This window comes from Schistocerca nitens, chromosome 2 (genome assembly GCF_023898315.1).
Source record: "Schistocerca nitens isolate TAMUIC-IGC-003100 chromosome 2, iqSchNite1.1, whole genome shotgun sequence".
Taxonomy (NCBI): Eukaryota; Metazoa; Arthropoda; class Insecta; order Orthoptera; family Acrididae; genus Schistocerca; species Schistocerca nitens.
Genome location: NC_064615.1, coordinates 344,651,092 through 344,882,756, shown reverse-complemented (window position 1 = coordinate 344,882,756; position 231,665 = coordinate 344,651,092). Strand labels below are relative to the sequence as shown.

The following is a 231,665-nucleotide window of genomic DNA, read 5'->3' as shown; positions in this document are numbered from 1 at the left end:
TCTTGGCATAATATTCGTATCAAAACTAGCTTTTACAGCTCATAGTACCCTAATATTTTACATGTGGTGACTTTAAGATAGATTTTTTTAATTCGTTCTCTGCAATACTGTTACGTAGCACCTCTAGCCAGGATTACATAACACAGCATGGGTGACTGGGTGACTGGAATTCGATAGTAGGAAAAGGAAGAGAAGGAGACATAGTAGGTGAATACGGAATGGGGGTAAGGAATGAAAGAGGAAGCCTCCTGGTAGAATTTTGCACAGAGCATAACTTAATCATAGCTAACACTTGGTTCAAGAATCATAAAAGGAGGTTGTATACATGGAAGAGGCCTGGAGATACTGACAGATTTCAGATAGCTTATATAATGGTAAGACAGAGATTTAGGAACCAGGTTTTAAATTGTAAGACATTTCCAGGGGCAGATGTGGACTCTGACCACAATCTATTGGTTATGGCCTATAGATTAAAAGTGAAGAAACTGCAAAAAGCTGGGAATTTAAGGAGATGGGACCTGGATAAACTGACTAAACCAGAGGTTGTACAGAGTTTCAGGGAGAGCATAAGGGAACAATTGACAGGAATGGGGGAACGAAATACAGTAGAAAAAGAATGGGTAGCTTTGAGGGATGAAGTAGTGAAGGCAGCAGAGGATCAAGTAGGTAAAAAGACAAGGGATAGAAGAAACCCTTGGGTAACAGAAGAGATACTGAATTTAATTGATGAAAGGAGAAAATACAGATATGCAGTAAACGAAGCAGGCAAAAAGGAATACAAATGTCTCAAAAATGAGATCGACAGGAAGTGCAAAATGGCTAAGCAGGGATGGCTAGAGGACAAATGTCTGGATGTAGAGGCGTATATCACTAGGGGTTAGATAGATACTGCCTACAGGAAAATTAAAGAGACCTTTGGAGAAAACAGAACCACTTGCATCAATATCAAGAGCTCAGATGGAAACCCAGTTCTAAGCAAAGAAGGGAAAGCAGAAAGGTGGAAGGATTGTATAATGGATCTATACAAGGGCGATGTTCTTGAGGACAATATTATGGAAATGGAAGAGGATGTAGATGAAGATGAAATGGGAGATATGATCTGCATGAAGAGTTTGGCAGAGCACTGAAAGACCTAAGTCGAAACAAGACCCCGGGAGTAGACAACATTCCATTAGAACTACTGATAGCCTTGGGACAGCCAGCCCTGAAAAAAATTTACCATCTGGTGAGCAAGATGTATGAAACAGGCGAAATACCCTCAGACTTCAAGAAGAATATAATAATTCCAATACCAGAGAAAGCAGGTGTTGACAGATGTGAAAATTACCGAACTATCTGTTTAATAAGTCACAGCTGCAAAATACTAACACGAATTCTTTACAGACAAATGGAAAAACTGGTAGAAACTGACCTCAGGGAAGATCAGTTTGGATTCTGTAGAAATGTTGGAACACGTGAGGCAATACTGACCCTACGACTTATCTTAGAAAATAGATTAAGGAAAGGCAAACCTACGTTTCTAGCATTTGTAGACTTAGAGAAAGCTTTTGACAATGTTAACTGGAATACTATCTTTCAAATTCTTAAGGTTGCAGGGACAAAAAGGCAGTTATGAGTCCAGGGGTACGAAAGGGAAGCAGTAGTTGAGAAGGGAGTGAGACACAGTTGTATCCTATCCCCGATGTTATTCACTGTGTATATTGAGCAAGCAATAAAGGAAACAAAAGAAAAATTCGGAGTAGGAATTAAAAACCATGGAGAAGAAATAAAAACTTTGTGGTTCACCGATGACATTGTAATTCTGTCAGAGACAGCAAAGGACCTGTAAGACCAGCCGAACGGAATGGACAGTGTCTTGAAAGGAGGATATAAGATGAACATCAATAAAAGCAAAACGAGGATAATGGAATTTAGTCGAATTAAGTCGGGTGATGCTGCGGGAATTAGATTCGGAAATGAGACGCTTAAAGCAGTAAAGGAATTTTGCTATTTGGGGAGCAAAATAACTGATGATGGTCGAAGTAGAGAGGATATAAAATGCAGACTGGCAATGGCAAGGAAAGCGTTTCTGAAGAAGAGAAATTTGTTAACATTGAGTATAGATTTAAGTGTCAGGAAGTCTTTTGTGAAAGTATTTGTATGGAGTGTAGCCATGTATGGAAGTGAACGGGAACATGTTATGCAGATCTTGGTGTCACTTGCGTCCATCTAGAAAAGTTTTTACTGAGTTTAACGAAGGCGATGTTGGCCTGATATATTCGACGATGCTCTTTGGCTACACTGACTAAAGGATTCTTTTAAGATATACCAAATTGAGATAACCTGAAGATGCCTAAAAAAAGGCGAAATGAGTAGTTAAAAAATAAAAAATAAAATTGCAACCAAGACTGTTTTTAACCAATACTGTTAAGCACTGGTTTGCCGTATGCCACATATGGATTGGAAGAATTTCTTTAGATGTTCAGTACAACTATGCCATGAGAGAAAGATTGATGAGAGAGTGCGTGATATTACAATGGCGTTTCTTAGTGGTATTTCTCAGCAGCATTTCAATGACAAAGAAGAATGTTTTACCAGTTTCAAATTCTATGTTCTGTATGTATCTGTGGAATCCATTATTATGTATTAAGTCATATCTTTCCCGCCCACCCCACTGTCTGCTAGTGTGAATATGTGATTTATCTGTAGCTGGAATTTTGGGTTTTCTTAGTTGCCAGGAGGTTTCCTAGAATGTTAAGGGCACTTTAGCCAATCTTTTTGTAGAGCTTCAAATACAGCTACGTTGGGTCAGAGAGGTGTTAGTGGCCACTGGCCAACATCCATTGTGAGGTTAGTACAGATAGAAGCCACTTACACTCTCTGAGCCTTTTCGGGTTTCTGTGGGGACCCTTGTGATGGTGCAGGCTAGCATTGCTCTTCCTCAGGATGCCAGTGAGTAAGGATGCTCTGAGTAATAACTCTAACTCCTAAGTTGAAATGTACACTCCTGGAAATTGAAATAAGAACACCGTGAATTCATTGTCCCAGGAAGGGGAAACTTTATTGACACATTCCTGGGGTCAGATACATCACATGATCACACTGACAGAACCACAGGCACATAGACACAGACAACAGAGCATGCACAACGTCGGCACTAGTACAGTGTATATCCACCTTTCGCAGCAATGCAGGCTGCTATTCTCCCATGGAGACGATCGTAGAGATGCTGGATGTAGTCCTGTGGAACGGCTTGCCATGCCATTTCCACCTGGCGCCTCAGTTGGACCAGCGTTCGTGCTGGACGTGCAGACCGCGTGAGACGACGCTTCATCCAGTCCCAAACATGCTCAATGGGGGACAGATCCGGAGATCTTGCTGGCCAGGGTAGTTGACTTACACCTTCTAGAGCACGTTGGGTGGCACGGGATACATGCGGACGTGCATTGTCCTGTTGGAACAGCAAGTTCCCTTGCCGGTCTAGGAATGGTAGAACGATGGGTTCGATGACGGTTTGGATGTACCGTGCACTATTCAGTGTCCCCTCGACGATCACCAGTGGTGTACGGCCAGTGTAGGAGATCGCTCCCCACACCATGATGCCGGGTGTTGGCCCTGTGTGCCTCGGTCGTATGCAGTCCTGATTGTGGCGCTCACCTGCACGGCGCCAAACACGCATACGACCATCATTGGCACCAAGGCAGAAGCGACTCTCATCGCTGAAGACGACACGTCTCCATTCGTCCCTCCATTCACGCCTGTCGCGAAACCACTGGAGGCGGGCTGCATGATGTTGGGACGTGAGCGGAAGACGGCCTGACGGTGTGCGGGACCGTAGCCCAGCTTCATGGAGACGGTTGCGAATGGTCCTCGCCGATACCCCAGGAGCAACAGTGTCCCTAATTTGCTGGGAAGTGGCGGTGCGGTCCCCTACGGCACTGCGTAGGATCCTACGGTCTTGGCGTGCATCCATGCGTCGCTGCGGTCCGGTCCCAGGTCGACGGGCACGTGCACCTTCCGCCGACCACTGGCGACAACATCGATGTACTGTGGAGACCTCACGCCCCACGTGTTGAGCAATTCGGCGGTACGTCCACCCGGCCTCCCGCATGCCCACTATACGCCCTCGCTCAAAGTCCGTCAACTGCACATACAGTTCACGTCCACGCTGTCGCGGCATGCTACCAGTGTTAAAGACTGCGATGGAGCTCCGTATGCCACGGCAAACTGGCTGACACTGACGGCGGCAGTGCACAAATGCTGCGCAGCTAGCGCCATTCGACGGCCAACACCGCGGTTCCTGGTGTGTCCGCTGTGCCGTGCGTGTGATCATTGCTTGTACAGCCCTCTCGCAGTGTCCGGAGCAAGTATGGTGGGTCTGACACACCGGTGTCAATGTGTTCTTTTTTCCATTTCCAGGAGTGTATAATAGTTAGCTTTGTTTGAGATTTCGGTAGTCACTCTGGTGTGTGACATTAATAATCAAGCCACTTAACTGTTTCAATTGAGGAACAGTGTTAATTTCATTAATATTCAGTTTACTCAGTGAGATACTTCGAGCAATTGAAACTTGGTGTGTACGAGCAGTCCCACTACATGATGTACTTTTGTGTATCATGTATGAATATGTTGTGTGCTTTGTGGAATGTTTGTATTAAATTTTATTTAATTTACCATCCAATTTGTGTGTCATTCCCATGGACTTAGAAGCATGTACTCGACTGCATCATGTGCATTTCTTTGTAAACCATGAGGCTCCAGTTCTATGTAAACACTTCTCGTGGTCAAATTGAATCCGCAGTTTCATCACGGAGTAGACGTGCTCATGTTTGGTAAAATCATTTACAAAATTACTTAACTGTATTGAATTTTGGAAGTGGGCTTTGTTCTCTGAAACTGACCATTAAAGCCAGTTGTGCTCTGATCCAGTGAGATTACATGTGGGGTGGGGAAGCTTTTTGCTAATCCTGTCTTTGTTTGTGAGTGATCAGTGTGAATGTGAAACATGTGGTCATGATAAACTGTAACCAGTAATTTAGCAGTCATGCCCCCACATGTGTCAGTTCACCTTTTGTATTGCATAACGTACCATGTGTCGAGATTCATGCACCAGCATTCCAAGTAACTGTATTTTAACTTAACATCTGCATGTGTGTGTGTGTGTGTGTGTGTGTGTGTGTATGTGTGTGTATGTGTGTGTGTGTGTTACTTTTGATGAGGAAATAATTGTTAATTATTGCTAAATTCGTTGCTATTACACATCACAGGGCCATTCCACTTTCCAGTCAGATTCTTGAAATCGTCCCCTTAATAATGTTTCAATGAAATTTATTATGATTATTGTGTATCCAACATATGGATTGGTATTTTGTTAAATCATCAAATGCTCTGTGAGGTGATGAATTTTATCAGTTTAATTAATTAATATTTAAATAAATTTCGTCCATTAATTAGAAATTTTGCATTTGGTACTTGTTCAAGGCAAGCGAACGTAGGCCCCACTTACAGTAATTCATGAGATTTAGGGAATCAAAAAAGAGATATTTCCCTAAGCTGATCCTACCAGTACCTTACAGCACGAAACGACGACAGGTGTCATTCATAATGGCGGCGCGATTCGTTTCCTTGTGTTAGGTTGTGTGTGCTGAATACCTTAGTTTAACCGGTGTAACAAATTTAGCTAAATTTTAGCATGTATATTGCTGAAGCTACTTCAAATAAGGGAGTTTTCCAGTATCAGCTCTCATTCATTTGTTTCCAAGATAGATACGCCCGGCCGCTCTCAGAGCAGTATAAGAAAAAATAAATTAGATGCTGAGAAATTAGGAGCCGGCCGGAGTGGCCGAGCAGTTCTAGGCGCTACAATCTGGAACTGCGCGACCGCTACGGTCGCGGGTTCGAATCCTGCCTCGGGCATAGATGTGTGTGATGTCCTTAGGTTAGTTAGGTTTAAGTAGTTCTAAGTTCTAGGGGATTGATGACCTCAGCAGTTAAGTCCCATAGTGCTCAGAGCCATTTGAACCATTTTTTTCAGAAATTAGGTAATATGCCCGGAGAATGGGCTTGTAGGGAGAGGCAAGTGGAGGGTGTAGGAATCTCGTCACGTTTAGCCAGGAGAGTAGGGAGATTGAAAGAATAGATCATTTCGAGGCAAGTAATCCGATTGAGCCGGATTTTAGTGGTTCTGCAGCGACTTTTAATTTAGAGAGCGCACAGTCTGTTCCACCCACAGTTAATAATGTTTCAAACCAAAAGTACAATATCAGAAGTGCGCGTGTGTACGAAGGTGAAACTGCAATTGGTGAACAGAGTACACCTGTGAGTGTAGCTCTGAGCAATACGTGGCTGGCCGAGTTGGCTGAAATGCTAGGGAGGAAAATGAAAGCAAAATTTGAGGCAGCAGAGGAAAGGTCACGAGAAAGAAACAAAGATTTAACTATCGAAATTAAAAATGGGGTCGCGACGGAAATTAACGCGAAATTTGAAGAGGTAGGGAACCGATTTAGTGCGATCGAAACGAAACAGCAGGGCTTGAGCGACGAAGTCAGAGTCCAAGTTGAAGGACTAGAAAATAAATTCCAGGAACTAGGTCAAAGATGTGAGCGTGATCGTCAAAAATTCGTCAAGCGCCTAGAAGGTAGGAAGGAAGTAGAAGGGTACAGCTCCGCGATTCGTGAACTAGGAAATAAATCTGAGGCATTGAAGCTACAGGGTAATGAGGAAAATGAAAAAATCTGGAGAGGCTTACGGAGCAAGTGGTGGTTTTGACGGTGTCTGAGAGTGGTGATAGGACTGCACCTGTAAATGTTGCGGAAAGTGAAGAGGTCAAGTCCCTCCTGAAGTTTCAGCTAGGGCACTACGGGGTTAATAAGAGGCAACGAGGTGCCACGATTGAATTGTACGAACGCATGTCTCACATGGAGAAACTTCTCGGGCACGATGTAGAGCACGGAGTACACGTGCAGAAGAACGTGAGTGAAAATAATGACGATAAAGATTCGGGTCATGAAGATGACAATGACGTTAAGTACAAATTTAGCCATGTCGAAGATAGTCGGTAGATAGGCACAGTTTCGATTATAAATATTTCCTTTCAGTCAGAAAGTTTGAAGTATTTCGGAACTCGTCAGAAGAGATACGCCCTCGTGCTTGGTTTGAACAGTATCAGCATTGCCCTCCCCCTAATTACCCGAATGAGTATAAAACTGAGTTCATGTGTGGACATCTCGTGGGGACCAAGCCTGAAGTCGATAGCTCTCACATGCATGCATGATTTCCACCTTACATTTCTATTGGCATATTGGTCCGAGGCCACTCAAGATCCACTGATGCACAGAATAATGATGCTGCCGAATTTAAATGTCAGGATTTGAGAGTCCAGTACTGCTCCTTGAGCATACGCTTCAAAGAAAATAGTTTTTGTACAATCCCTACAGCCCAGATGAGTTGATAGGATTTGTGTAATGAAGCTACCAACAAACCTTCGTCATATTGTTTTAGCGTGGCGGTGCAAAGATGACAGAAGCGTTCAAGTTATTATTACAGGAACTAGATAGAATATGACTCGCAGAATAATGCGGAGGCCGTGCTAGTTCATTACCTGTCGTGACCGCGAGTAGTAGTCATGGCCGGATTATGACTCGGCGGCGCAAACAGACACGTGAAGGGAAGCGCAACGATAACCATCACCAGCCATATCGCAATCCGTGGCGAAACGGTGATCGAATTGATAGAAGCGATAGGTGAAATAATGGGAATAGGCAAAATTAGCAAAGGGAAATAATCGTGACGAACAGAACAACGCCACGCGGGATTAGCCGAGCGGTCCGAGGCGCTGCAGTCATAGACTGTGCCGCTGGTCCCGGCGGAAGTTCGAGTCCTCCCTCGGGCATGGGTGTGTGTGTTTGTCCTTAGGATAATCTACATTAAGTAGTGTGTAAGCTTAGGGACTGATGACCTTAGTAGTTAAGTCCCATAAGATTTCACACACATTTTTTTTGAACAGAACAACGAAAATGGCAGGGTAGTTGTTCCAGGATACGTGGGAATTAGATCAGCCGATCCTCGAAATAATCCACCAAAGAATAGTGGAGAACGTTAGTTATGACTGGTGTCTGACAAGGAACATGTTGTTACAAGGTCCACAATAACAGAAAAATATAGTGTGCGCTACAGGAATATATAAGAGAAACATTGCTGCAGGAACAGACTACTAATAAAATTTCAGCGGTTAGCCCTATTATTATGATCTCCACTCTGGAGTTATCTCTGCCCTGTGTTGTCGACAATAAGCGAGGCTGCATTTTGGAAATGCGAAGAGGCAGGGACTTGGCCAACTTTGTCGTTGCGGGGACGAAGGTGAAGGGGGCAGTTTTGAGGAAGAGTGTAGAGGTCAAATGGCAGACTTGGTTTTTTTAAGTGTCAGACTAAGGAATTCAAAAAATGTTCAAATGTGTGTGAATTCCTAAGGGACCAAACTGCTGAGGTCGTTGGTCCCTAGACTTACACACTACTTAATTTAACTTAAGCTAACTTATGCTAAGAACAACACACACACCCTTGCCCGAGGGAGGTCTCGAACCTCCAGCTAGAGGGCAAAGGAATTTGAAGTTAATTTATTAATTGTGCCCCTAATGAATGTGGAAGTGATTCTGGTGGCTGACTTCATGAATGTCCTTCGTGCTATTTTGGATTTCGGTGGAGATATCATGACGCTCAGTATCGAGGGAAGCCACATTGAGTTGGTTTTTAGTGATTTGATTCTGAGGGACGAATCGGAAGTGAGCTGCCTGCGAATTCTCGTTTTTCCATAGTTGCAACTGGAACCGGAAATCCTTATCAATTACAAGGGTGGTGTAAGTTCTTCGTTTTCCGAGTGTGAAATAAGTGAAGCTTTCGCGAAAACTGTAGAAAAGAGCATGCCTAGTATGGGGAACGTATCAAAAGCCAACTGAATGAAGTTGTGTGAGGTTTGAAGATCGATGAGCAAATATTTTACGATACACCTGGTGTGACTAAAGGGTTTGTTCATAAGTTCCAAGTACGGTAACATCAAAAGTTCTTTTGTCATCCCATACCAGATACGTTAGTCCACAAGGAGAACTTAAAGACTGAAACTGCTAAGATGCTGGAATAGGGTGTGACTGGGCAGGCCGTGAGGTCATATAATTCTCTCCTCATGGTCGTTCCGAAACGAGATGAATCTATACGCTTCTACAGAGATAAATACAGTTATTAAGCGAGAAACAGATAGGCCTGAGAGCCTGGATGAGTTGTTCCAACGCTTCCACAGAGCGAAACTTTTTTCCTCGATCAACTTGAGGACCAGTTATTGGCGGATTGTGTTCCACCCATCATGTAGGCAGTACACCGCATTTCTGTGCTGTGAGGACTGCTATAAATTTAAAAAGCCTCCATTTGGGCTAATTGTGTCATCGAGGCTTAAATAGCATCCTTCCCGAGAACTTCAGGAGCGGAAGACACTTTACATCAATGACTTTTGATCACAGAAAAATCTCGGGAGGAACACAATAATGTGCTGAACCGTTTATTGGATGCAGTGAATGAGCAAGTATGACTGTAAACCTGGAAAAATCCCAGTTTGGTAAAAGGAAAATAAAGTTCTTGGGGCATATTATTTCAGCAGTCAGAATGCAGCCCCACCCTGACAAGGTTAAAGTGACTGCCGGATTTCCTACGCCGACGACGAAAAGACAGCTTAAGGGGTTTTTAGGCGTCACCAATACCGATAAAATTTTTTTGAATCAAGTGTGTTATCCATCCCACGTCTGTGTGCTCTCGTAGGGAAGAATACGGCTTGAAATTGGGATCAGCGAGAAAGAGATGAATTTATAAATCTCAATAATTGGTTAGTAAACGCACCCATTCTGGCATACACTGATTTAAGTCAGTTTTTTTTTTTTTTTTTTTTTTTTTTTTTTTTTTTTTTTTTTTACGGACTGCTTGCTGAATGGGGTTGCAGCGGTTTTGTTCCTTATGGGGAAGGAAGTGATCCGTTCATTGGAGAACTATAACATTTGCAAGTCGTCTTCTTCCTCGTTCTGAGAAAAACTATTCTGTAGCGGAACCCGAATGTCTCATGATAGTCTGGACATTTACCAAATTCAGCTACTTCCTGCATGGCCGGAATACTAAGGTCTTCAAGGATCACCGTGCTCTGCAGTTTTTTTTTTTTTTATGTCGGCGAAGCTGAGTCATGGGAGATTGGCTTGCTGGGCTCTATACCTCCAAGGATATCAGTTCATGATCGAGTATATACCGGGAGAAAAGAATACAATTGTGGATGCACTCTCACAGGCATCTATAGGACTGGTGGATGGGGGAGATGGTGATCTTAAGACCGTGGCGTTCCCGAATTTGTTACCACGTCCTTGCAAAATGTCGGTCGCGAGAATGACAAAGACCCGATACTGAGAGAGGCGAAAAAAGGCTGAGAAATAGGAACCAAGCTGTTATTTGATAATATTATTCGGTGAAATGCAATATTCTTTTCAGAAGACGGTGTCTAGAGTACTCGAGGTAGGTTGCTGGCGATACAGAACGGACTGGCGAATAATTTAGTTTGGTGTATTCGTTTAAGTTACAGTCGTCTTGGAGCGAGAAAGCGCTTCCAAAAACTACGCCAGACAAGCTCTTTCAATAATATGTTGAAGAGGATAAAGCGTATTATTAGAGTGCGCCAACCTTGTTAAAAGGCCAAACCACTCACGTGTCATTTTCTGCGCCTGTCTATTTAATCATTCCGAGTAAATTGTGAGACCTCGCTGCAGCTGACCTATTCAGCGCCAATAACGTGTACCAAGTCAGGTTACTCATGTATTTTTGTGTCAGTGGAACTGACATTAAAGTTTGTATGTCTCACTCCACTGTGGAGGGAAACAGGGAAAACTATTTCTGAGGCATTTGCCAATAACTTCTTGCGTGAGGTCTGGCCGACGAAGTGTGTTATCTCCGATAATGGGCCGCCATTCCGGTCACAATATTGGTTGAGGATGCTTAGAAGGAGAAGGATAAAACCGACCTTCATCTCATTGTTCCATCCATCCTCAGATCCATTATAACGCCTAATAAGACAACTGGGTAATTTGTGTAGCTTGTACTGCCATCGAAAACACAACACATGGGATGTGCATCTCGAGAGTTTCCAAGAAGTCCTAAATGAACTACCACGTGCGTCTATGTTGTTACCTCCTGCCTTGATGTTGAAAAATAAGGAGTCACCCATTACGATAAAAGACGCTGTGCCCTGGCTGTCACAAGGCTATCATTAAAGTGGCATTGAATAATATTAAACGTGAAGACGAATTGAGGCAGAATACATATCAAAAGAGAGTAAGGAAGGCTGAGTTTCATATCGGTGAAAAGGTCCATGTTTACTCTCATAAACTGTCAAACAAGCGAAAAGGACTACGTAAGGAGTTCTTTAATGTTTTCAGTGGTCCATACCGAGTATGTCTCATTCTGCACACAAACGCGGTGGAGGTGCAGAGTCTCTGATCGCGCACATCACGAGGATTACATCATATCTCCAATGTCTAGCCGCTCGTCGAGTGACTGAGACAATGACATTAAGTGATAATCAATATGTGGACAAGGTAGTATATATGTTTCGTTTCATTCTCTCATCTTCTATTAGTGATAAGTAGTAAACAATCCGTGCCTTTTGTGAAAAGGAATTACTCTTTAGATAAAATCAAGTTAAAGTGTCAAAATAAAATAAAAAAAATTGATGATTTCTGAGAATATTTTCTCATTTGGTTGACGTGTGTATTCTCTGGTGACATATGCGAGACCACAAGAAGGTGCTGTATCAGGTGTGAGAAGATGTAGAGTGACGTGCAGCACATAATTAGCCACAGAGGCGTAAGAAAAAAAAAATATGTTTTTGTCGTAACTAGATCTTTTTGTGCTCTACCTTAAGTTTGTGGTAACAGATCTGTTTTCTGTAACGGTATAACTAGTAATCTGTGTTTATCTGAGTAGTGGGCCTAGTAGTGGGACAGCTTGAATTGTTGCCAAACTTATCCAAGTTGGCGCTGTAGATGTGGCACCATTGCACTGACATCAAGAGGGAAAATTCAAATTTTGGCAGGAAATAGAGGAATTGGGATACCACCTCTAACCCAACTCCCACCATCCTTTGCCACACTCCTATGATATCACCCACACCCATCACCACTCCACCCCATAGATCTGGTTGGAAACAGTCTCTGCCCACCTGCCAGAGAGGAAGGTTAGGTTAATGTGCTTTATTTATTTTGGCGGGAAACGTGTTTTTGATGGTGTTATCCTGCTGGTGCATTGTCCGTCACACTGCACCAAACCCCACCCCTACTTTCTGCCATCCCCTGCCCCCACTTTTTCCAACCATATGCGTGTATGTTTGCCTCAACATTTGAGGATGGACTGCCCTAGACCACAATACTTCCACCAGCGGGTGCTCGAAACTAACCCACAGCCACCTACCACTTTCCACCCCCACCCCCTACACCCATTTTTGGCATTTCAGCTGATTGCTTGGAGGCACTGTCAGAGAGAAAAAAATTTCGGAGTCTTCCAGATACTGCGATGTTCACCACTTTTCTGAAATGCTGAGTGGAATTAGTTAATTTTCTCTGCTGGAGTCAGCATTATTAAGGCACTTATTGTTTTTATTTTCCTCACTTTTCAAAGCACAGTTCTACAATGAGAAACTCACGCTGGTGCCTAAGCACAAACTGGAAAATCAGAACAATTACATATCTAAAAGTACATTTCGAAACCCACAACAGCACATGAAAAAAACACAGACACACAGCAGATCAAATGTCTAAAAGATCTTCCTAGAATTCGAAGAACTGTTCTACGGACGAGAAAAATGGCTGAATTTTCGATGTCCTAGAACTGCTGGTCTGGAGATGCACTAAAGCAACAATGGCAGGTGCAGGACAGCATCTGACCTGTCTGAGGAATCTGATTTGCCTGGGCTTGTCTCTGAACTTTCGAACAAAGAAGACATCGCGTGAATCTTTCACGTCACAAAACACTCGGTAGAATCCTTCTGCCCTTGTCTTGTTCGGACTCCTGTACCCCCCCCCCCCCCCTCCCCAACACATAGGATGCCTTTTGAATCTGACGCTATGAAACTTCCTGTGAATGGAGTATTCTGATTGATTTTTACTGAATTTACCAACCAAAATGCTGCTGCTTGTGTTGGAGCTCTGTCTGCCACATTCTGCAGATGGACAAATTACGAGAATTTCAGCGGGAAACTGTTTTTCTACAGATCGAAGAAACAACGTACAGCAGTCATACTGCACTAATAGTTACATCCCTGGAATAGTGGGCTGCAGATCATGAAATACGGAAGCTATTGCGAAAGACACTTAGTCAGTTTTACTGCCCTGCTACTGTCGAAGGCCTCAGTGCCAAAGTTCTCAGTGCTATATCCTCGAAGTCCTCCATAAATAAACCGGCGACTATGGCTTTGCAAAAAACTTGCTTCTGGAGATATGTGGACGACATCTTTTTCATCTGACCACATGGACGTGATGCTCTTAATAAATTTTTGACTACTTCAACTGTCTTCATCCGTGCATTAAATTTACCATGGAGGTTGAAAATGATGGGATGCTTCCATTCTAGAACATCATGGTTTACAAAAACCAGATGGTAGTTTGGGATATAGTAATCACTGAAAGCCGATGCACACAGATCGGTATGTGCATTCTAAGAGTTGTCATTCACCATACTAACGCAGTGGGGTCCTTAGGACGTTGGTACGCAGAGCATATGCCATTACCGACGCGAACAGTTTAACCCAAAAACTCGCGCATTTGATGGCTATTTTTAAGGAAAATGGATACTGTGAGAAGCAGATTTGTTGGGCTACGGAGTGTGGACCATCATCCGAAGTGCATGAAGAGGAGCATAGATCGGTTGCCTTTATTCCTTACGCTGGGGGCATATCGTTTAAGATTGGTAGAATTTTAAGGAATTTTAACATTGTGAGTGTGTTCCGTCGACCTTCCAAGATTAGGGCACTACTCGGCTCTGTGAAAGATGATTTAGGGATTAGGAAGCCTGATGTATACAAAATTCCGTGTCAGTGTGGGGAGGCTTAAACCGGCTTTTCAATTCGCATAGTTCATGACAGGTATGTGGGGCTACAACAGCCAGAACAATCGACGGTAGCAGAACTTTGCTTAAAGGAGGGAAACGGTATGAAATTTGACGAAACTGTCATACTCGCTAACACTTACGGTTTTTGGACCTGTGTCTATAAAGAGGCAATTGCACTTAGGTTGGCGGATAACTTTATTAATAGAGACAAAGGGTTTCGTCTTAGCAGGACGTGGAATCCTGTACTATCCCGCATCAAAACAGAACGTTCTTCGGTGCGGCCAGTCTGAGTATTCGAAAATCGTCTTTGAGTGCAATGTATCGTTGCCACCGGTGTTCTACGAGGGGCGGCGCCACCTGCCCAGTCTTGGAGGGCAGCAACCGTTACGGACGGCGCATGCGCCGTGTACGGTACAGAGACCTATATAGGACGTCGATTTGCATCCTGACATCCATCTAGAGGGTTGGATCCCCTCCTTCGAAAGCGTCAGATTGCAAAGCCTGGGCTACTCTCAGGGTGGAATCTCCGTCTTCGAAGATTGTGTGTGTTTGTCTGTGTGCCCGCCGCTTGTTGCTGTCGCTGTTCGTTCGTTCGTCCGTCCGCCTGCCTGCCTGCTCGCTGTCCATCGCCGTCGTCGTAACCGCTGCTGCCGCCGCCGCCGCCGCCGCCGCCGCCGCCGCCGCCTGCTGTTCGCCGCCGACCATCGCCGACGCCGACGCTGACGCCGCCGCTGCCTGCTGCACGTCCGTCTGTCCGTCGCCGTTCGTCTGCAATGAGTACTCCCACCTCCACCGTCATCTACACCTCCCCCTCCCCTTCTCCCACAGTCACTTCCTGGAGTGCCGCCCCTGGCCTCCCTCCTACCGCCTCCCCTTCCCTTCCCCCGCTCACACATCCCCCTATCTCCTCCCCTGATGTATACCCACACCTCTACACCCTTCCTCCAGCTTCCACACCCTCAACAGCTCCCACTGCTACCCCCGCCCTCACGTACGCCTCTGTTGCCGCCTCTGCTGCCGCCCCTCAGGTCGTTGGCTTCCCCTCTCTCACCGACCCCGTCGCTTCGTCTTCTGCATCTCCCGCACGCATCACGTCGCGCCGAGCCACCATCGCCACCACTGAACCAGCTGCTTCTCCCGGTGCCTCCGCTACGCCACAGGGATCTGCCACCCGCCACCTCCCTCTCCTCCCCGTCCCTCTCCCCTCCTCCCAGCCTCCAGTCTCCAAAAAACCCCAAAAGCGCGTCCTTACCGACTCTGCTCCCGAGACTTCCCACAAAAAATCAACACCACCTCCCCCTCCCCCTCCCCCTGCCGTCACCATGGACCACCCCTCCTCCTGCCACCCATACCTTGGCCCCCACCCTCCACACCTTCGTCCTGTCAACTCCCGATCCTAAGTTCCTCGACGCTCGTACCCTCACCAAGGAAATACGAAAGTACTTACCTGGTGCTCCCATTTCCCAACTCATTCCCCACAGGGACTCAGTCCTTATCAAGTCCCCGTCCCCATCCTTTCACACAGACCTCCTGCGAAAACTCCCACGAGTTATGTTTGGCCCCCACGCCTCTCTGACACCCTTCCTTTCCGCTTCCACTCCTCGTCAGCCCCAGCCTCCCCGACGCCCCCCCACCTACACCGCTGTGATCACCAAGCTCAGCCCGGTGATCACAGAGGATGAAGTGTTGGTAGAACTGAACTCCCACCCGGACTTGGAAATCCGCTCTGCCCGCCGTATCCACAATGCCTCTGGTCCCACCTACCTCATGTGGGTATTCTCTGAATCTGCCCCATCCATAGACCATCTCCTCACCCAGGGTGCCCTGATATACCACCGTCGCCACCCTGTTGAATCCTCCAAATCCCCTCCCCAATCCTACCGTTGCCAGCGGTGCCTGATGTACAATGACCACCTGACTCCCAACTGCAAAAACCCCCCACCTGTCCCCATTGCAAGGCCTCCCACTTTCTTAAAAACTGCCCCAACCTCGCTGCTCCTCCTTCCTGTAATACCTGCAATGGCCCCCATCCCACATACTCCCACAAATGTAAAGCTAAACCCCCTCCAGCCACCCCTGAACTTACGGTCCCAGTTCGTCCCGTCGATCCCCCTGTCCATCCCAACAATTCCCTCTGTCCACCCCCCACGGCCGAGGACATCATCCGGTTCATTACCGTTGTCCTCCAAAACATTCACCCTTTTCAGCGCCCCCACACCTTCCAACAAATATCCCTTGCTGCTCGCTCTGTTTTCCACCTGAATGCCTTCGCCACTTACTCCCACAACCAAGCCCACTTCACCTTCACCCGCCTCGACACCCTAGTTTAAGTCTCTTCCCTTCCCTCTCTTCCCCCCCTCCTTCCCGTCATGGCGCGGCACGAGTCTCGCATCCTCTTCCAGAACATTCACTCCTTCCGCTCCAACAAATACCTCCTCATGCACACCCTCTCCCACCACCAGGTCGATACCTTCCTCTTGAACGAAACCTTTCTCCAGCCCCACCATTCTATCCGCACCTCCCCCTATATCCTCCACCGCACTGACGCTCCTGGTCCTCGTGCGCAGGGTGGAGTCGCGATTGGCCACCTTAAGCATATCCCTGTCCGGCCACAACCTCTCCTCAATGACCCCACTGAACACCTTATCCTTAGCGTCTTCTTCCCCTCCCTCACCATTACCTGTGCCACCATCTATGTCCGCCCCACTGCTCCTCTTCCTTATGACTTCTTCTCACACATTGACCACACCTTCTCCACCTATGTGATTGCCGCCGACCTCAACATCCATAGCCGCACTCCTGCTGCCCTTCGGCGGTGGCATCAGTTCCTCTCCACACTTCAAGGTGACCTTGTTCCTCTTCCCCAGCACACCCGACCTGAAAGTAACACCACCCCCGATGTTGTCATTGCCTCCGCCAACCTCCTTGGGCGTATCACTGTCGCCGTCCTTGACCCCACAGGTAGCGATCACCTCCCTGTCCTTCTCACCATCACATCTGCAAACCGCCCCCCTCCGGCTCCGCGCCCTGCACCCCCTCCCAAGGTCGTCCATGACTATCGCCGTGCCAACTGGGATGCCTACCGGGACTCCATCTCCGCCCAGGTCGAAAGCCACCCTCTTACCTATCACCATCCTGACGACATCAACCACGCCTCGTCCTTCCTTCAGCAGGTAATTACTGACGCCGTGGAGGCCCATGTTCCTACTAAAACCATCCACCCACACCGTCCCACTCTCCCTCCGCGGGCTGTCCTCCTCCTCCGTGAATCCCGCCGCCTATATCGCTCCTTCCTGCGCACTTGTGACAGGGATACACTCCAACGCCACCGGCAAATACAGCGCCACGTACGGAACCTTATTACAGCAACGAAACGCCGAGACTGGCGCCAGTCCTGCACACGACTCAACGCCACCCTCCCTATCAACTCCTCCAAGTACTGGTCCGCCTTCCATTGTCTTACTGGTTCCCTTTCCGCTCCCCACTACCCCCTTCTCCATAACGATCGCCCCCTTCCTGACAACCTCAGTAAGGCCAACCACTTCGCTTCCCACCTTTCCGAGGTCTTCTCCATCCCCGATGATCCCCACTTTGATTATTCTCTTTTCCCCACGGTCATGGAACGTGCCGATACCTCGGTCGCTCCTCTTGCTCCTAGTCTCCAGTACTTGGGGCAGTTGCCCCCCTCCGACATAAACACTCCCATCACAGCACAAGACATTAAACTTATCCTCCGGTCCAAACGCAACACCGCCCCTGGTCACGACTGTGTCACCTACCGTCACCTTCGCGAAAGCCCCTATTCCTTCCTGACTGTCCTCACCCATCTCTATAATGTCGTCCCCTCTACTGGCTTCTACCCTGACCTGTGGAAGACCCACGTCCTCTTATTCCTCAAACCCAACACACCCCCTTCTGCCGCCTCTTCCTATCGTCCCATCTGCCTCACCTCCGTCTTCAGTAAGGTCTTTGAATCCATCCTCTCCCGCCGTATCCATCAGCACCTTGCTCAACACCACCTCCTCCCCCTTACCCAGTGTGGCTTCCGACCCTCCTTCTCTGCTGACGACCAACTCCTCAACCTTGTTCACCTTCTGTCCCTCCAGCTCAACTCCCGTCGCTCCGCCATTTTTGTTTCCCTTGACCTCCAAAATGCCTATGACCGTGTATGGCATCCCGATCTCCTCTTTAAACTCCAAACCTACGCCCTGCCTATCAATTTTGTCTGTCTGGTCGCTTCCTTCCTCTCGCACCGTCCTTCCTAAGTCACCCTCCACAACACCAACTCCCGTATCTTTTATCCCACGGCTGGCGTCCCCCAGGGTTCTGTCCTCTCCCCTCTCCTTTATCTCTTGTATACAGCTGATATGCCCAAGCCACCCCCACCAGTCCACCTTCTCCAGTACGCTGATGACACCGCCTTCCTGGCTCTCTATCCTACCCTTCAACGGTCTCAACGTACCCTCCAAACCCACCTTAACCAGTTCACCACTTGGTGTAACCAGTGGTTCCTCTGTCTCAACCCCTCCAAAACCCAGGCAATCATCATAGGCCGCACCACTCGCTCCTTCCGCCTCCATGATTTCTACCTCACCCTTTATGGTCGTCCTATCCAACTCACCCCCACCCTGAAATACCTTGGCCTCACCCTTGACCGCCACCTCACCTGGACCCCTCATCTCCTGACCATCCAACAGAAAGCCCATTCCCGCCTCCGCCTTCTGAAACTCCTGTCTGGCCGGACATGGGGCTTGCATCCTTCTACCATCCTCCACACCTACAAATCCCTCATCCGTCCTATCCTCTGTTATGCCGGCGTTGCCTGGATTTCTGCCCCCACCCGCTTTTACAAGGCCCTCCAAATCCTTGAACGCCATGCGCTCCGCCTTGCCTTCCGTATCCGCCTTCCTTCCCCCACACGGCTCCTGTATGAACTGATCCCCTTCCCCCACCTCCTCCTGTTCCTCCAACATCTCCGCATCCTTTACATTGTTCGCAGGCTTGATCCCCCCCACCCTCTGGTTTCCTCCTTCCTCTCCACCCCCCGCCCGTTGCCGCGCCTCTATCGCTGTATCCCTCCCTCTCTCCACCTCCACACCCTCCATCTCCTTCATCAGGGCAATTTCCAACGCCTCCCCCTCCCGGATGACGAACTTCGCCGTGACATCTGCCCTTCCTTCCAACTATAACCTGGCCTTGTTCCCCCCCCCCCTCCCCAGGGCCCCTTTCCCTCTTTCCTCCTTCGCCCAGAGCGGATTTTCCTCTGTCCCCCCCCCTCCCCTGGGACCCTGCATCTCATACTTGCCTCTCTCCTTCCCACATCCCTCCCTCCCTGGCCCTCTTCCACGCGCCCCCCGGTCACCTCCCCCATCTCTTCCCCTCCCTCCCTTCTTCAGGTCTCCCTCATCTCCTAGCGCCTGGCAGATCCTCTGTGTTGCTCTTCATCAGTGTGCCACATCAGTGTTGTTTAGTGCTGTTTCTCGTGTGCGTCAAGAGGTGCGATTTTAATTGTGTCCTGCCTTGAGGTTCGCCGTCAGTGTTACGTTATGTGCTATGCCATACGTCGCTACCTTTATGCTCCAGTCATACTGTGCCTCGTGTTCTTTTAACCGTCGCAGTGTGTGGCTTTTTGTGTGTGCTACTTTTAAACAGTTTTTTATCTCCATTTTAGTCACCCCGTTTTTTTGTCTATTGCCTTCCATGATGTTCCCCTTTTTTTTATATCTATGTTCACCTTATTCTCTCCTTTGCTGTTTTTAACTGTCTTCTATTGTTTTGTTCTATGTCTTTCGGCTGAAGAGCAGCGCCTATGCTGCTGCCAGCCCGCCCCGATGGGGAATTGAAATACAATAAAGGAAAAAAAAAAATCCTGGCATCAGTTCCCAGCAGGACTTACCAGCAGAAGCAGCGTTCTCCTTAAGAAGGCGAACTGTTGGATAGCCGAATTATTGAATGGAGTTGATTTTAGCATCCGGCAGTAGACCCAAATAGACTTTCAAGACTTAATACGCCGGAAAAGCCTACTAAGTCACCTTCATACCTATACCTGCTAGAAACGTGTAACACTGTAGTATGGTCTCCTGTGTGTATTAACATTTGTCATATTTAGCATTGTACGTTGCACGAATGTTATTCTGTGTTAAAGTTTTTCCAGAAAAATGTCTCTGAACTGTGACATCTCTTCACCTAGTGGGTTGGACTGGTCAAAGCTGCTCTTTGACGCTTCTCACTACTGATACATTCATACCTATAGTCACTGGATTTAGTATCATGTGAAAGATGTCAATTATACTGCGTTCAAAAAAATTGACACTAACGCTGCATTGCTTTGCAACGTTGTCTGCATGTATCTGACGATGGAGTCACTCAAAGTCTTCGTAAACGTAATTACAGATCGCGTGCAAATATTGTACAATGAAGGCGTGCGGATCGGTCCGAGACCACGGCAGGGACCGGCTGCGAGATCTCAGCTGCCGGATGAGACGGCATGAGAAGCCTTGTTATGATTTCACAAGTGTGACGTAGTCCATTCTGCAGGGTCCATGCACAAATATGTACTCAGCCTCAGGTGAATAGTTGGACGAGAGGAAATTGTAGCTGCCGCCAGTCTAGAAAAGTCCTTTCTGAGATACAGCCCTCTAACCTACCCATTATCAAAAATTTCAGAAGCAGCCTCCAATAATATGGCTACTTCCACAGCATTCAGCAGTTAATGCTAAAAGCCTTCTTAGCATGTGCAGCAGTGAGAGAAAGGTAATACTTGTTGAAACCAAACAGTTCTTTGTAAACAAAATGCCTGTCTAGAATATCTGATGAACCATGAAGCGTTCTGGCTTCAAAGACGTTCTTGAGTGCTGAAAGGAAATGCTTTCTGCAAGCCCAAACATACCTACTTTGTGAACAATAGCAGAATACCTTTCTGCTCACTACCCCTTCCCAAATGTATATCCTTGCCTCATATCCGTAGCGTGAAAATCATGAACAACAGTATATCATAGACTACACTCTATTTCTATGATTACTAAGTTACAAATATGAGTGTGTAATGGGGTCAGAGTCTTCGTTGACACCATAATGTTTTGGGACAAATAAATCACCTTTTTTACAAATGGAGAATACCTCCTTAATACGAATCTAACAGTATACAGGGTTTCCAATACTCTATCCATTGAATCATTTACATTGGTGCAACAACCTCATATCTCCACGTATAATTCGGAGCTACTGCAAGAGTAGGGGGAGATTCAGAACTTAATCACAGCATTGCTCATTTTTTACCCCCACACACTGTTCAATAGTACACTGATCGTGATACTGTATTCCATCTAGAGCAGAGTATATCCACATGGTTAGTACACATATGTGTAGTGGTAATTATTTATTTAGAAGCAAACCCAGTACTTACAAGCTTATCCCAGTATCGTTCATGGCAAGCCAATTAACAAGCATCTACCAACCAGAACAAATCAACGTCAATGTTTCCTCCAGCGACAGCTGTCATCTTACTACCTCTTACATTTCTATCTGATTTGTTACGCCACAGTCTCTAGGTGACATATCAATAGGCTTTGCGGTCACTCACCTCCTAGACACTCACTTCTTAGTGGATGGATCAAACCCCTCTTAAACATCAGTGCAAATGAATTAGAGCCTAACACATTCTTCTGCTTTAGGTCACCGACTTGACAGTTCCTAGTGCTTGGGTTACGTTCCTTAAGCTTCCAGCAAATGACACAGAACCCGATATATGCATTCTACTTCATCTCGCTCCAGGTGCTTACTACTAGCCATGTATGGCAGTTTGTAACGCCAGAAATGCATAGCCTTCTATTTCCATCTATTGTACTATAAATATGTTTCCTTATTTTGTTCCCTGAAGGTATGACATTTCTGTGTCTTTATATATTGTTATTGTTTTACTATCGGTATATATATATATATATATATATATATATATATATATATATATATATATATTTCATGCATTTATGTCGATGTATAATTGGTTTGTATTGTAAATATTATTTGTATTTTTATGCTGGGTCTGGCCTAGGGAAAACTATGCTATCGAAAGATTACATCGATAGGTCGTGTGGAGAACCAAAGTGTTTAGGATCTTTGGTAGTGTTAACTCTGCCGCATGGAGCGCGGGCAGAGGGAGTCTGGCTGGAGTAGAGGGTGGAGCAGGTATGTTGTGTGACGCTCCCGCGAGTTGCCGCGCTTTCGGGGTTTGGCAGCATGTAACTGCGCTCGACTTGCTATGATACTCGTAGTTTCTGACACGGTGTCGCGGACGGGAAGCATTAGCTGGTGCACATCAAGAGCCCGTTTCGCCTGGTGACCATGTCGAGAAGAATGCGTGCCAACATCCAGCTTCTGCAACAGTGACGGCCGACAATGAGTGACTGTCGCCACCTCCCCTATCGGCGACTGCAAACCTTCAATCAACCAACAAGGAAGACTAAAAGCACGTAAAGTTTTAGAACTGTATGGCAGACCTCAGCTTTTCAAACTGTTGCATCACAAAAATACAGCAACTTAGCATGAGCCTTTGTTGCTCATTGTCCCAATTGCATTACCAAGCAGGGTCCCTTCCTTTTCTGGAATGAACCCGAGTGTCATTGAAATTCATACACCAGCATTAAAGTAATATCATTCCATTTCACTGCTTTAATTTCGAAGTTCAGTTAAAGTATTCATAGCTGGCTACAATATTTAGATTACACAAGCACAAATTAAGAGTGTGAGTTTTGTTACCATATTTTAGCTTACCTGTGACTGCAGCTCAGCTTGGTACGAACTAAATTTTACTATTGTTAATTGTTCAGAATCATTTAATTCAAGTTCAAAGTTAAATCTCTTATTTCTAAATTGTGTAGATTCAAATAGCTTTTGAAATGATTGTTGAGGTGGCCCAAGACTAACCTTATTTTATTGAATTTCGTAGTGCTTCAGAAACAAAGTTCACTATTAATTTCAGTCACTAAATTAACTTTCAATTTTCCGGTTTTATTAATTCTTTTGCTAAATTAAGTCAGAGTGTAGCGAAATTTATTACTTCTGACAAACATTCATTTTTCACACAACATGTGTCAGCCTTCAGTTGCCACGCTTTTAGTGCTAATTATATGTGCATTAATCTTTCATTTTCATTTATTATAGTAATTGTCCATAGGACTGGCGACCGTAATTTTCCCCAAATCTCAAATATCTAATTAACGCCAATTAATTTTTAATGTAACGACCACACATTTACTTTCTTTATTAATTTTATCCTTTTCTCAAAATTAATTTTCACCAATTTCATTTGCATTTTTCCTTTCATTTAGATGTAACCCTTTCCTCCCTCTTTACCGACAAATTAACTACGGTGACGATTGCTTTTCCCAAATATCCAATAGGTGCACGTGGTTTAATTTTTCACTGTCATTAAGGTCGATAAGCGAGGGGGAGGTTACAAGTTAACGCTTGCAAAGACAGAGCACGGGATCCTAATCCAATTGATGTGCAATTGCTTTAGATACGTTTAGGTCAACAGCGAAATCCACCAGAAGTCTTCTCACCTACTTGCAGACAACAAAAGCACATCTCAAACAAATACACCACAAGCAGCTGTACAGTGCATTGTGGAGGGTGTATCACACCAATATTATTGTTTACTCTTCTATCTCAATCCCACACGCTGATCGATTAAAAAAATGTCTATATACATCCATACATACACTGATCCATCCCTATATCACCAAGAGAAATACTTCGTTCTTCCCAAAGATTTCCTTTCATCACATGTTTGAATGGAGTATGCCCACCTGTGTGATCTTAGCAGCATCCCTATGGTGGTTTTACTTCACAGATCAGTCACATAAAACGAACAGGTGCAAACTGATGTATATGTGATGGGGCACTTGGGTAAGTAGGACACATTCTGTCTATGCATTCCTAGTCTTCGACAGCAGCAGTGTTAGTGCAGTAATTACTCACTGTGCTTGGTGTTGCTACATTAAAATTAATAGCTCGAGAGCCATCTAAGGCAAGAAAGTGCTGTGAAAACACGTAAGGTCCGGGGGAAGTGGTATATGCTGCATTGGAGCTGGAGTTGATCTCTGATACTGTTTTGCTTAAAGCAGTCTGAGACTTAAGACTGAGATGTGCTGTTCGTTATCTCGGTCATTCAATCATTTTAAGGTGAACGACAGTTGATTCCAAGATAGTGTACCTACACCAACAGGTGATGCATCCAATAAATCTGGAATTTAAAGCACACACAAAAGTTATTACCGAAATACTATCAGATAGTTTACAAATGTTAGTCAGTGCTATTTAAGTACTTTGATGCTATGTGTGGTACTCTCTCTCACCATTAACAAATTTTCCATTAAAATGGAGTCTTCCCTGTCATATACATACATATAGATTCCATTCTAATTTCGAAATGTAATTTGTTTACCAAGAAAAAGAGATCTCGTAATCCTATGGTGCACTGGAATCAGTTGCATGTAACATAGGTCCCAAACAAATGTGGGGCTATTTGAGTACAGTGACGCTGTGTAAGGTACTCCCTTCCACAATTAATAAATGTTCCATTAAGACTACAATCTTCCACACCATATACACCCCATACTGATTTTTGAAATGTAATTTTGTATTGCTAGTGTTTAGACACTATCAGACTCGAACAGCCCATTTCCATAGTTTTAAATCAGAGCTTTAAAAAATAGATTCTTTTTAATGGAGGGTTCTCCCTATCACATTCCTACAGAAGAGGGAAGAGTCTGCAACACAATCACTGCCAGGAAGGTAGATTTTCTATGAGGTAGTGACTAGAGGTCTGAAATTCTAGGAATACAGTGATAAGCTATAGGAAAAAGAATTGTGTGAACTGTCAGCTACTGTGATATTGCAGACAGCTGCTCCATCTGAAGAGCAATTGTTAATTTCAGGCACTTCCAGCTTAGCTTTAGATGCTTTCTTGCTGTTGTTACCTATTTTTTCTACTGCTATCACATTGTCATCCACATGTAGGTTTCTCAGTTCTGACACATACGAACTTGAGAAATTTACCATGTAGACAGCTGTTAAAGTCTTCAGACACATTTGAAAGTGTTCATGAGTTGGACTCTTCCTTCAATCAAGAAGTTGATGGCTGCTTGACATTTTAGAACTGAACAAGCGGACATGACAAATCACAGACATGTATATACACCAAACAGGTGGAAAACACGACACACACACACACACACACACACACACACACACACACACACACACACACACACACACCATCACACATGGTGTCTGGGTACAGCACTAAACCGTTCCGTCTGAGTAAGGCTCTATACCACCCTGGCCGGACGGAGTGGCCGAGCGGTTCTAGGCGCTACAGTCTGGAACCACGCGACCGCTATGGTCGCAGGTTCGAATCCTGCCTCCAGCGTGGATGTGTGTGATGTCCTTAATTTAGTTAGGTTTAAGTAGTTCTAAGTTCTAGGGGACTGATAACCACAGCAGTTTAAGTCACATAGTGCTCAGAGCCATTTTAACCATTTACACCACCCTGCTCGAAACAGCGTCCAGGTACAGTGCTCTAGTCTACTGGCAGGGTTGTGCGCAGTACCAGACTTTGCAAAACCGTGTTCAACACAGAGCTGTAGTCTATTTCCGGCTAGTGCATTGTATCAATCCGTCCGAAAAGGGGTTTGGGTACAACGCTATTCTCTATCATCCACATAATGCACAGTACTACACAAACGTAAGGGTAAGGCTCACGAGGCACAGTCCCTTCCCTCCCTGTGATAGACACCATGTGAGTGTGATGAATCTATCTCCTGGCAGTGACTGTGTCGCAGACTCTTCCCACACCTGTAGGAATGTGATAGGAACAACCTTTCGTTAAAAAGAATCTGTTTTTAAGCTCTGATTTGAAACTATAAAAATGAACTGTTCAAGTTAGAGCCCGTCTAAATGCCAGTGACATGGAAGTACATTTCAAAAATCAGTATGAGGTATTTATGGTGTGGAAGACTGTAGATTTAATGGAACATTTATTAATTGTAGAATGGAGTATCTTACACAGCTTCACTGTATATAAATAACCCTACAGTTGTTTGGGAGTTACATAACATTCACCATAGGATTACTAGACCTCTTTTTCTTGGTAGACACATTACATTTTGAAATTATAATTGAATCTGTTTGCATGTATATGACATGGAGGACTCTATTTTTAATGGAACATTTGTTAATGATGGGAGGAAATGCCACACATGGCATCAATGTACTTAAATAGCACTGACTAACGTTTGTAAACTATCCAACACTATTTTGCAAATACCTTTTTTGTGTGCTTCAAAGTCCACATTTATTGGAGTAAGTACACCACCTTGCAATTACCTTTTGTTGATCTTAGAGTGACTGAGTACCACAGATATACTCTCGCTCCACTGCACCACATAAGCTGTTAATTTTAATGTAGCAACACCAGTCACAGTGAGTAATTGCTGCACTAACACTGCTACTGTCGGACACAAGAATGCCGAGGCAGAATGAGTCGTATTTAGCTATTAACTGCCCCTTGATATATATATATATATATATATATATATATATATATATATATATATATATATATATATATATATATATATAATCAGTTTGCAACATAGCTTCCCCCACTCTATTTGAACGAGCTCCAGCTTAGTACTCCACCAGATATAGACTGGCACGGGTGGTAGGGACAGAGCATCAAGGGACATTATACTGAGTGCAGAATCCGAAAATTACCTCGAGCAATTAAACAGAGAAGCGATTCGTGGAGATAACATCTTGGACCTACTGATAACAAACAGACCCAAACTTTCGACTCTGTAAGCGCAGAACAGAGAATCAGGCCATTGTAGCATCCCTGAATATGGAAGTACATAGGAATATAAAAAAAAGGGAGGAAGGTTTATCTGTTAGCAAGAGTAATAGAAGGCTGATTTCAGACTACCTAACAGATCAAAACGAAAATTTCTGTTCCGACACTGACAATGTTGAGTGTTTATGGAAAAAGTTCAAGGCAATCGTAAAATGCATTTTAGACAGGTACGTGCCGATTAAAACTGTGATGGACGGAAAAAGCCCACCGTGGTTCAACAACAAAGTTAGGAAACTACTGCGAAAGCAGAGAGAGCTTCACTGCAAGTTTAAACGCAGCCAAAACCTCTCAGACAAACAGAAGCAAAACGATGTCAAAGTTAGCGTAAGGAGGGCTATGCGTGAAGCTGTCACTGAATTCGAAAGTAAAATTCTATGTACCGACTTGACAGAAAATCCTAGGAAGTTCTGGTCTTACGTTAAATCAGTAAGTGGCTTGAAACAGCATATCCAGACACTCCGAGATGATGATGGCTTTGAAACAGAGGATGACACGCATAAAGCTGAAATACTAAACTCCTTTTTCCAAAGCTGTTTCACAGAGGAAGACAGCACTGCAGGTCCTTCTCTAAATCCTCGCACAAACGAAAAATGGCTGACATCGAAATAAGTGTCCAAGGAATAGAAAAGCAACTGAAATCACTCAACAGAGGAAAGTCCACTGGACCTGACGGGATACCAGTTCGATTCTACACAGAGTACGCGAAAGAACTTGTCCCCCTTCTAACAGCCGTGTACCGCAAGTCTCTAGAGAAACGGAAATTTCCAAATGATTGGAAAAGAGCACAGGTAGTCCCAGTCTTCAAGAAGGGCCGTCGAGCAGATGCGCAAAACTATAGACCCATATCTCTGACGTCGATCTGTTGTAGAATTTTAGTACATGTTTTTTGCTCACGTATCATGTCGTTTCTGGAAACCCAGAATCTACTCTGTAGGAATCAACATGGATTCCGGAAACAGCGATCGTGTGAGACCCAACTCGCTTTATTTGTTCATGAGACCCAGAAAATATTAGATACAGGTTCCCAGGTAGATGCCATTGTCCTTGACTTCCAGAAGGCGTTCGATACAGTTCCTCACTGTCGTCTGATAATCAAAGTAAGGGCCTACGGAATATCAGACCAGCTGTGTGGCTGGATTGAAGAGTTTTTAGCAAACAGAACACAGCATGTTGTTCTCAATGGAGAGACGTCTACAGACGTTAAAGTAACCTCTGGCGTGCCACAGGGGGGTGCTGTGGGACCATTGCTTTTCACAATATATATAAATGACCTAGTAGATAGTGTCGGAAGTTCCATGCGGCTTTTCGCGGATGATGCTGTAGTGTACAGAGAAGTTGCAGCATTAGAAAATTGCAGCGAAATGCAGGAAGATCTGCAGCGGATAGGCACTTGGTGCAGGGAGTGGCAACTGACCCTTAACATAGACAAATGTAATGTATTGCGAATACATAGAAAGAAGGATCCTTTATTGTATATTGTTTATTGATAGCGGAACAAACACTGGTAGCAGTTACTCCTGTAAAATATCTGGGAGTATGCGTGCGGAACGATTTGAAGTGGAATGATCATATAAAATTAATTGTTGGTAAGGCGGGCACCAGGTTGAGATTCATTGGGTGAGTCCTTAGAAAATGTAGTCCATCAACAAAGGAGGAGGCTTACAAACCACTTGTTCGACCTATACTTGAGTATTGCTCATCAGTGTGGGATCCGTACCAGGTTGGGTTGACGGAGGAGATAGAGAAGATCCATAAAGGTGCGGCGCGTTTCGTCGCAGGGTTATTTGGTAAGCGTGATAGCGTTACGGAGATGTGTAACAAACTCAAGTGGCAGACTCTGCAAAAGAGGCGCTCTGCATCGCGGTGTAGCTTGCTGTCCAGGTTTCGAGAGGTTGCGTTTCTGGATGAAGTATCGAATATATTGCTTCCCCCTACTTATACCTCCCGAGGAGATCACGAATGTAAATTAAGAGAGATTCGAGCGAGCACGGAGGCTTTCCGGCAGTCGTTCTTCCCGCGAACCATTCGCGACTGGAACAGGAAAGGGAGGTAATGACAGCGGCACGTAAAGTGCCCTCCGTCACACACCGTTGGGTGGCTTGCGGAGTATAAATGTAGATGTAGATAAATTCTCAATTTGCACTATAGCTTTGATGTCATTGTCAACTACTATTCCGACATTAACACGCAAAGACACGTTTGAGGTTAAATGGTACATACTGATAACATCGATTGACAGCCCGACACTGCATGGTCATTGTCTACGAATCTTGTGAGCCCACATCTGTTCGTGTTAGGTGACTGATCTGGAAAGAAAAAGCATCATACGGGTGCTGCTAGGATTGCATAGGTTGGCATACTTCATTCGAACATACGAAGGAAAAAAAAAATTCTGGGGAGGACGAAGTACCGGGTGATCAAAAAGTCTGCATCAATTTGAAAACTTAATAAACCATGGAATAATGTAGATAGAGAGGTAAAAATTGATACACATGCTTGGAATGACATGGGGTTTTATTAGAACAAACAAAAAAAAAGTTCACAAAATGTCCGACAGATGGCGCTGGACAGCAAAACGTCAGTGACTGCGCATGACAATCGTGTATAAGAGGAGCTATAATGAGGGAGAGAACATCTAGAGGGTTGGATCCCCTCCTTCAAAAGCGTCAGATTGCAAAGCTTGGGCTACCCTCAGGGTGGAATCTCCGTCTTCGAAGATTGTGTTTGTCTGTCTGTGTGCCCGCCGCTTGCTGCTGTCGCTGTTCGTTCGTTCGTCCGTCCGTCTGCCTGCCTGCTCGCTGTCCATCGCTGTCGTCGTAACCGCTGCCGCCGCCGCCGCCACCTGCTGTTCATCCGTCTGTTCGCCGCCGACCATCGCCGACGCCGACGCCGACGCCGCCGCTGCCGCTGCCTGCTGCACGTCCGTCTGTCCGTCGCCGTTCGTCTGCAATGAGTACTCCCACCTCCACCGTCATCTACACCTCCCCCTCCCCCTCTCCCACAGTCACTTCCTGGAGTGCCGCTCCCGGCCTCCCTCCTAACACCTCCCCTTCGCTTCCCCCACTTAACCATCCCCCTATCACCTCCCCTGCTGTATACCCACACCTCTACACCCTTCCTTCAGCCTCCACACCCTCAACAGCTCCCACGTACGCCTCTGTTGCCGCCTCTGCTGCCTCCCCTCAGGTCGTTGGCTTCCCCTCTCTCACCGACCCCGTCGCTTCATCTTCTGCACCTCCCAGCCGCATCACGTCGCGCTGAGCCACCATCGCCACCATCGCCACCACTGAACCAGCTGCTTCTCCCGGTGCCTCCACTACGCCACAGGGATCTGCCTCCCGCCACCTCCCTCTCCTCCCCATCCCTCTCCCCTCCTCACAGCCTCCAGTCTCCAAAAAACTTCAAAAGCGCGTCCTTACCGACTCTGCCCCGCCACTTCCCACGAAAAATCAACACCACCTCCCCCTCCCCCTGCCGTCACCATGGACACCACCCCTCCTCCTGCCACCCATACCTTGGCCCCCACCCTCCACACCTTCGTCCTGTCAACTCCCGATCCTAAGTTCCTCGACGCTCGTACCCTCACCAAGGAAATACGAAAGTACTTACCTGGTGCTCCCATTTCCCAACTCATTCCCCGCAGGGACTCAGTCCTTATCAAGTCCCCGTCCCCATCCTTTCACACAGACCTCCTGCGAAAACTCCCACGAGTTATGTTTGGCCCCCACGCCTCTCTGACACACTTCCTTTCCGCTTCCACTCCTCGTCAGCCCCAGCCTCCCCGACGCCCCCCCACCTACACCGCTGTGATCACCAAGCTCAGCCCGGTGATCACAGAGGATGAAGTGTTGGTAGAACTGAACTCCCACCCGGACTTGGAAATCCGCTCTGCCCGCCGTATCCACAATGCCTCTGGTCCCACCTACCTCATGCGGGTATTCTCTGAATCCGCCCCATCCATAGACCATCTCCTCACCCAGGGTGCCCTGATATACCACCGTCGCCACCCTGTTGAATCCTCCAAATCCCCTCCCCAATCCTACCGTTGCCAGCGGTGCCTGATGTACAATGACCACCTGACTCCCAACTGCAAAAACCCCCCCACCTGTCCCTATTGCAAGGCCTCCCACTTTCTTAAAAACTGCCCTAACCTCGCTGCTCCTCCTTCCTGTAATACCTGCAATGGCCCCCATCCCACATACTCCCACAAGTGTAAAGCTAAACCCCCTCCAGCCACCCCTGAACTTACAGTCCCAGTTCGTCCCGTCGATCCCCCTGTCTACCCCAACAATTCCCTCCGTCCACCCCCCCCACGGCCGAGGACATCATCCGGTTCATTACCGTTGTACTCCAAAACATTCACCCTTTTCAGCGCCCCCACACCTTCCAACAAATATCCCTTGCTGCTCGCTCTGTTTTCCACCTGAATGCCTTCGCCACTTACTCCCACAACCAAGCCCACTTAACCTTCACCCGCCTCGACACCCTAGTTTAAGTCTCTTCCCTTCCCTCTCTTCCCCCCCTCCTTCCCGTCATGGCGCGGCACGAGTCTCGCATCCTCTTCCAGAACATTCGCTCCTTCCGCTCCAACAAATATCTCCTCCCGCACACCCTCTCCCACCACCAGGTCGACACCTTCCTCTTGAACGAAACCTTTCTCCAGCCCCACCATTCTATCCGCACCTCCCCCTATATCCTCCACTGCACTGACGCTCCTGGTCCTCGTGCGCAGGGTGGAGTCGCGATTGGCCACCTTAATACCTCCTCCTGTCCCGCCACAACCTCTCCTCAATGACCCCACTGAACACCTTATCCTTAGCGTCTTCTTCCCCTCCCTCACCATTACCTGTGCCACCATCTATGTCCGCTCCACTGCTCCTCTTCCTTATGACTTCATCTCACACTTTGACCACACCTTCTCCACCTATGTGATTGCCGCCGACCTCAACATCCATAGCCGCACTCCTGCTGCCCTTCGGCGGTGGCATCAGTTCCTCTCCACACTCCAAGGTGACCTTGTTCCTCTTCCCCAGCACACCCGACCTGAAAGTAACACCACCCCCGATGTTGTCATTGCCTCCGCCAACCTCCTTGGGCGTATCACTGTCGCCATCCTTGACCCCACAGGTAGCGATCACCTCCCTGTCCTTCTCACCATAACGTCTGCAAAACGCCCCCCTCCGGCTCTGCACCCTGCACCCCCTCCCAAGGTCGTCCACGACTATCGCCGTGCCAACTGGGATGCCTACCGGGACTCCATCTCCACCCAGGTCGAAGGCCACCCTCTTACCTATCGCCATCCTGACGACATCAACCACGCCTTGTCCTTCCTTCAGCAGGTAATTACTGACGCCGTGGAGGCCCATGTTCCTACTAAAACCATCCACCCACACCGTCCAACTCTCCCTCTGCGGGCTGTCCTCCTCCTCCGTGAATCCCGCCGCCTATATCGCTCCTTCCTGCGCACTCGTGACAGGGATACACTCCAACGCCACCGGCAAATACAGCGACACATACGGAACCTTATTACAGCAACGAAACGCCGAGACTGGCGCCAGACCTGCACACGACTCAACGCCACCCTCCCTATCAACTCCTCCAAGTACTGGTCCGCCTTCCATCGTCTTACTGGTTCCCTTTCTGCTCCCCACTACCCCCTTCTCCATAACGATCGCCCCCTTCCTGACAACCTCAGTAAGGCCAACCACTTCGCTTCCCACCTTTCCGAGGTCTTCTCCATCCCCGATGATCCCCACTTTGATTATTCTCTTTTCCCCACGGTCATGGAACATGCCGATACAGCGGTCGCTCCACTTGCTCCTAGTCTCCAGTACTTGGGGCAGTTGCCCCCCTCCGACATAAACACTCCCATCACAGCACAAGACATTAAACTTATCCTCCGGTCCAAACGCAACACCGCCCCTGGTCACGACTGTGTCACCTACCGTCACCTTCGCGAAAGCCCCTATTCCTTCCTGACTGTCCTCACCCATCTCTATAATGTCGTCCTCTCTACTGGCTTCTACCCTGACCTGTGGAAGACCTCCCGCGTCCTCTTATTCCTCAAACCCAACACACCCCCTTCTGCCGCCTCTTCCTATCGTCCCATCTGCCTCACCTCCGTCTTCAGTAAGGTCTTTGAATCCATCCTCTCCCGCCGTATCCATCAGCACCTTGCTCAACACCACCTCCTCCCCCTTACCCAGTGTGGCTTCCGACCCTCCTTCTCTGCTGACGACCAACTCCTCAACCTTGTTCACCTTCTGTCCCTCCAGCTCAACTCCCGTCGCTCCGCCATTTTTGTTTCCCTTGACCTCCAAAAGGCCTATGACCGTGTATGGCATCCCGGTCTCCTCTTTAAACTCCAAACCTACGCCCTGCCTATCAATTTTGTCTGTCTGGTCGCTTCCTTCCTCTCGCACCGTCCTTCCTATGTCACCCTCCACAACACCAACTCCCGTATGTTTTATCCCACGGCTGGCGTCCCCCAAGGTTCTGTCCTCTCCCCTCTCCTTTATCTCTTGTATACAGCTGATATGCCCAAGCCACCCCCACCAGTCCACCTTCTCCAGTATGCTGATGACACTGCCTTCCTGGCTCTCTATCCTACCCTTCAACGGTCTCAACGTACCCTCCAAACCCACCTTAACCAGTTCACCACTTGGTGTAACCAGTGGTTCCTCTGTCTCAACCCCTCCAAAACCCAGGCAATCATCATAGGCCGCACCACTCGCTCCTTTCGCCTCCATAATTTCTACCTCACCCTTTATGGTCGTCCTATCCAACTCAACCCCACCCTGAAATACCTTGGCCTCACCCTTGACCGCCACCTCACCTGGACCCCTCATCTCCTGACCATCCAGCAGAAAGCCCATTCCCGCCTCCTGTCTGGCCGGACATGGGGCTTGCATCCTTCCACCATCCTTCACACCTACAAATCCCTCATCCCTCCTATCCTCTGTTATGCCAGCGTTGCCTGGATCTCCGTCCCCACCCGCTTTTACAAGGCCCTCCTGTATGAACTGATCCCCTTCCCCCACCTCCTCCTGTTCCTCCAACATCTCCGCATCCTTTACATTGTTCGCAGGCTTGATCCCCCCACCCTCTTGTTTCCTCCTTCCTCTCCACCCCCCACCCGTTGCCGCGCCTCTATCGCTGTATCCCTCCCTCTCTCCACCTCCACACCCTCCATCTCCTTCATCAGGGCAATTTCCATCGCCTCCCCCTCCCCGATGACGAACTTCGCCGTGACATCTACCCTTCCTTCCACCTATAACCTGGCCTTGTTCCCCCCCCCCCTCTCCCCAGGGCCCCCTTTTCCTCTTTCCTCCTTCTCCCAGAGCGGATTTTCCTCCGTCCCCCCCTCCCCTGAGACCCTTTACCCCATACTTGCCTCTCTCCTTCCCACATCCCTCCCTACCTGGCCCTCTTCCGCGCGTCCCCCACTCACCTCCCCCATCTCTTCCCCTCCCTCCCTTCTTCAGGTCTCCCTCATCTCCTAGCGCCTGGCAGATCCTCTGTATTGCTCTTCCTCAGTGTGCCACATCAGTGTTGTTTAGTGCTGTTTCTCGTTTGCGTCAAGAGGTGTGCTTTTAATTGTGTCCTGCCTTGAGGTTCGCCGTCAGTGTTACGTTATGTGCTATGCCATCCGTCGCTACCTTTATGCTCCAGTCATACTGTGCCTTGTGTTCTTTTAACCGTCGCTGTGTGTGGCTTTTTGTGTGTGCTACTTTTAAACAGTTTTTTATCTCCATTTTACAGTCACCCCGTTTTTTGTCTATTGCCTTCCATGATGTTCCCCCTTTTTTATATCTATGTTCACCTTATTCTCTCCTTTGCTGTTTTTAAATGTCTTCTATTGTTTTGTTCTATGTCTTTCGGCTGAAGAGCAGCGCCTATGCTGCTGCCAGCCCGCCCCGATGGGGAATTGAAATACAATAAAGGAAAAAAAAACAAAAAAACAGAGGGAGAGAATCAGATGCGCCAGCAGTCGCAGCATGTTGACGTTACCTGAAAAGGCGCTTTTAGTGAAGCTGTATTATCATAATGGGGAATGTGCTAGTTCAGCGTTACGATCCTATCGCCATAGGAAGGGGATTCAAATGGGTAAAGGCCCATTGACAAATGCAGCTGTGGCGAGAATGATTTCGAAGCCACGGGTTGTTTGGACGATAGACCCCGTACTGACCGACCGAGCACAAGGCGTAATGCTGCTGAGACAGTTCAGGAAGAAATGGAGACTGTTGCGGGTTCGTCTATGCACGGGGAAGTCAACACTCGTTCAGTCGCACGTCGCACCGGCATTCCATACACTACTGTTTGTTTGGCACTTAGGCGTACCCTCCGATGCTATCCATAAAAAATCCATCGCCATCATGAACTGTTACCTGGCAATTTAGTAAAGCGGAGGGCATTTGCTGCGTGGGCGTTTCAAAAGGTGGCGGAAGATGACGATTGGTTGAGTAACGTGTTGTGAACCGACGAAGCTCATTTCACGCTCCGAGGATCTGTCAACACCCACAAATGCAGAATTTGGGCTACCGAAAATCCTAGAACTGTCGTGGAAACTCCATTGCACGACGAGAAAGTCATGGTATGGGTTGGATTTACCACATCTACCGTTATCGGTCCTTTTTTCTTCGAGGAAACGCGTGGTTCTGGTTTTGTAACTGCTACCGTGAAGGGTGAGAGGCACGCCGACATGTTACAGAATCGCATCATCCCCAGCCTGGCTGATAAACACCTGCTGGAACGTACGATGTTTATGCAGGATGGCGATCTACCCCACATTGCTAGACGCGTGAAAGATCTCTTGCGCGCGTCGTTTGGTGATGATCGGGTGCTCAGCCGCCACTTTCGTCATGCTTGGCCTCCCAGGTCCCCAGACCTCAGTCCATGCGATTATTGGCTTTGGGGTTACCTGAAGTCGCAAGTGATCTCTAGGGATGCTGAAAGACAACATCCGACGCCAATGCCTCACCATAACTGCGGACATGCTTTACAGTGCTGTTCACAACATTATTCCTCGACTACAGCTATTGTTGAGGAATGATGGTGGACATATTGAGCATTTCCTGTAAAGAACATCATCTTTGCTTTGTCTCACTTTGTTATACTAATTATTGCTATTTTGATCAGATGAAGCGCCATCTGTCGGACATTTTTTGAACTTTTGTATTTTTTTGGTTCTAATAAAACCCCATGTCATTCCAAGCATGTGTGTCAATTTGTACCTCTCTATCTACATTATTCCGTGATTTATTCAGTTTTCAAATTTATACTGACTTTTTGATCACCCGATATTTCTCCTGGTAATATAGGGATGGATCAGTATATGCATGGATGTATATAGGCAATTTTTTAATCGATCAGCGTGTGAGATTGGGATAGAAGAGTAAGCAATAATGTGTGATACACCCTCCACAATGCACTGTACAGCCGCTTGTGGTGTATTTGTTTTAGATGTAGTATGTCTGTAGGTGATGGAGTTGTCTGCAAGTGGGTGGGAAGACTTGTGATGGTGTTCGCTGTTAACCTGAACATACCTAAATCTATTGCACATTCATAGGATTAGAATCCCTTAGTAAGTCGTTGCAAGCGTTAACTGCTATAAATGCCTACCAGTAAGCATCTGGAGCGAGCTGAAGTAGAACGCATATGTCAGGTTCGGATTCATTTGCTAGAATGTTATGGAAAAACCCAAGCACTGGGAACTGAAACGTCGGTGAGCTAAAGCAGAAGAATGTGTCAGGCTCTAATTCATTGGCATGGACGTTTAAGGAGGGTGTGATCCACCCACTAAGAAGTGACTGTCTAGTAGGTGAATGACTGCAAATCCCATCATTATGTCACATGGTGACTGTAGCGCAACGATTCGGATAGAACTGAGAGGTAGTAAGATGACAGCTGTCGCTGGAGAAAACATTAATATTGATTTGTTCTGGCTTGTACTCGTTTGTTAATTGGCTAGCCATGAATGATAGTGGGATAAGCATGTTTGTACTGGGTTTGCTTCTAAATAAATAATTACCGCCATGCATATGCATACTATCTACGTGGATATACTTAGCTCTAGATAGAATATAGCATCATGATCAGTTTATTGTCGAACAGTGTGTGGGACTAACAAATGAGCAATACTGTGATTAAGTTCTGAATCTCCCCTTACTCTTGCAGTAGTTCTGAATTATACGTGGAGGTATGAGGCTTTTGCACCAATGTAAATCATTCAACAGATATTGTATTGGAAACTCTGTGATATTGTTAGAGTCTTATTAAATAATCAGGTATTTCTCTATTGTTATAGGTGGGCCATTCTTTCTGAGAAATGCGTTTAATGGCTTGCAAGAAGCATCATATTCTTGAATCTTATGTCCTTCTGTGACTGATTCCTAAAGATCGGAAACAGAAGGCTCTTGTTCGACTGTGAAATAGTGTAATCAGTGACATCACACTTCATTGTCAGGGCTGTAGTGAGACAAGTCGTTACAAGTCTCTTCCTCTTTCTGTATCGTCGGTCAGGCAGGTCCGAAAATTCTAGATGCCTCTTGTTCGACAGTGAGGGATATTGTCATTCTACACAGTTCCCATCTTTATTTCGTTGAGAGAACAGTGGTTGTGATGTGTTTACATCGAAGTGGTGAAACACCGGTGGAAAAGACATTTGCTGGTTTTCTAGACATGAGAAACACATACGATTATGAGTATGAAAACCTTATTTGACTTTGTAAAGTACAACGATGATCTAGAACCTGTTATATGATTGTCATCGGTAAGAGTTAAAAATACTTGTTATCTCTCCTTTCGAGTTTTCTAGTAAAAATCTTTGCAGACGAGATAAGTTGATAGTAACACAATGCTTTGCAGTACATCCAACCTAATGACATAACGATATAATTTCCGATCTTTATCTTTGGAATTATACTCTGCTGGCGATCGGTAGGATACTGCTGTGTGGGTGATATCGGGAACAGTTACGTAAATGGTATGACATTCCGGCAAACCATGTGAAAATACATGAAATTCTGGAAATTATTATGCTACTCGATGATTGCACCGTAAAAGTGTCACAAATATCTTCGTTTCTTAGCGAGTAAAATCAGATATTGTATCTGATATTGATTTCGAGATCAACAAATAAATTTGCGATTGACGAAGTATTTCTCATCGACAGTAAATATTCTTGTAATCTCAGGGGCTGGAGACTGTTGCACATCCATGCCCGAGGCAGGATTAGAACCTGCGACCGTAACAGCAGTGCGGTTCCGGGCTGAAGTGCCTAGTACCGCTCGGCCACAACGGCCGTCTAGGTTAAAGGTATGAGTCAAGCCTGCAATTAAGCTTCCTATGCAAACATCATACCAAAATTTACCCTTGGCGTCGTAAGATCGATCACAAAGTTCATTTGCCTTAAGCGACAAATCAGTTACACTGCAGAAAAATACACTAAGGCTTAATTTATATGATATATTACCACTGGGGGCCAGGAATTTACTCTGGGCGAGCAGGAATACCAGAGATCATAACATGGCGAGAAGAATTCACTCTGTGATAAGAACTGTGGTGGGAGAGATAAGTAAGATTACCTATCTATGCATTGCAATTGGTTGTACCGTATTTGGCTAATGTATGCAGTTAGTTTTAGGGATATCTTTTTCTAGGAAAATGAAAGGAGAGCTTTTGTTGTGGAGACAGAGTCCTAGGAGAGGTATCGAAACAGCAGGGGGGGGGGGACACCAAATAGACAGAAAATAGATGCCGAGCATAAGAGATTAATGGATTCAGGCCATGTACGGCCAAAAATAATTTGTTAAGGATAATTTACTAAGAGTGAAATAGTTTTACAGTGTCTTTTTTTCCTGAGAATAAAAAGTTAAAGATTGTAATTTTGCAGGAACACTAAAGTAAATAATGATAGGAAATATGTTTTCTTGTACTCACGGTGTTTTGCTGGTTGTTTAATTGTACAATACATTGCTGATGTAACCAAGGGCATGGCAACCTTAGGATTTGTTGTGAGATGGCAAACAGTACGTTGAAGAAGTACCAACAATGTTATCAGCGAGTACTGTTGTGTACTTTTATGGGGAGCTTATTAAGCCAGCTTACTGTTAAGTAGCTGTGAACGAGAGTGGGGAATCTGCACTAACAGTGCAGATTTCAGAGATGTTACTAAATACAATTAGATAAAAAGCCAGTGCGTTGTAACCACAGATTAAGCTCACAGCTGATGGACCATGTCATTCAAGCTGATGTAAGGCTGAACTGTGTACATTGTACACTATTGTCCATTTCTGTTGAGTCCTTACAGGTTTATCAAAGACAGGGACCTGGAGATTGGATCTACCAAAGAAGGGAGGTATTGTAGCATTGCTGCTATTTTTGCACTATTGAGTAATGGCAGTACTTTCACAGCTGTCGAAAGCGAGCCACAGACGCCTTGCCATGTGCAGAGCAGACCCACAACATTGCTGCATCTGATGCAGCAATGCTACCAGCCAGTCTCTACATTGTTAACTAGGTACCATCACTCACAGCTCTGCTGACATGGCAGAAAGGCAGGACAACCACAGGAACAGCGGCCTAGTTAGCACATCTGCTGGCCATCATTTTGTTGCATTGTACATGGTTAGATTATCTTACTGTAATGCATATGACAAGCAGTATGGATATTTCATGATAATGAATCTACGTTTTGTAGTAAAGATATTGAGAAAAATGAAAACAATAGACATAGATTTTCATGAGCTTTTTACGCTGGTTTGAATCTTTCAACAAGATAGATGTGAATGCACACGTATGTATCTTGTAATTTATTCCTGGAAAATTATGCTGTTATTGATAATCAGACCACTTATTTCAGTAGCATTAACGTCCCTAATGTAAGAAAAATTAACTGTGCATTTTTCAGAGATTAATAAGGTGTGGTAAGTGTGAGTTGCAATTACCATTGTTGATCGCCATTTGCAAGACGGCAGATTCTTTTTTAAATTACTGCAGCATTATGTAGTGTAAATCCGAAAGGAGATGATTTACAATTAATTTCTTGAATGAACCGATTAAAGTTAAATTAATTTAATTCATGTTGCAAATAATAATATCGATTTCAAAACAGACTCTTGTTGTTGCCACTTCATGGCTATCTTTTGTTCAAGTGAGGAGATTTTTCAAACTTAAGAAAGTCCTCAGCTTCCAATTAATAATAAGTGTACCACACAAAAGCCGTTCATCCACGGGAACCTACGAAAGTATAAATTATTATTCACGATAAAAGACATTCCATTACAACCCTTAGATATTTCTATAAGTAAACGATTACGGTGCTTCACACTGATCAGTTGGCAATTTCATTTACGCCTATACAGGTACTCCAAAGTGATTTATTTATCAAGCACTTGGAAGCCTTAACAATATCAAAGATAAAATTACTTTCCTGTGGAATGACGGTGTACTGAATGTGTTGCATGTAGTCTTTGTTATCTTATGACGTGTTAGTAACAGCACAAGTGTACTCAATATACACGCACATAAAATACACCACACTGTCGCTACAACGAATCTTCACACCCACATACACACAAAACATTACTACACCACCCAACTGCCAGGTACTTGAACAGGCAAAGTGACACTGCATGCCCCATCCCACAGGGACAGACTCAACTGCTGGAGCCTGTCCTCCACAACAATGACAACAGCAGGTTTCTGTGTCTACTCTGTGGTGCTGTAGCGAACTCTGGTGTCTCTGCCATCAACACACATAAGAGGGGGCATAATCACTATGGGTCGATGCTACAAATGTTGTAATGTGAAACTGAATAAAAATGTTGGACTGTTGTGCTATTTGTATATGCTGCCAGTGGCCCTCATCATGACAACGAACTACCACGACAACCCATCCCTGCTGAGGAAATGGTCAACCACTCTGGCCCATTACAGCACTAACAGATCATAATTTATGCTTTATATTGTACAAGGAACAAAAGATGGGAAAATACTGGAAGAATATTGGAATTACGTGAACTAAATTACAAAGCATACCAGTTTTCCAGGCTATGAAAATCTGTAATTAGATATTCTCCATCTGTTATGGATAAAGTTCAGTATGGTTGGGGTTAGTTATATGTTTCTGACAGATAAATACCAATAAAATTCTTGAAATCGTATCTGATTTATTATTAACACAAGACAAGAAGCATAAATCGGTGAACAAATAAGCCACATGAGACTTGTGTGAGCAGTTGCCAGAGAGCATCAGAAAACAGGCACTATTGTGCATGCACAGCTACAATAATGTAGGAAGCCTGTATTTGGTGTTTGCTCTGCTCATACGCTTTTTGTTGCATTTCTGTTTGAAAATTCGTGCATGGTGGGGTACCACATGGCCCTGTGCAGCACTGCAGCATGTTGCTGAGAGGAGACATATGGAGTTATACTTGGAGCAATTGTTTTATCACATAACATCCAGTTAAAGAATAAAAATAAAGAAGCAGTTCTTAGCGTAATATTTATTTGCAAACTAGTCTCTACAGCTCAAAGTACCCTAATGTTTTGCTATATTGTGCTTAAATATACATTACAATACTCTGCAATATTGTCATGAAGTGTTTCGAATCAGGTTCACATCTACACAGCAATACAAAAAGCTAGTAAGAAGGAACACAAATTTCCTTCAAAAATGAAAAAAACGGTCCATTGTACAGCCTATACCAGAACAAAGGACAATAAAATTATTTCATGACTACTTTAAACTGTATAAAACATTAATTAGATTATCTTTGAGGCCAAAAAACTGTACAACTGGTAGGTTGTATTTAACTCTAGAAATAAATATAAAGCCAAGTGGGAAGTTAAAATGATAGAACATGGTGTGCTGCCAGTCTACAATTTACCATAGAATGGCATTCTATAAATTTAAGATGTAAACAACACACATTAAGAAATAGCTTCAAGCCTAGAGGAATTACTAGAAAAGTGTCTTGTGATCGAAAACCAATATATTTCATAGAATGCAAAATTGTAAAATCCCGCTAAAGCTGTCAATATATTTGAAACAAAATATTTAATTTAATACTTCTGATCAAATTTGCCTACTTAGTCAGCTTCAAGTTAATATTTACGTGTGTTTATAGATATATAGCCTTAAGAGATCTTACATTGTTAAAAAAGGAACAGGACGTCAGACACTTCTCCAGCAGAATCAGGATTTCGTAAACCATGTTAAAATGCTTAATTCGGCTTAAAGTGCATATTTGTATGTCCAGATTCACACTGAAGTACCTGATATTAAGCTTTTCATTGCAGTTTCTGTGATGCTAATTTTCTTGGAGTACCAGCACTGTATTATCTCATGTTTGATTCTTTATTATGGTATACTGTCATCGGTGCCAGAAAATGAAAATGTGCTCTTGAAATTGAGTAAACAGTTGAAACTAGCCAATACGGTGGAATGAAACACTTCATTTCAGATAAACTGTCTTCCACGGCGGAAAAGATTAATAGAAGCAAATTTCTGTAGCAAATGGACAAAAATAACTTTATTAATCTGGAAAATGATTAATGGTCGATGCTAATAATGTGGAAATAACATAAAATCAGAAAACTGAAACTACTAAAATATTTTAGTCTTCTGTGATTATGTGAATGTATATTAATTCACTTGAAGGCTGCTGCCCATAGTGATTTGTTTCATTTTCATTTGCTGTGGGAACTGTAAAAGAAGAGAAAGCAGCAATATCATGAAACATTTACAAGGGTCACATGGAGAATGCCCCGCCTCCTTCTGCAACACAGACTGCTCTGCACATGCACGAATGGGCAGCTTGGGCATGCCAGATGAATTTTTCCAGGTAGCATCTGGCTGCTTGCTGCTACTGGAAATACCGCTAACAGTCACACTTCAAGCAGCCAGAAGCAGGAGTAGGATCTGCTCAAATGAACCTATGAGTTCTCAGATGAGTTTATACAGCGACTGGTCGGAAGATCTCTGAAAGGCAGAGAGTACACACTTAACCATGGTCGATGTCCGCCACATGATACTATCTCTCATATACAGTAATATGTCCTCTATAGCAACACCACTGACATCGCAATTATCGCTCTTCTCTTTTTTCTGGATATTTCTTATGATTTGAACGTTTAACTTTGTCTTTGACACTGATTCATTATACCACCCAGAGGAGTTCTGCAAGATTTTCGTGACTTAAAATTTGTAACTTCAAATGTTGGAAATAGCTGAAAAAAATCATGTCGGAATATCTAAGTCAATTGTAGTAGATAATTCTTTTTCCAGTATTTTTTAGAATGGATAGCAGCATATTTTGAGCGTTGTTTCTATTTTTGTAATCACAGTAATTAGTAGACTTCAGAATCTCAAATAATTCAACAACAGGTTAGTGGATAAATAAAACTCCAACTCAAAATTGCTTTCTATATCTACTTAATACTTCTTCTGCTTGGATTTGTTTAGTGACTTATCTACTCATTAAGTTTCATAACTTCACAAAAGCTCGATGAAGACTTAATGATAACTTGTTACAAGCTCATACAGAAGAAGATGGGTCATATTTTATTTGCAAAATTATTTCGTTTCAGTTTAACAATGTGCACTGACATTCTTGACATTGTGATCATGGACATCTCCCAGGCACTGGCCATTGGCTGACTCCTTGTAGTGACCAGCACTGCTGCACACCTCCTCTATAGGTAAACACCAGACCACGTTATCATTAACTCCTGTGCTCGACAGCTGATGAGTATATTGTAAGCCATTTTCACTCACTACAACGAAGGTCTTGTGTATTGCTATTTCACATACTATTTACGTCTTCAAAATGATGCAACATTGTTGCATTGACACTCAGAGAATCTGTGATGTAATTCGTTCATTGCACATTCCAACATCTGTACAGGAATGTTTCTGATTTCCCTCACGAATCTTGCATTTCTGTTCCGCAGTTGTGTGGAGACATCTAGCATGCACCCCGTGTTGCAGGAGCCTGCAGAGGAAGCAATCACAGACAGATAAATTGGGAGGACTGTGAAGCCACAAAAGTCCTCATTCCTTGAAGTGATGTGATTACCAAACATTCTGTGCACTGCTGCCTTGGAAATTTGAGTACAATGAGAACCATCTTGTTGAAATCACTACCCATTTGCAGGAAACTGTTCACGTTCAGGTGTGAGGAATGTATCTACCAATTTGACTGTGGTTGCTCGTCCATGTTCATACTCAAAACAGAAAGAGCCGCCGATTATTATATATTATATTGAAGAGAGAGCACACTACAATGTGACTTTGAGGCTGTGTAACGGATATTGATGCAGCTCGTGACGACTATCCTCGCACTAGTAATGGCAGATTGTTTTTCTTTTTTGATGACACAACCACTGAAATTAAAATGTCTCTCGTTGCTCTTCCACAGAAAATTTAAGAGGCCTTCATTAGTCAGGATTTCAATCGACTGAGTCACTTACTTCTCATAATCACTTTCATTTAACTGTTGCACAACCTTTGTCTTGTACAGTTGGAAATTTAAATCATTCTGTAAAATCCTGTGCACACCATGACTGGACATTCCACTCCTGCTGCAATTTGTCTCACACAATGATTTGGACTGTTGGTTATAGTATTTTGCAGCTCCTCTATTCGTTTCTGTGAGCAATAACTTCTGGGCGTCCTGGCTCTTTCCACTTAAGCGGACTTTCTGCTGCTTTAAAGTTTTTCATCCATAACCTGATTGCATACACTGACGTTACATGATCATTACATCTAAATTTGAAATGATGATGCTATTCCCATGTAGCAGCAGCAACACAGTCACCATTTTTGTAAAAGGCCTTCACAGTCACAACACTTTCAGGCCCACTCCAGCGCCCCATCTTGGCAAATAGTGTACCAACTTGAAATATATCACAAATATTCAGTGTTGTGAATAATGCCATTCCACTAATTAAAACAGTCTGTTTTTCTGTGGCACCCTGTAAATTGATTGGCACTTAAGAATACTAGTTCAGACGACTAATAACTACTTAGCCATTGATGCTCAGGTGGGAAAAAATGGCGGTATTTCAGTTAACGTATTGAAACACTACAGCAAGTATGTCCAAATTCACAGTAGCTGATATTACGTGTTTCAAAGTTGTTTTCAGGACGCCAATTTTGCTGGAATAATCCCTTATGGTTGTTTCTTTATTATGGCATTGTATATGATCTTTTGATGCCTACCTGAATATGAATTTAAGCAAACAGTTAAAACTAAGCAGTTGTTTGGTATAAAACATTTTCCAAGTAAACTGTTATTCTCAATGGGAAAGAATACAAATTGAAATGTTTTGTTCAGGTACGAACATCTCTACCAGTACACGCAATCAGTGTCATCAAAACTTTAAAAAATAGAGGGAAACACACTGTTTAATTAAGCAAATGACAATCACAACATATAGTTAAGTAACAGAACAATTACAAGATAAATGCGCTACATTGGTGTATGGCAAAGATAGAATATAACTAAACAGAGAAATGACAACAAGTGCAATAGGGTCTGTTGTTTGCTTGTAGTTCATTTTCATAAGAAATGTAGGTGATTTCTTAAACACTTAAGGAATTGTTGAGTGGAGTAAAATTCTTCACTTCTCAACAATTATACAATACTAGTTTTAAATTTATTTAATGGCATTGTGTAGGCATTTTAGCACATTAATTTATGCCCTCTCTTTGTGTTATTGTCATGAATACTCTTGCTTACTTCATACTTACTTAGGTTTTCTTTAACAAAGACAAAGCACTTGTAAGTATACAGGCCATATACTGTCATTATAATTTAGATGTTTGAAATACTGTATATATGATGCACTTGTACCAAGACCTGGAATACACCTGATAGCTTTCTTTTGTCATTTAAACTTTACTTTGGAGCTTACACAAGAAAACCATAGTTGTGTTCCATAGATCTGGTTTTAGTGGAAGAATGCAAAATACTCATATGCTAGAAGTTCTTTACTGACACTGCTCCTCAATTACTATTGCACATAGATAACATGTGCTAGTCTGTCACATAATTTCCTTCTGTGGGTGTCCCATCTCAGCTAATTGATCTGTGTAAAATCCTAATAGTTTGATTGTTCCTTTATCATGAGTGACAGCATTCAGACTGAATACAATGTCTTCACTTCTGTTGGCATTTTTCTGCTGTATATTTGCCTCAAACCAAGTAGCACATCTCTCCATACTACAGCTAGGCTGTGTTGCTAGTTTTCAAGGTTGGTATCATGTGTGGTGAGTGTTGTGTCATCTTTGTAGAGCGCAGCTTTACATGACGCAGCTATGAGGAAATAATTTAGATGGGATGTTCAAAACAACTGTACAGTCTTCTTACAGGAAGCAGTATAGGTCAAAACTAGACGAAAATTTCCTATAATTATATGTCTGCAAACCAATATCTGTTGAGATATGGGGCATTTTACTTGTGAAGATTAATAAATAGTATTCAGTGGTTATGCCATCCTACCATTGCAGTTCATTCTGCATATCTGAATGATTTTAATTTGCAGGACACTGCTGGTGTCTATAGGGACAAAAAAAATGGCTCTGAGCACTATGGGACTTAACATCTGTGGTCATCAGTCCCCTAGAACTTAGGACTACTTAAACCTAACTAACTAACCTAAGGACATTCCACACATCTATGCCCGAGGCAGGATTCGAACCTGCGACCGTAGCAGTCGCTCGGTTCCGGACTGATGTTAAAGGCATTGGTGTACACCTAATGCATCAACAATTTGCAGGTATTCCAGGAGTGTGAGACTAATGGATGTAACACAATCTGAATGGAGCCATATGTATTTGAGAGTGTGCAAGATTTATCGTTTATCGCAAACAGGGTTGAAGTTTTTGTTGGGATGGATAGTGACCACACACAGCATTGCCTCAGCATCTAGCTCTACCTAAGTGACAGAGGGGATTAAAAGCACAGATTGGCCCATATCTCAACAGGTACAACTTTCTGGATATATTATTCAAGGAAATATTGTTTTAATTTTGATCAACACTACTTCATTTAGGAATATATATTCTTGAAATATCTTGTACAAATAATGAAAAGAATTTTTCCAAGAACAGATCCCTGAGCTACACCCTTTACAGTGGGAAGTCATTCTAACTTTTGATTGTTTATCGTCACTAATAACATGTAAGTAAAATAAAATGAAGTAGAATTAAAGCAATCACAGGAACATGTCACTTCAGTTTAACATGGACAAAGTGAATGCATTTGAATTTAGTTGGCAACGCCCAACCACAAAAGTTTAGTATGTCTTCATTTGACAGTAGAGCTATCTGTTTGTATAGATTCAGTTTTGCTCATGTGCAGCCTTTGGTATTATGAAATACTGGAAAAATTTCCCTTGTTTGAGCAACAATCAAAGAGCATTCAACAACATTTGCAAACTGTCATTACTGTGCATGAGCAGCCGATGAAGAGCTTCCAACTGCTAGTTATATTTTCACTGCCCGGATGCTTATTGTTTGGTCACCTGTAGGGCTAGTTGTCATTGCAAAACTTCTTTTAACGCCATGTTGTATTCCATCATTCCAAACATGAGAATATGTCATTCTTAGATGCAATGACACTTAAGAGGTCTATCAAACTCATGGCAGTTTTGTTGCAACATGGTGTAGCAAAGGTCAGGAAATCCAATGTAGGTGTATAAATTTGTTACCTTCAATTTTACAGTTCCAAATAAGCTACTTTTAACGTTGTAAGGCACTATCCAATGCTTCCCATATATCACAGTCATAAAATAGTTACAGAAAGCATGTATAACAGGAACACAATTTTAGCAAGTCAGAATAGTATTCAAACATGCATTTTCCCTGTATTATTAGTCCAATTTTGGTTCTTCCAATCAGTTTCCACATCAGGGTCATTATGATGTGACAAGTGTTGTGATACATTACAATGATTTGGTGTGATAAAAATTCATATATACATGAAGCAAACAAGATTTGACATAATTAGGTAAAAGGCAACATTTAGTCATTTAGTTATTGCAGTTTCACATTCCCACCCACTGTCACATGCCCATCCACCCATCCACCCCCCCCCCCCCACACACAGTATCCTTTAAGATTATTGCTAAATAAGAAAAAGACAATGTATTTAAGTTGACAAATTGTAAGTTTGACTTCCTTGTTTCTGTTGTATGAATACTGAGATTAATTTTTATGTTTTTTGTTTTGCCAAGGGCATTCAGTTTATTAACCACTGATGAAAGCACTTGTTTTATATCCAATTTATTGCTGTTACTTCCAACAGATTTAGTCGATCTCAGTATGTAGACATTGTCATAATATGAGTATTGGAAGAGAAACCTTTTACATGTATCTGTTAGCTTTGTAAGGATCATTCCTATCATAGCTCTTCCCCGAATTAGAGCAATGTTAGAGCTAGATACAGCAATAACCAGGATGTGCAATAATGTATTATAACAGATATAAAATCACGTGAACAGTCTCTTAACCGGTGCTGCATTATGCATTAACTTAGCATACTTAGTTTAAATTGCAGTTTTTGATTAATTTATACTCACAACTCTAAAAATCTAGTTTTCAACACTGGATATGTAACAGAAAGATCAGTTTTCACATCACACTCAGTTCCTATTTTTAGATATTAATGTTCAGGGAGGTGGTTCTCCACAGTTTGATGTTGAAAAAAATCTGGTGCCTCATTAAATTATCAACATTCCAACAGGATGTGAGTTAATTTCGTAGAGTTGCAACAGTAGCAAATAACTCTGTTAAAATATGGGATCCAGATTTTTTTTCATTCCATTATTAGTTTTCATAAAACAAATGACTTGAACAAAGGTATATAAAACTGTTTACAAAATATGTCTCGCATATCACACATGGATGGTGATAAAACAGTATGTGCTACCAAACCCTTATTTATCGCACATGATGTACAGTAAATTGAAGAATAAACAACAATTTAAGAAAGAACATGAGGCATAGAGCAGGTAACACACAGATGTTGAAATGTATCTTGAGAGTGAAATGTATTATTCCACACTACTGACGAATTTGATTGCTCACTCACTTTCAAATAAAGAAATACTAATTTTCATACATATGACAGTAGCTGATGATACATTATGCCATACGAGAAACAAAATATGAGAGAAAGCTTCAAGACCATCAGAATTTCATAAACTGGACTAAAAAGCATTCTGGTGGTACAGGTTACAAATTCACAATGAAGTAGGCCCATGTGGTTTTATACATTTTTTGTGAATTTTGGGATGCAAATTTTCCAGGAGCATCATTTGTTATTTATTGTGGCGTTATATATTATCTGTTAATGCCACACATATAAGGAAATGAAAATAAGTAATTGAAATTAAGTTATGAAAGAGAAATACACAAGTCATCTACCTGAGGGCACTGAAATAATTCAGTAGTAACAGCTGAAAATTTGTGCCAGACTGAGACTCAAACATGGATTCCTGGGTTGCCTTAATTGCTTATGCCAACCAAGCATTCTTCCCATCCAACCCAAATTCCAAGTCATTGCACAATTCGTCATAGCACCCCTCTGTCCATTTTCTTCATTGCATGCAGTATCTTGCATGATTCCCACAGCATCTGCCCTGGGGTGCACCACACTAGACATATCATAAAACGCCATCATGGCTTGGATATTAATATTATATGTGTAGTGCTTCTTCTTTCAAACATGCTCTATAGCATGTGACCAAGAGCAGTGCAAGTACATGTAATTCTCTTCAGTATAGGTTATGTGCAAGAAATATTTACTGGAAGAAACCTATACCACGTGCATTTGCCCGTACCATGTGCATTTAGCACATGTAGAACAACAAATGCCTGCGTGAACACTACTCAAAAGTGAATATCACTGAAGATGCCTAATATGAACAGGCGAAATATATCTGGTAGTCAAGAATAAATTTGTTGAAAAAGCTGGAAGTTTTCTTATCTTTATGATAAAACGTTATTAATGTTTTTAACAGACTGAGAATGTGCAGATGGTCGACAAATCCACAGAACCAAACTAATTCGTCTCTGATATCAGCTATACATCTTTCTTATTTCTCAACTTACATTTTTGACAGTTTGTTCTAACATATGTTACTTGTGTGTTTTTGTTTGTATTCCTCCTATCTGCATTAACCAATGTACTAATTATTAATGACTAAATAGTCTGAGAGATTTCTGATGAGTGAAGTTCGTATTCTGTGTAATAATAATATCAAATATTTCATAGGTAGTGTTGAACAACATTATAAGTGTACTGCTATCCTGCAATCTGTCAGTGTAGGAAGGAACTTTCGGTGGCAAGCAACTTCCGCAAATGAATGTTTCAGTTCAGCATGCTAACTCATAATCAGGAAATCCTGCTGTGGTCTATGTTCACACTTAGTCTTGAAAATGCTAACAGAGTGCCAGAGAAAGAAATAACAATCTACTTGTTCAAGACAGCAGGTCCTTACATGAAGTAGGTTTCACTTATTAATGTATTTCGTGAATCACATGCTGGACCTGACGTCTGGCAAAATTATTTGCCAATGCACATGGAGACATATAACCATCTACTGACACTCATACAACACAACAAAACACTTGTATGAGGAGAACAAATTTCGATATTAATATCCAGACAAGCATTGGTCAAAATAATACCTGTTACATGTGAAGCTACAGGGGTTGGACAAAAATATGGAAACATCATAAGAAATGCATAAGAAACACCATAAGTGAAGATGCTAGCCAAACCTGCAGGTTGCACTGTTGTATTTGAGCACATATGGCACCAGTGCAGTGTCCTTAGTGTGTTAGAGGTATCAGCCATGTTCAGAACCATATTCACACAGCATGTTTTGTACTCCATGTAGCGTAATAAGTTATAGGGGTGGCCAATGACATTTCTTTATGTTGCTTCAGAGTATTTGGGAATTTTCAGTTACCCTGCTTACCAGCAACCTTTCATAAATTTGCACCAGAATACAAAATGGAACTCTGGATGTGGGTACATGCTCTGTGTTATATGTTATTCTTTCAGTACTGTGGTAGTGAATTGTGTGGTTTACCTGGATTCACTCTTTTTATGAACCACATTTTCCATTAGGGTTCACACTTAAGTGTAAGAATTCTTATGTCGCAGGAGGCACTGTTGCAAAATGTTCCTTTATCGATCTAACACAATATTCCAGCTCTTCTCATCTGTAGAATACAGCTCAAACCTCCAGCTCCAGCTTCCAGTTTTTGCACATCTATCTGCACTGATGTCATTGCTTGTGGAATAGATTTTTCTTGCAAACTTTATTTATAGCAATAAAATCGTTTTTCAGTTATAATATAAATTTCCTACGAAGCAGTTGGAAGTATTCTGGGACGATTTGATGAAGAGGAATGAGGAGCAAAAGAAATATTCAGAGCCAATTCACACTGACCGTCATGCTATGTAACGTCTCGGCACAATCATGTCTGGGTGTATTCGCACTATCTGTCACGTCATGCAACGTCAATTCGCTTAGCCCAGTATAGAACAGTGTATGTGAGGTTATCAGATACGATCCATGATATAAAATATTTGAGTGTAATATCGGAATTCAGGAACTAACAAAGATAAAATTTATTAATGGCAAAGAAAACTTCATAACGTACATTTTTGACCCGTTTAGTGTGGTAAAATGTTGATAAGTGAAACAATATTTCAAAACATTGGTATTTATTTGCTAATGATATATATAATGAATGTATATATTTATACACAAACGAACACATCAAACAATGTTTATGACAGGATAAACTCTGTTTACCTTATCCTCAGGGAGTCACACCTAGTGATTATGTGGCTGGCAACCACAGGGCCCCAAGCTGACTCTGACATTGCTTCTCCCTACTTATGCCAGGCTCCTCACTTGTACCCTCGGCCAGATCTTATTCTTTTCCGACCCTGACACTATTAGGTTTCAAGGGCTAGGGGTCTTTCATTTTCCAACCTATACTTCTCATGCAGCATCTGACCAAGAGCGGGCGGCTGCAAAAGGCGTCTGTATCTCATGTTGGGGGCGGCCTCCTGAACTGTGGAAGGCAATGGAATACTACCGCAGATTATCTTCCCTGCATAATGCAGTCTCCATTTTATGCACAAAAATGGCTTCCTCTCATGTTAAATCAGTGTTCAGAGGTAAAATAGTCCCCCATTTGGATCTCCGGGGGGGGGGGGGGGGGGGGACAACTTGAAAGGAGCCAAAAAATCAAAACGAGAATTGGTACCTGGAATGTTAGAACTCTGCTACAAGCAGGAAAACTAGAAAACCTTAAAAGAGAGATGGAAAAGAATCATATGGACCTCGTAAGAGTTACTGAGGTAAGATGGAATGGACATGGAGAGTTGCAGTCAGATGAATATGTGTTGTACTACTCAGGAGGAGAAGTAAAAGGAATGAATGGAGTAGGAATGATTATGACAAAGGAACTGGCTAAATGTGTGGAATATGTAGACTATGCAAATGACCGGGTTATTAGTGTAAGGCTGAAAGGAGCACAAAGATATTTACTGATTGTCCAGGTGTATATGCCAGCTTCAGAACATGATGTAGAGGAAACATACAATGTAATAGAGAGAATAATGGACGAAAATAAAAATAGCTGCAAAATAGTTATGGGAGACTGGAACGCCATTGTGGGAAATGGGAAAGAGGGAAACATAGCAGGCTGTCATGGTCTTGGAAAGAGAAATGATAGAGGTTAATGGCAAATTGACTTCTGCAGGGAAATGCAGCTGATAGCAGCAAACTCATTGTTCAAGAACCACAAGAGGAGGCACTACACTTGGAAATCACCATGGGATAGATATATAAACCAAAGCGATTTTATACTGGTAGAAGAAAGATACAGGAATGGAATCAAGAAGATGCACACATTACCAGGTGCAGATATTAATAGTGACCACAACTTACTTATGGCAGAAATAGAAATAAAAACGAAAAAACTGAAGAAGGCGACCATGGTGAAGAAGTGGGATCTAGAGAAGATAAGATCCAACAAAGAACAAATTACAGAAATGCTGTCTCGGGAGTTTCTAAACACATTATGAGACAAAGAACCACCTGATAATGCAAGCGAATACTGGAATATTCTGAAAGAAGGAATCATTAAAGCAGGACAGCAACATATAGGAATGTAAAAGGGAAAAGATCAAAAAAATCACGTGTCACACAAGAAATGATTTCCAACATGGAGGAGAGAAGAAAATTGAAAAACAAGAGCACTGAGGATGCAAGAAAGATATACCGAAGTTTAAATAATGAACTGCAAAGAGAAATAGAGCAGGCTAGGAAAAAATGGCTAAAAGAGGAATGTGATGAAATTGAAGAACTGGACAGGAAGGGAAGATACGACTTACTATACAAGAGAGTGAAGACTATGACATGGGAACAAAACAGAGCAGGAAGTCCTACTAAGGAAATTTTGAGCAAAGACGAAGAGGTAGTGTTCAAAGATCGTGACGATGTCCTCCAGAGATGGGAAGAATATCTAAAAGAGCTATATGACACAAATAGCAAACCAAAAACTCTGGAACTTGAATCACACAACAGTGTAACTGATGATGAGAAAGGACCAACCATAATAATGGAAGAAGTAAAGTCTGCCATAGCTGCAATGAAAAATGGCAACTTGGTAGCTACAGATATGATACCGGGAGAAATATTAAAGTGCTTGAACCAAGATGGAATAAGAGAAATATTGAGATTATGTTATAAAATACACGACAGTGGTGAATGGTCTGAGGACTTTCTGACAACAGTAATGATTCCATTACCGAAAAAACAAGGAGCCAAGAAATGCAGCGAGCACAGGACAATCAGCCTCATTTCACATGCAGCCAAAGTGATGTTGAGAATAATTAATAAAAGACTTGAAAAAGTAATGGAGGAGATTCTTGGCGAGGAGCAGTTTATCTTTAGATGGAATGCGGGCACCAGAGATGCAATAGGGCTCCTGCGAATCTCGGGAGAAAGGTTTATAGAAAAAGTAAGAGACCTGTATATGTGCTTAATCGATCTAGAAAAGGCATTTGACAATGTGGTTTGGGATAAGCTGGTGACTATAATGAGGGAAAAGAGAGTGGACTGGAAAACCAGAAGATGTGTAAACTCATTATATCTTAATCAAAAAGTTTCAATTAAAGCGAAAGGAGAAAGTACAAACTGGATCGGACTAGGAAAAGGAGTAAGACAAGGATGCTGTCTATCACCTACTCTTTTCAACCTCTACTTGGAAAATATGATTGACCAATGCTCATTTGATGACAAAGGCGTAGAAATTGGAGGAAGAAGAGTAGGGTGTTTGAGGTTTACTGATGACTTGGTTCTTCTAGCCATGGGGAAAAAAGAATTGCAGGATTTGGTGGACACCAATGAAACTAACGGAAAAAATATGGAATGAAAATTAACAAAAATGAAACAAAAGTATTGGCACTAGGAGGAAATAAGGAAATTAAAATTATGCTGAATGGAGAAATACTAGAACAGGTGCAAAATCTTAAGTATCTTGGAAGCAGGATAGACCCGACTGGAAGTGCACGACAGAAATTAAAACAAGGATAGCAATGGCAAAAGAGGGGTTTTATAAGAAAAGGAGAATTTTCTGCAGCGGTCTGGACAGAGAACTAAGGAAGAGACTCATAAAATTTCTTGTATGGAGCGTACCTCTATATGGCGCTGAAACATGAACTATGAGGAAGAAAGACAGAGAAAGGCTGGAGGCTTTTGATATCTGGACATGGCAGAGGATGGAAAGAATAAGTAGGATGGACAGAGTAAAAAATGAAGAGGTACTGAGAAGAGTGGGAGAGAAAAGACAGTTACTAGATGTAATAAAGAGAAGAAAAAGAAATTGGATTGGGCATATATTAACAAAAAATGACAGACTGATAAAAACAGTTTTAGAAGGTTATGTAGAAGGGAAAAGGAAGCGAGAAAGGAAGAGATTCCAGATACTGGATGACATGATAGACCGTACAACATACAGCAGCCTTAAGAAGGAAGCAATGGATCCCAGAAAATGGAGAGGCAAAGGACCTGCTAATATAGCAGATAACTGATGATGATGACCTTATCCATAAGTAATATCGTCATAAACAGATTTATTTTGCTCCTTTGTTACAGCTGGCTTTTTCGCTTAAAATGTTATTTAATGAAATGTGTTTAATCAACTTATGTTCTTATTTGTATACATTCTGTGTGTCAGCTCTGTTCTGTTATTGTACAACCTAAATAATTTTTCGTATTCAGATATCTGACCTCGCTTGCGGAAGTACACTCAATGGAAATTCGTCATGGAATATTTTCAATTCGTCATGAAAGCAAAGGAATATTGGTGGTGCTGTCGTCTGCTAACATCTCAAGTTCATATATATAAAGTACAGTATAACTTCTGCACAATTTCAGTGCAGTCATCTGTTCATTGTAAATAAGTGTGTGTGTGTGTGTGTGTGTGTGTGTGTAATCTAACTTCTGCACCATTTCAGTGCAGTAATGTGTTCATATAACACATATTCATACAGTATAACTTCTGCACAATTTCAGTGCAGTAATCTGTTCATTGTAAATAAGTGTGTGTGTGTGTGTGTGTGTAAGTATAATCTAACTTCTGCACCATTTCAGTGCAGTAATGTGTTCATTATATATAAGTATTGTATTAGTTGTATTACACGTTTATTACCGTATATATACATAAAAAACTTTTTTATTTTAAATTCAGTCCATTAGTATTTGTGAAATGATCCTTTCATATAGTGTTCATTAAAAAATGACGATCATTCCACTTGTGATCTGTGGAATTGAAATTATTTGTTTTAGTTGTAAATATGTGTCATTTATTGTTGTTTTTCTGACATGTTTTACATCCTGGAGGAGGTCTTCACTACGGATCAATTGGAATGAAAGCAAATCACATAAAATGAAATCAAAACCTATTTTCACCGCGCTCATTTATGTTATAGTGATAGATTTCGTGCTTTATATATATAGAACTTGAGATGTTAGCAGGCTACAGCACTCTCAAAACGTTTTCCCTGAGAAAGCTTAATTGTGCCATACCGTGGCGTGACGTGCCGTGACGTGATGGCCTATGTGAATGCCGTCATACGAAATGCATTGTAAAGTAGCTTCATGCCTTCACCCTCTTAAGAATGTTTCTGCTCTCGCGCTATACCTATTTAGCTGTAAAACTATCATTATATATTAGTGATGTGCCTTATAGAAACATTTCATTTGGCTCTATAGCTTACTGCAGTATGGGATCGATTGACATTTTTAAAAATCCATCGATATCTTTCCAAGACGGTATTGCGATTATTTTTGTTGTGTTGGCCACCATGTTAAAGTGCATTTTGTTGTACTCTTTGGTTTCCGCTAAGAGCTTTCTTCTTTCATTTGCTGGCGGTGGTGATACATGTTCGTTTGTCGCTGGTGATATCCGTTGAAATCTCCTGGTTTTTCAGAACTACTGGAGAATTAGGTAGTTTATTTCAACAGGAAGCATGAGAGCAAAGGTGAGCTTAAACATTCGTGAGTGTGATTGACGAATAATGATATATTTATGTGAATGTGCGTCACCACGTGATTTTTGGGGAGCCATTAATAATATAGTGTTTTCTCTTAAGGTCTGTAATATTTGCAAAAGAGTGAAGTACCTGATATAAAATGTTGGGTAAATTAAACTACCGGGTTGTTTTCGTAGTAGTAATTGTGTGTAGTGTTCAGTGTTGTTGGATTCGCAGTGATAAGTCTTTCAGCTTTACAAGCAATGTGCTGCGTTACGTCTGTTATAAATATTGGGTAAATTATAAGTTAGAAGCCCTAGTTTTTCGTAGATTGAAGTGTTAGTCACGCTTTGTTGAGATCGGAGTTGGCCTTGTATTGTGAACTCTGAAATGCTTTCCATAGAACTTACGGGTTTCCACTTTTCCTGTTCTTAGAAAAACGGTAAATAAAGGGGTCAACATGTGTTGTTTGCGTTTCTCAATTATGCTGAGAGCTACTTTGTACCTATGTTCAGTTTTGATATGCATAGTAAGTTATGTAAATGCTTTCAGTGGAGGAAGAAGCGTATGCGGAGGCTGAAGCGGAAGAGGAGGAAGATGAGGGCGAGGTCGAAGTAGGTTGCTGGCCCTCACGCTGTAAGTATTGTAATGCTATGTAATAGCTGGTGGAAATACCACACCTTATCTTGTATAGAGTTTGAGGCCATGTTTTTCTTGGCTGATGTCTTTAAAATTTAGTATTTGCATAATCTTTTATAAATGATTTTGGAGGAGTCTGTGCTTGACCACTCTGAGATCCTGCTGAGACTACTGCATAGTAGTGTTCATGGGAAACTGATTGCCCTCAACTCATTTCTTAGTCTCCAGCGTTGTCGTTTGTATACTAGTGTAAATTGATTAAATGTTTCTCTTAAAATTAGTGTGTATTGTAATGCCCATATTCCTTTACTTCTGGTGGTTTAGAAAATTCTTATGTAGTACACTGTTTGGTTAAAAGATCAAAGCTGAGTTTTGAGAACCTGTCATTGTGCCATATTGCAGGCTTATTTCATTCAATGTTGTCATTTAACATTTTGTCTAAAATTTTAGTTAAATTTCAATTACAGAAGTGGCAGCATAGTGTGCTGTAAATAACAAGTGTTGAACACTCGTATTAGGTTCGTTTGAGCAGTTGCCAGTCAGTGCCATACAATAGGCTGTACCCATACTTGTGCAGCTACGATGACGTAGGCAGCTCGTGCTTGGTGTTTGCTCATATGCTTTTTGTCGTTTTTGTGCATGGAATTTCGTGTGGTGGGCATCACGTGACCATGTGGAGCCTGTGGCACGTTGAGAGGACCTAAGTTATCAATTCTGCCCAGATAAGAAATCCAAATAGGAAGCAGTTCTTGGCATATGATTCATTTCAAAACTAGACTCTTCAGCTCAAAGTACCATAACATTTTACTGTGTGGTGACTTTGATTTTTAATTCATACTCTGCAATATTATGTAGCATTTCCAATCAGGTTTACATCTACACAGCTCTGCAAAAAGCTAGTAAGGTGGAAAACAAATTTCTTGCAAAAAATTTGTGTAGCTTACACCAGAATACAGGACAAGAAATTTTAAAATGTGTAAAAAATTTAACAAGTGTGTCTGTGAGGCAAAGAAACTAAAACTCCTAGTTCATATTCTACTCTAGAAATAAATATAAAGCAGTGTGAAGAGTTAAAATTATAAAACACGGTATGCTGCCAGTCTACAATTTAGCATGGAATGGCATTCTATAAATTTAAGATGTAAACACAAACTTAGAAAGAACTTAAGGCCTAGAGGAAGTACTAAATAATTGCCTTGACTGAAACATTCACAGAAGGCAGATTTGTAAAAGTATGCTACAGTTCTCAATATATTTGCAACAAAATATTTAGTTCAAAACTACTGACCAAATTAGCATTAAGAGATCTTACAGGGTCATGAAAGGAATGGGACACCAGACTACTCCAGGAGCATTGGAATTTCATAAACCATACTAAAATGCTTCATTCAACTCTTAATTGCACATTTGGGTCGACAGAAGCGTCCGATCCCACGCGTCGGCTTTGACCCCCGTGACATAAGGGTGTTGTCGTGTGTGACGTCATGACGGTGCGGAGTTTGGTTTGAGTGTGGCTGTCTCCTGTTCTGTTTTATCATATTTTATTTACTTTTCTGATCTGTTCGTTCTATCTCGTGAGATTTTTTTAAATTTAAAAACACTTATTACTTATTTTAATTATGTTTCCTCCAATTCCTGTTTTAGTTTATTATATTTACCTTTCTGATCTGTTCGTTCTATCCCGTGAGATTTTTTTTTAAAAAGACAAAAAACACTAATCAGCTACTGAAGCATCTTTATCTTCTATGGGTTGCAGGGGTTACGACCCCTGGGGAGGTGGGTGGGTATTCATGCATGGCTTTCTTCACTTACACGTTGTAGCTACGCAAGTCGTCTAAATTTGTTTATATTTAGTTTGCCCAACACCCAAAACACCCCATTTCCCGCGCTTGTCCTGTTAGTGTCATTAGGCTTCTTGTGGAAAGTGTGTGTTTGTTTTTGTTTCCGCCATATTTGTGACGTCATGGGTCAAAGCAGACAGGCGGGATCGGACGCTTCTGTATTTCCGCACATTTCTATGTCTGGATGCACTCTAAAGTACCTGATGTTCAGTTTTTGTATGTGGTTTTTGTGATACCAATTATCTTGGAGGTCCAGTACTGTATTCTCATGTTTGGTTCTTTATTATGGTATGTCATTCATCCCAGAAAATGAAAATTTGCACTAGAAATTGAAGAAAGTTGAGAGTAACCAATAGTGTGGAATGAAAAAATTTCAAATAAACTGCATCAGTGGAAAAAATTAACAGAAGCAAATTTGTCTATGAATAGCTTCATTAAGGCATTAATGGTTGATTGCTAATAATGTGAAAGTAATATAGAATCAGGAACTTGAAACTACTTATATTGGTCTTTCATGATTAAGAGAACGTGTATTCACTTGATGGCTTCTGGCCACAGAAAAGTTTTTTTTTCATTTGACATGGGAGCTGTAAACTAAGACAGTACAGCAATATGCCAAAACATATACACGGTTCACATGGAGGACCCCTCACTGTAACTCAGCTTGCTCTGTGCATGTCTGAATCTGGCAACTTGGGTGTACAGGAAATTTTTTCCGGGTAGCATCTGGCTACTTGTTGCTACTGCTCATACAGCAAACAGCTGTGCTTCAAGTAGCCAGAAGTGGGAGAAAGCACTGCTCATACACGAATTCAGCTCTGTGCAAGTTCATGAGCCTGCTGGCAACTGCTCAAATGAACCTATTAATGCAAATGTTTACTTTGGTGTAATTTTATGGTCTGTCATACAGCAGGAACAGCATTGTCATGGTTGTTTCCAACATCGGCATGCTGTGCTGCTGTAACTAAAATTTTACCTAAGGCTACACAGCAAATAAATTACCACTTTCATTGGCAACCTGAAACTTATTAACTTAAATGTTAAGGTAGTGAAAGTTGTTCTGTAGGCTGGAATTTAAAACCAGAGGAAGACTTTCTTACTGGTCTTACATGGGCATGTGGATATTACTTTGTAATACACAGTAACCTATGGTAACAAAGCAGACATGGTTGGAAATAGTTCCTTAATATGTAACTTAACCATTGGACAATGCAAAAATTGATTTGAATGGTCTGAACAGTTGGGGTTACTAAATTTACAAATTTAACTTGCTGACATTTAAATTTCCTCCATTCTGGAATTTAGTTCACATATTCATTCTCCTAGAAAAGTCATTCAGTGTGGAAAAGAAAGCTGCTAGTCATCTGGTTTGGAAATTGCTCCATACTTCAAATGTTAAACAGGTGAGAATTCATGAGTTAGCTTGGGATCCCCTCTACATTTTTGGTGGTAATATACATTACCAGCTTGCATTAAAATGGTCAGATACTTGTACATTGTATAGCTTTCCTGAATTTGTCTTGCAGTTTTTTTTAATGAAGCATTAAATATGGTGTGTATGTAGATACCAAGCTACACAGCAAAACAGTTAAAATCAAATTATCATGTAATCTCACTTTAGGCTGCACTGTAGACGTCAAACTTCAGGGGGTCAGTTATCATTCATTTTCCCTCACCCTTATTATGCACTGCTCTGCAAATGCATCTACTGGTCTGTTCCCTTCTTTGCTTGAGCCAGTCCATGTGAAGTCAGTACACCCAATTTACTTCACTATTTTAGATTTTGATAAAATATAGTACTCATAATTAGATTAGATTTACTTTCATTCCAATTGATCTGTAGAGAGGTCCTCCAGGATGTGGAACATGTCAGAAAAACAATACAGGACAAAGCTAATGTACCATTCCACAGGTCCCAAGTGGAATGATCGTCATTTTTTAATGAACACTGTCATTTTACAAATACTAATGCACTGAATTTAAAATAGTGTTTATTTATAAGGTAATACAACTACTGTAATACTTATTTACAATGAACACATTACTGCACTCAACTGGTGCAGAAGTTAGGTTATACACACACACACACACACACACACACACACACACACACACACACACACACACAAATTTTCAGTGAAAACATTACTGCACTGAAATTGTGCAGAAGTTATGTTGTACTTATATACAAATCAGTTGGTTTTCCTAAGAAATTCATCAATGGAGTAGGAGTTGGTCACCAATAAATCCTTTAGGCTTCTCTTAAACTGAATTTCATTGGTTGTTAAGCTTTTTATGGCTGCTGGCAAGTTATTGAAAATGTGTTCCTGAATAATGCACACCTTTTGGTACTAGACTAAGTGACTTTAAATCCTTGTGAAGATTATTCTTATTCCTAGTATTGATTCCATGAATTGAGTTGTTGGTTTGAAAAAGTGATATATTTTTAATGACAAATTTCATTAAGGAATAAATATATTGGGAAGCAGTAGTTAGTACCCTTAGTTCCCTAAACAGGCTTCTGCAGGATGTTCTTGAGTTCACACCACATATAATTTTTACTGCATGTTTTTGTGCCTGGAAAACTTTAGCTTGGCTTGATGAATTACCCCAAAAAATAATCCCATATGGCATATAATTGGTGCTGAGACTAAAAATTTTTAAATGTTCATGAAACATTGCTGTATAAAATTGTCAAACTGGCCAAGAAAGCATGAACACCTCCTTAAATAGCTGAGCTGCCTTAGTTGACTGAGCTGGGAAAGGTGTCATCTGGCAACATTTTTATGCTCTTTCCTGTATTAAAACTGGTTCTGATTAAGAAATTTTTCAAGGTGTAATCATAATTTTTATTAAAATTTCCATAATTACTTAGTACTTACGTAAATGGCAAAGTATAAACATGGTATGACAGGTTCATTCTTAAACATTTTTCACAAGTAGCCTTGTTTTGACCAAAAATGAATTTAATTAAAATATGCAGAAAGGTAACTAACACATTGAACTATCTTAAAACAAAACCAATCCAGTCTGTAATGAAGGTGATTGCTTGCCTTAGTTTTATACAGTTTAAACTGATGGCCTGTGAAGACAAAACACACATTGAACATGAGACCTGTAACTTTGGTATTTACATGTTGCAAACTGAAATGTTTAGGCAACAATCATAACTGGGCCCAGTTTTCTAAACCTCTCATAATTTTTTACAGTGAAAAATGTAGTTCAACTTTTACACACTTGTCTCAGGATTAGTTTGAATGGCCATAGCCAGATTTGATAATATTTGCTGAAAAGTATGAACTAGCTTATATTTTAAATTTAATTTAAATTATCCCAGCAAAGGCTAGTGAAAGTAATTTTGTTCAGCAGCGTGTTGTACTGTAAAAACATCTTGTTGCCAATATTTTCTGTTTGAGCATAACTATATGTAAGCTATAACTTGTGTACTCTTCATGTTCTGTTTTTAGGAATGTTCTGTAATATTTTTGTTGTACTGCATTGTTAGCATTAACTTATAATGTGATTCATATTCCATGCAGGTGTAAGCAATGTACATTGCATTGTGGCCAGTGGGCAAGGTTATTTTTAATTGTCAGTTGTAAATTTAGTTTCTGATTGTATTATTTACTGTGGAATTCTATTTTTTTCAGCTGCTGGAACTCCATAACATCTGATCCACACTCCTCATTGTGTTGTGTGGCTGCAGCAGAGACTTTTGTATAAATTTGTTGGGACAATAAATGTTTCAACAAAAGCTTTGTTAATTCTGCTCTTTTAACCTGATCCTGTGAAAAGTCTTAAGAACCCTATTAAAACAATGAAAAGTAGCTTCACGTTACAGATAATTCAACTCTTCTCATTTCACATAGAAAGTTGACAAAGGTAATTCAGTATTTAACTCCTACACTGAGATGGTATGAATTTTTACTAAAAAGCTAATTAGATTTTTGCTATTGTAGTCCGTTCTCAACTGAGCTTTTAATGGTAGTATGTTTAATAATTTCAGAATGTTGTAATTGAGCTCCTTCAGAGGAATTTTCACTTTTGCAACAGTAGCCTGCTGTCCAGCTGAGGCAGTTGTAACATACTATGGATAGTGCAGTAATGGAGACTGAAGTGATACCCTAAAAGATAAACACAGGTCACCTAAATCTGAATATTGACTTTGTTTGCAGCAGTGGGATCACTAGTACTGAAGCTGTTAGGAAACAAAATTGGCTTTGTTTTTAGACAACTTTAACTTGGAAGTTACTCTTGCCCCTGAGAAGAGTGCCCCTATAAACCTGCTCAGTTACCAAATTTTTTTATTGACTTTTAAGTTGACAGCAAATCTTCATTGGTTCCATAATTTGGAGATTGCTATTCAGAAATTTGCAAAAAAATTGGTGTTGATGCTCAGTATTCTTCTTAGAAACCTGGAATATGATTTTACAGAGAATGTAAATGAGGTGAAAATTTTAAAATTTACCTATGGTCCATGAGGGGACTTAGATTATGGTGTTATCTGATTTGGTATTATGTATATATTTGAGTGATGCAGCAACATGAGGTTATTTTTGCAATTGGAATAAAATTACTAATTATAAATAAAACAGCTTCTGGCTGCAGGGTGGTTTTGCAACTTCCATAGATGAGTATGGGAATTCTGTTCCTATCATCAAATGCACCTTCAGCACACATCTAATGGATAAATATTTTAGCATTTGCAGCTGGCTATTGGCAAAATGAAGAGTGCCATGTCCAAACCAACACACCATGGGTTGTAGGAATAAAATGGAGAATGTACTTTATAGTTCAGTATTGGAATGTTTTCATATGAATAAAACTAGAGCTTCTCACAAGTGAAGTCACTGTTTTTTGAAGTGGCCTCTGTAGTGTCCTTAGAGCTGAATACTGTTGAAGTGAAGTTTTTGCGAGTTTGTATAAGAAGACTTAGTATGTATACACCAGACAATTGCCACAGACATTTTCAGATGTTCGTAAGTTGGTGGGTCAGAAAAATAACTGGTGTTTTACAAAACCGAGTGATCTGGCTATTGTAATAAACCCCACTTGATGCACAAGTAGACTTGTGGCATATTTAACAAAAATTCTTGTTGGAAAACAGTTGTAGATGAAAATTTCTTGTAATCTTAAGGTTTTGTGTTCATCTAACTGGAATAGCAAGGTTTCTTGCATGTTGAAAACTTGGTAACCTTTTTAGAAAATGTATTTCTGTAAATTGTTCACCATTTTAGTAATTTTTTGCTGTATAAATTAAAATTGAAATTTAGTATTAATCTTCCTGATGCTAGTTCCATATTTATGCACTGAATAGATATCCTGTTTGATTTGAATAAAATGTAGGGTTGAGTGTGTTGTGTACTGGAAGCTGCACACAACTTTTTTAGAATAGGTGAGGTAGTGAGAATGAGCTCCCTTGTCAGAATATGCTGTTAATTTTTTATTCACATGTAGAGAACTTTTGGAATGTAGTTTTATTAATGACCCCATAACAGGGTCTTTCAGCAAGTTCAGTGTGTAGTTTTTGATAAAGGTCAAAACTTTATTTACAATAATAGTTAAGTCTCCAAGTGATGCGTCTTAACAACGTCCTTTACACAAAAAATGTACAGCCTCATTCTTCCTTCCTGTGACCATGAGTATGTATAAACAAAGCTTGGGCAGGAGCTAAATTACTACTACCACCTAAAACTACAGTAATATGAGAAGTGCGATAATAAAGTACATTTCTATTTAGGAAAATTGTAAAGGCCACAATACTCACTTAGGTTAACTGTTTGCTAAATGTGGAGGCTTACGTGAGTACAGTGGCCTTGAGTTTTGCTTGTAGAGATGTAATTTATTGTTGCGCAACTGGAAGTGAATTTAGTCATGGGTCTAGCAATAAAAGGGCCTGAGACAGACCCTGTGTATGTGTCATAACTTGTAGCAGTGAGATTTGTTAATGCAACTGCTTAACCCTTTTGTGCTTTTTACTCATGTTTTAGAATTAAGGTACCTCAGCTGTTAGTCTTACTTGGGTCAGAATTACAAATATGCCTTTCAATAATTTTTAACTTGAATCATTTTCTCAACAACAAAAAAGCGGGATGCATACATCCCACTGATTTCTGGAACCGATTTTCCTCACAATGAAGTTACTACAAATTAGTGTAAAATTTATGAACAAAGCTTACTTGCACCAGTATTTAACATTAATGTATTGGAAATTAAATGTAACTCATTTTTGCCAATATGCAAACATGTGGTATACTTTATTATTTCCAACAAAAAATACATTTTTATACTTAGTGAATATTTCTTACATTGTGTGAAAATTTGGAAAGTAAGGTGAAATACAAAGTGGCACATTACAGGATGAACAAACATATTTTGTTCATTTTTCAGTGTCTTTCGTGCTGCAAAACCAACACCGCCTCCTGGTCTTTTGCTCCTTGGTAATATGAGACCTGGCATTCATAAGCTTTACTTCCTGTGGCACTGCAGTGACACCTCTTTTGCTAGAACAGAAAGCAGGTGATGGGGCCCTTCTTCGTTCTTGATGAAAATCCATTTATCAACTGCCTTGCTAGTCTCATTTGAAATGACAGCTGGTTTGTGTTTACCAGTAGCCTTGACAGTCGAAATAGTACATAAGAGTTCATGATGGCTAAGTCAACAAAAAAGTAGGAGTTGGTGCCACCATTTTACTGATTGCCTGCCACCCATATACCTTTCTCGTAGCTGGTCAAAACGATCTGCTCCACCCAGAATGCTATTATAAACATGTACTACTTCAGGACATGAAATGCTGATTGTGGATCCATCTTTCAATTTTCTTTTGATGAATAAATCCTTAGGATTATGTGCAGTGCAAATGAGATAAACTGCTTTGCTATGTTGCTACTTAACAGCAGCAGCAGCACCAGATTTGACAGCAAATGTAAACATGTGGTATACTTTATTATTGAAATAAAACCTGCATTTGCATCAGCAAGGCACCAGATTTTGTAACCTCTTTTTACAGGTTTCATGGGCATGTACTATTTCAGGCTTGTTCTTCCTTTGAATGCAACCATTGACTCAACTGCATGTGAAGTAGAAGGGTGATATACTTTCAAATAGTTTTTGCTAAGGGATAAGTGGTCTGATTTTGTAGAACTTATCATAACCAGTATTGTTGCTGGCTGAAACAAATTATCATTGCAGTGAAGGTTCTCTTATTTTCTTATAGCAAGCAAGTGTCGTAACATTCAATACTGCATTTACATTTAGGTATGGGTCTGAGCTCCAGTAACTGGCTGCTTCAGGTAATTGATGATTATCCATTACTGTGATCATACCCAGAAAAGCTTTTAGTTCCTGAAATGTGAGTTCCCTCCACTGTGCACTAGTCTTCTGTTTGGCACACAAATTTGTTTGAAAGCAGATCTGTTGCATAATCGAATCGTCAAATAATTTTTCAAAATACACAACTTCATTGTCTGCCAAAGCAAAGTTTACTGTTGGTTTTGGATTGAACACCGAGGGTAAATTTAGTTCAAAGTGAGTTACATCATCCCAGTGAGAATCTGTACATTCGCCAGTTTCATCATCTTGCTCAAAATTCACTCCACTTGGACATCATTCTTGGCAATCTGTTCCATATAATTGTGTGTCCATGTTTCTAATGGTGTGCTTGGAGTAGACAAATCATCACGAGATGAAAAAACCACCTCTAGATCAGCAGCTTCAATGTCCGATTCTCCTGGATTATCTATCTGGCAGTGAAAATAAATCCAGGATCCCGCTGTCTCGCAGCTTCTGCATAAACAAACAATATTTCTTAGTTCTAAACCACTTACTAGCACAAAATGTTCCAGAGAAAAGCTGTTTCTCTGAAATATAAGTCCTAGAACATCCTAACATAAAGGAACTATAGTGTCACACAGTGGTTACTGGGACACACATAACACTAATCGTAACTACACTAAAAATATTTTAGAAGTAAAATATGTTTTAGAAAGTGTAGTTGTCATTTGTAAATATCTAAGAAATTGAAAATAGCAAAAATACTTACTTTGGACATTTTTAGTAGTCAGAATATGCCGAAATGTCTCAAAACACAAGAAATTGAAGTTTTGGTGCCGAAGCTCACGCAACAACACGCTGTAAGTTCCCCCAGAGTTCAGAAGAGCTGCCAACAGATGGCAGGACTGCGCAGAAATATGCAACTTGCTTCCCAGTGTTTTAAGTAAGGCCCAAAATTAGTGGGACATGTGTCCCAGCAACTACGAAGGGTTGAAGTTGCTGTTAAGGAATGGGACTTAGTTTCTGTCGAGGCTGGTCATGACACTGGCTCTAGTATTACTAGGCCTGTGACTGAGAAAAATTCTTTACTAGTTAAATTTGATAAGGCCTGAAGGAGCCACTGGCTCCAAAAGCTTGACAGGAAAGTCTTTCACGTGTGTTCTGCCACCTGTGCATAGACATATAATGCCACATACCTCCACAAATCAACAAACTGTTGGATCCCTGGTAAGCAGAATGGGTGACTTATTTCATTCCAAAGATGGACAAACAAGCTATCCAGCAGTCATGTTTTGGCTCGTCAGTGTATTCAAGAACCTGTCAGCATATTAAATGTTTTGTAACAAGGCGAATAGAGTAACAGTGGATTTTTTGTTGGCTATTTGCTTCTTCAATGGAGAGAGAAACTAAATATTTCTCTGCAGGATCTGTACAATTTGAGTCATGTACTGTGACTGCCAACAAAGATGTGGTGCCACCTACTGTAATCTTTCTGGTAATTCACAGAACGTTATTCTCTGAAACACCCAATACACTGCACCCTACAAACCATCAAATTGTGGGTTATCTGATTTCATCCTATACGCACTGCACTATTTTAACTCAGGCTGTTTAAGAGGGAACTTTTCGTGAGTCCCTGAAACAACTGTTCTCCCCCATATGAGAAATGTGGACATTTCACCCAATATTATAGACAGTATTATCAATATCAAAAACTGACACTAATGACTTAAGTTACATGATCTATCAGTGCAACGTACTTAACCAAATAAAATCGTCACATCCTTTAACTTTTCTTCTTAGTTGGGAGTACATGCATCAGGAAACGAGTCCATTTTCACCTGAATTATCACTACTAAGACAGTCACAAGGTTCAGTTAACCCTAATCACAACCACAAACTACTCTTTACCATGCTGGTAATTTACAAAGATCAGCTACATGAAACACGGCCTGTGCTATATTTTAGAGCTACCTATTAGCTAGAAATTGAACTATAAGCATTAATATAGTGTGCATGCACAAGCTGTACTCTGATTTAAATGGCATAGCAACTATGTGACTATAGCTTAGTTGCTGCAACTGTTAACAAGGAATAATATGGACTCCAAAGAGAGCAAGTAACAATTAAGACAGTTATGTACACTTTAGGAAAACTGCTGGGGCAAAAGCTTTCCCTGGCAAGAAAGCCATTGTGTGCGTTTCTGATTTCGATACCAGTAACTACTTTAGTATTTTGTGCGAGACCTAAGCCCACGCACTCTCAAATACTCATGCATACTATAGCATATATATATATATATATTAGAGGGAAACATTCCACGTAGGAAAAATATATCTAAAAACAAAGATGATGTGACTTACCAAATGAAAGTGCTGGCAGGTCGACAGACACACAAACGAACACAAACATACACACAAAATTCAAGCTTTCGCAACAAACTGTTGCCTCATCAGGAAAGAGGGAAAGACGAAAGGATGTGGGTTTTAAGGGAGAGGGTAAGGAGTCATTCCAATCCTATCCAATTGGAATGACTCCTTACCCTCTCCCTTAAAACCCACATCCTTTTGTCTTTCCCTCTCCGTCCCTCTTTCCTGATGAGGCAACAGTTTGTTGCAAAAGCTTGAATTTTGTGTGTATGTTTGTGTTCGTTTGTGTGTCGACCTGCCAGCACTTTCATTTGGTAAGTCACATCATCTTTATATATATATATATATATATATATATATATATATATATATATATATATAAAGATGACTCACCAAACGAAAGCGCTGGCAGGCCGATACACACTAAATTCAAGCTTTCGCAACCAACGGCCGCCCCGCCGGGAAAGAGGGAAAGACGAAAGGACGTGGGCTTCAAGGGAGAGGGCAAGGAGTCGCCCCAATCCCGGGAGCAGAAAGACCCCACCCTAGAGGGAAAGGATGGACACACACACACGCACGCACACACACACACACACACACACACACACACACACACACACACACACACACACACACGGATGGATGGATGTGTGTGTGCGTGCGTGCGTGCGTGCGTGCGTGCGCGCCCCCTTCCTTCCCCCCCCCCCCCCCAGGGTGGGTCTTTCTGCTCCCGGGATTGGGGTGACTCCTTGCCCTCTCCCTTGAAGCTCACGTCCTTTTGTCTTTCCTGGCGGGGCGGCCGTTGGTTGCGAAAGCTTGAATTTTGTGTGCATGTTTGTGTGTGTATCGGCCTGCCAGCGCTTTCGTTTGGTGAGTCACATCATCTTTGTTTTTGGATATATTTTTCCCGTGTGGAATGTTTCCCTCTATTATATTCATATATATATATTAAATTAGATGTGCACTAATATGTAACCAGAAACAGGAACTAACATTCCTTGGAGTAGGCTAATTCTCTTTCACATCCTCCAGTATTTAAACACTCATTTCACTTTCACTCACTTGCTTCTTTTGTTCCAAAACATAATGGTATCACAGTAAGCTGATTAGAATTTACAAACATTAGACAATTGAAAACTCACATTTTGTACTATTGTTACAAAATTTAACTATGTACGTCTGGGGAATGCTTGATCTGAAGGTAGGTACTCAACTTACCGTCAGACAATGTATGCATGCCAGTAATCAACTATAAGCAACCCCCAATGGCAAGTTCATTCTGTTTTATTAGATTAATAATTTACACATAACCTGATTAAATGCATCTCCATATTCAAATAGTTAAAAATGCAGTGCAAGGATTTCATTCCATCTTTACTATCCATTTTAGTGGATAGTGGGAACACAGCCAAGTGTATTACAAATAAAATAGCATCTGGCTGTAGGATGGTTTTATAACAGTAAAATGATCTGTTTAAGAAATCCCATTCCGATCTTCAGATGCACCTTAAGTACACACTGTTAAACATTTTCCCAAACTTAATATATAACAATTGACAAAAGTAATAAGACAGATAAAAAAAAACTAGTGGAGTTTTTGTTGTACTGATTTATCTAGACGCTCACAACAATAGCAATTCAACACTAGACAGCTTTGCCATGTGAGACTTGTTCACAGGATTTCCCCATTTGCAGCTCATGACTATGCTACGGTGAGATCTGTGCTAGGGTGATCTCATGTCCATATCTGCCCTCCTTACACGCTTTTGTTATTGTCACATGCCTGCAGTGCCACAAGGTGGCAACAACTTTCACTGAGTAGTGGTCATATTGCTTTGGCTGATCAGTGTATGTAGTTATATTGACTCCTTTCTGTACTAAAGTTGACATTGAGGTGTATCTAGCTTTAGTATTATAATCATGCAGTGTACTATTGAGAAAAGGAAAAAAATGGTTACAACAAACGGCAGTGAGTACTTTGAGGTACTTGCCATAAAAAAGGTTGTATCTACAGGATGTTCAAGCAGCACTACCAGATAGTTATACTAGCTGACAATCCTTATCTTTCCCACGTGTTCATCTTGCCCATTTTCTATTAAAACAAAAATTAACTGTTTTTAATGAAATATTGAAAATTTATTTCCATGTATTTGTGGAATCCCTTTGAAATTATGAAATAGTAGTACATGAAAATACGCATAAGTACAGTATCCAAATTAAGAAACAGGTGCCAGACAATCTATGTAAGCTGGGCACAGCTGCTTCGTGTGGCTGCAATGCAATTTTGGCAATGGCTCTTCATAATTCCGTACACAGGTGTTTTCCCCTACACCTGTTTGTGCTCCACAGTTTAAAGCTGTCAAGAGTGCTGCCAGGTCTCGGATTTCCTTAATTTTATTAGACTGCCTTAGTAGTAAAAACTTAGTTGTTATAAGTAGTTGGTAGTTAAAACTAAATGCATGATGTGGCAGTTTCTCATGCATGTCATATGTCTTGATCTGTCATACAATAATTTTGTAGTACATTCAGGGCATATATGGATACTGTCTGCAGTCAGTAGAAAAATAATGTAGAGATTGTGTGCACACTTTCATAATATGTAGGCATAATCCTCCTTGAAAAGGGAAATGGATAGGTTAAAGTTAGATATAGTGGGAATTAGTGAAGTTCGGTGGCAGGAGGAACAAGACTTCTGGTCAGGTGACTACAGGGTTATAAACACAAAGTCAAATAGGGGTAATGCAGGAGTAGGTTTAATAATGAATAGGAAAATAGGAACGCGGGTAAGCTACTACAAACAGCATAGTGAACGCATTATTGTGGCCAAGGTAGATACGAAGCCCACACCTACTACAGTAGTACAAGTTTATATGCCAACCAGCTCTGCAGATGACGAAGAAATTGAAGAAATGTATGATGAAATAAAAGAAATTATTCAGATTGTGAAGGGAGACGAAAATTTAATAGTTATGGGTGACTGGAATTCGAGTGTAGGAAAAGGGAGAGAAGGAAACGTAGTAGGTGAATATGGATTGGGGCTAAGAAATGAAAGAGGAAGCCGCCTGGTAGAATTTTGCACAGAGCACAATTTAATCATAGCTAACACTTGGTTTAAGAATCATGATAGAAGGTTGTATACATGGAAGAACCCTGGAGATACTAAAAGGTATCAGATTGATTATATAATGGTAAGACAGAGATTTAGGAACCAGGTTTTAAATTGTAAGACATTTATTTCCAGGGGCAGATGTGGACTCTGACCACAATCTATTGGTTATGAGCTGTAGATTAAAACTGAAGAAACTGCAAAAAGGTGGGAATTTAAGGAGATGGGACCTGGATAAACTGAAAGAACCAGAGGTTGTACAGAGTTTCAGGGAGAGCATAAGGGAACAATTGACAGGAATGGGGGAAAGAAATACAGTAGAAGAAGAATGGGTAGCTTTGAGGGATGAAGTAGTGAAGGCAGCAGAGGATCAAGTAGGTAAAAAGACGAGGGCTAGTAGAAATCCTTGGGTAACAGACGAAATATTGAATTTAATTGATGAAAGGAGAAAATATAAAAATGTAGTAAATGAAGCAAGCAAAAAGGAATACAAACGTCTCAAAAATGAGATCGACAGGAAGTGCAAAATGGCTAAGCAGGAATGGCTAGAGGACAAATGTAAGGATGTAGAGGCTTATCTTACTAGGGGCAAGATAGATACTGCCTACAGGAAAATTAAAGAGACCTTTGGAGATAAGAGAACCACTTGTATGAACATCAAGAGCTCAGATGGAAACCCAGTTCTAAGCAAAGAAGGGAAAGCAGAAAGGTGGAAGGAGTATATAGAGGGTCTATACAAGGGCGATGTACTTGAGGACAATATTATGGAAATGGAAGAGGATGTAGATGAAGATGAAATGGGAGATAAGATACTGCGTGAAGAGTTTGACAGAGCACTGAAAGACCTGAGTCGAAACAAGGCCCCCGGAGTAGACAACATTCCATTGGAACTACTGACGGCCTTGGGAGAGCCAGTCCTGACAAAACTCTACCATCTGGTGAGCAAGATGTATGAAACAGGCGAAATACCCTCAGACTTCAAGAAGAATATAATAATTCCAATCCCAAAGAAAGCAGGTGTTGACAGATGCGAGAATTACCGAACAATCAGTTTAATAAGCCACAGCTGCAAAATACTAACACGAATTCTTTACAGACGAATGGAAAAACTAGTGGAAGCCGACCTCGGGGAAGATCAGTTTGGATTCCGTAGAAATACTGGGACACGTGAGGCAATACTGACCTTACGACTTATCTTAGAAGAAAGATTAAGGAAAGGCAAACCTACGTTTCTAGCATTTGTAGACTTAGAGAAAGCTTTTGACAATGTTGACTGGAATACTCTCTTTCAAATTCTAAAGGTGGCAGGGGTAAAATACAGGGAGCGAAAGGCTATTTACAATTTGTACGGAATCCAGATGGCAGTTATAAGAGTTGAGGGACAGGAAAGGGAAGCAGTGGTTGGGAAGGGAGTAAGACAGGGTTGTAGCCTCTCCCCGATGTTATTCAATCTGTATATTGAGCAAGCAGTAAAGGAAACAAAAGAAAAATTCGGAGTAGGTATTAAAATCCATGGAGAAGAAATAAAAACTTTGAGGTTCGCTGATGACATTGTAATTCTGTCAGAGACAGCAAAGGACTTGGAAGAGCAGTTGAATGGAATGGATGGTGTCTTGAAGGGAGGATATAAGATGAACATCAACAAAAGCAAAACGAGGATAATGGAATGTAGTCGAATTAAGTCGGGTGATGTTGAGGGTATTAGATTAGGAAATGAGACACTTAAAGTAGTAAAGGAGTTTTGCTATTTGGGGAGCAAAATAACTGATGATGGTCGAAGTAGAGAGGATATAAAATGTAGACTGGCAATGGCAAGGAAAGCGTTTCTGAAGAAGAGAAATTTGTTAACATCGAGTATAGATTTAAGTGTCAGGAAGTCTTTTCTGAAAGTATTTGTATGGAGTGTAGCCATGTATGGAAGTGAAACATGGACGATAAATAGTTTGGACAAGAAGAGAATAGAAGCTTTCGAAATGTGGTGCTACAGAAGAATGCTGAAGATTAGATGGGTAGATCACATAACTAATGAGGAGGTACTGGACAGGATTGGGGAGAAGAGGAGTTTGTGGCACAACGTGACCAGAAGAAGGGATCGGTTGGTAGGACATGTTCTGAGGCATCAAGGGATCACCAATTTAGTATTGGAGGGCAGCGTGGAGGGTAAAAATCGTAGGGGGAGACCAAGAGATGCATACACTAAGCAAATTCAGAAGGATGTAGGTTGCAGTAGGTACTGGGAGATGAAGAAGCTTGCACAGGATAGAGTAGCATGGAGAGCTGCATCAAACCAGTCTCAGGACTGAAGACCACAACAACAACAACAACAATCCTCCTGAATTAGCCTTGAGCCATTTGCTGCCCTTTTAGTAATAGGGCTGTGCTTGGGTCAGAATAACAAAATAATTGAAACAAAAAGGAGTGATTGTTAGTTTGCCTTTACCTGCATGCCTAATATGGCAGCAACAGCTGAACAATTGAGTACTCAATTCCTTTGTACTTTCTGCATTAACATGTGATGCTGAATTCACTTTACAGGATCATATTTTTCTTTTGCTCATGTTAGTTGCAGACATTTTGCATCTTAAAAGCTGGCACAGATCACAAGACAAAAACTAGTAAGTCACTTTGGCAACCATAACTACCCTATGCTCATAATACAGTAATGAAAAGACACAGGACTGGCCCTTGTTCTCCAATCTGGTGCAATGGAAGTTATTCTGTAAACAACTGTCACTCACTTTGTTGTTCTGATCCAAGAATACTAAAATTATTCCCTATTATCTGCAGAAATGACATTTCTGCCTGTTTCAGCACTGCAAGAGGGTAATTTAACATACTGAACATAGTGATGAAGGGCCCAAAGTAGTACCTTTTCTGATAGCTTCAAATTGCCTATTACTACATGAAGGATATGGAATTGATACACACTGTACAGTAGATAATGTGCAGAGGTATTCATAAGTACCTACATTGATTCAGAAGACTGTAAAAAGAACAAAGAACACACGAGTTGATACAGAAGCTCTCAAAAGTTTTAACACACACTACAGGTACTCAGTAGGGCTGTGTTTGTGATGTGGCAGATCAATACATGTGTGGTACCAAGTCTGGAAGTAATTATGTTCTAAAACATATTCACATAGTGTTGCAGACTGTAGCTATACCATGGAGTATATTACAGATCCAAACTGGGAAAGATTCATTAATTGCATTTCTGTACCTCTTCTGAAGCTAGAGGTATTTGTGAGTATCCTTGTAGAAATAAACATACCTAACAGCCGGATGTATTATCCTAGTCAGATGGCTGTACAACATGATGCAGCAGACAAATTAGTGACACTAATAACTGGATCTCGACAATGTGTGTGACAATAGGTTGCAACAAGCTAATTATAATCTTTGTTTCAAAGACGGGTCCTGTCTCTTTGTGGTACACAGCCATGGTCAACAGAGGTGGACATTCAATCAGCAATGTGTGTGCAAGCTGGGCCAGTTATCCTTGGGGTGGCTTTAGGAAAGATCAACAACTAAGCATGCATTTGTGGGGCTGTAAAACATTTGAGCACAGGTTAGAACAATATGTAGTCGATTGATGTTTCCTTAGTTACCTAGAACATTTTGGCTTTTTACACAATTTGCAACTTAATGAACGTGAAACAAATCTTAGTTGGTGTAATGTGAGGAGTAGCTCAGGATTGTTTCGGGCCTCTGTTTTCCCTTGATATATTAGCTGACCAGTATTAGGAGTGAGTGTGCAGTTGGGGTTGATAGTGAATATGCGTGACTGACATTGAAGCATCGACAGTGTGATGTGTTCCTCAGTCACCGCATGTTTTGAAAACAGTAAAATTCAATAAGTGTGGTTTCCCAATAAGCATAAATGATCAAAAATATTTTGTATTTTTGGATGAAATGATTTGGAAGTGAGTCCCAAAATGTGGGAAAAATATTGCTTTTTAACTTAGTGTGCCTCTAAAAGCAATTTTGTTGTGGGTTTTAATATAATTATTGCAAGCAGTCACTTTTATTTACAATACACCACTAGAGTGGGCACCTACTATCTTCAGATGCTGCTTCCTCCCATACTAACCATCCCACTGTTGCTGTTTGGTGCTATTTTGCAGACAGATGGTGGCAAGACATTTAGCACCTTGGATCATGAAACATTTTAGATGATTCACTATAAATACACTGGATTCCTTTCTGTAACAAATATTGGCCAAGCGAGTAGTACTGCACTGAGAGCCAAAGAAACTGGTATATCTGCCTAACATTAAGTAGGACCCCCGTGAGCATGCTGAAGTGGCACAACATGTGGCATAGACTTAACTAATATCTGTAGTAGTGCTGGAGGGAACTGACACCATGAATCCTACAGGGCTGTCCATACATCCATTCACGGTACACTCGCAAAATGGTCGTGGAGGAAAATCCCCCCTTCATCGCTACCTCTGAGATGCTGTGTGCCAACTGTAACGCCACGTTCAAACTCACTTGATAACCTGCTGTTGTAGCAGCAGTAACCAATCTAACAACTGTGTCACACTTGTCTTACATAGACATTGCCTACCACAGCATCGTATTCTGCCTCTTTACATAGCTCTGTATTTGAATATCCATGCCTATACTAGTTTCTTTGACACTTCAGTGTATAAGGCTACCAGTGCAATCTTCTACACAGCAATTACATGTGACAATAGCTTTATTTGCAAGACAACCAAAAAAGTTAATTTGATGGTGAGGGTTAGATGTCTTGGAACTTGTACATTCAATAATACACATAAAATAAGTTCTTCTGTCACTGATTATGTGAATGTTTAAAGAATAGATATTTATATCATGTTGCATGATAACAAGTTTTGCACTCACGAACAGGCCTTTGTGAGGTCTTCAACATACTGGGTGAGGGAGTTATCACTGCATCTGCAAGGCCTTTGCAGACAGGCAATACCCTCCAGACCTAATTCACAAATAAATCTTGTGTGCCATATCCCTACACACACCTGATCCTCACATCCATTCCAAGAACCAACCCCAAAGAACTGCACCCTTGTCAGCCAATACCATCCAAAACTGAACCAAGATGTTCTTCGGTAGGGCTTTATGTATCATCATGCCCCGGGATGAGGGACGTCCTACCCAAGATACTTCCATCCCCTCCCAATGTGCTGTTCAGCTGCCCACTCAATGTCCACAACATCCTAGTTTTTACCTATACCACTCCCACCCCCAATCTCCCAGGGGTCATACCTTTGTCGAAGACTCAGATGCAAGACCTGCCCAATCCTCCACCACCACCACCACCAGTCCTGTTACAGGCTTATGCTATTCCATCAGAGGCCAGGCCACCTCCGAAAGCAGCAATGTTGTATACCAGTTCCTCTTGGCGCAGTCTATGATATCTCATGCCCAACTGTCTGCCACCTGCACCTTCTACCTGCATCCCTAGCTAGCCCACAGATGGATCCCCACTCACCAACTAGACCAGTGGTTCCCAACCTTTCTTAGACCATTACCCCTGAGTGCAATCAGCCATTAGCTAGTAACCCACCCACATTAACACCAACTTAAGCACCTAACTAAACCATAGAATGTAAGACTTTTCTTAGTACTCTTATTTTTCAAATATGAAACATGAATATTCATAAATAACTTCACCACTGCACTCCTTGCTTCTGAACTGGCAGAAATTGGACGACTTTAGGCTGTTAATGCTTTGCATGTAACCACTGTAACAATAATGCACACTCGCCTGTTTCTGCTACAAGCTTGAAAAAGGACTTCATTCCAGAAGCTAGCAAATCTCTGTACCTTTTGTTTGTGTACCTACTGACAATGTAGTGCTTCTGCCTTCTGGTGAGTCATCTCCCTTATTCCTAAATAATTCATGTTCTAAAAATGGTTTTCAAGGACTAATTTAATTATGAAGCATGCTTTCTACAATATCACAGTGTGTGCACTGTATTTATTACAAGTAGATGCTGTGCCTAGATTTCATTGTAAATGTTACTTTGGTGAAATTATTTTGTCACTGAGCATTGTAAGTGTTTATCAAGAGCAGGTTTATTGTGCAAAAACTTTACGAGTACTGTAACAAACTGCGGTATGTACTTTCCCTTACCCGCTTACAAAAGAGAATTGTGAAACCAGAACTGGCCCTTGATCATGAATATGATAAATACAGAAGTAAATGTCATTGATTTCCAACATTAAATACTGTTTGAGCCACATCATTGGGACTATTCTTTTGTCACCCCCACCAGTTTTCAGCTAGCTACCGCTAACAAGAGAAGAAACACCAGCCACCAAGAGCAGCAAAGCAGGTAAAGCGGATTAGCTACAGTCTTCCATCCTTGAGGTCTCAGGTTGCTGTACGCGGATGTGTTGCTGCTTGTCCCTCGTGCCTGTGCATGCTGTCTACCTCTGTTTTGGATATTCTGCCGTTGGGTGCTGCCACTTCTGCGTAGGGCCACTAGCATGATCATGTCGGCCTTGCTGCTGCCCTCAATATGGGCTGCTAAGGGCCTCGAACCAACACGTTTGATGCAGAGTTCCTGTCCTGCACAGTCAGTAGTCAGTGGCCTTGTCGTATCATTGACATCTGTACACGGTGCCTTCCTAGACTGGGTGCACACCGTTTGTATACCATTGTTGCCGGCAGCCCAGAGCAATGATGCAACAGATGTGCTTTGAATAATAAATGTAGGATTTTACAAAGCTGTCACCTCATCAGTTGTCTAACAGGTGCCCGCTTGCCACTCCACTGCAGCCCACACCTTAGGTGGTTGTACATTGACCTTGATCTACCAAGTTCTGCCACCCAGCATCACAGCCGATCACAGTGGTTGTTATAGATGGAACACATACTTGAGCTGCGAAAGAATTCGGTCATGTCCTTGTCAAAATAACCATCCTGGCGTGACTCGTCAGGCTTTCCCACTGGATACGTTCAATATAGAGCCCTTAGGGTCTGTCACCAAACCATTTTCTGTGTATCCCACAATATTTTCTCTTGGGAATTGCTTCGTGTCTTCAGATGGTGGTTGTTTGTTACTGCCAGATAGTGTCCTGATAGACCAGTAATTACAAGAACTGGAGGAGACGTTCAAAAACTTAATGAGTTGTGAAAGAAAACTAATGTTCAAATATTCAGGTAATTACCAGTAAGGTCAATACAATGATACAGTCAATTAAGTTTTGTATGATGAATTGAATGTGACAAACAATTGCACAATAATGTTGATGAAAACATTTAAGCAACCTTTGGAGACTTCCTGTTCCTTGTGGAGAGAGGAGTGTCACTCTGCAACCAGGGGTAGCTGTGTGACACTGCACTGGTTCAAATGCCAAATGTAGTACAATTACAAAGACAGCAAGTAGAAATTTTAGTATCCTTTGTTGCGTACTTGGAGAATGCAATGCCTAAATGACAAAGAGCAGAAGCCTGAGTGAACGAATGTGCTTGCAGAACAGCAAGGAGATGCTGCTGGAAAAGTGTTGGCTGGGTGTTTACCAGATGTCAAAGTGGAACTCGCATGGCCTCATATGATGATGCTGAGGTGCAGCATGGTGTTGGTTGTGTGTTGCTGACAGTATATGGTCCCACATGACCATACATGAGACAGTGCCACTGGGTGCAGCTGGACATGCCAACACAGAATGGGAAATGGGGCTGCCGTGTGGCGTATGTGAGGGCTGTGATGGATTAAACAGAATCTGCTCTGCCTCCGCTGTGCATTTCATTTCATTTCTTAGTCTGTGTTCTCCCTCCATGGGAATTTGCAGATTGTAGTAGTTTACTATTAGTAATCACAATGGTTAGCTAACTGAATTAGCATACTGTCATTCATTGTCCACACTGCTTGCTGGATGTGACACACAAATTTATATATTATGACATCAGATGTGGGATTGGCACAGAGTAGCAATTGTTGTTTGAGTACATAGTAGCCGCACACTAAGGATTGCGAAAGTGGTCTTCCCATCTTTCAAAATACTGAACCTACTCAGTCCAAGATTAAGCAGAAAGATGAGATGGCTTGACTTGAACAATCATGATGCAGGCTATTGGGGGAGCCACAAAAGGCCCCAGCAGATGGAGTGTCTGGAGTACGGCGAGGGGGAGGAGAAGTGGACAAAATGAGCAGTTTCAGATGGATTGCACCTGGCACGAATGCAGTCATCCCTGAGGCAGCCAGTGGCAGTGCGACAGCACAAGTGTGCAGACGACTGTGCAGTGGAAGAGACACATAACCAACAATAGTAGATGGTGACACGAAAACTCAAACACTTCACAGTGGATGCTACAAGCCAGCAACAGTGGCAGCACCATGAATTCACGTGGTGAATGGAACTGCTTAGCAGGCACTTGATGTGAATGAGAGTGCACTGCCATGCGATTGTTGCCCAACAAGCAATTTATTAGTAGCACTCTAATACCACAATCATCTGATGGCACTAAGAATAGACTAAATGATTTTCTCGACAATTACAATATTGTATTTGAGCTAGTAAATTCTGAGCAATGCAACATACTTAAATTTGTAAAAACTAAGGTAGCAGGGTAAGTACATAGCAAATTGTTAGTCAGAGGTTTAAGTTCAACTTGGCAAGATATGCATGCCATCCTAGTAAAATATTCTGACACAAAAAAAACCTAAATTATCATGTTTGCAAGTCGGCAAGAATGTGAAGAAAGCATTGCATAGTGGGGCTCACACGTGGATGTGCTGCAGCACTACCTTAGAGAAGCGATCTGTGGTTCCAAGTTGTCATAACTGGAAGGCAGCCTTGTGCTCATATGGAAGCTAAGCAGGATGATGTTCATCCAAAGGATTTACGCTGATAGGGTAATGACAGTAGCGTGTGCATGGGATGAAAAATTAACATTAGCAGATGCTATAGAGGTCACTTTGACAGAGGTATAGAGGATCAGCAGCACTGCAAAATGAAAGGAGTGTTTAGTATGTGGTAAGCCAAGCCACATGGTGCAAGATTGTTGTGCCAGTAAGAACGGTAGGGCCAGTTGTCACAAAATGGAGGTGAGAATACAGTGCCAGCAAGGCAGCCTACATTGATCTTACAGTGTTCCATAGTAATGGCAGGGAAATGGACATGTTGCAGGCAATAAGATGCTTGCAGTGCCACTTGTCCCTGCACAGTGACCAAAGTACACAGTTGTAGACTGTGACATATTTTAACCCTAGGACTCACTCTGCTAAAATTTCCCTAGTACTCCATCTGGGGTCATACATGACCCCAATCAATATATAATTGACTGTGTGTACTAATCATTCAGAGAACAACGTACTGTCGTTTAATACTGTTTGTTTACATTTTATTTATTATTTAGACACATTTCACAGCTTTTTTAACAGGTATGTACATAGCAGAATTAAATTACATATGGCAGAGTAATTACATATCAGAAGTTACAATATTACTCTAAGTAATAATTTGTTTCACTCATAAATGTTTCACAATGGCTTCAAATTTACAGAAAATGTGATGAACAACTCAACAGGAAACATAATTCTAACGGGAATCCGTACCATAGTCATCTGCACATATTTTGCAAGTAGTAACTATTTCAGAATGTTCCTTGCAAACAAATTTGTTACACTTTTTGCATGTTGAACAGTATTTTGTGTCCTTTGATCGGGGGCAAATGGAGCACCTGCCTCGCTTTCTCTTCTGATTGTCGGGTATTACGTCTGGATGTCCATTGTCTAACAGATCATCAAATCCACACCGTTTGATACTGCTAATAATATACTTGTTCCTTGCTTGTGGTAAACTCAAACGACGTTCCACTTGGGGCTTTGCCATTTCTGTGGCCAACTTCATTAGAAAAAGACGTCTCTGTTTTTTCAACAGTAACACAGAAGAGTCTGTAGGCATTGAGTGCAGCTAGATCGACAAGATCATAAAATACTGCTAATGGCCAACGTTTTGTACCCTTTTTCACTGAATAGTAAGAGCTCATTTGATCTAGCGTATCAACACCTGATTTTGTTGAGTTGTAATACAACACTACTTCTGGTTTTCGTTTCAAGTTGTTTTCTTTGGGCACTTCAACAATGATTGATGTTGTGTTGACAGGAGCAGCACAGCCTTATTTCTTTTTGGAACATACGAAACTAATAGGGTTTTACCACTGTATGCAAATATGGTAGTGCATTCTTCCCTAGTTTTCGAAGGCAAAAACTCTTTTGGGACTTCTTTTCTTGTAGAACGTAGAGTACCTACAAGTGTCAACTTCATTTTCAACAATTCTTGGCCAAGGTCATAGCTCGTGAAAAAAATGTCAGTGGTGATCTTCCTACCACTGCCAGCCAGATGACGCACTAAATCTAAGACCACTCTCTTGCCTTGATTCACTTCTCTCACATCACCACTCCTTCCAGTGTACATTTGAAGATTTGTCAGATAACCATGTTCACAGTCTACTGCGCACCATATCTTGATGCCATACTTTCCTGGCTTTGAAGGAATGTAGACCTTGAAACTGCACCGACCTCTGTATACGCAAAGATGTTCATCAACAGTAATGTTGCTTGAAGGTATAAATGATGTTTGACATAGCACGGCAAACAAATCAAATATTTCCTGTACAGCTTCAGCCTTATTTCCAGTTCTCTCTTTCCTTTCAAGTCTTGTGATGCGGTCGTCAAAACGAAGTGAATGCAGAATGTCCTGATATCGCCTCCTCGACATAGCAGCACGGAATAGAGGAGTGCCATTTTCAGAGCCCCAAAATTCGTCAATAGATTTCCCCCGGCTCTTCTGTACGCCACACAGAATCAGCAAGCCTAAAAATGAAAGAAGCTCGCATCTGTCTGTATCACGCCAGTCAACTAATTTTCCAGACACTTTCAATTCATTTCCTCGTTGATTTGTGAACTGAACTATTATATCCAGCAACTCATTAGTAATAAACTGCCTGAAACAGTCAACAGCTGAGCTAACACTAACTGTACTAGGAATACCTGCTGAAAATCGTTGTATGTTGCGGATTGGAAATCTACGAATTGATGGTTCTTTTGTACTCCATGCAATATCCCGACCCCTGCTTACCAGTACTGCACTTTCATCTTCTCCACTGTCATCATTTTCAGCAAGAATATCATTTTCTTCTAATTCATGTAAACAAATTTCATCACTTTGGTCTACCTGTGTCTCTGTTCCATCATCTTCGGCGTCACTACCTTCTGAATCACTACTGCTACGAAATAAGTCTTCCATAGCTTGTTCTACACTATAGCCAGGAGCAAAACGTATTCCATTCATGCTGAAATTACACTGCAACAGCAAACGTACAAACGAACTTCCAGTTTGAGGTTAGTTCTGAGTAACACCTGAATAACACCTGAATTCAGTGTTACCAACTCAAAATACCTAAGAAAGAGATTGATAGTTGATAATCTATACATTCTATGAATGTTACATATAATCTATCTGGGGTCATAATTGACCCCAACAGTAGTTTTTGTTAATTATTGATTTAAATGTTGCGTCAAGCGCTCTAAAAATTTTTGCGAGAGAACTACAATACTGTGTGGTAAAAGTCATAAAATTCTGGATTTTTACAAGAAATAGAAATATTATTTTATCCATAGTAAAGATGATTGGGGTCACGTATGACCCCAGAGTGAGTCCTAGGGTTAAATGAAAACGAACTGGTCACTATGCAAGAGTGGGTGGTGTGTGCATGGCTGGCAGAGAGGAATAGTAAACGGCAGGGAAATTAAGTAAGGGCGCGAGAAAGCAGTCACCTTATGTATTGCCCAAAAAAATACTAACAGTAGACTGTAGAAAAAGGAATGAATTTGTAGAAATTGATTGCCAGGGATGCACAAAGAATTACATGATATTTCTTGTGGATAGTGGATTGTAAACAAACCAGGTACAAAGAAGTAGCTTAAGAGATGGAGAAGATATAATCCAACTGAAGGTATTAGAATGCAGGGCATTTCCATTTGATGGGCTGGTGGACAGAGGTTTTTTTTTTTTTTTAAAGGAAGATGGCGTTTTAATTAGGCCAGTATTACACTATCATATTTCTTTGTCAGAGTTGATACGTCAAATATTTGTCAAAGAAATTTGATGGTATAATAGGGAACTTTGTCAAATAATTATGATCAAATCTAGGGCTCACCGTAGATTTGATCATAAAAGTAATTCGTCTTCTGTTTACTGCAATGTGAAATGTAACCACTTCAAGTGCTGGCGTTGCTAAAGCTATTTGATGTATCTGTAGTGTGTTTGTAAACATGGCTTCAAAGTTGGTTTGTTCTTTTGACTCTCTCTCTCTCTCTTTCTTTCTAATAAACTTGCTTTGACTAGGGCAGGAGGTGAACAAGGGACACAGTGCATGCTATTAATTGTCTTGATAGGCAGGTGAAATATGATGCAGGCGACTTCATGTTCACAATCACAGCTACAGCCATCCACTTCTGGAAACATCCAGGCAGCTATTCAGGAAGCTGGAATAAGAGGATGTGGACACATTCTAAAATAAGAAATTCTTTCTTACCTTTCCGTCCTGCTTTGTCTATTTTTGAACTCTGGATGCCACAAGTTAAAAAGGGCTTCATCTGTTTTGTACTTTTTATTAATTTTATAGTTGTTGGAACACGAATTCCATTAATTAAATTATTCAAAATAGTTCTTATTGCCCATATAGTGTACTAAACATTTATTTACCTTCACATATTCCTCCTTCAGTGCTTTATAAATCGCTTCACACTTTTTTGGAATTATTTTGGTTAATGTGCAATGTGATATTAGAGTGCCATGCTGTAAACTAGCGTAGCTCTCTCAGGTATCAAGTAATTGCAGTGTCACAGTTTGCCTGTCTTCTGCACATATAGCATTTCTCAAGTAAATATTCTGTTTTGTAATACAATAAGCCACTTTACTGAGCAAATACTGAAATATACTCTCATCCATTCATAAGTAATTTGTATATTAAGGCTTTACTTCCTCCACTTGCAGTTCTCGTAACAAATTTTGCCAAATGCTTTTATTATCTTGGCCTAATACCTAGGGCTTCATCCACGTATGTTTCCTTTTTTTCCGTCGCATTTCTTCTGAATACACACACAATGCAATTGTGGTACTTGCAACTGCACCGCATAACAACAAGTTGTCGTCCGCCATCTTGAAATTTGAGGAAAAATATGACACCTTTTTAGCACCACGTCAAATATCTTTGATGAATATTTGATCATATTTCTTTGTCAAAGAAATATGATAGTGTAATACTGACCTTAATTACACCACGAGCAGTCTGTGGATCTGGGGGGGAAGGCATCAAAATAAAGACAGAGCAAGAGGGCAAGCTCCACACAGTGCATTTACAGAAATAAGAAGGCTCTTTCAGAACAAGGTCAGATGCAAAGGCTGGCAGGGACAGGAGGCGAACTGTTGATCTACAGCAGAAACAGGCAACAGGGAATGCTGAAGAGAAGTTAAAGAGACCTGAGCAAGTCGACAGAAGGCTTGACAGTAGGACCTTGAGAGGAATGGGTGTGCAACATTAAGAACAGAGGCAAACAGAAGGAGAGGGACTCTTTCTGAAATAGATCACCAAAGGTGTGTGTATACCTGAGGCAGTACTGATGCAGGAATTTATTCAGAGTGTAAGAATAGGCCACAACTGAAGACACGAATAATGGTGTTGAAAGGAAGTATCTGTGTTAGTCACTTAAATGCGGAAGACCAGCCATTACAGAACTATGAATGTATGGTGATATTTTTCATTTGTTGGGAGACAAGTAACTTATATATCTAGCATTAGGTGCAAAATCAAACTGCTCCTGAAAGCAGAAGGTAGGGTGATATGTTCACAGTGCTACAGAATACAACAAACACAAAATGAGGTGCAACAGCAGGAGATGAAAAGAAGTCAGAGGATGATATCTTACTGCCTAGGAAAAATGGATGGAACTTTCCATTGATAATGGTTCTGAAAAAGATGGACATTAGTGGAAAGCAAATATGGCTATAGGCAACAGACTGAAATCACCGTAAATTCAATTTATCCGTAGTCAAGGATACTCTACAGTTTATCAAAGGCAAAATACTTTTCGACTCTCACTTCAGAAAACGGCAGGTCTTATCAAACAGGATCGAGAAAATATGGCTTTCAGTACACAAAAATGCACATGTGCTTTAAAACAGCTCAAAGTACATTTCAGAAATTGGTGAACTCTGTTTTACAGGACTACGAGGTTGCAAACTATTCATCTACTCAGATGATGTGGTGATATTTGGGACCTCCTTACAGGGACATAGTATGTGGCTAAAGGAAGTGTTTGAAAGGCTTAGTCTCCACACTCTAAAACTACAGGTTGAAGAATGTGAATCTTTGTGAAAGGAAGTGTGCTATTTTGGTCAGATGAAGGACTGAAGCCAGAAGGTCAAAGTGGTTGGAGTAATGACATTTTAAAACAATGGAGCAATTGAAAGTGTAATTACACTCTGTGGGATATTATAGGTGTTGTGTAACTTCAGCAAAATCACAAAGCTGCTACATGAAATGCTAAAGAAGGAAGCACCAAACACCTGGAGTGTTGAGTGAGGAAACACTTTTCAGCATTTGAAAGAGCGCTGTTACTCACAGAGGTTCAAAAGAATCACACATAACATATAGACTTATATAAATAATTCAGGATATGAAACTTCTATTGCCAGGAGAAGACAAATCAACAATAAACAAAAATATGACAAAACAGCATTTGGAGTATATAAGAATTGATGAAGTTAAAAAAATAAAAAAATGAAAGCAGCCACACAAATACCAAACAAAAATATCAGAGTTAGGTGTTAAGTGTTAGTACTCATGATACATCTAGGATTAACCCTTTCAGACCCGAAATTTTTCTGAGGGAAGAAAAATTTTTCTTTATGTGGTAGTGGTCTTAGGTGATTTTTTAATGATTTTAGGAGCAAGATTTATACAAAAATATGTACCCATTTCCAAAACGTACTTTGTTCACTCGGCTTCACTTTAAGGACTAAAATAACTAATTATGAAATATTCTCTATTGTAATAAACAGTAAAATGATCATTCAATAATTTCCATGTAAAATAACAATAACAATATTCAATTATACACTGGAATATAGCGTACCATGTATTCTGGTGGTCACGAGTTGCTGCGCACTGCTACATTGACTTGCTGATATTTTTATAGTGATGCCCAACGGTTGGCAGCATTTGCGCGCGATTAAAAGGTTGAACATTTACAAGTGTGTAGCTCAGTTTCGCTTAGGGAAGAAATACTTTTGTTGCAGCTAACAGACTGTAAAAGATAATGTACACAATTGTAGCCAGATGGTCCGAAAGGGTTAAACTAGACGATGGCCCTATTGGTAAACCCAGCTCAAACCACGGCGTTTCTTTAAATGAATTCTCATTTCTTCAAATGAATTCTTCATAAATGTAGCAATAGCAAATGATGACGTAGCACAAATGACGACGTAGCAGAGTACCAGAGCACAGTAAATCCTTTCAGACCTTACCAGGAAGCTGTGTAACTGTATAACAGATTTTTTTAAAAAAGTTTTGGTTAAAGATCTGGAAAATATTTTATCACCATTAAAAAAAACTCTGCTGCAGGGGATGGGATACCCACTAAAGTAATTAAAGCAGTACAATGCATATTGTCACTTTCATTAACTATTCTTCGAATCCTATAAAGTGCTTCAGAAAGTAGCTGCAATCCAGATCCAAAATTTTGTTGTAAAAAATGTATTATTTTATCAACCAGTCTGGATTCCCATAAGGAAAAAGCACCCCGGATGCAGTGAACAACTTTATTGAAAACACAAGAAAAGCATTAGATCAGAGGAATAAAGTTGAAGGTATCTTTTGCAAAGTCTCGCTTGTCTACAAATTAGATAAATAGGATTAAGACCAATGCTGGTTTACATCATATCGACCAAACAACACAAAGGGTAACTGTTGACTATTATTCTAAATGGAGTACAGTATCAAAAGGTATACCTCCAGCTTCTATTTTAATGCCAATCCTGTTCCTTTTCTGCGTAAATGGCTTACCTGTGAATACCAATTTCCCTCAAGTTCTGTTTGCAGATGATACTTCTGTTATAATTGAAACTGATAAGGCACAAAAAAATTTAGCTCTATTGAAAAAACAATACCACACTGTAGAAAACTGGTTCCAGTTAAGTGGGTTGGAACTGAACATTGCAGAATGCCATAGGGTGTATTTCAAAACAAAATACGCAAAATATTTGGAGCTTAAAATGCTGCATAACAATCAACGTAGGGAAGAACTTGAGACAGTCAAATTCCGAAGACTGAATGTGGTAAGAACTTAAGGTGGAATACGCATATTGACTTCCCGTCAAGTGAATTAAGTACTTTTGCATTTACAGTACAAAATCAGCAAATGCTACTGACATGAATACATGAAAAATATTAATAGCCATCTTGATTCCGTCATTAGAAGATTCGGTAGCATATTCTCTGTCGTTGAAGCTGCAGAGAAAAATTATCAGAGGGATGTGTACTGCACAGGAAAAACAATCCTGTCATCCTTTATTTCATAAATTGCAAATCATAACTGTTCCCTCCCTACATATATACAAATTATTTGAGTTGAACCACACTTACAACATGGGAAACAGAGAAAATTTTATGATACACATCTACATGACTAATCTGCAATTTACATTTAAGTGCTTGGCAGAGGGTTCATCGAATCACAATCATACTATCTCTCTACCATTCCACTCCCGAACAGCGCATGGGAAAAACGAACACCTAAACCTTTCTGTTCGAGCTCTGATTTCTCTTATTTTATTTTGATGATCATTCCTACCTATGTAGGTTGGGCTCAACAAAATATTTTCGCATTCGGAAGAGAAAGTTGGTGACTGAAATTTCGTAAATAGATCTTGCTGCGACGAAAAACGTCTTTGCTTTAATGACTTCCATCCCAACTCGCGTATCATATCTGCCACCCTCTCTCCCCTATTGCGTGATAATACAAAATGAGCTGCCCTTTTTTGCACCCTTTCTATGTCCTCCGTCAATCCCACCTGGTAAGGATCCCACACCGCACAGCAATACTCTAACAGAGGATGAATGAGTGTAGTGTAAGCTGTCTCTTTAGTGGACTTGTTGCATCTTGTAAGTGTCCTGCCAACGAAACGCAACCTTTGGCTCGCATTCCCCACAATATTATCTATGTGGTCTTTCCAACTGAAGTTGTTTGTAATTTTTACACCCAGGTACTTAGTTGAATTGACAGCCTTGAGAATTGTACTATCTATCGAGTAATCGAATTCCAGCGGATTTCTTTTGGAACTCATGTGGATCACCTCACACTTTTCGTTATTTAGCGTCAACTGCCACCTGCCACACCATATAGCAATCTTTTCTAAATCGCTTTGCAACTGATACTGGTCTTCGGATGACCTTACTAGATGGTAAATTACAGCATCATCTGCGAACAGCCTAAGAGAACTGCTCAGATTGTCACCCATGTCATTTATATAGATCAGGAACAGCAGAGGTCCCAGGATGCTTCCCTGGGGAACACCTGATCTCACTTCAGTTTTACTCGATGATTTGCCATCTATTACTACGAACTGCGACCTTCCTGACAGGAAATCACGAATCCAGTCGCACAACTGAGACAATACCCCATAGGCCCGCAGCTTGATTAGAAGTCGCTTGTGAGGAACGATGTCAAAAGCTTTCCGGAAATCCAGAAATACGGAATCAACCTGAGATCCCCTGTAGATAGCGGCCATTACTTCGTGCGAATAAAGAGCTAGCTGCGTTGCACAAGAACGATACAGCAATTGAAATTCTATTCACAGTATATAGAGCTGAAAATAATATAATAATAGGCAAATGCATACTCAATATGAAACCCGAGCATCTAAAAATATGGCTGTATAAGATTTTGTGGGAGAAAAGCTATTATTGGGTAGAAGAATCCTGGAGGCTAACCTGATAATCTGAGTACATCTACATCTACATCTACATGGATACTCTGCAAATCACATTTAAGCGCCTGGCAGAGGATTCATCGAACCACCTTCACAGTTCTCTATTATTCCAGTCTCAAATAATGTGCAGAAAGAACGGAACACCTACATCTTTCCATACAAGCTCTGATTTCCCTTATTTTATCGTCGTGATCATTTCTCCCTATGTAGGTCGGTGTCAACAAAATATTTTCGCATTCGGAAGAGAAAGTTGCTGATTGGAATTTTGTGAGAAGATTCGGTCGCAATGAAAAATTCCTTTCTTTTAATGATGACCAGCTCAAATACTGTATCATTTCAGGGACACATTCTCCCATATTTTGCGATAATACAAAACATGCTGCCCTTCTTTGAACTTTTTCGAAGTACTCCGTCAGTCCTATCTGGTGAGGATCCCACACCGCGCAGCAGTATTCTAAAATCGGACAGACAAGCGTAGTGTAGGCAGTCTCCTTAGTATATCTGTCACATTTTGTAAGTGTCCTGCCAATAAAACGCAGTCTTTTGTTAGTCTTCCCCACAACATTTTCTATGTGTTCCTTCCAATTTAAGTTGTTCGTAATTGTAATTCCTAGGTATTTAGTTGAATTTCGGGCCTTTATATTTTACTGATTTATCTTGTCACCAAAGTTTAACGGACTCCTTTCAACACTCATATGTACGTCACATTTTTTGCTATTTAAGGTCAACTGCCAATTTTTGCACCACTGAGATATCTTTTCTAAATCATTTTGCAGTTTGTTTTGATCTTCTGATGACTTTATTAGTCGATAAGCAACAGCGTCATCTGCAAACAACCTAAGACGGCTGCTCAGATTGTCTCCCAAATCGTTTATATAGATAAGGAACAACAAAGGGCCTATAACACTACCTTGGGGAACGCCAGAAATCACTTCTGTTTTACTCAACGACTTTCAGTCAATTTCTACGAACTATGACCTCTCTGACAGGATGTCACACATCCAGTCATATAACTGAGATGATATTCCATAAGCACGCAATTTCACTAGAAGCTGCTTGTGTGGTACAGTGTCAAAAGCCTTCTGGAAATCCAGAAATACGGAATCGATCTGAAATCCATTGTTAATAGCACTCAACACTTCATGGAAATAAAGAGCTAACTGTGTTTCACAAGAACAATGTTTTCTAAACCCATGTTGACTGTGTGTCATTAGACAATTTTCTTTGAGGTAATTCATAATGTCCGAACACAAAATATGTTCCAGAATCCTGCTGCATATTGAAGTTAATGATATGGGCCTGTAATTACGTGGATTACTCATACTACCTTTCTTGAATATTGGTGTGACCTTTGCAACTTTCGTCTTTGGGTACAGATCTTTCGTCAAGCGAACGGCTGTATATGATTGTCAAGTATGGAGCTAATGCATCAGCATACTCTGAAAGGAACCTAATTGGTATACTGTCTGGACCAGAAGACTTGCTTTTATTAAGTGATTTAAGTTGCATCACTACTCCGAAGATATTTACTTCTATGTTACTCATGTTGGCAGCTGTGCTCGATTCAAATTCTGGAATATTTACTTTGTCTTCTTTTGTGAAGGCATTTCGGAAGACTGCGTTTAGTAACTCTGCTTTGGCAGCACTGTTTTCGATAGTATCTCCATTGCTATCACACAGAGAAGGCATTGATTGTTTCTTGCTGCTAACATACTTCACATACAACCAGAATCTCTTTGGATTTTCTGCCAGGTTTCGAGGCAAAGTTTTGTTGTGGGAACTGTTATAAGCATCTCGTACTGAAGTCCGTGCTACATTTCAAGCTTCTGTAAAAGATCACCAATCTTGGGAATTTTGCGTCTGTTTAAATCTGGCATGTTTGTTTCGTTGTTTCTGCAACAGTGTTCTGACTGTTTTTGTGTACCGAGGAGGATTAGCTCCATCATTCGTTAAATTATTTGGTATAAATCTCTCAATTGCTGCTGATACTATTTCTCTGAATTCAAGCCACATCTGGTCTACAAATATATCATTAATTTGGAAGGGGTGGAGATTATCTCTCAGGAAGGCTTAACTTTAGTATTAAATAAGTTTGTATTATTATTATGATACTGTTATTAGAATCAGTCCCCTGTTTGTGATGAAGTTTTACTACAAATGCTTCCTCTGTCTCTAACTTATTCAAATTACTGACATTATGTAAGTAATGAGAATAATAAACCACAAATCACAACAATTATTCACTGTCCAATGCCTATGGCTTATGAATATCAGTATGGCATCATTTGCAACACTGTACCCTATTTGCTTATACAAATACAACCCATGTCTGAGTGGAGATACATTCTCTTATAACACTTAAGTGTGAAACAGCTATTTGATGTTTGCATTTCTTCCATTGGTGGCAGGAGGGAGTACCTCAATACGAGGACAACAGCCAAATTTCATAATTTGTTTTCAAAACTACATGTTTTAAGACTACTTTTCCCACTTACATGTTTGTTTTCAGTATTTCGCTTCATAATGCAGACTATCACAGTTGGTACTTGCATCCTGGACAATTGTCTAAGATATGTTTCTGTGCCTTAGACCATGGCTTAATGTCCAAAAATCAAGGGAACTACAACAGTAAGTTCCTAATTCTTGCATTAAGTGTCAATCGTCTTCTAATCTTCAATTCATAACAACTTTCTAATGCAATGACTTCTCCATATACAAACGTTAGAGCTGTTAACAGTAAGAATCCATCAGAATTTCTTAGGATGCAATGGATGCTCCTTCGGTTCGGACAGACCTTATAGGGGAATGCAGAAGTTATCACTGAAATGAAAGTGTCATATGACTTCCCTTAAAATGTAAAAACTTGCAGCAGAAAAGAATGAAGTTGGCAGTCAAATATTTGGACACAAAAAAATAGTTATCTTCATTTAAATGTATAAATTGAAACTCCCAACACAAAATGAAAATTCTAATATCTACACAACCATTGAGTGGTGGTGACAGGCACATAGAACCCCACAAAACAAATAGGGGAACAACTGGCCATAACGACTCTCCTACAGAAATCATTTAGACATCCCTATCAATATTATTAAGGTCAGTTGAGCAGGGCTGTTCTCTTGTAATATGTAGGTTGTTACATGTGAAAGAGAGGAGGTATGAGTATAGTACAATGGAAATATGATGTAATGAAACTGTATAACACATTCAACTGCATACTGCTGTTTAAAAGAGGAGTTTGAACTGCTAGCTGTGCTTGGAAGCTCAAAAAGGCTTTAGTGAAGTTGCAAGGTATTGTATACATATTTGACCCTAATAATATACACAAAATATTCAATCTTCTCCTTTTTTTGTAAAATATTTTAGAAATATAATAAATGCAATCAAACAGAAAGCTGCGAGAAAAGGTTTAAATTAATATAGTTTATCTTTAGTGCAACATGATCTTTGTAAGCCCTCACCATTGCTTATTGTCTTTCCCCTTCTACAGTCTTGAATAGTTTTCTCTATCTTTTTCTTTTATTAGTTAAAAAAATCACAGCTTAGCTCCAAGTTTGTACACACATGTGCTGGAGAGGTGTGTGTGTGTGTGTGTGTGCGTGTCAGAGAGGAGCAGGCAGGGGTATTTATCTATCTGTTGTCTACTTTTTAAATAAAATAACTGTAATTACTGTGTGTTGTGTTGAACAGAAAACAAATTTGATGGAACTACCCAGCAAAGAATTAGAGAAATGAAAAAAGCACATACAGATGAGACTTGTAAATATTCAATACCTTATTTACTGTACCATTCATACATTATAAAATGCATGTCACTTATAATGTGAAGGGGTTAAAGTAAAAATAATTATTAATATAAAGTTAGGATTTGAAAACATTATTAGTTACCCAGTCACCCATTGTTAAAACATACTTTGTTCACAAGGTAGGAAGCACCAAGACTAAAACATTTTTATAAAACAGTGTAAGGAAAGGCAAACAAGTCAAACATTAAAGCTGCAATGATTTATGCAGAGCAATTCAGCAACACTAATAAACTTAAAATATACAAAATGGATAACAAAATTTGACATCTCAGAAAGTAAAAAATGGACGATCACAATGTTACTTCCAACTTCTACATTATGTTTTGTATCTCTTGATCCACTTTTTAAACATACTTTTTGTTTTACTTCTAGCTCCCTTACATTACAAACTTCTTTTCTTGGTTTCTTATGGTTGTTTTGTCCTGGCAAACAAACTGTTATAGAAATGCCACCTTCCAGAGATCTGCTTAGGTTATTAAATTTTATGTGTGTGTCAGCTGCACTACTGTTCTCTTTCAAAAAATAGTATACGTACATTCATGATGGTTACCTCATACTTAACAATGGTTCTCTTTCCAAGGCAACAAAAACAGACACTGACAATGAAAATATGGGCATCTTTATTTTCTCAACTTAAAAGGAGACTCTGCAGAATACTTACAGTATGATATTCACTTAACTATGTTTCTTTCATAAAGTTTTGTGGTGCTAACTGAAAATCATATGATCTAATAGTTTTAAATTATCTCTTGCCTGCAATAATACACACAATTCAGAAAACACTTCACAACATGCTTCTCAAACATTCAGTTAAAAATTAAATAACATATTGCATAAATTTCTGTCAGTCATATGTTTTGTACAGAAATTTGTGTGGTAGTCTGAAGACATACTGAATCTTCAATAATACCTGTTGCAAGAACAAAACCTTTAGATCACAATGTGTACACATCTCTGCATTTTACAATTACTTTTATTACACTCAGCATCTCTGACAAATGAATCATTTCTTAAGATGCTAGACTATCTCATACTTTTCTGTGAAAAACACTGTTTCTGTTGAGAATTTCACTGGTGAGTTATCATCGACCAAGTGGACTTCAGTTATCTGAAAGAGAAACAAGATATTATAAATATGTGAGAACACAACAACATAATACTAAAACTATGACTTATTGGTATTCACAACAGATTGTTGCCACAAGGTATGCATAATAATTACAGAGATAAACATGGCCTTCTCAAAGTATGGAAAAGAAAATTACTAAATGGGAAAAAAAGAATGAATGCAGCCAGCTCACACGAAGTCAACAGGTGATTCAAACATGGGAACAAAATAAAATAAATTTGTGAGAAGTGAATAGTAATTTGCACAGTAGACAGTAGTGTGTATCTTATGAAGCAAGTAAAATTTGAGCAGGCAATAAATCACAAAACTAATACATAAATCATGGGGATTTGCAACATGTATGTGTAATGTGGTCATTATTTTTACACCATTTTATTCCAATCATTGTATTTCATAGAAATGTGAAATACATTCTTAAACTAAAAACTTTTAATAACATATCAAGATTCACAACCAGACAAAACAATCCCAATGTTTAGAGTTTTTTTATTACTGTTTTATAAAGACAACTGCTTATGTTAACTTCCTCTACACTACTGTTTTATGTTTGCTTTCTTCATAGGTCCCCTTTTTGAAAACTTACATTCTGGAAATACATTATACTTTCTACCATATTTTCTCAGCTATTGGAAATGCACTAAAACTGACTTGAAGCAGAATCATTTGCAGTGCCATTTAGGAATTGGATCTGTAAACGTTGTCATTAAAAACAAAAGTTCATGCTAGACAAAAACTGAAACTGCAGTTTAGCCATTTAAAACTCAACTGTCTGTTCACTTCTTCAATTGAGAGTAATACTAATAACAATGATTATAAGAAATAATGTGAAAAAAAAGTTGCACACAATTTTCAAGTATTCTACTATATCAAGTCACAGTGCCACAGGCTAGTACACAGTTCAGACCAAACAGGCGAGGAGTGGTAATGAATGCCTCGAGTGGGCAACACAGTTCAAATAATTGATCTATTTTTATCAAAGACAGTATCCACTTGAATGTGACCAACAATTTATTATGCCCTTATACAGGGTGTCTTTTCTAAGAGTCAAACGCATTTTATCCTATCACCATGTGTTTTGGCAGATATTTGTGATTTATTTTTCGAGATATGTAGTTGGAGTCTGCCCAAACAAACACTGCTCATCAAGTCTTTCATAAAATGCCTCATGCTGACGGAAAGTGTAGGTTTGTGCCCCATTACGAGCAAAATGATTTTTAAAGCGGGGTTTTATGTGCCTATTTGATTGAGTGGTCCCAAAGTCGTCTAGTGCAACATCTGTCAAACCGACACTTCCCATAGGCATGGGATGTAGTATGAAAGACTTGATGTGCAGTATTTGTTTGGGCCAATTCTTGCTACACATCGCAAAAAAGAAATTGCAAATATCTGCTGAAACACCAGAGAAAGTGCACCTGAGAACTCTTAGGAAAGACATTCTGCGTACTACTTCATTAAGTAGCATGGAAAGGCAAGCATGCATATACATGTGGGGGAGAGGCGGCAGGGTGCATATCAGTACTAAGAATGTACAGATACTAACAATTTCATATATTATAAGGTGCAATAGGCAGGTATTTTTTCTCCTTATGCGATTATGAGGCTTCTATGGCATATTTATCTAAAAACAGTATTAAGGCCTCCACAAGTCAAAAGGAAGAATGGCAACACACTTTTACATTTTTGACTTCTCTTTAAAAACCAGTGTGTTATGGTAGCTGCCCGTATGCATTACTGTCCATTGAAACTTACAGCTTTCTTAATGGTTTTTCACTGGGGGGGGGGGGGGGGGTAGAATCATAAAATAAGGGCAGTAGGGGAGGAAGCTCAAAAATTTTCATGTCATCTGCAGCTAAATTGTCAGTACATATTTTATACCACTGACTGTGTGGCATTGACGGCCGAAAGGCTCCATCCGGGGAAGTTCAGCCACTGAGTTACAAGTCTTATTTTATTGCAGGTGACACTATATTGCGCGACTTCTGTGTCAGTGATGATGAAATGATGGTGAGAACAAAACACCACACCCAGTTCACAAGCAGAGAAAATCTCCAACCTCATGGGGAATCGAACCTGGACCCGCTGCGTAGGAGGAAAATGCGTTAGCCACTCAGCTAAGCAGGCAGAGACTGACTCTTGATGAAAGAGTCAAGTTCTCATCTCTGACTTTTATAATTTTTAGTAAGCATTCTAAAACATGTCACTTTTCCTACACTAAAGGCAAGGAAAACAGCCACCTCTCTCTTCTTGATTGACAAGGAGTTTTGTTTGGAGAAGGAAGACTATGGTTTAATGTTCTGTTAAGACCATTAAAGATGGAGCTGAAACGAATCATTCTGGCATTCACATTAAGAGATTTTGGGAAATCATTAAAAGACCTTTATCTGCATGGTTGGACAGGAATGTGAACCCTGCCTCTCTCTAAAGGACGTCCACCTTTGCGCCTTTAGCCATGTACTTTCTGCTTACGGATTGTTGGGACATTTTAGTAATAAAGCCAGGGCTCATTATTTGTAACACTGCTAATTACATAGAAAAATGCAACTTATTCATTCGTTTTGAACACTGCTTTGTGTTATGAGGTTAGACGTACCATCTAATTTTCTTTGTTTTCAAAACAAAGTTTTCAAAACTTTCACAGCTACACCATGTTTTTATTTCATTTAGCTATCTTTCGTTCAGTGTGGCAAGTTATGGGGGCAAAGGACATTTCTAGTGCAATCATCTCTACTGTCAGCATTGTTATCAAGCTGCAATCCAGATCCTCATTTTAGAATAGTGTCAGTTGCTGTTCTGTACACAATGTTAATCAGTATTAAGGGATAAGTCATCTCATTACTTATAACTCTCACTGGAGGCAATCATTATGATCTTCAGCTGAGCCAGTAATATTACTTCTGAATAACAACTGGTGAAATTTTTATTCTGTTGAGTTGATTTGTTCTTCAATTTCTAGGTTTTATAAACCATCACATTTACCCACTGTATGGATGGGTAAACAGTCTTCACGTCATAATCCATCCAATTTCAAAAGTTTTTTATTAAATTTTTTTGTTTCTTCTTCTTCTCATTATTACAAAGTTGCCAACAGTATGACTGTTTAAGTACCCCCCCCCCCCCCCCCCCCCCCCCCCCCACACACACACACACTGCATGCATGCGATAAGATAAAAGAAATTATTTTGATAGTTAAGGGAGATGAAAATTTAATAGTCATAGGGGACTGGAATTTGACAGTAGAGAAGGGAAGGGAAGAAAAAGTAGTAGGTGAATACGGACTGGGAGAAAGGAATGAAGGAGGAAGCCACCAGATTTTGCACAGCGCATAATCATAGCTAATACGTGGTTTAAGGATCATGAAAGAAGGCTGTATATGTGGAAGAGACCTAGACACTGGAACATTTCACATTGATTATACACTCCTGGAAATGGAAAAAAGAACACATTGACACCGGTGTGTCAGACCCACCATACTTGCTCCGGACACTGCGAGAGGGCTGTACAAGCAATGATCACACGCACGGCACAGCGGACACACCAGGAACCGCGGTGTTGGCCGTCGAATGGCGCTAGCTGCGCAGCATTTGTGCACCGTCGCCGTCAGTGTCAGCCAGTTTGCCGTGGCATACGGAGCTCCATCGCAGTCTTTAACACTGGTAGCATGCCGCGACAGCGTGGAGGTGAACCGTATGTGCAGTTGACGGACTTTGAGCGAGGGCGTATAGTGGGCATGCGGGAGGCCGGGTGGACGTACCGCCGAATTGCTCAACACGTGGGGCGTGAGGTCGCCACAGTACATTGATGTTGTCGCCAGTGGTCGGCGGAAGGTGCACGTGCCCGTCGACCTGGGACCGAACCGCAGCAACGCACGGATGCACGCCAAGACCGTAGGATCCTACGCAGTGCCGTAGGGGACCGCACCGCCACTTCCCAGCAAATTAGGGACACTGTTGCTCCTGGGATATCGGCGAGGACCATTCGCAACCGTCTCCATGAAGCTGGGCTACGGTCCCGCACACCGTTAGGCCGTCTTCCGCTCACGCCCCAACATCGTGCAGCCCGCCTCCAGTGGTGTCGCGACAGGCGTGAATGGAGGGACGAATGGAGACGTGTCGTCTTCAGCAATGAAAGTTGCTTCTGCCTTGGTGCCAATGATGGTCGTATGCGTGTTTGGCGCCGTGCAGGTGAGCGCCACAATCAGGACTGCATACGACCGAGGCACACAGGGCCAACACCCGGCATCATGGTGTGGGGAGCGATCTCCTACACTGGCCGTACACCACTGGTGATCGTCGAGGGGACACTGAATAGTGCACGGTACATCCAAACCGTCATCGAACCCATCGTTCTACCATTCCTAGACCGGCAAGGGAACTTGCTGTTCCAACAGGACAATGCACGTCCGCATGTATCCCGTGCCACCCAACGTGCTCTAGAAGGTGTAAGTCAACTACCCTGGCCAGCAAGATCTCCGGATCTGTCCCCCATTGAGCATGTTTGGGACTGGATGAAGCGTCGTCTCACGCGGTCTGCACGGCCAGCACGAACGCTGGTCCAACTGAGGCGCCAGGTGGAAATGGCATGGCAAGCCGTTCCACAGGACTACATCCAGCATCTCTACGATCGTCTCCATGGGAGAATAGCAGCCTGCATTGCTGCGAAAGGTGGATATACACTGTACTAGTGCCGACATTGTGCATGCTCTGTTGCCTGTGTCTATGTGCCTGTGGTTCTGTCAGTGTGATCACGTGATGTATCTGACCCCAGGAATGTGTCAATAAAGTTTCCCCTTCCTGGGACAATGAATTCACGGTGTTCTTATTTCAATTTCCAGGAGTGCATAACGGTAAGACAGAGATTTTGGGACTGGGTTTTAAATTGTAAGACATTTCCAGGGACAGATGTGGACTCTAACCACAATTTACTAGTTATGAATTGCAGATTAAAACTGAAGAAATTGCAAAAAGGCATGATTTTAGGAAGATGGAACCTGGATAAACTGAAAGAACCAGAGGTTGTCGAGAGTTTCAGAGGGAGCATTAGGGACAGACTGACAATAACAGGGGAAAGGCATACAGTAGAAGAAGAATGGGTAGCATTAATAAGATGAAATAGTGAAGGCAGCAGAGGATCAAGTAGGTAAAAAGATGAGGGCTAGTAGAAATCCTTAAGTAACATAAGAGGTATTCAATTTAATCAACGAGAAAAATATAATAATGCCATAAATGAGGCAGGCAAAAGGGAATACAAATGTCCAAAAAATGAGAGTGACAGGAAGTTAAAATGGCTAAGCAGGAATGGCTAGAGGACAAATGTAAGGATGTAGAAGCATAAATCACTAGGGTAAGATACTGCCTGCAGAAAAATTAGACCCTTGGAGCACAGAGAACCACTTGTATGAATATCAAGAGCTCAGATGGAATACCAGTCCTAAGCAAAGAAGGGAAAGCAGAAAAATGGAAGGAGTATATAGAGGGTCTATACAAGGGCAATACTTGAGGGCAATATTATGGAAATTGAAGAGGATGTAGATGAAGATGAGAAGGGAGATACAATACTGCATGAAGAACTTGGCAAAGCAATGAAAGACTTTAGTTGAAACAAGGCCCCAGGAGAAGAAAACTTTCCGTTAGAGCTACTGACAGCCTTGGGAGAACCAGCCATAACAAAACTCTACCATTTAGCGAGCAAGATGTATGAGACAGGCGAAACACCCTCAGACTTCAAGAAGAATATAATAATTCCAATCCCGAAGAAAGAAGGTGTTGACGGATGTGAAAATTACCGAACTATCAGTTTCATAAGTCACAGCTGCAAAATACTAACACGAATTCTTTACAGACGAATGGAAAAACTGGTAGAAGCTGATCTTGGGGATGATCAGTTTGGATTCAGGAGAAATGTAGGAACACGCGGGGCAATCAAGAGACCTTATGACTTCTCATGGTAGATTGGTTAAGGAAGGGCCAATCTACATTTCAACGTTTGTAGACTTAGAGAAAGCGTTTGATAATGTTGACTGGAATACTCTCTTTCAAATTCTTAAGGTTGCAGGGGTAAAATACAGAGACCAAAACGCTATTTACAATTTGTACAGAAACCAGATGGCAGTTATGAGCACAGGGTACGAAAGGGAAGCAGTAGTTGAGAAGGGAGTGAGCACAGTTGTATCCTATTCCTGATGTTATTCACTGTATATATTGAGCAACCAGTAAAGGAAACAAAAGAAAAATTTCAAGTAGGAATTAAAATCCAGAGAGAAGAAATAAAAACTCTGAGATTTGCCGATGACATTGTAATTCTGTCAGTGACAGCAAAGGACTTGGAACAGCAGCAGTGTCTTGAAAGGACGGTATGGGATGAACATCAACAAAAGCAAAACATGGATAATGGAATGCAGTCAAATCAGGTTGTATTGTTATGTGTGCTTCACTGCTTTTTTCTTTAAATAATTTGTGCCTGATTTTATTCTGAGAAGCTCAGTAATGTATGTAAACACTGAAAATGTAAATGTAATTTAAAAAATACTTGAAGTGAAGTGAAGTGCAGCTGGACAGCAAGAAACTCTTTAGCGTGCAATCCCCGCAATGATAGTATTAGAGAATCTTTGAAGTATGGACTCTTAAAAAAAAAAGGCAAGTGATATTATATTTAAAAAAGGCTGTTAATCTGTATCTTGTGGAAAGAGTACATGTTGCTAGGTTGTCGCTCAGAATGTATTGTTATATTAAATGAAAATTGATATTTTAGTGATAAAACCGAGTGAAGTATGTGTAAGAGTTGTCCAACATTTATGTATACAAATTTTCTGGAAGTGAAGCATAGAAATATCTTGTTTTTGGAAAAGGAGGTGAATTTCATTGTCGTTGCTGTCTATCGATCGACAGAATTGTAAGTGTACGAAGTTCACTAAAATACAGGAAAAGAAATGCATTCTCTATAGTTTTCGTTCAATAAGTAACAACCTCTCATAATTTCTTAATTACAGTAATTGGATTATGTTCTTGTACAATAGTATGGTGCTGAACTCCACTGACCAATTTTGATGTAGCAGGACGTGTAGTTTGAAGGAAGTTTGTGTGCCAAGCAATCTCCTTTTCTCATGAAAAGCAGATTGCTGTTTGATCTTTCTTACTTACAACAGTGGTCCCTTAGGTATGAAAAGCTATCCGCAATACGGCCAAGTAACTAACAGAGTCGTATTTTAAACCTTAAAGAACAATAACTTCCTCCAAATTGCAATATGTCAACAACTGGAGCAGAAGGTGATCATTCAAGGAGGCAGCAACCAAAATTCAGGTATCAGTTACGACAAAGTAAAAATCTCAATCAAAAATCAATCTCTCTCTCTCTCTCTCTCTCTCTCCAAACACATATATAAATATTGATATTATTATTTTTTAAAAAAGTCATTTTACATTGGCACCTGAACAGGGACTTTTTTAATTGTTATCAAGTTTAAATGCAACAATATGTTCTGAGCGACGGCCTAGCAACACGTCCTCTTTCCACAAGATACAGATTAACAGTCTTTTTTTTAAGAGTCCATACTTCAAAGATTCTCTAATACTATCGTTGCGGGGATTGCGCGCTAAAGACTTTCTTGTTGTCCAGCTGCACTTCACTTCACTTCAAGTACTTTTTGAATTACATTTACATTTTCGGTGTTTACATACATTACTGAGCTTCTCAGAATAAAATCAGGCACAAATTAGTTGAAGAATAAAAGCAGTGAGGCACACATAACATTACAAGGTGACACGGAGGGAATTAGATTAGGAAATGCGACACTTAAAGTAGCAGATTAGTTTTGCTATTTGGGAAGCAAAATAACTGATGACTGTCAATGTAGGGAGGATATAAAACGTAGACTGGCAATGGCAAGGAAACCTTTTCTGAAGAAGAGAAATTTGTTAACATCAAGTACAGATTAAGTGGCCGGAAGTCCTTCCTGAAAGTATTTGTATGGAGAGTAACCATGAATGGAAGTGAAACATGGACGATAAATAGTTTAAACAATACGAGAATAGAAGTTTTTGAAGTATGGCGCTACAAAAGAATGCTCAAGATTAGATGGGTAGATTACGTAACTAATGAGGACGTGTTGAACAGAATTGGGGAGTAGAAAAATTTGTGGCACAACCTGACTAGAAGAAAAGATCGGTTGGTAGGACACATTTTGCAGCATCAAGGGATCACCAATTTAGTACTGGAGGGAAGTGTGGGTGGTAAAAATCGTAGAGGCAGACCAAGAGATGACTACAGTAAGCAGATTCAGAACGATGTAGGTTTTAGTAGTTACTCGGAGATGAAGAGGCTTCAGGATAGCTGCATCAAACCAGTCTCTGGACTGAAGACCACAACAACAACAAAAGTAGTCATCACACACCGGCTTTGTACAGGTCAACGTTTTTGCAATAAAAATAATATTACTAATCTATAAATATTACCGACATGAAATGACTGATTCTGCATTGAACAAGCTAGAAACAGCACAATTTCAATCTGTCTTTTCCATGCACAAATATTGATCTTTTCAAATTACTGTTATAACATTTAGGCTGAGTGGGGCTTTACAAAATATAGAGTGATACCTCCCAAAAATGCACCAAAGATGACAAAAAAGCTTTCTGGATTCTATAACCCACACCAAATAACTATTGATTATCTGCATGTAAAAAGACATAAATAATATTTCTTTGGAATTTCTAAAATCACTGGGGGAAGTGGAAACGACTATCATCCACTCAGTGCCAAAAGAGAGCAAAGGGGAGATAAATACAGAACTATTACACAATCAGCATAACAAATGATGCTCATAATTTGCTTATAATAATAATATGCAGAATACTGGAAAACAAAACTGAGGATCTGTTACTTGACTATTAGTTTTGCTACAGGAAGGTAAAGGCATGAGAGATGCAGTTCTGACATTGCACGTGATAATGGAAGCAAGAATTAAGAAAAATAAAACCATGTTCATAGGCTGTGTAAAGTCAGAGAGAGAGAGAGAAAAAAATTATATATATCTATCTAAAAACAAAGGTGATGTGACTTACCAAATGAAAGTGCTGGCAGGTCGACAGACACACAAACATACACACAGAATTCAAGCTTTCGCAACAAACTGCTGCCTCATCAGGAAAGAGGGGAGGAGAGGGAAAGACGAAAGGATGTGGGTTTTAAGGAAGAGGGTAAGGAGTCATTCCAATCCCGGGAGCGGAAAGACTTACCTTAGGGGGAAAAAACGACGGGTATACACTCACACACACACACACATATCCATCCACACATATACAGACACAAGCAGACATATTTAAAGACAAAGAGTTTGGGCAGAGATGTCAGTCGAGGCAGAAGTGCAGAGGCAAAGATGTTGTTGAATGACAGGTGGGTTTGATGTGGACGGACGTGTGAAGCTGGCCATTGGACAGGTGGAGGTCAACATCAAGGAAAGTGGCATGGGATTTGGAGTAGGACCAGGTGAATCTGATGGAACCAAAGGAGTTGAGGTTGGAGAGGAAATTCTGGAGTTCTTCTTCACTGTGAGTCCGGATCATGAAGATGTCATTCCCACATAGAAAGCTTCACAGTGTAGGCAGGTCAGTTGGTAGATCACGTGGGTGCTTTCACACGTGGCTCTGCCTTTGATCGTGTACACCTTCCGGGTTACAGGACTGGAGTAGGTGGTGGTGGGAGGGTGCATGGGACAGGTTTTACACCGGGGGCGGTCACAAGGGTAGGAGCCAGAGGGTAGGGAAGGTGGTTTGGGGATTTCATAGGGATGAACTAAGAGGTTACGAAGGTTAGGTGGACGGCGGAAAGACACTCTTGGTGGTGTGGGGAGGATTTCATGAAGGATGGATCTCATTTCAGGGCAGGATTTGAGGAAGTCGTATCCCTGCTGGAGAGCCACATTCAGAATCTGATCCAGTCCCGGAAAGTATCCTGTTACAAGTGGGGCACTTTAGTGGTTCTTCTGTGGGAGCTTCTGGGTTTGAGAGGATGAGGAAGTGGCTCTGGTTATTTGCTTCTGTACCAGGTCGGGAGGGTAGTTGCGGGATGCGAAAGCTGTTGTCAGGTTGTTGATGTAATGCTTCAGGGATTCCGTACTGGAGCAGATTCGTTTGCCACGAAGACCTAGGCTGTAGGGAAGGGACCGTTTGATGTGGAATGGGTGGCAGCTGTCGTAATGGAGGTACTGTTGCTTGTTGGTGGGTTTGATGTGGACGGACGTGTGAAGCTGGCCATTGGACAGGTGGAGGTCAACATCAAGGAAAGTGGCATGCGATTTGGAGTAGAACCAGGTGAATCTGATGGAACCAAAGGAGTTGAGGTTGGAGAGGAAATTCTGGAGTTCTTCTTCACTGTGAGTCCAGATCATGAAGATGTCATCAATAAATCTGTACCAAACTTTGGGTTGGCAGGCCTGGGTAACCAAGAAGGCTTCCTCTAAGCGACCCATGAATAGGTTGGCGTACAAAGGGGCCATCCTGGTACCCATGGCCAGATTACGCTCGCATATTTTATTTTCTCAGGCTTGTCTGACATTTGGCATAACCCCCAAAGGCCTCACACTTAAAGTTCCCATCTCTGGCTGCAACCCTTCTTTCCATCAGTCCCTATACCAGTTCCAAACTGAACAATCCATTGCCCTCACCCACCTAATCCTTCACCTATACATCAACTCAGCCAATGAACACACCCGTCAACTCCTATCCTTAATAAAAGTCCTCAATCTTTCCTCTCCCACATCCACACCGGCTATTCAGAGCATCCTCCTACAGGCCAACCGCAAATTAGAACAGCATGCCACCCTTCACCTCAAAAAACTATCCAATCTCCTGGTTTCCCACCTCCGGAAAGGCAACTCACTCACCCTTCACAACCTTTCCAGCAAACCTCAACCACCTTTCATTGCACACAAACCCAGTCTCTCCCATCTACTCAATCTCCCACTTCCAGCTCCACTCCCTCCAAAACCTCAAAATTCCAATCAACACAATCTGGTACCACAACACCCTAATTCAGTAGTTAACCTTTCCTCCAAACCTCTCTCCCAATCCGAAACCTCTGTCCTATCCAAAGGCCTCACCTTCAGCCCCACCCTCAGATTCAACCAAACAGCCCTCGTCAAAGATTTACTGTCCTACACTCGTACTCTCTGCCGGAAGTATCACTTTGCCACAAAGGAAAATGATCCTAATCCTATCCCTAATGATCCAACTCCCCAAGACACTATCCAAATTGAACCCTGCCTGGAACAGTTCCATCCTCCGTCACAGCGGGACCTACCTCCTCTTCCTCAAAATCACCCTCTCCAAACCTTCCAGGAATTTCTGACTTCCAGCCTTGCCTCTCAATCCTTCTTAAAAACCTTAATCCTACTCCCAACATCACCACTGCTGAAGCCCAGGCTATCCGTGATCTGAAGGCTGACCGGTCCATTGTCATTCTTCTGGCAGACAAGGGTTCCACGACCGTGGTACTTGATCGTCGGGAGTATGTGGCTGAGGGACTGCGTCAGCTTTCAGACAACACCACATACAAAGTTTGCCAAGGTAATCCCATTCCTGATGTCCAGGCGGAGCTTCAAGGAATCCTCAGAACCTTAGGCCCCCTACAAAACCTTTCACCTGACTCCATCAACCTCCTGACCCCACCGACACCCCGCACCCCTACCTTCTTCCTAAAATTCACAAACCCAATCATCCCGGCCGCCCCATTGTAGCTGGTTACCAAGCCCCCACAGAACGTATCTCTGCCTACGTAGATCAACACCTTCAACCCATTACATGCAGTCTCCCATCCTTCATCAAAGACACCAACCACTTTCTCGAACACCTGGAATCCTTACCCAATCCGTTACCCCCAGAAACCATCCTTGTAACCATTGATGCCACTTTCTTATACACAAATATCCCGCACGTCCAGGGCCTCGCTGTGATGGAGCACTTCCTTTCACGCCGATCACCTGCCACCCTACCTAAAACCTCTTTCCTCATTACCTTAGCCAGCTTCATCCTGACCCACAGCTTCTTCACTTTTGAAGACCAGACATACCAACAATTAAAGGGAACAGCCATGGGTACCAGGATGGCCCCTTCGTAGGCCAACCTATTCATGGGTCGCTTAGAGGAAGCCTTCTTGGTTACCCAGGCCTGCCAACCCAAAGTTTGGTACAGATTTATTGATGACATCTTCATGATCTGGACTCTCAGTGAAGAAGAACTCCAGAATTTCCTCTCCAACCTCAACTCCTTTGGTTCCGTCAGATTCACCTGGTCCTACTCCAAATCCCATGCCACTTTCCTTGATGTTGACCTCCACCTGTCCAATGGCCAGCTTCACACGTCCGTCCACATCAAACCCACCAACAAGCAACAGTACCTCCATTACGACAGCTGCCACCCATTCCACATCAAACGGTCCCTTCCCTACAGCCTAGGTCTTCGTGGCAAACGAATCTGCTCCAGTACGGAATCCCTGAAGCATTACACCAACAACCTGACAACAGCTTTCGCATCCCGCAACTACCCTCCCGACCTGGTACAGAAGCAAATAACCAGAGCCACTTCCTCATCCTCTCAAACCCAGAAGCTCCCACAGAAGAACCACAAAAGTGCCCCACTTGTAACAGGATACTTTCCGGGACTGGATCAGATTCTGAATGTGGCTCTCCAGCAGGGATACGACTTCCTCAAATCCTGCCCTGAAATGAGATCCATCCTTCATGAAATCCTCCCCACTCCACCAAGAGTGTCTTTCCGCCGTCCACCTAACCTTCGTAACCTCTTAGTTCATCCCTATGAAATCCCCAAACCACCTTCCCTACCCTCTGGCTCCTACCCTTGTAACCGTCCCCGGTGTAAAACCTGTCCCATGCACCCTCCCACCACCACCTACTCCAGTCCTGTAACCCGGAAGGTGTACACGATCAAAGGCAGAGCCACGTGTGAAAGCACCCACGTGATCTACCAACTGACCTGCCTACACTGTGAAGCTTTCTATGTGGGAATGACCAGCAACAAACTGTCCATTCGCATGAATGGACACAGGCAGACAGTGTTTGTTGGTAATGAGGATCACCCTGTGGCTAAACATGCCTTGGTGCACGGCCAGCACATCTTGGCACAGTGTTACACCATCCGGGTTATCTGGATACTTCCCACTAACACCAACCTATCCGAACTCCGGAGATGGGAACTTGCTCTTCAATATATCCTCTCTTCCCGTTATCCACCAGGCCTCAATCTCCGCTAATTTCAAATTGCCGCCACTCATACCTCACCTGTCATTCAACAACATCTTTGCCTCTGCACTTCTGCCTCGACTGACATCTCTGCCCAAACTCTTTGTCTTTAAATATGTCTGCTTGTGTCTGTATATGTGTGGATGGATATGTGTGTGTGTGCGAGTGTATACCCGTCCTTTTTTCCCCCTAAGGTAAGTCTTTCCGCTCCCGGGATTGGAATGACTCCTTACCCTCACCCTTAAAACCCACATCCTTTCGTCTTTCCCTCTCCTTCCCTCTTTCCTGATGAGGCAACAGTTTGTTGCGAAAGCTTGATTTTTGTGTGTATGTTTGTGTGTCTGTCGACCTGCCAGCACTTTCATTTGGTAAGTCACATCATCTTTGTTTTTAGATATATTTTTCCTACGTGGAATGTTTCCCTCTATTATAACTATATATACACACACACACACACACACACACACACACACACACACACACACACACACACACACATATATATATATATAAAATGGTGCAAGATGTTCGATATTCTCAGGAAAGTAGGTGTAGGTTTTAGAAAATGATGGGTTATACACGGCCCAGTCACATTAATATGACCATTGCCTATGTGTGAAGTCAGTATGCAATAACCACCCACAGACAGCGATGGTAGCAAGAGCAATGGAGGGTATATAAAGTGTGTTTGGGGGGAATGTGGAAAATAAAGCAGTCATTGTCGTAATATGGAAATAGAGTGATTCATCTGACATCCAAAATGGCATGGTCATTGACATTTGGACCAAAAGTGGTAGTATTTTTGAAATGGCCAAGTTTTTAAACTGTTCACATGACACCGTGGTTAAAGTACACTATCCATGTCAAAATGGTGCTATCCAAAATCAACACTGATTCAACTGTGGTGCACCTTAGGCCATGGATGACAGTGGTGAAAGATGGCTGCGGATATGTGTACAGGCGAACAGATGTGCAACTGTTGAGCAGCTGACCGACCGGTGAACCAAGGGGCTACGGACAATGTCTCCTCAATGACTGTTCAGCGAACATTTATGCATTAGGCCTGCACAGCAAGCACCTGGTTCATGCGTCCATGGGGACTGCTGTTCATCAGCAATGATGGTTGGAATTTGCATGCCAATACTGCAGCTGGACATCCACTGAGTGGAAATAGGCGTCCTTTCCAGATTAATCATGTTTTATGCTGTGTACAGCAAGAAATGTCTGAAAGCAAGCACTGTGCAACATTTATCAGAAAGGTCCAGGCCATAGGAGGGAGCATTATGGTCTTGGGAATGTTTTCATGGCATTCCCTGGGTGATCTCGTCATTCTGGAAGGCACAATGGATCACCACTCAAGTATGCATCTATCCTTGGGGATCACTTCCACTCCTACATAGCAGTTCGTTAGCCTCGGCACATTGGCATCTACCAGCAGGATGACACAATATGCCACACAGCTTGCAATGTACATGCATGGCTCTAAGAGCATCATGATGAGTTTAACATACTCCTGTGGCCACCAAACTCCAGCTGTTCATCCCATGGATCCTCAATGAAGAAACCTAGTGCTGCTGGCCATGGCACTAGTGTTGGCATGGATTCACATCTCTGCCAGTACTTTCCAGAATCTTACTGTTTCTCTTTCTGCATGTTCTGCAGTGGTCTCTGCTGCAAAAAGGTCTTTATTCAGGCTTCTGACAGGTGATCACATTAATGTGTGTGGACAGTGCAAATGACACGTGCAAGAACTAAGAGGGGTAAGATAAGAATGGAAGACCAAGAACAAAGTGCGTGAACTGTAAAGTGTATTAGGCAGGGATGCAGTCTTTTGCCCCTACTGTTTAATGTATACACAGAAAAAGCAAAGATGCAAATAAAAGAAAGGATTGGACGGAAGAGGGACAAAAGTAATGAGGAGTAGTAGATATGAGTTTAGCAATAAACTTAACATCAAAATGGGGGACCATAAAGTAGACGAATTAAAGGGATTCTGTTATTTTGGAAGTAAAAACACCACATGATGGACGAATCAAGGAGGGCAAAGAGCAGAGTAGCACAGGCAGGCAGGGCACTGGCCAAAAGAAGTTTACTACTATCAAACATGGCCTTAATTTGAGGAATATATTTCTGAGAATATAAGTTTGGAACACAGCTTTGTATGGAAGTGAATCACGGGCCATGAGAAAACTGAAAAAGGAGAATCAAACTATTTGAAATGTGCAGGTACATATGGATGTTGAAAATCAGATGACTTGATAGGATAAGAAATAAGGAGGTGGTATACCGAACAACACAAGGAAAAAATTGACAGAAAGAAGGCATACGACAGGATATGTTTTAAGATATCAAGGAATAACTACAACGGTACTAGAGAGAGCTGCAGAGGGTAAAAACTGCAGGAGAAGATATAAAATACACATGTATCATTTAAATTCCTTTTTTATGTTTCTAATTATAAAACCAGCTCTGCAAACTGACCCCGACAGGTCGTTTATTATTGGCTGACAGCTGTGTTATCCTCTGCCAATGGCACCATTTTGATGCAGCATGGTGTCAACATGCCATTCTCCTGGCTATGAAAGGCAGTCAAATGCAAACAAGGAAGATGGAAAAAAAGTAAATAAACTGCTTATTCAAAAGTAATCACCACAACTGTTAATACAATGGAAAATTTATCCCACTGCGAGACAAGATGGTCACTGCCTCCATGAGAAAATGTTTGCTGCTGCCTATGGAACCATGATCCTCTTCATCCGAAGTGAATCAACAGCCACAAATGTCTTCATCCAGGGCTCCAAAAATATTGAAATCACATGGGGAGAGATCAGTATGGACAGTATGGCATTTGATGTTCCTGAGTAGAAGTGTTTCACCGTAATGGGGCTACAGCTTCTCATGTAGTTTTTGGTACAATTGACATTTATACCTTTTGCGGTGGATGCACTACCGGTTCACTGACCCCCATATCATCTATATCATTGTCAAATCAAATCTGTGGCATGAATCATGGTTTGTAAAAATCCTTGTCATGATCTGCTTATGTAGATTTTGATAATTCAGTATGTTTTGCTTGTACCACTCTCCATACTAAGAGATTCCCAGGAGCTCTATCACAGCAGAGTCTTTACCATACTGTTCAATTTTCCTTAACAGAATGGCACTTAGTACTGCCACAAGCTATGTTGTATGCATTGTGTTGTTTGGTTAGCATCACTGGCTGGAATGTTGTGTGTCACCAGTTCAGATGTGATCACCAGCAATCATTTGTTATTTGCTGTGTATCATTTCTGAAAGTTTCTAAAAATTTCTTCTGTGTTATGGACTATTCAATATTTGTATAAACAGCAGCACACACTGTCTGATTCAGTTCTGTTCTTATTGTGTGATAGTGCTTGTAATAAATGTGCTTTCACTGTGAAGTGCTGTACCTCACTGACAACCCTGCAGCTTTAAGATTTACTGATTCTGTTTACGCCATGACAATACTACATCATGGCATTGACTGACTGTCAGACTGAAAAAGGAAAGAGAGACAGGTAGAGTATGTCATAAATAAGTAATGACTGTAACACTTAGCCTCTTATCGTCTAAACCACATTTACTACGGAGAGTACAGTCTCTTAACACATGGTTGTTAAAGTCTAAAATGCACCTCCTATATAGGTAGCAACTTGGGATATCCTTGTGTCAGGAGCTTCATTTCCTCCACAATGGTTCTGTATCACTTTGGAATAACCAGCACTTTGAGAAAAAATTTCTGTTACACTAACTCTGAGCTGTTTCTGAATCCAGCACATTGATTTTTGAAGAGTTAGCTTGGTATTTTAAGTACAGGAAGAGAATGTGTGATGCCACTGACATGTGTAAAGACTTTCTAGTGGAAACATTCTTACACTACGGAACTGTTTTTATTGTCGTCATTCATTTCTACTTGTGTAAAGTTATTGGTCTTAAGCATTTGCTGTTTAATGAATGAAGGAAATCAAATGGCAAAAGACGGTGGGTGAAGTGCGTTAAAAGCCTTTTTGTCTTAGTGTAAGGGATCACTTTATTGACTTATTTCTTCAATTATTCATTAATATCTTCCACGTGCCAAATGGCACAGTTGCCAGAACAATTAACATGTGAGAGACTGTTGTTTTTATTGTTCAAAGGGTGGCTCTGTCTATTTACTACAGAGTGGTTTACCTTTGTATGCTGAGATTACGTGGTCCTAATTATGGCAGTCAAAACATCACATCCAATTTTTTATATATGACTGCAATTTCAATGAGGATGAGTATTGTTTATGTTGTGTCTTGTTTACAGCATAGACACAATGAGGTAGCTAGGTGCACGCTAAACTAACGCAGACGGGCTTGAAGTTCTGGAACATGAGACTTATTAATGAATAAGAAGAAAAGTACGTAGATGTTACTTAACTTTTATTCTCTTGTTGGAATACATCTCTCTTGAATATTAGTACGCTATAAGCACTGATACAAATGGCGCCTTGCTAGGTAGTAGCTATGGACTAAGCTGAAGGCTATTCAATCTGTCTCTCGGCAAATGAGAGGAAGACTTGGTAGGTCTAGTCGCAAGCAATGTCGTCCGTACAACTGGGGCGAGGTCATGTCCGTGTCTTGTGACCTGCCATGTGGTGGCGCTAGGTTTGCGATTACACAGTGGCGACACGCGGGTCCGACATGTACTACAGGACCGCGGCCGATTTAAGTTACCACCTAGCAAGTGTGGTGTCTGGCGGTGACACCACAGTTTACATATGCTTCCAGCAGCTCTTTATGAGTCTCAGACTCCTTTATGAAAAACACGCTAATGAATTATTTGAACAAATATAACCTCTTCAGTGTAGCATAATTCAGTTTCCAAAGTAGAAGTAGTACAGTATCAGTCACAGCAGAGTTTACGGATGTGATACTTGATGAACTACATGAGGATGAGTGTGTCACAGGTATATTTTTAGATCTATCAAAGACCTTTGAAGGTGTTGACCATAAAACTGAGTAAAAATCAAGAATCATTAAGAGTAAGAGGAACAGCCAAGGACTGGTTCTGATCTTGTCTGAAAAGCAGCATATGAAGTGTAGAAACTTTAAATTAAGCAAAATTTACCAGGTCCCAAGTATACTAACAAAGGATGAGACAGCATCTTAGGACCAATTGTTTTTATATACACCAGTGTCTTTTCATAGAACATTAAAAAGGTGGGAGGGGGTAATTAATTAGGAATTTATATTGACTATCAACTGATGTGCAACTAAAACATGGTCTTCAAGATGCAGAAAAGAGACATTAGAGTAATAACTACAAGTAGTAACAGAGCTCCCTGTGGCCGTCTGTTTAAATGGCTGAAGAATTTAGCAGCACTATGTGAGTACATCTAGCAATCTGTTGTGTACATAGAGAAGAACATCAGCAATTGTTTTGCGAACAGTAACATTGACAATCATAGAACAAGAGCATTTTCTACAAGAGAATAAAACTGTATAACAAACTTTCCACCAAGACTAAAAATAATACAACTAACATCCAAATATTTAAGAGGTCAGTTAAAGCATACCTCTTACATGATTCTTACTACGAAATCAAGACCTATTTAACGAGACAGAGTAGGGAACTGCAAAAAATTAATATTATTTATAATAATAAATGTCATTCTGCAGTAAAGCGTCATAATCAAATAATTCTTGCTGTAAAATCCTATGGCCATATCTTTGATGGATAATTCAAATCTTTTCCCATTTGTGTGTGTGTGTGTGTGTGTGTGTGTGTGTGTGTGTGTGTGTGTGTGTGTGTGTGTGTGTGTGGTACCCTTTCAAATTATGATGATAAATCTGATATCATTTTGCAAGTGATCAATGGATGAATAAACTAACTAACTAGCTCTCACTCAGTCACTCCCACTGTGTGTCCTTGCTTGAAGTGAGAGTACTATGGAGCATGACTTTTGATGGACATACCTTCAATGAAGAGCACTGATGTTCATACAGTTTACGTACAGGAGCCATAAATGCCTAGGCAAGCCTACTCTAACTGAGGTGTGGCTGGTGCCACGGAAGTTAGTCTCTGTTGATTGCCACTTCCTGAAACCCGTCCAGTGCTATAATAATACAAGATTACTAGCACTTTTCACCAACTGAATTACGAGAAGTGTTCACCACTTGGCATAAATCCACAAGCACACAGATATTACCTAAGGCTACAGATGTTGCAAGCATTTCTCACTCCATATGTGAGTATGGCTGCCATTATTTAACCAAGATGTTTTCGCACTGAAATATCCTGATCATAATGTAAATGTGATGAGGTTTCCAGATTTCAATATAAATGCTATGAATTAAACTTATCAATATACACTTTGTGCAAATGTCGACTTGTTGTTGTTGTTGTTGTTGTTGTTGTGGTCTTCAGTCCTGAGACTGGTTTGATGCAGCTCTCTATGTTACTCTATGCTGTGCAAGCTTCTTCATCTCCCAGTACCTACTGCAACCTACATCCTTCTGAATCTGCTTAGCGTATTCATCTCTTGGTCTCCCTCTACGATTTTTACCCTCCACGCTGCCCTCCAATGCTAAATTTGTGATCCCTTGATGCCTCAAAACATGTCCTACCAACCGATCCCTTCTTCTAGTCAAGTTGTGCCACAAACTTCTCTTCTCCCCAATCCTATTCAATACCTCCTCATTAGTTACGTGATCTACCCACCTTATCTTCAGCATTCTTCTGTAGCACCACATTTCGAAAGCTTCTATTCTCTTCTTGTCCAAACTGGTTATCGTCCATGTTTCACTTCCATACATGGCTACACTCCATACAAATACTTTCAGAAACGACTTCCTGACACTTAAATCTATACTCGATGTTAACAAATTTCTCTTCTTCAGAAACGATTTCCTTGCCATTGCCAGTCTACATTTTATATCCTCTCTACTTCGACCATCATCAGTTATTTTACTCCCTAAATAGCAAAACTCCTTTACTACTTTAACTGTCTCATTTCCTAATCTAATCCCCTCAGCATCACCCAATTTAATTTGACTACATTCCATTATCCTCATTTTGCTTTTGTTGATGTTCATCTTATATCCTCCTTTCAAGACACTGTCCATTCCGTTCAACTGCTCTTCCAAGTCCTTTGCTGTCTCTGACAGAATTACAATGTCATCGGCGAACCTCAAAGTTTTTACTTCTTCTCCATGAATTTTAATACCTACTCCGAATTTTTCTTTTGTTTCCTTTACTGCTTGCTCAATATACAGATTGAATAACATCGGGGAGAGGCTACAACCCTGTCTCACTCCTTTCCCAACCACTGCTTCCCTTTCATGCCCCTCGACTCTTATAACTGCCATCTGGTTTCTGTACAAATTGTAAATAGCCTTTCGCTCCCTGTATTTTACCCCTGCCACCTTCAGAATTTGAAAGAGAGTATTCCAGTTAACGTTGTCAAAAGCTTTCTCTAAGTCTACAAATGCTAGAAACGTAGGTTTGCCTTTCCTTAATCTTTCTTCTAAGATAAGTCTTAAGGTTAGTGTTGCCTCACGTGTTCCAACATTTCTACGGAATCCAAACTGATCTTCCCCGAGGTCCGCTTCTACCAGTTTTTCCATTCGTCTGTAAAGAATTCGCGTTAGTATTTTGCAGCTGTGACTTATTAAACTGATAGTTCGGTAATTTTCACATCTGTCAACACCTGCTTACTTTGGGATTGGAATTATTATATTCTTCTTAAAGTCTGTGGGTATTTCGCCTGTCTCATACATCTTGCTCACCAGATGGTAGTTTTGTCAGGACTGGCTCTCCCAAGGCCATCAGTAGTTCTAATGGAATGTTGTCTACTCCCGGGGCCTTGTCGACTTACATCTCGTAAAACTTGTAAAAATTTGAAAAAAAAAAAAAAAAGAAAAAGTTATTACAGGGGAACAGTACCTTGATATCAGCATATGGACGTTTTGACACAAAATTTATGGACAGGGGAAAGAAATCTCCAGGTGTAGCAGTAGCACTAAACTCAAGGAAACCAGATTTATTTGACGAGTCTATTATGGGAAGAGTCCACAACAGCACATTCTTTCGAGGATCATGAGTGTATTCACCATCACACTCGTTAACCACCGGGGTACACCCAATCCTGGAAGAAAAAAGTATTATTCTAAAAGCAAAGCATTTTGCAGTAATTAAAAAAGCAAGCACATCATAAAATAAAAATTTTACGTACGGTAATGGAATGGTTATGCAGACATCATTCAACTCCTTGTCTTCTGAGTCTAGTTCATACTCAATATTCACATCACAACCCCCTTGTCCATTTTCAGATGGCCAACAGTTAACTATAACACACAACAACTATTACAATAAACCTGACAAAGTTAGACACACATTTGTTGAATTACAATCTCAGCTATATAACTTTGTATAAACTCACAGTTGAAATTTTTATTACTATAATTGGTAGATAGAAATGAAAGGAAGCATTAACTATAAAAACAAATAAATATAAAATGTGATCATAGAGCACTGAAATTCAAATTATTATGTGGAGCCACATATCAATATATTTATATTAAAGCACTTCACATCAAAATGACAAAAGAAACTGCAATTTAAAGCTGAAAATGCATTCTGCTGACATTCTCAGAAAAAATGCATACAAAATGTCTTCCTGATGAAGCTGTTACTAGCTACTGCCATCAGATGCACATTAACACTATTCTGGCAACATGACAAATTATACTTTCTGAGACAATATCAACATATGAAAAGCCTGTGTTCATTTCAGGTACATGCACAACATAAAAATTCTTTATTAAGACACCCCCTCACAATTAATTCAGCTAAACATCAGCTGTTTTCCCTCTGTTTATTTGAAGCTCTGTTCCAACTTAAATGTGCACTGCAAGTAAAATGCCCAGAACAAGAAACCTGACTAGGAAAAAAAGGCTGCAGTGATTGACAATAAGTGATCGCACTGAAGTGTTGTTCTGTGCAGTTCATGGTAGTTTGTTGAAATTCACAATTTATTTATATCATGATGTTATCTGCTCATTACTGACACCCAAGAAAATATTCATGGTTAACACTTTTCCCAGTTAAGTAACACCTTAAACAATTACAGAAAAAGTTTTTTTTTTGTTTTTTTTTGGGGGCATTTCAGAGCTGTTGAAAGAAAGAAAATAATATGTCTACATCTACATTCCTGGAAATGGAAAAAAGAACACATTGACACCGGTGTGTCAGACCCACCATACTTGCTCCGGACACTGCGAGAGGGCTGTACAAGCAATGATCACACGCACGGCACAGCGGACACACCAGGAACCGCGGTGTTGGCCGTCGAATGGCGCTAGCTGCGCAGCATTTGTGCACCGCCGCCGTCAGTGTCAGCCAGTTTGCCGTGGCATACGGAGCTCCATTGCAGTCTTTAACACTGGTAGCATGCCGCGACAGCGTGGAGGTGAACCGTATGTGCAGTTGACGGACTTTGAGCGAGGGCGTATAGTGGGCATGCGGGAGGCCGGGTGGACGTACCGCCGAATTGCTCAACACGTGGGGCGTGAGGTCTCCACAGTACATCGATGTTGTCGCCAGTGGTCGGCGGAAGGTGCACGTGCCCGTCGACCTGGGACCGGACCGCAGCGACGCACGGATGCACGCCAAGACCGTAGGATCCTACGCAGTGCCGTAGGGGACCGCACCGCCACTTCCCAGCAAATTAGGGACACTGTTGCTCCTGGGGTATCGGCGAGGACCATTCGCAACCGTCTCCATGAAGCTGGGCTACGGTCCCGCACACCGTTAGGCCGTCTTCCGCTCACGCCCCAACATCGTGCAGCCCGCCTCCAGTGGTGTCGCGACAGGCGTGAATGGAGGGACGAATGGAGACGTGTCGTCTTCAGCGATGAAAGTCGCTTCTGCCTTGGTGCCAATGATGGTCGTATGCGTGTTTGGCGCCGTGCAGGTGAGCGCCACAATCAGGACTGCATACGACCGAGGCACACAGGGCCAACACCCGGCATCATGGTGTGGGGAGCGATCTCCTACACTGGCCGTACACCACTGGTGATCGTCAAGGGGACACTGAATAGTGCACGGTACATCCAAACCGTCATCGAACCCATCGTTCTACCATTCCTAGACCGGCAAGGGAACTTGCTGTTCCAACAGGACAATGCACGTCCGCATGTATCCCGTGCCACCCAACGTGCTCTAGAAGGTGTAAGTCAAATACCCTGGCCAGCAAGATCTCCGGATCTGTCCCCCATTGAGCATGTTTGGGACTGGATGAAGCGTCGTCTCACGCGGTCTGCACGTCCAGCACGAACGCTGGTCCAACTGAGGCGCCAGGTGGAAATGGCATGGCAAGCCGTTCCACAGGACTACATCCAGCATCTCTACGATCGTCTCCATGGGAGAATAGCAGCCTGCATTGCTGCGAAAGGTGGATATACACTGTACTAGTGCCGACATTGTGCATGCTCTGTTGCCTGTGTCTATGTGCCTGTGGTTCTGTCAGTGTGATCATGTGATGTATCTGACCCCAGGAATGTGTCAATAAAGTTTCCCCTTCCTGGGACAATGAATTCACAGTGTTCTTATTTCAATTTCCAGGAGTGTATATTCAGCAAACCACTGTGAAATGCATGGCAGATGGTACCTCTCATGTATCATTTGAAGGGTTTCTTCCTGTTCTATTTGCATATGAACTGAAGGAATAATAACTACGTAAAAGCTTCTGTATATGCTATAATTTTATAATCTTGCCTTTGCAGACCTTATGGGAGCATTACATAAGTGGTTGCAGTACATTTCTAGAGTCCCCACTTCATGCTGGTTCTTGAAACTTTGCAAGGGGGCTATTACAGTATAGTTGTTATCTTCAAGCATCTGCATTTAAATTTTTCATTTCTACAACAGTCTCCCATGAGTCAAAATAAACCTATTACCATTCAAGCTGTTCTCCTCTATGAATGTTCAAAATTCTTATTAGTCATATTTTGTGAGGGCTCACATTTTAGTTACTTTTTAAGATGGCTCATGCAAAAGCTTCTTTAAGAATCTTCTTAGTAGACCAATTGCATTATCCCAGTATTTTACTAAGGAAGTCTGCCACCTGCTTTACTCACAGCTGAGCCTATATGATTCTTTCATTTGACCTTAAATTGCAACATAAAGTTGTTGAACATATATTGGTCAGCTAATCTGCTTTTCACATATCCTCATGGAATCCTTTGATCCTTCAGGGTTTATGATATATCCAATCAAGATGAAGCACCCTCCAGTTTTTAGCCTCTTGTGTTACTGACAGGATGTCAATGCCTTTATGGGCTCAGCCAAACCTGAGATTGTTTTGTAATGTCAGCTTGCTTTTCAATGTTTCATAAATACATGTAATTTTCCTGTACTTATCTGTTCTGCAGTATAAGGCTCGTGAAGCATTAAGTCTCTTTTCATTATTGCTTAGTTTCCTCTTCGCATTTTAATAAATATTTTCAAGTTCATGAATTTTATACTAATCTTGTTGGTGCAATGGCATGTAAGTCAATAAAGATGACTCACTCCAAGCCTTATGTCCTTCTCCCTATCCCAGTTCCCTCCCCCAGATCACAGTTTCTGGTGCATTTTCATCTGTACACCCCCCTATCATGACACTGCAATAGTCTCATTTTTATCCTGCATACATGTGGTGCATTATCTAACAAAACTACAGTGGCTGTCCCCTCTGTAGTTTTCGTTATAGGCTTAAAGATGTCAGCATGTATTAATAATTTTTTAAATGCATCTAAGAATTTTATATATTTCACATAATTCTTTCTTCTATAGTGTTAGATTTGACAATGCTGTACATTACTGGCTCTCATCTGTATGAATTTCAATTGATTTGTGACTTTCCCAATATGCTCCCCAAGTCATCCCTTTCATACCCTTCCCATCAGCCCTCAAAATATTAATCACACAATTTATTAAATATTTTTCTAATACTATTTCTGTTATTAATATGTCCATCTACTTTTAATGCAGGCTTTTAATGAAACTACAGTTATACAACTACACTGCCTGGTGATATTGTCGCAGAAGGAAGGAGCAATGTTGCAGAAGAAGCCAAGTAGCACTGGTGTAGTGGGTATGATACTAAACTGTTGCATGAAGGGTCAAGAGTTCAAAACTCACCTGAACTGTAAAATTTTAATTTCTATCTTCAGTTCAATTACATTCTAGAAGTATCCACAAATGGCAAGAATCATTTTACTGGAATGTTCTGTAGCTGTATATATACACTGTATGTGTTCTGGCCAGAGGCAGTTCGCTCCGCACTATTGTATGTGCAAGAGCTGAATAAACCTTCGTTAAGTGAAGTTAGTGTTTGTCATTCATCTAATTAAGCCTTCTTCTACATGATATTATTCTGGTGGAGACGCTGGGTATTGGAACTTGTGATGGTGCACATTAACGATGACACAGTGGCTTACATCAGGCTACGACAGAGCCGCTGTTTACGTGGCAAGAAACCCGAGTTCGAGTCATATTTAACAGATCGCAATCTATTGGAGACAGAAGAAGAAGAGGACGTTACAATGACAACAATTGTGTGCGACCACATGAGACATCCTTCCGGGTTCTCTGGTGATGATGGCCAAGATCCAAACAAGTGACTGAAGGTAGATGAGCGTATAGCCAAATTTAACAAATGGGATGACACCGTGTGTTTAGCTAATGTGTTTTTCTACTTTGAGGGCACTGCCAAGCAATGGTATGAGAAAAACGAGGAGAAGTTCACGAGCTAGGAAGTATTCCAGGTGGAACTGCACAAGAATTTCAGTGACACACAACGACAGAAGTGCAAGACTGAAGATAAACTAAAGTGCAGGGAACAGCGTCCAGGAGAAACCAACACATCCTACATTCAAGACGTCTTGGAGCTGTGTAAAATAGTGAATCCTAGAACAGAGGAGGAAGATAAGGATGCACATCTCATGAAGGGTGTTGCTGAGGACATGTATCAAGCCCTTCCCGAAGGTGGTTTTGACAGCAGATGACTTCATAAAATGGTGCCAGTATATCGAGACAATGCATCAAAAAAGAATTACATGCAAGAAGTTTGAATGGCTTCCAAATGTCTTATCAATGCCTGTGATGGAGGAAGCAACTGATTTCACAAGTGTTCTTCATCAGATAGTGAGAGAGGAAGTTCAGAAGGCACTTGGATTGCACGGCGAGCAAAAAACCGAGACACCTCAAGAAGTCATAAGGGAGGAAGTGGAACAGATATTGAACCCGATTTCTCATCCTTCATTTCCCTTTAAAATGGTGTAAAAATTGAGACCCAGGCAGAGTTACATTCCTACAATGCCTTTCCACTGCAGACGACAGGGACATGTGGTGCGCTACTGTCGAGAAAGGCGGCGGGTATTTAATGAGGGTCGTGCCAGAAGACAGCAGACCAATCTTAGCTGACGCCAACTCCGGGACGACGAAGATGAACAAGAAGATGTGGATGCAGGATGACATAGGTCACTTGCCGCAAGCTAGCCACTGGAGAGTACACTCCCCAACACATCAATCAAGGTCTCCATCGCTGTTTAGAAGCTCCAGCCGATCACCTAGCCGCTACAACCCGGAAAACTTAAGGGTGTGACCTTACATCGATCACTACAAAAATAATAGGAAACTACGTCGATATCCTCATGGATGGCCAACCAGCCCAAGCTCTTGAGGACTCTGGAGCATCACATTCAGTTATTTCGGAGAAGTACCATTGCCAGTTGCAGAAAACCGAATTTGTCGACAACAAAACATCTCTGCTGAAGGCGGCTAATGGGAAATATGTAAAACCTACAGGAAGATGTGTCATTCATGTGGGGGTATAAGTGCCACACACAGCCCTTAGAATTCATCATCTTACAAGAATGTAGTCATGACATCATTCTCAGATGGGACTTTTTGAAAGCTTCTCAGGCAATTACAGATTGTGATCGCTCGAAGATTATGCTAGACGAAATGAGATACTGTGGACTGGAAGATGCGCATCCGAGTGTGTGGAGACTGTGTGTGCTGGATAAAATGATCATTCCTGCAGTCAGTGCTAGAAAGGTAACTGTCACATGTCATGCCATGCATCAACCCATGGATCTTATAGTGGAATGTAAGAGAAGCATACCACTAAAGAATAACTTGGTCATCCCAGCCTCTGTTGTCTCATTTAAGAATGGATTCGGTGTACTGTTGAAAGTTAACTGTCGCTGAGAACCGCATATCCTTCCAAGACGTGTGTGCGTAGCAAACACTGAGCCGTTAATTGAAGAACAGATGAGCATCATAAAAACCTCCCATGCCGAGTCTGTGGGTGAAATTAGCACTACCACTAAGAGACAAGATCTTTTAGCTCGATTATCACCAGATCTCACTAAGGAACAACAGAAGAACCTACTTGCCATTCTTCAAGATTTCTCTGAATGCTTCAATACACAGGTGAAGAGCAAATTAGACAAATCAACGGTGAAGCACTGGATTAGTACTGGAGACCATCAACCAATAAGCCAGAGACCATACTGTGTCAGCAACGGAACATCAAATAATTTGCGACCAGGTGGAGAAAATGATGAAGAATGACATCATCATTCAGTCTTCGCAGAGCCCATGGTTGTCACTAGTGGTCCTCGTCAAGAAGAAGGATGGCAGTTGGCACTTTTGTGTTGATTACAGAAAGCTTAATAAGATAACTAAAAAGGACGTTTACCCTCTTCCACGAATTGACGATACACTAGATTGTCTGAAGGGGGCTAAGTATTTCTCAACCTTGGACACGCACTCGGGATACTGGCAAATCAAAGTAGATGAGGCTGATCATGAGAAAACTGCATTCATCACCCCTGAGGGCCTGTATGAGTTTAAGGTAATGCCGTTTGGTTTGTCTAATGGCACCAGCAACTTTTGAATGGATGATGGATAATCTTCTGAGGCAACTGAAGTGGACAATGTGTGTTTGTTATTTAGATGAAATTATAGTGTTCTCAGACACATTTGATGAACATATAAAAAGACTGGGGGCCGTTCTTAAGTGTCTCCAACAAGGCAGACAAACTTAATCCAAGAAAGTGTCTCTTTGGAGCAAAAGAAATCAAAATACTTTGACACCCTGTGTCAAACGAAGGTGTGCGGCCGGACCCAGAAAAGGTGAAATCTACAATGGAATCTTCTGTTCCTAAGAGTATTAGAGATGTGAGAAGCTTCTACAGATTATGTTCTTATTACCTTCGTTTTATCAAAGACTTTTGTATCAAAGCCAGGCCACTCAAAGAGTTGTTAAAAGCTGATGTTAAATTTATCTGGGGTGGTGCTCAACAAGATTCTTTCGATGTGGTGCGAAAAGCTCTGACGAATGACACTGTATTTGGTCTGTATGATGAGAGAGCACCTACAGAACTACACACAAATGCCAGCGGGTATGGGATCAGTGCTGCTCTGCTGCAAATTTTGGATGGAAAAGAGAAGGTTATAGCCTATGCTTCTAGGTCACTTACAAAAGCCAAGAGAAACTACTCAACTACAGAAAGAGAATGTCTTGCTGTGATCTGGGCCATGTGCAAGTTTCGACAGTATCTGTATGGAAGGCCATTCACAGCTGTTACACATCATCATTCACTTTGTTGGTTGACAGGTGTTAAGGATCCAACAGGACAACTCGCCAGGTGGGCACTATGTCTTCAAGAGTATGACATTACTATAGTGTACAAAAGTGGAAGAAAACACCAAGATGCCGACTGTCTCTCAAGAAACCCTGTGCAAGACCATCAAGACTTTGATGAAGATAGTGTCTGTCTCGCTGCACTCCAGGGTCTCTCTGCTGAGCAGGAGGAGGACACCAAGATATCTCAAATTATACTTGCATTAAATTGGTCAGAGGATGTGAAAGGACAATTTAAGGTACTTAATGGATTACTTTGCAAGAAAAACTTTGATCCATTTGAAAAGTGGTGGCTACCAGTGATCCCTAAACACATGCGCTTAGATATTCTACAGAAATTCTGTAACACACATTTAGGATTTATTAAGACATACGATAGGATCCGCAAGAGATTTTTCTAGCCAGGTTTATTTAGGAGTGTCCATCACTATGTGTCGCACTGTCGAGAGTGCCAGAGGAGAAAGGCAGTTCCTCAGAAACCACCTGGCCAACTCATACCAATTCTACCAAGCCGCAACGCCTTTCCAGCATGTTGGGATTGACCTCCTCAGACGATTTCCAATGTCTGCTAGTGGCAATACAGTATTGTTTGCACCGATTATCTGACACGCTAGGCCATTATAAAAGCCGTGCAAACAGCCAAAGCATTTGAGGTAGCCAAATTCATCGTGGGAGACATTGTATTAAAACACGGAGCCCCAAGGTCGTTAATTATGGATTGAGGAAAAGTTTTTCAATCGAATCTTGTGACAGAGATAAACCATCGGTGCAACATTACTCATCACATGACCACTGTCTACCATCCGCGAACTAACGGGCTTATTGAACGCCTTAATAAGACCTTGGCTGACATGCTATCAATGTTCGTCAATGTTGAACAGAGCAACTGAGATGAGGTGCTGCATTTTGTGACATTTGCCTACAACACCGCAAAACAAGACACCACAGGATTTACGCCATTTTTTCCTGGTGCATGGGCGGGATGCAACTACGATGATGGACAATGTGTTTCTGTTACCTCCTGATGACGTGGACGATGACTACATTGGTCAGGTAGTAATCAGAGCTGAGGAATCTTGGCAGTTAGCTTGACTCTGCACGCTGCAGGCTCAAGAAAACAATCGCGGAAGGTATGACGCGTGCCACAGCCCTGTTGTCTACCAACCTAATGATCTTGTCTGGATCTTCACTCCTGTCTCTCTGAGAAGCTTCTCAGGCGATTGTAAGACAGCTGTCTGATGTTACTTATGAAGTTGAAGATTTCAACCCAGACACAAGGCGACAAAAGATCAGGGATACGGTCCATGTCCTTTGAATGAAGCCCTATAAGGATCCTGCAACCCAGCGTAAATTTGAAGCTCCAGTGACTGGCAACAAGTGGAAATGTGACGAAGAGCGTAGTGGCAAAAGAAGTTGTAAGAAGATCACCACTAGGGCGAGAATCAATCATTGGGAGTCGGAGTATACAGGACCGATGACTCGTTCTCACACTAGGAGAACGTAACACTGAGACACTGTTCTCGTAAGGAGGGAGCAATGTTGCAGAAGAAGCCGAGTAGCACCGTGGCGTAGTGGGTATGATACTAAACTGTTGCATGAAGGGTTGTGAGTTCAAAACTCACCTAGACTGTACAATTTTAATTTCTATATTTGGTTCGAGTACATTCTAGAAGTATCCACAAATGGCAAGAATAATTGTACTGAAATGTTCTATAGCTGTGTATATAACGTATGTACTCTTGCCAGAGGCAGTTCGCTCCGCGCTCTTGTATTGCAAGTGCTGAATAAACCTTATTTAAGTGAAGTTAGTGTTCATCATTCATCTAATTATGCCTTCTTCTACAAGACCATATGTACTGGCAGTTATACTTTTTGAAACAGCCGAAGTTTAGCAATAGTGTCCAGAATGTAATTATGTGACAGAATACTATGTATTTAGGCGTTTTGTATGGTATGTAAACTTAATTTCAAATGTTGTTACTCTTAATGCCATGTATATGTTGTGCTTGCACTTTCATGACAATTATGTTTCGTTTGGAATATGTTCTGACGATGGGCTACACCTGAAACCTGTCAGCAAATACAATTTTTAACAACAAGTGATCTGTTGATTTTAGCGACCTATAAAAAAAAAAAAAAATTGTGATATGAACCACCCTTAGACACTCCATTTTATATCCCTGCAAATTGTTACACTCAGGTATTTGTATGAGTTGACTGATTCCACTTGTGACTCATTACTATTGTAGTTAAAGGATACTACTACTCCTCTGTATTTTGTGAATTGCACAATTTTTCAGTTCTGAATATTTACAGCATGGTTGCCAAGACTTCGGTTCTTTAGCCATGCCTTGGCCCGTGCGCCGTAGCATTTAGTTGAACAGCACGTTTCTCACTACTGGCACTCCGCACTGTCTGAGTGGGAAGATAGTGAAGAAGGGTGAATGGCAAACACACTGTATTTAAATGGCAATGCTGTTGTACTGTGTATAGCTTTGTTTCATATTTCTCAACAACATACATCACAAATGAAACAAATTTTCAGTACTACTCACTTCGTTTGGCACACTGAAGATACCTCATAATTTTTATCTCATACAAACAATAGGCATACAGATGGAGACAATTTCACAGGCTTCTGCACTCAGGTTCCCGTGCAATGGTGACTTATTTAGTTTCATAATCGAAAAAAGGCTTTCACACACATATTCTGATAGAAATATTTTATTCCATTTGCAAAATCATCATGGAGATGTGGAAACTGTACCTGAGGAAAACAATGTAGACACCTACAATAGTTTTAACATAATAAGACTTGTCTTTAAAACAGGAATTACACTGCAGATCAGTCAGTTATATCTGCTTGTGCATAGGGGCACTTTCAATTAAATCAGCAAACAGTTCGAAAACAGATGTAAGGTTGGTAGTGCCCTTAAAAACGGTTGGCAGTGTCCTTAAAAACATTTAGAAAACTATCCTCATAATTCTTTCAAACCTCGCATTTTCTTTCATGCGTATAAGCTTAGGGAACTGGACTGTGTTTTTTGTCAGAATTTCTCTCTTATACAAAATGATTTTCTTTTTAAATGCAAATGCATCAAATGACAAATAAGTTTATTTCACATCCCAATGTCTTACTATGGGCAGCATGCAGTCTTGTTTACTTAAAATGTGAGGTCTGCAATCCATTCCAGATGTTCTAACTCTTGTTTCTGCACTCCTCCTTCCTTCATACATTCAACAGTAGCAGGCTTTAAATCGAAGAATCATTCCAGACACACCCCTCATCTTAGCCAACATACTTTGCAGTAATATATAAAGTCTCCATACTTTTAATTCAGTTACATCAAAAACTGTTGAAACAGACAGTAGAATAATGCGACTTTAGAAGTTCAATTTAACTTATTTACCTGGCCCACACCTGCAAATTTGGCACAAAGTACTACAATGAATCCAGCCTGTTGATTGCTGTAATTTCTTGCTTTTTCATTGTCAAATAAGTGTTTTGATTCTTTCTGCATGGTATTCTAATGTCCTTTGCAACTGCATAATAGATACTAGGAGTTGTTATCCCTCTTTTCTGTCATTCACATTAATTTTTAATGATCTGTGTTGATATGTAGCTTGACTGCCTCTTTTTGTGCAGACACTGGACCTGTGAATGTCCATCATACCACCATGATACCATGAACAAACAGTAAAGGGTAAACAGTGCTGACGCCATGATTCTGCTGAACTGAAGAGAATCGTGCCGGCCGAAAAATGTTCACCGCAATACTAAATGAAATATTGCACTGTACTGGGTACTTCCCAGAAGAAACGAGCAAATCTGGGACAGGCCAGGCCTTGGCCTGCCCATGCTCCCCACACACTATGTCCTTGTGAAGTTTAGCCCACAGAGACCGGACCTGATTTAAAGGAAGTTGCCAATCTTGGATATTGGATTGCAGCTTTGCAGATTACTGTTGCTACCACCCTTCGTTTACACACTTGTGACGAGTGGTTTCTTCAAACCATGGCACAATTTTTTGTTTGAGGCTCCTACGGTATGTTGTGGCTAAAATGGGGCTCAATCTGCTGCAACTTTTCTATAGAATCTCATAGTTTCTATCGGTCTGTTGGCCTTGTTCAATTTTAGCAATTTCAGTTTTTTCTTAACACCACTAATACTAATCTATATATTCCTCATATCTGCTGTGGGGTTTTAATTGAAGTGGGGCAGTACTCTTGTATCTTGAAAATGAAGTTCTGTATTCCTTTTTAAATGAACATTTGAAAATGCAGTTCTGCATTTGTTCTTTCACTTTGCTAATCTCAGTTCTGGTTCCTGTGTCATCCACGAGTATATAGCGAGAATACAGTATCACTGATAGCCTTCAAACATGACCAGAACTTCTGTGGGTTTTGTAAAGGAGATTCTGATATGATTCTGATACTGAAATCACTGAAGCGTTCATGCATCACCCTTTGGCAACCAAACACATTTCATTCAGTATCTCTTTATTTACAACTCTATGATTTGTTTTACACCTACTGTGCTTATTAATGTTTACAATGCCATGTTTTGCACAAAGTGCATTATACATGTTTAATGTGAATGTCAAGGTTTGTGACACAGTGCAGTGTTCTCTCCAATATCTGCTGCCTAAATACATTTTCTGACAGTATCTGCATCCCTTTTGGTCATTTTCCAACCCCTTTTTAAGAAAAATTTCTCTGCAAATCTTAACATGAATCTCATTACTGCAATCCGTTTTTCAATAGCTATTGAGTCTATAAAAAGAGGAACATTTTCATTACAAGAGAACTAGAAAAAAGATAGTTGCCACAACAGCTCATTGGTAAAAAGTTATGAGCATTGGATCATATAGCAAGTTACTTGTTTCTTTGTATATTGTCTCTTGTCACAAACCTTCTTTTCATATCCCAAGTTATTTATGGATCTGTCTAGGACGTCCATGTTTTATCAGGCATCTTGCATACAACTGAAGCATGTTTACAAGTTCAACAATCTTTTCTCCTTATATATTAGATATTATTCTCATTTCCAGAATGAAAATAATTTTTTTAAAAAATGCTATGCTAATGAGATATGCTAATAATCATGGGAGATCCATATCACATTTAATTTCAGAATCTCAACTCAACATTAAACTATAAGTGATACACGAAACATTACAAAATGTAAATACAGCAAATGCAACAACAAATTGATCCTTACTGGAGAGTGGTATGTTGCTTTCTTCCTGAGACTGGAATCTCCATTTGAGAACACCAACATCCGTATGCAAAGGAAAAGGCTTAGAGGGATTCTTTAGGCCAATCTGACACTTGTTCTTGAACAACTCTTTGTCCAAATTGGGATGAGTCTACAAGGGAAAAAAATTAAGTTTCATCATCTTGTCATGAGAGATTTTTTTCATACATCTTAAATGTCACTTTCTGCATTGAAAGTAACTCTTCTGCCATGTATTAATGCAAGCACCACCTCACACATTCAAAATGCAAAATTTCACTACATCATGTCATTACTCAAGCAATGGAAACAGTTCATGCTGCTACTTATGTCAAATATAGGTAGTTGAATTAAGGCCCCAATATCAATAAGCAACATGTAAATGTGTGTGGAACAACATAAGTTTATCAGGTTGCAACCATGTGACATTTCACATAGAATAAATAGGTTTGTATTTAAAATATATCACCAGCCAACAAAGAGAAGAAACAAAAGTAGTAAAAAGAAAAGGGAAGATCAGTTGTTAATGCCCCAACAATGGCAAAGTCATTAGAGATGGAGCGCACACTGACACTGGGGAATGTTAGGAAGAAAAATTACCGCCTTTTTTCCTAAGGAACCATTTCGGCATTTACCTTAACACTGAAACTTTAACTTTTTGTATATCTATAACCGTAGCGGAGGTCAAATTAACTGTAGTGGCAGAGCTACCCTTTCTTCTATTTTAACATATTGTTACACTCCAAAAAAAAAACTTTATTTATAAAAAGAACATTCAAACTGAAATCATACATTATTTTCATTTGTGACAGGATTTATTTTAGGATAACAGTACTATAGAAAATAAAATTATGTTTTCTCATAACCACGATTGCCGAACACAAACAATGTGTTCATGTATATCAAATGCCCCCTTCTTGCATTCCGACACAATGCACTGCTGTCTGCATTTGTCGCTCACTGGTTTGTTTTCAGTATTTGATGCACTGCTGATCACAGCACAGGAAACACATTTTCGCATGTATTATTCACTTGTTCATGTATTAGACTTGATTCAAATTTTGCAGAAACTACTTACAGCTGATAACTTTTCTTGTAATTGCTCTGAAGTGAATCTATGAATTCATTTCAGCCAAGTCCAACATGTTACAAAATACTTATACTGAAGCTGCTATCGTAGAGTATTTTCCAGCTATTTGGTCCAGTACATCCACTCCACATCTCATTTTATTTAAAGAAAAAGATATTCTGTGGTTTCTGGTAGACATTTTGAATCATTCCCAAGTGTACTGAGAGCAAGAACATATTTATTTTTCTTGCCTTGATAAAAAGACAATGCTGCATCTCCAAGATTGATCACAGCAGTTACAAACAGTGAAGCTTCTGACATGTTACTAATGTACCTCTCTTCTCAAATGTTTTACTGTATCCACTAGGCTTATAGCCTTATTTTTCAATATTTCAGTCATGTGCAAAGACATGAAAAAAATTATCTGAACTTACATTCCTTCCACTTCTAAAGAATGGTGTCGTAAGCTTCAGGACGATGTATTGGGAAAGAGTTTGATTCAGTCATCAATATTCATCCTTTGCCAGACATGGAAATCAAATCAATAAATATATGGTGTTTACATCTGCTGCCAACAAAAAGCAATGCTAAATTTATCTGGATAACTAGCCACGTACTGTGTAAATTCTGAGGCTTTAGTGGGGAAAGAGCTGTTTATTAATTGTGATGTTCTGTCCTGGACTGTACTGCAGCAAACAATTTTCAATTAAATGAGTCTTTACTTCAGACACCAAAGTAAACTTGTCAGTTATCAAGGTGCAAAAATTTCATAATGTCTCCATCCCCCCCCCCCCCCCCTCTCTCTCTCTCTCTCTCTCTCTCTCTCTCTCTCTCTCTCTCTCTCTCTCTCTCTTTCCACCGCATTGTGAAAGAACTGTTGCCCCCAGCCTTTTGACCATGTGACCTATCAATTTCTAGTTCCTCCACATAAAGAAACATAATACACCACCTGTTGTTTCCAAGTTGCCACTGGGCTCCTCTCTCTGTGCAAAGCTTTATAGGTTTTAGCATAGTGTCACATTTGAACAGCTGCTAAGAACTAGCAGAGCTGTGAATTTTGATGTTTCTCTTCTGAAAGTGGTGTTGGTCTGCTGTCTGCCACAAAACCTTTTGCTTTTGCAGCCTGTAAGGTGCATTCAAGATTCAATTCAAAGCCACCAATTCTGACTCGCCTCTTCCAAAAGGTCCACAAAAAATGGTATAGGTAACTGCCGACTACCTCTTCCACTCTGTTGTGTTGATTAACACACCTTCTGAATGACATGCTGGTTTTGGCGAAGGTATTTGTCTTGCTTCTATAAAACTAATTTGATTCAGCACCATCTTGAATATCATTATCACTGCTAGTTTCTGTTTGCCTTTCAATTTCACCACTTTTCAACTACCTCTAATGCCAGCTGCAGCTGTTCTATGTATTTCATTCCTTCCTTATCTGACAACTTAAAAGCCATTTTCAATACGTGCTTCATGACTTGCACACGAGCAAGCATTCAGGATGTAGCAAGACAGAATAATCAACTCAGAAGCTTCAGACTAACAAAATTCTAAAACTTTCAACTGAACAATTTCTGCATTTCGAGTGTGAATAGATTTCGGAAAACCTAAGGCTGTATGATCTGAACAACCATCCTCCCAGTGTAAGTCCAGTATTTTCATCACTGCACTTCCACTCATTATACAGTAATAAACATATCACTTTACATGGATCAGAATGCTGGCAACAAAGTGACTGACAGGCATGGAAAGGCCAATGTTTCCTTGTCTGCCTTATATGCATGCAATATGGCTGCGGCAGCAACCGCTGCACTATTTTGTATTGTATCTGCCCAAATTTCCCGTTATGTGCAGTACTGAGTTCGCCTTGTAGGAATGTCAAAGTTTTGTTATTTTTCTGTGTACTTTTGTTACTAGTTTCAGAATTCCATTTTGTCAAACAAAAAAATTTGCACAGATACTCCAAGCCACAGTACAATAACATACCACACCAGTTACGTTAGTGGCAGCCACTGTTGTTTGCATTTGACTCTGGTAACCTAGACTTGAAGCAGAGCAATATGACAACGGTGAGCAGAACAAAATGTGCGACCTAGCTCCATCTCTGGTAGTTTACCATGGCAACTGATATGTAAACAAATAGCTCTCAATCACTTTGTTGTTATAATCAGGAAATAAGTAGTACATAATTCATGGATAGCACTCAGAATGTTCATAGCTTGAGAAAACAACTATACATTTAGGACCAAAGCAACACTCACTTGAAAATTCAATACACTGAAATCAGAAAATTGAGTATTAGGTTTGCATTACATTGCCAAAGTTCCTTGACAAATCCTTTATACAAGCTAGGTACACATACAAATTTTTATAAAGGATGTGATTAAAGTACCCCAGTACACCATCAAATATTTTATAGAAACATCTTTTAGAAATGATATTTGACAAAGAACTCTTACAGTGTAATATGGTTCTTATACACTTTGTATTATGTTTTGATCCCATGAAAACAACCAAGGAGAAAAAGAGCTGTATAATCCAACTTCAAAATACGAATACACAGAATGTTTTGTGGTGCAAGAGTGTACAAAATGCACAAAGGAGGGAAGTTAGTTTTACAAAAGACTGAAGTATAACAAAGTGATGACACAGTGTAAAGTATGTGCACAGCTGCAGGCTGTGCTGGCAAGTGTTTATATTGTTAAGAAGCAATAGAACAGCTTCACCAGCAGAAAAGCAAAAATAAATTTAATGGAATAGCAGTACACTTTGCCTCCTAATATGCTTAAATAACTTGTGGCAAAATGTGGGTGGAAAAAAGATAGTATTTATTCAAGTGTACACGAAATAATCAACACATCTGAGACAGTGTATTTCAGATTCATTCAGTTCCTTCTATCTTCTGAATAGGACTATCTCTAAAAGCAGGAGGAACTTCACGGTGAAAATAATAACTACTTGAACGCAATCAAGTTTTGAACATGAACTACTGTTGTCAACTAAACAGACAAAAGTAGTTAAAATATGCCACAGCAGATGGCCTCTGCACACATTGTATAGGAAACAACTTATTTTGGGATTCATCCCTAAAATATGGTGCACGAGACACCAGTAAATTCGTGATACATCCACAATGTGTTAATATAATATTACTAGCTACTGAGGTTTCATAGGATAACAACATTAAAATTGCTGCTTCTGTTATTATTTCACTAAACACAGTTAAACGCCTTTTAGATCTCTAGAGTAATCACAATTAATGTTGGCAGGTGATTTACAGGATACAGTCACTCAAGTGAGAGGGGGAGGGGGAGAGGGAAGGGGGAGAAGGAGAGAGGGAGGAGGGGACGGGGAGGAGGAGAGTGGGGAGGGGAGGGGGAGGAGGAGAGTGGGGAGGAGAGTGGGGAGGGGAGGGGGAGCAGGAGAGTGGGGAGGGGAGGGGGAGGAGGAGAGTGGGGAGGGGAGGGGAGGGGAGGGGGAGGAGGGGAGGGGGAGAGGAGAGTGGGGAGGGGAGGGGGAGGAGGAGAGTGGGGAGGGGAGGGGGAGAGTGGGAAGGGAAGGGGAGGAGGAGAGTGGGAAGGGAAGGGGAGGGGAGGGGCAGAGAGACGGTGAGGGGGGAGAGACGGTGAGGGGGGGAGAAGGAGAGAGTGGGGGAGGCGGAGAGAGAGGGGGGAGGCGGAGAGAGGGGGGAGACGGGGAGAGAGGGGGGAGACGGGGAGAGAGGGGGGGAGACGGGGAGAGAGGGGGAGAGACGGGGAGAGAGGGGGAGAGAGGGGGAGAGACGGGTGGGGGACGGACAGAGGGGTGGGGAGACCGGACAGAGGGGTGGGGGAGACGGACAGAGGGGTGGGGGAGACGGACAGAGGGGTGGGGGAGACGGACAGAGGGGTGGGGGAGACGGAAGAGAGGGGTGGGGGAGACGGAGAGAGGGGTGGGGGAGACGGAGAGAGGGGTGGGGGAGACGGAGAGAGGGGTGGGGGAGACGGAGGAGAGGGGTGGGGGAGACGGAGAGAGAGGGGTGGGGGAGACGGAGAGAGAGGGGTGGGGGAGACGGAGAGAGAGGGGTGGGGAGACGGAGAGAGAGGGGTGGGGGAGACGGAGAGAGAGGGGTGGGGGAGACGGAGAGAGAGGGGTGGGGGGAGACGGAGAGAGAGGGGTGGGGGAGACGGAGAGAGAGGGGTGGGGGAGACGGAGAGAGAGGGGTGGGGGAGACGGAGAGAGAGGGGTGGGGGAGACGGAGAGAGAGGGGTGGGGGAGACGGAGAGAGAGGGGTGGGGGAGACGGAGAGAGAGGGGTGGGGGAGACGGAGAGAGAGGGTGGGGGAGACGGAGAGAGAGGGGTGGGGGAGACGGAGAGAGAGGGGTGGGGGAGACGGAGAGAGAGGGGTGGGGGGAGACGGAGAGAGAGGGGTGGGGGAGACGGAGAGAGAGGGGTGGGGGAGACGGAGAGAGAGGGGTGGGGGAGACGGAGAGAGAGGGGTGGGGGAGACGGAGAGAGAGGGGTGGGGGAGACGGAGAGAGAGGGGTGGGGGAGACGGAGAGAGAGGGGTGGGGGAGACGGAGAGAGAGAGGGGTGGGGGAGACGGAGAGAGAGGGGTGGGGGAGACGGAGAGAGAGGGGTGGGGGAGACGGAGAGAGAGGGGGTGGGGGAGACGGAGAGAGAGGGGTGGGGGAGTCGGAGAGAGAGGGGTGGGGGAGACGGAGAGAGAGGGGGTGGGGGAGACGGAGAGAGAGGGGTGGGGAGACGGAGAGAGAGGGGGTGGGGGGAGACGGAGAGAGAGGGGTGGGGGAGACGGAGAGAGAGGGGTGGGGGAGACGGAGAGAGAGGGGTGGGGGAGACGGAGAGAGAGGGGTTGGGGGAGACGGAGAGAGAGGGGTGGGGGAGACGGAGAGAGAGGGGTTGGGGGAGACGGAGAGAGAGGGGTGGGGGAGACGGAGAGAGGGGGGGAGACGGAGAGAGGGGGGGAGACGGAGAGAGGGGGGAGACGGAGAGAGGGGGGGAGACGGAGAGAGGGGGGAGACGGAGAGAGGGGGGAGACGGAGAGAGGGAGGAGACGGAGAGAGGGGGGAGACGGAGAGGGGGAGAGAGGGGGGGGAGAGAGAAGTGGGAGGGGGGAAGGGAGAGAGAGTGAGAGAGGGTGGGGAGGGGTTGGGGGGAGGGGAGAGGGAGAGAGGGGGAGGGGGGAGGAGAGGGGGGGAGGGAGAGAGAGGGAGAGAGAGGGGGAAGGGGGGAGAGGGTGGGAGATAGAGAGAATTTTTTCTCTCTTGTTCCTGCTTTTGTACCACTACTGTGAGTATTGGGAAAGGCACAGCTTGGTTACAATTTGGACACTGATGTGACTTTCAAATACTAAAAGTTATTTATTCTCTACTATACACAATGTCAGTATTACGAGCTTTTGAAAACACTTGTTTCATTTGAACAATCTATAACACCACCACATTCACATTGCTAACAGAAGCAAAGTGTCCAAAATGCGAGTAATGGACCCACAAAAAATAGTAATACAGTTTATTTGAACAGCAGCACACTGACGGAAGATACTCTAATTCTTTACACATTAATTTTGATCCAAGTTTTTACATCTCAAGTCAGCAAATTGGAGTTCACACCATTTTCAAAGCACTTGCATCAGAATATTCATAGAAAACGGATTCTTTGAATTTTGCAGCAAAACAAGGTTTTTTTTTTTTTTTAAATTTCAACATTTTAATACAAAGAAGATTCGCCCTTTCCTTACATATTATAGCTGATTAAGAGTACAAAAAACTATTCTGGGGGAGAAAAAGCTACATGAATTATTGTAAAGGGTAATGTGCATCCATACAGTTATGAACATTCGTTAAACAAATCCCAAGTATCAGCATACTCCTTTCCTCTGATTATTTTCCATTTTTATGAGTGAGGAATTTATCTATATGATTTGGTTTTAAAATGGTAATGATTCAGTTAATCTGCTATCAATAAGCGAATCAAGAGCTGTACTGGTTGTAAAAATTAAGATTACCCACTTTGAAATGGATATTTCTTCCCCCCAGTTTCAACACTTTGTTAACAGTGAACCTGCAACTTTATTAAATTACTTAAACTGTTTGTTAATGATTCTGTCAACAGTTGCAGTATTTATATTCGGTGACTATTTTCAAACCTTGGCTTTTTCTTTACAAGCCTCGCCTACTGAGGCTGCACTGACAGAGCTGCTGTTAATAATAATAATCATCAAATTGGCAACACATGCTTTATAAATGTTTGAGAATGAATGCCACGATCAACACATGCCTCTTAGCAAGTCAACATCAAACTAGAAATATTGTTTAAAATGCAACAATAAAAACAAGAAATTAGAACAATATGTTCAATTTACTGAATTAAATAGATGTTAAGACACAAATGCTTATTTCCAAGTGTACGCCCACTACAATCGAAACAATAAAGGAAAATTTCTTACCTGTAACTGAATACCATGTGTATCGTTGTTTTCTAATTGAACTCTTATGCGTCCATATTTTTCATCTACAATGCGCAGGGTTATCAGGCCATGAAGCTCAAAACTTTGCAGACCACCATCACGTCCTACCCTCAACAATAGTCGTTCCTCCTGTCGCATATGTACGCTGAAAATAATGCAGCAAATGGAATTTGAAAACTTCATTTTATTATTATTATTATTATTATTATTATTATTGTTATTATTACTAAAACAAGTTTCTTATTTACAGCTATTGTCTTTTTCTTGGGGGAGGGGTTGTGGTAAGGGGGAGGTTGAGGGTTCAGAATGTAATTCAATTGTAATCGATTCCTTTGTAGTTGAACTTATTAAATGTGTAGTATATCTGCAATTAAGAATGAGAGCTTTGCACTGGCATGAGGCAAATACTCTCAAATCAAACGATCACAACGTAACTAAATGATCAATCTACATAAAACTGCTAGCCTCTTGCAACATTTCAAGAAACTGGTTATTTGTCAGTTTCAAGTGCTGCTCAATGATTTTTTTTTTTTAAATATGCAAAATCCTTTTTCTGACACTATTATTTTAACTCACTCTCTTTCTGATGGATAATTCTGTGTCTGTCTGAGAATTATCTTCGAAGTTACAAGTTTGCCATGAACAAATGTAAGATGAATGGAATCATTTTAGGCTAGAATAACAGTACAGGTGAATAACATGAAATATTTTGAGGAGTTACCCATTTCTCATTCTGCTTGAAACACCTCTAGCATAAGAATGTGATCATTTTAGTTGGCCAATAACCCAGTAAGTATTTACCTGACTTTAAGGTTTCTAGTTGTAAGGCTATTATTTCGAAGTTGAATTTGATTTGTTGTTACTTGCAGGTTACTTAAAGTACATCTACCTCTACAACTACACTACACAAACCACTGTGCGGTGTGTAGCACAGGTTACTCTGTACCACTACTACTACATTGCTTTCCTGATCCACTCGCAAATAGAATGAGGGAATAAAGATTGCCTATATGCCTCTGTGTCAGCCCTAATTTCTTGAATCTTATCTTCGTAGTCCGTATGTGCAATGTATGTTGGCAGCTGGAGAATCATTCGGAAGTCAACTTCAAATGCTGGTTCTCTAAATTTTCTCAAAAGCGTTCTTCAAAAAGAGCATCACCTTCCCTCTAAGGATACCCACTTGGATTCCTGAAGCACCTCCGTAACGTGTTGTTTGAACCTACCAGTAACAAATCTAGCAGCCCGCCTCTGAACTGCTTCAATGTCTTCCTTTAATCCAATTGGGTACGGATCCCAAACACTTGAGCAGTATTCAGGAATAGGTTGCATTAGCATCCTACGTGTGGCCTCCTTTACAGATGAACCACCTATTCCTAAAATTCAACCAATAAACTGAAGTTGACCATTTGCCTTCCCTATCACAGTCCTCATGTGCTCGTCCCATTTCATATAACTTTGAAATGTACAGCCAGATATTTTAATGACACGACTGTGTCCAGCAGTACACTACTAATGCTGAATCCGAACATTACAGATTTGTTTTTCCTACTCAGCTGCATTAACTTACATTTTCCCACATTTAGAGCTAGCTGCCACTCATCACACCAACTCGACATTTTGTCTATGTCGTCTCATATCTTCCTACAGTCACTCAACCTTACCATACACCACAGCATCATCAGCAAACAACCACAGAATGATGCGCCCCCCCCCCCCCCCCCCCACACACACACCAAATCATTTATGTATATATGTGTATAGAGGACAACAGCAGTCCTTTCACATTTCCCCTGGGACACACCCGATGATACCCCTCTTTCTGATGAACATTGACTGTCGAGGATAATATATTCTATATGCTCATGCCTTCATTAACACCCTGCACTGGGGCACTGTATCAAATGCTTTCCCAAAATCTAGAAATATGGAATCTGCATGTTGCCCTTCATCCATAGTTCGCAGTATAAAATGGGAGAAGTTTTGCACGAGCGATGCTTTCTAAAACAATGCTGACTCATGGAAATAAGCTTCTCAGTCTCAAGAAAATTTATTACACTTAAACTGAGAATATGTTCAAGGATTCTGTAACAAATCCAAGCTAGGGAAATTGGTCTATAATTTTGGTGTTCTTGTATACAGGAGTCACCTGCACTTTTTTCCAGTCACTTGAGACTTTGCATTGGGTGAGGGATTCACAATAAATGCAAGCTAGATAAGGGGCCAATGCCTTAGCGTATTCTTTGTAAAACTGAATTAGGGTTCCTTCCAAACCTCTTGACTTATTTCCTTTCAAATCTTTTAGTTGTTTCTCTATGCCAGGGAAACTTATTAGTATGTCATCCATACACAAGCCTGTCTGATGGTCTAAATGACAATACTTTGTACAACTCTCCTGTGTGTACGATTTCTTGAACGTGAAATTTAAAACTTCGGCTTTCCTTTAGCTATCTTCAACTGTCACACCAGACTGTTCAACAAGTGTCTAAATGGAAGCCTTAGACCGACTTAGTGATTTTACATAGGACCATAATTTTCTCGAATTCTCTGCCAGAACTTGCTAAGCTATGACAGTGATGGTAGTTGTATGCTTCGCACATAGATCTGTTCACCAACGCACAAATATCTACTAACCTTTGCTTGTTGAATTTTGTGTATTCCCTTTCGAATCAACACTGCAACAGTCTCTGCTTCCTCAGCATCTTCCAGATTTCGTTATTAAACCATGGGTGGTGATCATTTCCATCCTTCAATCATTTACTGGCAGATAACTCTCCAGACCACAATTTACAATCACGCTTGAACTTTGCCCACAATCCCTTTATGTCTATCTTACTGGAACTAAGAGATGTCAATTCACTCTCTAAGTGAGATACTAACAACTACTTATCTGTTCTATCTAGAAGAAACACTCTCCCAGCCTTCTTACTGATTTATTAACTTTTGTAACCACAGTTGCTATAATGATATCAAGATCGCTAATCCCCATTTCAACACTGACATTGTTGATAAGATCTGGCCTATTTGTAGTTACAATGTCTACGATATTTTCACTGCATGTGGGCTGCCAAGCTAGCTGCTTAAGATAGTTTTCAGAAAAAGTGTTCAAAAGTATTTCACATGACTGCGTCTGCACCCCCACAATGAATCCAAAGACATCCCACTCTACCCTTGGTAGGTTAAAGTCACCTCCAACTAATATTGCATGATCTGGTTATTTAATTGCTACTGACCGTAGACTCTCTTTGAATGACTCAGGAGAGTTGGGCGGCTACTAAAAATATCCAACAATTAACTTTGTTTCACCTACACCTGTTATACGTTGAAGCACCAAAGAAACTGGTATAGGCATGCGTATTCGAATACAGAAATATGTACACAAGCAGAATACGGCATTGCGATCTGCAATGCCTATATAAGACGACAAGTGTCTGGCGCAGTTGTTAGATTTGTTACTGCTGCTACAATGGCAGGTTATCAAGATTTAAGTGAGTTTGAACATGCACGAGCGATGGGACACAGTATCTCTGTGGTAGCGATGAAGTGGGGATTTTCCTGTACGACCATTTCACGAGTGCACCGTGAATACCAGGAATCTGGTACAACATTAAATCTCTGAGTCGCTGCGACCAGAAAAATATCCTGCAAGAATGGGACCAACAATGACTGAGAGAATTGTTTAACGTGACAGAAGTGCAACCCTTCTGAAAATTGCTGCAGATTTCAATGCTGGGCCATCAACAAGTGTCAGCTTGCAAACCACTCAACGAAACATCATCAATATGGGCTTATGGGGCCAAAGGCCCACTCATGTACCCTTGATGACTGCATAACACAAAGCTTTTTGCCATGCCTGGACCCATCAAAACTGGCATTGGATTGTTGATAACTGCAAACATGTTACCTGGTCAGACGAGTCTCATTTCAAATTGTATTGAGCGGGTGGACATGTACGGGTACGGTGACAACCTCATGAATCTGTGGACCCTGAATGTCTGTTCGAGCTGGTTGTGGCTCTGTAATGGCGTGGGGCGTGTGCAGCTGGAGTGATATGGGACCCCTGATATGTTTAGGTTCTGTTCTGACAGGTGACACGTATGTAAGCATCCTGTCTGATCAGCTGCATCAATTCATGTCCATTGTGCATTCCGACGGACTTGGAAAATTCCAGCAGGACAATGCGACACCCCACACATCCAAAACTGCTACAGAGTGGCTCCAGAAACTCTCTTTTAAGTTTAAACACTTCCGCTGGCCACCAAATTCCCCAGGCATCAACATTATTGAGCATACTTGGGATGCCTTGCAATGTGCTGTTCAGAAGAGATCTCCACCCCCTCGTACTCTTAACGATTTATCGACAGCCCTGCAGGATTCATAGTGTCAGTTCCCTCCAGCACTACTTTAGACATTAGTCAAGTCCATACCACGTTGTGTCGCAGCACTTCTGTTGCTCACGGGGGCCCTACAGGATATTAGGCGGGTGTACCAGTTTCTTGGGCTCTTCAGTATATGTGACCAGATAAATTCACTGTCGCACCCTACTTCGACTTCAATAGAGACGATATTTTTTTCAGCTGCAATGAACACTCCCCCCTCCTATAGCCTCTAATCTTTCTTTCCGACGTATGTTCCACAACTCGATAAATATTCAGGGCTTTCCACTTCAGGTTTCATCCAAGAATAATTTGAGTGGGAGTGTTTTCCTGGAAGGCAGTAAATTCAGGAACTTTGTTATGAATACTTCGACAAAAAGAAAGGATCTACTCAGAACTACACTTTGTTGTTTAAGCCTGTATGCATGTGAATGTGTACTAAAGTTTAACATTCCATCACTTCAATGACTTCATTTGAAAAAAATGGCTCTGAGAACTATGGGACTCAACTGCTGTGGTCATCAGTCCCCTAGAACTTAGAACTACTTAAACCTAACCAACCTAAGGACATCACACACATCCATGCCCGAGGCAAGATTCGAACCTGCGACCGTAGCAGCAGCGCGGCTCCGGACTGGAGCACCTAGAACCGCACGGCCACCGCGGCCAGCGACTTCATTTGACATTCTTAAATGTAGATTCCTTATAAAGTGTGGAGCTGGTGATCATGTGTGCATGACGTGTGCTTGCTTGCGTGTACGAATGGTGTGCGTTTCTCTTTTGCTGATGAAGGCTGCAGCCGAAAGCTTTATGGAAGTCTCCTTTAATTGTGCCTGTCTGCAACTTAATTTTAACGGTAAGTAGCAGTCTATCTTTTCCGATATTTCTGTTACCATTAATTTTTTTTATGATGATGATGATGTGGACCTAACAATGAGCAATAATATCAGGCTGAAAAAGCATACAAGGCAGATTTTCCCCCACACAATTCACTAAACAGCAATGACTGCCATGAAATTATGGTGAATAAATAAAGCAGAAATAGAGAAAGAGAGAATTTAAGCTGTGTTCGGTGTGTGCCATGCTCATGGAGTGCAGCAGATTTCATAATGAAATTATGTTCACTCAGCAGTGTCTCGAATCTATGGTGGTGAAAATGGAGTAATAATGGAAAAAGGTGAATAATTTGAAGATGTGTTCAGCAAATGTCTCACTAATATAGTGCTAATAATAGTTTGAAGATTTGACATCTCCTATAGATTTGTTTTTCTAAGGTGACGCATTATCATTCAAAAGACCCACCACAACACTTAAAATGAAAACTGTTTATGGTGAAAAGAGTTACAATAATACATCCACCTTTGGCTTCAAATGTTTGAAATTTCCTGGAAGATTAAAACAGTATGCTGGACTGGGACTCAAACTTGGGACTTCTGCCTTTCAGGGGCATGTGCTTTACCAACTGAGCTATCCAAGCATGACTCACAACCAGCCCTCACAGCATTTCTTCCATCAGTACGTCTGTCTTACCCCCCACCCATCCTTCCCTCAAAACTTTGCTCAAGTTCTCTTGCATTCCCTTTCGAACTACACTCCAAGATTAAAAAGACACAACGAAACAATGGCTTATCCACAGCCTGGGACATTGTTTACAGAAGATTCGAAACTTTGGGGCAAGTTAAAATTGTATGCCAGACTAGGATTCAAAACTGAGACCTTCGCCTTTCACGGGAAATTGCCCTACAGGCAGAAATATCCAACCACAACTCATGACCATCTGCACAGTTTTAATCTGTCACAAAGTTTAAAATCACCAAACATTATGCTGCAGAGTGAAAATTCATTCTGTAAACAATAACATAGCCTGTGGCTAAGCCTTTTCTCCACTATACCCTTCCTTCCAGCAGTGTTAGTCCTACAAGTCACACATATGAACTTATGTGAAATTTGGAAGGTAGGAGGTGACGAACTGACAGAAGTAAAGCTGTGAGGATGGGTTGTGAGTCATGCTTGTATAGCTCAGTTACTAGATCACTCGACTGCGAGAGGGAAATGTTGCAAGACCTGAGTTCCCAACTGGCATATAGTTTTAATCTGCTGATAAGTTTCAAATATGTGCACACTCCGTAGCAGAGAATCACAGTGAAATTTCACTCTGTAATTTCATCTTTGGTTTGTAAATAATCTTATTATATACCATATCAGAATAGTTTTTAATACTATTCTGTTACCCTTCCCACCAATATAATTCCAGAATATTTGGTTTCTTTCAGATCGTAACTTCAAACACAATGTATTGAGGTTGCGCACTCATTAGTCTACAAAAAATCACACATCAGGAAAGGGCAGCATAGCAAAAATATTTACTATGTTTGAGGGTACTGTACAGTTTCGATTACATAGGGGCACAAAGAAAGAAAATATATTTAAAATAACTACGAATTTTGATGCAACCCATATATTCCACATTTTCTTTGGACTAGTGGGGGGAGAGAGAGAGAGGAGGAGGGGTTATTACTTAAACTAGAAATACTTAAACCACTTTGACAGAGAGGATATTGAATGTGTAGATAAAGCTAAACCAAGAAGAGGAGAGAAATCAGCGATCTACAAATTAAACAGAATCCTGGAATGAGACTTTCACTCTGCAGCGGAGTGTACGCTGATATGAAACTTCCTGGCAGATTAAAACTGTGTGCTGGACCGAGACTCGACCTCGGAACCTTTGCCTTTCGCGGGCAAGAGCAGGAGAGCTTCTGTGAAGTGTGAAAGGTAGGAGACGAGGTACTGGCGGAATTAAAGCTGCGAGGACTGGTCGTGAGTTGTGCTTGGGTAGCTCAGTTGGTAGAGCACTTACCAGCGAAAGGCAGAGGTCCCAAGTTCGTCTCGGTCCGGCACACAGTTTTAATCTGCCAGGAAGTTGCAAAACAGAACCCTGTTTATCCAGTCTTCAGTCTTCCATATGGCGTATGCCCAATTAATACAATTTTTTTGTAGTACAACAATTGCAGTGTATCTAACATTTCAGAAGTTATAGTGGCAAAAATAGATTATGGCAATCATTAAATTTAAATTTAGCTAACCACCACACAATTACAATAAATATTGAGTTGTACAGTAATATATTGTACCATTTGTTGAAAGTGAAAAATAACATTAAATAGATGTCCACAGGGCAACAGGGTAGCTATGAGAGATGAAACAGTGAAGGCAGCAGAGGATCAAGTAGGTAAAAAGACAGGGGCTAGTAGAAATCCTTGGGTAACAGAAGAAATATTGAATTTAATTGATGAAAGGAGAAAATAAAAAAAATGCAGTATATGAAGCAGGCAAACATGAATACAAACGTCTCAAAAATGAGCTCAACAGAAAGTGCAAAATGGCTAAGCAGGGATAGAGGACAAATGTAAGGATGTAGAGACATATCTCACTAGGGGTAAGATAGATACCGCCTACAGTAAAATTAAAAGAGACCTTTGGAGAAAAGAGAACCACTTGTATGAATATCAAGAGCTCAGATGGAAAACCAGTTCTAAGCAAAGAAGGGAAAGCAGAAAGGTAGAAGGAGTATATAGAGGGTCTATACAAGGGCAATGTTCTTGAGGACAATCTTATAGAAATGGAAGAGAATGTAGATGAAGATGAAATAGGAGATATGATACTGCGTGAAGAGTTTGACAGAGCACTCAAAGACCTAAGTCGAAACAAGGTCCCAGGAGTAGACAACATTCCATTAGAACTTATGGCAGCCTTGGGAGAGCCAGCCCTGACAAAACTCTACCATCTGGTGAGCAGGATGTACGAGACAGGCGAAATACCCTCAGACTTCAAGAAGAATATAATAATTCCAATCCCAAAGAAAGCAGGTGTTGACAGGTGTGAAAATTACCGAACTATCAGTTTAATAAGTCACAGCTCCAAAATGCTAACATGGATTCTTTACAGACAAATGGAAAAACTGGTAGAAGCCAACCTCAGGGAAGATCAGTTTGGATTCCGTAGAAATGTTGGAACACGTGAGGCAACACTGATCCTACGACTTATCTTAGAAGATAGATTAAGGAAGGCAAACTTATGTTTCTAGCATTTGTAGACTTTTGGCAATGTTGACTGAAATACTCTCGTTCAAGTTCTGAAGGTGGGAGGGGTAAAATACAGGGAGCGAAAGGATACTTACAATTTTTTCAGAAACCAGATGGCAGTTATAAGAGTCGAGGGGCATGAAAGCGAAGCAGTGGTTGGGAAGGGAGTGAGACAGGGTTGTAGCCTATCCCCAATGTTATTCAGTCTGTATGTTGAGCAAGCAGTAAAGGAAACAAAAGAAAAATTAGGAGTATGAATTAAAATCCATGGAGAAGAAATAAAAACTCTGAGTTCGCCAATGACATTTTAATTCTGTCAGAGACAGCAAATGACCTGGAAGAGCAGTTGAACGGAATGGACAGTGTCTTGAAAGGAGGATATAAGGCAAACATCAACAAAAGCAAAACGAGGATAACGGCATGTAGTCAAATTAAATCGGGTGATGCTGAGGGAACTAGAATAGGAAATGAGACACTTAAAGTAGTAAGTGTGGTTTGCTATTTGGAGAGCAAAATAACTGATGATGGTTGATGTAGAGAGGTCATAAAATGTAGACTGGCAATGGCAAGGAAAGCATTTCTGAAGAAGAGAAATTTGTTACCATTGAGTATAGATTTAAGTGTCAGGAAGTCGTTTCTGAAAGTATTTGTGTGGAGTGTAGCCATGTATAGAAGTGAAACATGGACGATAAATAGTTTAGACAAGAAGAGAATAGAAGCTTTCAAAATGTGGTGCTACAGAAAAATGCTGAAGGTTAGATGGGTAGACCACATAACTAATGAGGAGGTATTGAATAGAATTGGGGAGAAGATAAATTTGTGGCACAACTTGACTAGAAGAAGGGATCGATTGGTAGGACATGTTCTGAGGCATCAAGGGATCACCAATTTTGTAGTGAATGGCAGCATGGGGGGTAAAAATTGTAGAGAGAGACCAAGAGATGAATACACTAAGCAGATTCAGAAGGATGGAGGTTGCAGTAGGTACAGGGAGACGATGAAGCTTGCACAGGATAGAATAGCATGGAGAGCTGCATCAAACCGGTCTCTGGACTAAAGACAACAACGACAACGACGGCAACAACAACGACGACGACAACTGACACAGAGTACGTCAGCTGTCAGTGACTGATGAAGTTGGTGTACAACCTAAAGACATTGTGACACAGCCAGTGGGAACAACAAAACTGGAAAAACAATGGTTCATTTGACTGGCAGGACGGAACAACTTTGGCCTAACTAATGCTGGTGAAACACCTGTGAGATTGTGCTGTACATAAACACCACCCAAATCTGGTTGAAAAGAAACTTACTGATTATTTCAGTGTGTAAAACTCCCCTTCTTCTCAATATCTGCTCAAAATTTACATTAAAATTATGTATAATTTGTGTGTTTATGTTTAAAAAATATAGCATTTAGTCTATGTCATTCCATTTTTCTTGATTTCCAGATAATCCTGATTTTTGATAATCCAGATTACTTAAGGTTCCACCTAGTCTGCATAAACAAGGTTCCACTAAACTTCCTCGACAATGATGGGTCAGGTGTGCATGTGCCTGAGTCTACATACAGCATGTTTTGTTGCAAACAGGCTTACATCCACGGGAGTAACTGTCACCTCCAGCAGAAAATGTTTCACATGTAATATGAATGTACAAAATGCAGGCAGCAGTCAGCTCAGTAGTAAGCAATGAGAGCTGTAGTACAGCAGTTAGAAAATACACAGGTAACTGTAAATGATACCAAAATACATTAAATCTTGGACAAAAAAATTTTTTTTTTTTTTTTTTTTTTTTTTTTCTTAAACAGTTTCAATATCAAACCTGTGTGTTGTGGCTCAGGGTTGCTAAGAAATTTTTCTTCTCTCATTATATTCACACTAAAATGTATTATTTACGCAAAGCTATTAATAACTACTTCCATCAGTTCTCACTGTAACCTTATATACTAACTATAAACCATCTCTTTTCTCCTAATTACAATGTCAACTACCATATTTTGCAATATCTCTCTAGTAACACGTGTGACAGAAGAAAAGCATCCATCGATCAGCTGCCGAAACAGGAAGAAAGCAACAGTTCCAAGTGGCTTGTTATTGGGATTTCATCAAGGCCTACAACACTAAGTGTGAGCACAGGATGAGTATGTCATACTTTTTATGACATTGTGTCAAATATGTACAACGAGTGCCTAGATTTAGGAAAATCTGCTGTCACAAAAGTCAACTGCCAAGAAAAATAACATGTTGATTACAGAGGTCACCACCAACTACTGTAGAGTATCACAGTGAAAAGATGGACTGTGCAGTGTTTACTGACCCGTACAATTGCACATCCAAGATCCGGGGGTGTAACCAGAAGAAACGCCACAGAATTCGGCAGACACAGCCAGAAATTTGACAATCATCTGAGGTCATCACTTGGGGATGCATGTGCAGCCTCTCGTCTGTGCATCTACCAGCCAGTTGATAGCTTTGAGAGATGGGCCCAGCCAGCTCCAACTCAGTTACATGTTTACCTCGGCACATGTATTCCCGGATTGCTATAGTGAACCACTCCACAGCTAGTTTACTCATTATGATAAGTTGTTTTCTAGACTTAATCCAGTTTGTTGTGTCAGTCATCATGTGGTTTTCTTTTGTAGGATTAGAACACTTAGTGAGGAGTAGGATTGTATCTTCATGCAGTTTTTGTTGTGCAGTTGGATTTTGGATTTAGTCATGGCATTGAGTCCTTGATTCACACATTTGTACAGTACCAGAAGAACCTCATTATGGTCATGCAACAGGCTTTGCCAGCATCGCTCTCCAAAAATTCATCTCCGGCTCCATTTCCTGCTCAGTTCTTGCTGTTCAATGAGGCAGTGGAAGATTGGGAGGTGTATGAACACTGCCTACGGAGGTATGTCATACATTATTTTTGTCATGGATTTCTCCCATCTTGTATCAGATGCTGTTGCAGGAACATTCCTCATTGTTGTTTGATACCTTTTGTTGTTGTTGTCTTTCTATTATCATTGCTGCACACGTTGTGGCTGCTAGGGTTTTACCAGTGCAAGAAGCAGCCTCATCAGTATTACTGTGCTTGGGCCACGACCCTCCATAGCCTTAGTCACAAGGGTCATTTTGTCACTGATAAATCAAAAGAGTCATATGCAGACGTCATGGTTTGTGACGTTATCATCTGCTCCACCCTGGATAAGGAAGTCTGCCAATGGGCCCTCCTGTTAGATAACATCCCCCTCAAAGAGGTTATGTCAATTTCCCACTTGTATGAGCTCTCACAAGCCATTGGTCAGCAACTTGAAGCCTGGTGCTATGTCATGACTGTACAGTGTGGCCTGGCTGCACCCACTGCATCTGGCGATGACGACGTCGCAGCACAGCAAGCCAGCTGATCCAGCAGCTACTGCACAGTGCATATGAAGCATTACAGCCACTGCTCCCTGTTGCCAATGTGTTACTCCATACCTGACAGATCAAGGAGTCCCCAGCGTTATGCCATCTGTCATAAGCGTCAGAAGAACGGGCAGCACATGCAATAATCTGCCGCTCAACTGCACAGAATGCAGCATCAGAGACCATGTTCAGGAAGTGTCTTCATCAGAGCTGGTTCCCGATCATGATTTCAACAAGCTTTTTATCACGGTTTTAGTTCTTTTTTGACAGTTGCATCTGGAGGTAGATATCAGTTTGGTAGTTTCCCTGCTTAATGCCCAAACATATTAAGACCTCAGCTCTCTGCAGTTGTCGCAGGTAATGAGGTGCCTCAGGGGATATGGTAAATAGCAAATCCCCTTGCTTGAGCAGTTCACGGAGGGAGTCATCTATAAAAACCAGTGACTCAATCTATAACCTTCACTGTCGTCCACAACACTAGTGCAGCAACTTTTTGGGTTGGATGTCTTTCAGGCCTTTGGCGTTTTGGTCACTGACTCTATACAGTCGGTATCTACCAAGGTCCCCTATCAGTCTCTGGAATCTCTGTGCTCAGAATTTCAGGATATCTTTATGGGAGGCCTAGGGTGTGCCACAGACTTTTTAGCCCACATAATTTTGAAGCAGTGGGTTCATCCTAGATTTTTCATGCTAGGAAAATTCCCTTGGCCCTCCGCTCCAAAGTCAAGGCAGGGATGGACAGGTTCACCTCTCTTGTGGTTGTGGTTCCCATTTCCTCTAGTTTATGGGCCACATCCCCTGTCATCATTAAAAAATCCTCTGGTAAACTGCACCTCTGTGGTGATTTTAAGGCCTCCATGAATTCAGTCCGTGGTCAACCCATACCTAATGGCACTTCCTTACAAATCTTCACAAGCTTAGTATGGGAACAATTCTTCTCCAAACCTGATCTTTCCAAAGCACATCACTAGTTACCACTGGATAAATTGAGTCCAAGTGTATCATACCCATTAACACATAATTCGGCCTTTATCAATGCCAACAGTTGATTTTGCTCCCACAATTTTTCAGCACTACTTGGAAAAAGTCATGTGTAATATTGTGCACCGCTTCAATTACCAGTATGACATCATCGCATGAGTGACCACTTGCACAACCTTCAGGCCCTCTCTCAAAAACTGCAGTTCTGTGTGTTGTTATCTGCAGAAGTCAAAATTTTTCCAATCTATTGAGTTATCTGGGCCACGTCTTCTCAAGGCAAGACTTCTGACCCCCGGAGAGCTTTGTTAGGGCCATTACGGACATGCCACATCCTTTGTTGTTTTTAGGCAAAATCGCCAATTAACACTTTTTCATTCCGAGGGCATCCACCGTCACACACCAACTGCATCTCCTTCTATGCAAAGGTGCTCCCTTTGTCTGGTTTCCAGCATGCAACCAGTCCTTGAGCACACTAAAGTAACGTCTCCTGTCACATTGTGTCTAGCTACCTTTGATCCCAACAAACCATTTGTTTTGGCTATGGACACTTCGCAAGATGGCTTGACATCAGTCCTTGCCCATCAGAATCCAGATGGCTCCAAGCAGCCACTGGCATTACATCCGAACTCTTAGTCCAGCAAAGGCCCAGTACCATTAGGTCATGAAGGAAGCTCTGGCCATTTTGTATGTGGTCACCGAATTTTACCAAGGCAGGTCTGCCGAACAGACGAGAGGCTGCACATGCATCCCCAACTGATGACCTCAGATGATTGTCAAATTTCCTGCTGTGTCTGCCGAATTCTGTGGCATTTCTTCTGGTTACACCTGCGAAGGCTGCCACTCATGGATGTGCACACAGCCTCTTGTCCACACACTCTACCGGCCGGCTGACAGCTTTTGGAGGTGAGCCCAGCCAGCTCTAACCCCACAACACATTTACCTGTGCATATATGTTATCAGGCTGTTATTCTGTACGTACGACCCCAAGTTCAATCGGGAGGAGCTAACTTGGGCGTTTTCACCTAGATCTTTCCTCCCAACAAGTGGCAAATACTTTCTAATTGCTGGATGACTAGTATTCATGTCACAAAGGTAAGAGCGGCTGACCCCATCCTCAGGCAGGTAGACAGCCTTGTCCTCTGGGCCACTCATCCAATTCACTTGGTGACTACTTTGTCTTGCCTCATTGTCTCTCAGTCTTAGATGAGGTTCTCCTCATCTCCATGGATGAAGTAGCTCCCAGAGTGATCATTACTGGGAGTTTACGGCAGGATGTTTTACAACTGTTACATGAAGACCACTAGATTGCTTTCTGCACCGAAGTCTACGCTCATAAATTGGCCCAGCATCAATCAAGAGCTGGAACACTTGCCTGCTGTGTGTCCCCAGAGTGCTAGCCAAAACTTGGGTCCCACATCCTCGTTTTCTCCATGGCCTTCAGCAAACACAGCCCTGGGAACGCACCTATATCGATTTTGTGGGTCCGTTTCTGAATGTGTTCTGGCTGATAGTCACCGACACATTTTTGCACTTTTCAGTGGTCCAGCACTCTCCATTTTTTTTTTCTGAGGAAGTCCTTCCTATTACCCTCATTTCTGACAATGGACTCCAATTCCTGTCTCAGGCATTTTTTGATTTCTGTCTATGGTTAGGTATTCGGCATGATCGCTCCCCTCTCTTTCAGCCACAATCTAATGTGGAAGCAGAGCGCATGGTTCGCACCTTTAAGACCCAAGTGAAAAAATATCTGCAGGACTTCGATGCCAAACAGGCATTTCATTTTTTTTTGTGATGGCCTACCAGATGACTCCTATTTGTACCTGTGGTCCAGTGGAACTTGTGCATGGGTGCCAGCCATCCCCGTCCTGCATCTAATCCGCAATCGCGTTCCAGCCTACCGGGTTTCACACTGGCGACAGCAGTCTCAGAACATTGTTTTGGTTGGAGCCCCAGCTGGACACCGGCAGTTGTCCAGCACCAGCACCAGCACAGTCACTGCATCTACACTCAATGAACAGGGAACCAGGAGGTCTGATGCCACTGAAATCAATTCCGTATCTGGATGAGTAGCGTCCCTCCCCAGTCATAGCCATAACACCGCATTCACATGTACCCCAGTAGCTGGGTGCCGCCTAACTGCTCTTCCACTGACAGCAGCACCTCCATACAAAGAGCTTACACCTCTGCAGCTTCCAGTACAGTGGTGCCTCAGCCGGAGTGCATACCCCTTGTTAGTTCAATATCACAGGAGCAGTCTCAGACTGTGCTGGTGTCACCTACACATTCCACACTGCTGGCGGGTGTCACCATGGATACTAACTTGGATTGCCAATCGCCGGTTCTGTTTTCTTGTGCTGCAACAGGGGCATTGGGGCTCTCCTTGTGCCAGCCACTTTCGCTCATAACCCCAGGTCTCTGGCAACTGAGGGTTGCATGCTCCTCTCAACTTTGGGGCCTCCATGGACATGGATGCCATATTCACATCATGGCCATTCACAACTCGCCCTGGGGATCAGCAATGCCCCCCCCCCCCCCCAAGGGAGAAGGGGTGTAGTGCCCCCCATAGATCCACATCCACACACGAGATCCAGGCACGCAGTTGTAAGGCACACCACATATGTCGGCAGACGCAGCTAAAAGTTCAACAACTGCCAAGGCTGCCACTCATGGATGTGCGCACAGCCTCTTGTCCACACACTCTACCGGCCGGCCGACAGCTTTTGGAGGGTGAGCCCAGCCAGCTCTAACCCCACAACACATTTACCTGTGCACATATGTTATCAGGCTGTTATTCTTAGCTAGCATACCCATTATCAAACATTGTTTCTAGACTTAATCCAGTTTGTTGTGTGAGGCACCAAAAAGTGTTTGTGGGATTAGATCAAAGGGAATCGCTCAACTGACTATGATGACGCCAGGATCGTTTGGGCGTAAGACATCAAGGTCTTTAGCTTCCGTATTAAAATATGATGAGACAAATGTGACTAAAATGGCCTGAAGTTAAAAAGAAACTTGTATGGAAATAAAAAGTAAACAATGGGTCTGTCTCTATTGTCAGATAACGTTCTAATGGGTCTGTCTCTATTGTCAGATAACGTTCTAAGAGCTGACACATAAAAAAAGAGAGAGAGAGAGAGAGAGAGAGATTAAAAAATTATGGCAGACATACGCGGCTGCCAATCTGCAGCATACTAAAACCTCCAACCTCAGGCTGGAGTCGGGACAATGCATAAAATTATAAAAGATTTTAACAATCATCTCACAATTAGTTAAAACAGAGGGCTGGTCCCCATTTACATTAGCTTCTGCCCTTTGGTTCGAATATAAAATGCCCTCTTCACAGAATCTGGCTTACACTGAGTCAGTCATTCGTCACAGGCACCACAGACTAAGGGGAAGGGGGGGGTGTCTTCTCGTCATAGTAGGAAGCAATGCATTAAACGATAGTGTCCTATGTGAAGGTAGGGCAGAGGATAACTGGTAACCAGCCGTATCACCCAGAACCACCAATTTGTACAAGTACAGAAATATTATCACTGGACACACTATAAAAACTGAATCAGGATGCCTGAGCTGAGGAGCTGTAGTACATGTTGGTACATGCCAACAGCAAGATATAAGTACACCATATGTGCACTACACCTGTGGCACCATATTACGCTTGACAACACAGAACTGACCAGGTAGATGGTGGAGGCATTCTCATTTGGGTAACATTTAAACAAGACTAAACTGTGCCTCTTATACGACAGCCATCATCTCTAACCAGCCAAGAATACAAGAATCTACTCTCCAAGCTTAAACATCTAGTTATTTGCCTAAACCACCAAAGTAACTACAGCAACACAATGCACAGAATCACGGCATTTCATCAGTCACAAATTAGGATGGCTTACTGAAACCTTCATTGTCTTATGATACATTGCTGTCATTGTCAACATTAAGACAGGTGCTACCCCTACCATTTTCTTTATTCTACATCGTTCTGTGATCCCATTAAAATCCTGGCAATGTATTTTAGATACTTGACATTTTCATTCATTTGCTACAAAAGTGGGAAGGAACACCACCTACAATTTTTGTCCAGTGGAAACCCAAGTCAACCAATGCAAATTTGTAACAATAGGCTTGAGAAAAGAAACTCAAAGCCTTAAGAATGAAAGAGTCAGGCAGTGGCAGGCATCTACATGATTTGTGCAGACTGAGACTTACTATCATTTTACAAAACTATGTACCATTCCTGAATGGCTACTGCTCTTTAACATCTTAGTTCTTAAAATGCAATACTTTAAAAGAAATAGTCTACACTTTAAATGCAAAAATGTCAGCTAAAACCAAAGTGCTAAATTGTAGCTCTACTAAAAACAAACATAAAAAGTTATACAACCTGAAATGACAGCAAATTCTACCAATATCAGAGGGAAATGGAATACAAAGAAAGAAGTACTTATATCAGATGAAACTGAAAACAAAGTACAAACCTTGAAAAAATGACATCCTTCAATGAGTTAAAGCTGAAAAATACAAAACCAGATGCCTAATACTGTCACATATCCAAAATAAATATCACACAGATACCAAGTAATTGATAACAAACAAATTGCAATAAACTATATCACACATGCATTCCAAATGCACCATATACATATGTCGACAATATAAAGTCAATACAAAACAGAGAAATTAAGTGAAAGCAAGCTATTCAATACAGAGAAGTTTGTAGTTTTCGAACGCAGAAATAGGATTAAGTTGACTTTTAAAATCATAAAGAGAGAGATGGACTGCACCGTGGTTACTTTCGGAAGGAACAACTCACATTAAAGCTGACACAAACATTAAAATTGGTAGTATTCCTAGCTTTTGCAATGACAGGTTCCTTCTTGAGGACGTAAGAAAAATGAGCAAAATCTCAGTTACATACAGCACCTCTGCCCTCAAACACTACTATTATGAAACACCATAAGAAGGGTCCCAAAAATATTTTTCACAGTCACCATAGTCTATTTCATCCTTAGCCATAGCTACTTAGGGCCAGATACAAAAACAAAACAGGAAGACATCTATAGGAAGCATGATAGCCTGTCCAGCACCAACCTTTTCACTGGCTGCATGCATGAACCTTCATTCAGTTCCCAGAGGCCCTAGCTAAGCAAATATGCATTGATGATATTTGCCTGGACTTGAATCATGATGAAGAAGAACTAAAACACTTTCTTCAACAGTTCTATTTCTAAAAATTTATCTGTTCTTCATCAAACCCCAAGTCACTTTCCTGGACACTAATTGTCTCACTGAAGATCACATCCAAACTTCAGTTAACATCCAACTAACAAACAAACATTCTGATAGCTGCCACCCCTTCTATGTCAAACATCTCCTTCCCTACAAACTAAGCTTGCCTTGTAAATGCATGTGGTTGAACACCAAATCTCTGAACATCTATACCAATAACCTCTGAATGACTTTCCCATTCTTCAATTGGCACCCCTTACCTCATCCACAAATAAACTGAGATAAGAAACGAGATAATTTTGCCCTGATACACTCCCCCTGATCCCAACTACATCCAACCAGTCACCTTCAGTCAACCTCTCAATGTTCTCGCCAAACTCCATGACATTCACAGACTACCATCCTTATCCCAAGATCCCACTTCTGTGATCATCTCTTTACACTCAAGTAAATACAAGCAAAATGCCTTGTCCTTCACACACAGTACTTTCTTAGGAAGAGTTTGTAGGGCTTTTAGGGGAATCTAAGCAGGCAATACACGCTCCATGCAACCTCCCTCCCCCTTTCAACCCATTGACACCCAATACAGCTCCAGCATGGTGAAAATGTGTAACAGTAGAGCCAGTCCTCAAGCAGAGCTGCTCAAGTCATTTACTTGAATAGGAAAGCTGTAGGCGAATGTCTAAAATCAATCATTTGTGTTTCCCCCTCCCCTCATCCTACCACCTTGGAAGTTCTTTCACTTCCAAGTTGCTCAGCTTTATTCAGTGTGGTAACAATGAAGACTTCCTGTAGTTGCTGAGTGGCCATTAACTTATTTGTAAAGCAAAATTTTGCACATAGTGATGACTTATCCTTTTCCTCTCCCACAGTGAGTGGCTCTCAACACAGCAAGTTTTGTTTTCCAGTCCGGTGTTGAGCCTCAATCAACATGATTTTATGTAGCTCACACATTCCCCATTCTTGAATCTGACTGGCATGCTGCATAATAATGCCATCTAGGAAAGCCTATGTTAGCTCTTTGTCGAACTGTAGCAGTCGTGTTGGGAGAAAGGTTCTAATTATAATATTAAAGTTAGAGTAGAGAGCAGCTATGAAGGGGGTCAGAGTCAGATATGCAGAAGCATGTGGAAGTGTACTATGTGACTCACAGCCAATCGCACGCCAGTGACATTCTTGTCTTCATTCTGTGCGGGTTGTGCTGTGTTCAGGAGTTCTAACTGTGTATTTCAGTCATAATGTTCCGTGCTGACTGCCTTCATAGCATTCATTATGAGTGATGGTAAGCAATCACGCCAAGTGCTACACAAACAGGCACGAGGAATAGTGTTCCATGTGTGCAAATACTTTAGAGAGAGAATCTTCCGCTGAATCCACATTGGCACAAGGCACGGATCATGCCGTTGCCAAATGCCATGAGCAGACAGCTGAAGCCTGTGGTGTTGGTTTGACGACTGTTCAGAGAACATCCAGCGAAGCTAAGATATCTATCCAAGCCTGCGTCTCAGCTGTTTTCAAATCACCAGTGAAGCAACACAACCGCAAAAAAGAAGTGGGTGAGCTAGACAATTTCATGAAAAATGTTTTGCCACGCATAGTGTTCAGCATGTATGCTGAAGGCGAGTATCCAACAACAGAAAAACTAGTTTCACATATGAAAGAAGCTGAAAATTTTAACAGAAGTGAATGGACCATGTTGAGGATACTGAAAGACGTGGGGTTCAGGTATCAGAAAACAAACGATAGTAGGAAATTTTTAATGGAACAAAGCGATATTGTAGCAGCAAGGACTGTGTTTTTGAGAACAATGCAGGAGATCAGAGGAGCTGGCACATCTCGAATTTATTGCTTAGAAGAAACTTTTGTTAATCAGAACCACGTAAGAGCTATGTGCTGGAAAATGAGTGATGGGTACGGTGGATTAAAAGCTGCTGTTGGTAAGAGTAACAGAATTATAGTGCTGCATGTCGGATCAGCAGATACTGGCTTTATTCACCAGGGTAAGCTGATTTTTAAGGCGTTAAAAGCTAAGAATTCTGAAGATTACCACTCTGAAATGATGTCTTCAAAAGGTGGTTTACACAACAATTATTGCTGAATATTCCTGTGCCTTCAGTTATAGTCAAGGAGAATGCGAGCATCCACTCAGTGCAAGTGAACAAAGTTCCAAATACGCAGAATTGCTGGTTCTTGTCAATCAACACAAGCCTGCATACAGAGTTTATGAAATAGATGAAACTGCAAAGCAGTATGGACACCGTATCATTAGATTACCCCCATACCATTGCCATTACAACCCAGTCGAGCTGGTATGGGCTCAGGTGAAAGCATATATTGCGCAGAAGAACAATACATTCAAAATTGCAGATGTTGAGAGACTTACACGTGAGGCAATTGACAGCATCTCAACATCTGCAACGGTGGCTTGCGTAAGACACGCAGAAAAACTTCAAGATGAAGATTACAACAGGGAAATAAGCAGGGACACGGTTATTAAACCATTCATCATAAATCTTGCCGAGTCTGATTCATCTATGTCAGACAGCAAAGACGATGGTGTGGATTTCTTGCTGTGAAATGCTGCTACTTAGACTTTATTTGTGTGACTGCCTGCAGCAGCATAAAAAATTACTAGTAGCTCAAGTTTCATCTTTGACCCCGTAACAATGCTGTTTTCATCATAAAGCATATTTCGTTCAACAAAGTACACATACTATAACACCGTAGCAGGTTCCACAATGAAAGAAAATTAGCTTTTAGTAACACATTAAACGATCTGTTGCTGATATCCTTATGGTCACATATTATTAAAATTTGAAAATACTTTAAATGTATTCAATCACTGAGGATGCCTAACGTAAGCAATGGAAAAATTCGTTTGATTAATGAAACAAACCGTTGTCATTCAAAAGACGGAACATTAAACATTGACAGTATTTAAAGAAAGACTGAAGCTACATCATGATTACTGACAAAATAGTGTGATAGTGTGTGTATCGGCTTGAGATTGAAGCTCTTCTGTCTGTATTTGCTTTACAAATAAACTGGTATTTTGGAAGGGATCCACCTTGAGCAAAACACAATTGACAATTGTTTCTTTTTGTGCTACCATCCGGAGATGTTTTGTTGAGGTTTCAGCATCATCGTTGGGCTTTCATTTGCTTTCTGTTATACAATAGGAAAAGTATTTGTTATTGCTTGCATATATATAAATTAGAGTTTTTAAGAAAGTTTTTACAAATCTGAAAACAGCATAAAGTTTTGCATATATACCTTGTTACCAAATGCAGTGGTTTTCCTGGTTTTTTATGTTTTTCTTTACACCTGTTTTACTTTCAGAGTCTGTTGTCTTCAACCATATAGAACTTCATGTAGAAAAATTAATTACCCCAATATTCTATACGACTGGGAATGTTGTGATTGAGTTCAACATTAATCAATTCTGTGTGTGTGTGTGTGTGTGTGTGTGTGTGTGTGTGTGTGTGTGTGGGCGCGCGCGCGCGCGCGCGCGTGCGTGCGTGCGTTCTTGTTATTATGACTGCAGTTCTTTAAAGTTCACTGTGGAACGCTGTTTATGCTAGCATGCTGTCAGTTGTCTCTGAGTGTGAACTGACAGGAGGAAATTGGCAGCGTCGCAACATATCTTCCCTCTCTGTGTGTGTGTGCAGAACGTGCAATGAACCCACCTTCGTAGCTGCTCTCCATTCTAGTAGGCACGAAATGCCTAATTCTTCATGCATAGTCCGTTCTGAGGAAGGGATTGCAGGGCTTTTAGGAGAATGTTTAAGTACAAACACAAGTGACAATGATTTTTATCACAATGATTTTGTTGATTACACAGATTAATTTCTAAGCAGTTTGAGTTAAATACAATGGAAACAGTCCATCCTGAAGAGTTTCAACAAATATCACAAAATGGAAAGTCAACCAATGGAAAGCCCAGGTTGTATCAATATTACTATGAAAAGGACAGATTGCTACTTACCATAAACATGACATGCTGATTGCAGGCAGGCATGATGAAAAGACTGTTACATATTAGCTTTTGCCCAAAGCCTTCTTCAGGAAAGAGAAGTGCACGTGTGCGCGCACGCGCACAAACACACACACACACACACACACACACACACACACACACACACACACACACATGACCGCTAACTCTGACCACTACATCCAGAATGCAACAGAAATGGATTGAATGGAAGCAAGAATCTGGAGCAGGTCTGGGGGAAGGGACAGAAGGGTACAAGTGGGGGAAGGGACAGAAGGGTACAAGTGGGGGAAGAGGCATCGGCAGTACCTGGCAAAGCTTGCAGGGGCTAGAGGTGGCAGGAGAGGGCTGACACGTACAGTGTCAGGAGTTGTGGGGAAGGGAGAGGGGCAGGGAAACAGGGAGCAGAAAGGAGAGGAGCAGAGATGGGGTGGATGCACCAGCAAAGAGCAGTGCACAATAAGAGTGTGTAGGCGAATTAAATGCGATGAGATGACAGGACAGAGGGGGCAGAAAGTGTCGAGTACAGGGTACGAGTATGGCAGGTTAGCATAGATTGATTCCGGGAGCGGAGAATGTGTTGTAAGGACAATTCCCACCTGTACAGTTCAGAAGGGAGGGGAGGATCCAGATGGTCTGTGTTGTGAAGCAGCCACTGAAATTAAGTATGCTATGTATAGCTGTTTCTTGTTGCACAGGGTGGTTTACTTTGCTCTTGGCCACAGTTTGGCAATGGTCCTTCATTCTTGTGGGCAGCTGGTTGGTAATCATACCAATATAAAAAAGACGAACAATGATTGCAGCAGAGTTGGTATATAACATGGCTGCTTCCACATGTGCCCCAGCCTCTGATGAGGTAGGATAAGCCCATGATAGGACTGAAATAAAAAGTGCTGGGTGGTTGAGTTGGGCAGGTCTTGTGGCCTGGTCTTCCACAGGGATATGATCCCTATGGCATGTGATTGGGGCTGGTAGTGGCACAGGGACCATCTAGGTTGTTGTGGACATTAGGTGAATAATGGAACAACACTTTTGGAGGGGTGGAATGGATCTTGGATTGGATGTCTCTTATTTCAGGGCAAAATGACAAAACAATCAAAGTGTTGATGAAGGATGTGATTCGCTGTTCCAATCAAGGTGGTAGTGGGTGACAAAGAAGGCGCTCCTATGTAGCTAGTTCTGGGGCAGAGGGGGCGGGGGTGGGGGTGTATGCCATGACAGACTAGGTCTAAGGTTAGTGTCTGGCTCTGAAAGCCTTTGTGAGACCTTTAACATACTATACAAGGGAGCAGCTTCTGTCACTGCAGATCTGCCATCCCCAGGTGGCCAGGCTGCCGATGCAGTGTGTCAGCCCTCTCCTGCCACCTCTACTCCCTGCTTGCACCGCCAGGTGTCACTTATTCCTCTTCCCCCACCTGTACACTGCTATCCCTGCCCCTTCCTCACCCTGCTCTGGATTGTCGCTCTCATTCAACATGTTTCTGTTACAGTCTGGAGTGGCCAGAGGCAGCAGTCGTGTGTATGAGGTCTGCTTGCTTGAGTGAATGTGTGTGAGGTTCTGTTTTCTGAAGAAGTCTTTGGCTGAAGGTTAATATGTAACGGTGTTTTCACCATGCCTGTCTGCAACATAATGTGTAATTTTTACAGTGAATAGCAATCTATTGTTTTTATAACACAATGAAAAATCTTAAATTGTAATGCTGAATGAAAGCGCAGTTTGATTTAATGTATGCCCTAATTGTTGGTCAGTTTGTTTCTGCGAAGAGACTCGAGGATTCCTCCATGGCACACTCGCCGCCCAAGTGGCGGCGATTTAAATAAGATTGCATTGAAAAACTCTGCATCTGCTCTAAGGAGTTCGACTGTTTATTGCCTTGAAATGATCATTCCATACAACTATTAATGAAATAGGGGAAGTCAACCACTCACCAGAAAATTACTGATGTTTAGCACACACACACACACACACACACACACACACACACACACACACACACACACCTCTCTCTCCCCCCCTCTCTACTAGCTTTCAAGCAACCACTCATTTCTAATGTATGTAGATACTCTTCCACACATAATTACACAGTAACCCAAACTTTTTAATGCGCCTGGGCATGTACTTGAACACTATTCCATTTATTTGTCTCTATCCCACCATCAGTCAGCTACATGTGAGAGGCTGTCTTTCCTAATTTTTGTTTGTTTTGTCTTCTCTACCAGAATTTCCATAACTGCACCCACACAGAACTAAAACACTCATGGTCTTTACTGACAAATGTCCAATGCAGACTTCAGTCATTGGAATTCATGCATCAAAGACAATTTGTAACATCAAATCAAATCTAATCCAACTGACATTAGAGTACAAAACATTATTCCACAGGATTCTGGGATGAAACAGGTAGGGCAGGAAGATGAATATAAAATTAAACATAATAGAAAAGCAAGAGGTAAGAAATAATAAATGTGGGGTACAACCAAACAAGCAATAATGTTGGAATAAAATACCAAGAGACAACTCATTCAATAAAGAAAGCTAGAGTTATCATGAAAAGACACTAGATGTACGTGAATCTTTCCCCATATCTGTTATCCCATAGATCTCTCTTCTTTTTCTGTCTTTTGTACACTACCAAAGAAACACTCGACTCATAAATTACAAGAAGAAATCTGTCAATATTGTTGGCAGTCTGAATGAAACTGAAGCTGAAGCCATTGACATATTTAGTGAAGCCAAAATAGGTAGTTGATATCAGATGCATTGGCATGTCAAGGTCAAACCCAGTATTTACAAAATATTTCACTTGTTCGAAGTTAAAAATGTTTCACCAAGTGTATCAACCCTATATTACAGATCACAGAGTACATCACTGATGGAAGAGCTCTGCTGAACTGACACACAGCGAAAGTTCCTACACAACGTCTTGACATTTAGTGCTGCCAGAGGTCACTTTTGTAATCATTCAGTCGCCGATTGCAGTTATGAATACGTAATTTTAATAAAAATGTGATTACTGGTATACAATTATAAAACTATTTTGGTAGCAGGTAGAATCTAAAATATTTTCTAAAAACAGGAGGAAGTATGTAACTATGTGGAAGTAAAACAGTAAGCCGAAGAAGAAAACTTCTTGTTGAGATTACAACCTTATTTAAGTCATACTCCAAAATTCTGTTTTTGGAACATATCAGATACTAGAAAAATAAACACACAGTTGATGAACCCTCTGCCAGGAACTTGAATGTGATTTGCAGAATATGCATGTAGATGTTGATTCACTAACAACATGCTTGCACAGTGGAAAACTAGTTGATGATGGGATTGCCCAGTATAGAGCCCCATATATACTGGTAGCTTATTATATAGGTCATAAAGAGGCAATCCTGCACTAAGCAGTTTTAAAATCAATGTCCACAGCACACACCTGCAGAGGCAAACACATCGCAGGAGGTCACTGACGCAACAACACCTGCTCAATTTACCACGATACGTAGCACGAGGGCTACATATGATTTTGGACTCTCAACAACCATTACAAAGGGAAAACATTAAAATCTCAAAACCACAAAGATAATATGACAGCAGTGACAAAAAAAAAAAAATCACTAAGACCTAAAAGATTTTGATAAAACAGGGATATAATCATAAGTCTGATGTGAAATTAAGCAATATGTTCTCCTTGGGTATAAGCAAGGACAAAGCTATGATGAGGGTATGAGGTCATGGCAAAATAAATAGCCCATGCATATTCCAGCATAAGACGGGTGAGACAAGATGATGATCAGATCTGAGGTGATGTTAAATGTCAAATATTTAACCCAAACCATTGCTCATGGTCTGCTTGTGATGACACTTGAAACTAGAGAAATGATATGTATACAACAGCATTTACTTAATACTTTTAGCAATATTATCTGTAAAGCATAATAAAAGGAGCTAAAGCCAAAAAATTGCAACTACAGTATATTGTGAGACATTTTAAAGAAGTTGTTATCTATAAAATCTATCTGGTTGTTAAGGACATTATTGCTGTTTTGGTTCTGATAACTATTTATTTGTAAACTTTCAAGAATATCAAACTTCTTGTCTTTAGGTGTGTTGCGAAGAATCTTCACACTGTGGTTGATGCTGGTAATGTTGTGCTTCTTACAGCCTTGCAGACGATAACCGAATGCTGTGTCTTTATGTTTTCCAATATGTTCTCTGTATCTGACAAAAGAAGATCATCATGTTTGACCTATACAGAATCCTTTACATAGTCCACATTCCGGCTTATACATACCAGATTTTTTACATCTGTCATTATTTTCTCCAATCTTATGTCATAATTTATGATTATTCAGTGTTGTTGGCTTGAAAAGCTACTGAAATATAAAATTTATAGAACTGCCATTCAAATTTGTCAGAAATATTTTCGTTTATAGGCCATACGCACATCCTTGGGTCTTCCCTACAGCACTAAGGACGAGTTTGTGTGTCCCATGCCACCGGCCTTCCCAATGCTAGGGACGAGTTTAGGTGCGCTGAGTCACAGCTACACGAGCACTACAGACGTGTAGACACGCAGAGCTGTCTTTCTGCCCTGCTCTTCTAGTATCTGTTCAGTGGTCTGACTGTATAGTTAAAGAGTGCATATATGTTTGTTGCTGTGTTCCCTCTTTGCCGAATTCGACTTCGATTCCTGTATTTTTGTCAGTTTTCTTGTTTTCTACATGATAAATGTTACTTCACCATGGTTGCACAGATAAAGCAATCCTGGATATGTTCACTAAGAGCGACAGTGAGTGTGAATTATCTGACGTTTCTAACAGTGATGAGTCTTCAACAGAATCTTGGAGCTGTAGTCCTCAGCCCTTTACATCAGAGGGGAGAGCAAGAATTACAGTCAGCAGTTCCTCTGAATCCGAAGTGAAACGGTTCGGAAAAGAGCGCGGTTAAGTGACACATTTGACTGGAAAGAAACCGATTTCCAGCAGTTAAACCATTACTTTGATAACTCAAGTTCTGGACACAAATGTCAGTTACATACTGACCCAAGCATTCCTTCATTCTTTGTGATATTTATGTCTCAAGAACTGTTGCAATTTATTGCAGACAAAACATATCGTTTTTACATTTACACCAGAGAAAACACTACAGAATCTTTGAATTCTCGACTGTCAAAGTGGAAAGACACTGTACTTGAGGAAATGAATTGTTTTGTTGCTCTTTGCCTTCTAATGGCACAAGTTAAAAATTTAAAATTAAGTGAGTATTGGTCCTGAGATACACTTTTGAACACACCAGTTTTTAGCGAAATTATGTACTGACACCGTTTTTGTCTACTTCTGAGAATGTTACACTTCAGTGATAACTCTGCAAGTACTGGAGGTGACAGTCTATTTAAAATTAGGACGATTGTTGACAAAGTGCGAAAGATGTTTCGTAATTGATTTCGCCCACATCACAAGCATTGTATAGATGAAAGTCTCTTGCTGTTCAAAGGACGATTATCTTTTAAGTAATTTATTCCAACCAAGAAAAGTAGATTCGGAATAAAGACATTTGTACTGTGTGACTGCCAGAGTGGGTATATTTTAGATTTTATTGTATATACAGGCGCAACAACAGAAATTGGGTTCCACAATTTGGGAAAAAGTGGCAACGTAGTGGCAACTCTTATGGGACCATATCTGGAACAGTCATATTCTATGTCAATAATTGGTACTTCAGCCCGAACCTGTTCCTCTGGCTTCACAACCGTGGAACAGCCACATGTGGTACTGTTCGTAAAAGAATAGGCACAACATACCAAAACTGCAGAAGAAATTAAAACAAGGCGAAACTGAGTTTAGGTCCACTGACAAGGTCCTTACTATAAAGTGGTGTGATAGGAGAGAGGTGTACATATTGACCACAAGTCACCCAACACAAATGGTTGAAACAGAGAAAACTGACAAAAATACTGACAAAAAAATAAAGAAACCGCAATGTATTGTAGATTACAATCCAAGTATGGGTGCAGTTGACCATTGTGACATGATACTGAGCTCAGTGGGATCAGTGCTTAAGACTGTGAAATGGTATAAAATATTTTTTTCACATTCTGGATGTGTGCATTCTAAATGCTCATGCTCTCCACCAGTCAGTAACAGCGCGAAAAATGGCACTCGCAGAGTTTCACCTTTCTCTCGTAAGGGAGATTGTAGAAAAACATGTTACAGAACGGAGAAAAGCTGGTAGGGGAAGGTGCTATGATGACGAGAATCCTCTGCGATTCACAGGGAGACATTTTCCAGCTGTTATTGTGAGTGAACATTCGCAGAAAAGTACACTATTGCACAGATGTGTGGTATGCACGAAACAGAAAGTGCACCGGGAAACTACATACCAATGCAAAACTTGCAACGTTCCATTATATGTTGCACCCTGCTTTGAGACTTATCATAAAAAGAAGCATTATTAATCATTGGGAACTATATCTGAGAAAATTTATTGACGCTTCTGAATGAATTACTAAAAAAAAGGAAAAATGTAAAAAAAAATCTTATTTTTAACTTCGCCAGTGCTGGTCCAAAGCCCAGATTGAAAAGAAGGATGGGAAATACATGTAACAGGTGTAAAACTATTCAAACGAAGCCTGACTTCTTCATATGTAGCAGTTCACTGGCAAATGAATGGACTTTGTGATTGAGATGGCACAATATCTGTACTGTGGCAAATGTGATTACGCCAAGTACATTGCGCCAGTATAACGAAACCCATATATTTAATCTGCGTACAATACATTTAAATTATTAACACGTAAAAGTTATATTCTTTTATCCTTAGTAGTACAAATGTAGATCACATTAGGTCTACTTGTACAAAGCATGTTTTCCATACCAGATTTAAACGCCTTTGATCAACAAGAAACAAAATGGCAAAGTTAAAACTCTTTTCTCAGTATGATTTTTCTTGCTACTTTGCCTCTGTTGTTAGCCAATATTGAAAATTAAACTCATTGTACTGGGGAGGGTGGGGGGCTTAAAATTTGTTGTTTGAATGAGACTGGCTTTGAAGCATTAATATAAAACGGTATTTGAAAAAGAAGTATTGAATATACCCTCTTTCATCTTTTCATAAAAATCAACAGCTTTTCAACTAATTTGTAGATTATTGGAAAATAGTAGGAGAATCAAAAATTTTATTCCTTATCGTTGTGCAGTCAATCTATTGCACTCTAAATTTCTTTTTCATCACGTGTTCACACTACTAGATATGCTAACCCGAAGTTTACATTGTTTTCAGTCCTGATTTTCATGCCCAGTTGTGCAGCTTGGTATGTTTTACAGAGCATAGTTGTTTTTAGAAAAATTGGAACGAAAATACCGCATTTTTTACATTTTTACAAAATCTTCAATTTTGCGCTTAATTCATTCAGTACTGAAAAGAGCTAGGGAAATGAAACTTTATATTTAAGGACCTTGTGTTGTTAGGTTACTACATGCCAAGTTTCACGTTTGTCATAGCATTAGCTCAGGAGATGCAAGAAACCAAACTTTGAAATTTTTTCAGGCGCCTATTTTTTTGGCCAATTTACCTATAATTTTCTGGCTCAATATGACTCGTAAAATTCTTTTCATTATGATTCTTAAGAGAATGCATAAAGTTGTACAAGATGGCCAAATTTTATTTCTTTACAAAAACTATTGCCCAAGATATTACAGCTCAAAATCGCCAAAAATTCACACTGACTCTGTGCGCATCGTATTCAGCCAACAAATATTCGGCACAGGGCGGGTTGGGTAGCGCGGGCTGATCCGGTCCTGGCGGCGGCTCTGAGGGACAGGCACGCAGCGCAGGTAGCCAGATTATGCCGCAGGCCGGAGCACCTCAGCGCGCCAAGCAGGTGGCGTGCCTCCAGCAGTCAAAGGGTTAACTTTTATCTTATTTTGGGGAATCTTACTACTATTGTTGTTCAGTTTATTTTTCAATTTTTTTTTATAAATAAGTCTTGACTAGTTGGCCATTATATCTGTTGTATACAGCAATCTGCTTCAAGGTACGTAATTTGGTGACCATAAAATCTTGTTCTAGCGATACGACCTATGATTTATGGAGTTAAAAAATGCATGTTTATATTGCAGTGGGTGACAGGAATCTGCCTTTATAATGGAATCTGTACATGTTGGTTCACGGAAAATGCTGAACTTACACTTGCCATTTACTCTTTTAATAGGGTAATCTAGCACTTTCTCTTTGTCGCCTTTAATGAGGGCAATCACATCATCTGTGTGCCTCATACACATACAGTTTTATCTTCACAACTTGAATTGTTATTAAAAATTTATTTTCTAAATTAACAAAAATGTCAACCATCGTGCCTGCTAAGCAATTGTCCATGACCAGACCTTCACTCTGATGATAAATTTTGTCATCGAATGAAAACTAATTATAGGACAATGAAAGTTCCAATAGTTCAATCACTTCCTTAACTTCAGCCTGGCTCAATTTTTGGTGTGTTAATAAATTTTTGTTAATAATTTCTAGGCATTCCTTAAGAGGAATGCTGTTATACACATTCTTAATGTCGAATGATACCTATGTGGCGTCATTAGGAATGTCAATGTTTTGTAAAAATAATGCAAGTTCCACATTGGTTTTTATACTGAGTGAATTTTCAAAAACATAAATTTCTTTTAATTTCTGACATACAAATTTCTTCAGTTTGTAGTTAGGCACAAATCTCTCATCAACAGTCAGTCTAATGCTCTTTCACATTTAAGTACCTCGACATGGGAGCATAAGGCAGGAAGAGCAAAGTTCATCACCTTCAAACCATGTTTTCCCTTACCATCCAGAATTAAGTTGCAGTCATCTATTTTCTTTTTATAATTGAATTTATTGGTTGAATTTTTAGCAATGCTAGCAACATTATTTGCAGTAAAGAATTTTTCTGTTTTTAAAATGTAATCTTGATCGTGTATTACCATGACAGTAGTGCTTTTGTTTGCCCTGATCGCAATAGCTTGATTATCATGCAATTCTTTGTTAATAGAATTCGAGATAATTCTTTCATTAAAAGTTTGTGATAATACATTAAGCTCATTACTTATATCATCAGCTGAATTAACCGCCACTGTTACGATCTTTCTTTAGTTCATAACAGAGGAATGCAACACAATTGTGGTATTAGTTATTATTTCTTCCACATCTTGCTCTTTACATTTATTTAATATACTATAGTGCAAGCTCTTTTCTAGTAATTTTTCTTCTGCACCAGTGAAAATGAATAATACAAAGATTTTTAATTTGATTGGCAAAAATGGGTACATCATCTGGGGTAAATGCATTAGTTCTATAGGCATATGACACCAACTGTTTCAAGATTTTACTGTGTCTACTCTTAACGTGATCTGACAATATTTTGAATTTACTTTGGAAAAAATTTAACGCATCCTCAAATTGTGTTTTGGTAAGCATATTTTTAAAAACATCTTCTACCTTAACTACCTTAGTCTGACGGAAGTGAATCGTTTTATGGAAACCTCTTGCCTACATTTTCACCCGCATAATCTGAGACTTACTTATAATGTTACTTACAATTTTAGAAGAGCTCTTTATATAAATTATCTGTTGAAGAGGATAGAAAGGCTAAATTTTGTAATTTTCTTCTTGTATACATGACATTTCACACTACCTCAGAGCTAAATGTCATCTTGTTACACCTGTCTTCAGCAGGATCATGTATGGGCTATTTATTTTTCTATGACCTCTATGTAGCTGCATTGTAGATTTGTCTTTGTTTATACCCATGGGCAAAACACTGCTTAATTACACCTCAAACTTACAATTTCATCCCTATCTTATCTAAATCTTTTAGTGTCTTAAAGAATTTTCTTTGTCATCGTTGTCATATTACCATTGTGGTTTTGAGATTTTAATGTTTTCCCTTTATAATGGTTGTTGAGAGTCCAAAATCATATGTAGACCTTGGGCTATGTATCGTGGTATACTGAGCAGGTGATATTGTGTCAATGATCTCCTGTGATGTGTGTGCCTCTGCAGGTTTGTGCTGTGGACATTGACCTTAAAACTGCTTTATGCAGGAATGCCTCTTTATCGCCTGTATAATAAGCTACCAGTACATATGGGGTTCTATGCTGTGCAAACTTCATCAGTTAGGTTTCTACTGTGCAAGCATATAGTCAATAAATGTTACTATGTGATTATTTTTCTTCTATCAGACATGTTGCAAAGACAAAATTTTGGATTAAAACTTAGGTTGTAGTCTTAACAAGTTGTCTTCTATGGCTTACTGTTTTACTTCCACATGGTTACATACTTCATTCTATTTTTAGAAAATATTTTAGCTCCTATCTGCTAACGAAATAATTTTATGATTGTATACCAGTTATCAAACAATGGAAAATCGAAGACGGAAAGTAACAATATTATAAAAAGGATAGTTGCTTGTCACCATATAGCAGAGATGCTGAGTCTCAGAAAGACACAACATAAAGCCTGAAGTTCTGATAGTTTTTGTTGTGCCAGTCTACAACTCAACATATACCAGCTATCACATTTTTATTAAAATTACATATTTAGATTTTCAACTGATGATGAACTGAATACACAAGTGACCTGTAGCGGCACTAAATGTCAACATGTTCTCTAGTAACTTTTGCTGTGTGTCCGTTCAGTGGCACTTTTGCATCAGTAATGTACTCTGTGATGTGTACTACAGGATGGATGCGCTTGGTGAAATACTGGTTTTAACTTTGAGCATACTGTATATGCTGGTTTTAACTTTCATATGCCAATACATCTTATGTCAACTGTCCATCTAATTAAGATATAGAACAAATTTATAGCTCAAATTGGTCACATGTATTAACCTTGCCTGGCATATGTGCAATAATAATAATTCAATCTATGCATTATATTAATAACACGTATGCTAGTTTTCGCCCTTTGATTGTGGCACCATACACAATCATTAACCTGGCTCCAGGGAGGTAGGGTGCCCTTCCCTATTCCTCCACTGGGGTAATTCCTGCCTGGCGCGTCCATGTCGCGGGGGTGGACATCCTACACTTCAGTAGGCCGGAGTGCTAGGATGGCTGAGTTCAGGCAGGGACCCAATCCTGTGAAGTATAACACGGAACCCATGCCCAGGGTTACGGGTGAAGACCTTAATGGCAGCGACGGCAGAGAAGGAAGACTTCGGAACGGCGTAGCTGGCAGATGAGGCAACCCTCCTTTCTGGGGATTAAATGAGAAGGGAACCACTGCCTTGTGGTGGAGGAGAAACTCCAAAGGCTAAGGGAGACAACCCCAACAGAAAATCCTTCCTTGCGTTAGGCCTAGCAAGCCAGTAGGAAAGTCTTCATATATTGCTTTCAAAACACAGACCAGCCTCAGAACGAACCACTCAGGATTTGACCCCACTGCTTCTTCAAGTACTGGTGCAAATGATGGGAGACCTGATGCTATTCATCAGTACAAGAAGATGAAACCAACTGGACTAAAAAACAACCTAAATATTGGCACCCTTAATATATTAACCCTCAATGGAAAAATGGAGGAAATGACAGATGTACTAACAGAGAAGAAGTTGGATATATTGGGATTAAGCGAAACAAAGTGGAAGGGAAAAGGTGAGAAGAATTTGAGAGGAGGAGGAAAACTGTACTGGAGTGGGAATAACAGGTATGGAAGAAATGGTGTGGCAGTAATGGTGAATAAGAATGTACAAAGCTGTATTGAAAATGTGAGATATATATCAGACAGGATCATAATCTTAAACCTGAGATTCCAAAAAGAAACACTAAAAGTAATCCAGATTTATGCACCTCAAGTGGGATGTAGCGAAGAAGAGAAGATGGACTTTGAAAATGTGTTAGAAAACCATATAGAGAGTGCTAATATAGTGATGGGAGATTTTAATGCACAGGTAGGCAAAGACAGAAAGGGATTTGAGCAAGTATTGGAATGTTTTGGATATGGAGGCAGACATGAAGAAGGGGAAAGACTCCTGGATTTGTGCCAGAGGAATGGAATGAAAATAGCAAACAGCTGGTTTATGAAGAGAGAAAGTCATGTTATCACCAGATACAGTTGGGATGGAAGAACAAAGAGTGTAATTGATTATATTCTAGTAGATAGGGAATGGGGAGAGAAAGTAACAAATGTGAAGGTAATTCCAAGTGTGAGTGCAGATGGAGACCATAGATTACTGGTGGGACAATGGAAAAATGAATCAGTGTGTGAAAAATAGAAAATAGAAGAAAGTGATGAGGATATGGGATTGGAAATTGAAGGAGAGTGAATGTGCTGAGAAGTACAGAGAATTAATAACACAAAAATTTCCAAAAGAAGTTTTCTGCGATGCAGAAAAAGAATGGAGTTTATTCAAAGACACTTTAGTCGAAGCAGCACAAAAAGTATGTGGCAGAACATCTGGAAAGGAAAAAATAAGACAGACAAGTTGGTGGGATGATACCACAATCCAAGCTGTTAGAAGAAAACATGGAGCATGGAGAAAATGGTGGAAAACTAAAAATCACGAAGACCATAAAATATATATAGAGGAAAAGAAGAAGTGCAAAGAAATAGTGGAAACAGCAAAGAAAAAGGCATGGGAAGAGTTTACAAAAAAACTTGAAGATGTGAAGAGCAATAAGAAAATGTTCTATAAAATGATGAAAAATAAAAGGAAGGCTTCTGAAGTACCAGTAAAGATGGAAACAGAGGACGGTACCATTATTGAAGATCCAGGGAATATAAAAGATCTCTGGAAAGAACATTTTAAGAAGCTGTTAAACACTGAGGAGCAGGTACATGAGGAAGCAACAAATAATGAAGAAATTGAGAGAAGTTGGGAAGCAGAATTAGGACAAATTACACGGGAAGAAATGGAAAAAGCTGTGAAGAAGATGAATGGGGGGAAAGCCCCAGGACCTGATGAAGTATCAGTGGACATGATAAGAGCAGCAGGTCCAGCGGGAATGCAGTGGCTGTATAGAATACTATCAAGCGTGTGGAGAAATAGTAAAATACCTGATGACTGGAGAACAGGAGACATTGTTCCCATCTTCAAGAAAGGCAATAAAAGACTTTGTAAAAACTACAGAGGAATAACCCTCATGAGTCATACAGCCAAGATTTTTGAAAGAATTTTACTAAATAGAATACGCGAAAAGATAGAAAAGGAGCTGAGTGAAGAACAGCATGGGTTTAGGAAAGGAAGGAGCACGATCGACCTGATATTTTCTATCTGTCAACTGATGGAAAAAAGTTGGGAGTATAACAAAAGGGTGATAATGGTTTTTATAGACATAGAAAAGGCATATGACTCAGTTGACAGGGAAAGACTCTGGGACAAACTGAAGAAGATAGATATAGAAGTTGGATACATTAATGTTATAAAGACAATGTACAGAGGCCACAATTGTAGAATTAGAACACCATTGGGAAACTCTGAATACTTCGAAATAAGACAAGGACTTAAGCAAGGAAGTATTCTATCTCCTGTGCTTTTTAATGTTGTGATGGAGGGAATGAATAGGGCAGTTAAAGATATAGTAAAAGAAAAAGACAAAAAGATGATTTTTGCAGATGATATGGTAATATGGGGTGATAAAGAGGTAGATGTACAGTTACAACTTGATGCGTGGAAGGAAATAATGAAAAGGTATGGATTAAAAACAAATAAAGATAAGAGTTAAGTAATGGTATTTGGAAGAGAGAAAAGGATCAACGGAAATATCACCTTGAATGGAGAACCTTTCAAAGTGGTAGAAAGTTTCACTTATTTAGGGAGTGAAATATCTAGGGATGGAAGAATAACTAACGAAATTAATAGGAGGTTACAGAAGGGAGGCAATTTCTACCAAACAATAAAACATCTGATGTGGTATAAGGAAGTTTCAGGAAAGCAAAACTCCATATTTATAAGAATTATTACTTCGCTATTGTCACCTATGGTGGAGAAACATGGACAATGACAGAAAGAAAATGGAGCAGACTGCAAGCAGGGGAAATGAAATTTCTCAGAGCAGTTAAGCGAAAAACAAGAATGGACAGAGTAAGGAATGTAGAGATTAGAAAGGACCTCAAACAAAAAAGTATGAGAGAAGAAATTGAAAGAAAGAGATTAAGATGGTATGGGCATGTTAAGAGGATGCATGGGCAGAGACTCCCCAAAATTATGGAAGAACTAAAGATGGATGGGAAAAGACCTAGAGGGCGCCCAAGAACACGGTGGAAAATGGGAGTGAGAATGTCTGTTGAAAGGAGAGGTGTGACTTGGCAGCAAGTGGAGGAAGAAAAGTGGTGGGAGGACCGAGCCAAATGGAGAGGACTCGTCAGCACCCAGACCCGGCAGTAGCTGGAGCGGGATTCGGATATAGATAGATGCTAATTTTCATAATTTAATAAATTTTACATCTGATGCATACTATTCACAGATCAGTGGGTGGTATTGCTGCTTACCGAAACCAGTCATCATAAATAAAAGTTTTACAAATGCGATCTCAGCTGAGAAATCATCTTCCTTCATATTTCATTTTGGCAATCACAGTTGCATTAAGTTTAAAACATTAGGTAGCCAGTGTCAGTTAACTCTTGGATATGTTTATAATATAGCTGTAAGATACTCACTCTTCTGTTGGCTCAGTGGAGGCATGTGGTAGTTTTGTGTTGGCAACAGACTTGTTGATAGTTGGCGAGACAACCTTCTCTCCCTCTGATTTTAGCTGATCCACAAATGATTCCACATCCCTTGATTTACTGCCCAATTTCATTGCCTTTGCTGGAACTGTTGGCTTTCTGTTGAAAGTAGAGTCAAAAGTGATAAATAAAACCCGAGACACGTCACTATTAGATACCATATAAATAGCCCCATATGTGAAACACAGACTAACAATAGGTTACAAAAACTTTAGAAATGTAGGATGACAAACAAAACTGCAGTCAATGAACACTAAATTGCAAACAAAACATCTGCTAAACATCCTAGACTTTTATACTATAATAACACACGTCAGATGCAGGTTTTATTTTTGTACGCTATTGCTGTAGAAGCAGTGAAATCTAAAGCTGCTCTGAAGGCAGTGGGTATAAGGAAAATATGAAGAAATGGGACCTGGTTCCACGTTTTATGGAAACCTGGGATCACCGCTGAAGCAAAAATATAAGAGGAGAGATGTTCAACATATTAAAATTTAGATGAGTGTTTGGTATTTGTAACTTCTCATTGCATCTATTTCTTTTATAAACTTATTGAGTACTTTTCAGTTACTTTCTGCAAATTAAACCCTTGCCAAAATTTACAATGTGATGCACATCACTTACAATATGACACTCTCCCAGACCTATGATCAAACTTATAATGTGGGCGTATCAATTGGGTTATTATAGCCTCCACAGATTTTTAGAAATAAAAAAATCTAAGTGATCTGTTCATTGATTTTACAGGTCTTGAACTTCCAATGATTTTCTGGCACAAATTTGTTGCCCAGATCTGACTGTGCACATTACTGTATGCTTCATACACAGCTGTTCTTAGAGATGTATACGTTGATATTACGTTGTAACCTCTGGGGTTCCTTGGTTTGACTGACTAATGGTATGCTTCCGGGTGTTCTGCTACGCTGTTGTTTCCATTTTATGCGCGATAAGTTTTCTCTATCCGTTTCTCTGCAGTTCATTTTGTGGCAAGATTATAGTAGCTTCTACCACAGCAACATTCCCTGTATGGTAACACTAAACTGCTTTATTACTTTACTTATTGTGTATTTACCTAGATTATAGTTTATAACGTAACCCAGCTTCTGTCACAATTGTTGTGCATGTATTGGAATTGACGCTGACAACATTTCATCTGAGAAGCCAGCCCATTTACCACTTACCTCAAACACAAGGTGAGTACAAATAACTTAGGAGTAAAGAAGAGTACTCATCAAATAGCAGCAGCGTTGAGTCATTGAAAGGCGCACACAAAAGAATAAACACTTTGCTAGCCTTTGGATGAAATCCTTTGATGAGGTAGCGTACAAATACATCCAAAAATTCTGTCCGAAATTTTTGTATCATATTCTCGAAGTGAATACAGCACCAATATCTGGCACAAAAAAGGATGCATTTCAATGGAAGTAATTTTCAAAAGTTTCACTAGCTGGGTTATTTATTGATCTCTGCACACTGCATTTACAATAGCAGTCAGCCTGACAGAGCTGTGTGAGAAGCAACTAATGTGCAATGAGCTAGGAACAGCAAGTTACATTTAGCAGCATGGTCCATACAGAACAAGCAAAGACTCAATTATCTGATATCACAAAGCATATTCATTTTCCACTGTGAGCTATGGCTGACTGTAAACTAATTACATCTGCAAGAATCAGTACGAAATTGAAAACAAACGAGGATACCAATCCATATAGGTAAAAAAAAGCCAAATAGCATCATTTTAAGGGTCATGAAGAAACAGCTCCATTGCTGCATTAGTTATTAGAAAAATTACAGAAAATATAAACTCTGCTGATTAAAAAATACAATAATTTGAATGTTAGTTCTATTCGTAAATGCAACATGAGAAAATAGCACTGTAGGTTTTATATTACAGCCACTAAAGAATGCTATTGTTTGGTACAGCTACAAGCACAATATTGGTCAAATGCTGCACTGAAAGTGTGGAAATCAGCAGAACGATGTAATTAATTGATTTATGTTTAAATAACTGAATTGCATGAACACAACACCATATGACAGAACTAAGTAATACATATAAATACATCATATAAGCACACACATTTTCTAGATTTTGTTTGTATACTAATTACTATTAAGGAACTTAGTAATTACGTTTTCGCATAATTTGTGCAAAGTACAGTATACATTCATAAACACCGAATGATAAACAATGTAAAATCAGTTCCAAATTCTGAATCAAACCTAGGATAAACATTTGTTTTTCTACATCTACATCTACATATATACTCCGCTAGCCACCAAGTGGTGTGTGGAGGAGGGCACAATTCGCACCAAAGTCATATTTCCCCCCCCCCTGTTCCACTCACAGATCGCGCGAGGAAAAACGACTGTCTGAATGCCTCAGTACGAGCTCCTATTTCCCTTATCTTTGAATGATGATAATTACACAATTTGAAAGTTGGTGGTAATAATATATGCTTTACATCCTTGGCAAAGATTGGATTTCAGAATTTAGTGAGCAACCCCTTCTGTTTAGCGCGTAGTCTATCTGCAAGTGTGTCCCACTTCAAGCTTTCTATGAGATTTGTAACGCTCTCGCAATCGCTAAATGTACCAGTCACGAATCTTGCTGCTCTTCTTTGGACTTTCTGAATCTCTTGAATCAGACCCAACAGGTAAGGGTCCCATACAGACGACAATACTCTAAGACTGGATGAACTAACGTATTGTAAGCTATTTCCTTCATTGAAGGACTGCATCACTTCAGGATTCTACCAATAAATCGCAATCTAGAGTTCGCCTTACCCGTTACTTGTGTAATATGATCATTCCATTTGAGATCATTTCGAATAGTCACACCCAGATACTTGTCTGATGTTACCGCTTCCAAAGACTGATCATTTATTTTGTACTCATACATTAATGGGGATTTTTGCCTTGTTATACGCAGTAGGTTACACTTACTAATATTAAGAGATAACTGCCAGTCATTACACCACACATTTATTTTCTGCAAATCTTCAGTGATTTGTTCACAACTTTCGTGTGATACTACTTTCCTGTAGACTACAGCATCATTGGCAAACAGTCTAAGGCCGCTGTCAATACCATCAACCAGATCGTTTATGTAAATCATAAAAAGCAGATGACCTATTACGCTGCCCTGGAGCACACCTGAAGTTACTCTTGTTTCTGTTGAAGTTACCCCGTTCAGGACGACATACTGCTTCCTGTCTATCAGAAAACTTTCTATCCAACCGCATATGTCATTGGATAGACGGTAAGCGCGCACTTTTTGTAGCAAGCGACAGTGCAGAACTGAGTCGAATGCCTTTCGAAAGTCGAGAAATATGGCATCAACCTGGGAGCCGGTATCTAGAGCCTGTTGTATATCATGCACAAAGAGGGCCAGCTGTGTCTCGCATGACCACTGTTTCCTAAAACCATGCTGGTTTCTGCAGATGAGCTTCTGAGTCTAGAAAGGTCATTATGTCTGAACACAAAATATGTTCCATGATTCTACAAAAAATTGATGTCAGTGAAATTGGCCGGTAATTATGTGCATCCGATTTTCTATCCTTTTTATAGATTGCTATGACCTGGGCCTTCTTCCAGTCCCGTGGAACTTTCTGCCGTTCCAATGATCTCTGATAGATGACGGATAAGAATGATGCTATATTTGTAGCATAGTCAACATTAAATCTTACGGGGATACCGTCTGGGCTAAATGCCTTTCTGGCGTTTAAGGATCTTAATTGTTTTTAGAATGTTAAAAAGTTGCATGAAACCAACAGTTTATACATGTCGGTAATTTTATGAATTAACGTTCATAACTGTACCTTTTAGTGAAATTGACAGTGCGAAATATGTTAAATTGGAAGAGAGCAGCCTGGAAGTACATAGGAACATAGCTTTTCAGTAGTTTTTCAATGGCTCTGTAGATGGAGATTCTGCCACACAGGTTGTTAAGACTCTTATGATTTTCAATTTCAGTTTTATAACAATCATGGAAATTCCTGGTGCAGCAATTTCAATTTTAACACACTTGAAACATTCAGAAGGTGGAGTGTATGGTTTCAACACAAGCAAGGTTGTATAAGAGAATCAAATTAGGACTTTTAATATTTTCAGGATCATCTTGGGGAAGATGATCATTTAAAGAGCTGCTGGATTTCAAAATGATAAACATGTTGTTGTTGTTGTTGTTGTTGTTGTTGTGGTCTTCAGCCCTGAGACTGGTTTGATGCAGCTTTCCATGCTACTCTATCCTGTGCAAGCTTCTTCATCTTCCAGTACATACTGCAACCTACATCCTTCTGAATCTGTTTAGTGTATTCATCTCTTGATCTCCCTCTACGATTTTTACTCTCCATGCTGCCCTCCAATACTAAATTGGTGATCCCTTGATGCCTCAGAATATGCCCTATCAAACGATCTCTTCTTCTATTCAAGTTGTGCCACTAATTTCCCTTCTCTCCAATTCTAATCAATACCTCCTCATTAGTTATGTGATCTATCCATCTAATCTTCAGCATTCTTCTGTAGCACCACATTTCGAAAGCTTCTATTCTCTTCTTGTCTAAACTATTTATCGTCCATGTTTCACTTCCATACATGGCTACACTCCATACAAATACTTTCAGAAACAACTTCCTGACACTTTAATCTATACTCAATGTTAATAAATTTCTCTTCTTCAGAAATGCTTTCCTTGCCACGGCCAGTCTACATTTCATATCCTCTCTACTTCGACCATCATCAGTTATTTTGCTCGCCAAATAGCAAAACTCGTTTGCTACTTTAAGTGTCTCATTTCCTAATCTAATTCCCACAGCATCACCCGATTTAATTCGACTACATTCCATTATTCTCGTTTTGCTTTTGTCGATGTTCATCTTATGTCCTCCTTTCAAGACACTGTCCATTCCGTTCAGCTGCTCTTCTTCAAGGTCCTTTGCTGTCTCTGACAGAATTACAATGTCATCGGTGAACCTCAAAGTTTTTATTTCTTCTCCATGGATTTTTATTCGAACTCTGAATTTTTCTTTTGTTTCCTTTACTGCTTGCTGAATATACAGATTGAATAACATCGGGGATAGGCTACAACCCTGTCTCAGTCCCTTCCCAACCACTGCTTCCCTTTCATTCCCCTCTACTCTTAATAACTGCCATCTGGTTTCCGTACAAATTGTAAATAGCCTTTCGCTCCCTGTATTTTACCCCTGCCACCTTCAGAATTTGAAAGAGAGTATTCCAGTGAACATTGTCAAAAGCTTTCTTTAAGTCTACAAATGCTAGAAACGTTGGTTTGCCTTTCCTTAATATATTTTCTAAGGCAAGTTGTAGGGTCAGTATTACCTCACATGTTCCACCATTTTTATGGAATCCAAACTGATCTTCCCCGAGGTCAGCTTCTACCAGGTTTCCATTCGTCTGTAAAGAATTTGTGTTAGTATTTTGCAGCCATGGCTTATTAAACTGATAGTTAGGTAATTTTCACATCTATCAATACCTGTTTTCTTGGAATTATTATATTCTTCTTGAAGTCTGAGGGTATTTCGCCTGTCTCTTACATCTTGCTCACCAGATGGTAGAGTTTTGTTAGTCCTGGCTCTTCCAAGGCTGTCAGTAGTTCTAATGGAATGTTGTCTACTCCCGGGGTCTTGTTTCAACTTAGGTCTTTCAGAGCTCTATCAAACTCTTCACACGGCATCATATCTCCTATTTCATCTTCATCTACATTCTCTTCCATTTCTGTAAGATTGTCCTCAAGAACATCGCCCTTGTATAGACCCTCTATATACTACTTCCACCTTTCTGCTTTCCCTTCTTTGCTTAGAACGGGGCTTCCATCTGAGCTCTTGATATTCATACAAGTGGTTCTCTTTTCTCCAAAGGTCTCTTTTAATTTTCCTATAGGCAGTATCTAACTTACCCCTAGTGAGATATGTCTCTACATCCTTACATTTGTTCTCTAGCCATCCCTGCTTAGCTATTTTGCACTTCCTGTCGATCTCATTTGAGACGTTTGAATTCCTTTTTGCCTGTCTCATTTACTGCATTTTTATATTTTCTCCTTTCATCAATTAAATTCAATATCTCTTCTGTTACTTAAGGATTTCTATTAGCCCTCGTGTTTTTACCTACTTGATCCTCTGCTACCTTCACTATTTCGTCTCTCAGAGCTACCCATTCTTCTTCTACTGTATTTCTTTCCCCCAGTCTTGTCAATTGTTTCCTAATGCTCTCCCTGGAGCTCTCTAGAACCTCTGGTACTTTCAGTTTACCCAGGTCCCATCTCCTCAAATTCCCACCTTTTTGCAGTTCCTCCAGTTTTAATCCACATTTCATAACCAATAGATTGTGGTCAGAGTCCACATCTGCCCCTGGAAATGTCTTACAATTTAAAACCTGGTTCCTGAATCTCTGTCTTATCATTATATAATCTATCCGATACCTTCTAGTATCTCCAGGCTTCTTCCATGTATACAACCTTCTTTCATGATTCTTGAACCAAGTGTTAGCTATGATTAAGTTATGCTCTGTGCAAAATTCTACCAGGCGGCTTCCTCTTTCATTTCTTCCCCCCAGTCCATATTCACCTACTACATTTCCTTCTATCCCTTTCACTACTATCAAATTCCAGTCACCCATGACTATTAAATTTTCGCCTCCCTTCACTATTTGAATAACTTCTTTTATCTCATCATACATTTCATCAATCTCTTCATCATCTGCGGAGCTACTTGGCATAGAAACTTGTACTACTGTGGTAGGCCTGGGCCTTGTATCTATCTTGGCCACAATAATGCGTTCACTATGCTGTTTGTAGTAGCTTACCCGCATTCTTATTTTCCTATTCATTATTAAACCTACTCCTGCATTACCCCTATTTGATTTTGTATTTATAATCCTGTATTCACCTGACCAGAAGTCTGGCCCCTCCTGCCACCGAACGTCACTAATTCCCACCATATCTAACTTTAACCTATCCATTTCCCTTTTAAAATTTTCTAACCTACCTGTCCAATTAAGGGGTCTGACATTCCACGCTCCGATCCGTAGAATGCCAGTTTTCAGTTTTCTTTCTCCTGATAACAACGTCCTCCTGAGTAGTCCCCTCCAGTAGATCCGAATGGAGGACTATTTTACCTCCGGAATATTTTACCCAAGAGGACACCATCATCATTTAACCATATAGTAAAGCTGAATGCCCTCGGGAAAAATTACGGCTGTAGTTTCCCCTTGTTTTCAGCCATTCGCAGTACCTGCACAGCAAGGCCATTTTGGTTAGTGTTACAAGGCCAGATCAGTCAATCATCCCAAGGCCAGATCAGTCAATCATCCAGACTGTTGACCCTGCAACTACTGAAAAGGCTGCTGCCCCTCTTCAGGAACAACATATTTGTCTGGCCACTCAACAGATACCCCTCGTTGTGGTTGCATCTACGGTACAGCTATCTGTATCACTGAGGCACGAAGGCCTCCCCACCAATGGCAAGGTCCATGGTTCATGGCCGGGGGGGGGGGGGGGGTGGTTGATAAACATAGGTGAACTACATTGCAATATGGATTAAAATCAAACTGTATGCTGACTATGTTCTTTAGCTGGTTCATCCATTTTCTGGCCTACTAGTCAAAACACCATTTAGTTATTTCAATTTTTAATTACTTTTTGGAACATAATGTAAGAATGTATAGTCTCCGTTGGACAACCATGAGCTGATGTAGGTCACATACCGTATCTTCTGCAGGGCCGTTGCTGCATGTTCTCTTGCCATAGACAAGAACTGAAAAATGATGCCCCCTCGTTTTTACTACCATTGGTCTCCACAATATCCCCACCCCCCTCCACCTCTGCCACCATGCAACAGCACAACAATGCAAATCTGTTAGCCTTTTAATCATTAAACTTACATGACCAGAAGTCTTCATTTTCTGGGACAGTCCTCAATTTTCATGTTTTATTCTCCATTCCTTCAAAATCGACAAAACTGACTGAGGACAATAAACGTCATCAGTTGCTTGTTTTTTGTCCTCAATTAGTGGAAGTTCCCAAAATAATTGAAACAGGAGGAATGTGCTGAACATTTTCAACTAGAAATCAACCAAATACATTTATCTTATTTAATCACAAAAATGCATGTTCCCTTTTGGACTCAGTAGCGACTGCTTTAGTTTTGAGGTAGGTAGAGGCAATTGTTTACTTTCATCAAAGTAAGTAAATACTTACTGCTAAATGCTCCGCATGCTTCTGAAAACAATTTGGCGTTTTAATTTTTCCTTTTTTCTATTTTTTCTTCTTATTTGCTCAATTTTTTGCTGTTTGATTTGAAATTAATTTTTTGCCCCTAAAATTTGCTACCTAGTCTTGCATACTGATAGAAACAACCCTGATCTTCTGTTAGTGACAGAATTGTTTGTCAATATAAGAAGTGTATCATATTTCAACAGTGCAATTTGCAAACAGTCAACTCAAAACTATAAGCTACAGAATAAAAACAAATCACATACTACACACAAACACATCAACAGGAAGCTCACTGTCTGCCTGCATATTAATATGACATTGGCCTGAACTTTCTGTTGATGTGTTTAAGTTAAGTGTGTGATTTGTTTGTACCCTGTACAATGAGATTATTCACTGCACATGACAATATTACATTAGAATGCCTTCAACAGGCCAGGCGTGCATATTTTGAGTGATCACCAAAAGCAGCGACGCAACGCTTGACCATGTTCTCCCAATAATTTCAAGAAAGTACATCACTGTATTTTCATTAGTTGTAACCGATTCTGAAGTAGTGTATTAATACAAGGCCCACCATATTTTTTGGGTCCAAACAAGGACATATTTTTGAAATTACTTAAAAGTCTTACCAGCTTACTGAAACATTAAACATCAAACATTAAACATCACCCCCGGAAATGGTTAATGTACCATGTGGGCAGAGCAACCAATTCCTCAAATAGGTCTGTCTAAATCACTCCAAACTACTCTGAAAACATTTTCATTCCCCTTTCTCTTCACGCTACCTAAATTGCTGTAGAGTTCTCAACAGTATAACAATCCAACTTTTCTTCAAGTTTACATTTTTCCACACACTGCAAAAGATAGTGTGTCAAAATTTGAGCAGTTTCACTTGCACTTTATCGAAACTTAGAAAGTGTAACTTGAATTCCCTCCCCCAGATTGAAATATCAAGTTTTATTTAACTTCTATCTGAGCTATCCATCGTTATTGTTGCACAATGTTTGCCAAAGAATGCAACATTTGAGTTCAAACAGCTAAAAATTTTGAGTCATACAACTTTTTACCAGTTTAGATGTGCGGTTTTGAAATATCATATCTAGCAGTATGGAATGAAGCTGTAGCATCTTTAGCAGCACACTCCAGATCACAGTCACACCATTGGCTCAAAATTCTCTTGTACATATTGTGCAATACACATGTTCACAGCTAACTATTTTTTGTAATTTTAGCCTTACATGTTGTATGCCACTTTTTGAACATTCTCTCACAACCATTCCTCTGTCAACTGATCTCGGAGCAAGTGCTGACATCGAAGGGGAGACGCGCCTAATGGTTCCGCCACAACTTTTCACTTATTGCTAGTTGTTTGGGGATACAACAGGGGCAATGTGTTTGTTGTTTTCATGTGTGAAGTTAGACAATAGTTCATTAGGACTTATTAGTTGGTAAATTATTTATGCTATGCTAATTCAAATGGACCATTCAGTTTAAATGAAACCCTTTCTTTTAAGAGAAATTGGTAACTGACTATCGACATATAGATGGTAGGCAATGAAAACCTCATAGCTCCTTCTGCCTGTGAAAACTCTTAATTCCAGTTGCCAGTAACTCCACAATCAAAGAAAGTTTTGGAAGTGTGTGGATTTTTCCTAATCTGTCAATAACTAGGCTTCTACTACACAGTTACACATGTAGCAATTTTCTGTATCACTTTACATTATTTTTTAAGAAACTGTTTTTGCTTCACCTACAAAATTTAACTAAATGGAGTTACAAGGTTTTCAATGCCTGCCATTGATGTGCCATGTGCCAATCACCCAATGTGGCATCAACTGAGTAGACTCGCAACAAGGCAGCCAAACATCCCCAGGTGGTGACACCCAGCCGTCAATGCCATATGATCATTTCATTTCATTATTTGGTTCATTAGAATGCCATTAGTGCTACATTTGACATTTGTATCATTATAAATTAATACATAGTTAATTATTTCACCAGTTATCCTTAAGCTTGTTTATCATGGAAAATAGGCCTGGGCGTTTGTGCCTGCCAACCATTCTGTCTATATCTCTGCGTATACACTTGTCATAAAACCTGTGTATAAGAGTCAGCACCTGGTAATTGTTCTGGTAACATATCAGTTTGTTACTGACTCACTAAGTAAGCCATCATCAAGAACTGGCAAATCATGAATTGTGGAAATACGAGGGTTGGAAGAGTCCGAAAATGAAGAAACCACTTCATGGCATTCGCTTCAGAACTGTTCCAGAGATTCGACAGGCAGTAGACCGCTCCTTTCGTACAATCAACAGAACAGGTTCTACTAATGGTGTACTACACCTTCCACATCGCTGGCAACGGGTTCTACACAACGCTGGTGACTACTTTGAAGGACAGGAACAGGTGCAAACATGTAACTCTTTTGTATTGGTTGTGAATAAATAGTTACCACTACTTAAGTTCCAGCCCTTGGATAATGTGTAGAGATAAAAGCGATGAGCTTGTTAGGGAACTGCTTACAAAATATGTTGCCACCTTTTATAGAGTTAATCCAGTGTGATTACTAGTCTGGTCTTTGTGAAATATTTCTGATTACTTACTGAATGGCAGTGAAGCTGGGTTTGCTAATTTCAGGTGACAAATTTGCTGAATCACCAACAATTGGTGAAGGTGTGAATCCTGCACCACTTCCAAAGCCACCTCCCCCATACCCTGGACTCTTTATGCCTTTTTTGGAGGCCTCCATCCTCTGTCGTTGCAATTCTTTCGCCTTTTCTCTCATCTTATTCTTCGCTTCTCTTTCTTGAGTCTGAAATGGAGGAATGTTAACATCACACATTAGTATATTCATTACTTCTATAATTGCTGCAACACTTTGTGAAACAGAAAGTGCACATGGTATGTCAGCATAGTCAATATCACTAAAATGACAATAATAAATTTCTCAAATACAAATGAATCCTTATTCCTATTTCAAGGCTTATTAGAGCTTCAATTTGAGAAATGCAACAGTGAAAAGCAAATATTTGAAGTTGATTGCAGTTTAACAATATGTGTCACACAACACAAGCATTATTAGTGAGGCAGGTTTCTCACACAATAATTTCAATAAGAACAGTGGCAACAGCAAAACTATTGGAAAAATTAAGAGATGATATCATAAAAAATAAGAACACAAAATCTGTTTAAAAGATACCCAAAGTTTGCTTAGCAAAAGATGGCACACATTATGGGTATGCTCCTTCAAACTCCACAATTTTAGCTCATCAGTCCTTCCACTGACATTGCTTTCCACCTTCTGTGCTCTTCACTCTCTAAATGTTTTCTATGGTGTGTTTAGTTTAGGAAACAACAGAAACCACAAAGAACAAATTCTGGAGAGTGGAGAGTTTGGTAAATAACGAAAGTTTTCTTTTTATTTTGGTGAAGAGACTGTAGTTAACACTGTCAGCTAATTTATACAACAATAAACTGACTACAATGTATAAGTTGCTTATCTGTCATCTGTCCTCCAGTTGTTTCTGCTTGTGTTTGATAAATAAATGCTTCTCTTTTATCACAGTCACTATGATCAAAGGACATTAATTTCAGTACTACAAATGGGGATTATAACCCCTTTGCCAGAAAATTTTCATAATTGCAGTTACCAAGTATGATCCTAGCTCCTATCAAAGTAGTCTCCTGGCTATCTATACACGGTTACCAATGTTTCTGGAGATCTTGGAAGAAAGCAGGGAGATTTTCAAGTACAATGCTCGTAAGCTCATTTTTCGTAGCCCATTGGGTGCCTGCAATATCTTGATTAAGCTTTCCTTTCCGTCACCTTTCTACTCATGGTAAAAGAAAAAATCGTAAGGTGAGAGGTCAGGCAAATGTGACAGATGTGGGATGGCAATAACAGAATGTCTGGCCAGATACTTGTTAACAGATAAAGCAGATTGGGCATTGTATTGTCGTGCAGTAAGAACCAGTCCTGAGAATGTCACAAATCAGGGCGGCGATATCAAATTCCTCGTCACAAATGTTTCAAGACTTTGATTAAAGAGTTTGGTTCACTGTTTGACCTGGAGGAACATACTCATGGTTAACTAATCCTTAACTATCAAAGAATGCAATCAACAGAGCCTCTATTCTCGCAGGTTGTCGTTTGATTTTTTTCGAGGCTCGTGATACAGGACTCGCCATTTGGCACTTTGACGCTGTGTTTGAGGGTCACACTTAGCACCAACTTTCATCCCCAGCTGTAATCTTTGACAGAAATGTAGGGTCACATCTGGCTCTTTTCAATAATTCAGCAGGAATTCTTTATCTTTCCTCTTTCTGTTCATCTGTTAGTGTTGAGAAATGAGTTTTGCATAAAGTTTCTGTTTCCCTAAATCTTTGCATAAAATCTTATGACAAACATCACAATCCAGATTAAATTGTTCTGATATCACACACACAGTTACATAATTGTCTTCTTGTAATAACTGCCTTGCATGCTCCATGTTTGGACTGGTATGTGCTGTAGATAGGCAACCAGCTCTCGCATCGTCTTGCAATGAATCTGCCTTCGCAAAACCTTTTGTGCCACTCAAAAACATGACTTCTTGAAAGTGACTAACCTGCATATGCTTGCTTAATCATTGTACATGTTTTACTAGGAGTTTTCCCAAGCTTAACACAAACTTTAATGTTCACTCTTTGCTCACAATCAGCACCCATGTGCCACTATAACTATTGCACCAAGAACTCAAACAGTGTGTTGCTAAGCACAAGTTGCCACATGTTGAGTTTGCGCAGAAACATGGAAAAGATCATTCCAAGGACGTGCACATACCAGGTCACAAAAACAACATTTGTTCTTTCTTATTATTGAAAACTCAGAAATAAAAAAAAACACTGTCCTAGAACTTTTCTGACAAAGGAAGTGTGGTAATCTAGAGCTTCCTGTTGACAATGCACCCACAGAGGGTGGGCACAAAAGTTGCTAATATGGCTACGAAGTCTTTAGAAATGGAATCCTAGAATAAGTAGTTCTCAGTAAACGTCTGTATCAAAATCGGATAAAATCTCAATCTGAATTTGACACAGTAGGTACTTTTCATCCCGAAAAAGTCGTCATTCTCTATAGTTGAATGGCAACTTCAAAACCACACCAATCACAACATAGCTAATAGATTATCTTCTTTGACAATTATGGCATTCAAGCTATTACCTGATGGTTAGCTTTTTCCCCTCTCATTCATGTACAGAAACCAAATAACTTTTTACATTCACTGGAATCTTATGAAAAATTAAGTACAGTGAATAAAGGGATTCTGGACACTGAAAATTGATAATATATGTAATATCTGTTATCTGTTATACCTGTCTCACAGCTTGGTAAACCTTTTCTTCATGGGAGTCCATTTCCACAAAGGTGCGAATTTGTGCTAGGTTCACACTTTCCCGGTAGCCCAAAGCTACAATTTCATCAAATGCAAAAATGAGATTAAATGCATTATCAGCAATTTCCGCTTCATCCATGCTTCGGCAGTACTCTGGGATCTGCAAGTACAACGAGAATAATTTTGGAAATTATGAGAATTTAATTACACTTCAAAATAAGTTCTCTTGTCTGTTTTACAAATTACTCATACAATAGTATTGTATCTTTGTCAATCCACTCAATCATTCAATGTACAGAACTGTACAACATAATATGGTACAAGTCAAGCAGATGACGAAAAATACACACACGTACAACATTGTTACACACAGTATATATCACACAGAAGATATATTATACATGTATTCTTACTCAGTCATTCAATATACAGAAGTGTACAACATAATAAAGAACATGTACACACACAACAATGGTTCACTTAGTATACATCACATTGGTTTATAGATCACACTGAAGAGATTCTTGTACACTGTAGAAGCAATGCTTTGTTAACATTGGTCTTGAAGTTTTTTCTTTAGTTGGATCTTGAATAATTTATATTTCTTCCAGAAGATGGTTATAAAATTTGGTTCCCATACACTTCACACTGTTATTGTACAGTTTAGTTGAATGGGGAACTGACCTTTCTATCTCTTTGGCCTTGTGTCACGGTGGTGAGTATCCAGGTTCTAGTCCAGTCTATTGATACTTTGTTTAAAAAAGCAGAGCAGTTGAAAAATGTATTGACTAGGGAGAACAGTTATGTTTTCAAAGAGTGGTTTACAGGTTTGCCTTTGATGGTTGTACAACACTGTTCTCGCTGCTTTTTTTGCAGTTTGAATAATTTCATTCATTTGGTACTGTGACCCCTAAAAATGATTCTGTAACTTAGTACTGAATGGAAAAGAGCATGACACATGTAAGTCAATGTGCTGGTATTTAGCTCATCCCTCACTAATTAGCCTGAAACTAATAATGACAATTTTTTTTTTTTTATGCATGTGATATTAGGCTTAGAGTTCGGTATTGTTCGCATTTTGTAGCTGCTGCCTTCTTTGGTATAGGAACAATGATACATTTCTGGAAGTCTGTCGGTACCTCTCCTGTGTTATAGATGGACCTAATAAGTAAGCAGCATCATTTTCATGCTGTCACCGGCATTCTTTATTAGTTCTGTAGGGATGTCATCAATACCCATTGCTTTGTTGTCTCGTAGTTCTTTTAGGGCTCTGTCAAATTCTTCTTGCAGAATGTTATCTCCCTTGTCATCTTCGTCTACTAGCTCTTCTCTTCCTATTACTTCCTCCGAAAGAGGTGTTCCGGGATATAACTCCTCTATGTATTCTTTCCATTTCTTCACCATGTCTTCACCAAACAGCATTTTCCCCTCTTTATTTTCTATTGTACCTGAGTGTGTTGTTTTACGTTTGTTAAAAAATTGATTTGCAGTTTTGTAGGATAAATCAGTTCTTCTGTTTTGCATATTTTCTTCCACTTCTCTGCACATTTCTTCAAGAAAATTTCCTTTTGCTTTCCTTGCTTCTCTGTTACCTAAGTTCCTTAGTCTTCTTTCTTCAGCTTTTCCTTGTTCATCAGTTGCATTTTTGTATAATCTCCTGTTTTCTGTAAGCTCAATAATATCTGCTGTAATCCATTTCCTCTTGTTTTTGGGTTCAGTTCTTCCAACTATCTTTTCTGCTGCTTTTTATATAGCAGATTTAATTTGATCCCAGTCTTCATTTACTCCACCATGTTGAAAATTCTTAGCTAGGTTGTCTGTTTCATCAGCACAGCGCTTTGCCAGTCCCTGAGTTTTCAGTTTTTCTAGTTCCCATTTAAGTTTTACTGGCTTCTTCTTCAAACGTTCGAATCTCAGAGAACTTTTCATCAGGACCAGGTTACGATCACTGCCTATGTCTGCATATGGATGGCTCCTGCACTCTTTTATCTGGTTCCTAAAACTTGCTTTCACTAGACTGTAATCAATCTGTTTTCTCCCCAGGTCTCCAGGGGCCTTCCATGTGTATCTTCTTCGTTTGTGATGTTGGAAAAGTGTGTTTGCAACAACTAATTGGTTCCTCGAGCAGAACTCGATTAGTCGATCTCCTCTTTAATCTCTTCTTCCAAGTCCATATTTGCCAACAACGGCTTCCTCCGGTTCTTCACCCACATAGTTTTTCCTCGAAATTATTCCAACTCCTCCCATTCCTGGTCTATTCTGGTCAGTTCTGGTGTGAATGACTCTGTATTCTCCAGACCAGAAATCAACTGGTTGGGGCCATCTCATCTCCGATATGCTTAGGATATCGATTTCCAGTCATTCCATTTCAAGTTTTACATTTTCTAGCTGCTACACTGAAGCAGTGTTCTCACATTCCAAGTGGCTATGTTAAAATTGGGATTCTTTTCCTTCACGTTGTCTGTAGCTTTTGCAGTCCCCACCAGGAGATCCGATTGGGGGACTATTTTATCTCCGGAAAATTTTACAGAAGATACTGACATGGTTTACTGCTGATGCTTGGGATAATCGTAGTTCTTTAATGTGGTGGTTTCCCGTTGCCTTCCACATCCTATGTCCTTGACCATCAGCTGGTTCTTCCGCCTTTGGAAATCATTTCTCATTTCCAGTGCAAGAAGGTGCCCTGTCCAGCAAATGCTGGGGTGATGAGTTATCCCGGTCATCCCTCGGTCCCTGTCTATGTTAGCCATCACATGAAGTGACGTTGCCCACACACTACCGTGTGGAGGTGTAGATCAGGCATTTCCCTTCATTGGGTCTAGGACCTTAACGGCATTTCTTAGTCCCCTCCAGTACCTTACATTTATTTTCTTAGAAACGATACTGAGCAGAAGAAATGAGTTTCTTCCTAAGAAACGAGTTTAGTCTGGCAGCCATTCCATGCTCAAATATTTTACTGGATACTGAGAACATTGCAGCTGAACAGTAGTTGCCAGGATCTTCTTTAGATCCCTTTTTATGTACGGGTATGATTTTTGTCTTTTTAAATTTTCTTGGAAATTTTGCATCAAAAAATAAAGCATTTATTATGTGAGAGAGTGGCTTACTAGTAAGTTTACTACATCTATGGAGAAGGAAGCAAGGGATCATGTTTTCTCCTGCTGATGATTTTTTCTTTATTTTACTACATATTATCCTTTCTATCTCTGCTCCAGCTGTAGGTGATAAAAAATTGTGCTTCTTGATGTTACAGATAAACTAGGGAAGTATCAACTGGATATGGTTTCTTTTTATATGTTCAATGATAAAATAAATAAATAAAATAATAAATAAAAACCCTACGAGGGAGGAAAAACTTTTCCATACACCACACTACAAAAACATGATTTCTTTTTGAAATTCATGTAGGAATGTAAACAATGGAATGAGTAAAGACAATTACTGTATTGGGAAGTGTGCAGTCAGGTGGGCAGATGGAACAAAATTGGAAGTAGTGTGGGATTGGGAGCAGTAGGAGCTAGGAAAAGGGAGGGATAGATGGGGCGGATAGGAATACGTTACCACAAGAAGCTCATCCTGGAGAAGTCAGGGACAGTTGCTTTGTATAAAGTTCAAGGAGGGAGAGAGGAAAGGAGCAGGAGAAATGGGGTTAACATGGATGGGCAAAGGTGTAGGACAATGTCTAGTGGAAACTGAGGTCAGAAGAATTGCCCAAGCAAAGTATGTATTGAAGGGTATTAGTAAACAAACAGCAGTCTATACAGGGTGATACAGCTGCCCCCTACCAGTGTCATTTTATGCAACCTGCAATTTTATATCTGGCCTTCAAAAATCACATGCAAGATTTTAACATTTTCTCACTTATTACATGCAAACTACTAGTGCTCCAGATAAAATGAATGGGACCTTTTTCATAGGAAATTTAATGTTGTTACATTTTGTACTAGTATATGTTTTGACTGCAGGCCACAGTTTTCGAATTATTCAAGAAAAACGTACAAAGCTGGCTTTCAAACGTGCCTTCATTCCCACACTCATCCCTCACCAGTCAGAATTCCTAGTATGTTGTTCATGGCACTCCCTTCTAACACTGCACAAAAATTTCCAATTACACAAGCTATTCTCGATATTCGATCTTTTCTGGTCTCTTCTAATTGGGCTATTACACCACCAACATAGTTGGCTATTTTGTTAACTTTATTAAACATGCCCATGAGGATCACAAAAGAACAACCACTTATATATACATTATGCAACAACTAATTACAATGTCCATTTGATTCAAACTTATTCCTTAGAAGCACATTAGTTTCGCAGTCAGAAGGCCGTATGACTATAACAAAGTAATTGTTTATTTTATGCTGTTAAAATTCACAAAACTGTTACGTAAAGTTTACACAAACATCAATTTTACAATTTGTAAGTGCTTGGCGAAGATGGTCGTGTAACAAGGCCTTTCAATGAAGACTTAAAAAATGTTGAATGTAGAAAATAATTTGTGCAGTCCCAAATTTTTGTACAGTTGCTGGTGGGAGTGCCATGAATAATATGCTAGAAATCCTTAGCAGTGGTGGTTGAGTAGGGATGCATTTGAAGGTCACTTTTGTACATTTTTTTAATAACTTGTCAACTATGGCCTCTTTTCTAAAGTATCCCCTTTAACCACATTAAATTTCCAATAAAAATGTCCTTTTTTTTTTTATTAAAAGGACTAATAGTTTGCATAATTCGACATCGGTAGGAGCAGCTGAATCACCCAGTACAACATAAACACAAGTTGATACAGGGTGTATATGTGGACAAGGAAAGAAAATTCCTGGATATTTCCCAGTTAAAAATACACTTTCTCCTGGATGAAAACACTTTTTCCATGTTAATAAGTATTTATTGTTATTAAGTATTTTTCCTCGGAACAGTAAAATTTATCAATTCTTTGAATGGTTATGTTTTTATACATGGGTGTAGAATTTCCCGGCACTTTAGAAAACGAAACTTAGGGCAGAAAACCCCTGTTGGAAAGATTTTTGATGCGCAGCAACATGTACGCTGCATATGTTCGTATTATGAAAGTATAAATTCGAATTCCACCAAACACCGCATGTCACTTTCCGAACCATTCGAGATTGCGATGCGGTTTTGTAAGCCAGTCATAGCTCATGTCACGTGATCCGGCCAGCCGATGACAGCGGATATTCAGAGCACAGGACACGTGATGTTGTCAGCTAATAGCAACATCACTGCTAAGTAGTGCGGACACACAAACAGGAAAAGTTAATGTTTTAAATTAATATATATAGTGTTGTTACAAGAAAAGAAAAGCTTTCACATATAATACTGGTCTCTAAGGTTTATAAGCTGCAAGAGAAGCTAAGCTTTCACATATAATGTTGATCTTTTTTATACGCGTGTTACACTTTAATAAATATCACAAAAAGGTGCCAGTAAAAAGTGTAGCTGAGTCCAGTGGCTTGTCCTCAGAGTTTTCCACAAATAAATTAGCTACTGCAGAGGAGAGAAAGCATCCCGTAGCACTACATCAATTTGCTCATAATAACGACATTAATGTCTGATCTTCTGGGCTCGAAATACTTCTAAATGGCTCGTCATCAAATGCTCTGCGATTTAAGAAATTCATCGTACATTCTCGCACATAGTCACATTGCGTAAAAGGAAATTTAATTTGAAAGTAACGCTTTTCAAAGCACCATTTGAAATATATTCCCGCGACCTGTTAAAAATAGGTTCGTTACAGTAGTTGTCACAGAGCGCCAGGTAACAAGTGCCACCGCGCTTTGGCAGCTACTATGATGCAGGAAGCCCATATGTTCATACATGTAAAACATTAAAAGATCTTACATTATGTCATAAAAGAAAAAAGACACCAGAGGATACTCCAAGAGCATCGGAATTTCGTGAACCATACTAAAATGGCACATTTAAAGTGCATACTTAAAGAGCACATTCGTATGTCCAGATTCCCAATGAAGTGGGCCTCGACCTAATATTAACCTTTTCAGTGTGGGTTTCGGGATGTAAATTTTCTTGGAGTACCAGTAGAAGATGAAAACGTGCACTTGAAATGCAGCAAGCAGTTGAAATTAGCCAATAGTGTGGAACTAAACACTTCGTTTCAAATACATTGACTGCCTCAGCGTAAAAAAAAATTTCCTTTAGCAAACCAATGAAAATAACTTCATTGTTCTACAAGGCAATTAATGCATGACTGCCAGAAAAGTGGAAATAAAATAAAATCTGAAACTAATAGCATATATTAGCCTTCCATAATTATGTGAATGTATTTTAATTCACTTGATAGCTCCCAGCTACAGATATCCGTCTTGTTTTCATTTGACGTGAGAGCAGTAAACGAAGAGGAAACAGCAAAATCATTAAATGTAAACAGGGGTCACGTGGAGACTACACACTTTCCCACTATAACTCAAGACTGCTCTACACATCAGCCCTAGATCTACGATATTTCCAAACTGTGGCAATCCTAGATAGTGGTGCCCCCCCCCCCCCCAGCCCCCTCCCTCGAGCGTTTGAGATACGTTGTCAAAAATTAATAAAAAAAAAAAAATCGAATTTTCAAAAATATGTTCATTTTGTAGGGCACATCATCTATATTCAGGACAATGGACATTAAAACATCCTGTGCTGCCTCTCCTGCTCCCAGTCGCCCGGTTTGACATCCTGCCCCTCTTTAAAAAAAAAAACGCAATTATTACTGGATGGGATTATTTCTAATCGGGAAAACAAGAACTCTTCAAAAATTTGCACTCTTTATTGCCTGTTACCTAATAACTTTCCGTTTTGGGTGACATAAAACATAGCATACATACAACCAGTAGAGACAAGAGACAAGCAAGACAGTAAACATTTCTTCAGTCCTTAGCTCCTAGCATTGTTTTCTCTCTGATCTTGCTACAGCTTTACATGGCGTGCTTTCCTTTCTGCGAAAGAATCTATTACCTCATCAAAGTTCATCAATGTTTTGCTACATGAAAAATTGAAATATCGTTGTCTAATACTGTGTAACTTGTTAATACAAATAGTACCCAAGACTGGTGTGGTTTCTCCATCTGATTACGTCTATTTTGTCACTGTCTGCTAGATAAAACAAAACAGGCCTTTCTAACATTGCAACAATTGTAATACACACCAAATAAATGAGACTGTTTTGGCACAAATGGTCATTTCTATAACACAACACAATATAATTCATGAAGACCAACATAAAATGCGTATTAGGCCTACTACAAGCAAACAGCTTTATGTTAGAAAATAGTTTCACATTTCAATCATAGGCTCCAGTTTCCCGAGCATGAAATCAGAAAGTAGTAGTACAAGATTTTTATATAAATTTGGAATCGTCATATTCTTCCATAATCTACATCTACATTTATACTCCGCAAGCCACCCAATGGTGTGTGGCGGAAGGCACTTTACATGCCACTGTCATTACCTCCCTTTTCTGTTCCAGTCGCATACGGTTCGCGGGAAGAATGACTGCCAGAAAGCCTCTGTGAGCACTCGAATCTCTCTAATTTTACATTCGTGATCTCCTCGGGAGGTATAAGTAGGGGGAAACAATATATTTGATACCTCATCCAGAAACGTGTCCTCTCGAAACCTGGACAGCAAGCTACACTGCGATGCAGAGTGCCTCTCTTGCAGAGTCTGCCACTCGAGTTTGCTAAACATATCCGTAACACTATCACGCTTACCAAATAACCCTGTGACGAAACGCGCTGCTCTTCTTTGGATCTTCTCTATCTCCTCCGTCAACCTGATCTGGTACGGATCCCACACTGATGAGCAATACTCAAGTATAGGTCGAACAAGTGTTTTGTAAGCCACCTCCTTTGTTGATGGACTACATTTTCTAAGGACTCTCCCAATGAATCTCAACCTGGTACCCACCTTACCAACAATTAATTTTATATGATCATTCTACTTCAAATCGTACCGCACGCATACTCCCAGATATTTTACAGAAGTAACTGCTACCAGTGTTTGTTCCGCTATCATATAATCATACAATAAAGGATCCTTCTTTCTATGTATTCACAATACATTACATTTGTCTATGTTAAGGGTCAGTTGCCACTCCCTGCACCAAGTGCCTATCCGCTGCAGATCTTCCTGCATTTCGCTACAATTTTATAATGCTGCAACTTCTCTGTATACTACAGCATCATCCGCGAAAAGCCGCATGGAACTTCTGACACTATCTACTAGGTCATTTATATATATTATGAAAAGCAATGGTCCCATAACACTTCCCTGTGGCACGCCAGAGGTTACCTTAACGTCTGTAGACGTCTCTCCATTGAGAACAACTTGCTGTGTTCTGTTTGCTAAAAACTCTTCAATCCAGCCACACAGCTGGTCTGATATTCCGTAGGCTCTTACTTTGTTTATCAGGCGACAGTGTGGAACTGTATCGAACGCCTTCCAGAAGTCAAGGAAAATAGCATCTACCTGGGAGCCTGTATATAATATTTTCTGGGTCTCATGAACAAATAAAGCGAGTTGGGTCTCACACGAACGATGTTTCCGGAATCCATGTTGATTCCTACAGAGTAGATTCTGGGTTTCCAGAAACGACATGATACGTGAGCAAAAAACATGTACTAAAATTCTACAACAGATCGACGTCAGAGATATGGGTCTATAGTTTTGCGCATCTGCTCGACGACCCTTCTTGAAGACTGGGACTACCTGTGCTCTTTTCCAATCATTTGTGTGAGTGTGATGACCCTGTTTCTTCTCCTTCCTCGTTTTAAGAAGCAATATTGTCATGACTAATTCTAGAACGATTCCTGCCTTTGTCAAAGTCAAAACTTGTTCACCGGTTAACTTCAGTAACTCTGCCAAAACCACCAGTTTAGTTATCCCTGATTATTATCCGGTTAGGCGTTGTTATGTTCGTACCAGCCATTTTCTGCACTACTTCCACAATAGAACTTAAGCGGATGCTAGATGGGGCCTGTACAACTGGCCCTTACTAGTGTAGCAATCTGGCCAAAAATTTTCTGACAAAGTTTCGTTTTCTTGGGTACACCACGAAGATAATACATAATCTTTCTTCCCTGTTATTCATGTTAGTCGTTTATTTCCACTCTGGTAGTCCGAATCTATAGATATCGCTAGTAATTATAACAATGCTGATCATTTGCAAATCTAATCAACCACATAATCAGACATCGATTGGCGTTCACTCATTCGGCTTTACTCCGCTCAGCTCATATGGCCCGGTCCCATTTTTCCTGCAGGAAAGTTTATTTCTAGATGCGACGAGGATTCTCTGACAGAGACATCACGTACACTATGCAAGCATTCAAAAATCAACTTATGATTCATTCAGAAATTAACTTACAGAGTATGTTCAAAAAGCAACAGAGATGCGTTTCAAAAATCATATGAGTAACCGATAGACCAATGTGCGCTGGATGCTAGGCGCTTTGTGAAACAAGGTTTTTTCTCCTGAAGAATATGAATTTGGCACCCCTCCCTCCCCCCACATAATTGTCGCCCTGGTCAGATACCTCGGTTTGCCCCCCCCCCCCCCCCCCCCCCGTCACTCAGAGGTCCAGGCAAGCTGCACATGCGTGAATCTGGCAGTAACATTTTTTCCAGGTGCATCTAGCTGCTTGCTGCGACTGCTTACACAGCCAACAGCCAAGTTTCTGTAGCCAGAAGTGGGAGAAGGTACTACTCATACGTAACTCAACTGCACATGCGCAAGAGCTTGCTCGTAACTGCTAAAACAAATCTAATGTAAACAGTTGTGACGTCACGCTCATCAGAGGCAATATGTTGTTATTAAGCATTGCATAGTCTTCCTAAAGCCTTTGACGCATTTTGCTGTTGGCAGATGCTTGTATGAGCACTGTGTTTTGTTGTATGTGGCACATTTCCTTTGCAATTTATGTTTTATTTTCGTTTTTTTTTTTTCCTTGTTCATGTTTTATTGTTGCAGCATTATTCTGTAGTAGTGGGATACAGTAACATCGTTTGTTAGAGTATCGCTTTTTACCAGTCAAAACTACAAGAATTTAACTGAAAACCAAGATAACAAAAAATTCCCTGAATTCTAAAAAATTCCCGTGTTTTTCCCATTTTTCTCCCAGATGAAAAAATTCCCGGGTTTTTCCCGGATCTCCCGGGTCATATACGCCCTGTGATAACATATCCACTAGTTCATATATGTGAGGTTAACCAGGTATAAATTACTTAAATAAGACACCCTTGTCATCATTATCATCAATGAATTAGTGACAAAACTTGTGTTAACATGTTAAAACTTGCTGGCTGAATTAAAGAACTTTTAATATTTTGTTGGGTAAAAACTGTAGCAAAAAAACATTCAGAAAGTAATCAAGTCAGTTGGGTTGCTGTAATGTCATTGCCATGATAAACATACTCTGGTTACTGTAAGTGGACAGTGCACAGCTGGAACTGTTCTTAGTGTCACAGCAATGGCTAGTATTAACAACTTTTTGGATGACAATAAAGATACTGAGACTGGCTGCATTAGAGGAAATCACTTTTTTCCCTTGAATTAATTGCAGACTGACAGAAACAGCACAGGAGACATCAAGAGTGATAGTAATTTTTAGGGGGTATGCTGAGCCACTGAGACGCAAGAGAGAAACACTCCTGAAGGTTTTGCACTTGGCATAGAATATTTATCTATTTTTTATGGAGGTATCCAATAAAAGTGAATTTATGTCTTTTAAGTGAACAAACATTTCCTTTCATGGAGAGAAAAAAGTACCTCTTTACTGGCCCCAGTATAATCTATTACAATGTAGAAGCTGCAACGGATACAAGTAAGGAAAGTACACTTTAGTCGAAGACAGGAATCTGAAAAAAATTAAATTACTCATCAATATCAGCAACTTAGCTAAGAGTATTTCACATCTGTGCAATTTAGAATGCTGATACGTGAAGGGAGGATTCAGATGGTACAGGTCATTAATCAGTCGCTGAAGCGAACTCTCTTGTATGCAGCAGCATTCTCTGCCACTGGGTGGTGAAACATCTACACTTCACAAGCAATAGCACAGTGTTTGACAGAGGTCACTGGCCTCAGCTTTGTGGTCATGTCTACACAACTACCATGCATTATTCACAACACTGTTAATATGTGATGTATCTGCTTCAACACATAGTTCTTGTTCTAATGAAGTAAGGTATATTGATGACAGAACTGGAAGAGAATGTAACACGCACGTGGTCTATGTCTCTCTCATGGCTATAATCAATTTGACAGCGATCTGAAGGAGGGCCAGCAAAAGAAAAAGAAATTTTGTAAGTTGTGAGGTACAATAACACGTTTTTGAGGTGCAAGATTTTGGTGAGGATGTTCTTCATTTCTGGGCACGAGTAGGATTGCCCTTGAGGAGGTTGTGCTTCAGCTGTTCCTGTTTGGGTGGTACTGGAAACAAATCCAGAAAGTGGAGCTTCACAGATGGTCACTGATTGGGAGGAAGAGATGGTAGCTATAGAAGTGCAAGTACTGTTGATAGTTAGGGGTTTTAATGTGTGCGCAGCTAGTTATATAACTGTCACAAAGAGGGAAGTCAGTGTCCAGAGAAGTGGCTCATTACACTGAAGATGATTAACTGAAATAGATTTGAGAGGCATTGAATACGTGGATGGAGTGAGGTATCGCCTTACCCTTGGGTCCAGATCCTGAAGATAGTATCACAGAATATAACAGGTGGGGTGTTTTGGATTTTAAGTGCCTGAGAAGTACTCCTCCAGGTTGCCCATAAACAGATTTGTACATGAGGTGGTTGTGTATGTCTTTATGGATATGCCCTTTTTTTTTTAACATCTTCCACTCAAAGGAATATCAGTGTTGGCTGAAGAGAAAGCTTTCTGCAAGTGGCAGTGATAAAGATCAGTTGGAGAAAAATTACATACACATGCTATTTTAAAAGGTGCTCCTGCTTTTCAAATTCTACTACATTTGTGCTGCTCATATGATCTAAATTCAGAGACCTACACAAATAAAATGACTGTTGCTTAAAGGCAGAAGTTACTTTAAATTACACAAATAAAGGCTTTGGAGGCTTATTTACAATGAACATCGGGTTCTAAGGTGTAAGCAGAAATCTGCAAACATAGAAGCCAAATAGACAGGTAATGTATACAAGGAGCAGCTAATGAGATAAACATAATTTACTTGTGAACTGTTTAAGGACAAAAATATCACAAACTACATTTCCTCCTTACTATTTATTGCAAACTTGTTGCTACAAGGTAAAAGGTAACTAGCACTGCAATTTAGCAATGGTCTAATAAGACAAAAACTTGTTCTTGACAGATAAATATTGGTGAAACATATTTCCGAGTTTTGCCCTCGAGTATGAAACTTATACCATGAAGCATCAGAGTAATTCACTAACATAGTTTTAATTTTCTTCAGTTCTGTAATACCATGCTTCATAAAAACCATTTCATTCTCATTGTGGTGTAGTCTTCAGTCCAAAGACAGGTTTGGCGCAGCACTCCACAGTAGTCTGTTCATTTCTGCATAATTAATGGAACCTACATCCATTATACTGCATTCAAACCTTGTCTCACTTTACAGTTCTACACTCATACTCACACTCATTCACTCCCTTGAATAAACCTATCATTTTTGTCTGTACTTTTTTATCATTCATATTTTATTTTCATTAGGCACTACACTCCAGACCAACACTTTCAGAAGAGGCTTCCTAATACTCAAATTTAACATATTTATCTCACTCAGGAATTTTATTCTGCCTATCTGCAGGCTGAATTTTGTGTCCTCTATACTTCTGACATCATCAGTTATTTTGATGCTCAGATGAGAAAACTTGTCTTCTAATTCTACTACTACTACTAGTATTAGTAGTAGTATTAGAAGACAAGTTTTCTCATCTCACTACTACTAGTAGTAGTAGTGGTGGTAGTAGTAGTAGTAGTAGTAGTAGTAGTAGTAGTAGCAGCAGCAGCAGCAGCAGTAGTAGTAGTAAGATACTTGCAAATTAAAAGGTCACAATGACAGCTAAAAGGGATGCTCTGGTACATAGTGGTAATCTGCCCAAACATAAAGGGTGAACAAGAAGTCCAGTGACAAACTTTCAGAGGTTGTTTAGGGATTTCCTCTGAGTATTTCGGTATAAGGGTCCCATGGTTTCCGGCAGATTGTTACAGGTTCATTGCATTTAGTTTGTTTTCTTGCCCCAATTGCCTTTTATCTGAACTGTACGGAAAACAGTGCACAACAGTGCAAATGTCAACAGTATAAGCATGCGTCTTTGGTTTGGAAAGACTCTCTTTCCTTCTCCTCCTGTCTGGTAAGGCTCCCATGACCATGGGTTCTGGGCAACACTTCCGAACTCTCCGTTTCCTAAACACTGCACGTCCTTTTCTTTTGCTTCCTCTTCCTTTCCTTTCAACACATCCGCCCAAAAGAAGCCACTGGCTCTGAAAGCTTGCAAATTTCAATACCTTTACGTGTATGCTCTGCTCCTGTTTCTTAGCGAGTATATTTTTTACTTATTCAATTACATTATACATATTTTAGCAGTAATTCACCTTTGATATAATTACCAGGTGTACCGGTATGAAATGAGCGTTAAGATACAAATGTGTCAATAAGGAACATTTGTTGTGAACGAGCCTTAATTTTGTTTTGTTTGGTTGGTATGACATCTGTCAAAGATATTTAGTATACATCAAGTCATGGAACAAACAACATCATATGTTTTCATCATGTTAGCAATGTCAAATTTTGTACCAGAAAGTGATGATTTGTGGAAAACATTAATTTTTTGTTTTCATTCGAAAAAAAGTGCTGCAGAGTCGCATCGAATGCTTGTCACGGCATATGGTGATCATGCTCTATCAGAAGCAACATGCAAAAGATGGTTTCAACGGTTCAGAAACAATGATTTTGATGTAAGAAATGAAGAACGTGGAAGACCACCAAAACATTTCGAAGATGCCGAATTGCAAGCAATACTGGATGAAGATGATACTTTGAGTCAGAAGCAAATGGCATCAATGCTAAATGTTGCACATCAAACAATTTCTGGCCGTTTGGAAGCTATGGGAAAGATCCAAAAGTGTGGATAATGGGTGGCACATGAACTGAATGAAAGACAGATGGATAACCAAAAAGCCATTTGTCAAATTTTGCTTCAAAGACATGAAAGAAAATCAATTTTGCATCAAATTGTTATTGGCGATGAAAGATGGATTTATTTTAAGAATCCTAAACGGGAAAAATCATGGGTTAATCCGGGACAACTATCAACATCGACTGCAAAACCAGATCGATTCGGCAAGAAGACAATGCTCTGTGTTTGGTGGGATCAGAAAGGTATGGTGTATCATAAGCTTCTAAAACCCAGTGAAACTGTGAATACTAATTGTTACAGACAACAAATGATCAATTTGAACCATGCATTGATCGAAAAAAGACCAGAATGGGCCAGAAGACATGGCAAAGTAAGTTTTTTACACGACAATGCACCTGCACACAAAGCAAAACTGGTTCAGGATACAATCAAAACACTTGGCTGGGAGCTGCTACTCCACCCGCCGTATTCACCAGACTTGGCCCCTTTCGACTACCATTTGTTTTCATCAATGGGACACGCATTGGCTGAGGAACACTTTGATTCCTAGGAAGAAGTCGAAAATTGGGTGCCTGAATTGTTTGCTTCAAAAGACGAACATTTCTATTGGTGTGGTGTCCACAAATTGCCAGAAAGGTGGTCAAAATGTATAGAAAGCAATGGTCAGTACTTTGAATAAAATGTTTTTACTTTTCAATTCAAAATTAGTGTTTTATTTTCACAAAAAACACTCATTTCATACTGGTACACCTGGTACATTATTTTGCAGAAAACTAGCTCATCAAATCCCCTATGTTTTAAGGGTGATGGTGATCTCATCCAGTCCACCCAGACCTTTAAAACTGTGTTGGTTTGATGTTGGGACCCATAACCGTACCAATGAGGAGCTATGGTAAGACACATCTACCTAAACAGAGCCTTACTTGTATGGGAAAGCCTGATACTTGAAGTGGTGCTGCAGGTGCACCAGAGGTTGCCCATTATCGTCATCCCATCAGTGTCCAACTCGTGTGCAATTAGTCCATTCCTTATGATCCACATGATTAAGCCAAGTCCCTGTTTCCATACACACACTGTTCTACTATCACACCCAGCGGTGATTGCTGAAACATTTCCAGAGCTTACAGAACTACAGGACTGGCAATGCTGACTTAACCTCAGCTTGGGGTCTCAAGGTTGACATGTCTGTACCCAGCCATTACTGGCTGAGTACCCTGGGCACTGAGGGGTTGTGATTTACAGCTATTTTACTCCGAGTTTATTTCTTTCATGGCAGTAATATACGACATTTTGCTCGGTAGCTCCTGTATAGTTTTCCATTAATATACTGCCACCTCTCTTCAGGCTTTCTTATAAAAGAATAAAAAGTAGCTATAGCATATTCAAACTCCCCTAACGACACAGATAAAAACAAATACTAACCACCCTGGAGAATAGACGAAGTGTCTCGAGGTCTTCCAGGATGTTACTGGCTTTTGTGGTAATGAGTAGCATGTAGAGCTTTTCCAAGGGTTGGTACACATATCGTACTGACTCAGTTTCAACAAAAGTGTGCTGCTTGCCTGTTGACATCAACTTCGGAAATGCTGATAATAGGCCTTCAATACGTGCTTTAGTCATTTCCACAAACTGCCGGGATACCAGAGCTGAAAAATGGAAACATCAGAATATGTGTTAGTATGCAAGAAGTACCTACGGAAATTCTAGTTTTATTAGAGCATCAGTGATATACATGAATTAGCTGCACATCACAACAACATCTTACAGTGTCATACATCACAGGCCAATAATTACAAGAATGTAAGTGCACCTATTCTGTTACACCTTTATATGCATTTTGTAATATATATATATATATATATATATATATATATATATATATATATATATATATATATATATATATATATATTATAAGAAGCATGTTTATGTTTTTTAGTGTTTTATTTAAAGAAACTATCATATAAATACATCAAAAAATTTAAAAGATAGGATTAAATTCTGAAGACGAATGGTGTGTGTGTGTGTGTGAGAGAGAGAGAGAGAGAGAGAGAGAGAGAGAGAGAGAGAGAGAGAGATTGTTTATTCGCATCTCTACCAATCCACATCAGCAAAACAATGGGCAAAAGACATATACACCAGTACACCCTCTTTTCTGGCAATAGCTTGTGTGCAACGCAAACTAAATACAATGATACACCAGTTGCCACTGACATTAGACAAGGCTTAAAACTGCAGATGAGACAAGAATGTTGAAGATCTGCAGAAGAAGGAGTAAACTGAATAAGAGCGAAAGGAAAGGAAAGGAAAGGAAAGGAAAGGAAAAAGAAGATAGTGACAGTAGGTTGCATACATCACACATTTCAGAAGAGCTGGATATCATATGATAAGAACAAGGGCTAAGGAAAGATTCATGAGATAATAAGGATTGTTCTGTGCTGCCAAGAGAACATCTGGGCCAGCATGGGATGCCTCGTCTGTTGGGGCTGTGACCAATCATCTCGAAAGATCCAGACAAGTGCAGAGTCCTTGGGCACTCCAATATCAGGCAGTAAATGGTGCCCCACTGAAATGGCAGTCAGGTTGGAAAAGAAGGCCAGTGTACACTTGGAAGGTTTGCTGGTTGGGTTTCATTGGAGATGTGGAACTGATTGTGATCCTCTGATTTGAGCTGAGTGGAGAGCTTAAAACAGAGATTTAAAGATCTAGGATGCAGATACATCAATTCCACCTTTAGTTGGATAACTGTAGGACACCCTCCCATACAACGTCAGGCATACACTACACACAGAAAGCAACTACAAGATAGCAGGATACATGTGGTGTGTACATGGTTTTTTATGTAGATTAACCCTTGACCTTTGTGCAGGGACAATTAATTATTTACTGAGTTGTAAAATAAGTTAACGACAGGAGTGTCCATAAATAGAACCCAAAAATAGGCCTGTTTATAAACAGCAATAATGCCAGCATTGTATTAGAAAAGGAAAGCTGTCTATAACCTGATATTAACAGCAATGAAAATTTAAATCCAGGCTGAAATGTATATTGTGGAGACTGGCCAGACAGCAGTGAAAGAGGCATGTTTATAGCCAAAAACAATACAATAATATCTAATGAAGTTAGAACAGATCCTGAACGTGATATAATTAGATGAATATAAATGTTAAAGGTGATCGTACACGATAACCAGACGTTCTAAGAAACTGCCTGCCTGAAGAGTAGTGGCAGAATGTTTCTGAGCAAGCTTGGAGAAGTTGTCATTTTATAGTATTGGGGTAAGATTTCAACTAACCAGCTACTGACTGGGAGATTCAATTCATAAGATAGATTCTAGATACATGGATTCGTATGGTATTGGTCTAATTGCTCTATCCAAAAATTTCCTGCAGCAGTTAGATCTTACAGCTCCTGGTAACAAAAAGGCTCAAATTTTTAGATTCAGTAAACACAGAGCAGGAAATCAGTAATCTTAAGGCAGATATAAAATGTGCAACACAATTAAAGGATCACTTTTCAAAACCCCATAATTATCTCCCACTGCAACACATAAGTTTGAAATTAGGCTCAAAGGTCCATACAACATACTTCTGTAATGCTGCGAAAGGGTAATGCCCTGCAACATCATCCTCGGACTTGGTCATGGTTCAAACAGCATGGTGTTGATGCATGCGAAGAAAATGCCACAGCTCAGGATGTCACATTGGAAACCAAATTTCACCACATTTCTGTACAACACCACCATGGATGTGTCACATGGGAAGGTCGTTGCACCCCGTCTTAACCACATTTCACCCCTTCTTTTGAAGCCTCCCTGATGGAGGTCAAAACCAAGATGTGCAGTGCTGAAATAACACAGTTTTCTTATGGGCGTCCAAGTAAAACACGTCAGACACTCCACTACTCAGAACTGATATGAAAAGGCCTTAGGGGGAGACATAGAGGGCATCAATGATACCATCCCTTTCCTTGGGGTGTTGATTCCCACATATTTTTTGGTCGAAAATGAGAGTTTTCAGTGTGATGAACAACAGGACTATGTTCTTGGCAACATTTGACACTGAGACACCCACCACATGATTCAATCCTTTTCTAAGGATATTGTGTGTTAGTAATCTCACTGCATGTGATTGCACCCCTCTGGAGTGCAATACAATCACAATACTTGCTCTTGCATGTACAGGGTGAAACAATTACAGCTATTCAAAACCATTTGACAAAATTTGAACACAGTCTGAAGCAACAAGGGATGCTAATGCTTTTTCAGCCCTCCTGTGGCGTGATCACGAAAGGGTGCAACACTGACACAACTGAATAAAATCGCAAGGACACCCTATAAGAATCAGAGATGTGTGTCCTAGGCACCTGCAGGTGTGATACACAGCTGCTCTTCCATCTGCTAGTAGGCCATCTGGAATCAGAGAAGTGTCAAATCGGTTGTTCATCTGCAAGTGCCTATGACTTCGTCACACGTCATCTCTGTACAAGCACATTTTTAAAGAGCTCAACAAATTTGAGCAGGTGGCACCAAGGGTCCCTCTTCCATTTTATTCACGCATGTGTAAATGTTACATCCCTCTGTAATCAGGCAACAGGAGGGCACGAAACAAGTGGGCTAAAAAAGCGTAAGCATAGTTTGCTGCTTTAGATTGCATTTCAGATTTTGTTGAATGGTTTTGAATAGTCCCTAGAGGTTCCACCCTGTGAACCAGAGCAAAACTTGTGGCCACACTGCACTCCAAATGGGCATGATCACATTCAAAGGAGTTGCTGCCTGACGATGTACTTGGAGAAGGGTTGAGTCATCGGGCAGGTGTCAACAGCATCAAACGTTGTCAAGAATGTCATCCTGTTGTTCACCGCAGTGCATACTGTCGTTTTTGATTGAAAATGTTTGGAATTGGTGCCCCAAGGAAAAAGTTGGTACAAATGATGCCCTTTATGCCACTTCCTATGGTTTTTTTGTGTTTATTCTGAACGGTAGTATGTTTGACACCTTTTACTTGATCACCCATATGAAAACTGTGCAAATCCAACACTGGGAATCTCAGTTCTGACCTCCATTGCAAAGGCATCAAAAGAAGGAGTGATATGTGGGGAACAAGGGGTGTGACAATCTTTTCTTTGTTCGACACATCTATGATGGTATTGTACAGAATTATGGTGAAATTTGGTGCCAATGTGACATCATTAACCCACCATACACATCACATGTACTTCTGAGCTGTGATCATTTTCGCATGTGTCAGTACTGTACTGTTTGAAGCATCGCCAAGCCCAAGTGGTATCATAGGGCACCACACTTTTGTACCATTACGTAGGAATGTAGAACCAAATTTCACTGATGTGTCACACTGGCAAACAATTATGGGATTTCAAAAAAGTGATCCTTCAACTGCGTTGCACAGTGTAGCATCACTGTGTGTGTCAGTAGTAATGTTGAGAAAGATGGGAAGATATTTCATCTTAGAAAATGAAACAAACAGTTTTCAGTCAACATCAAACATTAATCTCTGACAATAAAAATGTTGATTACATCTGTGTAAAATTCAAGACAATATGGCTCAGAGGAGGTATGTGCCGAGCAACATTGTGAGGGATGGGAAAGATGCACAATGGTTAAACAGCCGCATTTAGAAAGTTGCTCCAAGAGCAAAAATAACTTCACCACCAATTTAAACATAGCCAAAGCCTTTTTGACAAAGAATATGAAGTAAAAATGATAATGTACAGTAATGTATGAAGTGTTCAATGAATTCAATGAATTCTAAAATAAAATTCCTTTCAATCTCACAAAAAACTTCTATGAAGTTGTGTTCTTCTGTTAAGTTAGGAAATTGAGCAAATCTATTTATCCCATCACTAAGTTATCACACTGGCATAGGAAAAGAGAATGACACAGACAAGGCAGAAATACTTAATTCTATTTTCCAAAATTATTTACCTGAGAAAAACTACATTACAATTTCTTCTTTTAATTGTCTATTGTGATAAGTGACTGCGAGACAGAAAATCAATTAAAATTGCTCAATAGAGAGAAGACGACTGGGCTTTATGGTTAACTATATCATTCTCATAGCATGTGCGAGAGCACCTGCTTCTCTTGTATCAACAGTCTTTCATGGGTCACTGGAGGAATGCAGTGTTCCATCCAAATGACTCGAAAAGCGTGCAGGCCATTCCAGCTTCCAAAACGGTGGACGAACAGACACACATTATGGCACTAACAGACAAAATAATAATAATAATAATAATAATAATAATTGCAATACCAAGAAAGAGTTGTGCAACATCAATGACTGGTGATAGGCGTGTTTCTAACTCCGAAAGGTGATGTCTATTAAAATTTCGCACCATTTGCATATGATTGTGCTAGTAGTGCCATTACGAGGATGCAAATCAGGGTTTGCTAGAAATACACACTGTAATGGTTGTAAGCATTAGTTACCTTTGATGTTGGACATGGTGAGTTGCTGTTAGTCAAGAATGCCTTTAAGGTGACAAAGACACTATTACCAACATCTCATTTGAGTTTGAACAAGGTCATGTAATAGAGCTATGAGGAGCTGGATGTTCCTTCTACAATACAGCAGAAAGACTTGCCAGGAATGTAGCCACTGCACACGATTGCTGGCAGCCTGGCAGTGGTGCTCAGGAGAATGTACGGTCATAAGACGACCAGGCTCCAGATGGCCATGTGGGACTACTGAGAGGGAAGACCACCTTGTTCAGTGAGTGGCTCTGGTGCACCGTACTGCATCTGCAGCAGAAATGTGAGAAGCAGTTGACACCACAGTGACACAACAAACTGTTCCAGATCTGTTACTTTAAGGATAGCTCTGAGCCAGATGCCCGTTTGCGGGCATTCCACTGACCCCAAAGCATCGCCATTTGCAACTACAGGGATGTAAAGTGAGAGCTCACTTGAGGAGAGAGTGGAGGTTTGTTGTGTTGTTTGATGAAAGCTGATTCTGCCTCGGTGCCAGTGATGGCCCTGTGTTGGTTAGGAGCAAGCCAGTTGTGTACCTGCAACCAACGTATCTGCGTGCTAGACACACTGGACCTACACCTGGAGTTGTGGTCTGGAATGTGATTTCGTATGACAGCAGGAAAACTCTTGAGGTTATCCCACACACCCTGATTGCAAATCTGTACATAAATCTGGCGATTCAACCTGTTGTGCTGCCATTCATAAACAGCACTCCACGAGTTATTTTCTAACAGGATAATGCTCAAACCAAGGATTGCTGTTGTAACCTAACATGCTCCACAGGGTGTCAACATGTTGCCTTGGCCTGCTTGATCACAAAATATGTCTCCAATCGACCACATATGAAACATTATCAGATGACAACTTCAGTGTCACTCACAACCAGGATTAACCGTCCCTGTGTTGATCGATCAGGTGCAACAGGCATGAACTCCATCCCACAAACATCTGGCACCTGTACAACACAGTGTGTGCACATTTGTATGCTTGTATTCAACATTCTGGCAGTTAACCCAATTATCAATGAAGCGACATTTGACATTTGCAATGGCTTACCTCACACATACATTAACCTGTGATCTTGCAATGTTAATCACTCAAATATGTTACTTAACAAATGTAATCTCAAAATTTATTTTTTGGTGTTGCGATTTTTTCTTCTGTCAGTGTATTTGCCTGTACTGCTTATGTTACTCTGTTGCCACATTTTGTAATATGTTTTATGATTTTAGTGGTAACTGAATCTTTGCTCTCCAAGAATCAACATGAATTCCACAAACAACAGTCTTGGAAGCCCTAGTTTGTTCTATTCTGCCATGAGACCCAATCGGCAATAGATGTTCTTGCAAAGGTTGATGCAATATTCTTTACCTTCCGGAAGGCATTCGACGCAGTTTTGCACTATCTCTTGACAAGGAAAAACCGAAGGACATAACATCAGACTAGCTATGTTATGATTGGATTAAAGTGTCTTTCTTAACAGAGAGGAATATTGTGATGTAAAAATATCTGTTGGTGTATGAAGGGAGTTCACAACATAATACAAATGACTTACAGGGCAACATCAGAAGTGCCTTGAGGCTGTTGACAGGTGACGCAGTTGCATACAAAGAAGTTTCAACACTGGAAAAGTTTAGAAATATGCAGGCAGACTTACAGACGACTGACAATTGGTGCAGTGGCTGACAGATGACTCTCAATATACACAAATATAACATACAGTGCATAAATAGGTAGAGACACCAATTTTTGTTTAATTACTAAATTGTCAAACATCAATGGAAAGAGTCACATCCATTCAATATCTGAAAGTACATATATAGAGCACTTTAAAGTGGAAGAACTATATCTAACAAGTGATTTAGACAGGAATATAATTTAGTTTAACGCCGACAACAAATTAAATATCGTAACTTTGCGAAGTCGCGCTTAGGCTTAAATTTTGTAAACGTGTTTGTTTCTTGTTTCACGGTAATTTAACTAGTTTCTCGGTAACAAATAAGTAAACTACCGTAAATAGCATACAACTTCATTGTTTTAATACAGATTTCATAAAAACAGCGTAACTTTATGCCAGAAACTTGCTTATATACATTTGTTTATAGGCCTAATTCTCGTAACGTTTTTGGAGAATAAAACTTAAAGTATCTCGTTTAATTGTCCTTTTTTTCATTCCATCGAGTGAAATATATAATAAATAGCTTATACCTTCATTGTTTTAATACAGATCTCAGAAAAACAGCGGAATTTTAAATCAGAAACTTGCTTATATACATTTGTGAATAGGCTTAATTCTTGTAACGTCTTTTTTTGATTTTCGGTAATTTAATTGATTTATTCTAGCTAAAGTATTATTTTTGCCATGAGTGAGAAGTGCCTGACTTGCCGTAGAATTGTTAGTTCCGGGGTTTGGTGTGATGGATGCAGTAGTTTTTTTCACTGGGGGGACTGCAGTGGCGTGGATGTCGGGAAAGTGGATCAGGCTCATCAGTGGTTTTGCAGGATTTGCAGCAGAGATAGGAAGATAGTGGAACAGGAGGGGAAAATTGCTGCCCTTCAGGCTGAGCTAGATCAGGCTAGGGAAGATCTGGACAGGTTAAGGAGGGAGAAGGGCAAAGAGAGGTGGGAAGTGGCAACAGGTAACAGAAGGAACAGGCCTAGAACTAAGTCTGACAGTTTTGTGGTGAATGTAAAAAATAAGTTTGACCTGTTGCTTCAGTTAGAAACTGATGAGCCTCAAGCAGAGGTAGGTGTAGACAGGACACAACAAACTTTCAATAGGAAATTGAAAAAGAATGTAGGAAAGTCATCAAAAAGGAAGAAAGTTTTGTTGTTAGGCAGTTCTCATGCCAGAGGTGTAGGCCAACTTCTGCAGGAGGAATTAGGGCCAGAATACCAGGTCACAAATTTTTTCAAACCAAGTGCTAGTCTTGATCAGGTGACAAGAGGATTTAGGTTCACTCTGTAAAGGATTTACCAGGGAAGACACCGTGGTTATTGTGGGAGGGCCAGGGAACAGCATCAACAGAGATCCTGGGTACAGTATAGAGTGTGACCTGGTAAAGATTGCATCGGCATCGAGACACACCAATGTTGATTTTGTATCTGTCCTGAGATGCCATGACCGGCCTCATTTGAACTCTTCTGTTGGGAGAGTTAATTTGGAGTTGGAACGGCTGCTTGGGTCGGGTGCGGGGGGCTCATATTGGTGTGGTTCCTGTTGATTATCTCAGTAGGTGGGACTATACCAGGCACGGCCTACATCTCAACAGGAAAGGGAAGGGGAAACTGGCTGGGGTAATAGCCGGAAATTTAAGGGGGGGAGGCACTGCCATGAATGGTAAAATACCAGTGGTTACAGGAGTTGGAGCAGCACCTTTTTTAGGGTAGGTAAGACAGAAAGATGTCAAGTTCTACGAGAGGTCAGGATTGAAACAAATCTTCAGTTTAGGAAAGAAATTAAACAGCACAATTCTAGCACATTGGATCACCAATCACAGCTGTCAATTATAAATTTTCACCAATCACCAGAAATTTTATCTCCACCAAGTTGTATCTCAGTCCTAGGTAATTGCATTGATGAATTAAAGTCGCCCAACCCAGTTGACATAATCTGCCTCTCTGAACACCATGTGACCAGTGGTATAGGAACTAGGCCTAAGCACAATGAGAAACTCAGACAGGAGAGTACTGCAAATGTTATAATAAGGAAAGGTTCTCATAAAAGTATAATTAAAAATAATGTAAGTATATTTCATCAAAATATTGAGAGCTTCTGGTTTGTTTAGAAGATTTAGAAGCTGAGGATGACATAGATCTACTATGCCTGTCTGAGCATCACATTGTTACTGATATGGATAAGGTAAATGTAAGTGGATATAAGCTCTCTGCACATGTAATGAGAGAAAATATGGAGAAAGGAGGAGTTGCCATATATGTCAAAAGTTATCATTGTGCAAAAAGGAAAGAAACAAAAAAGTTTTGTGTAGAGAAACATATAGAAGCATGTGCCTGTGAGCTTAAATTAAATAAAGGCACATTTATAATTGTAAGTGTATATAGGTCCCCATCAGGAAATTTTCATCTATTTCTGAAAAATTTGGACTCCTTGTTGTGCTATCTGTCAGACAGGGGGAAGCAAATTATTATTTGTGGGGACTTCAATGTAGATTCTCTGAAAGAGGGTAATAGGAAAGATGACCTTGAAGTATTACTCGGTTCTTTCAATTTGACACCCGTTATTGATTTTCCTACTCGGGTGGTAAAGGATAGCAGCTCACTGATAGGTAACTTCTTTATAGACCAAGATAAGTTTAACCAGATAAATGCTCAGCCTGTTGAGAATGGTCTTTCTGATCATGGTGCACAGCTAGTTACAATATATGACATAGCTCCATTCAGCAATACTAAACAGTCCTCCAAAGTAGTACGTTCAGTCAACAATTTAACAATTGCAAATTTCAGGGAAAGCCTACAGCAGTTAGACTGGGATGAGGTGTACCGTGAACCTGATGCCAATTTAAAATATAATTTATTTCATGACTTTTTGTAAATGCAGTTGAAAACTGCTTCCCCAAGAAAATAGTTGAATATACTCGTAAGAAACCTTGTAACAAACCATGGCTTACTAAGGGTATAAAAATATCTTGTAACCGGAAAAGGGAAATGTATCTGACAGCAAGAAAGAGTAGTGACCCAGAAACTATCAAACATTATAAAAACTACTGTGTTATATTAAGAAAAGTTATTAAAAAATCCAGAAGCATGTGTATCATGTCTGAAATCAGCAACTCTGATAATAAAATTAAAACAATTTGGAAGATTATTAAAAGAGAAACAGGTCAACCAAGAGCACAGGAAGACAGTATTACCATCAAATTGAATGAAAACTTTACGAACAAAAAGTCAGAAGTTGAAAATATTTTTAATAATCATTTTCAAAATGTTGTGGATATAGTAGGATCCAGGTGTTCATTAGAAGATGCTATGCTGTTAATGGAAGAGGCCATACCTATGCAATTTGATACAATTGAAACCTCACCCACTTCTCCCTCTGAAATTAGGAAAATAATAAACTTGCTTAAAAGCAAAAACTCACATGGAATTGATGGCATTTCCAGCAAAATACTAAAAGCTTGTTCTCAACAGATAAGTAAGATTCTCAGCCACCTGTGTAATAGCTCTCTGGAACAGGGCATTTTCCCTGATAGACTGAAATAGGTTATTGTTATACCTTTGCATAAAAAGGGGGATAGATCTGATGTCAACAATTACCGTCCAATCTCCCTTCTAACAGCTTTATCCAAAATTTTTGAGAAAGTAATGTATTCAAGAGGAGCTCTCTTTTAGCATCCAGGTTCATTAGACGCTTTTGCTCGAATTGTTCAATGCTCTTATGTACAGTTGATCGCCACTCCGATCGGCGCAATGCTAGCTCCTCCCAACGGTTGCTTGGAATGCCACAGGCTGCAAGGTGGCGTTTAATGGTGTCTTTATATCGCAGGTGTTGACCACCTTTCCTCCTCTTCCCGCACGAGAGCTGTGAGTAGAATACCGCTTTAGGTAGCCTACTGTCATCCATGCGTACTATGTGACCACTCCATCTCAGTTGATGTTTCATTATTAAAGCTTCAATACCAGCCAGTTTCACGCGGCGCAAAATCTCCGTGTTTGGGACATGGTCTTCCCATTTGATGCGCAGAATTGATCTCAGACATTGAAGATGAAATTTATCTAGCTTCTTAATGTCAGCTTTGTAACAGCACCAGGTTTCCGAGGCATAGAGTAAGGTGGATAATACTACTGCTTTGTAGACTGCAATTTTTGTTTGTAGTTTGAGATCATGTGATTTCCATACTCGGTCATTAAGCTTACCGAAGGCTGAGGCTGCGCTGGCTATACGCGCTGCGATTTCCGTTGTCAGGCTGTTGTCACTTCTAATTTGGCTTCCCAGGTATTTGAAATTTGACACATTTTGCAAGGGTTTGTTATTTATCTCAATACTGGAGTCATCTGCATTAAGACCTCTAAGTGGCTGTTTGAGAACTTGAGTCTTAGTGATGCTAATGGCTAAGCCAAATCTTCTGCAGGAGGCATTTAGCAGATTTATGTAAGTCTGAAGAGTTTCGCAAGAATTAGCCATCATGCATACATCATCCGCGTAGAGAATCTCTAAGATGGATAGTTTGGTTACGCGACTTTTTGTTCTGAGGCGAGAGATGTTGAAGACACTTTTGTCTGTCCTTGTGTCGAGACTGATTTGATTACTACAGGCTTTGGTCGCGTCTCTCATAACAACTACGAAGTAAAGTGAGAAGAGTGTGGGAGCCAGAACACAGCCTTGTTTTACACCACATGTCACGGGAAACTGTTCTGAGAGCTTGTCCTCATGGCGGATTTTTGCCATCATGTTTTCATGAAACTGCTGAATCAAACTGACAATTTTGTCAGGGCACCCAGTTTTCTTTAGTATGATCCAGAGGGCTTCCCGTGGGACACAATCAAAAGCTTTTTCCAGGTCTACAAAGCACATGAACAAAGGCTGATGTTGCTCTAAGCTTTTCTCTTGCATTTGTTTGACAACAAATATGGCATCCACTGTGCCTCTGTTTGAGCGAAATCCACACTGGGTCTCCGGTAGCAGTTTTTCTGCAAAGTGTGTTAACCGGGTGTTAATTATGTGGGCATGGACTTTTCCCGCTGCTGAGAGAAGAGAAATGCCCCTGTGGGAGCTGCAGTCTGATATGTCACCCTTGCCTTTATAGGTCTTGGAAATACAAGCATCTCTCCAGTCATGTGGAATCATTTCATACTCCCAAATCCTTAAGATCAGAGCAAACAATGGTTTCTTGATGTTTGGCCCCCCATATTTATATAGCTCTGATGGCAAGTTATCTAATCCTGCTGTTTTGTCATTTTTCAGCTTAGCCAGTGCTGAAATGAATTCATGGTAGGAAGGGGCATCCACAAGTTGTTCCTCAACTGGCAGGTCTTCAAGTGCTTCTATGTATGGAATATCGGTTGTCTGATGGTCGGGATTAAGAACGTCATTAAAATGTTCTGCCCACCGAGACAGGATGTCACTCTGTTACGTCAGCCGACAACTTTTGTCTTTGTGTTATATATATATATATATATATATATATATATATATATACACACACACACACACACACACACACACACACACACACACACACACACACACACACACACACACACACACACACACTCCTGGAAATGGAAAAAAGAACACATTGACACCGGTGTGTCAGACCCACCATACTTGCTCCGGACACTGCGAGAGGGCTGTACAAGCAATGATCACACGCACGGCACAGCGGACACACCAGGAACCGCGGTGTTGGCCGTCGAATGGCGCTAGCTGCGCAGCATTTGTGCACCGCCGCCGTCAGTGTCAGCCAGTTTGCCGTGGCATACAGAGCTCCATCGCAGTCTTTAACACTGGTAGCATGCCGCGACAGCATGGACGTGAACCGTATGTGCAGTTGACGGACTTTGAGCGAGGGCGTATAGCGGGCATGCGGGAGGCCAGGTGGACGTACCGCCGAATTGCTCAACACGTGGGGCGTGAGGTCTCCACAGTACATCGATGTTGTCGCCAGTGGTCGGCGGAAGGTGCACGTGCCCGTCGACCTGGGACCGGACCGCAGCAACGCACTGATGCACGCCAAGACCGTAGGATCCTACGCAGTGCCGTAGGGGACCGCACCGCCACTTCCCAGCAAATTAGGGACACTGTTGCTCCTGGGGTATCGGCGAGGACCATTCGCAACCGTCTCCATGAAGCTGGGCTACGGTCCCGCACACCGTTAGGCCGTCTTCCGCTCACGCCCCAACATCGTGCAGCCCGCCTCCAGTGGTGTCGCGACAGGCGTGAATGGAGGGACGAATGGAGACGTGTCGTCTTCAGCGATGAGAGTCGCTTCTGCCTTGGTGCCAATGATGGTCGTATGCGTGTTTGGCGCCGTGCAGGTGAGCGCCACAATCAGGACTGCATACGAGCGAGGTACACAGGGCCAACACCCGGCATCATGGTGTGGGGAGCGATCTCCTACACTGGCCGTACACCACTGGTGATCGTCGAGGGGACACTGAATAGTGGACGGTACATCCAAACCGTCATCGAACCCATCGTTCTACCATTCCTAGACCGGCAAGGGAACTTGCTGTTCCAACAGGACAATGCATGTCCGCATGTATCCCGTGCCACCCAACGTGCTCTAGAAGGCTTAGGTCAACTACCCTGGCCAGCAAGATCTCCGGATCTGTCCCCCATTGAGCATGTTTGGGACTGGATGAAGCGTTGTCTCACGCGGTCTGCACGTCCAGCACGAACGCTGGTCCAACTGAGGCGCCAGGTGGAAATGGCATGGCAAGCCGTTCCACAGGACTACATCCAGCATCTCTACGATCGTCTCCATGGGAGAATAGCAGCCTGCATTGCTGCGAAAGGTGGATATACACTGTACTAGTGCCGACATTGTGCATGCTCTGTTGCCTGTGTCTATGTGCCTGTGGTTCTGTCAGTGTGATCATGTGATGTATCTGACCCCAGGAATGTGTCAATAAAGTTTCCCCTTCCTGGGACAATGAATTCACGGTGTTCTTATTTCAATTTCCAGGAGTGTGTGTGTATATATATATATATATATATATATATATATATATATATATATATATATATATATATATATATATATATAGTAAAAAATATAAAAAACACAAAAAATAAAAAAGTTGTTATATTAACTTAAGTATGTTGTTAAATTAACCTAATTATGTCATGTATTGGAAAATTTGACTCGTTCCACATCATTACGAAATATCGTATTCATGATCCATGGAACTAGTATTAATCTAATCTAATCTAATCTAATCTCATTGGAGTTTCACTCAAGGAACCCTTAGGAAGCAAAATCCATCCATGAAAGAGGTACCTTACAAAACAGTTGTCTGACAATACTTAAGTATTGCTCTTCAGTCTAGAATGCTTACAAGGTGGGATCCTAAGAAGAGCAGTGCTGATCATAGGTTCATTTAGTACACAGGACAGCATCACATAGATGCTCGTCCAATTTCAGTAGCCGATGCTACAAGATAGATGTTTTCACTGTGCATTATAGGCCCTACTACTAAAATTCTTAAAGTGTGTGTTCCTAAAAAAAAATCAGCTAACATTTTGCTCCCTCCCATATACACTGCCTGACAAAAAAAGTTAAGCTCCCAGAAAACATGGTCAGATAACAATGTATCATCATGCAAATACCCATCATTGTGCAGTATGTAAATGATTTAGAGTTGCACTTCTCTGTGACAGTTAGAACGACACTAGAATACATGAATGCATTCGACCACTAGAATATATGAATGCATCAGTGATGTTCATGTTTGGTGTTGTTAACTGGCCTGGCCGTTTATTTTACAAGGGATGTGAACTGCATCAGCTCTTGAGTTTTCACTGTGAAGGACACAGTGATGCTGCATGCTTCTGTGAGAAAGCATTATCAGCATTTGATACGTCTCCATTTGGCCAGCTGATCGACTGATGCAATGTCCAGATTTGTGGAGCATCCAAGAACAAGTATTCGACTCCCTGCTACATGCTCCATCATCCCTCACCATTGGTCAGACACTAGCAGCAACCAGTAAAGGAGTTACCACCTCATGTGTAGGCTGCTGCTGTTAACACCATAACACAAATGGCTGCATTCAGAATAGTGCCGTGGCCGGAAAACACAGACTGCTGATGAATGGCATCACTGTGTTCAGTGATGAACAGTAGTCCCACACTACACCTGATCACCATTGTTGGCGAGAGGTTCTACTCTTCCGATGAGTACGAAAAGCACACCAGAATTACTCCTGGCATCATGGTGTGGCGAGACATTGGATATGCCTTTAGGTCACAACTGATAGTGACTGTGGGAACTCTGATGGTGTAACAGTATGTCATGGCCTGCATCCTCATATGTTACCTCTCATGGGGCAGTAACGTGGTGCCGTTTTCAACAGGACAATGATTGTCCACACATTTTATGTACCTCTATGAACTGTCGGCATGATGTTTATATACTCCTGTGGCCAGTAAGATCTGCAGATCTGTTCCTGAGAGAACATGTGTGGAACCATCTTGTATGTCATCTCTATTCCACTGCCAGAATGCAGGATATGAAGGACAAGCTGTCAGGCAGCTTGCCTCAAGAGAGAATAAAATAACTATCACACTCTTGCCAGATGAATCCACACTTGCATAATGGTATGTGAACTCATGCTACCAAGCTCTACGTAAATCTGACTTAATTTTGTAATTACTGAAATAACATCACATACTCTTTCATCCGGTGAAGTTTAATTTTATTTCCTCCTGCCCGTCTGGGTGCTTCACTTCTTTTTGTTGGGCAGTGTGTATCTTACAGAAAAACCATGAAGGTAAAATTACAGAGATTTACACTTCTTGAAAGCTTACCAAAAATCTTTCTACAAACCAACCATGGTGAACAGGAAAGACGGGAGGTGACAGTAGTACATGCAGTACCCTCCACCATACACAATAAGGTAGTCTACAGAGTATAGATGTATTCACATACACATCTCATTTGTTTCCTGAATGCTCTATTATGCTTTCCTATTTTGTCTTTATTACTGATTTGGAGTACTCAATGACTTCTTAACTAATACTTAGCAGTCTCATTTCCTCGAACGCTTTCCCCACTAATTCCATCAGTTATTATATGTGCCTATCAATGTCTCCCTCTCCGCAACTCCATTCCCAGGTATACATATCACTGCATCCAGACAAACATAAAACAGGAAATACTACTTAACATTTATCAATTCTGAGAGGCAAAGTAAAAACATGTTGTTGAGTGATAAAAAAAATCTAAAATCTACATCTATACTTTGCAAGCACTGAAATGCATGACAGAGAGTGCTTCAAATTTTACCACGTATTAGGGTTTCTTTACTGTTTCATTCACCTATAGGCCCACAATGTTGGAAGAATGACAGCTTAAATGTCTCCATGTGTGCTGTGATTAGTCTAATATTGTCTTTACTGTCCCTATTGTGGCAATATAAACGCAGTTGTAGTATACTTCTACATTCCTCATTTAACACTAGTTCTTGAATCTTTCTAAATACATGCTTTTAAAGAGTAGTTGGCATCCTTCTTCAGGACTGTCAGCACCTCTATGATGTTCTCCAAAGGATAAAAAAAAACTGTAGCCATTCATGTTACCCTTCTTCAAATACATTCAATATCCACTGTTTGTCCTATTTGGTATAGGATTCACACACTTTACCAATATTCTAGAGTGGGTTGCACAAATTTTTTGCAAGCAATCTCCTGTGTCACAATGTTACACACGAGATCATCATCTTCCTTATACTGTTTGACACCAGAATGATTAGGGTTGATTGTGTTACCAAAGATTATTGTCATGTTATACATTGGTGGGAAAAAATCACAACACCAAAAAATAATTGATGTAGATAAAGAAATTTCAAGAAAATATTTGTTTATATAACATATTTAAGCGACTAACAATGAGAAATGGTGGTACATTAATAACCAGTGTACCGCCAGAATGTTGAATGCAAGCATGAAACCATTGTGTTGTGTTGTACAGGTGCCGGATGTCAGTCTATGGGATGGAGTTCCATGCCTTTTATACCTGGTCGCTCAATACAGAGAAGGTTAATATGGTTGAGGACGACATTGGAGTTGTCATCCAATGATGTCCCATATGGGTTCATTTGGAGACAGATCTGGTGATTGAGCAGGCAAAGGCAACATGTCAACACTCTGTAGAGCATGTTGTGTCACAGGTTACAACAGCAGTATGTGAGTGTTATCCTGCTGGAAAACTCCCCCTGGAATACTGTTCACGAATGGCAGCACAGAAGGTTGAATCACCTGATTTATGTACACACGAGGGTGGTTTGAAAAGTTCTTGGAATTGAATAGAAAAAAAGTACTTACATCACCGAAACTTTTTTATTTTTCAGTATAGATTAACGTACTCAGTATAGATTAACGTACTTGGTCCAACGATGTTCCAGTGCCTTGACCCCATCTCGAAAATGAGTTTCAAAAAATGGTTCAAATGGCTCTGAGCACTATGGGACTTAACATCTATGGTCATCAGTCCCCTAGAACTTCTTAAACCTAACTAACCTAAGGACATCACACAACACCCAGTCATCACGAGGCAGAGAAAATCCCTGACCCCGCCGCGAATCGAACCCGGGAACCCGGGCGTGGAAAGCGAGAACGCTACCGCACAACCACTAGCTGCAGACTGAAAATGAGTTTCCTCCATGCCTGCAAAATTATTGTCAACTCTGGCTATAAATTCTTTGTTTGAACTGAATCTTCATCCGCCAAGAAAAATTTTCAGTTTTGGAAAGAGATGGAAGTCTGACAGAGCCATATCAGGTAAATAAGATGGATGTGGCAACAATTCATACCTTAGTTCGTTAGTTCCGATATGTCCATTCTTATGCATTTTTGATCCAGCATTAAGTCACGGCAACCATCTTGCAGTTAATTTTTCACTTCTAATTCTTCAGTTAAAATGTGATATACCCTTTCAGATGACATGTGGCAAGCGTGAGTAATTTCACATACTTTCAATCAGCAATCCACCATGGCCATCTTGTGCATTTTCACAATGATTTCTGGAGTAGTGACACATCTTGGCTGACCACTGCGCAGATCATCATCTAAGCACTGCAGACCAAATTTAAATTCATTTGTCCACTTGACAACAGTTGAACATGAAGCAGAGTCCCCCAGTGTATTCTGGAAATCGGCATGAATGTCCTTTCCTTTCATACCTTTCTTTACAAAGTACTTAGTAACTGCTCGAATCTCGATTTTTCCAAATTTGCTAATCAATACGCGGGAACAACAACAGAACCATGTCACTGCCACAGCTCTCTTCCAAGAGCACTGACGTGGCATGTGTTTACAGGCAACAGTCCAATGAATATCACGTGAACAACTCGTTACGCTAGCACTGACCTCTCGTGGTCATTCCGAGAACTTTTCAAACCACCCTCATATTTGCAGTCAGGGTGTGTGGGATAACCACGAGAGTGCTCCTCCATTCATACGAAATTGCAACTCAGACCATAACTTTAGGTATACGTCCAGTGCGCCTAGCAAGCAGGCAGGTTGGTTGCAGGCCCTTAACTGGCCTCTTACTACGCAGCACACAGCCATCATTGGCACTGTGGCAGAACAGCTTTCATCAGACAACATACCTCCACCCTGTCCTCCAATCATCTCTCACTTGACACCAGTGAAGTCGCAAATGGCAGTGGTTTGGGATCAGTGGAATGCACACTGCTGGCACTCTGGCTCATAGCTGCCCCTGGAGTAACCAATTTGCAACAGTTTGTTGTGTCACTGTGGTGCCAACCACTGCTCAAATTGCTGCTACAGATGCAGTACGACGCACCAAAGCCATACACCTCTCAGTAAAGCCATGTGCCTTCTTGCGACCACACAGTCTCGTGACCACCCTGCCAGCACACACGTACAATGGTTACATTCCTGTCAATTCTTTCTGCAATATTGCAGAAGAAACATCCATCTTCTAGCAGCCCTATTACACAACCTCATTCAAACTCTGTGAGGTGTTGATAAATGTGTCTTTGTCTCCTTAAAGGCATTCTTCACTAACCTCAACTCACCATGTCCAATCTCAAAGGAAACTAACACTCATGACCGTTATAGTGTGTATTTAAAGCAAACCCATTTGCATCCTCATAGTGAAACTACTAACACCACTCTTATGCAAATGGCATGAAATTTTAACAGATATCATCTTTCTGATGTACAAACATGCCTACCAACTTTAGTTTATGTTGCACAGCTCCTTCTTGGTGCTGTGATTCTTTTTTCCATCAGTGTATAAGTATGTGGCCTTCTTTTACCTTGAATTGTGCCCTTTGCTATGTCAAGTTTCATTGAAATGTCAACAGTGACAGTGGATGAACAGCATATTACACTTGCGTCTTTGCATTCCAAAGGAAGGCAAGAATGTCAGGAAAAAGCATGAAAAAGTGTTTCCAAGCAGCAGAAGGAAAGAATACAGATGTCTGTGTATTCAAATGGATCCAATCTGGAATAAGTATGGTACTTAGCAAGCATAAAAAATTTGCAGCAACAGGCCTTTTTGTTTGGTGTAAAACAACAATGAAAACAAATCACAACACTTATTACTGGTCACAAGCATCATCTGCAACTGACTGTGATAACCAGCACCTGAGATATCTGAATGATATGAAAATTGTGAACCGAACAGGGCGTAGAACAAGGTGCATTCAGTGATTGGATTTTACTATGCCAAATGCCCTACAAACAACTTGCTGTCAATCACTTTGTTGTTCTGGGCCATGTACAAATCAATCTGAATAACGTTTGCTGCATCAAAATTATTTATTCTGTGTACAAGCCACCAAACACATTTCTTCACTAGTTATATGTACAAATGTCACCATATTGAATTTGCAACACCAAGCTGAAAATGAACAATTGTAACTACAGATTACAGAAAACAATTATTTAGCGACATTTTCATTTAGCTGTACGAGACACAAATACTTTATATCAACATATGATGATGTAAAATAAAATTCTATTGGATGTATTAATGGTATGTTCTTGCCTTGTTCCAACTTGTGATAAAGCTTAACCTTTGAACTGTAAGGGAAATGCACTTTTAACACTGAACCCAAACTGCTACACAATTTGGCATTTTTGCTTACACAAGTTATTGCCAATGGTAAAAATGACAAACCATATAAAATCCTACACGATTCAAACTGCAATCTTTTGAACTTTAAGCCTAAAACTCCTAGCAACAAGTAAACCATTAGAACCCAAACAGGAAATAAGCATATAACCAAGAAATTAAACACTACGACTCAGCTTCCAAACTTACATTCTACAAGGGCAACTTTTACACCATAATTCTTAAAAGCCGATCTAGGGATCTACGGCAGGAGCAATCAAATACAAATGTAGAAGACACTGAAGTTGACCATACTGTGCTGGTAACAAGCTCTAAAACTGGGCAGTCTAGCATTTCATGTACAAAGATCCTGCAAAATTGGCACATGACATGACTGCTTCCACAGGTGGTTTTGTCTCTAATGGAACAGGACATATTGTAACAGAGCTATAATGTAGTAGGTGCATTAGTGGGACATATTTTGCACCAATGTCTTTTACACAGATATTAACAGTACAGCAAGTCCCTTTTGCAGTAATTAACAATTGTTAGCAACATTTATTACACTCACAAGAAGTTGTGAAAACAGATGATACAATTCAACATAAATTTTGCTCCACTATTTACTCATTATAAAGTGTTCTAAGTATTGTGACAGGGTAAGTAGTGAAGAATAAGAAACAACCTGTTAGCTTTAACTAGTGGCGGAAACAACTCATCACCATAGCAGGACCTACATAAACATTATGGCAACTATGACGTCATACAACCAAGAGTATCTTCACTATCACAGTAAGGGAATATGGAGGTCATGTGGGACGACATTCTTATTATTGTCTTCAAGAATATTAAAAACTTGAAAATATCATGCCAAGCGAGAAAATATGGATTTCCAGCATAGATATAAGTACAGAATGCACACCGTATAAAAGAGAAAGAGATTATTTACATGACACATTCACTGGCTTCACCAATTGACAACCACAATGTCTCTTTCCAAACAAACCTAGACCTCAGATTGTGCTTCAGATAAGGTTGTCAGTGATGACAGTGACATCACTAGTCACATCAGAATGGTAATACTGTAATTTTCTCCCCACACTCATGGCAGTGCAGCTTAGAAAGCTTGCAATAGGAACTGTGGTAGAGACTAGGTATCACATTTTAAAATCACCATAACATTGGGTGTCGCTAGATACTTGTCATAAGCGTAATCAGAAGAATTCAAATCCAGTTTGCAAACAGATGACTAGCACATGAAAAGTAATTCTTCCAAGACACAACATTTTTGCTTTACCCTCCTGATGATATATCCCTCTTCCTCCTGTATAAGTCACATGGCACTCTTCTGATCAAACAGTTCTGTAACATCTTCTTGTTACTTATCAGACATTAGTTACCACCTATATTTTGCTTATATACATTACAGCAGTATAATACAATTAATAAAGTGTGAGACTTCATTACTACTGTACAAGTAAGGAGTATTAAATAAATCTCAAACTGAAGCAAAGTGTTGGCAATTCATTTCAAGGGCTGTATTGAAAGAGAGAGAGAGAGAGAGAGAGAGAGAGAGAGAGAGAGAGAGAGAGAGAGAGAGAGAGAGAAATTGCACAAATACTTACTCTTCCCTGCTTTTGTGCAAACTGCTGCTGCTATGAGTACCTACAAACAAAGAGTTCAACAAACATTCAAATATTCCATTGATAAATAAAAATACAGTTTAAATTTAATACACACATACAGTTTTGGTGAGGAAGGAAATAAAATTACAGTTAAGCCTACTTGTGAAAAGAAACCAAATGTCAATTTCAGAAAATTTTAATTTTCCAACATTACTCACATTAAAAAGTGATTACAGCTCAAAAATGCTATTACCATTAGTGACAGTTACATGTTTTTACAAATATACCAGTGCTCACAATATTGCATATTTTACCTTCACTAAAACACAACTTAAATCCAAAATTTTGATTGCTAACTGAAAAAACCCTTATGTACACTCTAATCAGAGTGAAGAACCTGCAGGGAATGGGGCAAGATGAGTTAACATTGTCACTGATGCAACCAATTACATTCACCTGTATGCACGCATTGCAGTCACACTCTGTAGGAGTGTCAAGCTGCACCTTGAGTTTGCTACCTTACAATGGAAAAGCTAAACATGAATAATCAGATGGCAAAATATATTTTACTACTTTTAAACTCCTCATAAAGTCAAACATTCTGTCACTAGCATTTGCAGTAAATATATGATATTTGTGTTGTGTGTGCTACCTATTGCTGAAATGGTCGCTATAAAGTTTTACTAACCATATCACTCTACACTGTTTCCCATAATTCAGTTTTATTCGTAATCCTATTGCGTGTAGTGTGTGAGGAGCAACTTTTTGGGGAGAGTTCTATCCTTCGCTATATTCAATGCAATTCTCACCTCAAGGGCATAAAAAAAATAAACATATTCGCTAATCAATTGTTACTGACAATCCTTTGCAATTCTCATCACTTCTACCACACTATTTAACACTACGAAATATGAAACAAATAGACAACACTGCGTTGACGAATTTAAGAAATTAACTTACTTAATGAACGATCTCTTACGTTGTGTACAGGCACTGTGATGTAGTATTACTGTTATATATTTTTGCAGGCTGCTGTGGTTCAGGTCACACTGAGTAAATAAACAACACAATACCACCGACAACTTGTTATTTCTTTCTGATGTACAGCTCTGCCATAAATTTCCCATGCACACAGAGTTACTTTCGTAGTAATTCATGCTGATTATAAAACTGTCTGACAAACTACGGTATAGCTATACAATACCAGTAAACACATACACACATAACCTTACTTCACAATGTACAGTTCCCCGTTTCATGAACTACGTTATTTTAATTTGTTCACAAACAGCACAAAAGTAACTTTAGTTTTTTCTAAAGTATTCTTTTAAACCGAGTTACACGGAATATTTTTTTAACAACTATACTTGTAACTTAGGTTAACCCTGCTTTTGTATCACACATCATTCCGCAGAAGAAATTGTTGTGAATTCAAAAAACCATATTTACCATTGTAAAAATTAGTATTGATGGCGTAAACAAATTTAATCACGCCTGTTTCCGACTTTCAGCAAAACACCGCCACCAACATGCCAGCTGGTGACGTGGGACTGAAGTTGTCAGCAGAGACTCGAGCGTTCAAAACAATGTGTTCTCGCTAATCTTAATTTTCAGGTAGGGCACTTGCAAAACAAAACATAATATATTTACAGCAACTACATATTTATTCTCGTTCTAGAAGTCCCAGGACAGCATGAATTGCTTCCAGTGAATAATGAGAAATCGTTACACGTTAGTTAATTGCTATCATCGTCCTTCCGTACTGTCGCTCATATTGAATACCTACAAATATCGTCTGTCTTTTACATATTTTCTTTATTTGCACGTGTTAAATCTGACGAATTGCGGTTTATATTGGAAGCAAACAAATATCGGCATGTGTCAGCCAGCAACCGGCCAACTGAACCAGTTCGTCGAATAAATTTGTCTTCTCCCGTTAAGTTCATCATCTCGTTTCGAAATTAGGAAAAACACCCAGTTGTTGCACAGACGGCGATGGATGATGTCGCTTTAAGCGTTCATAATCGGTCTCTCAGATTTCTCCGACCACATCCGTGCAAAAATAAACGTAGATTTGACAAAATATTTGTTTATTGTTGTTTTTTTAGTAACGTATTTACGTTTAGGACTGAATTTTGGTAGCAGCGTTTCCCGCTAGCCGGCAAACTGATTCTGAAATTTGTCTTGTGAACCGCTTTGTGGAAAACTCTAAGTAAGCGTTTCAGTCCTCTGATGTAACGCGCTACATCTCCTTGTGCCCACCAACATTCTTCATCAAATTGATTAGACAAGTTTTTGATTTTCTAGAATTTTCTGGGAATATATTGGAACTTGACTGCTGTATGCCTCCTCCTGTACCGATACTCTCCAAATTCTCAAATTTTCTATGCGCTTTTTGTTCACTTAAGGAAACTTATTGTATTCATTTCTTGCTTATTTTGTAAATGATTCATGCATATTGATCGATACGATCAATTCTTTTTGTTTGTCTGGGGAATGCATTAAGTATGTTGAGACTATAAAACCCGGCTGCAGATACTGCAGTGTCTGTAGTGCCTGCAATCTCAACGAATTCAAAAATGGGTGTGAGACAAAAGAAATGCTGTAAGCCATCGAAGCTATTGAAACAACTACCGCACATAGACGTGTGATATTAATTTCTGGTACTATTGTTCTAAATGCACCGTAACCAAGCTTTAAGATGTACAATAATTTAACTAACTTTACATGGGCTTTACAGAACAAAAGTAACTTTACTTCGAGTAAAAGCGTACGGTCCACTCATTAAAATGCCGTGGAAGTAGCAGCCCACATTGTAGCTCTTAATCTGCTGGTTTTTGTTTGCTGGGAAAAAGGAGGAGTATGGGAGGTTATTGAACTCAATAGCTTCTGTTAGTCTTCGGCTAGGATTGTCCATTCGGATATTCAAATTCTTGCTGCTTGTCAGCCTAGAGTTTCAGTATTTCTGCTACAAAGTTACGAAAGGAAGGTTGTGTTTTGTTGTCCTACTGACAGCAACATCGTTGGAGATAAACTATTTGGTCAGTTCAGCAAGAACAGGACCTCATCAGAATGCCCTAAGGTGAATAAGGGAAACTAAAAAAAACATAATAGTCAGATGGGAATTTGAATTTTACTTCTCTCAAATGTATGTCCAGTGTCGTGCAAAGACTTTTTATTGTTTGTTTATTGGCCTGCAGATAACTTTCAAGCAGCATAAGATATCGTCCACAGTTAAATACATACTGTATGATACGTTGTATCTGTTTAATTACTCTTACATAATGGCATGATCACACATTTATGCAGGGCTAGACACTCCTCAAATAAATATATAGTACATAAATTTGGGTATATGTTAAATTTAGTTATACTGTTCTTAATTACTGTACATGCATTCTCAAGAACAACTGGGACAGAAACTTTGTGATTAAATTAGTAGATCACTTACATTACTGTTTACAAATTCATCCACAGGATAGAACTTATTAATATCCCACTTATTAACATCCCACTGACTCATCCCGTTTGGTACTTTATTAATAAAAGATTTTCCTAAATGCAGCTTTTTTCTTTTTCTTTTCAGTTTTGTTAGCCTAGTCCAGGGAATATTTCAAGAATTCCTCTCCCTGGGTCAATAAAAGTTTGTATGTGATCTTATATTTTGTTCATTCCAATCATCTTGGCATGCATTTTGGTGTGAAATATGTATAGACTCAGGCTAGTCAAAATTTTGCTTTCAATGGTATACATTTCGAAGGGAACGTTGGCTCTCAGACAATTTATGAAACTGACAACTAATTTTCTGTTAAAGAAATATTATTCTGGATCCAGCAGAATTATCTCAAACCACTATACCATAGTTTAGGTGTGCTTGGTAAAGGACATAATAGAGATTAGATTAGATTTGATTAGTACTTGTTCCATAGATCATGAATACGACTCTTCGTAATGGTGTAGAACATGTCAGGTTAATAAAAGGTGTCTACACAAGATATTGCATTACACAAAATGTTACACGACACTTAATATTTTTATATTTTTTTGTGGGGGTTCGGGAAATTACCCACTTACTACATCCAAAAATTCATCTAATGAATAGAAGGAGTTGCCATTAAGAATTTTTTAAATTTCCTTTTAAATGCTGTATGGCTATCTGTCAGACTTTTGATGCTACTAGGTAAGTTACCAAAGACTTTTGTGGCAGCATAATTTACCCCCTTCTGAGTCAAAGTTAGATTTAACCTTGAGTAATGAAGATCATCCTTTCTCCTAGTGTTGTAGGCATGTACACTGCTATTACTTTTGAATTCGTTCGGATTGTTAATAACAAATTTCATAAGTGAATATATATATTGTGAAACTACAGTGAAGATCTCTAGCTCTTTAAATAAGTGTCTCCAGGATGATCTTGGATGAGCTCCAGCAATTATTCTGGTTACATGCTTTTATGCAATGAACACACATTTACTCAACGATGAGTTACCCCAGAGAATGATGCCATACGAAAGCAGAAAATGAAAATAGGCGTGGTAAATTAATTTACTCAAATGTATATCGCCAAAATTTGCAATGACCCTAATAGCATAAGCAGCCGAACTCAAACGTTTCAGCAGATCCTAAGTGTGTTTTTTCCAGTTCAACGCCTCGTCAATGTATACACCTAGAAATTTTGGATATTCTACCTTAGCTACCGATTTCTGATCGAAGTCTATATTTATTAATTATGTAATTCCATTTACTGTATGGAACTGTATATACTGTGTTTTGTCACAGTTTAATGAGGGCCCATTTGCAGAGAACCACTTAATGATTTTCTGAAAAACATCGTTTACAATTTCACCAGTTAATTCTTGTCTGTTGGGTATGATAGCGATACTTGTATCATCAGCAAAAAGTACAAGCTTTGCATCTTCGTGAATATAGAATGGCAAGTCATTAATATGTATTAAGAACAGCAGAGGACCCAAGACCGAATCTTGCGGTACCCCATTCTTGATTGTTCTCCAGTTTGAGAAATCACCAGTTTTTTGCATATTATGTGAACTACTTATTTCAACTTTCTGCACTCTTCCAGTTAGGTATTATTTAAACCATTCATACCACAGTACTTGAGCTTATCTAGAAGTATTCCATGATTTACACAACAAAAAGGAGTAGTTGTTTTGTGCTATGCAGGTTTCAACTTTCAAATGAGATATAACATACCGAATAGTTTGTCTTGTAAGTTACCTTTGTGAGTATTCCAGCTCGTTTTGGTGTTATTGTGTATACCAGTAACTTGACAGTCTTTGCCATGACAGTCTTTACCTGCATCTTTTAGAGAGAACAGTTTTGCTGTTGTTTAACGTTAATCCATTTGCTTGAAAATATGAAGATACTTTCATCATCATTCATGTGGTCCTTAACATTTAAGTTATTATGGGAAGTGGTAAAAGTTATATATTCAGCATACATGATGCTTTGAAAAATAGCAAGCTATGCAGCTCATTAAAATAAACAATGATCAAAATCGGACCGAGCTCCAATCCCTGAGGTACTTCTCTAATAACATTTAGAAAGCCAAATTTTTTGTTTGAATCAGTTAAGACGATTTGTCTCCTATATGAAGTCTTCATGGGTTGTCGGCCGAGTAGTATCGTCGTCTCGTAGCAACGTTTGGATGGAATGCGTCTCCATCATCTTCAATTGAAGTGTCAGGATATCGTTGCTGCTCTCATCTTTTACTTTCCCTTCTTTGGGGAAGTGTGACGAGGAGTTGTAGCCTTTCGGCTTTTACTCCCGTGTACGTGTGTGTATGATTTTTTTCTGTAATTTTTTGGTGTCTGTGATATGTGATGACTGTTCTGTATGTGTCTGGTATTTCCCTGGGGTTGGCGAGATGTTTGGTGTTATATGGGCAAGGAGCAGTATTTGGGATTTGGTATTAGGATTTTCTCTTCGACTTAATCGTCGAAGATCGTCATAGGGCGCTTGTGCTTGTCGCAGGACGTGTCATACCGACCTAGGGAGTGGATGAGGGCGTTTCCCGATCTGGAAGAACCCTCATAGAAGGCCCTTGCCAGATCTTGGAAATGCTCTCTCAGGAGTGGGATTTCGGCTGCGGCGTGCGGATAGTCTGTGGGGAATCCAAGAGGTAAATGCAGTGCCCTCCTGAGGGCGTGGTTCTGCAGCCTCTGGAGTTTGTCCAGGTGCTGCTTTGCCGCGTATCCCCAGACAGGGCACGCATATTCCATTACTGACTGGATCAGGGCCTGGTATACATTTACTGCTACTGGGCAGGGAAGGGAGCTGGTTGAGTTCAGGATAGGGTATAGGATGGACATTCTGGCGCAGACCTTCCTGTGGACTTCGTCTATGTGGGGTTTCCACGTAAGACGAGAGCCCAAGATTACGCCAAGGTACTTGGCGGTTCTACGCCAGGGGAGTTGGGTTCCATTTAGGTGAAGGTGGAGCGGGGGACGTTGAGGAGGTTCGCGCCTTCCGAGCCTGCGGGTAATCAGCATTGCCTGCGTCTTTTCAGAGTTGATGGTGATGCGTCAGGGACGAGCCCAGGTTTCTGTGTCGTCTAAAACCCTTTGTAGCCTACGGATGACCAGGTCCTTGTTCGCATTTCTCGTGTAGAAGGCTGTGTCGTCCGCGTACTGCGCAGTGTGCACCAGGGGGCCATTGCAGTGTCCGCAGTGTACAAACTGTACAAAACGGGCCCCAGGACCGATCCCTGTGGCACCCCAGCACGAATACGCCTTTTGTTGAAGGTGGCAGTTTCTACTTTGACGGAGAAAGTCCTATTCGTGAGATAGCTTTTGATCAGCTGAACTATGCTCCCGGGAAACCCTTGTGTGTACAACTTGTAGAGTAGCCCTCTATGCCATACTGAATCAAAGGCTTTGGCTACGTCTAGTAGCACTATCCCGCAGTAGCCTCTGTGGCTGATGCCCTTTGTGGCTGCTTCAACCATTCTCATGACCTGTTGTGGGGCAGAATGATTCTGCCGGAACCCAAATAGGAAATCCAGTAGAATTTGCTCTCTGGTAATATGTTTTTGTATGGGTCTTAGCAGGAGTCGCTCATAGATCTTGCTGAGAGTTGGCAAGAGGCTAATCGGCCTGTAGTGCTGCGTGAATAGAGGGTCTTTCCCTGGTTTGTGTATCGCGACAACTTCCACATGTTTCCAGCAAGCTGGGGAACTCGCGGGAACGAGTAATCTCGTTGAGGACGTTCGCGAGGTGTGTGATCGCTGTGGGTGGGAGTTTTTTGACTAACTGGTTTGTGATATTATCGTGCCCTGGCGCCTTTTTTGTAGGGAGGGACCTGATTACTCTTGCCACGTCCTCGGGGGCAAAAAGTATGGGTTCGTCCTCTGGGTCCTCCTCGGCATTGAGGAAGACAGTCAGTTGACGACTGACTACCTCTTCATGCTCTTCATCCTGGGGTTCTGCCGCTTGAAACTGCTTCTCGAAGGAGTCGGCGAGGGCGTTGGCCTTCCCAGCATGGCTGTAGACCAGTCCCCGCTCGCCGTGCAGTGGCGGCATCCTAGCGCGTCTTTTTGTGAACTGTTTGGTTGCTTGCCATAGTGTATGATCGTCTACTTTGAGAGCTGTGAGGCGGTTTTGCCATTGCTGGTTTCTGTGCTCATTGAGCGCTACCTTCAGTTCTCTCTGTAGACGATTGAGCAGCCACCTTGTGACCTGATTTCTGGTGATCTTCCACTCTTTTGCCACTCTATTCGTATGTCGGATTTGAGCTTGCAAGTGTTCCGGGAGCTGTATTTGCGGTGGAGGGCCATCCCTTTGTGGAGGGGTGGCCTCTTCCGCTGCCTGCAAGATGGTGCCTGGTAAGTCTTGTA

The 231,665-nt window shown here is 40.9% G+C and overlaps 1 protein-coding gene and 1 long non-coding RNA gene across 3 annotated transcripts; one reads left to right on the top strand and one right to left on the bottom strand.

The window, feature by feature from the left end:
- Positions 1-56,444: 56,444 nt before the first annotated feature.
- LOC126236156 (uncharacterized) lies at positions 56,445-64,663 on the top strand. The gene is made up of 4 exons (XR_007544876.1): positions 56,445-56,601; positions 57,145-57,228; positions 62,723-62,954; positions 63,079-64,663. It is a non-coding gene; the product is annotated as an uncharacterized LOC126236156 (long non-coding RNA).
- A 29,550-nt stretch (positions 64,664-94,213) lies between these two features.
- Positions 94,214-225,413, bottom strand: LOC126236155 (coatomer subunit delta). Of its 2 annotated transcripts, XM_049945242.1 has the most exons (12): positions 225,266-225,362; positions 223,817-223,856; positions 207,540-207,696; positions 202,359-202,582; positions 186,788-186,967; positions 184,039-184,247; positions 173,134-173,301; positions 136,427-136,592; positions 128,901-129,048; positions 116,216-116,327; positions 115,927-116,128; positions 94,214-94,724 (listed from the first exon to the last, which is right to left on the bottom strand). In XM_049945242.1, exons 4-12 carry the CDS (start codon positions 202,554-202,556, stop codon positions 94,635-94,637), a joined length of 1,473 nt encoding a protein of 490 aa, XP_049801199.1. In that variant the 5' UTR covers positions 202,557-202,582; positions 207,540-207,696; positions 223,817-223,856; positions 225,266-225,362; the 3' UTR covers positions 94,214-94,634. The 2 variants fall into 2 exon arrangements, with proteins under 2 accessions (XP_049801199.1, XP_049801198.1); XM_049945241.1 differs by lacking the exon at positions 207,540-207,696 and having other exon boundaries at positions 225,266-225,413.
- Between the last annotated feature and the right edge of the window lie 6,252 nt (positions 225,414-231,665).

Excerpts from the sequence above, each read along its gene's own strand:
- LOC126236155 (XM_049945241.1), bottom strand. Across the intron at positions 173,302-184,038 it reads CCCAGCTTCACTGCCATTCA|AAAGCCAACAGTTCCAGCAA; the intron begins GTAAGTAATCAG and ends TACTTTCAACAG. Across the intron at positions 94,725-115,926 it reads GTCCATATGCTGATATCAAG|ATAACTGAAGTCCACTTGGT; the intron begins GTACTGTTCCCC and ends TTTCTCTTTCAG.